Below are 243,793 nucleotides of genomic sequence, written 5' to 3'. Positions count from 1 at the left end.
TGATCTTGTGACTTCTCAGACTCCATTCACTGATTCATCTATTAAACAAAAGCACTGAGCATCCTTATATGCTGAGTTCCATGTTCAATGTTGGGGACACAAAAACTCTTAGGTTAAAAAGAATTCAAAGGCAAAGTTGTTGTTTCTATTTTGGAACTTGAAAAAAAAAAAAAGATGAGTAAACAGCTTAAATGAAAGAATAAGATGTAAAGCTCCAAAATGAGCCTTGCGTTCTGCAGTTGGCCAGAGCCGAGGGAAAGAAAACTCTGTTTTAGTCATAGAAAAACACTGGCAGTGAAAGCAGGAATGCATGACAGCTGCAGATGGCAGATGCAAGTAGTGAAGGTGGCTGGAGAGAGGGGAAGAGGTGGAAAGCAGTGGGATTAGATAGATATGGAGAGGAGCAGGGAGTTCCCAGGACTCCCTGGAAGTCAGACCTTGTCCTGCAGGCAGGATGATGCCTTAAGGTCTTGAAGAATTTTTGATCAAAGAAAATATGAGCAGCAGGGTTTGTTTTGTAAAATATAGTACTATTTTAGTTTACACATGTGGAATCCAAGGTTCATAACTATGGTAATTTGCTAATAGTAACATGTTTACTAAGCAGAATTGACATTCTAACCTAAGATTTAAGCGCTGGCAGTTTGAAAACTCAGGGCTTTCTTTGCTATGAGACAAAACCTTTACAAAATGCACAATAGCCCCCTGCTTTGAATATCCACAGGTGCCCACAGACGCCTCTGAAAACCATAACTATCAAAAAGAGAAACAAAATCCATGAGGAGAGTTTTTAAATGTCATTTAGTTTGGATGACACAAATGCAATTATTTAATTTTCCACCTTCATCCTGCTAATAAGTGCAGAGCCAGGAATCTCTCACTTTGGCCCATTTGAGCATCTGTGCCTACCAGATCTAGCCAGGGCCTGAGCTGGAAGTACCACAATACCACACCAAAGGTTGCGCATGAGCTACTGTCACCACCATTATAGCCAGGAGGAAATCTGTTCTCAGAGATTTTCCCACCCAGTTGAGCAAATTCAACTGTTTTAGGTCAAACTATAAAAAATACACGATCGTCCAAAACAGGAGAAGAGAATATGATCTCATTAAATATTGCCAGAATATTTCAAGTTTTGTTTTGTATGTTCCCATTAGTGATAAAAAGGGCAAAGACATCTTCACGAGGTGCGAGGGGGTTGCTGCTCATCACTGTTTCCCTGGACTTATCAAAAAGAAAATTACTCCCAAGTTCCTACTTCTCTCTAAAGTCTATTTAAATGTCAGTCTCATAGTGATCCACTCTGAAATGTCATCTGCCCTCTCTAAGTCAGCCAAGTATATAATTATATTAGTTTCTCCCTTACTGGACTCAGGTTTCCTACTTACAGCCTACCTATCTAAGAGAAAAAGACTGGGTGACCGGGGTCCCAGCGTTTTATTTCCTCTGGTTATGGAGATAAAACCAATATGTTCCCCCAAGTTTTCCAGCCTTCAGGATATCATTCTCTCTTTAATATCCAGTTCCTATCATTCAGTCCCTGGCACTGATTCATTGTTGGTAGTTCTATCCCAGGTAGCAATGAGTAGGAGTTCTACCAGGTAAATTCAACACTCATGGTCGTTACCCGTCTCTGGTCTAACTCTTCTTCCTTATTGGTCCACACTTGCCCTCTGCTCCACATTGCTTTGGCTCTCCCTTTTCTACCTCATTCCAAACACTCCTCCCTTTAGTCTGCCCAGAACAGCAAATGTCAGGCTGAAATTTTGGCAAAGATTTCTAAAGACTTAGGGATAGTATAAGAAAAACTGGGTATCCATGGATATTGTTCCAGAGTTCACTGGGCATAGTTCCATCTGCCAAGGGCTTCCTCCCGAACTTTTTTTCCTTTAGTCCCCTGCCAGTCGCCACACCGTCTGATATTTTATGCATGTATTTTTGGTGACGGTGGAGGGAATCTTATCTTTAACAGATGGCGATATGTTGGACCATCAGTCCCTCTACTTGGAATACAGGCCTCTATACATCCTTTGGATCAAATAAGGAAGCATATCTTGCTTCTCCTATTCTACTTTCTTCAGCCTGCTTTGAGGTCATCCTATAGTTGATCCCATTGAGATGTCACTTTGCTCCAGTGATGACAGTTGTTTATATAATTATTAAGTGCACATTTCTGTCTTGTTTTCTAGACCATCATTCCAGAGAACTTAAGCAAAACCAAAACACCTATCAGAATGAATATTTCCAAATACACCCAGAAATGAATATAGAAACACACCTACAGGAATCTTTCAATAACATCTTGTCCCTGAGGTATTACTTTGTTCACAATTTGTTTCTGGGAGTACGTCATTCTACATTCACATTCCTTGGGGTTTTACCTCTTCAGCCCATCTCTTAGCCTGATTCTTCAATCTATCGCTGGTGTTAATGGGGGTAGATTACATTCAATTGAAAGTCATACAATAATAAAATAATTATTTTGCACATAGCAATATTTAGTATGTTAGTCTGCCCAAGAATATTCCAATAATTATAATTTTCATACAAAGAATCTGCTTAATGATTAGTCACCCAGAAATAAGTCACCCAGAAACAGAAAATAATTCAACAAGTATCAGGACATTGTTAACCACTGGCACTGTAACAAGTAAGACACAAAGATGCATAAGGCCTCATCTCGGTTCAGTCTTCTTTTCTTCACTAGTGAGCAAGGTGGACATGGAGGTCATAAATACCAATAAAGATGAAAACGAAGCTCAGTGGAAACTCATAAGAAGAGAATATGAACATACTTAGGGAGTAAATAAGGCTTAACACTGGAGATGATATGTTGACTGGGTGTGAAAAATGAGTCAGATTTGGACAGGTAGAACTGAGAGACAAAGGTCAGAAGTAGAAGTGAGGTTGAGTGAGACATTTAACAAGTGAAGAAAACAAAGGAAGCAAACATTTCTTAATTTCCAAGGATCAGGATTTTGATACAGGGCAGCGATGGACATATCACCTTTCGATGGTTGCAAATTTGAAAGACATACTATCTCTTCTTCAAGCAAATATATATCAATTCTCAGGAAGCCCCTTTCCAGAAAGGGGAGAGCCAACTTCTATTATTGTCAAAAACACATCCTTTTTAAGCAGCAGGAGCCAGCATTTGAGACTGAGAAACAAATGGTGTGTTCAGTCCAAACAAATAATGTGTTCTGTGTCACAGTGCCTGGAATTGCTACTCTGAAACTAATGAGATATTTTACAAAACATGTGCCCACAATGTAATAAAAAAGCAGACCAACAGTTACCCCAGTGTTAGCTGAGCCTCTCCAGATTTGGCTAGAATGCTTGTCTGATGACCTCATTAGTTTTCTTAGGCGTGGGAAGTAGCACAGACAGATGTCCTGGGCCATGTGACTGGGCAAAGACGAATAGCCAGGATGCAGCTGTGTAGGCAGCTGTCGCAACTGATTAAAAAATAGATCTATCCATTCCCCTTGAAAAACTGGGATTATCACAATGTATATACCAGCCCAAATATGTCTCCAGTGTAATAATACAACTTAGTCCCTCCCTGGCACTGCAATATTTCAAACCAGGCTATATATATCAACTCAATTTTAGAGTCTTTAAGGGAGATAAGTGGAAATTTCCAGCTATTCAGATACGCAAATGTAGCATTATCCCCAATTAATTATTAAATCTCTAAACATTTTAGGATGTATGATCCACAGTTTCATAACTCCGATCGAGGAGATGGAGCCACAGAGATCAAGAAACAAATCGCTCATCCTAGGCCATGCATTCTGGATCATAGCTTCAAATTCTGGATATATTTATCTGTGACCCAACAATTCAACTCCTAAATATTAACTCGAAACAAACAACAAAAAAAGCAAAAGCCATGAACAAAACAGTTCAGTTACCTACGTATCAACAGAAGAATGGACGAACTGTTAGATATTCATGTACCAGAATTCTAGTCAGCAATGAAAATGAACAACTCACCGTTCACCAGCCTTCCAAGGAGATCACCGAAGTTGAGGTCTGAAAAGACACTTACCCCGTTACAGTTAGGTAGGTTCACATTGCCAGCCCTGGACCCATCCTTGCATCTGTTCATCACATTCCAGGTGGGAACTCAGACCTTTGCAACAATGACCATGAAAACTGTGCTCTGTGGGGGTCCTCTGAAAAAAACTGTTGTTGCTGTTTTTACTTTGGTAAATATAATCTTTTCCCATAATGTTTCTTAACCTGTAACAAGACAATTTTTAAAAATCATGTATCCAATAACTTATACTATTTTACTAATCTGAATAATTTGATTTAAAATTCTCTATGTATATTATTATCAATCATCTGAGAGCAATGACAATTTGGTTTGATTCATTCTTGAAACAAAACAAAACAAAAAACCAAACACATATAGTCTATATCTGAAATAATTTAATACAAAATAACAGAAATAAAAGAGAATAAAGATAAAACGAAAACATGTGGTTATGAAGCAGAGACATTTATACATGGCAATTTAAAAAAGTGAATCGACAAAGTAACTTGGCCTTGAAAATAATGTCAAAACTTTAATAACCAAATAAATATTTAAGTATAACGAGAAATAGAAAAAATACTTTAAATCAATAAACTGAGCAAACATAAAGAAATTTTAATATGAGTGTAAAAATCAGAGATAAGGAAGCTGGTCATACCATTTATTTTAAGTATTATGTAGTGGCAGTGGTAGAATAACCACTGTTTTAAACTGGAAAAATCTGGACGATCTTTATTTTTTTCTTTCTATCTATCTATCTATCTATCTATCTATCTATCTATCTATCATCTATCTATCTATTTATCTATCTATTAACTTATTTTTTATAGTGACAGTGGTTAATGAAATTCAGTAAGTTTCAGCTGTACATTTTAACAGTAAAGCATATATATATATATGTATATATATATGTATATATATGTGTATATATATATATATATATGTGTATATATATATATATTTACACAGCTACCTCCCCCTTCCCTCTGGACTGTCTTTAAAATATTGCTGCTAACTAGCTTGTGACTTTATCGAAGTTATTTCTCAAGGATACTGATCATATAATACCTGTGGTCCTTCCCTACTAAAAATTTCTATTTATTGATAAATATTCACAAGTTATTTTAGTTGAAACTTAAAGTATTTTATAAGTCCTATAGCTAAATTGACTATGATAATTCCTATGATTAAAAAAAATAACAATGCCTGATACTAATGTTGTCTTTAAAAATACCTTTTCAACTATGACCTTTTTCAACCCTGACCATAACCCTGTACAGTACAAAATATGATGGGGAATTTGCAGATAACATAACTAAAACTCAAAGTTGAGTGGTGATTTAGTAAAGGCTCCAGCAATATATTAACAGAGCATAAATAGTACTTAAGTCCTATTAACTAAAAACTAAGAATTTCAGTTCAGATTTTTTCCCAAAATGATGCTCATTTGAAGAGCAATTAATGGTGAGTGACACTCAGCTTGGTATTAGATGGTTCACTGGCTAAGAAGACATATAAATATGAAGTAAAAAAGAAGTCTGCATTTGAAGAGCTTCCAATTTTTGAGAGTCTTGGGAATAGGGGAGCAGTGATCAGCAGGAAATCACAGGGGTAGTGCGTGGAAGTATAGGTGTCCTAGACCGCTATACCATGTGTGGAGAAATAAAAATAGATCATGGGCTCTGGATGAGTACAAATGCACATGGGTACACTGTTTAAGAAATATTGAGCTGCAATGTACTGTGTTTCAAGTATGAATTTGGCTTGCAGTACAGTAAAAGAGAGATGACTTAGGGTGGCAATATCTGCACGTGTGGCCACAGTGAAAGGCTATTTGAATAGAAAACTTCACATGTTAAAATTATCCCAACTCCTTGATGCATAGACAAGGAAGATTTGTTGGCAGATTAGGAGCGAGATGCTAGGTGCTGAGGATGGCAGTGTGAAGTTGGTGGAGTCCATCTTGCCTACAAAAGAGGTAGCTCCTGACAACATATCAGGGACAAAACATGGGTCCTAGAATAAACCTACTCATGTGGTCTGAGTTCATGCTTTCAGAGTACTCCCAGTGACCTTCAAACGTATTTAGAAAAGGCATTTAGAAAAAGCAAAGAAACGGAATCTCCTCTAGAGCCTCCAGAGAGAGCACAGCTCTGCTGACATGTGATTTGAGCCCAGTGTACCTAATTTTGGCCTTCTGATCTCCAACGCTGTAATTTAATAAATGTGTGTTATTGTAAGGCACCGAGTTTATGGTAATTTGTTTCAACAACAATACAAAGTCAAAATGATTAGAAAAGCTGATGTGGTAGAGAGCTAAAAACTACAACTCACATCACAAAACTAAACAATAATGCTTTGGATAACTGACTCTCTGTGCGTCACCCACATCGCTTTCAATGTCTATTAGGCTCAGTGCATCTTTATTCATGTCAGTCACCTCATTTTCAATGGCCTTTCCATTCTGCATGTCTACATTCTATATGTATTTCAAGATTCACTACCTTGAGTCTCCTCCAATAAGAATACTGCAAGTCTTGGACCCTTCATCTTTGGGGGCAGGTGCTTTTGCTTTTGTTTTTTGTACCTCCCCTGCTTGGAATGTCTACTTCAGATTGCTGCATGGGGAGGGCGGTGGTTAATAAATATCTGTTGAGTCACTCAGTGATTGCTTAACTGTGATAAGCTATTGAAACAAACTAAGCATGACATGACTAAAATGAATAAACTATTCCTTTATTTGCAGTAAGGAATATGGCCTCTTTTAACCAGCTTAAAAGCAGACAAGATATAATTACTAGTACTAAGAAGGAAGGCAGGCATACAGACCCACACGGTCTCCAAATTCTAAGATGTGGAATCAGAACCTTCTGAGGAGTAGCACCCAATAGGTGATTTTGAAGAGATGTTGATTTAAAGACTAGGTGCCAGAATCAGAGTGAAACAGCGGTGACCACTGGTGTCAAAGAATCACTCAGTAATAGCTCTTCTAGCCGAATCAGTTACATTTGGAGAGTAAATTATGCGTGAACAGTAATCTAAATCAACACAAGCTTAGAAAAACAACACGAAGAATACAACAATCTGTTTAAAAGAGATCAATTCTCTTAGAATTAGGATAAAATATGATAAAAAATAACTTATACAGTAAGCAAAGCAAGTCACATTTCTGCTCAATTTTAATTTGTCATGACTATACGTCCACTGGCAGTAGACAAAAATCCAATCTTTAATTTGATTCCAAGCATATACTTTTCTATTTTTGTTCAGTTTAGTACTTTTGAACAAGCCCTACTTTGGTGAACTTTCTCAAACATGTAAATTACTTATAATTTTACACAATTATGCAAAACTGTAAGTAAAGAAACCCTTTCAATGTTTTTGTGAGATATTTAGCCTAAAAGGAAATTTGGCAGCCTTGATGATTTCAGAACTGTTCTCACTGAGGAATCTGTGAAATGTGAAGGTTCTATTTTGACTGAGGGAAATTTCTTTCAGAAAGGAATCCACAAATGGAGAGGTGAGAAAAAGACAATTAATAGTCAGGCATTTTAATGTACGGCATCCTTTTCCAGCAAGCATGACATATCTGCTTTAAAGACCTTCCTTACCTGCTGGATGTCAAACCAAGGCTGGAAAACAAAAAAAAGAAAACTCAAAACTTCATGAGATTTTTTGGCTAAATTTATCACTGACCTCCCCTTACATTCCTTGAATGCTGCTTTCTTTCTATTGACTTCTCATTTGTTTCTCTCTGACCTCCTACTGTGTCAGGTGCTTCGAGTTCTAGCTGATGGTCAACTCAAGCTCATGATCATGATCACTCCCCCTTTTCATTGTTTCTCCTCCTCTCCTTGTCATAACATGTATTTTCTCCCAGCTGTTATAATATCTCCTCTTGACAATTCATTTTAAATCTCTATCTTTGTAACATTTTTAATTTAAAGTCCATTTTACCTGATGCAATTTTAACTATTCCTGTTTTTTTTTTCTGCTTAGCATTTGCTTGAAATATATATTTTTCTATCCCTTCACTGTTAGTCTATGTAACTTAATGCTTAAGTGAGTCTCCTATAGGTAGCATATCATTAGGTCTTTTTTTTTTTTAATCTATTTAGTCATTCTATAATTTTGATTGGAGACTATAATCCATTTATATTTAAAATACTAATTGATAGGTAAAGACTTACTATTCCCATTTTGTTTATTGTTCTCTGGCTGTTTTGAGGACCCAATAGTTATTCTGAATGTATAAAGGCTAAGTCTCAAATTTCCAAGTAAAAATAGCTTGCCTTAAAGATGACTATTTTATTAGGAAATATAAGATGTCTTGTTTGAAATTTGAGCAATGATACATTGTACCTGGTGAGATCTATTTTCCCTTTCTCCACGGTAGTAAGTCTAGTGGAACGACTTATAGGGAAAATTCTAATTCAGTAGTATAGTGGAAAATATTCTCCATCTATATAAGTGTAACTTGACATTTAGCCATTACATGAATTCTCCCTCTGTGTGTAAGAGAACATATGTTGTGGTACCTATTTTATTCTTAATATTTTTCACAATCTAAGGAGAATGTTCACTAGAGGTTTCTTTGTTTTCTGAATATAAATGTTTTGTATAAAAAAGAGGTTAGGGTGAACTCTACTGGTGGTTAAATGTTGTAAAAGCAGTTAAAGTCCAGTGGCTTGAAAGAGGGGCTGACTAGTGAGAAGAGATATGCCAGTGGGAATTCGTTAGGGACTATGCTAAGAGACATGCTATGCAAAAAAAATGTTCTTCCACGTCACCCACCAACTGCTCGATAAAATGTGTGCATTTCACCAATGCTTCTGATGAAAGTCAATCCCGGCAGTGGAATGTGAAAAATTGCTGAGTCTATCAGATTGCTGGGTGCCACTGATTCCTGGGCAAGATACAGTTGATTAATACCGCAGTTAAAAAAAAAAATTATCTTGAGTATCTATAAATATCATGTTATATTTCTTTTATATCTAATTACACTTATGCCAGGGATGGAGATATATTAGACAATTTTAGAACGCTTATCAAAATAAATTAATCACATTATTTTAAAAGATTTTTAAACTATGAATATTTTGTTGAAATAAAAGGTTACAAAGTTCACCCTTATAAAAGGAGGAGCTGGGTGAGTATAAAAATAAGTGCATTATCGCTATACTGTCATAGTAGGAAAGGATCAGAGGGAAAAGAAAATTTTATCCTTAAAACCATGATGCTCTCATTTCTATTACAGAAATTGAAGAAATTTAGTCATGGAAGACACCCACTAAGAAGATCCTTGACCTAGACCTGATTTATCTTTTCTTCTAGTCCCTTCAGAAGCCATTTCTTCTAAATTCCTATGGTCAGTGACAGACTCTCTCTGAATTCCTAGCAAATGCTTTGCCTAACAGACTGTAAAATATTTCTTTTGGTTGACATAGTCTTTACCCACCTAAGAGCACAATTTTCCAATTACCTTTTCAGAAATGATGTGCAGCAATAATCCAACTAGAGGTGAAACCTTGGCTCTTTCACTGATGTAAAATTGATTGCTTCCTTTGTTCTCAGTGATATTTTTCTTTAAAAAAAAAAAAAAGCCAAATCAATTTAAGTGCTGAATTGACAGCCTAAAGACTAGAGTGTCAATGGACATTTATTTGCTAAAAGATAATATAAAGTAGATGCAAAGATAAGCAAACTTCCCTGTGATAGAAATGAAAATGACTGAAGCAGATTGGTAAACTATAGCTGGGTGTCCCTAATTCTCAATGCTGGGACAAATAACCTTGCTCAAAAAGGTATGATCCCTGAGTTTCAACTAAAGTACTTTCTCAAGGTGCAAGAGGTGATTTGTGAAAAGGAAATGGCATTGTTCTTTATGACTAAAAGGGATAGAGCTAAGACCAATGGGTAGAAGTCATGGGCAAGAGAACAAGTGAAGTAGTGGAGAGGAAGCTGGGTGGATCAGTCCTTCTCTGGCATTTCTTCTGGATCCTCCATGGTCTGGTGCTCAGAAGAGTTGAGTGGAGAGAACCGTCCAAGGGACATTGCGCTTTTACATGAATTAGGTCAAGAATGTGACAACACAGTGGTGTGAGGTGACCACAGAGCAAGGAGGATGATGAAAAAGTGAAACACCCTCCGTATTCCATCTCTAATTCCTTCTCCTCTCTTTGGTTCCACAGCATTAACTATCAGGGCTCATATCAAAGATAGAAAAAATTCCTCTCTTCCTCCTTTCCCCTCCCTCACTTTCTCTCACAAATATTACTTCTCATTAAGAATTATATATAGTGTTAAATAACGACATTACAAAGATAAGCAAAATTTCTTCCTGCTCTTGAAGAGCTCATAGTATATGTGGCATAAAGGTGCAAAAGAACAATTATAAAACAATTCAGTAACTACAATGTTAGTGATAACTGGGAATTACAGAAGGAATAAAGGTAACCCACGTTACTATGGAAGAAACTCAGGAAAGGGCCCCTGAAAGCCTTCGTAAGCCTTGAATCTTTTTTTTTTTTCTTGTTTATTATTTTTGTTGTAAATAAGTTGCAAGTTCGTGGAAATCAAATTCAAAAGGTACAAATGAGAAGAGAGTGAAGGTTAAGTCTCCTTCCTTCGACTTACAGCAACTCAATTTCATTCCCAGGACGTAACTGGATTTTTTTGCATGTCCTTCCAGACATACTCCATCATGCATTTAAAAGCAGATACCCTATTTTTCCTACTATGAGTGAAAGCATACTGGATAGCAGCACTAATAGAAATGTGATTTCTAGCCACATACCTAATTCTAAATTTCTAGAAGCTATAGTAAGAAGAGTAAAAGAAACCAGTGAAATTAATTTTAATGTTTCATTTAACACAGTATACTCAAAATAGAATCTCGAGGTGTAATAATTTTTTTAAATTATAATATTTTAAAATTTCTAATATTTTTAATTTTTTGTCCCAAGTCATCAAAACCTAGAGTGTATTTATACTTACAGTAAGTCTTAATTCAGACAATACATGTTCATCTGAAATACTTGCTTTATATTTAGATTTCAAAAAATTAAGTTTAAAAAGTTGCACATATGTAAATTACTTCAAACACATTTATTGTTTTCTAATAACTGAAATGAGTATCATAGTAAAATTTTAATTTTACTACAATTAAAAATTCATTTCTTCAGTCACACTACTACCCACATTCCAAGTGCTTAATAGCCATATTTGGCTAATAACTACCATGTTAAACAGTTCAGGTCTATATATCGTTCTATATCTTCTTTTTTCTTTTAATACTATATCTTGGCACTTTTTCTTGTATTAGAACATAGAATCATTTTTATAATGGCTACATAACATTCCTCTGTATGCGCTATAATGTATGCAAGTCATTCCTGCTGATGAATGTTTAGATTATTTTCCAATCCTTTGCTGAAATTATGCCATGCTACAGTGAATATCTTGTCATTTAATGCTTTTGAGTAAGTATATCTTTAAAATAAATTCTTAGAAGAGAAACTGCTAGGTCAAAGGACTTCTGAAATTTTTATTCTTGAAATACCCTCCTAAATTACCAAGTAATAAAATAACATAGATTGCCTGTTTACTTACAATCTTCTATACCTCATTATCAAACTTCTATACCTCATTATCAAACTTTTCACCTTTGCTATTCAGAAAAGTGAAAAAAAATGATGCCATGGTATACTTTTAAGTGCACTTCTCTTATTATGAGTGAAGCTGAATATTTTTTCCTAAGCTTATAAATTATTAACATTTCATTTTCTGGGAATTGTCTGTTCATTGCAATTGTCTACCATTCTTTTGAGTAACAGATTCACATAACTCTAAATATTTTAAACAATTAGCCACATGTATGTTACATGAGTTGCAAATACTTTGACATTTGTATCCTATTTGGTTTTCTGGAACATACGGAGTGTGTGTCCAGGAGTGTGTGTCCATGTGTGTTTCTGTATTGTGTGTGTTGCCATAAAGTCATTTTTCTTTTTAGGTAAACAGATCTGTCAAGATTATTTGTTGGTTTTGTTTCTTTATAGATTATTGATTTGGCATGATGATTTAAAAAAAGGCCTCTCCCACTCACAAGTACTATGAAACTTCTTCCTCTATTTTTACTTTTATTCCTTTCGTAATTTCATTATTTTGATAATTACATAGTTAATACACCAAAACTTGATTTTGGTATAAGATACAAGGAATCATTTTATTTTAATGGCAACTAGTTTCTCTCAGCACTATTTATTACATAAGCTATCTTTTTCCTATTGATTTCATTTGTAATCATCATTATACACTAAATTCCTGTAGGTCAGAATGTTTTTCAATGATATGTTGTATTCTTATATTTGGCATTAAGTTTTAAAGAATGAATATGCTCAATCAGGATGAGGGAGGTAAAGATGCTACAAAATAGCAGAGAAATAGCAAAAATAGAATAAGGGTTAAAAAAAAAACACAGCATACTATGATGAGTTCTATGTTACTAAAACAAAAGTTTGGAACAAGAATTAGAGAAAAATAAATCTATAGAGATAGGCTAGCAGTAGATTGTGGGTAGCATTACATGCTGCATTAAGTAAGCTATAGTTTGTTATTGAAGGGATCAATTGAATAATTTTCAGCAGGACAACATGATCTGCTTTAGAAAGATTGTTTTAGTGACAGAGTGGAATTGGATTTGAAAAACCAGTCTTACAGATAGGTAGCCAATTTGAGTGGCTGCCATAGCAGTCCAAGTGAGAGGTTGCAGACTGAATGATAAAATAGAAATGAGAAGAAAGGGTAGACTAGAGACATATTTGGGAAGAAAACTGGGTGATTTCATTGATAAAAAGGCAAATTAGTTAAAAATTAATGAGCTTATCTTGGACTTACTGCATTTGAGATCTGCTGAATGTACTATCATGTAATCAGATACATAAAACGGAAGCTTAAAGTTGAGTTCTGGAACAAGCCCGATCTCATCTGATCTTGGAAACTAACCAGGGTTGGGCCTGGTTAGTACTTGGATAGGAGACCATCTAGGAATATCAGGTGCTGTAAGTGTTAAAAAAAAAAAAAAGTTGAGCTCTGTAGTAGAGATATTGGTTGGGATTCAGCCTATGAATGTTAATTGTTACCATGAGGAGATGTGAGATCAACCATGGAGTGAGCATACACAGGAGAAGAGGAATGGGCTGAGGAAAGAACCCTACGAGGCACAACATGAAAGAGAAAAAAATATATCATAACTATACAACAGTGCTATGCAATAGGAGAAAGAAAAAAAAAATTGAAAAACTAGAAAGTGATGAGCGAAATCACTGTAGCAGAGAGGTCCAGTAAATACAAATCTCAATGCCTCCAGCATTTGGCAGTTAGTGTCTTTGATGAGAACTTCTTAGTGCATGTTTAAAGGTGGGATTACTAATGGAGTCCAGTCATGTGAGAACAGGAGACAAGAAATGAATATAATGGGTACAGAACATAATGGATATAGAGAATATATGAGGGTTGAGCAGGAAGTCAATATAAACAGAAAGACGAAGAAAAAAAGAGGAGCAATCACAGGACAAAAGGCACAGTTGGAAAGAATACCCTTGGGCAGGAGAAAGAGTCCCTCATTCTCTGAAACCAAAGAAGAATTGTACTTACGAACTTTAGGTGGATACCATGAAAGTAAGTATATATACCAGGCAGGAATTGTAGGAAGGTGACTCTTGGTGACAGCATTTTTAATGTAATAGAAGATAAGGCTCTCTGCTGACAGAAAAAGTACAGAAACTGAGTTTTTAAAAGGTCTAATGAAATTGAAAACATTTAAAAAACACTTCTGAGAAGAATGTTCAGAAAATGGAAAAACATGAATGAGGGATAATGAGAGTCTAGCTGATGCTTTAATATAAGGATGGTTCAATTGTTTTTAAAAAATTGAGAAACTAAGTACCTGGAGAATTTTAGATGTCAAGAGAGTAAAAATAACTCAAAACTCTTATGTTGCTTATGGTCAAGTGGAATGGATTTGCATGCACCCATGAAAAACTAATTTCCTCAGTGAGTGGTTTTGGCATTAAATGTAGAAGAAAAACTTGGAAAGTACTAGAAGTCTTCACTGGGTTGAGAAATCTGACCTCATCTGACCTTGGGCATTGCAATGTAGCTAACTTTTAATAGAAAAGCAAAAAAATATGGGGATAAAAGGAATATCAGAAGCAAAGCTGCAGAGGTTAAAATAGTCTATGTGTTAAGGCGAGGCAGTAGAAAAAGTGCTTATTTGGGAGCCGAGAATTAGGAGAGAAAGTTTAGGGAGAGAGTAGCAGACTTTGGGAAGGCTTATAGAAGACAGGTTTTGCATATGTATGAGTGTCCATAATGTCATGTATATTATATATAAAATATACATATATGTTATATACATACAATATTATACTTAAAATCACTGGGCCCTGAAAAAGATGCAATAGTCTCTGAGATTCACATCTTATATAACATGTAGCATGTTGACTTCCTCCAATTCTTAGTAAATGGGTAGAGTGGTCTACATGATAAATAAGAGAGTGGTAAACTAAGCTATATAGGAGAGAAAACCAGCTCCAGGGCACCTCATGCCATTTCTTTATTTTACTAAGGTAGCGCCTCACATTTCAACCACAGTTTTGGACACCAAGTTTTTCCAACTCTTCCTAAGAAACAGTTTCTTCGAATCAGCACTGACATTGAAATGAAAGCAGTTTACTGGATTACATGAGATTTGCACTTTGAACACATCATTAAGGTCTGCATTTTTGTCTCAGTGATGTTATGCGCATGGTGTCAGCACTTTGCTTTGCTTCTATCCCCTTAGGAACCCAGGGATAAACATAAAAACTGAAATTATCCCTGTCTCTGAAGGTGAGCGCTTCTTTTCAAGTCAGAGCTATTTGCCAGTCTGACTTCTTCAGCAGTCCTGCAAATAGGTTATATGTCTCAATGAGGATATGCGTTGAGCTTGTTCAGCAGATCCTCCTCATAAGGATGCTATTCCTAGTTCTCAAGTAATTTTTTAAAGCAATTTTACGAACCTCTCATGAGCTCTGTATTTGTCAAGGATGAATTTCTGTTGGAATAAGTAATCTGTTAGTGTCCTAATTTGGAGTCCCCAGATTAGGCACAGATTTAAAAATTAAAGTGTAAATATTTTATTTAGATGGTGAGGGAAATGCTTGTATGGTAGTAAGGAACTGAAACATGGCAGAGAAGGACAATAAAGGAAAGAAAAACAACAAAGGGTAAAATTTCAAGCCAATATCCACCATAGAAGACTGAAGATTAAGCCAATAAGGTAATTCTAAGAGTTAGTATAGCACATATCTCAGAATTATTCTACCCGAAGGGTGTAGCAGACCTGAGATTTCCCATGGGGGAAAAAAAAATGGTTCAAGTATAGAAACCCAGGTGCTGGCAGCTAGAAGTTGACTGGTATGTGCTGAGGAGATAAGGTTAGACGATATGTGTGGGAACTGATATATCTATCCTCCAAAGACAAAGCTTTTGTGAGATTATATGTGCTATAAACTATCAGAAAAAGAATTATCAGAAAAATTTTTCCAAGCCAAAACTTCCTAGAATCCAAACATGTTTAGTTGTGTTTTTGTTTTGTTTTGTTTTCAACATTCCTTCCCTTTTCATAGGCTGAGCATATTCAGTGGGTTTAAGTGCTAAACTGGTTTTAACAGCACAAAGAATCTCATGATACAAATTATATACTGTACTGTAGTCAGTAAAAATCTATTTAATCTTTCTAGAAAGAGAAATTTACTTCAACAACTTCATTATCATGGTGAAATTTTCCCTCTGTCTTTTTTTGTATAGCACCATTTATTAATACCTAGTATATAATCTGGTTGTCAGCATAGATACAAAAGAACCTGAAAACATAATTGCTGGCTGTGGGATTTCCACCAAAGAAGAAAAATCATGACAAGCACACACACAAAACACACAAAAGGTAAAACATAAATAGATGTAAACAAATCAATTAATCAGAATACGGTTGTTGAGTGCCTTCCTGCACTAAATCACATATTAAATGATGTGTGACTAAGCCAAAGACTATCATCCCCCAAATTTACAATACTTGGAGGAAATCATAACAGTGAAACAATAAGAGCTCTCTGTAAGAGAGCACATACTCAGTCATACATTGCGTAGCACAGTCGAGTGAATTTGAAAGAGGGAGCCATAAAATGGGCTATCCAGAAAATGTTTCATAGAAGAATAACAGGGAGAACATTCCAGATTAGCATCATCAAAAGAACAGAAGAACACATTGTAAAGGGGTAATTATGTAGATCTACCCTTTTTTTTTTCTTGAATTGACTTTTTTTGCCCTAAATTAATTGAGTCAATGTTCCTTTGGTGACAATGACATATATTCGGGCATCCGTTAAAATTCCTCATCATTATAAATAAAATGAAAAAAAATGGATTGATACAAACACCAAAAATGAAGCTCTCTGTCTAAAAGTAATAGTTGAACCTCAGAATGCATTTTGCAAACACAATACCAAATGTGTCTCCAGAGAACCAGATTAAATGGTTTCTCTCAATGGAAAACCAAAATTGTCTTTTGTTCTCATGACAAAAGAGCCAGTCATAAAAACAAACAAAAAACACACCTAAGAAAGTCTATGCTATAGGTCTGAATGTTTAGTGTATACTAACTCATAATTATTGGACACCTGTTATGAATGTGGCATTTTTGTAACATTCTCCTTGTCCAGAGAAGTAATCTAAGAGAGTAAAATGTGGAGAAACAGGCAAAAATAGAATCTAGCCAGTGACCAAATAAAATTCTTCAGCTATAGGAAAGCTACTGGAATTATTAATAAGGAGAAAGCTTAGGAACATTTAGAAATGCATTATTTATTAAGGAACTGTCAGTGGGACTCATAAAAGGCAGGCTGTGAGTGAAAAATACGTTTGTTTGGGTTGAGTATATTGCTGCAGACAGGCTGGAGATAAAGTGGAAACAGGGTGGGACATTAATCTGATACTCAGGATAGCATTTGTTATGGCAGAAACTATTGCAGTGATTTTAAGCAAATGAATCATGATATGTGGTGAAAGAGAGTAGGAGTAGTTAAGGAACAAAGGTTGTACACTGACCCAGCGGTGGAGTTGAATTTAGTCATCTCATCTTGGGCCCAGTTACAGGAGAGTCAGCACACTGAGGAGAGACTGCCTGCACTGCCTCTTGGGAAATGAGAAAATGAACAACAAACAACTAGATACATGAAAATTAAGGGGAAGAACACCTGACTGAGCAATTGAATGATGGGCACTTATTTGCTAACAAGGATTAGCAGCTACAACAGGGGATAGCCTTTCCCTACCCCACCATGACCAGACTGTGAACCCGCCTGGCCAGGACTCATGAGGACAGGGGGGATATATTATTTCCTGAGCTTATAAGTATTTCCTTATCCCACACATAAACAGAAGAATAAATTTAATGCCACATGGAATATGCAACAAGTTCAGACCTTAGAAAACAAACCGGGTTTGAACCTGAGTTCTGCTGCTTATTAGCGATATAACTTGGACTGGTGCTCTTGGCATCTCTGTGTGTAAAGGAACAGTAACACCAACTTCACACAGTGATATGAAGATTAAAAATTTAAAAGAGATAATGAACATTAAATATCTAACACAGTTGCTGGCACATAGCAGGGCCTTGGTAAGTATTAGCTGCTTTTGCCTTTCTGGGCCCAGTATAAAATGCATTCTTTAAACACAAGGAAAATAATCTGTATGACCCAAAATTTAATATGGATCTATTCACTTAAACTTGGAGTTATATTATTGATATATTCCAAATCTTCTTTATTCATCTATTTGGTTTAGCATAGGCTGAGAAAGGTAAGTTAACATCTCACATAATAATTTTGTGTTGATTTCTGAAAAGTTTGTTTCAAATATATCCCTGCATTTATATTTGGTACATGAGGTTCCTAGTTTTCATATCTTCACTGTGGATTCCATCTTTTATCCTTACAAAATAATCTTTTATCCATTTTACTTGAATATTTTTCATTTCATTTCTATTTGTAACTATGTCACTTTATTCTTAATATATTTATAAGCAGCACAAAGTTTTAAAAACAACTCCTGAGAGTCTCCATGTTTTGATCTGCTTAAATTAAGTGGTAATTGATATATCTATAAGTTTAATCATGTATTATAATCTTTATTTTTTAAAATATTAACTTTAAAATAGTTTTGCTCTTTGCTGAATTTTATTTTTTTACTATATAAATTATATTCACTTTCTTCTTCTCCAGGAATTTACAAGGTATAAAGTATATTTTAATTCTACTAAATTTTACCTCTAAGTTTTTCAAAATACTCTTATACTTGTTTTTTCTAATTAGTAACCTAAAAAGTACAGTGGTAACTTCAGACACCTTTGCTCACCCATTCAGAATATTGAGGGCTTTACTACCCCTCCTACTATTCTCTAGTCTTAGTTTTTCTAACTTTCAACTCTCTTGCATCTATTTATCTATACATGGTATTTTTAAACCCATGGATGTGATGGAGAAGAGACGTCCCTTCAACTTCAGACTCATCTATCCAGCTAGCTACTCCAAACTTCAAATCTATATCTTTTAAACATCTCAAACTTAATATGTATAAAATTCATCTTCTGAACTTTCCTAAAAATCAACTCCACCCAGAGTCTTCTCTATCTCAGTTGAGGGACATCCTGTCCTAGTTACTCATGCCAGAAACCTTGGAGTCAATCTCGACTCCTCACTCTTTTATTCCCCAAATCGTAATAGCTGTCCCTAAAATTTTCACTACTATCCCATCTCTTCTACCTCTAATTCTTTCTTCCAATCATCTTCACCTCTCACTCAGCTGGACTGTCACAATAGTCTCCTAAGTAATCTACCCCTTCCCTAGCTTGCCTCCTATAGCCCACTGTCTTTGTGGTAGCCCAAAGGAAACTGGTCATAAACTACCCCTTGTGACTTTTCCATAAATGCATTTTCCTCACCTGGATGCACAAGGTAATGGAGCCACTCTAGAAAAGAAGCTGTGTGCTATGACTTTCTTTGGAAGAATGTGGGCTAGGAGATTCTTCTCATCCCCTACATCACACTAAGAACAGAGCTAAAGATATCCTTCCATTTCATTAAGCCATGAGATTTAGGGGTAGAGGGTTGGTGCTGAAGAATAGCCTGAACTAATCCAGAATTTAGTACTCAAATTGAGGTGCTGCTGAAACAAAATCCTAAAACATATGCTATTTTCTTAGGAGTTAGGCACCAACTAGTGAAGAAAGAGATATAGTAGTCTGGCTTACTGAAGATTCTTATCATACAGTGACAAAATATTTGCTAAAACCACCACCTACTATAACTTAGAAGGCAGATCATGTGCTTACTGAGCTCAAAGGGAAAAGGGTGGAAAATGTAACATTTACTGCTACATGTTCACCAATCCCATTTGATCTTGCTGAATACATAAAAACATTGTATTTCCAAACTTCCCTTGAATTAAGACTACATAACTAAGTACTTGACAATGGAATGTAGGCAGAGGAGATGATTAACACATTCAGGCCTGGCCATAAACTAGCCTGCAAAATTTTCAATGTGTTCTTATACACCTACCCATGTAGTAGACAGCAGAAGGCTCTGAGATGATCACATATGAGAAAACTATGATATACATATTTTCTGAAACTTGTCTTACCTAATAATATTGTTTTTTATTCTTCTAATGAACAATTCTCAGTCCTCAATATTTTTGCTGAAAACTCTATGCTCATGTAAAATTTCATTTTCTCCTAACATTTGCTATCTCTAAGGAAAAAAGTTGATTCCAGCATAATGTTTGCTTAGTTGACATTAAATTTTATTTTCCTATTGATACTTGCATGAGATTTTTCTCATGCTCTTCATTAACTGTTGGTCTGTTTAAACTGTCTTCTTGGGATACACTGAATCTTTCAATCTAAACACCTATGCCCTTCCTCAACTTTGGGAATATTTGGCTTTATATCTTAGATTACTGCCTCCCTTCCAGTGCTTCCTGTTCCTTTTTTGAGAACAGCCATAAATCTGTTTGAATTAGTACCAGTTTTTAAATACCTTTTCTCTCACCATTTCATGTATGAGTTATATTATTTTACATTTAGGTGTGTCTCAATTTTACACCCTACCTTTCTGATTTAGCTTTCTGCAGTCTGAATTTCCACCATTGAAATCCAAATTATTACCCTTGCAGTTTTAAACAACGTAATCATTCCTTTTATTAGCTAGATGTATTTTCATATAAATTTGTACTAAAAGCTTTATATTTAATCTTCATGGTAAGTCTATGGCCATGCTACCCTGAACAAGCCTGATCCTGTCTGATCACAGAAGCTAAACAGGGTTGAGCCTAGTTAGTACTTAGATGGGAGACCACCTAAGAAGACCAGGTGCTGTAGGTATAAAAAAATTTAAAAAATAAGAGATTGTAAACTGACAAGGTCCTTGCAATCTGTGAGGTCAACCAATGGTTGCCTCGCCTAAAAAAAATAAAGAAGTAATCTTCATGGCAATCCCATGTAACAGTTATTATTCTTATACTCAGTTTATACATAAAGAAAACTATAGCTTAGGAAGGTTAAAAAAAATTCCCAAGAAAATATAACTAGTAAAATGTTAAGAAAATTTCTTTCTTGAAAGGCAGAAGAGTATAGAAAGAAATAGACTGTGAAGTCTGGTGAATCTATCCATACCTTGGTTCTTTTATTTAGTTTCTCTGTGCTTTGGTCTCTGAACATTGTTTTTCACATCTTTCTCTCTCTCCCTGAGCTGTGGTCATCGCATATATAAAATGAGAGTAATAATGGAGTTATAGAGAGAATTAAGCATAAAGTTTCTTAAACAATAAAAGTATTTTTTTAATGTTAATTCTCTTCCTCTAGTAGAAAAACAAAATGCCCTATTGACCCTCTTTTGCTCAATTAACTTGTGATATAAGAGTTTTGTAATCTCTCAATCTTATCTAAGAAGACAATATACATGAATACAGCTTTTGGTGTCCTGTTTTAATATCCAACTTTAAATTTTGGCATTTAAAAATGTTAAATTAATGGCTGATCAATTCCAAATAAATTACTGTCTTTAGAGGTGATGTTAATCAATAAAGGACATGATAAAAATGGTTTGAGAAAGGCTCATTTGACATTGAATAAGATGGGATAATAATAGCTTGGTATTTGTAATTTTTAGTTGCTTATCATATTATTACCACAGTGAACTTAATAGCTCTAATTAAGCCTTTGATGCTATAACTTCTACAAAGCTGATGATGGTAATCATGTTATTATGAAGATTATGTTAATAATAGGACTGGCTCTTTTAGAGATAAATGATTGATGATGATGATAATAAAAACAATAATAATTTAATTGTGTCCATATTCTCCATATATCAGCAGAGGAGGACAACATTAGACATGGACTGTGTGAGAAGACAGCCTAAGCACACTGGTTGTAGGAGGAGGCTTCAAAAATAAGAGAATCAGCTGGGAATGGAAGAAAGAAAAAAGGCATGTATGGAGAGGGGTCAAGGCAGGAAGATCCAGAGACAGTCACTTTTTAATGGTTAAGATTAAGGAATGGGTCCATATCAGGAATGTCATACTATGGTACCTTAGGAACATGCAGATAAATTTACTTAGACTCAAAGTATTTTCAGAATAGAATCAGAGTAGAACTGTGGGTGTATGCTTAAGACCAAGAAATAGGATTAAGAATACAAGCAAAGATTCTAAATAAAAAAGACAGAGTGAAATCAAAGAATTTGACTGATAGGTTAATGGACAGGAGAGAGAAAGAAGGGAGGGAACAAAGGAAGGAGAAATGACTTAAATTTAACAAGAAGACATTCGTTTGCATCAGTCTACAAAGCAATATTAAGTTTATTAATATTCTGTATTTGAGAAAGAATGAAATAAGTCTGAGATAAGTCTCCCATCAGCCATGGAATTCTCTCCTTGGCCTTGTCTTCACAATGTATTTATCAAAGAGTGACAGAAGACATTCTAATAGGTTTTAAGAATGCCAAGCTAACATGATAAATGTCAGTCTGGTTCTTGAGTACTTACTCTAGTTCTAACTTAAGATGTTCTATTTAGGAACTTAAAGTTTTTCAGATAAAGTGATTAAGAAGTTTACATGATTAATTAATTAACAGCTTAACAATTATACCTTTATTCTTCTCAGTGAGGAGGTATAATAAACATCGATACAAAGAAAAGTTTTGCTTTTCGAACATTAGATAAGAAAGAGACACATGAGGTTATTGCTTCTAATTCCATCATTTTAAAGCCAAAGAAACTCAAATCAATGTTATGTGACTTGCCAATAGTGGTAGCTTAAGCCAGTGGAAGAACTATGTGTAAAATGCCTGTCTCCGAACTCCTAGTCCCTTGTTCTTTCCCCACTAATAGTAACGTCCTAATGTTACACTGTATAATTTCCAAAACACATTTCACATGGTACCTCATGTAATTCTAAAAATATCCCTGAAAATTAGCTCATGAGAAAATTGGAACTTAAACTCAAAAATCTTGAATATATCCCAAGTCACTCGGCTCTTTGATTTTATTTTTAGTCCTTAATTATCACTGAATACTGAGACTCAGTATCTGTCTGCCCTCATGACATAGGAATCTTGATTTCTTCGATCCTCTGCTCTTACCTGCCAGTGTCTACACTTCTGTGTTTTATTAGTTGGCACCACTATACATCCAACTGCTCGGACCAATAATTGAAGTGTTGGTAAGCCCTCGCTTTTCCTTCTTGCAAATATCACAATCGTTCGGTACATTCTATTAACTACCCCAAATTCATATCCCAAATATGTCCACTTCTTTCTAAATCTACTACCGCCATATTGGTTCAAGCCATTATCGTCTCCTGGCTAGATTACCATTATAGTGTTCTGTCTGGTCTCACACTTCTGATATTACCCACCTATAATTCATTCTCCATGACATGGCAGATAAATATTTGTAAATGTAAATCATATTTTGGTAAATCTCTGCAAAAACTCTGGTGGATTTACACAACACTTATAAAACTTGCATAATGTGACATAATCCCTTTCTTGTTCTCCAAATTGATCTCACATGATTTCTTCATATATTACCCTCCAGTCACTGACCTTTTTCTGAACAAGTTCAACTCAGTCTCTCCTTGGATCCTTTCCCTGCTCGTAATACTCTTCTCCTACTCTCTGATGATCCAACCTAAAGTAGCCACCTAGTGACCATCTATTACAAAGATGAAAACAAAAACCAAATCCAGGAATACCAAGCAGGAAAACTTAGTCAAAAGACACTTTGAAGTTCAGTCAATCAAAAATTCTACTGAATGCTGCCCCTATCAAGACAATATGCTACACCTTGAATGTCCCAATCTGATATATACGACATGAGAGAATCCTGATTGAGAGATACTCAAAAACTATATACAAAGAATATTTTAAGAGCTATGACTACTAAATTTCAAGTAAGATGTAGGTACATGTGTAAAAGAAGATCTCAGCAAAGACATATATGTAGTCACTATGCTGACATCATGCCAACCTCCAAGCTAAACACTTTACACATATAATTCATTGAATCTGTACACCAGTCGTGTGGGCTAGGAAACATTACAGAGGAGGAAAATGAGATATAGGAGAGGTCAAATAACCTTCTCGATGTCACCCAGAAAATAAACAGGGGACCTTGGAAGCCTGACTTTCAAGTCCAAGCACTTCATTAGCCAGTACCCTATGCTGCCAAGACTGAAATCAATAAGACTCAAAGTAGACTTATTTTTAGGACACATCAGAGGAAATTGCAAAGAATGTGCTCATCCAAATGGTTAATCCACTGAATGATCAAGGCTGTAGGTACCTTTCTATCTCTCTGCTTTGCTGTCCACATTACAAGTTTTGTCCTAAAGCTGGCTGTATTTAAATTTGTAGGACAGCAGGGAATGGGGCCACAGGCTTTCCTCATTTATGCCTCATAAGAAAGAGAGACTGATTTCCATTTTCTTCTTTTTTTTTAATGGCCTTTAATTGAGATATAATTGACATAAAGCATTGTGTAATTTAAGATGTGCAACATGATTTGAGATATACATACATATATACATATATGTATATATAACACAAAATTATTACAATAATGTTAGTTAACACATCCATCACTTCGCATAGTTGCAACTTTGCGTGTGGTAAGATCTACTCTCTTAGTAACTTTCAAGTATATAACATGGTAGTGTTAAATATAGACATCATGATGTATATTACATTCTCTGAATTTATTCATCTTATAAGTGAAAATGTGTACCCTTTGACCAACATCTCCCCCTTTTCCCATCTACTGGCAACCACCATTCTACTGTTTATATGAGTTTTGCATTTTTTTTTTTAGATTGCATATATAACTGAGATTATACATACATTGTCTTTCTCTGTTTGACTTATTTCACTTCACAAAATGCTCTCCAGGTTTATTGATATTGTTGTAAATGTTAGAATTTTCTTCTTTTTTATGGCTAAATAATACTCCATTGTATATACATTCTACATTTTCTTTATCATTTCATCCATTAATGGGCAATTAGGTTGTTTTCACTTCTTGGCTTTTATAAATAATATTACAATGAACATGTGGGTGCAGAAATCACTTTGAGATAGTGATTTTATTTATTTTGTATATATGATCAGAAGAGGAATTCCTGGATCATACAGTAGCTCTATTTTTAATTTTTTGAGGACCCTTCATACTGTTTTCCATAGTGGTTGCACCAATTTACATTCTCACCCACAGTGAACTAGGACTCCGTTTTCTCCATATCCTTCCCATCATTTGTCTTTTTGATAACAGCCATTCTTACAGGTATGAGGTGATATTTCACTGTGATTTTCATTGTCATGTCCCTGATTATGAGTGATGTAGATCCTTTGCCCATTTTTTAATTGGCTTGTTATTTTTGTTATTGAGTTGTATAAGTTCCTTATATATTTTGGATATTAACCCCTTATCTGATATCTGGTTTGCAAATTTCCTCATCCATTCAGTTTTCATTCTGTTGATTGTTTCTTTTGCTGTGTAGAAGCTTTTTAATTTGATGTAGTCTCATTTATTTTTGCTTTTGCTGCGTGTGATTTTGGTGTCATCCAGAAAAATCATTGCCACAATCAATTTCAAGGAGCTTTCCCCCTATGTTTCCTTCCAGAAATTTTATGGTTTTCAGTCATATGTTTAAATCTTTAATTTATTACAAATTATTTTTTTGTGAATGGTATAAGATAGGGGTCCAGTTTCATTCTTTTGTGTGTGAATATCCAGTTTTCCCTGAATAATTTATTGAAAAGACTATCATTTCCCCATTGTGTATTCTTGGCTCTTTTGACAAATATTAGTTAACCATGTGTGCATGGGTTTATTTTTCAACTCTCTATTCTATTCCATTAGTACAGGTGTCTGTTTTTATGCCAGTACAATACTGTTTTAATTACTATAGTTTTGCAAAATAGTTTGAAATCAGGAACTATAATGCCTCCAGCTTTTGTCTTCTTTCTCGAGATTGCTTTGGCTATTCCAGATGTTTTGTGATTCCATTTTAGAATTTTTTTTTTCTGTTTTCTGTAAAAAAAAAAAAATGCCATTGGAATTTTGATAGGGATTTCATTGAATCTTTTGATAGGGATTTTGTGAATCTACAGATGGTTTGGGGTAAAATAAACACTTTAACAATATTAATTCTTCTCATCCACAATCATGGGATAGCTTTCCATTTATTTGTGTTGTCTCCTGTCATCGATGTCTTACAGTTTTCAGTGCACAGACATTTCACTTCTTTGGTTAAATTTATTTCTAAGTATTTTATTATTTTGATGCTTTTCTAAATAGGATTGTTTTCAGTTTCTTGAGAGAATTTAAGGACTGGCATTATCTCCTCTTTAAATGTTTGGTAGACGTCACATGTAACACCATCTTGTCCTGAGCTTTTTATTTTGGGAGTTTTAAATTATTGCTTCAATATCCTTAGTTGTTACTGGTTTATTTGTATTTTCTATTTCTTTATGATTCGGTCTCATTAGATTGCATGTTTATAGGAATTTATCTATTGCTTCTAGGTTATCCAATTTGTTGGCATATCATTGTTCATAGTAGCTTCTGTGCTCCTTTGTATTTCTGTGATGTCAGTTGTACTGCCTTCTCTTTCATTTATAATTTGATAATTTGTTTGAGTTATTTTTTCTCCCATTAGTCTAAAGGTTTGCCAATTTCATCTTTAAAAAAAATAACTCTTAGTTTCACTGATATATTTCCATTGTTTTTCCAGTATTTGATTTATATATTTCTCCTTTAAACTTTATTTCCTTCCTTCTCCTAACTTTGGGTTTAGTTTGTCCACTGATCTCCTTTTAAGACAGAAGTAAATTTTTCAAATCCCAGTGATAAGACTGTCATGGCTCCTAGACTATGGCCACTCTGAAAATATTTGCATATATTTGTTCTTGTGCCCATCTCCTAAACTGGAGGGAGAGAACAACTTAAAGGGAGAATTTACATTGCATACATAGAATATATGTGCCTACATATAAATATGTACAGTACACATTTAGGCTATGAGGTATAATAAATACCCATGGAAAGGAAATCTTGAGGCTGCTAATGTTGCCAATCCTTTCATGTCTAAATCTGTTGTCCTCACCTCTCACCCCCGAAATAAAGAAGTCATGATCCTTATTTTTGCGTGTATCATGCTTTTCTTTATAGTTTTATAATAAATTATTATAATCTAAAAAAAAACATTTAAATCTTAAATAATTAGAATCATAGTAGCTATATTCTTATGTGACTTGCTTTTCCTTTTACTTGACATTTATTAAAAATTGTAAAGTTTGTGACATTTATACATGTTAATGAATACGGCTGTACTTCATTCATTTTCACTATTGTATCATCCATTCTGTTATTATATCACTGTTTATCAATTTCATAATTTTTATTTGAGTTATTTTTAGTTTCTTGTTTACATAAAAAAATATTGCCAAACGTTCTTGTGTGTATCCTGGTGCTCATGTCTAAGATTTTTTCAGAGTATATATCTAAGGGTGGAACCGCTGACTGTGGGATTTAGATATCTTCAAATTTATCAAAAGTGACAAATTATCTTGAAGAGCGGTTGTACAAATTCACCCTTCTATCCCCCACAGGAAGTCAATTTCCTTCTTTCTTACATCCTTCCCAACTCTTGACATTGTCAGAATTTTGACTTTTGCCAAAACGATAAATGTAAAACAAAAGCTTTTATGGATTTAGTTTGAATTTTCCTGATAAATAGTGAGCTTGATAATCATTGCATATTTACTGGCCATTAATGTTTCTTTTTCTAGGAAATGTCTTTTTGCATTTTTGCTTCAATTTTTTAATTATTTACTTATCTGATTCATAGGATTTTTTTTACATATTCTAGATACAAATCTTTTGTTTATTTTATATACGGTATACACCTTTGTAAAATGTGTAGCTTGTATTTTCACTTTAAACTATGTATCCTGATAAACTGAAACGCTAAATTATAATTTAATTAAATTGATCAAAAGTTTCCTACATAGTTTATGTTTCGAAAAAATTTTTATCTTCTTCTAATGCAATAAATATCTTTTTCTAATAGTTCCAAAGTTTTGCATTTTACATTTAAATCTTCAGTCTACTTGTATTGGATTATTAGACACAGTGCAAATTATGTGCCGAAATTTATATTTTTCCTAATAGAAAACCAATTGCCTTAGCACCATTTATTAAACAGGCCATCATTTTCAATTGATTTATTGTCACTTCTGGCATATAGCAAGTTTCAGGATAAGCCAGAGTCTACTTCTGATTTCTGTTTTATGTTTGAGTTATTTGTCTATCCCTGGGTGAATTTTACCTCTCTTAATTATTATAACAGAACAGAGAGGCAGTAGTACAGCATCATGCTTAGAAGAGTGAACTCTGGAAGTTTGGTTCGATTTCTAGTTCACTTCTAACATTGTTAGTTGTGTGACCCAAAGCATGTTGCCTAATCTTGCTATTCTCTACTTGTAAAATGGAGACAATAGCTCTACTTATTCCAAAGGCTGGTTGTGAAAACTAAGTATATATGTGTGTGTATAGACTTACGTGCATATATATTTACATTTATAACAATATCTGCAATATCTGATGTATAATAATGCTTGCTATATTAACATTGCTTTAAAAATAATTTTCACTACATTTTTTTCGGACTCTCGAAAAAGTTGGGGGTAAGTAAAATCTGTAATTAGGCAAATAAAAACTACTTTCTTTTTGTCTTCTTCCCATTTTCAAAATGTAATTAATATCATTATCTCTTCAAGTCATACCTGCTGTCTTAAACCTGCTGTCATTTTTCCATGAGGAATTGGCCTTGACAAGTATTTTGGCCCCTTGCCCTGGCATGGTGCCAACCTTCTGCTTATTTCCTTGGACCTGCCTGTGATGTATTGTTTCTAGCCTGAGCATTGTTTAATGTTCACACACCAGATATTAATTGAGGTTTCAAGGAGCTTATTCCTCTAAGCCAACTTTGTGCCAATGCTGGGTCCAATCTGTCCAAGGTCCCATGGGAAACCACTCATCCAAATTTAAGGATGCATGGGTTCGGTCATCTGGCTGAAAACCAGAGGTCCCCCGTAGTCCACTTGGCCTTGAAGTCTTTGGCCTTGAAAATCCACATTTTAGTAGAATATCTGTTAATGGAGAGATTCAGGCATTTCTGAAAGCACTCCAAATGGCTGTTTTATCTGAGTAAAGAATAGGTACAGATATTCAAAAAAGTGACTATATTTCTCAGGTTACAATATGCAATATGTGCTCTGCCTCAGGCAGGGTAAAAAGTAAACATTTGTTGGACAAATGATAATAATAATAACAATAATAATAATACATTTTATCTTTGTAAATTCCCTTCTCTAAAGGTTTTTGTACATATTTAATATTGTAACCTTGGAATATAACACTCATCATTCACTCTTCAAATCAGCCTCATTTTTACCATTTGAAAACTGAAGGAATGACAAACATATGGATTTAATCAAAGTTAAACAACTCTATGTCTCATCTCATTTTTTTTTTTTCATTTAACAACTATTGAATGTTCATCTGTTGGGAACTACTAGCTACTAGAAATATATAGTTAAAACAAGGTTCTTGACCCCTTACTCCCTTGCCCACGCGTCTTCAACTTCACATTACAGAAAGTGAAATAAATTTTAAAATACATAATTATAAAACAAACAGACATCCAATCACAGAGATTTCTACAAAGCACTAGTAGGACCATATGCTAGAGATCTAAATTTTACTTTAAATGGCCAAAGTCTTAAAGATCAACAGACGTTTCCAAGACAAAAAATGAAGTAAGATCATTACAGAGAAAAGCATAAAAGAGTAAGGTGTTTTTTCTTCAAGAATGGAACACAGGATTCTATTGGAATTGAAAAATGAGGATGGATGCAGTGTTGATTCAAAGGGAGTGAAAAATAAGATTAGAAAAATAAACAGAGTAACTACTTCAAATACTACTAATGGTGGTTGTGAATATCATCTAAAATAAAACATGAAAATATATAGTAAATTTCATATTATGATGTAAATATTGGGCTTTGCATATTCTTATCATACACAGTGGATACTATATGTTCTCTTTCCAACATATGTTCTCTTTAATTGATTTAAAGATATTTCCTCCTCATTCCTAGTGACAGATCCAAAATGTGCATGTAACCTAATTCAGATTACTACTAAGAGGAGAAACATTTGTTGGAAAATAATCTTCCTAACTTATAAAACAAACCCTCATTTTTCTCTGGATGCCATCGCATGGGAATATGAAGAAATTATTTCATGTCTTCCATATAACCAAAGTATTATCACAATTAGTATAAATCTGTGAATTGCTAAGAAGCCCTCTTTTGCCTATACAAACAACTGGTCATTGCAGATATCACTCAATAAATCTATAGCTCAAGTAGCAAAGCAGGCATAGATTACTGAAATTTGAAAAAAAATGATGCCAGATTTGTCCTCACATATTCCCATTCATACCCAGATTTGTTTTAAAATACAAATATTCCAGAAAGGGTAACACATCAAGTTACTACAGTTGACGTTTTAATTAGTTAATAAAATTAAATTCTCCTGTTTTAGGAGTCAAGGACCTCACAAAAGTAAAAGTATTTTATGAGAGAGGAGGAGGAGTTTATGCATTATTTCAAGAGGAAAAAGAGCACTAAAGTATCAAGTCAATTCTACATAGCAGATAATCCCCAGGAGGGGTCAGTGTATTAGGTATGCAGGCCAGGTGACCTTCCACCATGGTTACATGTGGGGGTCAGGTAAATGGAAAATCGACCCCAGTGATGTTAGCCATAGCTCTCCTGTCCCGTGTGAAAATTAGCATGCTGGAATTCCAATAAAATAAAGATTCTCTAAGTTTATCTCACCTTAAAACACAATTCTCTAAGAGTTTATTGGCAAATAAAGCACCTTATTATCTATGGAGAAAGACAGACCATTAGATTCAAGCTAACTTTCAATGAGAAACTTTCGTACTTTGCTCTACACAACCAACTTCGACCAGGGAAAATGATGTGAAAATTATTTGGATTATCTACATATACATTTATGTAAAAGATATGATAAAAAGGGTTACATGATAGAAGGATAGAATTTTAAAAAATCATATCAGTAATTTATGTGATTAGCCTGAATTTACTGTTGTCTCTAAGATTCTGTGGTGATAAACTGAGATTGTTTAAGGCTTGAACCAATTTTAATGTAGCTTTCATACTAATATTTTAGAAAAGTAAAATTATCAAGGGCTTTGAATAGTGCAATGATGAAATCACAGCAATATTTTAGAAAATGGCAGCGATGTATAGCACAGATTGAGCCGGCAGACTGGTTTGGAAGCATAGTTGGAAAAGAGAAAATCAAAAACTCTTCTAAGGAAATGGCTAAGAAAACAGAATGGATTTTAAAATATAGTGTATAGACAAAGCTCAAGCAAAACAGAATTGGAAACAATCTATTGAATCAGGATTTTAAAATGCAGAAAATTGAGGTCCTTGTTATGTGTTATTTAGGCAATTGCATCAAATAAAGTTGCCATTAACTTAATTTCAGTATATTTACACTCAAATTAATGTTTGCATTATCTTGACTTAGGCATACTGTTGACTCATCATGGGTTGACTTGTAATGGAAAAAAATAATAATAACCTGAGATGATTTTTAAAAATGTTTCAACCCAGCTCTGCAATCAAATTGTGTGAGTTTGGGAATGTTTTAAAGTTTAGTTTATCTTAAAATTAAGGGAGAGTGGACTAACTTAATCTCTAACATCAATTTCCTCTACAAAATTATCTGTACAGACTGCCACATGAATGGCATGGTTATTTACATCACACAAAGAAACAATTTCTTCATATGTTCAGTATAAATAAGGCCTGAGCATTTCTTGTGGTATCCGCATACCAAAGTGATTTTTAAAAATATTAGTGATATTTTAGGACTATCTCGTGACTGCTCTCTGTCTGCATTAAAGAGTTCATCATTTTTCTTGTTCCTTGCACTGTACTCTTTCACTTCTAGTGATTCAGAAAGAGGGAACTGAGATTTCTGGACTTCTTACCAAAACCATTCCTAAAAGAACTGCTCAGTCTTTCCCTGAGACTGCTGGTTGAGGAGCAGGGCAGAGCAACTGTCAGATGAGAGGACTAGCCAATACTGCATGTGACTGGGATGTAGGTGAGGGACAATGGCACATTTATCTTCAGGGCTGTGAACATGTTGCCTCTCAACTCCCTGGAGATTTCTCCTGTCAAGGAAGTAGCATTTAACAATATCCACTGACTGCTCCTTAAGGCCTCAGCGGGCACCACACAAACCAAAGAGAAAGAGGGTACTCTCAGTTGTTTAATTATGTGACCTAGTTGTCCTCCATGCATACCAAATCCTGCAGATGAGACTAACTAGAAACCCTGATACACACTGGGATGCACAAAGTCTTCCTTCAGTCTTCGGCTAGTTCCAGAGAGGCTCATATTCTCAGCTCTCTTCTACCTTTAAGCAGCTCCTTCCAAGTCTGGTTCCTCTGTTCTTCATAGCACTAAGCCAGCTGTGTGAACCACTAACTCGGTTTTTGTTTTACATGCTTACACACACGTATACACACACTCAAAACCAAAAAACGAAATCAAAAGCACACTCAAAAAAATGTTCTTAATGAAAACATTTAAGAATGCAATGATTATTACTGAATAAATTGAGAAGTAAATACAAGGTAGGGGCCATTTACCATTGCAACTACATAATCACCTTAGGGGGTTCGTAATTGACTGTGTACTTCAGAGAGCACTCCTCTCCCCCAGATATGCTGGATCAGCTAATTGGGGGTGGGATAGGGAATGCGAATTTCAACAATCATATGGGACTGATGCAGGGAACCAGTAGACCACACAAGAGAAACTATTCCTTAGGGTCTCCCATTATTCCTCAGAAGCTCATCAGTGAATTTTACTGCAAGCTCCTTTAAGAGGAATTCCAGTCTTAGCTAGTGAGAATATAATTTTTTTTTCTCTTTTTTTCTCCTTTTTACTTAGTGGCAAAAATACATGTTTATAATTGAGGTCCTAAGTGACTGTATACAGTTAAACTACCTAGATAACACTACTGAATTTTTTAAAATAGATTCAGAAACTTAATTTTCAATCCTCTTTCAGAGGATTTTGTAGATATTGTGTTCATTCCTTCATGTTATCATGTTAATTTTCTGGTAATTCTGGAGTGTGTGAGTGTGTGAGTGTATGAGAGAGAAGGAGGGGTGGGGGTGGGGAGGACAGCCTCACTCCTTTGGAGCTCTGGAAGAGAGATAAATTATGAGCCACACGAATCCATTGATTACATGATTAGGTGGGGAAGGAGAGGACATCCTAATCGTAAAGTCTCCTTAGTCAAAGTTAAAGAGAAAAGTGAAAAAAATAGTTTTCAATACTTTAGATTGTGATACCTGAATCTCCAAGGAATTGTGGTATTTTTGTTACCTCTATCTCTTTTAATCAGAGACTAGTCTAACTTATGCTTGCCTTTTAACTTCAACAACTTTTTCAGAGTGTAATGACACTTAATCATTTTATTATGATGACAAAATATTATAAAAGTCTACTTAATGGCAGAACTTAAAAAGCAGACATTTTCTCATAGCTTTCATTCTTCCTGGTGTCCCTTTATGCAAATATAAACATAGACATATACTCACACACATATATTTTTAAATGTACATTAGATTATGCTCTGTATCTTTTATTGCAATTTACTTTTTTTTTTTCTTAAGTCTGTGTTCTCTTTTAAAGACAGAACACTAACCTATCTTATTCTTTCTAAGGGAGGCACTGGATTCTATGACAGTTTTACACAAGAATTTATTCAATCGATCCTCTATTGAATAAATGGAGCTCAACCATTAATTTAATTTTAATATAGCCTTGATTTTTTAAATAAAAATGGTTATACGTAATTTAAAAAAATTAAAACACATGAAGGAATAAAATTCAAAGTCTTCCTCCTACTCCATTCCATAAGCAACCATTATTAGTTATATGGAGATTTTGTTTTGTAATATGTTGTTTTCAAAGTTTCCTGGTGGTATCTATTAAATTTTTAAATAATTTTGGAAAATGTATCATGCTAACAATAATTTGTCCTCTAATTTTTCTTACAATATTATTAATTTGTTTGTTTGTTTATTTATTTATTTGTGTATGTGTGTGTGTGTGGTCAATGCTGTAACTTTACATGGAAAGCTAAACCCCTAGTCTTTGTTATTATCAATCTCAGAGTGTACTTAGGGGGTCCTCAAGTGTGAAAAATGGTAAGCACATAAATATCCATTTATCTACTCTTTTCTTGACTTTCTTGCTTTAAAAATTCTGTTTATATTTAATACATACAGTTTGTTTCCTAATTAAAATCATCTTCAATATTCTGAGAGTTGATTCGAAAATTTCCCACCCAATAAAAGTATTAACAATATTAGTATTATGAAAATTCTCTAAAGAAAAAAGTAGTGAAATGAAGTTCACAGAGAAGGAAATGCAATCTTGTGCCTAGATCCAGGTTGCTTGCGGAGAATTTTCAGGCATTCACTCATAGGTGTTTGGTTTGATTTCTTTGTTCAACTTTTTACTTTGACTGTTCCAACTCAGAGTTATTGTTGTAACAGAGTTATTGCTACTGCTGGTTTGCTAGCATAAAACCTATAGTAATATTTTCAAGTTGAGTATAATACAGACAGTTCAATATTTAATACTATGCATATTTGATAAATATGTCTGTTTGTTTTTTTTACTTTCACACTTGATTAGTGGTTATGCAATGCAAAGAGTAGTTTTGCAATGCATAGTGCTACAGGTAAACATTATTTGCCAACTCAGAATTTTGAAGAAATTTTTTCATCATCTTTAATGTTTAAGTGTATGAATCTTAGAAACAGATTGCATAGGATTAAGGACAAGCTCTGATTCTTATTTCCTTGGCCACTTTAGATAAGTTGCTTTGCCTTTCTGTATCTCACCTTCCTTATTTATAAAAGAAGGATACTAGGACTGTGGTGAGGATGAGTGAAGTATTTAGCTTATTGCCTACCACTTAGTAATATTCAGTAAAGATTGACTATTCTTGAAGGTTGCCAAAACTGCTAATGAGAAGTTGATGTCATTTGGATTTCATACCTTTTATATAATCTGTTTTTATATTTATTTTGTATCTATTTCTAGAAGTTTTCATGATTTCTTTTCTTTGGAGAAGTTAAAACTTTACAGAAAGTGTCTAGGTATGATCTTTATCCATTCTCCTTAGCTATAGACAGATCTTTGTTTAAATCTGTCTTTGCTTCAGGGAAATCTGATTTGTATTTCTTTATTTCCTTCACTATCTATTTCCTTTATTTCTGGAAATGATTTCAGAGAACTAGATCTGTCCTGAGTCTATTATGCATTTCTCTTCATGTTCTTAACTATTTCCTATCTCATTATAGTATTGCTATAAACACATATCCCTAATTTTTCTTCCCTATTGACAAACTGCCCATTCATTTTATATTTCAGTAGTAGTTAAATATATTTTGATTTTCAAAAAATTTTTCTTGTTGTCTAATTGTTGCTTTTTCCTAGCAGCCTATTATTTTTCTTGGATGCAATATCTTACTAAATCTCTTTAAGAATGCAAATTAAAATTTAATTCTCAATGTTCTCACCTTTCTCTGGGATTAGATGTTTTGTTGTTCATTCCTCTCAGTTCTTTATTTTTTCTCGTGTCCTTCTACTGTCTGCTGAACTTTGGATGTGTGTTTGTATGTGTAGATTTTTTTACATAATTTCAATCAGGTGAATGCATGCGTGCACGTGCATGCACACACACAGCTATGGACACACAGACACAAACACAAATACATATTTAGAATTTCAAATATGGCCTGAAAGACTATATTGTTAAATAGCAGGCACTGCACCTCTCCATCCCTAAGCCTTTTCCTATGTTTCATACTTGTAGTAATCACTTTCTACTCTTCCATTTCCTCTTGTATATAACTCAGTTTTTCTAAATCTTCTGCTATTTCTTTATGATCATTTACAGTTCTAAACATTTTTCTCCAGTGAAAGATGAAAATGTAGCACTCACATTATGATCCCAGTACACACTCGCCCCTCCTTATTCTTATATCACAATATTTGGTTAAATTTACACTATGATTTTATAGATGTGCTTCTACTTTGCATTTATACTGCTTGGGGTTTGCTGTTCTTCTTGAACCTGTAGGTTAACATTATTCTCACTGAAAGAATTGCTCTGTTATACTATTCTAAAAGAAAATAAAATCCTTTTGGCCTGAGTTAAGTAGTCAGGGTCTTTGGCTTTGTCTTCACTGCAATAACCATGTGAGAAATAAGCCTGCATGTCAGATTGGCCTGTCAAACCTGGAAAACTAAAAGAAAAGCAGATTTATATGAGTGAAAGTTTCAGAGTATTTCTTATCTTCCATTAACTTTATTTTTAAACATGCAAAACAACATTTAGGAAGTGCTAAATTTTCATTGCTTATCATACGACCCAGTAAAAATTCCATCAAATAATTTAAAACTAATCTTATTAAAATCAAGTTTATGTGTACTTTTGACTGGCTTCCCATTCTGTGCCTCTATAACACTATCTATCTTTAAATGTGATAAGAAAAGTATACAAACTTAGACTTCTGTTTGGTTAAATATGAATCCACAGAGAATGTAGTTAGTTTTCTCAAGCCCTAGAAAAAATTATTGACTCTTTTTAAAAAATTAATTAATTTTAAAATTAAAGTTGATATGTAATATTATATTAGTTTCCAATATACAATATAGTGCTTATATACCTGTTGAGTATTTCCACTAGATAACCATATGACAGCAGTATCATCTGTATTTATTACAATGAGGTTTTTGTGCATGGCACACTTAAAACTGAGAAAGGAAGGAGTAAGGTAAAAGTTCACACTTAACTTCCTTTTCACATGAAATCTTTAGGGTATTCAATTAAAATAAATAAATAAAAGCCTGTTGATATGTCAAAAGGCTCCAAAAATACTTATATACTAGAATTTTATGAACATGCTTTTATCCTGACTTCATAGGAGCCTTGCTCATAAATGAACAGTCCCTCTTCTTTCTCTGTATTTCTACACTCGACTCTCCCCTAGTTTTGGCTCTCTCCTAGTTTCTACCTTCCTCTCTCATCACAGTTACTCATTGTTTTCTTCCTATCTTAAAAATATATATATATTGGCATTTCTTAAAACTCGGTCCTAGCCAATTTCTGTTTTCACATTGTACTTCCTGAGCCATCTCACTTATGTCTACGATTTCAATTATCAAAATATGTCTACCACCTCCATTTACTATTTCAGCAAACATTCTAAATTATGAAATACGGCACTGAACATAACAAATATATCCTTTTAGAAATTTTTTTTTAAAAAAGAGCTTAACATTTAGGAGAGAGGGCAAATAATAAAACATAAACAAATAAGATATGATAAAATAAAAAAGGTAATGTCACTTACTCCAGGCTGGGCAACTGGGGAAGGACTCACAAGGATTGTGAAATTTTGCCTGAGACATGAGTGACAGTAAAGAGCTATCCAAGCAGAAGCACCTAGTGCAAAGGTCCCAAGAAAGAAGCAAACTTGGTGCATTTGAAGAACAGAGTTTAGAGAAAGCTAATTGTGGAGAGAAAAGATGGTAAAAGTGGTAGTTAATTTTGGGGATATGGCCTGGGACTTGGTTGGTCACTTGTGTTTTATAAGCTAAGGAGTTAGGACTTGATGCTCCCTTGTGACAGTGAGTCAAAGGAGTGTGTCGAGCAGGGTAATGAAATCTGATTTACACTAAAAAAAAACAAAAACAAAAACAAACCAAAACCTGGTTACTCTGTGGAAAATGAATGGATATGGGGTGAGCTATAAAGCAGGAAGAAATTTTAAGAGGACATCACAGTAGTCTGAGAGAAATCTTACAATCGTTAGAATAAATATAGAAGTAGGCAGATTTTACTTAGAGGTGGAATCAAAAGGACTTTATGATGAATTAAATGTTCAGTGTCAACTGTTATTAACCTGAGCAACTGGGTAAATGATGGTGCCATTTACTGAAAAGGAGAATGTTAGGAAAGTAGCTAGTTCCAGTGGGAGAGTCAATAACTGCTTTGAATATGTTAATTTTAAGATCCAGGTGGAGATGTTCAGTAAAACTGGATATATCAATCTGGATTTCGGGGAGAAAATCTGACCAAAAGTGTAAATATAAAAGCCATTGTCGGATACAAGGCACTTAATGGAATGACTTGAGATTACTTGGGGAGAGAGTTTTGATGGAGAAGAGAAATTGGCCCAACACTATTTTTGACATTTAAAGGCTAGGAAGAGGAGTAGATAGCAGCAAAAGAGACAAAGAAGAAATGACCAGTCATATAAGAAGATAACCAGAGATTGAAGTATCATGAGAGCCAAATAAGGTACTATTTCAAGAAACACAGAAAGATCTATTCTGTTTAAAGCTGCTGAGTGATCAAGTAAGACAGAGACAGTAAAGGGACTACTGGTTCTGGTTCTGATGTTGTTATCAGCCCAGACAGTCCCTCTGAGTTTCAGGTCTATAAAACCCACCTTCTATTTGACATATTCTGGATATTATATGGGCATACTGAATAAATCCTCTTTTTAGACTAAACCTGTTTTTCCAACTGGGTACCATTCTGATGAATAACACTATTCATTTAGTCACGCAAGTCAGAAATCCTGCTGTCATCTGTGACTTTCTTCTCTACAATCTCTTATCTCATTGTATCCAATTTTACTTACTAAATATTTCTGAGTTTGTTCTCCTAATTTTCACCACCCGTGTCAAAAACCAAGCTGCCAACAAATCTCTTATTTTCCTATTGGAAGAGTTACTTAACATTCAGTCTCTTTCCCCTCCATTTCAGCTTAAGTAATCTTCCCAAATCCTAAATTTGAATTCATCTCCCTTCAACATCCCCTTCCCATCTGCTTTAAAATACCTCGTGGATCTCTCTCTCTCTCTTTTATTTTATTTTATTTTTTTGCCCTTAGGATGAAAACTCTGTTCAGCGTAAATGAAGATTAACTATTGAAATGACTGGTTGAGAAACTAACTTGTGTTTTGTTCACTTTTGTAGTAGGAAGAGCCCCTATTTGTCCTTGTAGGTGGGTAAGGAATTTGACTCAAAAGAGATATATAGCTGATGATTTGTATGCCTTTTCAGATGTACTGTCAGTATTATTATGGAAAACAGGAGTAGAAGAAGCACCTTTATACTAGACGTTTTTAACATAAGAGGCAAGACTCTAAGGAAGAATAGAGATGGAGGGTGAGCAGAGGCCAGAGAAAGATAAAAGAAAGGGTTTGAGAGCCAGACGATTGAACATCTAATTCCTATCTTTACACCTGTTCCAGATTTGGCTTGAGAAGGAGAGAGAGTAGCATTACATATGCACTCAGGAGCAGAGGTCTGACCAAAGGACCCAAATGGTCATAAGCCTGAGAGGTATTGAATAGGACATTCTGCACCATGGTTCATGTAAGATCATGGCAAAGCCTATGCTTGAGACATTATCCGAAATCACTGTGTATCGTATGGGGAGACATCCCAGGAATACTTACGTACTTGCGTATGCTGGGGGAACCCCGAACATTCAGGAAGGCTCTCAAATACCACTTCCTTGATCTGAACAAGGGCTCCTCAAGCAGAAAACAAAGTGGAATGGACACACTTATTAAACTGAAATTCTTATCAAATTCTTTCAAGATCCCTGCCTACCTCCCCAGCTTCATCTTAATACCACTGGCTCTTCTGCTGACTTCTCACAAGCTACTCCAGTTTCTTTCAGTTCTTTAAACTTGTCATGTTATTTCCGATCTGGGGCCTTTAGTCATACTGTTCCCTCTGTGTAGAAAATTCTCCTTCTCCCAAGATGCCTTTTCACATTTGACTAATAAATACTTAAGTGTTTATTATGTGCCAGACTCTATACTCTGTGCTGAATATACTGTAGTGAATGGAGAGACTTGTTCCCTGTCCTCCTGGAGCCTACAATCGAGTGAGGGAGACAGACGGCAAGTGAGTAAGCAGGCAAAAGTATATTATTACAAATTATAAAAGTGTATTATTCTTAAATAAAACCACTGGAGTGATGAAAATGTTCTAGAGTTGACTGTAGTAATGGTTTTCTAACTCCACTGAATTGTCCACTTTGTGTGGGTGAATTATATAGTATGTAAATTATATCCCAATAAAGCTGTTATTAAATAATGAATAAAATCAGTGAGTGTGATGATAACTAGTAGTGGGAATGGAGAAGCCAATCTAATTCTAGGCTTTGACATGAGATATATTGGTTGAGGAGGAGGAAGACACCAGAAACACACGAGAGTGATGGGGCGAGGTGGGGGTGAGGAGACATGCAGAGGATCAAGTAAAGGACTGAGCATTCTAGAAAATAACATGCACATTGCCCTTGATATAAAAAAGAAATCACTGGGTTTGAGGAAATGAAAGAAAGCCAAAGTGACTGGGGGAATCAGAAAGCAAAAAGATCATTTTAGTCATGATGCTGAGGAGGGCAGAGGCTGATCCTATTCAACAGTATAAGGCATTGGGGGTTTTCTTCAATATGCAGTGAAGAGCCAGTGTTAGGACAATATTTACATTATAAAAAGTTAATTCTAGCAACTATAGAGAGTAGGTGTGAGTCAAACAAGAATGGAAGCAATAAACCAGCCAATAGATGAAAATGAGTTCACCCAGTGCTGGGAGATAATGCTCCACGAATCTGATGTTTTTCCACATATTCCAGGCAAAAGGCATTGACAATTTTGTTCAAGGATGTTAGCATAACAGATAGCACTGGAAGGTAGAGATAGTGCCTCCCTCCAGGTCAAAGGTAATATTTGTTTTCTGAGGAGAAAAATCAAGATAACGTGCTCCTTGGAGGACAAATTTTGGGCGACGTTGCTAGCAGCTCCTATAAAAGATTGGAAATTTCTTAAGCTCCGTGTTCCTCAGGTGTGACACAAACCCATATATGAACAGGATCCACCAGGACTCCCCTCCGTAACACACCCTAGGGGACTTGGGAACAAAGCAAACTGAAATAAACACAAAGTTTTACTGCCTATTGTTTAAATCCACTTGAGCTCTGCCTCCTTACAAACTCTATGTAAGTGTGGACAGCCAGCCTAGCAGCTACAGTATAACAGCTGCTTAGAAACTGCTTAGTTAAGGAATAGACGACAGCTAATGAAGTCAAGATGGGTGGGGGAAGGGTATCCCTGTATATAATACACACATACAAATTACCATAACCAGGAACAGGACAGGAGCTTATTACAGAAGGACACTATTATAATAGTGAGATTACCCTAGAACATATACTGTGGGGACAATGACATCTTTTTCAAAAACAAAAGGAAGCACACTAATCATCTAGTAGGAAAATCACTTAGTTGAGAGCCAGGATGACCTGGTCCAACTTCCAGGCTGTCACTAACTAGCTGTGGAACTTCAAATAATTCATTTTTCATCACCGAAACATACTTCCTTTGTGTAGAAAGTCCAGGGGTAGAGTGTTTCCTATTGTTACACTCCAGGATTTAGGATGTCTACAAACAACAATATCAAATACCTTAGCAGCATTCTTAAACGGCAATGTATTGTCTCATTTTTTTTATGTACCAAATCAGCCCAAAATTTAGAACAACTTATTTTGCCTGAATTTTTACAGTTCTGTAGTCCCGGACTGGGCTTGGCTGATCTTATCGGGGGCTCACTCATGAGTCTGCTGTCGTGAGTCTGCTGCTGGGTCAGCGCAGGGCCTACTGACTGCTGGGCAGGCATCTCTATTCCCCACCATATGGCCTGTCATCCTCCAGCACATTTTCATGGGCTCCTTCACTTGGTAGCAGGGTTCCAAAAGAAAGCAAGAGGAAAAACCCAATGGAAAGTGCTTGTCAAGTTTCTGTACTGTCACTACTGCTTCCATCCCACTGGCCAAAGCGATTCACATGGCCACGCCCCAAGTCAGTGTGGGAGGACATAGGGAAGCCTGAACAAATCGAAGCCATCATTGTACTCACTGCACAAGAAGAAGGGATACTAAAAATAAAAATTTGGGTAACTGTTTACTGGGTCATCCATAAAGCTATCATTGGATGTTTTCAGTGTTTTAGCTTCATAAATTTTATTGTTAATGAGTATGATTAATTAAATGTATTGCTAATATACATTAATCTCACACTTTTATTTGTAGATAAATTTGAAAGTACGAATTAACATTTTTTCCAAACTTTGTTCTTCATATTCAGTTGGGGAAATATAACTACTGTCATTATTTGCTCTTCAAGGATTTATTTCTGACAACCACTACTAGGTATTAATATAGGTATTAAAAATAGGTATCATTATGGAGGGCTATGTCATTACAAGGGTATTTTTTAATCCAAAACTGATAAGGAGAGCTAATCCAGTTTGCAAGTAACACCTTTAAGAGACAAAAGCTATAATCCTTTCCAGCAGCTTTCTGGCACTCCTGTTCAGGATTGTAATAACTGCTAGAGGAAAAAACAGACTCTTTCTGATTTTCACTCTTACCAAGAATCCTTCTAAGCCAGAATTTATTTTTTTAGTCTTTTTTTTCTATAACTCTTATTCATTTAACTATGTCGAGGCAAAATTCGCTTTTCCTGAATCTGAATACTGTGTTTCAGCAAATTCAGAAGACAGCTGCAAATGGACTGCAGAAAGCTTTGTACGCCTTTAAACTGGGAGCACAGACCGCCATGGCAGAGAGCTCCTTACCAGAGACTAGTCTACCAGGAAACCTACAAATTAGGAAATCTTTTAGAAAGACAGAAATAAGCAGAGCCTTTGTTCATGTCACTTTCTTGTCCCCAGATAAGATGAGATGATCTTCTCGTCTAATCGAAATGCTGTTAGGTAGATTAACTACTCTCACGGAAACCTAGGAGAGGGATTTGGCACATGGAGAGGCAGAACATGTGTGCCATCCAGGACCGCGACTATATAATTCCCAAATTAGGAGATGTCGCAAGAGAAAGTGGGAGGACTGCCCTTCACCTTGAGGACTGACCCACTTGGTGTCCTGATTTTCCCTGGAGTTCATTACTCTTCTCCCAGAAAGTAACAGGGCCTGACAGAGTGCTGCTGGTACTTGTTTACACAGCTAGAATGGGCTTTGTCCTGACCACAGGGATCCTTTCATCAGAATGAAACATAATTAGAGCTACTTATAAATATAAAATTCCTCTGTCTTAATGACCAACCTTGGCTTGTTCCTTAGATACATTATGAGGTATTGAAATTTCACTTGGTGATGTGGAAATAGAAATTGGTCCTAATCAATTTCTCATTCTGAAACGTAGTCATTTTCCTAACATCTTTTCTTTTACAGATAGGGAGCTTTCCTTTTAATATCATATATAATGCTAGGAATGAATGTCTATGAATGAACAGATTAAGAAAAAAAAACTAACAAGAATGCTAATAGAATGGAGCCACTGTGTTGCCACAGATTTGTATTTTATTGGGCAAGGTATCAATAAATTTAGTCCTTTCTTTGTTAGTTGGATGATATAAAAGGAGTAAAAAGAAAAGAAACACAGTATATAAAAACTTAATGAATGCAAAGACCTTCAAAGTGGTGCTGAGACTGAAAGCACAAAGATTATCCCGCTGATGGAATATTCAGGAGTAAAGCTATTAAGCTAGTAGAGCACAGAAAATTCTCTGGCCTGATGATTGGCTAGTACCTGCACAGCAATTCCTCATGTCCTGATCGATGCTGTTTTTGTTTAACACAGAATCATATTTTGTCTCTTTCATTCGCAGTCTAAGAAAGGGACCTCTGTTAATTCCTCATGATTCCCAGTATTCTGGAGAACTTTAGTATTCTACACTGTTTGGCTCTTTGCTTTTAACTTGGTTAAATAATCGTTTGTTACATGGACCTAACTTCTGACACAGTCAACACTGGAGTCCAAGAGCTTTTCCCAAAATTACATCAAAGTGTCGTTTTCCATTTTATCCCAATGTTTTTAAAGAAATATTTCTACTTTAAATTGACAATGTTAAAAATAACACACCTCAAGAGGGAAAAACAAGTAATTAAAATGCAGAGCATCCCTGCTTGAGTTTTTTCCCCGAGGGTTGGTAAGGATAGTCAGCAATCTGAATACAATCATTTCAAATATCTACTTCTGAAAAATGGCACACAAAAAACGCCCTCCCTCCATAAATTGACACCAATTATACCTAGGGAAAAAGAAAAAAGAAATGGCATTTCCCTGTATCTTTCGACATGCAGCCTCAGAATTACACACAGATGCACCTTACACCACACACACACACACACACACACACACACACACACACACACACACATAGTTCTAAATGAGAACTGTCTATAAGTGAAAGCAAACGGTGAGGTTTCTGGTGTCTAAAGTAGACATTAGAAAACATAACGTGGTCCCACTTGCAGAGGAGGTAAATTTTGAGAGGTTCACATTTTTAATATGTTCTTTTAAAACAAAAGTTAAAAGGAAACATCGTCCTCACTCTCCCTTTCCTTAGTCATAATAAATGGAAAGAAGAAAGGGGCTCCAATCTGTGAGGCAGATGGGATTTCACGCATCTTAGCTGTTCACATAAATGGAATTCCCAACAGCAGAAAACTGCCTTTCAGTGAGTTGGACTTCGCTGAGCCCCTCCCATCACCATGTGCCTTTGAGGCATACTACTCACACATGAGGGACGCAGAAATCATCCCCCTGAGAGAGTAGGGAAGGGAAACAGCTTCAGAAGTAGAAGTCTGGGGAACCATTACTGAGATACTGAAATCCCATCATTACATTATGGTCTCATTAGCCATGGACAAACCCCAGCAGCCCTGGCCTTTCAGACTGACTGAGCACTGAGATGTCTAAAACTTCCTCCTCATCTTATCTGAATCACTCAGACTGATGCTGAGAAGGGAGGATGTGAGTGCAGGACTGTCATTTATCCAGAGATTTTCAACTCAAGCGGAAAGTGATGCAAAGGGACTAATATCACAGGCATCCAATGTTTCTGAGTACAGTTTGGAGATCCAGTAAATGTCCTTCTGTAACTGACTACAGGATTTCTGGAAATACTTATAAGAAGTATGACAGCTTTTAATAAAGAAAAAAATTAAATTTTGAAAATAAAAACCTTGTTGCCAAGTCTAAAGACATGGTTTCTTCTCACAACTATCCCCTTAATTAGCTATGAGAAATTTATTTCCATTGCTCATTAGTAAAGTGGGGAAAATATATCTATATGTTAACAATATCAAGGAAGAATCCTCTGCACATGTAAGATAGGTCTATCTACTAAAGACAAGGTAGTGGTCTAAATATTACAAACAGTCAGAAGTGTAAAATCATATAGCAACCCCTCGGGTCAAAGAAAACAGATTAAGAATGGATTGGTAGAGGAGATAGCGGGAACACAGAATGAGAAATGATGAAACGAGGATAAAATCTTAACCTTCTAAATCTAGGAAAGATCTAAACAGGTCCTTAGACTTTTTTTTTTTTTTTTAGCCTAAAGTAACACATTTGTTATGAGTTGTCTAGCCTCAAAATTCATATGTTGAAGTCTTAACCCACAGTCTCTCAGGATGTGACTGTATTTGAAAATAGGGACCTATAAAGAGGTAATAAAGTTAAATTGAGGCTGTTAGGTGGGACCTACTATGACTGCAATCGTTATAAGAGGGGAGGATTAAGACATAGGCACACACAGAGGAAGGACCATGTGAAGACACAGGGGAACATGGCCATCTACTAGCAAAGTTGAGAGGATTACAAAGAAACCTACTCTGCTGACACCTTGATCTCATACTTCTAGCCTTCAGAACTCTGAAAAATAGATTTTTGTTGTTTAAGCCACCAGCTCTGGTATTTTGTACGGCAGCCCACCAAACTGATACAGGATTTGAAATAATTTCTATCCATTCATTTAACAAGCGTTTATTGAATATCAAGTATTGGGTTAATGTTAAGGGAAAGGGGGGAAAATAAGCAAAAATGAATCCAGTTTCTACCCTCATCCATCTTACAATCTAATGAAGGAGACAAACGTTATCAAATCACACACAGAAGTGTGAAATTGCGATTGTGGTGGTCTGGTGGATATGTCAGGGAGGTCATGGAAAACCTCAAGAGGAAGGAACACTTAGTCATAGATGAGAACCATGAGTTTGCCAGGCAGTGAGGGGACATTGATAAATTGGCTCCAGCTCTCCTCTACGGCCCCCATTCCAGTCTTTTCTCAGCAGTTCCCATAAAAATCTATTGCACAAATTTGAGTTCAGTTCTCTTCTGACTGTGTTTTCTTATCTTTTGGCAAGACTTCTAATTTTTTGTTGAAAACAAGACACAGTGTATTAGATAATAAAAACAGAGGCAAATGGGCCATTTTTATTGTTAGTCTATATGTGAAGTTGAGTACAAGTTGGGCTGTTTAATTTTTTATTGTTTTTTTGTCTGTTTGTTTTTTGGGGTTTTTTTTGTAGCCGTAGCAGAGGCTTCAAATTTTCTAGTGTCCTTGCTTATGTTTTCCCTGACTTGGGCTTCTGTAAGTACGCTTCCTCAGAATCAGTCTGTATCCTGTAGCCTTTTCAGTTCTAATCTACTTACATTCTATAGGAGCCTTGAAGTGATAGTAATGGTGGGAGTGGGCAAGGGAGAACATTCAGTAATCTTATGATTAAGTCTCAGTCTTTCAGTGGGCTGTGTCTACAGGCTGTAACCTTCATAAGACTTTCTCCAGTTGTATAGTTTTTGTTTCTTCACTTTGGTGAGACAGGAGACTAGAAGGGGCCACATTGCTGATGAAAGACATTCTCCAAACTGGCCCGAGGCTCAGGCGAAGTCTTTTCCCTTGGGAAGTAGGCCTTTGTTATGGAGAACGCTCTGGGTTTATTCCACAATGATTACTCACACCATCACTACTGTACCCCCACCCACCCAGAGCCACCAGGGGACCTCTCCTAGAGGTGAATAGATCTTAGCTGTGACTCAGATTCCCCTGTCTCTCCAGATTTTTGGGGTGTCACTTTACCCTGCGACCTCAAGTCTTTGATAGGCCCAAGAAAAGTTGTTCATTTTCAGATTGTTCAAACTTTTTCTCATTTTAAAAATGATAGCGATGAATTCCACACTTTTTACATGTTAAGGGTTGAAACCAGAAATATTGATTTCTTTATATGACAAATTTCCTGATTAAGGGAACTGTGCTTATTTTTATTTTGCTTTATATACTTCTTTTTTGAAGGAAACAATATTTAGATTTATATTCTGGTATGAGCTCTTTTTTATTGTCACAATCACTGATATATACCACTTCCAAGCTTGTCCTATAAAATTTATCAAATATGATATATAATGATAATAATAATAATAATAATAATAATAATAAATATATTCATGATCTAATTTGCTGTATGTGATTAGCTAGCATCTCCCAGAAAAACCTTGGGAATTAGATACAAGTTAGAAACATTTAATTTGGATGAAAGTTGACTGGGGAGAAGGAAAAAAAATGGCAAATGATACAAAGATCTGGAATAATGGACATTCCTAAGAACAGGCAGTGGATTGATGGAGAAAAAGAAACAAAAGAGCATCACATACAGCCTGTCTACTTCCAAAATATGATATGGTCCCTCTTTACTGGCTGACACTGAGGCTGTGTGTCAGAACATTCTACAAGAAGATAGTATTCCATGGACTGGCGGTTTTATTCATTTGTTCATAGTGTTGTCTAAGACAATTCTGGATAAAAATATTAATTCCTAGAATTTGAAATTTAAATTTTAAAAATGACTTGTGAATCCTTTCTTTCAAATCACTATGCTACTGAGTCTACCATCACATAGAGGCCACAGAGCCGCCTTACCTTTGTAAATGAATGTGCTTGAATCTAATAAGAGACTGGGAAGCAGTAGGCAGAGCAAGGTTCCTACTCTAGGTTTCAGGCGGTTTGGTTAGCGACCTCACATCCAGGCCAGGCCAGGCCTGCGTGAAATCATCTCTTCGCTAGTCCTTCCACATCTCCCTATATATTCAGTGCTACTTACCTACCTCCTCTGCTCCAGGTGATCTGGTTTTCCCACTAACCCATAAGCTAGCTAATTCCGTTTCCACTGAAGGCATTTATTTACACTGCTAACCTGACCCAGAGCCCATTCCTTCCTTCATCCAAATTACTGTATTGTGTATTATTTCCTCCAAGTTCTGCCACATGCATAAACTTTGCATGAGGATTGTCCCAACCTGTAAGAATAGCCAATGATTATTGGGCATATACTATCTGTAGAATATTACTTGATTTAATGGATTTAGTCATCACAGGAGCTCTAATAGTTGACATTATTATCTCTATTTGACGGATGGAGAAACTGAAGTAAAGAGAGGATAAGAGTGAGGCCACAGACCTACTAAGTGGTAGAACTGGATTTAAATCTGAACAGTCTACCTGATAATGGCTCTTATCATACTGATTTCTCATTTCATCCTTACTGTCATTACTGTATTTTAGAATTTCATTGGTTCTTGGTTTCATGTATGAACGTTTCACCTCACAGAGTATAGTTAGCAGCAAAATTGGGACCATGTTCATATTTTTCTGTATCTTGTACAGTATGTAACCTAGAACCAGATACACAGTAAGTTACTACATAAATATACTTTGATGAATTGTTCTTCACCTGGTTTATTGAACTAAACCATCCAGAGAAGTAATCAAAGGGAAAAAATAATGTAACAAATGTAAGTTTTAATATTATTATCTGTATGTACTTAAAATACTTTTTTAGCATATTTTATAGGCTGCAAAGCAACATGACTTAAAAAGCATGACCACCACAACAGTAACACTTCACATCATCCATAACCAGAGCCAAGAAAGAACATGTCTGGAATGTTAATTCCCCTCCCTCTTGACTCTGAAAGGGCCATGGCTCCAAGTCCCACTCTTGTTCTTCCCTTTATGTATGCCACATATGATCAAGTGGACTGCGTCACCCTTGGGCATTTTGCTTAGACATCAAACACCAGGTTCCTGGAGACATGGGACGGTACTCAGTTGTGAGTGACCATTTCTGCCTTGCCTGTGTGACTTCGAATCCCCAGTATTCCCACTTAAAAGTGGAGTTCATAAACTGTCCTACCTAACTGATAGGTCAGCAATGAGAAATTTGAATACATGTATAGTTAAATACATTAAAAATAGTTTAAAGCATTAACAATGCCAAGAAATAATTATATAAGTAGAAACATTTCTTTTAAGTGTGGAGCTCTGGCAAAGCACAGGGGTGCTTACTAGCTCAGTCTGTCCCCATGTCATGAAGTGGTCTCTGACAAGCGGGGTTCCATCTACAACCCTGGAGAACTTGTTACCTTCTAATCAAGGAGAGAGGACCTCATTTTGAGGTTTTCTTTTCTTCTTAGAGACTAAAATTGTGTCATATAAGTGGGGAGATTTTTTAAAAAATGAAGAAGCCCATGATATCAGCACATTCCAGTTCCCTAACAAAAGTCCTCTAATTCCCAAATCCCCAAATCATTATTTTGCATAATAAATGAAGTTAACAGAGTTTTAATTAAGTATGTAACTACTGACTTGGAAGATGCTGACTTCCACTGGATTCTAAATCATTAGCTAATAAAAGTTACCTAAATATACCTATATCTACTGTTTTCAGGAAAAGAAGGTAGTGTTAATGTTCCGATTTAGTAGAAAATGTCTCTTCTGATAAAACACTGATCTGACTCAGATCAAGAGATTCTTCATGAGCCCTTGTGCACAGTTAGTGAGATTATAAATTGACGCACCCACAATGGAAAATAGTATAGAGATTCCTCAAAAATCTAACAATAGAACTGCCATACAACCTACCAATTCCACTTCTGGGTTTTTTTCCAAAGAAAACAAAGATACTAATTGGAAAAGATATATGTATTCCTATGTTTAATGTAGCATTATTTACAATAACCAAGATAGGAAAGCTACCTATATGCTCATCAATAGATAAACGGATAAAAAAAATATGGTGTGTATGTGTACACACACACACACACACACACACAAACCATGGAATATTACTCATCAATAAAAAAAAAATGAAATCTTGCCATTTGCAACATAGATGAAGCTAGAAAATATTATGCTAAGTGAAACAGTTTAGACAGAGGAAAACAAAGATCATATGATTTCACATGTATGTAGAATCTAAAATAACAAATGAACAAACGAAATAAAAACAGACTCAAGAAACAGAGATTAAACTGATGGTTGCCAGAGGGGAAGGGAGTAGGAGAGGTGGGTGAAAAAAATGGGAGGGAATATGGTCAATAATATTGTGATAACTTTGCACCATGTGAGATAGTTACTAGACTTAGTGTGGTGACCACACTGTAAAGTATATAAATGTTGAATCACTATATTATACACCTGAAACTAATACAATACTTTATGCCAACTATAATTTTATAAATTTTAATTCTTAATGCTCTAGAAAGGGTAAGAGCTTCAAGATTAATTTTTATCCTCCTTCTGTATTTTCCAAATAGTATTGTTTGAGATGTAGCAACTGACGTGGTCATGAAAATAAAGCCTGGGTTTCATGCTGTAGGACAAAAAGAAATTGAATGCTCCAAAAGGCTTTAAAATTTCATCTTCTGTTTCATAATCGCTGGAAGCTGTCTTTGTATGTGAATTTCAAAGCCAATTGGACACTTATAAAGGTTATTCAAGCCAAGAAAATCAATATTGTGAGAAATAATAAAATCAGTCACCAGTGTTATGTGAAATTTTTGGAACCTGAATTATCTGAATAATTGCCTTGATTCTCCATTAGCAGATATCAGAGCTGTCTTAGACAAGTAAGATCGCAAAAGGGATGGAGGAGATTAAAAGAGAAGGAGATGTTGCCAGGAAATGAAAATGGACAAATTCAAGTGTTTTACTGTTATTTTTGCATACTGATAATTTAAAAAAAATGCACGATATGTTACAGTAGAACGCTCTCTACCAAGAACTGTCTTGTCCTCCTGACGGCTTCTTTTATCTGTAAGTATAGTGCATCATGATATGATTCCCTTGTGGCCAAAACACAGGCAATGGCTTACATGTGCCAGCTCCTGTAAAAAGCAAATCTTGGAAGCTAAGTTGTTCTACAAATGAAAAAGCCGTAATTTAAGAATTTGATTGAATAGTCATATATATCCTTCAGATGATTTTGTAAATCCTTATTTTCAGATGTATATGTTTTAGAATACTCAGCTTGAGTTTAAGGGCAATGGAAATTGGCTTGGGTGGGCAGTTAGAAGTGGTTCACCGCAGCCTTCCCATTAGTTTAGCAGCTGAGTTTCCTACCAAGGATATCAGATCTCTTTTCATTATACGTTAACAGTGTAAAAATTGCCACAGATATATTCTCTCCATACACCTCTTCCTCTTTCCCCTTTCCTGCCTTGCAACGGTACATCAGGTTTTGGTTTTAGGAGTGAAGCCACTGTCTTTCTGGAGTTCCTCACTCTCTCCATTTTCCTTGCCATGACGATAAAAGAGGTCCTCTTGCAGGCCACACAATCTCCAGGGCTGAGGATGCTGTAGCACCTATTCCCCTAGGGAGAGGTCAGAAAATCTTTCATAGGTTTGTCACTAACTTTTGCCATCTACAGTAGAAAAAGCAAATTCAACCCAATGTACTGCTCATAATAAATTCCAGTCATCTACCCAGTTGGAAAAGGAAAGTGTTATAGAATGTTCCTAAGTAACTATGGGACTTTCTCCTAGGACAAACATTAGTGACAAATTTTAGTGGGGAAACAATTAGAATATACTGACTGCAATAACTTTTGAAGGTTCTTTCATACTTTAAAGATACAGCATAAATACAAAGTACTCAAATCATATTCAATTTCCAAGAAAAGTATACAAATCATACCAACATAATTTTCAAAAAAGTGAACATGGTCATATATTTACAAGAACATTATCACACCTCTCCCCTCATGTCCCTTTCTGACCACTAGCTGCCTCCTACTCAGACTAAGGAAAACAACTACCTTAACTTCTAATCCTATAATTTTGCCCTTTTTTACTCAACTGCATGCCTATGAGGTTTTTCTAAACTGTTGCATGTATTCAGAGCTCATTCATTTTAGTTGCTGTATAGTATTCCACTGTGTGAAAATATGATGATGTATTTATACATTCTACATTTAGTGGTTTTTGGGTAGCTTAAATTCTGAGGTGATTATCAATAGTACTATTGTGAATAATTCTCTTACATGTCTTTTGGAGGATATAAGCATCCATTTCTTCTGGTTATACAGGTGGACTTGTTGGGGCATAGGGTATGCATATGTTCAGCTTTAGCAGATAATATAAAAGTGTTTTCCAAAGGAAAAACACTTTACATTCCTATCAGCAATGCATGACAGATCCAGTCCCTCCATATTCATGTCAGTGATCTGATATTGTTCTTTATTTAATTTTGCAATGTTGAATTTTAGTATATTGTATTATGGTTTTAATTTGTATTTCCCTATGATTAATTTTTGTATGTTTATTTACTATTTGGATAACCTCTTTTATTATGTGCCTGTTCAAGTTTTCTGTCCATTTCTACATTGAGCTTAAACTTTGTTTGAAATTCTTTATGTATTCTGGCTATGAACATATGCTTTGTGATGTTATTTCTCACTTCCTATTGGGTTGCCTTTTCAATCTTAATGATACCTATTAATTAGCAGGTTTTTAGAATTTCTATAATTAGTAGTTTTTATATTCTATTTAACAAATTTTGCTTATTATAAGGTCAAAATAGTTTTCCTATGTTTTTCTCTAAAAGCTTTATGTTTTACCTTTCATATTTAAATTTGCAATCTAATTAAAATTAGATTTAAGGATTGTTGTGATCTACTCTACTGGTTCTCATATTTTGACTATAGGGACATTATAAATATATTTTCATTTGTATTATACTAAAAATGAAATTTCCTTGAGTATTTTCCAGATTGAACTCCATGAACTCAATTTAACTCTATGATTAATTTTCTATAGCAAATGGTTTTGAATCTTTTAGTTTTAATTTTAATTTTTAAAAAGTCAGTTCAACTGTGATTAAATACCCCAAATTGATTAAATTTTACAATGATTATTTGAATCAATATTAAATATATAGTTTCCTATGTTGAGTTAATTTTGTATTTGTTCTTTTCACCTCACCTATTTTTTTGGTCAAATTTTCAAAGATCTAAGTTTTGGCAGAATATAAGATTTTTCTATCTTTTTTTGGTAAATGCATTTAAAGGTATATAGTCTTAATTATTGTCACATTAATACTATTTGTTTAGGAATGAATTAGACTAACGGTTTGTATTTGTTTATTTGTTAACATGAGAGTTTCCTTCAAAGAAAAACAGAGACAGAAAAAGATGAGATGGAACTGAAGAGTTAAAGACACAGTCTCACATACCCATGTTTGCAGACACATAATGCACGGAGGGACCAAAACTTTATTGAAATACAACAGAGTCAAAACATGGGGATAAATACCCTGCTTCACTCCTAGGACAATGAAATTCAGCCTTCTGTACATGTGTGCTTAAAAGAGATTCTAGCAGCTATATAACTCTACTAATGACACCTGACATGGTAGGCACACTTCTATTTGGGGGATTTAGTTCTTCAAGCCCACACTAAAATAACAGTATATAAGACATGTGAAGCCACTTAATGCAGTAAAATAGAGTTAATTCTGATATCTTCCAGATGTCTATTTTAGTGCCTGGATTTCTTTTTTTTCCCAGGGTGAGAGGAACAAAAAACAAAAAACATTCTCAATTGGATTGAAACTTGACTAGCAAAGTATAGAAAGATTCGCTAGTAAGTTAGTGGAATTCTTTGCAACAGCCTAAGTGAGAGATGACCATAGGTTTTTTGATCTAATTCTAATGGCTTCTAAATTCAAAGAAAATACTGGTAATTTCAAGGAAAACTGAGGGAGCCTAAAGAACTTGGTGAATAGGGAGTGGAGAGAGTGGGAGCAAAATTTGCCAAAAGCCAATTCAGTATTCTGTTTCTTAATTTCCTTCAAAATGAAATGGGTTCTTTCTCCAGTGCTCCATGACTACCTTCTTTTTTCTGGCTCCTTCCCCATGGCAGCCTACAGCACAGCAGACTCAATACCTAATGATATGTTAATTGGTTTGACAACTATTTCTCTTTTTTAATTCTACTAAATTTATTGGTTTGCCAAGTATATCATATATATCAATCATATCTCTAGATAGCATGCTCCTGAAGACAAATGGGATTCTGTAATAGTAATATAATAGAGTAGCTACATCTTTGAGTGGTTTTAGGAGACTTGGAAAAGTATTTTTTTTTTTTACCCCAAGTATACTCTCCCTTTTTATTTAAATGCCTGAGATTCCATTTCCATAAACCAAAGTTTTTAATTACACAGAATTATACCTTAAAATGGGAGTGACAAATGCACACTGAAATATAAATAAGTAATCATTTGAAAGTTTATTTGGACAGCAATCTGAATAGGGAAAATAGATAAGGGATCTTGAGGTAGGTTCTCTCCTAAAGAGAATCTGAGAAAAGGGTAGGATGCCTCATAGACTGACCTAAAGACACACAAAAAGGAGTTTGAATGAGACTCTCAGTGCTTAAGAGGAACTTTACTAAAGTAAGATTTTGCTAGGAAGCTGGTCCTGATGGTAGCAATTATACTCTACATTTTTATTTTGTACCTCCACAGTATCTCAGATTTTAATTTTTGACTAACGAAATGAACGTAGCTAAATTTGTCTTACATCATTGAAATAACAATAATTATACCATGTGAATTCATACTTAGACCAGTTATTGGTCAAATAACTTTCTGTCAGATAAAAAATATCTTCAAATTATAGGTGTTATACCTGAATTAATATGTTCTCATTGTACAATATGCCAAATTAAGTTTATTTAAAAGAAAGAGAATAATAGCATTCCCTTCCTAACAGACCAGGTAGATGCTGCTTCTAATTCCGAGTGTTGCCTCTGCTCCCAAATAATGAATATAAAAGGAAGTGGTTACACAGATTTATGATGTGATTTCATGGCATTATGGTGAATACTCATAACGATGGGACCTTGTAGAAAGTAATACCTGATATTTAACTCAAATACTGTGGACCCTATCCTCTGTGGCAAAACATATATTTTCCTATAGCTTAAGGCCATCTTAGAAGAATAGATACACATGGCATAAATGTAACATTTTGTGAGTGTATGTGGAGAATTTATCTTTTGCAGTCATTCTTGGCATCATTTTTCACAATTGAAAAGCTCTATCCTCATTATGCGATACCCTGTTTCTAGCTATAAAAATGAAAAATGTTGTTTTTTCTTCGGAAATGTTTGATTAAAAAGAAGATACAAACAACTTGCTGTCAAGTTTTGGCTTTCAGATACAAATTATGCATTTTACAACTTCACCCAAATAAATATTATTTTTCCCAAAAGGTCACTCTTCTAAAATACATAAACAAGAGTTATTAATACCATAAATTACTTAGTACTTTTTAAAAAGTAAAAGGAGAAAAAGCCTGTTAACATACCCAAATGGTCTTATTATTTCTGTTTTCTACCTCAAAGCTATTCACCATTGATTGTGGGGATAACACATACAATACATGTAAGATATATCTTCAATAGAACACTTTTTTCCTCAGGGTTTTCCTTTTTGCTCTTCTGTTTTATTGTTGTATAAATATATTCCAAGTAGCATCATTCTAATTGTCACTCCACTTGGAGTTGCTCACCACCCCCTTCCATATTCTTGAAAGATCTCTTACAAAGACTGTCAAGAAGTCTGTCAATATAATCTTAATACTTTCATGAAGAGGCACAAAGACAAACTGGTAGAGTTTAGAAAAGATCCACGCAGCAGATGTCTTTCGTTTGCACCACAAAGATTTAAAATCATAACTACGTGGTCAACATTTAAAATTGGCAGATTACATACACACATACAAAGACAAAAGACAGCTTTCTAAATCTTCTTGAATAACAGAACGCTCCCTCCATAATGGGCCCAAATTCTGGTATGTGCAATCGGTCTGGGTCTCACTCTGCTCTGACCTGCCTGATCCCTGGGGAGGTTTGAGCTCTCCATCCCAAGATGCAAAAGATCACTAGCCATATTGTTCATCTCACATAAGTGCCAGGTCTTGGAATGTTGGTAGAACCCACAGAAACAAATTTTATTCTGCAGTGAAGACTCAAGAAATCATACATAAATAGAAGAGATGTTAGAGGACATTTATCTTCTCCTTCATGAGAGCTCATGAGCCTGACCACCCTCCATCTCACCAATAAGTGATTACCCCAAGACCAAGACCAGGTTGGTAATTAGTAGTCCATTTATGATTCTGGTTTCTCAGCCAAGGGTCTTTCTTCAATACTTCTGTTAGCAAATAGTATTTTCCTCTTCACCTATTAAATGTTTTTTTGAAAACTGATCAATGGCTTGAAAGCCATTTTCCAAGTGCCATTTTATAATAGTCCCTTGCACCAACACCTAGCTGAAGAATAAACTTCATTTTCTTTCTAATGGGTACAATCTCCCAGGCTCTAGAACTGTCAGGAGGAAGGGCTAATATTGGAAAAGAGGTAGGGGTTGTTACAGGCTCTGAATGTGAAAGAGAGGCAGCCTCAGGGTGCTACAGGGAGAATGGAGCAAACCTGATTATCTGGTCACTTTTTCTCTGGCATCTACTCCTACACTTCATTTATCATTGACTGTAATTAATATATATATATATATGTATGTATGTATGTGTGTATATGAGTGTATATATATGTATATCCAGTTCTTATGTACTCATCTTAACAGGGAAATCAAGCGTGGAGTAGACTGTGTAAGCATATTTGAAAATATATGTGGTAGTGAGAAAGAAAAAAAAATACATGGAACATTGTAAATCTATTTAAAAACAAAATCTAAATGTCACACTATATATCATCTTGTAACGGAACTCCTGCTGTGTCCTTCACTGTCTTATTTCTACTTTGGCTCCATGCTAGCCAGCATCAGCCACGAAATAATATCTGTATATATTTATTTTACCAGCAGCACTGAACAAACAGTTCTGAAAATAATTTCCCAATTTGAATTTTAGGATACAAGAAGAGTGGGTCTTTGGCAAAACTGCAAATTAAGCAAGAAAGCACTGTTGACGATGACAATCTCTCAGGTCTCCCTCTCTCCCTCTCTCTCTCATTTCTGATGTGTCCCTTGGGCCGTCCTATGCTGGTCAGTGTCCACAAACCCTGCCCTTTCTGTTCATTTTAATACCTGCTTTTTGCAAAGCATGAGAAAGTCATTTATACCAAGGCATGGATATCTAAGTGCAGCTTTTACTGGATAATTTGTCCAAAAAAAATAGAAAAATTTCTGACTACTGAAATTGAAATATTAATTATCAAGTGACATGTATACAGAAATAAGGTTGGGCCAAGTCTGAGCATAGAGTGTCCCTTCCCTGGGAAAGTGCCTTACACAGTTTGGCCACTCATTCTTGGAAAAGACAGTATGTTTCAAGAAAAATGGAAAAAGGAGGGAGAGAGGATGGGAGCCATGACAACCACTCCAGAACCATCAAAAGTTCCATCATCAGCTCTATTATCTCTTAGGTGTGGTTACATAAAGGCGAGAACTGAATTGAAGTATAAATAGTAAAATTTGGAAGTTATCATATGATTGTCTCATTAAAATCTGAAAGTAGATGAGTGAGTGACCTATCCAAATGATACAAATGTATTACTTTCTCTGATTTTAAAAAGTGGCAGAATGAGTATGAGAGCCCATACTGCCTATTTCTTTTTACATAGTCTTTGTTTTTTTTAGCTCTAGCCATTGTCTGACAAGAGGCTGGGGTTTGGGGTTAGCAAAAGGAGAAACTTTCTGAGAAGGGAGAAAGTGAAAGCAGGCATCAATAATAGATAAATAAGATCTGCACAGGCCTGCCAATTGTAGTCCTAGACTTCTAATGAGACCCCATATAACAGACAAGCCTTTAAAAAGAGGCTCCTTGTTTTCACTGTGCCTCAAGACAGAAAACAGAGGTAAGAAGCTCATTGAATACTGTTTTCTTAGCTCCACACTCTCCATGGGACTATCATTTCCTCCCTCTAGCCTCTCAAATGTAACGTTGTTTGGGAGTTTGTGGGGGGAAGGCAGCTCATAGTCTTAATATCCTTTATTAAAAATCAAATAAAAACACAAATAAAGAGGCAGCCTTAGGAGCTTCCTTGTGGCAGGGGGCCCATCTCTCAGAAAAATGACGCTATTTGCTTTGTTTTGTCTCTTCCCCATTTAGAAGCTCCTTGGTATCACCTATAATCACACATACCATAAGAGTTATTCCTCTTTAATAAAAAGATCAGGGCCACTGGTGAGGGGAAAGGAGGAGAGAGAGAGGCTGTGTGTGTGTGTGCGTGTGTGTGTGTTATGTCTGATGAAAAGATAGAAAGAATATGATATTCTTAAACTTCATGTCACATATGGTGAAGTGGAATAAGCTAACCCATTAAAATTTTAATTCTGTGCTTGCAAAGATATTTCACTAAAAATGCTAGGTAAATACATGTCCATTTCTGGTGAACATTTTATAGACCGCAAAGAAGTTCCAAATAGCTTATATCAGGGGACAAAACTCCTCTCACTGATATCTAGTACCAGAGAACCTGGGGAGTTTACCAATGCTAAATAATGGTAATGTGGTAATTCAACATAAGTGATCTTTTTTCTTTCCAATGTCTCTTCTTCAGTTCCAGATTCATTATATTAAATAGGCTAATCTCTTTTATCCCTATGCCTGAGCCCTGTTTATTCATTTATTCATTCAATGCATATTTATGAACAGGGCCTGAGTATTCAACTGTGAAAAAAAAAATAGAAACAGATACTAACTTCGCAAAGTTTATATTTGAGTTGGAAGACAGGCAAAAACTAGGCCTAAGTGAGTATATATATGTTGCCATTGTTTACAAAAGGAAAAAAAATCAAGTATCATGAGACAAACAGGGACAGAGATAACTATTATTAATTGGAGGTGGGTGGAGTCAGACGAGTCCTCTCTGAAGGATGGGAAAGAGCCAGAGGGGAAAGTGTTCTGGAGAGACAGCATGTGTGTAAAGATCCTAAACTTAGCTTCTGTCCTGTCCTGGTATCTTACCACTGCAGCCTCCCGCCCCCGGCTGTGTTTTTGCTGGTCCCACTTGATGGTTGGAAAGGAAAAGGATTAACTCTATAAACCAGCGTTATGTATGGGGTTTGCTTCTTGCCTACAGAGTTCTCTGCTAGCCACTCTCTGTCTGCCTACATGCTGTGTCCCTGACTAGACTTTTTTGTAACAATTCTGCTCCAATTCTAAAATGTGGATTTTTTTCTGCACACCCCAAGCAATCCTCTGACACCAGATGAGTGTTCTATAATTCAACTCAATTGACACTTATCTGGAGATGGCATTATCTCCCATAGGTTAAGGGCTCAGTCCTACAAGACCACTCCTAACTACAGATGCCAATTGCAACTCCAGGTTATTACCTGTGATTCTGACCAACTGGCTATAAAATCAGTTTCCCAAGTCCCTGTCCCTTGGGTTTGATTAATTTGCTTGGATGGCTCACAGAACTCAGAGAAACATTTTATTTACTAGATTATGGGTTTAACATTAAATATATATATATATATATAACTCAGGTACAGACAGGTACAAGAGCTACATAGGGCAAATTATGTGCGAAGGGGCGTGGAGCTTCCATGCCCTCTCCAGGCAAGCCAATCTCTCTGAATCTCTATATATTCACCAGCCTGGAAGCTCTCCAAAGACTGTCCTTTTGGGGTTTTATGGAGGCTACAATTATGCATTGTTGATTAAGTCATTGGCCATTGGTGATTCATTTCAATCTCCAGCCTCTTTCCCCTCCCTAGAGGTCTGGAGTATGACTAAAAGTTTCAAGCCTCAAATTACATGGCTGGCTCCACTGGAAACCAGTCTCCATTCTTAGGTGCTTTCCAAAAGTCTCCTCATTAACATAATCCAAGACAATTTTATTGCTCTCATCACAGGAAATTATAAGGGTCTTTAAAGCTCTGTGCCAGGACAGGGACAAAGACCAAATATACATTTATTACCTATGTTTGGCTTGCCTCATTCTGTGAGTCCCATTTCATCCATACTCTTAGAATTACCATCATCTCTTGTTTATATCACTGGTTTGAGTCCCTTTCCCAATGTTGTACTTGTGAATTATACAAACTTCTCAGACCTAATGCAGGAAGCATTTCTTCTAATACTGACCATTGTCCTCTGACTTGCACTGTGACTCATGCTTGACCACCATACCTTGCTTTTTTCATACTCTTAAGAAAATCCATTGACTAGCCTAAACTCTTATCTTGACCAAGTCCTTCATGAATGACATTCTTGCCATCCGTATCTTCTCTTCACCAATTAAAGCTAGATAGAATCCAAGTATGTTCATTTGAGATAACAACTAACACCATTTCTTTAAATCAAGTCAAAGTCGCAGATAGGGTTTTTTGAACATGGGCTCTGGAGTCGGGGTATTGGCTTTGAATTCTGGCTAAGCTATGTACTGGCTGCATTACCTTCTGAAAAGTACAATGTTTTTCTGCCTTTTTTCAACTGCAAAAGGGGTCATAATATTTACCTCACAGGGTAGTTGGATCAAAAAAAGACATATAAAGAACTTAAAATAGTACTTGGCACACAGTAAATATTCCCTAAAATTGTTATCTAGAGATGCAAAGGGAAATAAATTGGTAATTGTTAATGAAATCCAGCATATACATTAGGAGGGTTGGCCCAAGAAAAATAGAAAATAAAACTATAAATACTAAAAATCTATCTATAAGAATAGAATGCATCCAGGTTAAGGCTAAACTATTAATTTTGTGCCATAATTTTTCTTAAATTTCTTCTTATCTAAAACAGGGATAATATCACTGTGGATGGCAGGCTGAACATGTAATAGGGCATCAGTTATCCTTGACTTCTGGAAAGGAAAAACTGTGGAAGTCCAACAAATTAAGTAGATTATTTTCCTCTTTGGGATCTACCTCTACCCTGTTTTACTTTCATTGTTAACTCAGAGTTTTGGACTTGATGATGACCCCGTATAAAGTTCTGTGATTATTTATTTCTAAACATTCAACAATGTCAAATCTCTGTGCTGATGGCACTGAATAATTCAAATGTGAAACAGTTGTTTCTTTAAAAGACCTCATTTATCCCTTAAAAATTCATGACACAGACACATAAGAATCTTAATAGCAGCATATGACAATAAAATACAACCCTATATGAATTTGTTACACGGACAACAAATGGATCATATCATGACATGGAAAGACTTCCTGTAGGACATGGAAATTAGATCGAGGCACCAAAGCCATCGGTTTAGGTTGTTTGTTTTCCCAAAAGCACAGAGCCAGTTTGAAATGCTGATTGCATAGGAACATGACTGCCAACTCCAGCCAGCTACAGATTCCTGTCATTAGTAATAAATGACCATGGCAGTCTTGGAAATGAATAGCTTCCAGAGTTAGAAGATGGCTCTATTCCAGACTATGTTTGTTTACGTGCCCTAATTAGAGCCCAGCTGCTGTAGGAGGACTGCTAGTCCCAGCTGGCCTTTAGGAAATGTGGCCTCTCATTAAAGAAACTGCCCTCAAGAAATTGGATTTATGTGAACTGAAAGAGATGGACCTTGCAAAGATGCATTGAAAATGCAGCAAAATCTTAAACTCCCCTCCCCCACAGGCTCAACCTGACATCCGAACCACGACAGCCTGAGTCACAGCAGAATTCATTCATTGAACAAATGAAGACCTGCACTGGGACAGCCACAGACTAAAAAAAAAAAAAAAAAAAAAAGTGCCTGACTCAATATACCCATCATGAACTTACATTCGGGTTGTAGACCCAAACCTCTCATTTCAAGGAGTTTCAATTCTAGGACCTTCGATTCAACAATAGAAAGAGTATGAGATCATGGGAGTAGGAGGAAATGGAAAGATGGTAAAAAGGGAAAGAGGGAGCCATAGCTGGGAAATGGCAGGAGGTCATCTGGGAAGTAAAATGAAACTTCGAAGTTGCATTTCTGCATCAGAGGGAGTGGTTTTGTCACGGAGAGTGTGGCGGGATACATTTATACTGTCAATGTTATTTTTATCCTACTTCCCCATATTAACTCTTCTTTACAACAGTTTCAGGTTCTGCCATCCCTTTACCTGTGGGTATGTGGAGTGAATTTGGAGTCCAGGGAATTTTTCAGAGGGTAGGAAACGGGATCAGTTCAGAAAATATTTTCTCCCAATGTTTTATTTCTCAGAAAACCCCACGCTCAGTGGGAAGATTATCCTAAGTGTCCTGGACAGAGGTCTTTTTAGAGGCCTGTTGGTCCTCAAAATTAGTGGCTCATGAATTCACTTCTTTGGCCCCAAGAGCCAGTTGATTTGATGATCACTAAAATTGGATTTGAGAAGAGATGGATGATTTCTGAGGAGAACTAAAGAAAAAGGAGCCCAAATGACTGACCGGTGAAGCACATTCCTGCTCCCTAATGCCTCTGGCACTGTCCTGCGGAAGAAGAAGGCACCCGGAAGCACCTGGTGCTTGGAGTAAAGCGAATCCTAGACATCGTCAAAAAGTGTCGAACCCATTTTCAAGGCACAGAAAGAGTGCTGGTTCAAGACTTTAGGGCCCACCGGAGCAGAGTCAATGGCCATCTCCACAATTACCAGAATGACAAAAAGGCTCGTGATGAGATGGGCCTCCCTGGAACATTGACTCTGCCTACAAACAGAACCTTGGCACAATCCTTGGCAAGTACATGGGGCACAAAGCTCAAATGACCTAATGTAAAATTTCCCGCTGAACTCAGTATGTCAGGTTTGGAAATTAAATTGATTAAACTGATTTGAGAAAATAAATAAAAGCTATGTTTCTTGCAAACTGAATGCATGAACTTGGAATTATATCCACTACTGACAGTGATGAAGAAACTGAGAGGAAAGGGATCCATTTCCTTTGAGTCAAGATCCAGATATTAAATGACATCCAAATGACATATTTTCCTGACAGCTGAAGCTACACATAAATTCGTCTCTCTAAAAAAGAAAATTAAATTCATTCCAACGAGTAGCTGTTTTCATTTAACAGCATCTCTCAGTCTTTAGAAATGAAGAAAATACATCACTTCATTGACAGTATTGTTGGCACCTTCTTGGTGATACTGGACTGGATGTTCCTGCCTCGTGGGCTTTATAATCACACAGACCCAGAAGCAAGCGGGCTCACATGGGCTTCACGGACTGCCTGACAACTTCCATAGTATCTCATGCACGTGATAGGATCAGACCCACTGTATTGGATTAAATTTAGCAGGTTCCAAGACAACCTTTAAAATTCCGTTTTTTTTTTTTTTTTTTTTTTCTGACTGTGTGACTTATTACGGTGCCCCAACAGTATAAGTGCATCAGTTGCATGCATGATCCAAAGGAGATAACATTGCAAATAAGAGTGCTGGGCTATCTGGCTTTATCACATTTAATGTGCCTTTGGAAGTTAAAAATAAGATTATCCTATAAACGCTTGGCAAGCCAAGGTTAATCCTCATCTTCCTGAGGAAACATAAAAGGACATTCTTAACACTCGATATTCGCTCATGGTTTTGTGTGTTACTATTTCAAAAGGTGAATTTGGTGCTTTAGTGGTGAAACTCACAACATCACTATTCTGGATGATGCTCCACTAACTGTAACAACAGGCATTTTTCTTCTATAAAATGTCTGCATTGGTCTTTTTTTATATATCATCCACTGAAGATTTTGAATAGTGCTGCCTCAGCTTTGAAGAACTAGAAATTTCAAACTATGGCTTATGGCAATAAATCTCAAACAAAGATAATATTAATGGTGTTGTAGGGTATGATGCCAGGCGGATATCTTTGTCTTGCACAATAGTAAGACAGCCTGTTCTGCTTCCCAAAAGCCTAAGTGTCTTTGTGATCCCATGTGAAGGAAAAATATGGGGCAGTCTATCTGAAAGACAAGGCTGATGCTAAATGAGGAACTTGTTTCTTATCTGTATGCTGCCCTGATCCTGATTATCATGTCAGAATCAGAGGACACTGGGGCTGAGGAGGACCTCTCAAATGATCTGAAGACCCAGTAGAAATTCAAAGTTAATTTATTAAATCATAAAATGTATTGGTCTAATTTTGATTAGATATTTCTGGTTCATCGATATAAAGACCTTGCATTTCTCAAGCTGGCATGAGTTAAAAAGATCTTGCTAATTTTAAACTAAACTTCCAGAAATATCGGATAAAATGATTTAATCTGTTGTCTATCAAAAAAAAAATAACGAGATCTTAATAGAATCTTTTAAAAGTAAACTCTCAAAATGCTGTTTTAAATGTACCCAGGATTTAATTTATAGATGTGATTGCATGACCACAGGGGACAGTTAATGCCTTTGAAAAAAGTGTTTATTATCATTCCCAAGAGGAGAGGGAACACCACACCATGCAGAGCAACCAGAAAGAAGCACCAGAGTTTGCCAGAAGACAGATGGAGTGAGGAAAAGGCATGGCTAAGAGCCATTACTACTATGGTGGTGGGAAATTGTTAGGTGGGAACATCTCCTATTGGGCAAGAAGAAAAAAAAAAAACAGATGTGAAGGTTTGTGGTAAGAGTTTTTTAAAATGATTTTTGTGCACCTATGAAAACACAGAGATGGTATAGATGTAAACAAGTCTGGTCATTAGTTTGGTCCAATCTTCCAAGATGCCAAATTATCCATTACAGAGTATCAAGAACAATTGTACGATGTAGATGAACATTAATCAACTTACATGTCTTTCCTAGGTATTTACCAATAGTCTTTCAACTATTTAAAATTATGTTTATAAAATATTCTTATCAACTTTCCTATAGATGCTTTGGAGAAACTTAGAAATTATCTTCAAATTCTTGTTTTTTTTCAACTGCAGTAACTAAATCACAGATACTTCATTTTTTTCATCTCAGATCCATAAGGAAATAATATTTTTCTCTCTTACATTAGTATTCTATTTCATCATTTTTCCTAATCTGGTTATTAATCGTCCTAGCATTTTGAATGACGTAACCTTATTTTAAAGCAGTAAATTATATATTTTGGTAGGAAGCAATTTACTTTTCAAAAATATTTCATTCCATACTAACTGCAAACTATTCAGCAACACTTAAAACACTGCTGTGTTACTGCTGGTAAGGTTGGGAATGAGCTCTGGTTAAATGTGAACTTAAACTGCTATTTGTTGGTACTTTGCATATCTAGTGTGTGTGTGTGTGTGTGAGAGAGAGAGTGTGTGTGTGTGTGCGCGCTTGCATGTGTGTGCACGCGTAAAGCATTCAATTAGTATTCTACGATAATCTGCTCAACACACAGAAACAGAACCTAAGCAGAGGGCTTGACATTCAGAATCAATATGGTGCTGAACATTTAAGTGTCACAGTAAATACCAATAGGCTCAAAGTCATTCAGTGCCAGGCAGAGTCTAACTGGCAATGCAACAAGAATGACCAATTTGTTTCCAAATTTCTCCCACCAAATCTTTCACCCTCACTCACATCCAGATGCTAAAATATCACCAGGACAACAAATACAGAGGCCCACATTGGCTCAATTCACTTGAACTCCCCAGGGGACAGTGAGTCACACCAAATCACGAAGGATTTAGAATCAAGCTGTTGGTCTATGGATCTGATATTCTTTGTCCAAATACACTGGCTTTTCCTCTTTAAATTTGTTTTATTTTGATGTGCTAAAAATAAGACTTTGAAAAAAAATGATGGTAAAATAATTGAACAAGAAGAAAACAAAACAAGTAGTTCCTAAACAAAATCCATAGTATGACCAAGTTAAATGCAATGTGAGCTATAACTTCTTCAGGCTGAGCAGACATTTCCAAAACAACCTTATAATTTAACCAGTCAGATACTCCACGTAATGAGAAAGGCAGTGTTCTGAAAAGAGCAGGGAACTAAAATATGAAGACATGAAGTCCTCTCACCCTCATTATTTTCTTGTTATCTTTAATATGTCTACTTACCTTCACTAAACCTCAGTTTCCTTCTTGCTCAAGAAGACATGGATATGCCTTGCCTACCTTGTAGTGATCAAATGAGATAATTAAAAAGTGCATGCAAATGTAACACATTAGTGTTATGTCTCTCTACAAGCTTTTTTTGTTTTAAAGTTTGGTTTTACACTATCTAAACACTTTTTTAAAAACAATACAGTTGAGTTTAGCCAAACAGCTGGTTGTCAATTGAAGAATAGCTACTTGTGTTGACCATGTAATATTTTAAGTAGATGATCGATAGAAATATTATTTTTAAATACTTCATTTAAGACCAGTCTTTCAGTAGTATTGGTAAACAGATAATCCCTTATATGCAGGTTTGAATTCTCAAAGGACTGCCTCAAAATTTAAGTACCAAAAAGAAGCATGTACATATCAACCAGGTGACAGACATGTCAGAAAAAGGTTTAGCAATCCCAGGAGATCTAGGCATCTGAATCCAAGCACTTTCCATCCCAGCCCCTGAATCAATAAAAGCTCCTTCAGTGGTGTTGGAGGGCTATGGAGGTGAGTAGCTAAGAAAATCATGAGTAGTATTCATTGATGCAAGTTTGTATCCACAAGTTGTAAATCCATGTGTAAAAATGAAAAATATAGAAATAGTCCCTTGTTAAAAACTATCTATGAAACAAAACTACTCATTGTAAAAAGTTCCCCAGGGCTTTCTCAATATGGTCCTCAGCCTGGTCCTATCTGCAATGGTACATTCTTTCTCACTATAGGTACTGGGTTAAATAGTGTCTACCCAAAATCACATCCAACCAGAGCCTGAGAAGTATGACCTTATTTGGACATAGGAGCCTTACAGATATAATAAGTTAAGATGAGGTCATACTGAATTAGGGTGGGTGGTCTTACAAGAAGAGGAATTTGGAAACAGAAACATGGGAAAGAAGGGCATGTGGAGACAGAAGTAGAGACTCGAGTTATTCATCTACAAGCCAAGTAATGCCACAGATTGCTAGCAAACACCAGAAGCTAGGAAGAGGAAAGAATTCTTTCCTAGACTCTTCAGAGCATGGCCTTGTCAACAACTTGATTTCAGACTTCTAGGCCTCCAGAGCTATATAAAAAATGTTTTTTCTGTTATTTCAAGCTACCAAGTTTGTGAAACTTTGTTATAACAGACCTGGGAAACGAATATACTAAGGGAATTAAGACCTGCTATTCTCTTTTAGAGCAAATGTCATTTAGATAACCAGGGAAATTGACTCAACAGATATCAATCTAGTATAAAATATGAGTGAGTGCCAAAAAAATTAGGAAAAGATAGAGAGATCAGTGGAAAAGGAAATTACAGAATTGAATACTTGATTAAAGCTAATTTCTTAGGGTTAATTATATAACAATCTAACTCCCTTTCCTGGGAAAGTCCTGAAGAAATGTCATTTAAACACTGACAATATTAATATTCTCTTCAGTGATTCTGCTCACTGTAGCAGTCAGCACTGCTAACCCTGCCCCATTTTCCCATCATCTTTGTCTTCCCTAACTTCCACACAGCAGGATCCTTCAGTTTTCCAGGAGCCCACCCTCAGGCCACAGCCCTATCTGACTAGTTGGAAGGCAGGGTTAGCTCAATTTTTTGCTGAAATTTATAAAGTAGAAGGGGTAAGAAGTCAAATGTCTAACAAGTCAGGCATTACAGTAATACATATATATATATATATACACACATATATATATGTATGTGTGTGTATATATATATATATATATATATATATATATATATAAAATCATTCATTTATTCATTCATCACTCATACATGTCCCGCCTATTTTTACTAAGCATTTAGATGCCTGGCATTACACCAAATTTTTGATATTCTAAGTTGGACAAGAGTAATGGTCCCTGCCCTCTTTTCCACTTAAATTCATATTTGCCTGATTCTGGGATTACACCTTGGTTTACCTGCTGAGTTCCTGTATTGCCTCTAAGCCTCAACTGACCAGGGCAAACACGTATCAGAATATTAAGCCCTCTACAACACCTTGACCAACCAAGCCCACTTATATTTGTCCAGTTCCCTAGACTGGACTTAAAACCTTATGATAACTGAGGATTCTTGGCTAGTATCTATCAGCTTTCTTTTCCTAGAGTTACATGCTCCTCCTAAATCATTCATTTAATCTGCCAAGCTGGCATTGAATATTTATTTATAAGTTACTGTGTGTCAGAAACCATTCTAAAGATATGGTGCTAAATATGATAGATACCATTTTTCCTGTCATGGAGCTTAGATTCTACATTAATAGACTGAGCAAAAGAAAATTTAAGAAAAGTACAAAAGAAAAATTCAAGTAGTATACGAATAAGTAAAACAACTACCAGGACTAAGACATTCTATTATAAAATCAAACGAATAAAACAAACCAAAAAAAAAAAAAAACCCCAAAAAACAAGAAAACAAAACAAGGAGATGAAAAGACACTAAAAGAGGAGGTTGGGGAATAGAGAAAGACCTTATTAAGGAGATGTCATTTAAATTGATATCAAAAGTAAGTAACCCTGCAATTATAGGTAGAAGCATACAAGGTGAGGCAAAAACAAAGATCCTGAGGAACTGCACTACATGTTGCATCTCAAAGACTGAAAGAAGACACATAGTTAGGGCATAGTTGATGAATGGAAAAAGTGACTACAGTAGCTTCCTATTACTGCTGTCATAAAGTACCACAGGCATTGTGGCCTAAAACAACATAAATTACATTTCTGGAGATCAAAAGTCTGAAATGGGTCTCACTAGGCTACAGTCAAGGTATCATTAGACCTGTTTTCCTTGTGGTAGTCTCTTGGGGAGAATTTATTCCTTGCTTTTTCCGGCATCTAAAGGCTGGCTACCTGTATTCCTTGGTCTGTGATCCCCTTTCAGCAATCATGTCATTCCAACCTCTGCTTTCATCATCACATCTCTGATTCTGACCTTCCTGCCTCTCTATTATAAGAACCTGTGTGATTATATTGAGCTTGCCCACATAATCCTAATTTCCCCATCTCAAGAGCCTTAACTTAATTACATCTGCAAAGATCTCTTTTCCATGTAAGGTAATATATTAACCTATTTTGGGGGATTAGGGCATAGGCATTTTGGGGGCATTAGTCTACCTCCCATAGTTACATAAATCAGTATTTGAGAGATGTGAGAATCCAGAGTATTCAGAGGATATAGTCCATGGTAAGTAATTTGGACATTTTTTAAATGAAAATAGAAAGCTATGGAACATTTTAAGAAAGAATTGTTTTCCAACTTACATTTTTAAAAAGATCATCTATACCACTATGTAGAAAAAAAGGATACAAGATGGGAGGAGGCTAATTAGAATCAGGGAGAAAAGATGCTATCCTTGTAAATTGGATAAGAGATGGTAGATGTCCACACTAACATGGTAGCAGCAGAGATGAGGAGCCAAAGGAAAATCTAATCATACCAACTGCACTAGATGGTAAGAATACGTGATGAGCGAAGGAAAGAGCAAGCATTAAGGCAATGGAAGTTAAAGCAAAAATAATTGAAGAGGACTATATTAAACTAAAAAGCGTATGCACAGCAAAAGAAACCATCAACCCAACAAAAAGGCAAGTAAGTGAATGGGAAAGGATATTAGCAAATAACGTTTCCAATAAGGGGTTAATATTCAAAATAAAAAAGAACTCACACAACTTGACAACAAAAACAAAAAATAACAATTCAATTAAAAAATGGGCAGGGGACCTGAATGGATACTTCTCCCAAGAAGACATAGAAATGGCCAACAGACATAAAAAGATGCTCAACTTCACTAGCTATTAGGGAACTACAAATCAAAACCACAATGAGATACCACCTCGTACCTATAAAAATGTCTATTATCCGCAAGACAAGTAAAGCAAGTGTTGGAGAGGTTGTGGGAGAAAACTTCATACACTGCTGGTAGAAATATAAATTAGTACAGGAACTACAGAAAACAGTAAAAAAGTTCCTCAAAAAATTAAGAATAGAGGTACCATATGACCTAGCAATCCCTCTTCTGGGTACCTCCCTGAAAATTTCAAAAACATTTATCTGCAAAAATATATGTAACCCTATGTTCATTGCAACATTATTCACAATGGCGAAGACATGGAAACAACCAAAGTGTACTTCAATAGATGACTTAATAAAGATATGGTACATGTATGCAATAGAATACTACTCAGCCATAAGAAGGGATGAAATACTGCCTTTTGCAACAACATGGATGGATCTCAAAAATATCATGCTAAGAGAAATAAGTCAGACAGAAAAAGCCAAGAACCATATGATTTAACTCATATGTGACATATAAAACCAAATGCAACAAACAAACAAGATAGACAAGCAAAAACTTGGAGGAACACGCAACAGCTTATTAGTTACCAGAGGGTAAGAGGGTTGGAGAGCAGGTAGAAAAGGGTAAATGGGGTCAAATATACAGTGATGGAAGGAGATTTGACTTTGGGTGGTGAACACACAATGTAATATACAGATGATGTATTATAGATCTGTTCACTTGGAACCTTATGTATTTTTATTAACCAATGTCACCCCAATAAATTTAATAAAACTTAAACAGAAGAATTAAGGATATTTCAGGTTTTCAGAAAATTATTTTATGATGGTGCTATTTACTGAGGTGAAAAAGACTAAGAGAGAAGTTAGGGAGGGATTTAGAATTCTATTTGGGTATGTTATATTTCAGTTGTCGATGAGAAAGCCTAGGAGAGATATCATATCATTAGCTTCATGTGTGATTTTGGAAGTCAGAATTGGAAATGGGCTGAAGAAATAAATCTAGAAGTCATCCAAATAAAGATAACTTTCTAACTAATTGTGATTCAGAGTGTCACCTAGAAAGAAAAGACAAGTGAGGAGGGAGAGAAGAGAGAGGGAAAACAAGAGAGGAGAGGGAGAGAGAAGGGGTGGGAGGAAAGAAGAGGGAAGGAGGAAGCCTTCTCGCCATATATGATTCCTTGAGCTCCTAGACACCAATTATTAGCCACTAACCTTTTCAGACTCCGATGTAATCTCTAGGGTTGGCCTCTTCTATGACTGATTCTTCCAGACCTTCCAAATTACATTCTCACCCTGTGGGGATATTAAACAAGGCATCTCTTACCCATTTAAACTCAAACTGTAGCTTTTATTTACGTGGTCTCTACAGTCACTGCCAATAATTCCTACTCTTTATTAAATGTGAACATTTTTATGTTACTCAGCTTGTGACTTCCAAATGAAGCTACCTCCCATCTAATGGTCACCGATTAAAATACTAATCCCTTTCTAGGAGAAAAACCTTAGGCTTCCAGATAGTCCTAGGATTACAAAACCTTTTAGAAAATGCAAAACTTACCAGCCATAGAAACCAATAAAGTCAGGAGAGAGTTTTGAGAAACTCAGTTTAATGGCCTTTATCTCACATGTGGGGAAACTGAGGCTTCGAAATATATTCAATGTTTTATAGACAGATGCTGAGTAAGAAGTAAAACTCAGGCAGCAAAAACATTCACATGACAAGGATGTTTTCTACTAAACCATTTCCAGAAAGACAGAAATAGCAATCTGATACCAACACGTTCTCATCTCCATACAGACCATGGTAAGAGAGGTTATGGAACCTCAGTGCTTTCTCTGTACTTTGTGAGATTAAAAAAGAAATCCTGGAGATGACTAAACTCTCAGATATCTCTTTATGTGAAGAAAGAAATCAAGGATAATTGCACTGCCCTGGCTAGAAGAAAAAGCCATGGACTGTCTCCCTCGTGTTATGCTAATGAACAATGTCCAGTCAGCAACTCGACTTACATAAATCCTTCTCTTCTAGAGAAGGGCGAAACTATGCCTCAATGCATATTTAGAAAATGGACCAGAAAGACACTAAATCAATTTCCATGACCAATTCAATCTCAGACCCTCTTTCTAGCAGCTCCCAATGATCATCAATTGCAAAGGTATTTTTTGGGCTATACTAAGAACTTAACTAAGACCAATAACTAATTTCATAAGTCACTAAACTGTTGACAAAGGATAATGACTTTCAGTCAATCTTAACCAGGGGACAGATTCAAACCAAAGACATAAAGATGAAAGTCCTCTACCCAGTTTCCATTATGCAGCTTTGAGGTAGTTAATTTATATTTAATGCAATTGTATATTTGAAAGCTGAAAAGATGCGAGTGGTAATTAATCTTCAAGGACGCATTTAGCTGTGACTTTTCCTGAAAGCTTTTCTCTCAGCCCACTTTGGAAAGTGGCATTCACACCTTTCTCCACATTAAATAGGTGTGACTGTATGTCCAGGGATTAGCCAAGCACAGTATGTTTTTGTAGAACTCACTGGAGCAGCAAAGTAAAATTCGATTCAAGTTGCAGGTATATGATAATATTAGATTTTTGGTGATTGATTTTTTTTTTTTTTTTTTTACTGTACTGAGAAAGGTTTCTGTGGTAGGTGACAGAGATTTTATTTTTTATATCATTCGGTAGTCTTCAAATCTTTTATTTCCAGCTTTCTCTAAGATCATAAATATATTATTATAAATACATTGAAACTTTTTGACAAGAGTAGTCTACTATCAACAGATTTTCTTTTTAACTACCTGTGAATAAACACGGATGTTCTTGGTAGAACATTGCATACATGTGTTGTCAAAGAGTGTGGAGCTCTTTTTTTTGCACAACACAGAGATGTTCACAGAATAGTTCTAGCTGGAGGAGAGGTCAGAATTCTCTCATTTTGCAAAAGAGAGAACTGGAGCCCAGAGTGCTCACATGACTTGTTTGTGCTCGTACAGCTTGGTCTCTAAACCAACTCCTCTGATTAGAGTCCACGGTATTTTTGACTTTACCGTATTTTCTTACCCACCTCACATCCCATTGAAATATGGCAGATGACAAATTAACAAATCATATAATATGAAAATACATAACTATAAAAGAGACAATTACTTTTTTCTCTCTGCATTTTCTGTTTGTAAAATAACTATTCATTGCTCCTGCCAAATGGAATGCTTTCTCCAAGGAGGCTGTTTGGTTATTGAGTACCAGCCAGGTGCTTAGATAGTACTTGGGGTAATTTGAGAGTGGCCCCAACATGAAGAAACAGGATTCCTGCCAGAAGAATTTTAGGATCAAATTGGGAATGATAATAATGTTGATAATAAAATCAGTACTGGGACAGGAATTTAAAGTTGGGAAGAGGAAGATAACTGTGTCACAGGATGTTTTCAGTAAGAACTAAGACTGAAAATTGTCTTTGCAACTAGGATTCAGATAGATGAAGAAAACTAAACATCAAAAACTAAAAAAGAAGAAAGAAGAAGAAAGAAGGAAGAAGGAAGAAGGAAGAAAGAAGAAGAAAGAAGGAAGAAGGAAGAAGGAAGAAGGAAGAAGGAAGAAGGAAAGAAGGAAGAAGAGAAGAAGAAGAAGAAAGACGAAGAAGCACTCCTCCTCTCCGCCGCCCCTCTCCTCTTCTCCCCCCTCTCGTCTCTTCTCTTCAAAGAAAGAAAGAAAGAGAAAAAGAAAGAAAAGAAAAGAAAAGAAAAGAAAAGGAAAGAATAAAAAGAAAAGGAATGAAGCCAGAATCTGCAGTTATAATGTGACAGTAGTCCAAACAATCTAGAGGCCTTTTGTGTTTTGAGAGGAAGCGTAGAAGACGTCCTAGCCCAGTGTCCTTGGTTCTAGCTACTTGTTCAGGACTACACTTTTCACTCAGATGCAACATTTGAAAGTTGTTTCGATACTATAATTTATATTTATCACTTTGCTTTTTGCTGCTTATTTTTCCTTTCAAGAAAAATTTCACTTTTCATACCTGAAATTTCAAATTGTATTTATTCATATGCTATAATATAGAAACTAGAGTGGGTGCTAGAATATAATGTTGAATAAGATGAATATGACCCTAGCTTTTTATAGTCTATAGGAAGGCAATTAATTGGAAACAACTGCAATGAAGTATGACAATATCTATATATGATAAAAACAGGACAGAATTAATATAGCAACACACGGTATGGGCATTTACCCAAGCTCAAGTATCCCAGAAAACCTTCCCAGAGGAAGGGAGAGTTGGTTTGATACCTACAAGATGGGTAGGAGGTAGCTAAAACAGAAGAGCTAACATGGAAAGTTGGGCAAAATGTTTCAGGCAGAGAGATCAGTATATACAATGGTCACACATGAGAAAGAACATAGGAACATCCAAGTACTAAGCAAATTATGGAAAGTTGGGTAATGGTTGACAGGTGAGGCTGGAGGGATATAGGTTGAAGGCAATCATGAGGCAACCTGAAAACAGAGATATGAAATTATATTTTCTCCTTGGATAAAAAATTAAGTTATTTTGAATAGATTTTTCAGGTCAGCTTTCTTGCTAGGCTTGTACCAACCATATTACTGGAACCCATAAAAAGATGGTATTTTCTTTTTCTTTTTTTAAAAAATTTTATCTATCTATCTATTTATCTATCATCATCATCATCATCATCTATTTTATGGCAACATTGGTTAATGAAATCCAGTAAGTTTCAGCTGTATATTTTAATAGTAAGGCATATATATGTTTACACTGTGTTTTAAATGGAGCAATGTTCTGTAGAGTTTTAAATATGAAAATAATGGGTCGGATCTTTATCTTACAGGTGATGAGGGAGATTAATTAAATATTTGTCAAAAGCAATGTGATATGAAAATGTGTTTTATGTAAATATTCTGTAGCAATGCTAAAAAAACACTAGAGAAAGCAGAGAAAGGTAGAAAAAATTACAAGGCAAATGCAATATCTATTAGATAAATAGCAATTGACACCATATAAATTAAGTACATTTTTGAGGCACTTGCCTCTTAACGATTCTTCTTTAATCTCATAGTCACCTATGAGATTCACCTATGAGATTCTTCTCAAATCTCAGTTATAGCTGGATGAAGAAATGTGGTACATATATACAATGGAATATTACTCAGCCATAAGATGAAATGTGACAACATGGATGGATCTTGAGATTATCATGTTAAGTGAAATAAGCTAGACAGAAAAAAGTTGAGAACTGCATGATTTCACTTATATGTGGGATATGAAACTGAAAGGAATAAATAAACAAGACAAACAAGCAGAGACTCATGAACACGAACAACAGTTTACTGACTAGAGAGAAGAGGGGAAAGGGGAGAGGTAGACAAGGGTAAAGGAGGTCGAACATATGGTGACAGAAGAAAATTGAACTTTGGGTGATGAACACAAAATGCAATATACATATGACATATTTCTGAATTGTACACTTGAAACCTATGTGATTTTATTAACCAATGTCATTCCAACAAATTTAACTTGAGAAAAAGAGATTCACCAGGGGCAGGAAGCTACAATGTAGGCCAAGCCTAGATGGAGGGAAGACTTGAGGGCGGAAATGCTCAGGCAATTGCAAGTCCTTGGGATTTTACTAGTCTTAAAAAGTATATGAGACATCCCATAGAATGTGGGGGTGAATTGGGCTGGTTGTTTTTCATCCTCATTGAGTATGGTGACCTCTCCTGATATTGAAATTATATTCTATTTTGTAGTGTCTGTTCCTAATTATGTTTTAGGCAAAAAGATGTATAAATTGTCACAGACGCTATTCTCTTATTTTTGTTTATATTTATTTAAATTCATCCATGATTGTTTAAAAATATGTCTGTGTTATTTGTTTAAAGAGTTCTTCTGGGTATTAATAACTCAACTATTCTCTCATTAATTTTTTTGTCTGCCCTTCTTTTCTCAACCATGTCTCTCACCTAAGATTTATGGCTTGCCAATGCTCTTTCCTGAAGTCCCAATTGAAGATAATAATATACAATCGACCACTTATTTGCAGACATCATTCTGCTCACTGGAATTGAGGTTTGCAAATGTTCCTTGTTTCTCATAAATTAACTGAAACAAAGTACTTTTTAAAGTTCTTTTATATTTTGAGAACTTCTTAGTTCATTCTGCATGTGCACGTTATAAAATGACCTAACTATTAGAGGCAGTGTTCCCAGGGCACAACATTGTTCCATCAAAACCGTGAGCCTAGGAAACCTTTTAAAGAAATAGATCACACCTTCCCTAAGAGAACTTGATGCTGGATTGGACATCATGTGGATCATAGAAACATAGGCCAACATAGCTGGAAGAAAACTGAAAGGTCACGTAATTCAATCTTTCAGATGAAGGAACTGAGTGGTTAAAATACTTGCCTAAAGCTACGTAGTTAAATAATGGAAAAGTCTAGATCAGAAACTAAGTCCTCTGATATACACCAAAGCAGACATGCAGAAATCAGTAGGGTCCCTGTAGTTCTTTTGGGGGGACTATTTCTCTTTTCCATAATCCCATGATAAAACAAGCATTTTGGAGGACATTTACTCAGTCAAATTTCAATAAAAAGATTTGGTACATTTTTTAAAAGTAGACAACAGAGTTTCAAAAATAGGAGTATTATTTGAATTTGTTTACAGCTTCCCATAATAATTACTTTAAAGGGAATAGCACCATTTGGAAAAATAAATTATTTTATATTCAATAAAAGGTAGTCACATAAACTTACAGCAAATAGCTCATAAGACAATGAGTACTCAAACCACATCCTTTAGATCATCTTTTTAAATGGGCCCAAGAGAAGTGAATGTCATTAGCATCTCAAGCAGCAACATGACATGCCACTGTTTCTAGAGATTTTATATCCATAAGATGTTAGCCTATAAGATGCCAATGTTAAATCAAATAACTATTAAGTCCCAAGCTAGAAGATCTTGTTCTACATACCAGTTTCTGATACAAAGCCCTACAATGAGAAGAATGTGATAATGGAAGATGCAAAGATATCATGAGACTGACCCTAATGTGCCCTTGCGAGCACACCAATAATGTATCCAGATTATTCCAAAGAAGAGAATAAATTCTAAAAACATTTTTTTTAAAAAGGAAGTTTGTCTGAATATACTATTTCTTTAAGACCAAGAGCTGAAAGATCCAACATTTCAGTCTTACTATATAATTTTATTTTTAACATTTACTATTTTTTTTCCTATCAGACCAGTTTCTCTATATCCTGTGTGAGCTTTACCTTGGTGCTTAGCTTAGTTAAGAACTGTCCTTGTTGCTTGCCTCAGACCTGGAACTCAGCTTTCTGGGCTGAGCCAGTCTGCAGTTTGCTATTAATGAGGAGTCTATTTTTCATGAACCAGGTACTTCTCTGCCCACTTTTGGCACTCGGCCACCATCTCCTCATGGACCTGCAAGAAAATGTGCTAATTCTACCTTCCCCTTCTCTCTTCTACTATGCTCACCCTGAGTCACACTCTCACAACTCATTCCTAAGTCCAGTCTTTCCAGCACGCCTCCCTACTTAGATATACATCCACACTTTAATGACTGCCATGAGAGGAAGTAGTTTGAAAAGGTGGGAAAAACGCAGAGCTCGGTGGAGAAAATCTGGTGTTTAGTTATGGTGCTAATACTAATGTGCCCTGTGACCTTAACCAAGTCATGTAAAAATCTCAAAACCTGCTTTCCAATTTATAAAATTGAGGTAATGACATTTTCTCTATATTACCACACAGAGTGGTTATAAGGCTCATGCGAGATGATACTATGAGACAATTCTGGAAAGAAAATGCAATTATTCATATTTGCAAAGTACATCATGTTTTGGTCAAAATGGATAACAATTACTAGGACTTTTCTTGGAGTCTTTAATCCCTAATCCTATGAGACGAAAGATAAAGTTTTAACATGATTTTAGATAAAATTATGTCTTCATTTAGTAAATTAATTGACACTAAAAAAGAGCTATGTTTCACTAAGGGTTTTGAAGGTTAAGGTCACTAGGAAACACAATAACAATAAAGTAAGAGGCAACACGGCATTAAACACTGCTTTTCCAGAAACAGGATATTTTATCTATCAAGAAAATATCCACTGTGTCAGTGTTGGGAGAGGAAGTCTTTTATACTGAATAAAAAATTATTTTTACAAGTTTAGGTTTGAAAGAGAGGTACCAAAAATAATCTTCTTATGACACTACAAAGATACCCATGAAGGGAACAAGAAAAGAAGAAAAAAAAAAAAAAAGGAAGGAAAAATAAAGAAAAAAGGAAAGAAGGAGGAAGGTAAGACAGAAGAAAGGGAGGGAGGGAACAAGGGAAAGTAGAAGAAGAAGGGAGAAAGAAGAAAGGGAGCGATGTAGTGAATGAGAGAAGCAGGGAAAGAAAGAAGCAATGCATTAATAAACTGAGTTGCTGGAGTCACTCAACTTTTCTGGACTAGATTTCTTTAACCGACAAATAATAAGTGCACTTGCGCTAGAGGACTGCTAAGATCTTTTGAAAATCTACAGGAAATTCTGCAACTGCAATTCTCTTTTTGAACTCCACAGGGCCATGAGCTACTTGCTTTGTGTAAGCAAAAACTAGAAAAGCACTATTACAAAGCATCGCTCTTTAATATATTTGTGACAAAGAGAAAAAGAAGGTTAAGGATACTTCTCCACACAATGTTATATATCGAAGAGTTTTTCACCTTATTAAAAATTATAAAGTCTTTCAGCACAGGGCTAATGTGTTGAATGCAGCACTTGAAGCTGAGTGTTAACCATTAAACTAAATGGAACACCATTTCATGCCTGACTTCCTTCAGTTATATGAAGATTGCGGTGGCATGTTAGAAAAGGTAGTGGAGAAGGAAGGAAATAAAGAATTTCTCTTTGTGATGGGTGACAGTCTTCTCTGATTTAAAAGTCTTTTTAAAAGAGCACCAATTTCCTACTCATGGGAGCAGAACACTTTTGCAGATGGCATTGCCTACTTGGATGATAGCACAATTGTTTGTCTTCTTCACAATAAAAAAGATAGGAATAAAATGAGCTGGTAACACAGAGCTTCACAGATAATAAACACAGTGATAACTCACTGGTCTTGGGAAGAGAGCAATTAAATGAACAATGCTTTATACTTCACAAAACTATACTGGCCCAAGGCAAAACTGAAAATCAGATTGGCCAAAAATTCCTTCTGTCACTCCAAAGCTTACCGTTTAACCTTTCCTTCCACATTTTTCCTTCTCTTTTACCACGTTCCATTTCTCTCCATTTCTTAGGATCCAGTGATATCTTACCCTGGTTTCTTCTATCTTGCAGCTCATAACTAATTCACATTGAAGCGTTAAGAACTTACTCTGTGGTCTCACCTGAAATTATTTGATTGTGAAATAGAATACTAGCAGGAGCAATGGTTAACCCAAATGTAGCATGACACAATAAAAGCACATAGAACTTAAATTCAGAATTCTGCCTTAGCTTATTTTTTTAAAAAGGCGAAGCAACCCTTGGTTAACTTTACAGATTGGAAGGACCTTGTCAGCTTACAATTCCTTATTTTTTTATATATTTTTATTTTTTATACCTACAGGATCTGGTTTTCCTGGGTGGTTTCCCATCCAAGTACTAATCAGGCTTGACTCTGCTTAACTTCTGAGATCAAATGGGATCGGGCTTGCTCAGGGTAGCTTGGCCATAGACTGCCTTAGCTTTGTGGACAAATTTCTGTTTGGCCTTGGGCAACATCACTCCCCTGAACCTTAGTTTTTCACATGAAAAATGACTGACCAACTGTTTATGAATTAAGAATCAATAATTAAGGTAGACTTTCAGGCCTTGATAGAAGAAAATATGAGAAGACTTGGAAAAACTCAAGCAAGTCTAATGAATAGAGACAGGTTCCCATATTTTCTTACAGAGAAGGCAGACTTGATTGGTAGCAAAGGTAAGTATCATAATTTACTTGCAAATGTAAGTTAATTACTTTTCTAATATCTACCTAAAGATGTTCCAGGACACAGCAACATGACTACCTGGTTGGTACAGGTTGGTACACAGGCCACCTTTATCTTCCTTAGGCAAGACAGTGTATCACTGCTGAAATTGGCAAAGTACCCATTGTCCTTTTGTTTAGTCCTGGCAGTGTTAGTAAATCACTGAGAGCATAACTCCTAACAAGCTTGCATGCACTTGACAAAGTAATGGAACAATATAGTGGGCCCACTGTTATAAATGAAAAAAAAAAATGATTAGTTGACTTTGCAAGTCTATTTAAATAAGGCCAATGTATTCTTTATCTCTTGAGAGAGGTTAATCTCAGGATAAAGGGCTAGCAACAGTGAGAGAGCATTCCCTGGTGGGACCTGAGAAGGCTGTGAGCTATAGACTAGCAATCATAGTAGCTAGAGTACAATATGAGAGGAGACAGTTTGTGAGAAAAGATGGAGATGGATTAGGGAAAATGGTGCATAATGGCATAGAAAAAGGCATTTTCCACTGCTAATGGGAATTTAATCACAGGGCTGTGGCTATGTTTGAGATCACAGAGGACATAGGAGATCTTTGTCTTTGAGACCTCTTAATAGTTGTTGACCCTATATAAACAGATCCAACTCTTAGTTGCCCATGAACATGGCTGATACTCTTGGCTATGTGGTATGTGCACTGTACAAAGGTATCTGGTCAAGGATGAGGTAGCTGGGGCTTGACATCCAGTTATTACTGCATTCACCTTCCTCCATCTTGGTAGAAGTTTGGATCTGCTCTGGAAAGGGAGGAGGTGTACCTTTCCCTAACTTCACAAAAATGCCATGGAAGTTAGCAAGGGCACTGCCCCCTCAGAATCATTTGGTAAGCTTTTATTCATTAGGTCAATTGGTTTACTCTGTACATATTTTAAACATACAAAGATCTATTAAGTTAAACTCTCCAGAGGTGTGGTCTATGTGTGTCTTAGTCAAAAAGCAATACCAATTATTCTGGTAGGCAGACAATTTTGTCAATGACTGATCTGCAGTGTCAACCAAGACCCCTTCAACACTGCTGTTTCCTTAAAACATACTTAAACAACCCCTCTCTATCCCCCTATCTCTACCTCCAACTATCTTCTACTACCGGGAGCCCAGGAACTCACTATCCGTCAAGAACAAAGCCACCAAAGACACTCAAGTAGGTTATTCTCCTAGAAAATATGCTCCTTAAGTGAGAGGACTAAAAGTATCAGGGTTGTTTTCCTCCTTGTTTCTCTTCTGCTTTCTCCCTCCTTTCTTTCAGAATGGTACAATAGGGTTAGACTTGCTTTCTCTTTGAGAGACACTTCTCCAATTAAGGGCTTAGTGAAGTCAGGGAAGAGCCATTGCAGCTGGGTGCTCAGGTCTGCTCTGCACGTGGGTTTAAAGGAAAGGAGTAGAGTTCCTGAGGTTTTAGTTCTTTAAATGGATCCTCAAGGCAGAAGGTCCAAAAGGAATTCAGAGTCTTGCTGGAAAAAAAAAAAAAAAGTGCTGAAGTGTGCATTGGGATGTAACAGTTTCTCCAAAAACCAAGAATTCCAACAGAAGACTATGGTGAACAGGTCTGACTGGCCCCACAGGATGAAAGTCTAATCATCTTGAGAATCCTTAATGTGTTTTTGTATCATACTCACTAGCACAACTCACCACACCAAAGGCTTCCAACTGACCAGAAGAGAGTCAAAGAAATCCTTGAAGAGCTAGTTGCTCTTCAGAATCTCCAGACACAAATGAACAAACTAATAAAACATACACATTTTTAATGTCAAATAACTCCATGTAGGATTTTCCATTGCTGTCTTCGGCCTCATCATGCCAACATAAATGATTTCCAAGCATCTCCTCTTAACTTTACCTCTCTCATGATTCCAGTCTCATATATCTGTTTTGAAGTCAGCATACTTAAAGTTTAATTTATTATTCCCACCCTCAAAATATGTCCAAGTTTGTTTTTTAGTTCTGAAATAATGTCTGTAGTTACTCTCTCAAAAACTCCTAGAGACTAATTTTGTGGCTTTTTCTCTTTTTCCTTTTCACATCTAATCAGAACTCAAGAGATGCCCTCCATCAGGGTACACCCTGAATCCATTCCTCTACTTCCATTATCATTACAAGTGCCTCGATCCAGTTCCTCATCCTCTCAAGCCCAGACTTTTACAAATGTTTTCCAATATATTTTCCTGCTTTTGGATTCTTCACAATCTAATCTATTTTATATACAATAAGTCATTAATATTCCTAGATCAGCCCTTTCTACTGTAAATATAAAAAAATTGGAAAATTTCAAGATCCTATATGAGGCAAATTCAACCACCTTCCCAAATTCACCTCACACAAAATTCGTTGCACTACTTCTAATTTTGCAAACACAAATCACATGCTACCATACTTTTTCTACTACCATATTCATTCTTTCACTGCTTTCATGATGCTGTACACCTGAAACTAATCTAATATTATATGTCAACTGTAATTGAAAAATATGTATATTAAAAAAAAATAACCAAAATGTTTTGAAGATACAGAACAAGGTTAGGAGACTCATCTATTAGACACTAAGACTTCTTATAAAGCTATAGTAAGTAAGGTAATATGAAATTGATGGATAGACAAGTAGATCAATGGAACAATATATAGAGTACATAAATAGATTAACATAAAATATGGACATTGATAAGCTATCTGAAAGAGGTTGCAATACAGATAAATGAAGAAAGGACAGTATAATAAACAGTGTTGAAACAACTGGTTATCCTTGTGGGATTAAAAAAAAACTTAGATCTTTATTTCCTATAATACATAAAATTCAGTTACAGGTTCTTTAAGATTTCCAGCTAAAATACAAAAATCCAAAAACTTCAGAAGAGAATGGCAGAGAATATCTTTGTAATCTTTGGGTAGAGAAAAGTTTACTACACAAGACACAAAATATACTAACCATAAGGCAAAGCTTGATTAATTCATCAATATCAAAGTTAAGACACCCTGTACTTCAAAAGATTCTACAAAGTGAAAAAAAAAAACCTGAGAGCACATGACTGACAAAGGATTTTATCTCTAACCTATAAAGACATCTTATGAGTCAATAAGAAGAAGGCAAACAAACTAATGGAAAAATAGGAACATAGTTATTAAAGAATTTACAAAGGAAGAAACTCAAATAAACATTAATACATGAAAAAATTATCAACTCATAATAATCAGAGAAATGCAAATTAAACCCTCAATGAGATACCATTAGATAATTATAAGGCTGTCAAAAATTACAAAGTCTGACAATGCAATGAGTATTAAGCCAGGATGGTCTAAGTTAAGCAGTATATTTTTTGTTAAATCCTATGGCTTCAAACAATAAAAGATTATTTCCCAATCACATGCTAAATCCAACACAAGAGGTTGACAGGGGATTCTGCACATGAAATTAATTTGGGGACAAGGGTAAAAGAAGTTTCACCATTTTCTGACACTGCCATCTGGACGTGCTGCTGCAGTCAAAGAACATGGAGAATTATTTAAAAGGTCTTCAAGACTTCCACCCAGAAATGAATGTTATTGCCCAAAGCAAGGGCAAACTAAGTCACATGCTGCTGGCTAACTTCAAAGAGGTGGAGAAGTATAATGAGCTTTGTTGTGCCTGAATGAAGAGAGAAACTGGAAATATTGATGGGCTCTAGTAATCTCTCTCATGAAATGATGGCTTATGTATGGATTGATGGGAACCGTCAGACACTCATTGCTGGAAGAGGTACAAATTGGTACAACCAATATTATGGAGTTTGGTGTTGCCTAGTAAAGCGGAACACGTCCACATCCTGCAATCCAGCAATCCTGCCTCTGGGTGCATATTATAGAACCATTATTGCACATGTGGACCAGGAGAAATTGCACATGGGTCTATGCTGGACTCTGCAGGATCACTGGTCACAACAGCAAAAATTTAGGAAACAACCAAAAATCTATCCATATTACAACAGATAATAAATTATGATGTATTGTTTATGCAAAGACATTCTATAAAGTAGTAAAACTGAATGGCCTAAGTCACTCAAATCAATGTGGAGGAATGAAATAATGTTGAGGAAAAAACAATACGTACAGCATGATTCCATTTATATTTGGCTCATGACAGGCAAAATTATATTATATATATACACACACACACACACACACACACACACACACACACATATATGTACATACATACACAGATGCATGCATATTTATATAATATCAGGAATATATATACGTCTGTATATTTACATCTTGAAATACATACATAATACTTAAATGCACATGTTTATATATTTATATATATTTAGGAACTCATTTGTAAATAAATTCATGGGTGGAAAAGCTGTCTAGAAGAACAAAGAATAATTATCACAAAGGTCAGGATCGCAGTTCCCTCTGGGGTAGAGGTAGGAAAATGCAATTAGGGATGTACATAGGAGGCTTCTTTGATACGGTCTGTGTTCTTTTTCTTATCAGGTGTTATTATAGAGATGCTTGATTTATCCTCAGTATTGTTTCTCTGTCCATCTGTATGTATGTAAGAAGAAAACAAGACATACATACATACATACATACATACATACGTACATACGTATGTATATACATACGCACACACACTTTTAAAATTGAGAGCACTATGTTCAAGCAAGTAAAGGCAGTAGGCAATAAATTATAAATAATACCAAGGAGAGTATAGTCAACTAATCCAAAAATGTCAGAGAAGGGTGAAATGACTATGGGCTGCAATGGTCAGGAATACATTAACGAAGGAGCCAGGACTTGATTTAGGCATTGGAGGAGGATAAAATTCTAGCAAGTGCTAAAGAAGCAGCAGCTTGCTAAATGGAAATGGCATAGGAAAGAAAAGGCTGAAAGATATTTTAGTAGATCATAAACAAGCAACAGAGGCTTGAGTAGTGGGTTTATGTAAGGTAGTGGCAATGTTTGTTTTCTTTCTATCTGGTCATTAATTTCAGTTCTCAGTAAGGTATTTTTGAGTGTAGCACAAAGTATGTGTATTCTTACTTCAACCTTAAACAAAAAATACAGAAGACAAAAAGTACAATTTTAAGTATCCCCTCCACCCTCACCCAATATGTAGGAAATAGCAAAGTAGAGTGGGAGAATTAGCAAGTGGGAAAAAAAGAGAATCTCTGTGTCTTCCTATAATCACATTGTAGAAATTATCCTCCAGACCAAGGTTACTTAAATCGTGGGTGGTGTAGACAGGTGTTGGCTGAGCTGTTTGCTACTGGTCTGACGATATGAGCTTAGAAGTTAAGAACAGCTATTTAGAAATTGTTATAGCAATTTGATAATCTTACATGTGTTGAATAAAATCATTAAAAAGTTGGGGTTTGTATTTATGTTAGTTTTTATTTAAATATATTTGACATATAACATTGCAAAAATTTAAAGTGTACATGTTAATTTGATGCATTTATATATGGTAATATGATTGCCACTGTAGAGCTAATTCGCACCTCTATCACGTTATATATGTTAGTTTTTTATTTATTTTATTTCTATAGGAATTTATTGCAATGGTCAGTGAAAGATAGGAAGCATTTTTTTTTTTTTTAAATGGGCTCCTCACCACACGGAATTTAAGAAATAGTAATATCTAGTTTATCTAGACATGAAGTCTACACTTAGAAATACTTGGAAATCTGAATTAGACCAAGAAAAAAATGAATCTAATTTTTTTGTAGTATTTCTGCTAGTACATATCACCTTTCAAAAAATGAATCATTCATATAATTTTGATATTGCCATTCCTCTGCTCTCAATTCTTGGGTTTTTCCTCATTCTATTCAAAAAAATTTCTTTCAGTATCTAATACACTTTCACACATCCTCTTCAATCCATGTCTTCCGCCACTATCCCATCTCAGAACGTCATTATCTCTAGCTCACCCTTCTCCAATAACCAGCAACATGAATTCCTGCCTACAGCTCCCTCTACTACACTTTATCCCACTTATAACTGTCAGATTTATTTTCCTGAAGACGAAATGTAATCCTAGCTCTGAAGCTCAAAACCCTTCAGGCTGCCTACTGAACAATTGCTATTGATGAAATATAAATTTCTCACACCAGGCATTCAACATTCTCCACACTATGACCACAACTGACCTTTCTAGTCTGACCTCCCACTGTTCCTCATCATGTAATTTATATGCTGTAAACAAACCGAATACTGTTCTCTAAACACAGCATAACCTGTGAAGCCTTTCCTACAGTCTTCGGTAAAACACACATCTCCCTCCTTTAACCCTCGTATTCTCCTTCTTTCCATCCATGACACTTTGCTTGATGGGTTACTTCTTACTTTACAATATGTTGTAGTTATTGGTCTCACAGCACACAAAAATATTAATACCCCAGGGAAGGTGTTAATAACCTTATAGTTCTTATGACGGGGGTTCCACAAATAGGAGTCTATATAATATGTAGGAAACTGAATTTTTCAGTGCATGGGAGACACACGTAAGCCTATTCTTGCTCATAACTAACTACCTTTTCACTGCTATTGACCATTGCCATATTTCCAAAATTTTCAGTCCTTCATATTGACTTAGACTTGTTTCTAATGTAATTGCTCATACGGTTCTTTCTGGTTATATTCTTTCGGGGTTCTCTGTTTATGCAAATCTCACCCTTCATGTTCCCTTTAAATCCCAACCCCTCTAGGTTTTGTATTTTGAGAGTAGGAAGTGATTTCTCCCTGTGCAATATTTTTGTTCTCTCCTTCACAATTCATCCCTATGGGATTGTAATGGAAAATTTATACCTTTAGACATCCTTAAGCCATTTCACCCACCTCCCAACCCCACTTCAGGCAAACACGAATCTGTTCTCTGTATCTATGGGCTCTTTTTTATTAGAATAATTTATTTCTGATTTGAAATTAATATTAAATCGATCTATGGTATTATATGCATCTTTTCATAGTCACTTGAGAGCAATATGTTCATCATTTATGATTGTTTTAAAGCTTGAGGTGTCTGTGCCTTGTCTGCCATGTAATCAATAAGACCAATGACATATGTTATAGTAACTAAGAGTATGCATTGTGCATCCATGTTGCTTGGGTTTATATCCCAATTCTGCTACTTATTTGTAGCATGGAAAAGTTTATCATCTAAGTGTCTCGGCTTTCTATTGCTATAAAATGGAAATATTAATTGTACCTAACGTACATAATGAGCCAAAATAAGGGAAACCTCTAGAACAGTGACTGACCCACAGCAAGTGCTCAGGAAATTCCACTTTCCATTATCATTCCTGGAGAATAAGGGTTTTATTGTTATTGGTTTCATTTTGTTCAGAGCACATGTTTACTCCACATATGAGATTTAGTACTCGTGGTATATATTTACTGGGTGAACAAGTTAAAGTTTTTATTCTGCTAGACATAGTTAAGCTTGTTACCCTCTTCAGCTCCCTAACCACTCTGATCATTTGAACAAAACTGGCTTTAACAAACAATAAAGGGCTTGAAAATTCCAACTTTTCCTAAATTCGATCTCCCCAGTAAGAAAAATACTGAGTATAATCCAGTAAACTTGAAGTTCTAGGGAGCTAGCATCATCCAGAGAAAAGCCCAGACTTTGAAATAACAAAGGCCTTACTTAGTTCACTATTCAGATCTCCCATTTGCCAAATGGCTGACTTTGAACCTCTACTAACTTTCCTGAGCTTATGTTTCCTACTCTTTAGAATCTGCATAATATCCACCTCTTAGGATCACTGTGTATATCATTTGAAATAAATATTTAAAGTGCCTGTCATATAGTTACATACCCAACAAAAGCAAGCTATTATTGTTTTTATTGAAGAGCATATATTTGTTACAGACATCAGAGACTTTTATGATAAAACAGCCTAGGATGCCTACCCCATGATCCTGCTCCACTAAAATTAGATTTAATTATTTAACTGTAATGCATTAGAAATATATTAGGTAATCTTAAAATCCTAATGAATATGTTTTAATAAATAAGATGTAATAACCTTTAATGAAGTTTAAATATATAAACTAATATCTTAATATGAACTCTATTTTCTCATAAAACAAAACTGGTACTTATGATAGCTATAAGAAAGCTCATATCTTGCTGTTTTTATGCTAATTCCTTTCCCTAGTCCTGTCCTCACCAATGCCAGCATTCACAACTAGACATATTTTTAAAGTCCAGAAAAAGCAATCATTTCTCCAAGTCCAAACCCACGTGGAACTGTATATGGAACAGTGGGGCTGTTATGCTTTGGCTGCAGTCTCAAAGCTAATAGGTGTTCAGTTACTGTTTAAATGCTTTCTCTGCCCTGGTATTTGTCCAAGTGGTGTCCACTGTGAAAGGCACCATCCTGCCACCATTCTTAGAACAAATTAAGGAGAGTTCTAAATATGCTTAAGAAACATATCTAACAAATATATAATTATTTTTATTGTCTAGGGATGCACTGTCCATTACGGTAGCCACTAGCTGCAGTTTCTATTCGGTGGCGATATGCTGGTAAATATTGTACAATCAGCTACCCCTCAAAAAAAAAATTACAACGGTTGATGATTTCTGTGGTATAAATATTCTCGTAGTGGCCCACTTTAATCTACCAAACAACCAGCTCATGAAATTCTAAAAATTTAAAAATTGGCTCTGGCAATCCAGTGTGAACTGTCTCCAGCATACCACTGAAGGAGCTAGTCCAAGTTGAGATTTGTTTTTTTAAGTGTGAAATATACACTGTATTTTTAAGACAGTTTTTTAAAAAGAATGTAAAATAGCTCAATATCTATATTGATTGCATTTGAAATAATATTTTAGGTACACTGACTTTAATAAAATGTTATTAAAATTAATTACAGTTGTCATTTACATTTGTAAAATGTGGCTACTAGAAAATGTAAAATTATATACGTGGCTCACATTTTATTCTGATGAACAGCACTGATTCAGACAAATATTTTTAAATGAATATATTTAATTTTAAATTATATTTTATAAATATATATTATTTGCTTAGTTACACTGACTGCCAAAAGCTGGTTAAATTGAATTTCCAGGATCCTTAATCTGATTAACTCAGACAACTCAGAAAATGATGGCCAGAGCAATATTGTGGTTCCATCTTACACTCCACTCCACCCCCAAAAATCTTTGAATATACTTATACATTTTTTAAAAACTGTCTTATTACTTCTCAGTTCCAGTTATTATTAAATAGTACTTGAAAGCACTTCATCTTCAACATATCTGGTAAGAATGGGGTCAGTGGAAAAATTTTAAATGTATAATGTGATCAAATCTTATAACCCTGTGCACACCTTTAAGAAATAATGGGTGAAGCAAATTGAAAACTGTAGCGCATGGGCTGAATTCATGGACATGTGAGTTTTATTGAGGCCTGTAATTTTCCACTGGTTCCACTGATGGCCTATGAATATACTACACGTGACTATGAAAAGCCTTCGACTGCACGTCAGTGAGCTGCTAGCTTGGCTTGAACGAATGATAATGCATACTCACAGGTGAGCTGCACCTTAATAAAGGAACGGAAGAAGGGCCAAGACACAAAAAGTAGCCTCAGTCTAAAAATTATAACTGGCAGATAACATATGAGCTTTGCCTGGTTACTATGCCCAGACTGTCGGCAAATACTCCTTGTACCCTCTACACACAAAAAGTAGGATCATTTCATTCATCAAAATTAATAGGCCTTTCATTCATCAAAATCAATAGGCCTTTCTTACCAGGAAATTTGTGGGATTTGATTACTCACTGTAAATTACTTTTTCATTATGCTAATGTGCATACAATTATTGCCATCCTTACAGAATGCCATGATATAAAGGTATAAATGGATAGAACTCCATACTGGGTATAAGACAATGGAAGATAGGATAGTGTCATGGAGTGGAGATAAGTACTCTGGATGGGACATCAGATGACATCTGTTCCAGTTTTGGTTCCTCTCTCTCTCTGTTTAACCCTGAGGACCCCATTTAATCATTAGACTTCAGTTTTTTACCTGAAAAATAGGGATAACAGATATCTTATGAGGTGATTGTGAGCTTGACTTAAGCAATTACATAAAAAGGGGTTTGAATGTAGAATATTTTACATAGTGTTACTATTAAATTGCTTTAGGGAGCAAGCTGGTGCCACCAAAGAACAGTCAAAGATAGTAACTTTCTGAGAAAAATCCATCTTTCAAGGTATGTTTAGATAAATAATCCACTGAGCAAGGCTGTCTAAAATTGAGAGTTCTCTGAAAAGTGTTAAGAAAGCTCTTTAAAAAGTCAGTTATTTCCCCTGGTCTTCAGAGTAGTTTACTTTGGTAAATGTTAATAAACACAGAAATCAAAGGACAATCCTAAGAAACAATTTAAACAATAACATATTAGTATAAATTAGCTGAGTTCCCTTGGTACTTTTGTTATGAAAATAAAAGACAAAATTAAGTATCATTCTGTGAAAGTTTAAGGAAGAAAGTAAGTCTTACCCACAGCTTATAATATTTTTGAACTTTACAGGGAGAGGAAAGGTGCAATAAAAAAAAAAAAAAAAAGTAGTAGCCAGAGCCATGAGTTCATATCAGGAAGTCAGGAAAAAAGTCAAGAAACATTCAGAAGTCAGACAGGGAATCTTTTGATTATTGATGTGGGAGTCTGAAATGTCAAATTAAGAAGCCTGGGTCAGTTGTTCAATGGGGAGATGCTGAGGTTCCTGAGTAGAGTCATCTTTTCAATCAATGAAAGAACATAACTGCTAGAACCAAATATGCTAGAGCTGGGTGAGCCCTTTACGAGAAAGCTGTTTCCTCATCTGTAAAATAGAAGCCTCATTATAAGGTGTGTAGACTTAAAAACAAAAATTTCCTTCCATGTATGTAGATGTTCAATAGCTAGTAACTTTTGTTTACATTTAAATAGGGTTACATTTTTAAAAGGCTAACATACTCTCCTTTATACTGCAAACCCAACCTTTAATTTTCCTCAAGAAGCTGACCCCGAGAGGCTCGCAGGCTGCACACAGACCAATGTGTAGCAAACGGTGGGAACTGAGCGGGCATCTCAACGTTCTGATTCTCCCTCCCTCCTGTCTGCTCTGGTGGACTTAGAATCACTGAGGAAGTTCAGCGAAGGCAGAAGAACTGTCTTGCAAATATGTTAAAAATCAGGCAAAAATGTTATGTTACCATTCTATTCCTAATGAACAGATACTAAAGTACAACCTTTATCTTTCAAAAGCAATTGCTCACAAGCTGTGGTGGGCTGTGTGGCTAAGCTATGCCACAGCAGTAGTTCAGATGTGTCTTAATGAGGGAATGGATTTGGGTGGTAGAAATGGGGCTGAAGAGGAGAAGGCAGATGCAAAGGACCCCAAAGTGGGAAAGAGTCCGACTGATCACAGGAATGGTATTTCAACAGGTTACCAGATGCTGAGGCTGGGGGGGGGGGGGTAGTATAAGGAAGTAGAGAAGCCATTTGGGGTTACTCCTGGGAGGCAGTAGTTTTTATAGAAAAGGACATTTCAAATAGCACCTTATTTTTCTTAGGTGTGCACCTCACAAGGCTTAGATCTGGTTTCCGTGAATGTTGTTAGGTGAGAAAACTTGTTTACACATTTATGTATTCACTGACTCAACAAAAATATGGTAAGTGTGTACTCTGCTCTGTGTCAGGTTCACATGAGGCATCCCCCAAACATGTAAGATGAGGTTGGCACCCTCTAGGCTGGGGATCTACCCCTTATTTTTTCTTATTTTAGAACCGACTCAAGCTTGTTCTTTCCATTCCTTACATGGGAGGCTGTCCAGCAACGTATTTCATCTATAAAACAGTAATTCTCTCTTTTAGGAACCTGTGGTTTTAAAAAATGTTAGAAGTCTTCAGATATTTGTAAAATAGAAGAGGTAGTTGCTAAGCATTTTTAAATGGTAACAATATCAGACAATGGGCTTAGAAAGAGATTCCTATTTGAAGATTGTACTTTACAGCTGTGTCACCTCTGGCCAGCTACCAGAACTTTCTGGGCTTATTAATGAACTACAAAATAAACCCTGCTTAACCTATATGACAAGTCCGCTATGAAGATGAAATTAGGTAACACATGCAAAAATGGTTGAAAAGTATAGTATGCTCTATAGAGACATATCTGTATGTGTTTTGCCTACACTGAAGTGTGAGAAAGATATAATTCTAACTACAGACAGAGTATTTACATAATTATTACCAGTCAGCCCAGGTGTTTCCAATAAGGGCACAAATGACTGCATTGCCCTGTGTGACCTGGATATTCTGAATTGTGTACACAAGTCAGTTGAAATCTGGTAGATCGGTAAAGGGAAGTTGCATGACCTGTTCTCAGAAACACACAATTATGCACCTTTACCAGCTTCCTGGGAACAAAAGCCTTCAACTGTATGTTAAGACCTTATTAGCTTGAGACACTTGTATAAGGCAAAGGTTTTTCTTCTCACTGGTAGAGGAACATCCACAGTGGTCTACCTGGGATGCTACATGTGGAGCAGTCAACAGGCGAGCATCTTCCCTTGGCTGCAAACTGTTCCTGCTTTTCTTGACTGTGCACTGACACTGCTGCTCTTGCTGTAACGTGGAGAAGGGAAGACGAATTCTAGAACATTTTAAATGGGGAAATCTTTATTGGTTCCCCGCCCTGGGAATTTCCTCAAGGGGCCTCCTAAGTCAGAAGAATATGAAAAGACAGCAGTGGCGAGCTAGGTAGCAGAGAGGGCAAAGCACAGGCTTTGGAGGTTGGCCGAACTGGTTAGAAACTTTTTCTGTGTTTTCAGTTGCTATTTTCCCTCTATCACTCTGAGTTGATTACTCCTGACATGTGAGTGAGCATGCTTTCTGCATGTCATCAGGCATGTGAACACATGTATATCCATACATTATAGGTAACAGTCACTTATGAACATAAGTTTTAACACACACACACACACACACACAAAGATGTGAGAAATGGAAGAAGGGAGGGAGGGGATATCATCTCCCTGAGGGAGAAATTTTGATTGTTTTGTTTAAAACTATAACCCCACCATTCATAAGAGTCTCTGACACATAGTAAGTGCTTATTTTAGTCATTGTTTACTGAAGTATTGTCGCATTTTTTAAAAATCAATGGTTTATAACAATAAGCATTTGTTTTTGGCTCATGGACCTTTATGCTTGCTTCACCTGGTTTCACTTGCTAAGTCCTGCCAGGCTTAGCTGGGTTCAGCTCCAAGCTGAGCACCAGATTCAAGTCTACTTCATGTCTTCTCCTTATGAAGCCCCGGACTGGACATCTAAGAAATAAACCCACTCTCTTGCTTCAAAATTAAAATAGGAGAACACAGAGAAAGGCTTTGGGGCTTACTGGAATAAAGACCTGGCGAGAAACAGAACTTGAATTTCCTGGGGCTACAGAGGAATGGCCATAGCAAGGGACCAGAGACAAGTCACTCTCCCTTTCTGGGTACTGAGAGAAGTGAGCTAAATCAGTAGTTTTCAAACTTTATTTGTACAGGCTCACTCAGAATCACAAAGTACACAAAAGATAAGAGTATTAGGGCTTTATCAGCACTGAGGGAGGCTTCCAGGAGCACAGTGAGAAAAACACTGCTCATAATGGTCTTCCGGCTGTCCAAAGCATGAACAGTGCTCTGAGGGAGAAGGAATCCATGAGCTTTACGCCCCAGGAGCGGAAGTCTGGATCACAGGAAGCAGTTTGCTGATGTGAGGCAACAGCCCCCTTATCAGAGTGAAGAGTAGGGCAGCAGTGAGACATAATCACACAGGTCACCACCCATTCTCCTGACCCAGGGGAGAAGCAGATGTGACAGGAACCACAGCCTCCTACTTGTGCGGACACAGATGGAAACACTAGAGATGAGCAGCAGGCTTCAGAGACAAGCAGCAATTCTCTGTGCTCCAGATCACATGAGTATACAGTGACAGTGTCTGGAAAACGGCACTGATATTTATGCTCTTCCTCATTTACCTTAAAAACAGTTCTGATAGGTTAATGTATATGGTGTGTGCACGTGCATGCACGCATTCCAGTGACATCCCTAAAGCAGCCCCATTACTGAGTGAAGGAAATAAGAGTCCTTTTAGCTCCTTAAGATATTAGAGGTTTACTCACCATTTCAATTTGTTTCTCCTCAAATATCTGCATTCAATTTCAGAATGAGGATGCTGTTTCAGTGACTGTCCAGCTGCTCAGATCTGGGTGAGAGTCAAGATGAATTCTAGAAATGTGTTCAATATTTCTTAATATTTGTTAATGAGTGGTTCCTTATTTATTGTAATTGTCTTTTTTTTAATATTAAAACTGCTGTACAGTGAAACAACTATAAAAATTATTGTCAGAGATCAGCAGTGCGGCACAGAGATATACAGGGAGAAGACCCGGATGACCCTGAGTGCTCTGCCCTGCTTTTATCATCTGTGAAAGCAGAGAGGAAGATTGGAGGACCTCTAAAACCCCTTCTAGCTTAAGTCAGGGTGACTGTATATTCACAAAATTCAAATTCAAATATTTAGTGCTTGATTACCACTGAAAGATGATGGAGGCTGAGAAAACTCATGACTCAGAATCAGAGGCCCCAAAATGACCAGTGTTTGATGAGAAGGCTGCTCTGTACTCCTGCATCTTTAAAAAAAAGATGGATTCTACCACAGCTCACTGCATGAGCGCCTGATCAGTCTCAGGGACCACCATACACGGTCCTAAACATCTTTTGACTTAAGGACCTCTTTTTAAAATTCATGAATGCTATGGGCTTCTCTATAGAAAAAATGCAACATGCGCCTAGGGTCACAAAATTGTGTATCTAGTTTCAGAGAGTTTGAGTTAAGCGCATCATGGAAGACTAAGAAGTGATTCTCCAGGGCAGGAGGCCAAGCAGCCTCAAAATAATAAGCTGACTTTGGGGGGATGTAGAAGGAAAATACTATGACTTCAATTAATAAAACGTATCTAAAAATTATAAAATTCAACTTTCAACAATATTTAGTAGGACCTGAAAATTACCTTATTTAATTTATAAATAATACATATACCGAGGGCCACACACTTAAAAAATATTTTATAATATATAGCACAATCTACAGTTTAAAGAACACTGGCCTAGTTTTCTTGTTCGCTATTCTCCTAGATAGGAAGAAGTGTGATTTGAGGGCTCTCTAATTTTATAACCTCGCTGCAACCCCGCCATGGGGGCTAAATTCCTCACCACCCATTTGTTTAGTTTTTATATACTGAAAGCATGCGTGTGTGTATATATGTACACACATACAAAAATAAATAAATCTTGGAGTTAACCCATTCAACTGTTAACAGCTATTAATACAAGATTATGAGTATGTGCATTGTTTCTCTAGCCAATAAGATTCTTGGAGCACTAAGCACATAAAAGTAATGTTTCATATGTATTATGAGAAGAAAAATAAAGCCAGGTGAATGTACAGAGTCACCAGGAGCTCCAACTTGGGTCTAGCCTATAGCAGGGACTTTTGTGTGCTACAAGATAGCAGATAAGCACAAAGTACTAGTGAGCACAGCAGAAAGGCCTTTGGCACTGGAGGAGGGGTCAACAAAACAGAATTTGGGAATCATTGCAAACATGCTTTCCCTGAGTTGTGGTTTTGCCAGTCTGGCCATATTACTGACAACCATCAGATGCTTTCACACCACTATTTTATAACTTAGATTCCTGATTAGATTCTTGTCACTGGTACCTAGTTAGCATAAATCAAGCATGCTGCTTATATCACACAAGGCACAGGACAACTTCCTACGACAAAGAATTGCCTAGCCCAAGATGTCATTAGCAGCAAGGCTGAGCAACCCTGTCTAAAAGGAACAAAGTAATGCCCTTAAGATTGGCCCACAGTAGGGGGCAACACTAGAAATGCATGTGTTCATTCAATGGCTTCTTGTTTGCTATTCTATCCCAGAAATCTCAATCCTATGAGCAGCCAGTGTGCCCCCAATGGAGTCTGAAATATCACTGATTCATCACCAACTATCCATCTCACAATAGGGAGGAAATTTAAGACCAGCTCTATCAAAGGAAACATAAATCTGCCCTTTCCATGAGCCTTAAAGAAACAGAATTTAATGATCTCAGCTGGGGCCTAATGAGCCAGTGTCCACATCAGAAAACTGCTCTGTGTTTGACGTATTTGACAGTATGTTAGGGGAAGATAGGGGGGAAATATTGGAAGACTAATTGAGCACTGCAGCTGAGCAATCCATGGAAGCGCTGTCCTCTAGCTAAAGGTTGTTATGCTTCGGTGGAGCCAGAGACAGACTCTGCCATGACAATGTCACTCTTTTACACGGGAAAAATATGACTTTAAACATAACAAAAGCTGGGAGTATGTGGGAGGCATGATTTTAGTTTCAGGAACTGCTGTCAAAAAGAACCACCCAGCTGTGGCTAACGGTTTGACTTCGATGTAAAGTGCACCAGATATTAAAGGGTTCCAGGTGCTTAATATTCTACTTTGGGTCTAGGCAAGTGGGGCTGAGGTATAAGGGGGCTACTATCTGAGAGTGGACTGGGCCAGTCCCACGAGACAAGGTCATTATGTGGCATTTCTGAAATGGTCAGGGGTCCCCAGCACAGGGACTGCGCCCCTGACATGGCTGCTCCAGGTGACAATAGAGAAAGACGTCAGGAGGATGTAAGGGAATGTCAGCAAAGAGGGTGGGATAAATGCGTTTCTGAAACAGACTCGGGCAATGCACCCCATCTCTGGGCTGCTGGGAAATGACTGAGGCCAGGACTGGTCAGAGTATGACAAGTATTTAGATGTGTTAAGTCAGACTTGGATGTGAAGATTAATCTGTCAGTTACTTGATATATGGTTAATTAATATCTCTCGGTCTCAGTTTTCGCTCTTGAAAAATGGCGATACTAACAGACCTCACTTTATGTGTAACTAAAAGCATGCATGTAAACTACTTATGAAGATTAGCTAAAAACCTATCTATAAATCTAGCACATTGTATACCATGTGCATAGATCACAAATATGAAATATTTGTGAACACATAATTGAAACTGAGATTATAGGAAGGTCTAGCAGTAGCTCAGGCAACAGACCAAGTATGTGAGGATAAGCCCTTCTGTCACCATAAGGGTCGCTATGGCACCTGGAAAACTTTATAAGTAAAATGACACTCCCAATTTAAAGCATTCAATGTCTTCATTAAAGCATGGGTATCTCCAAAGAAGTTGACCTATTCTACCTACTAAAACTTTATTGAAAGTTATTTTAATAAGTTAAAAAATTGTGAGTGGAAAAAGACTAAACTTGGAATGAGCAAATCTGGAATCTAGACTCTGAATCAACCTAGTGGTGCAACCTTAGCCAAAAACTTCACCTGAGTTGCCCCATCTTTATCTGTAGTTGAATACAGTTGTACTTGACTCCCAAGTCTTAAAGATATTATAAGAATTAGATGAGATAGTAGAGGCATAAACACACTAAAAATTTCAAAGTGCTACATAAACAAATGACAGTATTGCTACTACTACTATCTGACAAGTTACACACACACATATACATGCATGATACAGAGTGTGCATTAGTAATAAACTCATGTGTGATGTAAGCAAAGATAGAAAAAGACAAGTCATTGAATTGCCAACATGAGGGTTGAGAAGATGCGCAATATGAAATAGCATTATTTAGGAGCATAATCTAGACGTGGATGTCTTGAAAGAAAATGTGAAATGGTGGAGACTATAGATCTGGACTTTCCAGGTGCACATGTCGATACTGAAGGCAAAGGTTGACCCTGGGAAGTCACATCCCTTCCTCAGTAATCCCTCCCCATCCTGAAGTGGTGATCAAAAACCTGAGGAAGGAGCTCAAATGATCATTCTATATTTATTGGTTTGTTTAGTGTATCTCTCAATTATATCTTTTTAGCATCTGGAAAGTAGATTTGACAGACAGGTATCAAGTCAGACTAAAGAAAGGTTGAATTAGGAATGTTGTGGTCATCCAGGGTAGGGCAGGCTGGTAGCAGAGTAAGAAGGAGAAAGGGGACTTGAGTATAGAAATTTATCTGAAATTAGATCAGTGAAGAAGTATTGATGAGCGTGTGTGTGCCCTACAGCTAGTAAAAGCCCTGAATTGATTTAAGATTCGGTATGTCTTCTAACACAAGCTAGAGAAGGGCAGTGATCAGGAACCCTACTAATGTCTACTATTAAGACTCTACAGAAGTAGAGTCATCACTATGAGAAGGCTGTTCCCAGGAAACCTGGTGCTCAGGTCAAGAAATTCCATCCCTAGAAACCTAGACTTATGTGTAGGGACTTGGTCACAGGGGAAGGGGAAAAAAGACATAGTATTTGTTAAGTGCCCTTTTTGTGCCGTGTGTTGAACGCTGCTATGCCTTCATCACTTTCGAGTGTGATCAGATGCTTTCTATCACCCTCATTTTACAAATGAAATGTAGGCTCAAAGAGTCTCAAGAAACCCAGTCTAAAAATGGTAAAGACTATGTACCTCCTCATACCTTGCACTTAGTAAATGCTTAATTAATATTAACTCATTGTGGGAGCACTTAACTGATTTTTACCATACTGTCAAATATACACATGCCTATGTATGTTCTCATTTCCCCCCACAGCACTGTGAGTTCAGCACCTTCTCCTCATGTAGTTCAATCAGCATAATGAAGGACACATAATAGAAGTTTCATAAATGCAGAACTTCAAATGAAACCGAATTAAAAACTCGGACAAGCCTATTGTTAATATATGTATGTATGAGTTATTTTCTTCTGAAACTTCCCAAATATACAAGGCCAAGTCAATATCAAAAAAGAAAAATAAAAAATAGACATATATACACATTAGGTGGTTCTTCCTCTCATTTACGAAGAGGGTATTTTATTCTAATCTTCAAACAAAATGCTTCTCTAGCTATTCCCATCACCTCTCATATGACCTTTCCCATTCTATCTTTTTTTTTCATCTAAGGCTGGCTGACTCATTCTATATGGACAATTAAACCCATACAAACCTCCTCTTCAGGTTCATTTGGTAATCAGCTTCTGGTATTCTCTGCCCTCACCACCTCTCACCACATTGCCCTGAGTTCATTCACACTGTCCAAAAACGAGGAGAAACAGATAGCGGGTAGTGGAAAGATTTAGCTGCTGGCACTGCTCCTGAACTTAGAAGCAGACCATAGCACTGCCAACACAGATAGCATCCCAGTGTTTCCTTTCGTTAACTAGAGATGCAGGGACCTCTCACAGAAAGGAAAAAAAAGAAACACATATATTTGAAACAATCCTTACAGTCCTGAATTCGAAGAAACACAGTACTGCATGATTTTATTTTTCTCTCAGATTATTCTCTTTTACAGCTGATAACCATATTGCCATTTTGTCTTGTGCCATAATGTGTAGAATAAAAGGGAATGGTTGCTACGCAGGAGTCGTGGATCAGCATAGAAATCTCTGTGCAACTATTAAATGATGCCGTTAATCACATTAAATGGGAGAGAGTGGCATAGCTCATCACGGAAGACCAGGTTTTTCTTTCCATTTTTTAAATATATATGTGAATGTACTGCAATGTACAGTAATGCACATTCGCATTTCTGCATGCAACATATTTCACACCCATTTTAATGAACCCCACTGGGCATTCTTATCCTTTTGTTAAGCTAGTATTGAACGAGAATGAGGGCCTCCCTAAACATCATTTAAGAAATTGAGTGTCTACTGACGGCCAGCCCAAGTACAGATTCCTGCCCTTTGCATGTGCTTTTTCCTAAAACTCCATTTCACAGTTCCACCTGATTTTATGTATTTTTCATAGCTCTTTTCAGTCCTCTACTTCTTCTAGAAGCTCACCCTGGCTCTTTTAGTACACAATAAACAGTGTTTATTCCTTCTCATAGGTTTGTCTCTCCATCTTTCCTCCTCATACCACGCATCCTACTCAACTTACCTACAAATGAGCTCCTAAGACACAGGGACGAACATTTGTGTTTCTCTCCTCAGTGTTGAGTACAGTGCCTGACCAATAATGGGGGCTTCCCAAAACAAAGGAGAGAAATATATGTTTGTGTCTCTATATGAGTATGTGAACTCTGAGTAAGATAGGAAAATTATTCCAGCCAAGTTTAAGTTATTTAAGAGTCCAATATGGTGGGTATGTGTTTGGGGGGCAGGGGAGGAAGGGGCGGGGATCGGTGGTTTTAGGCAAATTTTCTATTGGGTTGTGAGGGGCTGAGAAGAATGAACATGGTTGCTAAAATAAAAAGTGGGGGCAGCCACAGAATCTTTTACTCCTCTTGTGAAGCAGTGCTGAAAGCAAGAGATTTGTGCTACAGACAGGAAACGCTTCGTGGGCTGGACCAAGAATAAAACCCCATGATCATCTGTCATGTGGTTTTTCATTGTAGTGAAATACAACCAGATCAGCAAGTTTTCACTCTAGGCTTAGGCTCTGAAACAAAGACAAAGCTTTGTTATATGGAACTTTTGTCAGAATGGCCTTTGCTTTCATGGAATTTTAAGAGAATAAGAGGGCATATTGTTCTCCCCTGCACAACACCTCCTAGAATTCTTGAAGGCAAATAAGGCACTGTATTCCATGTTCTTGTTCATCCACTGCATATTTGCTCACCCACTGTCACAACTGTACCCTATGAATGCAACGAGGGCTGTTTTATAAGCAAAAAAAAAAAAAAAAAAAAAGCTGTCTTGAGAAACAAGAAAAGGCTAGAGGCGCCTAACAGTGTGATTGCCTATGGCTCTGCCCTCCTTCCACTGCATATCCCTGGGTCTTATCTCAAATGTGAGATTACAAAAAAGGAAAAGAGTCAGACATTCAGGCAAAGGAGAAAGTCTAGTTACATAACTTTGAGTGTGGTATCCGTGCAGGAACGAAGGTTCATTAATCAGGTCTGGCATCCATGATGATGATAAGAGCAACAGAACAAGCTTCTTACTCAAAATGCCTTTCTAATCTGTTCAGTGGGAACTAATACCTACACTTCTTTTTAGAAGAAGAACAGAGTCTTTTCTTTCATAATAAATGAGGCTTTCATGGCAAATTAGTCCAGTGGGGTGGGGAGATCCATAAATTAAGGTTCATAATAAAATATGAGAACAGAATGGGGATAGGCATTCAAAAGAGTAGTCTTTGGGAGGAAGGAACTCTAATTCTATTTAAGGGAAAAAATAAAGATAGTAAAGATTGGGAATGATTTCCAGAGTTAGCAGGAAATGGAGAATTATTTCATCCCGGTTTTCTCAGACCTTAAGCAACTCTTCTCTAACAAAGGAAACGCCTGCTGAAACAGCATACAGCTACACATCCATCTCCTCTAAAATTGGCTGCTGCTACACAATGCTAAGTATTAGTCTAGGCATGTGTTCGCAACTCTTATTTTTCATACTGGAAGCAGATGGTGAATTTCTTTTTTATTACTCAAATGCTGTGGGCTGAATTTATTCTCCAAAAGGATATACTGAAGTTCTAACCCCAGGTGCCTGTGAACAGGACCTTTTTTGGAAATAGGATCTTTGCAGATATAATCAAGCTAAGGCCGTACTGAATTACAGTGGGTCCTAAAATGCAATGACCAGCATCCTTCTAAGGAGAGGGATATTTAGAGATATTGAGACATAGACGCAAAGGGAGGAAAGTCAGGAGAAAAAGAGGCAGAGATCAGAGTGATGCATCTACAAGCCAAGGAATGACAAGAATTGCTGAGAGCCATAAGAAGCAATGTGGTAGCGAAGAAGAATTCTTCCCTAGAGCTTTCAGATGGAACATAATCCTGCTGACACCTTGATTTGGACTTTCATTCTCCAGAACTGAGAGAGAATAAATTTCTTTTGTTCTAAGCCACTCATTTGTGGTAATCTGTAATGGCAGGTATAAAAAACCCATACCTCAAGTGTCATCCAATCTACCTAATGTGTTCACCTGTGTATTGGACCACAGGTCTCCATGGGTTTCACATTTCTGCATATCTTGTGAGCAGAGGCGCTGATAGCTTTTGATCCAGAGTATCTGTTCAAGGATACCTGAATAGCAAAACCTTTGGAAGATAGAGAATCTACCTCTGGGGTAGAAGCCAGACATGTTCACTGTCCAGAATGACAGAGTGTCTGTCTTCAAGGTCAAGGATGAAAAGGTTTACTTTCAGCCCCTTTCAAAATAATCGGCGTTTCCTAAGCACTAGGTCCCTTTCCTGTAATGCAGCCTACTGCATATGCAGAGACCACCTTGTCCTTGTTGCAGTGCCCTGTGCCAACTGGGGCTTGGAAAACCAGAACAAATGATGACACTCTGACAACTATTACTGCTGAGAGTAATAAACTGTCATTTATCTGACTCAGGAATCTTGTGCCTTCTGCCAGCATTCATGAAACTATAGCAGGCTAATTTGTTAGCTTGCAACCAGGGTAAAATCTGACCCTTCACAGTTTTTGAAACTGAGTGCCTTACCATCCAAGCACCTGACCATCTTTCTTCCTGTTTCCACTATCAAAATGATCACATGATCCCTCCTTGCCTGCTCCTGAGTGTGCCATATAGGCAGTGTAGGGTCACAACTTTACAGTTCGTGACCATTTTATACATAGTTGAGCAATTAAGACCATACACACAAATCAGACTCTAGACTTTGAGAGTCTGCCTAAAACGCAGAATCTCAGACACCATTTTGTAAGAATCAAAATCTACATTTTACCAAGGTCCCCAAGTGATCTACACGCATATGACAGTTTGAAAAATGCTAAATTAGATTACAATAAGATGAAGAATACCTGCACTATGGTAGCTCAGTGAGGGAGATCAGTGTCACCTGGGGTTGCCAGGAAAAGTCACGTAAACATCAGTCTTTTTAGACCCATATTTAAAGAGTAGAAACTGGGGGACAAGAGGAGAAGGAAGACACACTGAAAAGTAGAGATACATAAGTAAAGTCACAAAGGACTCTGTAACTCTCAAATTTAAAAGTAAGTGCTCTTAGTTGGATCAACCTAAACCAGAAATAAGCCAAACATTTCCAACTTCTCAAAGTTCCCCAGGGCCCTGGCAGCCTTGCTAGGAGGTGGAGAACCCAGACCTGGAGGGCTTCAGAAAACAAGAGGAGGTATTTAAGCTTCTGGAGTTCAGGGAAGCCCACCTCAGGTAGGGAAGAGGTTGTGGGGTTTTGACAAAAAAACATGGGTCAAGGCGAAGACCAGTGCTGACATGTTCTCTCCCTCTTTTAACTGATTCTCTATTTAACTTGTTTCATTTCTGCTAGTGGCCCAACAATGTTAAATTCTTCTCATAATTTAAATACAAATATTTTAAGAGTTAGGCCATTCTAACAGACTGATAAGGTCCCCCAAAGGTTTTAGGGAAAGAAGTAAGGCAAGGAACAGGAAAGCCAAATATAGACCAGCTGATAGCAACATGGAGGTGGGCATCGAAACCTCTTGGTGTTCCGGAACCTCCAGCCTCCCAGTGCAGCATCTCCATGCTGGAAAGCCTGAACCATGCTCCACCCCGGCCTACGTGCCCAGCCGTAGGAGTTGGGACCTGAGAGTACCACCAGGCCTGCAAGCTCTGCTGTAAAACACAGCATGAAGGCAGTGACCACTGGAGCAGCTAAAAAAGCTTAGAGGTTCTAGACATTTCAAGACAAATAGGAAGGTTTTCTTGTAAGAAAATTAAAATGCAAATTGCAATGTCTGCTTAATATCCTTTGGAGAATCCTAATGCTATAAATACACTATTTACTCCTAGACATGTGCATAGGTGTGTAATTGTGTTAATATGCAGGAGGGCAGCTCATCCTGCTTGTTAAATCTCCCCCTACATTTTACAGCTTTACAAATGTCAGGCTGTTAGGCCATAACTCTCCGGTGAGGACCTCATTACCTATAAAGCATTCATATCTGCCACATAAAAGATGCAGGTGAGACACAGATTTAGCAATTAACCCATACATCTTTATTCGTCTGACTGGTCTTGCCTTTTTTAAAAAAACAACAATTATATTTTCCCAGGAACTTTTTACAAAGTACCATTCTTTTTCTTGATGTTCAATTTGGGGAATGGAACTGTCAATTAAAAGATTTATTTCCTCTGGTAAGTGGTCTAGGTGGGGCTGCTTCTTAAAAATAATAATACAGGTAGACTCCTAAAATTCTGAAAATTCTGCAGAACTTCCAGAGGTAGGGAGTCTGTAAGTTCCTTGACTGGTCCAAGCAAAACTGTAAAAAATGGGGAGGCTCCTCCCTCTTGCGCTATACCCACTCCTGCCACAAGCATGCCACTTGGAGCTCCAAATAGGCTCACCTCTTAGGGAAATGTCCTTAGATCTGGGTCTTTCTTTACCTCTATACTCTTATCAGAACTTGCTATTACCCTGGTAATCAGAAACAAATGTACCCTCTGGGGTGACAAAGATCTCTCATTGATTAAATGCTATTCAGGCTCCCTTGAACTTTTTTCTAACTAGGCCTGAATTTTGGACTTCTGCATTCATCTATGCATGGTCCAAATTAACAAGAAGTATGCTAAGTCACTTCAACCAGAATCCCCCTGACACCAGTCATATCTGATCTGATTCTTCATCTTCCACCACCCCCAGGTAATGTTTGACCACTGTGGCCCACCTTCAGCAAGAATCCTGTGAGATCGGTGTAGCTGGAATTTTCCCTTAACCTAGATGTTTCCTCTTAGTCATTTGCAATACACTGACTACATCCTGCTCCTTGGCTATAAATTCCCACTTGCTGGATTCAGAGTTAACCTCCACCCCCACCCCGTCTTCCCTACTGAAGAATTCCATCCCAGAGATCCTTACACCTGCTGTAATACTCCCTTCACCCACACCCCCTTGAATAAAGTCTTCCTTACCATACTTCAATGTCATTGATTTTTTCTTTTTTCTTTAATGGGGTTAATTCATAATCACAACCTTTAGGATTGGAGAGAATAATACTGGTTCACAAACTGTGCCTGACACTCTACTGCCTATAAACGAGCGACTTTAATCATTATTATTACTCCAGAGAGTAGCAAATGTCTTCCTCATATTTCAAATGTAGGAACTGGAACTCAGAAAAGCTAAGCAACTAGCCCAAGGTTGCCCAGTACTATATTATATATCAGCGGTCCCCAACCTTTTTGGCACCAGAGGCTGGTGCTCCTGTAAGAATCTAATGCCTGATGATCTGAGGTGGATCTGAACAATGATGCTAGCACTGGGGAGTGGCTGCAAATACAGATAAAGGCTCGCTGGCTCTCCCACTGCCCACCGCCTGCTGTGCGGCCCGGTTTCTTAAAAGGCCACAGACTGTTAGGTTGAGGTCCTTGGCCCAGGGGTTGGGGACTCCTGTTCTAGAGGACCTTAAACATCAGGCTTATTCCACAATCCATTTCCACTCTTCTTTCAGAGAGGCTGTCTCTCTTTAGCTCATCGTGAATAAGAGCCTTGTGTATGGCAGCTAGTAACTATTTCATAATTACTTTCTCTTCAGGAGTAAGGCATTAACCTAAAAAATTAAAAGGAACTAATAACCCTTATAGGTAAAATAACTTTCTCACCATAAATAGGACTTGCTGCCACCCCATAATATATCCACAGAATAACAAAGTCCCATTTGCTTTCTGTGCTGGGGAGTTGGAGAAGGGATGCTGCTTTTCCAGTAAGTATAAACATGTAACTCTTGACTTGATTTACATTTCTAAGAGAAATCAGCTGAATACATTCTTCAGGCTGAGTATTCAGCCTGAATGTGAATAGGTTAATTCCCAAGAGGATACTTACAAGAATCTTACAAACAACCCCCAGGAAATTAGAATGTAAGTGCCATTTTTATGACAATTCTCGAGTTCCCACTGGGATAAAATCTATAATGTCTTACATCTATTAAGGCAATTTATTACCAGCTTGCCGTACGTATCCGGGTTCTTCAGATTTTTGAAGGACAACTTTCAGTCACTTTGCCAAAAATGTTTTATCTGAAGCAAAAACTGTCTTTTCTCTAAGGAGTGTGGTTAGTCAGGTAAGTCAATCATCTGAACTTGAACTGTACTGAAAATAACCCTGCTGAATTTCATAAGTTCTTTTAAAAAATTACTGAACATTTATTCTAAGCCAGGTACTAGACAAAGTGATCATGACAGCTGTTCCATATGCTAAGATGGAATAATAATAATGCCTTTGAATTAGTATAGCATGTTCAAAGCAGTATTAATAACAATAACCATTTATTGAGTCCTAAGCATTTTTTAAAAGGCTACTTCATTTAATTGTTACTTCATTTGATTATTTAGCGTCATTAGCTGAATCTTAAAATTGATGAGCTGGTGAGGTGGCCCATCAAAGGACAAATGTAGGTTTTGAGCCAAGTCATTCCCAAGTGCATGCTATTTAGCCATATACATCCCTCTCATTTGTGAGACTCTACTCCATTTGCTTCTCTGAACAAGCTAGTAAGAGCCATTTGAAAGCAAATTATTGTTCCTAAAAGATAGGTGAGCTGAGCAAAAAAAATAAGTGCCCTATCCCATGTAGCTGAGAGAAACTCACAGGGCTTCTGGCTCTAAGCCTGAATTTTCTTCTCTAGAACATGCCAGCAACCTGAAATGTGACTCAGATTAGGCTGAGCTCCTGTGTTTACTCTGCAACCTGCCTCCAGAAAAACTTGGGCCAGGAACATTATGAATACCACAGCTCAATGCATTGAACACTTCACCACTGAATCATGAGATATAAATAGGGGATCAAACAAGAATAGCTTTAATAACCCACCTAGCAGGACATCAGCAGCAGTAATGGTGTGCTGGTATACTAACTCTCTAGGAAAGATGACATGATGTGTAAGGTTAGCCAATTCCCATTGTCTAAATACACCCAACGTAGCCAACTTCAAGCTACCAACATCAGTGAGAAAGAGGTATGCACAATCAGCTTTGTAAGCCATGGAAGCCAGCTCCAGCACACCACTGTCAAGGTCGTCAGAAGTCTCAGCAATTCTGAATTCTTCCCTTGAAAAAATAAGTCATGTGTCAGCTCTAGCTATCATCTCTACAAATGCAAATGTCCTGGGAAGAACGCAGGAAAGAGAGGTACTGATTTTAAGAGTTTCTATAATATTAGACTTGAAGCTGGTGCTCTCCTTGGTGTTGGTTTCTGACGAATGGAGAAAGGGGAGCTAGAAAAGCAGCCTGAATAATGATGGCAGGAGACATAGAACAGGTATGTTTTGTTTGTCAGTAAATAAAAATCAGGCTAAAAAGGAGACCACAGGCATGGAGGCAAAGACAGACAGGCTTGAAAATAGAAGAGATTCATCAAGTAAAGAGAAAGCATAATCTCAAGCAACCAGGACAAGATCTCGGCTGAGATGCAGAATGAGGCTGAGAAGTGCAGGTTCACCTGAGTCACTTGTCAGGTTAGCAGGGTCTGCCAGGGAATAGAGTCATGAGTCCTGGGAATTTCAGTTATCTTGAAAATCAGCCATGCAGTAGGTCAGAATATATTTTCCAGGCTGTCCAGGACTCCTTAGTCATTAAAACATGTGACAGACGGCATATGAAAAGTTTATGATCCCAGAAAGTCCAAAAACATTCCCACAAAGCAGTTGCTAGTGGTATTCTTTGTCATCATGCAACTCCTTTCTCACATCCTTCCCCTTGTCTAGTCCCGTGCTCTTCCTCTCCCTTGGCTCTTCCATGCCATTCCCATGCCACAGTCAGCCCCTGGATGTGAAATGTGTGTGGAGACAGGCTCGTCCTCTGAATTCTGCCACACTCATTTGGGTACAAGGCCAAGGTCCAGGAGACCATACTGCCTCTTCAGCAGCCTCTTTGCTAGTTTGATGGGAACAGACTACAAAAAGGAAGCATGGCTTGAAGACAGAGGATGGAGAACAAAGAGAGGCAAGAATAGAGAATAAACAATTCAGTCTGTTTTCCCTGCATGCCTGAAAAATAGGCTCCCCCTCTCTCCAGAGACCCCAGGTCCTATTCATTTGTCAGCTCTTCCCTAAGAGCCTGGGCCTTAGACAACTCTTTCCTTCCAGAAGAAGGAGGGCCTAATACTATCACCCCCAGAGCAGATGGTCGCTAATTGTCACAAGTAAACAAACATAGGCTGCGACAGATACATCTTGTAGCTCTGAATATCATTAATTTTCAAGAACACCAGGGGCACCCATTCCCAATTAGTGGAGTGTGAGAGGCTGGGGGAAGAACTGAAGGAGCCACACCAGGCTGGCAATGCGGGGGGCCCGACACCAAACCTGCCAGCCCCGGACCCGATAGAAGGAATTCAGGAAGCCACTTAACCTTGTTGCCTTTGTTTTCTCATCTGTGAAACAGTGTATAATAAAATCCCTCTGCTTCCTCACGGGGTTTTATGTGAGTGAACTAATTAATGATTGTATAAAGCCTAATATAATGCAACATGTAATTGAAAAGTTTAATCATTGAGGTAATAGTCCAATAACAATAGATGGCAAAGTTGTGACAAATAGCACTTTTAAAATGCAGAGAGTACAATTTTGATACTGTCTCTCTGATCTGTACTTTCAAATTAGTAGCATGGATAATTTCAGTTTGATTCCCATTTTTATACTATTATTTAATTCTACAAAGCCTCTATTATTTTAACCGTCATATTCTAACTGAGCAGAGAATGCTATAGATTCCGGTAACAACTGGGCATTCTAATTAAAAGTTTTATGCCCACAAATCCTAACACCAAACTAGATGGTCAAGGATCTGCTCAACCATTGCAGAGCTATAGAATTCCCTACTTCCACTTCCATTTTCCAAATTAGATACAATTAGATAAAATTCTCAATCATAATTTCTTAGCTGTTTGACCTCCTTCTGTTCCACTAAGTTCATTTTTGGCTTTTCCCTACATTTAAGCCTGTGAACAAATTATTTTCTTCTCCTGGAATGACTTCTACATTCCTTTACAGTGATGTTTCTTTTTAGAATTTCTAATGGTTTTTTGTTTGTTTGTTTATTTAAGTAAATTAAGCCTTATTCTGTGACACTTTACCTGACACTTTCAGGAAAGCTGAAGATCCTCTTATCTTTTTTATTTCTCTTGCACTTACTGGGGCCTCCATTATTGAAATTATCACAATGTGTTTTTCTGGTTTGTTGACTATCGGTTCCCTCACTGGACACGAAGCGATTTAGGAACAGGAATTGTTTCTTATGTTCTGTTCATCTCTTCTTCCCAGGACAGTGAATGGCACAATGTAGGTGCTCAATAAATATTTCCATAGCGATTAATAAAGTACAAATTCCTATAAGTGCACTGTTGAATTATAGCTTTTGTCATGTATTTTCTTATTTAGTAACTAATTTTCATGTGTGAGTCTGCAAAAAATAATTTTAAGATGAGTTCTCACCCTTGGTACAGTTGAGAAATGCATCACGCTCAAATCCATACAAGTTACAAGAAAAGTCTTCCATGATTGGGTGCCTATCTACCTTTCTAAGCACAAAATGGATCACTGCTGTGAAAAAGGCACATACTGAAATCACACGGGAGTCCCTGCAGCTTTCTGAATCCTCCCTGCTGCATGGTGCTGCTGCCTGTGCACCTGTCATGTTCCGGAAGGGCCTCCCCGCCTTGCTTGACAAACTCCTACTCATCCCTCACTTCAGTTATCATCTCCTCTGTGCACTGCCCTTGACATTGTGTGTCCCACCTTCCAAATGGGTGTTTTTATTCTTTGTACTTCACCAGGACCTCTATAAACCACTCTCTCACTTATCTCACTACCTCAGGTACATATTTATCTACCTCTTCTCCTTCAAGATCGGGGCTCTGTGCAGATAAGGTTGATTCTGCCTTCATATAGCAGATATAATCCCAGGGTCAGATACATAGATAATGCTCAACTAATAGCTGTTAAATGAATAAATTGGTGATAGTTCTGCCTATGAGGCAAGCTGATTAGAAGGAGATGAAAATTACAGAGTCCTAATGTTCTACCCTTTGACTACAAGGCATGGAGTTTTCTGTTCATCCAATTTATTATCAGATATAATTAAATAAACATGGGACTCGTTCTTACTAAATTCACTTTATTTTCCTAGAATAAAATATGTCTGTGTACCATCTTCCCTTTTTTTCTACTATGCCCAGACACCCCAGTATGCAGCCTCATGTTCTTCTCTCTCTCTGCCCAAGTTTTAGAATAATTTCCCAGAATACTTTGAAAAGAGTTATTTCTAGCCTGCACAACTCCAGCCAGTAAAAGGAAATTTCTCAACCACGCTTGAAAATCATCTATCTCATTTGTGGCTTGGAGAGCTTGGAGGAGAATAACAGTGATCGTAAGCATTCAACAGTACACCCAGCAAATTCTGAAATTTAAGAATTCTAGAGATTGAGAAGAGATTTATGGCTTGCAGAAAACCTTAAAAATCTATGTTTCAATGTAGTACTCTAATCTGTGAAGTTTGAAAGAAAAGTATTTTTGCACCAAAACTGACAGACTAATACATTTTTCCATTTCTTTTACTGAAGCATTTTGCTGTTCAGCTCAGAAGTGGTTGTTAATTGAAGCTAAATGTAAGCATTACTGTCATAATCTTGTTCTAGAATTTTTACTTAGAAAATGGAAAACTGAAAGCATTCTTTTACAGAGTGAAGAAAAAAATATGACAACTTCATTGCCAAGGAAGACCCTTGCTCAAGACTGAATATAACTGAAATATATGTGTGTATGTGTGTGTGTGTGTGTGTATTTCTTTTTGAATCAAGTAAGCCCATCACCATCATTATTATCCATTATTATCATCAACTAGCATTTACAGGGCACCATTTATTAATAGTTCACTGAACTGGATAGCATACCCCTTGCAAGAGACTGATAGAACAGGATGAGAAGTCATGGCTTCTCTAGAGGAAGGGGCTGAGGGGCGCTCCTTGAATAAGTCTCTAAGATTTTATCAACATCATTTGGAGATTCCAAGCCAGACATTCTCAGGGAATAATAGAGTCAAGCTCATTTGATGTCATGCAAAATGCCATGTTCAATAGGTTGTGGAGCCTTCATTTTATAAAGAATACCAACTCCTCCCTGATAGTAATAATATCTATACTGAGTCAGTCCACTGAGGTGTATCTTGATGTGACCGTGATAGCTGGGCTGATTGTACTACTGGAAACGTTTTGGTGGCTGGTACTTTTACGAAAGAAAGTCCATAATCACATCACAATACCTGTACTCCATAGGATATTTAATCTAACTTGTCTCTAGAACAAGGGAATTTTCTCAAGCTGGACTGCAGGACTTTGTAGAGAAGAAAATCACTGCTGTAGTTATTTTCCTTGGTTTCCAGAGCTTCTTTTAAGAAGAAAGTGACTTTTGAACAAGGTTTAGGAGCAAAATTGTGAAGTTCAGTCGCAGCCCTTTCTGGAAGCCCTGGTTTGCTTTTCTCATATTATCTTCCTACTGATCTATTTCTTTCTTTCCTTCTTCCTCCCTCCTCTCACATATCCTTCAAGGATGTTCCCAGTGGAAACTCACACCACTCATCTACTGGCTATAGGTGGATTTAAGTGACAGTTACACTTTAACAGAACTGTTTAAGTCCTCTATGTAACATCCTCATGACATGCTTAGACTGCTACTAAAAGTAGTTTCAATAGCAGTGAACAAATAGTAATAAAATCTTTTCGGGACACAAACCATATCCTTTTGCAATCAAAATTAGGTTTCTGGCTCTTCCGCCTAAGCAAAAATGAGTACTGCTTAGACGAAGCAACAAATTTTATCACTCTAGTCACCTCGGGTCATTTACTCATGTTGTTCTTCCCATCCTACTCCCAAAAAAGGAATCCATCTGGCCTGTTGCAGAGACAGGATAGGCGTAAGTTATGCTGGGTAGGTATAGATGCCCTATAACTCTAATAATTCTCCCAAATAAGGGTCTTTTGAATGCTGTTCATCAGAATGAAATATGTTTGCTGAAATGCTTCAGACACCTTCTATTCAAGATATTATGTTTACCTTGCACAGAAATACGAATAAACCTCAGACTTTTATCTTGACTCAGTCGATTCTTAATCACAAATAAATAGCTTAATGTGAAGTTCAGTTTACACTTCTGACTTTTCACTTCACAAAATCAGATAACATAGAAATCTGATTCAACTTTAGCAAGCATCTCAATGCTCATTTTGAAAAATTAGTGGTTTCCATCGTAAAACTTTAAACAACAACTGAAGTGTATAAAGTTATGAGATATATTTAATTATGTGGTTCTTGAAATAGGCTATGAATATTGGCCCCTATAGTAACATTCATAAATGTTTTAGATATTGGAAGTTTCAGCAGAATAAAAAGAAAATTGATTTGGATTATGAATTCAGTAACTTAAAATCATAGAGTATTAGCATTGGAAGGAAGGGGACCTTGGAGATATTTCTGGTATATTAGAACCTATAGGAAACACTCTCAGTGGATTCGAAAGGATCCCTAATCAGTCCTACAGGCGCTCAGGATAAGGGAACAAAAATTCTCATATCTGTTCTTTGACACAACATTTAATTTCCTGGGGGTAACATTTTCTACTAGTCGTTGGCACCAACACTTCAATTTGCAATCCCATAAGCATAAACTCATTATCATGCCTTATACATAGTAATATTGGCAACAGACCAGAAATTATGCTTACACCATTGCATCATTTCTTTCATTGTCATTCGTTTATCAACAAGCATTTATTGAGCATCTACTATGTGTAGATGCAGATTATAGTCATGAACCACTGTAGCCAAGGTCTCTGCATGCAGAACTTACATTTTATTAGGTGAGTCAGATTATAAGCAAAGAAATGAGTGAATGAATAATGAATAAGATACATGGGGATAGTAAAAAGTTTTACAATGAGAATAAGGTAATGTAATGTGATAGAAAGTTCCTGGAGCATTTATAGAGAAAAAGCTTTCTGAGAACTTTGAAAAACAACAAAGAACCAACTTTGTCACTCTGGGAGAAGCACATGACAGGCAGAGGGATCAACTGGTGCAATGACCCTGAGAAAAATGTGCGAGGAGAACAGGAAGAGTCCGGGCACTTGTGGGTCAGTCAGTTCCCTTCTTCCTAGGGTTTGTCTCACCTATTCCTACTCTGCTCCATCTGCTCAGACCCACTCACATGGGCTTCGCTGCATTATCATTTTCCTGGTCTCTATCATTTTCCTGGTCTCTATGTTTTATGTTTTCCTCTTTCATTATTGCCACTCAAAATATCTCCATATACTGGAGTTCTAACTACGTCCCTCTGTCCTTAGCAAAAATTTTGCCCAGGGAGAAGTTTAAACTTGTCAAGCTTAGCGTCTATTACCTCTTTAATTTGGCTCTGACTGCTAAAGTTTCCATTCACTTGTCCATTACTACAGACATGCCATGCATTTCTCAAACATCATTTGTTCTGACCATTCTCAGTCACCTTACATGTTGCCTTTTTCATTTTGTCCATGTATTCAAATTCTACACACACTTTAAGACATATACTTAAGATGCTAAGATCTAAGATCAAACAAGCCTATTTCCTCATTCTCCCCTGTTTATTATAGCCTAAGATATCTCATTTTTCTTTCAGTCTACGACAATTTGTGCCTGTATAATTTATTTGTTCATTAATCAAGTTTCACTTTGTAACACCTTTTCTTTCATTATCAAGAAATAGTGTGTGTGTGTGTGTGTGTGTGTGTGTGTATAGCAAAAGAAACCATCAATAAAACATAAAGAAATTCTACTAAATGGAGAAGATATTCACTTATGATACATCTGATAAGGGGTTAATATCTAAAATATATAAAGAACACATACAACTGAACAACAACAACAACAAAAACCCAAATAATCCAATTAAAAACTGGGCAGAAGACCTGAATAGATATTTCTCCAAAGAGGAAATACAGATGGCCAACAGACATCCGAAAAAATGCTCAAGGTCACTAATCATCAGAGAAAAGCAAATTAAAACCACAATGAGATATGACCTCACACTTGTCAGAAGGGCTATCATCAATAAATCAAAGAACAAGTGTTTGCAAAGATGTGAAGAAAAGGGAACCCTCACACACTGTTGGTAGCATTGCAAATTGGCACAGCCGCTATGGAAAACAGTATGGAGGGTCTGCAAAAAATTAAAAATGGAACTACCTTTTGACCCAGCAATTGTGCTTCTGGGTACTGGTCCAAAGAAAACCAAAACAATAATTCATAAAGATCTATGTGCCCCTATGTTCATAGAAGCACTATTTGCAATAGCCAAGATATGTAAGCAACCTAAATGCCCCTCAACAGATGATTGAATAAAGAAGTTATGGTTCATATATAATGGAATATTACTCGGCCATAAAAAAAATGATATCCTACCATTCATGACGACGTGGATGGACTGGAGGTTATTATGCCGAGTGAAATAAGTCAGACAGAGAAAGATAAATACCATATGATTTCACTTATAATGTGGAAACTAAGGAACAAAAATAACAAACTAATCAAAAACAGACTCACTAATATAGAGGATGAGCTGGCGATGGCTGGAGGGGAGGAGAGTTGGGGTGCTGGGAGAAAGGGGTGAATGGTTAAAGAAGTACGTATTAGTATTTGATAGATGGTCACAGGGATGGGGAACACGGCATGGGGAATCCAGTCAGCAGTAATGTAATGGCTATATGTAGAACCAGAGGGAAAAAAGAGCAATAAGGGGGATTGTTTCATAAACTATAAAAATGTCTAAGAAATGTACTGTATACTTGAAATTAAAAATAAAATAATAATAAAGAAGAAATAGTATATATTTTTATCCTTGTTTTCCTGTCTACGTGCTCATTTTTGGTTTCCCCAAATAATTGCAAATACTTTGAGAGCAAAACCATGTTTTTTCTTCCTTTCTCCCAGACAGCCCAACAAGTCCCTGGCACACAGTAGGTGTTCAGTAACTCCTTTTGATTTGAACTGACCAGAACACAGTTCTGTCTGTCTTAATTAATATGCAAAGGTATGTTTTTACTGGTCTTATCTTTAATCAGGGCACATACTTCTTCAAGACTGACATAAAAGAAATTATGGTACATCCTTTAAGGAAAGGAAAATGTCCTTCCAACTCATTCCCCAACCCCCTTCCCAGCAATATTTGTGAAATGTACATTACCTAGCAGCTCCACTGACTCAGAAAAAGAAACCCTCAGGAGGAAACGCTGCACAGGCAAATTAATGATTTTGTGAGTGATGACGGAATGGCATAGAAAGAGATGAGTGACCCCAAGGAGCTCTGTCTAGCCAACATGGAATAGGAACAGCAAAAAACAAATCCATTTAAATAAATGTCACAAGTTATATAAAATCCTAAGAAATCCAGAACCACCAACACTGAGAACCACTTGCTGATGTCAGGCTTGCTAACAGCACGATCTTCCTAGAAGGAAAAGAAAATGGTACAAAATAGACGTATAATACTTGGAATCACAGATTCTGGCTTTGGAGAAACTGTAGTGTAATCATTTATAAAGATGAGAGAATTGAGCCTAGACAACAGGGATTACTAGCAGAGATGACCCTGTCATGTAGACAGTGGTCCGCACATCACCACCACCCACTGGAGAGAAGGGCTATTTCTAGTACATGGTGACAGTTCCAGGGACTGCTTTCCACTGTTAGCCTCTTTCTGTGACCAGAATTTTCTCAGGAGTTACCCCACTCTAGGTCATAAGTAACTCCTGAGAGCCTTGAATCCTCTTACTCTACCACCTCTTTGGGTCCTGAATGAACTAGTTATTGGAGAAACCAAGACGCCATCTAAACCTACTGTATCACATTCGTAGTATCTCCGCTCAAATCCTGCCTCTTTGCTCAACTCCACACTGCTTTGAGGCTTGCTCTTTCCAAGACACAAATTGCCAATGCTCCCCAACCAACCACAAGTATTTTCTCTGAGGTCCCTATGTCCTCTCCTTCTTTGCAAACCCCACCATCCTCAACTCCTTCATGAATCGCCCTGCTACTCCCAGACGTTGACAGAGACCTTGCAGAGCTTGGAGGACACTAATTGTAATAAATACATCTCAAACAAAATTTTTCTTTCTCCTCCACCATTCTTGGTTAAGATTAACTCTCTAGTACTTCTTCCAGAACATCTCTGCCGAGGCCTGGAAAAACAGAAAGAAAAAAAACAAACAAAATTTCTTGTGGTTCTTTCTACCTAATTTCTACCTCCTCATCACTGCTAACTATCATGCTGCTGATCATTCACTCTTATTCACTGAAGCCTTTAACTCAGAGCTCACCATCTCAAATCCTGCCTTGTCCTGAGTGTCCTCAGCACATACAGTTTTAAGCCATCTCACAACCAGTACTCCCCCCTCCATTTTCATCACCAAAGTCTCTCAACTTTATTTCTGCCATCTATTCCTGTGCCTTCACCCCAGACTTTGTCATCGTCCATTGCCATCCCATTTCTGAAACATTTGATTTAAAATTCAACCCTCAAGAAACTCAATTGCCCAATAATAGGAAAATGGTTAAATAAATTATTGTAATGGCATACTACAGAATATCATGCAATTATTGAAACAAATGAGGTAGCTATAAGTGTACTGATATAGAAGTTCGCTAAGATATATTTTTCATTGAACAAAGTCAATCGGGAAATTAGCATCCATTCTTGTAAAACAAATTATGTGCAGCTGTGTGTATATATTACATAGAAAACTTTCTAAAAGGATAAACATCAAATTGCTGAGAGTGGTTACTTTGGAAAAGGGATTGATGATGGGCAAGATGACGAGAGACTTCGGTATTTTATATCCCCTCTGTAGTTCTATATCCCTTGAATTACATTCAATCAGAATGTATTTATACATTATTTATATAATTTTATAAGGTGCAAATATGAAAAAAAAATTTCCATCCTGACCACAACTTTTACCCTCTATCACTCACACAGTTACTTCTCTTGACTCCATTTTGATTTCATTGAGAATTTAAGGTTGTTGACCCTTATTTTTTTGTTGATTTCTTCCTTTCTGTCTCTCTTTGATTCTCTATTCTACTCTCCATTTTCTGATCACTTCAACCATTTCACTGTAATTTTGTAATTTTTGCCCCATTTTCCTTTTATCACATCTACCCGGTATTATTCCAACTTGGGATGGATTCAACTATCCACTTTCTCTTAATCAATATCTAGGTGACTGCCACAAACTTCTAATTTTCTTCCTGTTTAGATGACTCCCCTACTTCTCCTACAGGTTATTGCCCTCTGCCTATACCTACAATATTGGGGTTTCTCAGAGATTTTCCTCAGGACCTCTTTCCTCACTTAACATGCCCTTCATGCAGATCTCACCTACTTTTCTGACTTAAAAAACATCTAAATTTTATTAATAATTCTCAAGTCTTTCCTTCACCCTATGCCTCTCTACTAAGTCCCAGACTTAGGTATCTAGTTGGTTCCATGTGAGTCTCATGGATACCTTAACCTCAGTGTGTTCAAAACCACATACTTCTTTCCTCTTCCCAAACTGCTCCTCTCCCAATATTTGCCATCACTATCTCACCTATGACCCCATCATCCTCCAGTTACCCAAGCCGCCAGATTCTCAGATTTGAATTATGCTTCTTCTTGGTTCTCCGCATTAATTCATTCACCCATTCTAATAATTGTATCCCCTAAGTAACTCTAAAATGTTTACTTCAAGTTATCGTCATCTCTTGCCTAGTTTATTACAACAGCCTCTTGTCTAGTCTCTCTCATTTCTACTTTTATCCCTCTAGTCACTTCCCTAATAAAAATCAATAAATCAATAATTGCCCTGAGCCACCCCCCCCCCCAAAAGCCCAAAGTCTTTTATAGGGCTAACAACACTCTTCATAATGAACTCCCTGGTTATTTCTTCAGTTCATGCCATTTTACTCACTTTTTATTAAATTTTTTTGGGTGATATTGGTTAATAAAATTATATAGGTTTCAAGTGTACAATTTAATAATACATCATCTGTATATTGCATTGTATGTTCACCACCCAAAGTCAAATCTCTTCTCTTCACCATATATTTGCCCCCCCTTTACCTTTACCTACCTCCCCACCCCACATGCTCCATCCGTAACTTCCCCAAAGTATTGCGCTTCCTTTCTTACCTCTGTCTTTACCAACACTGGACCTTTTGCCTGCATTGCTCTCCCATCACTCTGTAATGAGCATATTCCCATTCCCCTCTATAGTCTCAAATCAGAGGTCACTTCTTCCTCTGGATCCCAGAGGACCTTAACTATTCTTTCAGTGTTGTTCATGTCACTCTGTATTTTAACTGATGTTCTATTTGTTTGCTTCTTTACTGAACAATAAACTAGTTCCTTGAGAGCTACGACAAGGTAATTTATCCTAATGTACAGGCTCTGGGACATAGCAGGTATATGGTATCCTCCAACTGCCAATTACTCCTGAATGGAGCACTCTAATTGAAGTGTTTATCTTAATCTTTAGATCCATGACTTATACCATCTATTGAATTTCACTACCTCAGTATTCCATATGCTATGAGTGCAACATATCTAAAATCCATGCTTATCATGGCACAATTCCCCCCAGCAAAACCTTTGCTGATTCTTGGGCTCCCGTTCTTGGTCACCTACACCAGCATCCACCTAACATTAGCCTCTTCGTTGGTTCCTCCCCTAGCCCCCCGGCCCACTTTTGTCTTGTTCTCTTCCAACCCATTCTTCATTCAGTCAGTCACCTGAGTGAATTTCCTGAGGCTAAATAACATTATGCCTACCTAAAACTATGTACTCAATAAATATTTGTTGTATTAAAGAGTAAGTATTGAATGGGTAACTGATAAAGTGATAATGAATTCTGATAAAGTGAGAACTTTGGGTGTGAAATCAGGAGTACTCTTGTTGTTTGTAGTTATATAATACTTTTAGGTTGCCAGATGAAACACTGCATGGTACGCATTAATCTTTTCAAAATTTGTTGTTTATCTGCTATTCATATTTAATTGGGGCTCCTGTATTATATTTGCTAAATCTGGTAACCTTAGACTCTGAGTACAAAGTATAGGTGAGCCTCAGCTTTGCTATAAAATAGCAAATTATATCCATCTCATCTGGCTGTTGTAGGGATTAAATAAGATAATCTGTGGAATTCTTTATAAATAGTGAAGCACTAATTGCTATCATCCATTATCAAAAATTCCACTGGTACTGACAGAACTGAGACAAATCTTCAGGTCTCTTTATACTCAGTTCAGTGACCTTTCCAATTCATAGACAATCCATTCCTCTAACAGTAACCAACTTAACAAAATAAGATGTTTGAGGGAAACATTAAGAAATAAAAGCTTTTTGCCTTTTATTCAGATATTTACTTTTCAGTAAGAAAATGTGTATTGTATATGCATAAATCAATAAAAATACATAACATTTTGCTTGTCAAACTTTAAATAAAAAATCAGCATAGCTATCAGTCAATATTTTTAACTCAGTATTTTTTTATTTATATTATTTTACATCTGAATCTAACTCATTTTTTAATAATAGTGTAATTGTCAATCAAGAGGATGTCTTAATTTTAGTGATTGTATTTTTTCATGCCTAAGCTTTACAGTTAATTAATTTACACGTCTATATGTCTGAATATCCTTTTTTGTCAGTTGTTATATGTTTCTCCACTCTTCATAAAATTATTTCTTCACTTTTGTTATAATATATAATACTCAGAACAATTTCTACAACATGAAATTGACAACAATAACAATATATGAAAACATGCCTTAGAGAAATTAAGTAATTCGCACAAGTTTTCATCACCATCAAATGACATTGCTGAAATTCAAAAGAAGCTCAGCTCTGTTTATTATGCCTTACCAACTACATGTGAAAACAATTTATTCTGAGGGCCCTTGACCTGCTGAGTCAGTTGAATAATGGGTGATATTGAGAAATAATGGGGAACAAAAAGAAAATGGAGGAACATCACATCTGAGCATACAATAGGGGAAACGTCAAATCAAATTAAAACTAGGAAGCCTTTTGTGTTTCATCCTTCCTAAGAGTGTTTGTATTCCCTATAGTTTCCTCCACCCAGAGGTAATCAGAACTCTTCACAAATAATTGTGCTTCAATTGGATAATAAACCCAAGGGAATGTGTCTCTTAACTCCAAGATGAGAAAACTTTGTAAATGGTAGATAGTAAATATTTTTGGCTTTGCAGGCTATTTAGTTTCTGTCACAAGTATTCTACTCTGCTGTTGTAGCACAAGAATAGCTATAGACGGTAAGTTAATAATAGGTATGTCTGTGCCATTAAAACTATATGTGCAAAACAAGCATTGAGTCAAACAGTCCATTGGTCATGGTTTGGCAGCCTCTATTCTACAGAAAATTTTTAGATACTGGTGACAGGCAAGTGGTAAATAATGTTTTGAACAGAAAAACTTTCTTTATTACCTCACATAATTAACCACATACTCTTCCCCGCTAGATGGTCAGCTCCGCCTTTGGGTTGGCTAGTAAAGGAATTTGTGATATCTTCCTGCTATAAATTTCAAAGCAGCTCAACCCTCTGAAGGGAGTCATGAGTCCACATGTGTGCTACTACCTAGCACATGATGGGATCCTCATTCTAATTATCTCAGTGTCTTCTGGGAAAAAGATCAGCACAGACAGACATCAAGAATTACTGCCCCACAATACGATGTCAAGTTTCTGCAAAATACAAGATTTTCCAGAGTGAAATTAAGCAGGAAAATACTTCTGTAATACATTACATATCAACTTTAAGTACAGATATCTTGGCTTAAAGGTGCTTTTCAACTATTTGCTCACTTAAGTAGCTTGTATTTATACTGGCTATATGGAGAAAGGGAAATTTGGAGCAATCAATTAGGATCCCAAGCCTCCTTATTTCCCATACTTAGATTTCCAAAATTTATAACAAAAGAGGGTGGAAGAAAAAGAAGGAAAAGAAGGAGAGGGGGAAGGAAAAGGAAGGCAAGATTGAAAAAAAAAAAAAGAAGGAAGAGGAGGGAGGAGGAGAAAAGAAGAGTGAAAGAGGGGGAACAAGGTAAGAAGGAAAACAGGAAGGAAGAGAATCTGTAGCAAATACACAACCATTACTTTTTCCAAAAGAAACTTGAACCTCTGGATTGCAGTTATTTATTCACCCACTCGTCAAACATATAAGAAAAATACTTTCCTACACTAGATATTAGGCCCAGGTATCTCATATATACTTCTCAGGCACCTGACAATTTAAATAATTACTTGTGTGCTTCTCTATTTTTCTTATTATATTAATGTTTCCATGAAGATAGGTATTGCCTGCTAACCATCTTTGTATCTTCAGCCCATCTGTGGTAGGGGGCATCACATTATCGCCACCAACTCTTCCCCTCTGTCTTCCCAATTTAGTCATGTGACTTTGTAGTTCTTCCTATAAAGTTAAAGCTAAGCCTCTTGACTCTGGGATTAGTCAAAGTAATTGCTTGGCCAGTAAAATGAGATGAAGGTAACATGTATATGCTGCAAGCCTGGGCATTAAGAAGTCCTGTGTGTTTCTGCTTGTCCTTTGGGAATCTCACATCATGAGAAGAGTTTCAAGCAGTTGTTGTACCTTCAACTTGGGCCCAAGAATGAATATACATGGACGGGGCCTGAGCTAGGAGTTTCAAGTGGAAGTGAGCCCAGACAAGTCCATGGCTTGAAGAAGTTTGCTGCTCAGCTGAGCCCAAAGTCAATCAAATTCCTCCTGACATAAAGATACATGAGCTGTAATAAATAATTCTTATTTAAAACTAATCAGTTTTGGAATACCTTAGCAATGATAGCTAACTAATAATCCTTCCTAACCCTATGCCTAACAAAGTGTGCAGCATGTAAATGCTCCATGACAAATTAGTGGGAAACCTAAAAGACCATTCAGCTATATCCTTTAGGACTTGATCTCCTAAGCCCATTCTAAGCAGACAGATCTCCTTTTCATCTTGTCTGGGCTTAATATTGCAAATTACACAAACTTTAAACTTCAACAGGCCTCAGAGATCTTGCAATAATGTCAGATTTAAAACCACCCCTGAAGGTCTGTACCTGAAGAAAATGAAGAGCAGAGAAAACAAATGCCTGACAAGTTCCCAGGTCCAGATTGATATTTTTCCCCCTATTTTTCCTGTTGAGCGCCTCAGTAGGGGATCCTTTATCCTATTTCTCAGGTTTCACTTCAACTTTGCCATACCTATCACTGAGGAGATGTGGGACAATCTCTTTTACTAACTAAATTTGTAAAAAATATTCTTATGGCTGTTGGTAATAAATCCAAGCACAATATTCATCACAGAGTCGCTTTTTAAAATAATGATGGATATCATTCTGAACTGTGATCCTTTCTGTTCTCATTGGGAAAGAGCTCTTATCCTGATGTTCCTCAATAAGCCACTCCTTTTATTTCTCTGGATGTGCTTTAGATAAAGTTATCAATAGCAGGCAATTAATGTAACAAGGTCAAGAGATAAGAGCAGATATCCATCAAGCAATAGTGCCATCTACAGGAGGAGGTAGACAATTGACCAAGGGCATTGGCCCCCGAAAACGGATCAGCAGAGTCACCTTCCAATGTAATTAATTATTCAAGCTGGAATTTAAGAGCTTTCCCTCCTCTCTGCTAAGCAGTGTCCCTATATTTAATAGTTTTAAAATATAGGCATCTAATAAAATACCTTTTCTCTATAAAAATCAGCATGTCCTGAATACTGAGGAAAAAGAAAGATATTGTTTTCAAACCTATCCCTGAACCTTTTTCTTTAATAGGCAGTGTGGGGGAGAGTTTGACTAGGATATCAGTCTTTTCTTTATCAATTGTTGCTAATTTTATGTGTGATTTTGAGACCACTTCTGACACTTATTTTTGCATCTGTAAAATGGGAAATTTGTATGAACGTAAACATATTCTCAAATTTGTCTTTATATTTAGTATTTATATTTAGTAGCCCACGCTAATTCCCATTACTGGCTCTACATATATGCTAAGAGTTAATTTAGACTAATTTCAATTACGTCAGCCAAATGACTAATTGGTTAGGGCTGGCAGCTTGATATAGTTTACTATGATAAGAATAAATTTGTCAAAGTGCACAGGTATATAAATAATATTTTAAATGAACATGAAAAAATATTATCTTCATCAAAGGTCTATTTATACATCAAGCATATATATTTTCATTTATTCTGGGCACTGAGGTTATCAATCACTAGCCAAATTCTATTTGTTACTTAGCGCATTGGGCATTAATACTGTGGGAACAGAAACTTTGGTATGATTTGTTGTCTTCTGTTATACAAACATTTGCCACAGAAGTTGCAAACTCATGTGATTACAAAACCAATGTCAATCGCTCTGAGAATTGCAAGAGCAGGACTAGAAAAATAGATATGGCCAAATATAGTGTTATTTTTTACAAACTAGAGGGAGTCAACTAATATTTGTTGACTATCTATGATGGATCATATTCTTTACATATATTATCTCACCAAAATATTATAAGCTCCCGCAAAGGATGGTTTTACTAAGGAAATGGAAATTAAGGGGGCAAATGGGAAAGTAGAAGATGCAAAATTTAACACCAGGTCTTTCTTAATTGCAAAGTCATAATTCCTTTTAAAAGTCATCAAACTGATAGTAAAATGAAAAAGTGACGAATGAAAATGAAAGAGTAAATTCTATATTTTATTGAACAGTGAATTCAATATCAATTTCTGTCAACATTTCAAAAAATGTTATTTTATGACATTTTGTCATTTTTTGTGTGTGTCTATTAAAATGTTCAAATGAACATATTGGCCTATTCTATTTTGACCTCAGGAAAGCCACAAAAAGTGTCATGACATTTTTATGGACAAGATGAAAATATCTAGACTTGTTAGTGTGACCATGTGGAGAATATCTGGTTAAACATCTATACACTATAGTAGTTTGGAAGACCTAATTCAATAAGTACACACACATACAATGAGAGTGATTATCTTCTGGATGCTCATGCTGTAAGGTCACCAACTGCCAGTTTTCCTGGGACTAAAGAGGTTCCCAGGATGTGGTGTCTTCAGTTCTAAAACCAGAAAAATTCCAGACAAATTGCGACGTTTGTTACCCTATCGGAATGGCAGGCATACACACACACAACAAACACTCCCCTCTCCCCTCCCCCTCCCCTCCCCCTCCCCTCCCCTCCCCTCCCCTCCCCTCCCCTCCCCTCCCCTCCCCTCCCCTCCCCTCCCCTCCCCTCCCCTCCCCTCCCTCTCTCTCTCTCTCTCTCTCTCTCTCTCTCTCTCTCTCTCTCTCTCTCTCTGTTATACATGCCCTGGTATTTTGGCTCTGTTGCCAGGAAAATAACCCTGAATCCAAAGGTAAGGAAGGTACATCAGTTAACAATTGATGCAATTTTTGCCTTTACTATTATTATCTTTGGCTAACATATACAATCTTAACCCTCCAATTTCTCCCTAAATGTTTCTCTTTCTGCATATGGTACTGACCCTGACCAAGAAGCTACCATTCCCAAATGTATCAACTTCTCTAAGCTGCCTGAAGTTCCAGCCAGAAACAGACTTCATCGCTCCTTCTTCCCTGTCTAGTAATTAGAAGAACATCAATATCATTTGCCCCTGCTCACCACTGAATTGCTGGCCATTGAGAGGGGTCAGCCCCATTCCTAAACAAACCAGAAAGTAAAGACTGACTGAGGTATGGAAAGGTCAAAGCCAAAAATCTACATATTGTCTCACCAGGTGAGTATGAACCTTGTGTTCTTTTTTGGCTGCTGACCAGGAAGAAGTGGCATCAATGACAGATGGAAAGTATGACAGCATTTCAGGCCATGTGAGAAGATAGTTAGGAGCTGGAACTGTACAAATCTGGGCACATTCAATATTTCTGCCAAAATACATAGACATGTGGTTAAAAGTAATAAATCACTTTTGTTTAAAAAAAAAGTTGATTGGACATTCTTTTTCTTTTTTGACAGATCCATAAAAGGGAAGAGAATAAGTTGAATACTATTCCCAGGCATCCAAGAGTGAAAATTGGTTTATATTTTTAATATACTATCTTCTCTGTGGGACATAAATGGCAAACCTGAGGTATGGTCCCTAGTGCTGTATTGCAGGGCTTAATAATTAGTTTTGACTTCTTAATGTATTTTTGTGGTAGTGGTGATGGTGGCGGCTGTGGCTACTGATTAATATAATGATTATCCTAATTTTGATTGATAAATTTTTGAGAAAAAAGGAGAATTAAAAAGGTAAAGCCAGTGATGCATTAAAGCCAACACATACAGCTACCAATTGGTAAAATTCCAGAAATGTTTGAGCCAGTTATTAAAGCAGGAAGTGGTCGGTTGAAATCAATGTTGATGAGAGTATTTATACCGTGGAAATTGGCAAACACAGAAATCAGGATTTTATTTGTTTTTGTTTTTCCTAGAAAAATTAATTGTTAAACATTTATTAACACACACCTGGGCAAAATCCCCTCGAAAAGATACAATCCAGATCTATGTCAACTACGATTATAATCAGAGCGGCAGAGAAAAAACAACTCACCTATATCCATTATTTTTAGCCCTGGTTTAAGGAATAACCTGCATTACCCAGAACTCCAGATTACCTCCAGAAAAATAAAAGTTAACCTTCAAAAAGAACCTGGCCCATGTGAAGCTGAGGAACAACAACAACAAAAGAGTTAACATTAAGTGTGAAACAGCTATGTATACCAAGTGTCATTTATTTTAGCTGAAAACACATTATTTCTTAAGAATGAACAAAAAAGGAAAGTCATCACTTTTCCTCCAGTTAATAATGTCCTCCACTTCCCTTGTCTCCCAATTCTTTGTTTGGTGAAGTTCAGAAGATTAAAAAAAAAATCCTGATACAGCTTTTCCATCCAGAGGTCTTCTTAAAAGCTTATGAATCTTTTCTTAGATTAAACTTGACTTCAAAAGCGTCAGTGGTGGTCTGTTTGTCACTGTGAGAAGGAATTAAAACATTGCAGAGCTAAGATCCTAGAGTGACTCTTCTTCTTCCCAAACAGATTTTCTTTCATGCAACTCCATGGACAAGCAGTCCGTAAAGAAGCATTAAGAAGAATGGCTTTTGCGTCCCATACGTTAAGTTATTGTTCTCAGCATTCCAAGATGAATTCCACCGGTTTTTCTCTCATCGATCTCAGGGATCTGTTATAAAAATCCTCAAATATGGCTTATTTATTTCTCATTTTCTTTTGCTTTATTTATAGATCTGGGTGCCAGTTTTTTGCTATGGGGATTTTGCATTCTCTGGCATTAGTCAAGGTCAAAGTACAGAGCCTTTGTGTACATTCTAAGTCCTTTCAAATATGTGTTCACCGCCTGGTGTGATGCTATTACCTTGCTCAGAATCGACTCACATGCTCCTGTATTTCATTTTGTCTGCTATTAAAGACTAAGTAGGTACATTTTCATTTCAAATTTTACATAAATATTTTCACAATAGCTTAAATCTGGGGCTGTCCGAAGACAGAAATATTAGATCATCTCCCAGAATCCCTCTCTGTTTCTGTTTTTGGCATCCTAGGGACTTCCCTCTCCTCTGTGTACAACAGCACTGCTTGTGACCCAGTTGTGAAGGTCGCGGGCTCTCTACCATTGACTCTTTCTTTTTTTCTAACTTTTGCTCCCCATTCCTCAGGTACTGAATAATATACATAGTATGCATACATGAGCGTAATTAGAATATGTCCATTTTAACAATATCCAATTAAGGTGGCATAAAATATATTCAGTTAGGATAATGACCATTCAATAAGATGGACTGCAAAAACTGACAAACACAGTTAAATTCCTTACAAATTACATTCCTTAAAAATTCCTTATAGAAAGGTAATTTACTGAGCATCTTTAGATCTCTAGGCCTGCTGCCCTGTCTGCAAAATTGAGCCAAATCAGTTACTACTTCATAGGTTTGTTGTGAAAATTAGTTATAAAATGTATAGAAAGTACTTGCTCTGGCACATAGGAAATAGTAGGCACTCTCGAAATTAAATAATAGCTGTTGATCAATTACCTGTGCTTGGAAAGGTTCAGCTCATGTAAGGAAAGCGGGATCTTGAATTCAGACACAGCCTCCACTGACCTCCACCTCAAACACAAAGCAGCAGCCTGAGGCATGCAAGATGCTTTACTAGAAGGAAGCCCAGATGCTCGGAGCAAATAGTTATGAAAGAATTGGAGGTCAAAATGAAAACCCAGCCCCAGGCTCCCTGACTGACCCTTGATTTTCTTAGTCTCTGTTCATTTCAGCTTTCCCAGCTGCACAACATACTTTAATGTCCTTCAGGCTAGTGAATCAACCTAACCAAAATATTTGCAGACATAGCTTACTCCCCCATTCTCAGAATCTAGTACTAATTTCATTGAAAGTTTTTCAGGAAAAAAAAAAATACAGTTTATATATTAAATATAATTATTAATTACAGGATACAAAGATTTCAGAAATATAAAAATGTAGAACACGAGTATGCTTTTCAAAATTAAGGAAACACCTATAGTCAATTCAAAATCAGTTTTCATACTGTGAGATCCATCCTTCTCACCAATTCTCTCTCTCCTTTACTAGTTGTTATAAAACTTAGCTGGGTTTCTAAGAAAAAAAAAATCTGAATGTTGACAGGCTAATTGTGATTTCCACAAAAGGTGAGCTAAGGTGTGAATCGGAAGCTTTGTTAAGGAGGTGAGAGAAAACTCAGAACCAAATAAGATTTAGGCTCTCAAGATCTACACATGTGGACTGTCATGTGACTAAGTACAAAGAACAGGGCTTTAATGGCTACATTTGAGCCCAAAGGCACCTTTTTATATATCCATTCTAGAAGTTTATCAATGTATGAAGTACAGATAAGGGTTTCTAACTATCCAAGAAGGATGACGGGCATTGTGATGGATTAGCTAGTGAAATAGATGGGTTTGGAGTAAGATCAGAGGTCTAAGAGAAATTACTGACTCATTACTTTAGCATTGATATGTGGTCAGATCTAGGCCTTGGACTCTTAAGAATTTCAGAATCCCAATTTGGGAAGCTATTGGTACCCCAGACACAACATGGCCAAATTCATGGACCTATAGGACACAGATCTATCTGATTTAGGCAGAAGATGGCCATTAGAGTAGTTGGTTGTCACAGGTACAACTACCAAGGATGGGAGAATGGCTTCTTTAGAGGGAAAAACTTATACCCCTTCCTTCCTGAAATGACTCCTTGTCCTTGCTTGTTTAGTAGAATGTCTACCCCATCTATAGGCATCTCAATAGCTGCTTCTTCCTTGCACATATCACTAAAATGGTGATATTCTGAATATCTGTAATTTAAGTTTGCTCTTACAGGTACAGGTCATCTGGATGTCTGGATAAATCTTTAAAGGGAGCCAGGCAACCTCTGACCCATGAGAAAAAGGGAACTTTGTTTAGAAGGCCCTTCCATCCCATGGAGGAATCTTTATGAATTCCTTTCTTGTGAGACATTTTTCTTATGGGATGAAAATGTCCGAGTAGTATGATAGCGTTAAAGCTCATCCATACCCAGAACAATGTTATAAATCCCCATTAAAAAAAAAAGCAAGAATAAGAAAATTAAAATCAATTAATTAATATACAAATATGTTCTGTCCCTTTATCATTAACCTTAAAAATGTTATTCTCAGAACTAGGTTTCTGCATGTGTAACTTTAATAAATCAAATACAAATGTTCAAAACCTAAAAATAAAACGATGCTCTTCATAATGGTATGCCTGATAAGCATGCTTGAGAATAGTGTATGAAAATATATTGTAATACATGCCACAGTAAAAGCACATGTGGGGTATTCTAAGAGCCCACAGGATGAAGGTAAACCCAATCCAGGCAACAGGACAGAAAATCAGAGAAGGCTTCACAAGGTAGGTAAGCTTTAAGCTCAGTCTTGAGAAATGACTATAAATTAGTCATAAGACTCTGGGCAGAGGAAACAACAAAAGAAAAGTTAAGAGAATGTGTCGAAGTGTGTGCGTGTGTGTGCATGCACATGTGTGAGTGGGGGAAAGGTGAGTTTGTGTGCATGGGAATTCCAATTTCCAGCAAGAATTCCAATTTCTACCTTCCTTTTAAAGTGCAGTCAGACATGTAAATTGCCTGATACAAATGAGTAAAACTCAACATATCCTCTGATCAGGGGTCTTGCACTTTGAGCCTAACTTCCAGTTATGGAATCGAGTCTTTGCTCCCCACTAAAAGAATCCCAAGTATCCGAATCAGAGGGCTGTCATACATATTTAGTGAGAAGAGTTGTAACAGTCTTTACCTTCCTTATGTACAAGCAGGCCCTCCCCTTAGCTTTGGCAATAACACAGGCTCCCAAGATGGCACACAGCTGGGAGGCTGCCTCCTGCTGCAGTGAGAGCATCTCGTACTCACAGACCATGTGGCTTCTCTCCTGCTCTGGCCAGGATCCAGGCTATTTCCCTCTGTGAGACTTGCTGCTCATGACATAACTGGGCCATGCCACAACCACAATGTGATAATTCTGGGGACCAAGCCAATTTCCTTCCCTCTCTAGCCCATTCACTGCTCAATGGGTCAGTCAGTAGTATAATAAACGACAAGGAACACAGCCAAGCAACAACGGTGGTAAAGGACCCCGTGGTAAACCTGGATTTCAACCCCCTCCAGTTGTCCATGGCTTTCAGATCTGAAGGGTAATTCTCTTAGATCACTTTTTTTTTTTTTTAATGAAATAGCATCGCCTTCTAAATTGTGCAAGTTAGTAGGGGTGGACAATAGACATGGGAGATCTGAGTTCTAGCCCTGTGGGTGTGCTGATCAACTATATCACTTTGGAATAGCCAATAAGCTCTGTCCTTGTGCTACCTCATCAGGAAAATAAGGCTGTTTACTCATCCTAGGCTGCAGGGAGTACCCAGCTATCAGAGATATTAAAGCATTTCCGAAAACTTTAAAACACTAAATAATACTGAATTAAGCCAGGAAGTTGTTCATCCAGAACATTTGTTGAGATTACTGAGAGCAGGCAGGCCTATTTTCAAAGGCAAGTGGGTCAATTGCAATTGTTACACTGTTCCATCCATGCAAGATATGCTGCCTAATTTAGAACGAAGTCTGGGATCTGGGAAGTTGAGTTCACTCCACCGAATACTAAATACTCATTGAGAGCCTATCATACACAATGTGCTGTGCTATATGTTTTAATTTTAGTGATTTGTCCAAGGTCAGAGAGCTGGTTAGTGTAGGGCTAACCCAGCTGCCCTCACTCCCAGCTGTGTTATCCATCATTCCATTCCATCACATCTTCTGGAGCCAACTGTTTCCAACCGAGCAAATAAAATTTATCTGCTTTAGGTTCACAAGAGTTTCATCTGAAGCTCTACATAAAGCATAGAGGTTTTACCAGAAATATTTTCTGTTCTGGGAGATGCAAAATTCATTAGTGACACTAGAACTTTTCCAAAGAGAGGGAGAAGGAAAAGGGCGGGGAACAGTATCTCGGAAATACACCTGGATTACTAAGAAAAAGCAGCAGAAGCGAGGACAGCTCGCGTTGCCAACGCAATCAACACATAAATAATTCTACAATTATTGGCAGGCATGAATTCACTGGCTGTCATCCTAAATGAAAAGGAAGTGAGACCAGCGGTCCAGCAATATGATCCAAGTGATCTGCCACTTCAGTCTTAATCAATGCTGTCCATTGCTGCATGTTCTAAGGTGTACCCACCCAGCTGTGGCCCTAACCACATGGAAATAAAGAACAGAAAAGGAATTTGGCTCTTGTCACAGAGTATATCATGCTGATTTATCAACCTGAAATATGGTTTAATTTGCATAAAAATGGAGTCTTGCAAACTGATTGGGATTAATAGGTTCCAGCTCTAATTCCTTCTGGTGGTCTCATTTAAATAGGCCATTCATCACCACGACCTCATTTGATAATAGCTTCGCTGTAATATTTAATTTTACATCAGTTCTGTTGTAACTTAGTCAATGTTCATTTTCAGAATATCACTAAGGAATTAGCTCTGCCCCCACCCCTACCCTTACCAACATTTCATGAATGCCAAAACAACTAAAGATAGTCGATTCTCAAATTTGCTAAAATGTATTGTTCAAGAATCATGTCTTTTTGGATAGGACAGGGCATAGGAATAGGGGACATTAACACAGACTCTCTGCCTGGATTAGACATAAGACATTTATTTTGAGCCAATTAAGACGTAAAATGTGGCTCAATGGCAAAAACTCAAGTTAACAAGTCAAGTGGCACAAATTAGTAGATTTCTACATGTGTTGAGAGTTTGGAAAAGTCATCTATGTGACCACTGCTCCTTAACCAGAACATGTCTGGTCTGGGGAGATGTTATGGATTCTAATAATTTCGATCCAATTTACTACAATGTCATATGTTTATGGAGTACATATTATGTGTCCTCTGTGCATTTAAAGCTAACATGTGGCGACCCTCAGGAGGCTTGTTCATGCCACATTTAAGTCATGGCAAAACTAAAACCAACGTTTCTACCTACTTGGCCAGGAGTGAGATACAAGCCATTCTTGGCGCCTTCATTATTCTTTGGAGCGATCAGCAGTATAACTAGGAAACAGAGGCACACACACGAGAAACAGATGTGTGTGTCTGTGTGGGTTCACACAGAGAAATCAAGATTAAAACTGGCCTTCCAGGCAAGGACAACCTAGGGACAGATGAGATTTTTCTTTTCTTTTCCTACTAGATAGATCTCAGAGGGGACTGGCCATTGATACCTGAAGGGTACTTAAAAGCTCAGGCTCTGCTAAATGAGCTCATGTGTCAGAGGTGTTCTGGGCAGGCAGCAGCTGGTAAGATATCTCAGCATTTCTTTCAGATGCGAAGGACATTCACCATTGTTCTTCAGTGTGTTATCTTCCCTCTTCCTGTAGGTCATATGCACATGACTGATAATGGAATTACTTTCCTATTTTAGAATCTAGAGTTATATTAAAAATGATCTAATCTGACTCGAGATGAGACAGTACTGCCTATAAAAAACAAGTGAATTGCTCACAAGTTGTAGGTAGGAGAGATGGGCAGTGACAGGGTCCAGGCCAGAATCCACATCTGTTAATTCCTAGGTCCACTGTTTCTTCCACCTTCCACGCCCCCATATGCTACTTTAACCATCTCTCACTATGAATGGCCATTTGGGTCAGAACTCAGTTAAGGAGTGAACCAGCGAAGCAGCTGCTTGACAGCCAATTAATATGATATGTTAAAATAAGTTCCTCCTTACCTTCATTATTTAAATGATATCATTTTTAAAAGACACTAAATTACTACAATACCAAGGGTATTGACATCTCTCAATTTAGCTCTGATACAGACTGATGTACGAGAAAGTTATTTGGGGGAGGAGGGTAGATAAGGGTAAAGGGGTCAAATATAAGGCGACAGAAGGAAATTTGACTTTGGGTGGTGAACACACAATGCAATATACATATGATGTATTATAGAATTGTACACCTATAAAATTTTATTACCAATGTCACTGTAATACATTTAATTTTAAAAAAAGAAAGTTACCCCTTATAACACAGTAGCCAAAGACAAAAAGAGAAACCTTTCCCTGAACTGGAAAATTATTGCACACAGTTTGCTGAGATGCCTAAAAAATCAACAAAAAAGTCCACTGAAGTTGTAAATTGACTCCTTTTCCCAAATAATCATTTAACATATATATATTTATTCTCCTTTCTCTCCAACAGCTTTTTCACATCTCAGTCTCAGCTAATAACCTTACTTCACTGGCGGGGGATGAGGGTGGGGGAGGAACAAACTAAAGCAATCAGAAAAGAATTTCCACACAGGTTACTAAAAATCTACAGCCCTGCCTATATCTGTGCCTATATACTCTGCCTTAAAGAAACAATGAGCTGACAGTCCATGCTTCCTGTCTTAGGCCAACTCAGATGCTCAAGGATTCACCTCTTGAAACTGTACCTTCTCTCTACTCTATCAATGATATTTACCCCTCTACTGGATGATCCTCATCATTAATCCGACATATGACGACATTTTATAAGACCTTCTTTTGATCCTACATCTTTCTCCTATGCCTGAGTTCTATTCCCCTCAATAATGAAACTCCTTGAGAGTTGTCTATAATGTTTTAATTTCTTCTTTTCTCTTGAACGCTTCTTAGTCTGAATTTCATTCCTACCACTTCACAGAAATTAATCCTGTCAAGTTCACTAATGATTTTTATGTTGTATAATTTCATCTTCAGTTCTAATCTTACAAAACTTCTCTGTAACATCTGTCACAGTGCCTCATTCTTTCCTGAAACACTTTCTTCACTTGGTTTCTAAGTGATGGCTCTCTCTTAGTTTACCTCATACTGGTATCATACTGGCTCCTCCTTCTCAATTTCCTCTGTTGGTTTCTCCTAATTTTTCCAACCTATAAATGTGGGAGAATCTCATAGTTCAATCCTTGGATTTCCTCCTTCTGCATTTATACTAACTGACTAGGCAATCTCATTCAGCCAGGGGTTATAAAATAACACCTTGTATATTCTGAAAACTCTCCGGTTAATAATTTGTTATTAATTTATCTCTTTCTTCAAATCTCTTCTTAAATGTTACATTAACAGAGAGTTCCTCTCTGAACCTTCTATGTAAAATAGCATTCTGCCCATCATTGCCCATCCACCTTATTCTCCATACCTTCTGAATCCCATCTTATACTGAATAACATTACTAGGATATTTAACAGGCATTTCAAACTTAACATGTCTAAATCTAAACATTTGACATCCTCTTCCTAAGGCCTGCTCTTCATCAGTCTTAACCTGTCACTAAATTGCAATTCTATTCTTTTAGTTTTCTAAGTCCAAAAATTATTTTAAATGATCCTTAATCTTCAACATGTTCTCATACTCAATCTGTCAGTTAACCTTTTTATATTACTTCCAAAATATATCCAGAGTGTCGCCATTGTGTACCAACTCCAGGTACCATCATCTCTCAGCTAAGCTAATGCAATAGTTTCCCAATTAGTCCCTTTATTTCTGACCTTGTTCCTCCTCATCTGTTCTTTGTATTGTAGTCAGTTACCATTTTCAATCAAGATCATGTCATTCCTCTGCTCAAAGCCAACCAATGATTCCTCATGTTATTTGGGGAGAAAAAAGTCAGAGTTTTTACAAAGCCTTCTAGGACTCTACACAAAATTCCCCCACTACTTCTATGATTGCCTGAACATCTGCAGCAGTGCATCTGGGCTTAGTAGGTGGCATCAGTGGCAAGGAGAACACAGGTATATGGGAGGAACACTGTGTCAGTACTAGTCATTGAGATCCACATAAATCTTCCATTTTCCAAGCTGAAGCATTTAAATGCTGAAAATGACAACTAATTTTAAGAAATGCCGAAATGACGAATGAATGCTTTGTAGTAACTCATCCTAACACATTTATTCCTAAAAACAAGAACATAATTCAGAAAGGACCCAAATCTCCCCATACTTTTAGTCAATAATATTGTAAGGGAACTAAGAAATCACCAAGATGGATGCATGGCATGAAGAGTGATTGAAATGTAAGAAGAGGCATTTATGTTTGAACCGAATCTGTTAACTTACTAGGAAGGAAATTCCAAAGTGTTTTTGTTTAGTCTTGATTTCATGAGTTTCTTATAATGGTATTGTTTCTCTTCAACAAGAATCTTCTAATTTCTATGGAGGGCCTCAGATGCAAAGAAACTCAAGTTTCAAAGAAGGTACTATCTTAAAAAATCTATAACATCTAGGGAAGCAATAGGAAGCATAAATGATATTACTTCTGACCATTTTACCTACATGAAGTTATTTTACATAACAATAAACCAGTTCTAAGTATTCACTCTTACTCATTTCAAGTTCTTGTTGAAATGAAAAAAATGAATATTTATCACCTGTGATGATTATTTACCTGGTTATATTTACTACAAGTAAGCTACCCAAAGCATAGGATCATTACATACTAATTCAAAAAGTGCACTGGATTTTATCCTATTTTATAGATAAGGAATTGGGACTCAGAGTGTTGAAGTTTCACATCAAAAGTCTTATAGCAAGAGGTTTGCAGAGCAAGAATATATATATCGAACTTCAATCTTTGAATCAATTTAACCATGCATCTGTTAGAAAGATGACTTTTATCTATTCTCTAATCTATCATTCTAGTTTATACAACTTGTAATCATAGACCCATTCTAATGAAGGCAAACATTCAACTATATTTTCAAATAACTATGCATCAGGCAAATGACCATTTATTTTTAGTGAAAAAAAAAACTGAATATCTGCTGATAATTAGATACTTAGCAGCCATGAAAAAGTTAATTCTTGAGTATCCAATTACTTGACTTAATTCATTTTCTTTTGTCTTCACACCACTTTGGGGCCTTCTCATATCAGGAATTTCACTTAACATATCCTCAGGAGCCTGCTATCAATATGGAAAAGACCTAGAGTGCAGATTTTCTGGCCAATGCCTAGGAAGCCACCACATGTCAGAAGAGGAGAACCCCCACCAATGTGGCATAACCCCTTTTATTAAGACTCTATAAAAAATAATTAAATGACTATTATCCCATTATCACTTTTGAAAAATTTAGTAAGCTATCAATTCATTTTTTTTAATCATTTAAGCAGCTTAAAGCATTTAAGGAAATCTGATGTATTAAATTATGAAACATTTAAGTTCTCAGTGTTTGAATATTTGGGGAAATCTAATTTGTTACAATGATCAGTTTTCAGCTTATTTATTGTATAAGTGTAATGTAAATATTTTTCAAAATCATGAATTATCTAGAGATCTCAAAGACAATACATTCCTTTAACAGATTTGAACCACATCCACAGAAAGCACCGGGAAGTGTCTAAAACAAGTTCCCAATTCTTTCATTGGCCTTTACCAAGGAGTAAAAGAGAAAGAGATTCAGTTTAAAACAGTGGTGCCCAACCTTTTTGGCACCAGGGACCAGTACTCCTATGAGAATCTAATGCCTGATGATCTGAGCTGGAGCCGAGGTGATGATGCTAGCACTGGGGAGCGGATGCAAATGCAGATGAAACTCCACTCACGTGCCCACCATTCACCTCTCGCTGTGCATCTCAGTTCCCAATAGACCATAGACCAGTACTGGTCCATGGCCTGAGGGTGGGGACCCCTGCTTTAAAATACAGAAGAACCAGCTGGCTAGAGTTCTCATTCCATGGTATAAACATATGCTAACACAATAATGTGTAATAGAAAAATTTTTTTTAAAAAAATCTAAGCCAGCACATATCATTCATACATGACTTTTACACAGATGGCACACATATTTAATTATGCTTATGAGGCTAACTTGTTTAATTATTTATCTCTGCTGACCTTCTTACAAAAATGTGATACCCCCTCTTTTTATTTCTTATACGTCATATTTCAAATTTTAGTAGTCCTTTGAACGATATTATTTCTATTAGAGAATCCTCACCCTTCTCCCATCACTGGGGCTTTACATTCCAAAATCATCTTTAATTTCTCCTTTTCCTTTGACTGTCATGGTAGCTATCATATATGATCTCATACTTATTCTTTCTCACATTCGGTTCCATTCATAGGTCAGACCTCTATCATCCATGCTTCATTAGTTCACTAGTATATCATTTGGCTGCCCAATCTTTCACCTTCTCCTCCTCAAGTACTTCCTAAATGACATTACATGTGGATTGTCCTTTGAAACCATTTTATACTTATCATGCCACGTACAAAATCATGATTCCTCTTTTCTAGTTCATCTGACTACAACTGCTAGGTTTACCCACTCAGTCAACACAGAAACATTACCTTCTCCCCATCATCCTTTACTTCCATTGTTCATAGCTTCTCAGTTACCTTTATTCATGTCATGTAACAGCCTCCTTGGCCTTTGCCCCTTGAACATTGCAATCTCTGTGGCAGAAGCCATTCAGTCCCCACTCTGGGGCTAGACTGCTAGGTCCAGGCCATAAGACAACTGAAATATAGGACTTTTGGATAAGCACTTTCCAAATATATTTGGTTGCATTCTAATTCTGAGAGTTGTTAATGTATATATCACAGACACACAGACACACACATACACGCATGCATTGGAGTTAAAGATGAGTTTGAGAAATATTACATTAACCAAAGTTAAATAGTTATCTTTGTCTTTTCTGTGGGATTGAACATACCACTGTACAATGTATCCTCTAGGACTGTACCATGCCAGCATATGAAGTAGTACAGCACGTGTAAGAATTCCAAACTTAAATTCCTATCTTGATGACCTTCTTGTACTTCGATCCTAGCATCTCAAACACATGTACTTACCATAAGGCCCAAAATGTACCCTCACTTCTTCAGAACTGGCCTCAGCCTTAGTCCCATGCTTTAGTGCAAGAACATGAGTCCTGCTGGCAACACCAGTCATTCTGACCAAGTCCATGCTCCTCAAAGTCGCTGGTCCTCGCCATTCACGCACAGACACTTTCTCTGAATGGCTCCTCTTGGAACTCTGACCACATTTGATTCAGATTCATTACTACGGCCCTCTTAATTTTTGCCCCATTTTGGTAAGTCCTAACCATTTCATTTATAAATTTAAGGTACTGACTACAAAAAAGAATTAGATGAGAGACTGAGGCTTCCTTAGTAGACATCTAACCATCTCTATTATTAGAATATCAGCACCTCATTAATAAAGGGAAGATATTCTTTCATATATGAATGAGTTTGTTCATTAAATGCCCCAAACAGAAAGATAGTATCAGCTATCTCTTATAGCTCTGACAAGGAGATTCTGTGAATCACCAGTTCCCTGGGACAATTTCATACTATCAGCTATATTTGTAACTTGAGGACTTAATAGGTCCTAAGATATGAATATCATGAACTGGGTAGTCCTCTCTCTTCTAGGCCATCTGAGTCCATAAATATTCACTTTACAACATAAACAATAATATTAATAATAAAGGAAAGACCTATGGAAGGCAGAAGTTTAAAATCATAACAAATCAATCAATGGCTTTGGCTTTGAAAGCAAACACAAAACAACAAAAATCAAGGCGCAAATATCTATCGAGTCTTTAGCGAATGGATGGAAAGGATAGAGTGAAGGGGACTTTTAAAACAGGAATGAAATGTGTACAGACTCTCAGGGAAGACACTAGAGATTAGGATACGCTTTAGAAAAAATAGAGTTGAACAAGTAGGATGGGGTTGGATTATAGAGGCAGAAGGAACTTCAACTCTAATGTCCTTTCCTTTTTGTCCTTAAAATCTCCTTTTGCTCAGAAAATAAATTCTGTCATCACTGGCAGCATTTTCATCCTCAGTCTGAGCTCTTTTGCAAGCCCAATATGCTCGCTGTCATCCCTTCACATCTGTAACATTTAACTGTAATGCCTCTGCCCGAGGAGGGGCCGAACACATTTTGGCCTGAAGAACTAAGCTTCTTGGCAGCATATCAGCGGGTGACCTTTCCTATTGACACTGTCTGCAGGGCAGCTTGGCCACATGGAAAGGAATAAATTTCTTCCTGAGCCAAGCCTCAGATGGGGGATGGGAAATTGCACACCCATTAAGATTCACTAAGGTGATGGATGCTCTGTGGCAAGGGGAGCGAAAAGCATGAAAACAGACCCAGGAGGTGGGTCTGCCTCACTATGAAAGCAGCGAGGGCTGCCTTCGGTTGTGGCCCCTCCTGAGAGCAAGCCATTGGATTTGCACTGCGATTTCTCCCAAAATCAAAACTGGAGGCTGGGTAACTGAGCTTCCTTCCTCTCAGCTCTCCAGATACCTTTTTCAGAGCTCAAACTTATAGTGAAATTGGAATTGAGAAAACTTCTTCATTCCTCAACCCTTCGATTTTAGCCTCTCTGCTTTTCACAATCGTTTGGCATAACTTAAATATGAACTAAATTAAAAGTTGAACTATTGTAGTTTGGGGTGAAATGTTATTTGAGGAATATGATGAGGTATAAGCTCTAAAGATACTGTAGATCAGTGCATTTTAAACATTTGTTGTTGTTGTCATTTTGTTTTAAACAAAACCTCAAGGAACCGCAATCCAAAATACAAACCAAAGTATAAGTTCTCTAGTTAAAGGGGTTTAATGACAAAAGAGCTGTAATTTCTCTCCTCTAAAGCATCCTAGATGCAGATGTGAGCAATTCTGGACCTCAGAGGATGATAGTGAAAAATGCTGCCCTGTTCAGAAGAATTGCTCTCAGCAGAAGTTTTCATCATCAGGATAAGAGTCAATTCCTGATAGAGACACACAGGATGTGAACTACCCCAAAGCGATTTCTATACAGTTTTCCTAGCACCATTTATTGAAGAGATTATCATTTACACATTAAGTATTCTTGTTCTTGTCATATATTAGTTAACAAAAATATATGTAAGAGATTATTTTTGCACTCTCGATTGTGTTCCATTGATCTATGCATCTGTTTTTATGCCAATAACATACTATTTTAATTACTACAGCCATGAAATATAGTTTTAAATCATGAAGTGTGATGTTTCCAGCTTTGTTCTTCTTTCTCAGGATTGCTCTATCTGGGGCCTCTTTTTGGTTCCATATAATTTTAAAGATTTTTTTTATTTATATGAAAGATGCCATTGGAATTTTTATAGTTATTGTACTGAGTCTATAGATGTCATGCCAATTATATCTCAATAAAGTTGGTAAAAACAGAGAAAAAAAATAAAATTCTCGGTATTAAAAAAAGACATTTCTATTCGTCTGTTCAATACACTCAGTGATTTTGAAAAAAACAGTTACCTCCATAGTTGAAAATCAGCTTGCGGTTTTATACTTCATAATTGTGACAAGTAACTTTTCTTCTGAAGGTTACTTTGGGTTCATTAATCCTTATAGCCTCATTGTGAGGATAAATGGGACAGCATAAGAAAATATCTGGAACAAGTACTTAGCTCAGATCCACGCCCTCTCAACTCCCACCCACCTTCCGGCCAAGCCCATTGCTTTCAATGAACTTACAATCTTGTGGGAAGGGGATCTAAATCATTATAATGCATATAAACCATTAAGAACATTTCAGTGTGTTCAGTGCTAAAAGAGAAACATACATAAAATAGGTGGGAACACTAACAAGTAAATAACCATGTACACTTGGATCACAGAAGAGGCTTAAAATTGAAGAGGCCACCTAAATGGGTCTTGGAAGGATGAGCTCATATACACTAGACATAGAAAGAAGGCAAGTAGATGTTCTAAGCAGAAGGAAGACTGAGCAAAAGCAAAGAGACAAGAAATTATTTCAGAACTCAGTAATAGCACAGGGTGTGAGACCTTGAAAAATCATGGTCTTGCCTGTGCATGTGTCCTCCAAGTGCAAACCATCGTTGATGCAAAGTTACTAATACCTGGAGATAAGACTGAAACAACAGTTTTATTCAGTTTCCATTAATATGCACCTTTTGATAAAGAGTCTAGATTTTATTTTACACACAGGAGGTACCACCAAAGGCTTTTAAATCATAACGATATGATTACAACCCAATTTTGCAAAGATAATTCTGGATTCCTCAGGAATACCAGTTTTAGTACAAACACTGATGCCAAGGAAATGATTAAGGACAATATTTTAATAATCCAGTAAACAATGATAATATAATTGTAACTCACATTTATCTTAATATGCCATGGACATTTCTAAAGATATTATTACATTATCTCATCTAATCCTCACCATAATCCAATGGCAAAGACACTACAATCATACCCATTTTGGAGGTAAAGAAACCAAGGCAGTGATAATTTAAGTAATTCACCATAATCTGAAACTACTTAGCAGTAGAATGTACCTATGAATACACAGGAGATTAGACTGACTAAAGATCTAATCTTAAATCAATGGGGTTTGATGATATTGGACAAAAAAGTAAGTAGCCAAAGTAAAACAGAAGGTTTCTAGCTTGAAAGACTGGTAGATCATAATACTGTTGAGAGAAAAATTTAGAGGAATGAGTATTTGTGCTAAAGAAAAAAAAAAAAAAAAGGAGAAGATGATTAAGAAGACAGATGGCCAGTGAACTGTCAATGGGGAGCCATATGCTTAATAACAAATTGCTTCAGATTTTTTACAATGTTATTTTTCTTATGAGTCATAATATATTAAAATCATAATATATTAAAAACCATAATATATGCATAACTATGTTAGAGTCTATGTTATTCATTAAAAAATAATACAAAGTCTTTTCGAGTTTGAATTTGGTTTTAAGAGCTAGCATAATTTGAACTATGAATGGTTAGTTTACTACAATACTTGGTGTCTTCTGGATCATTCAGAATTTTATATCTGAACGATAGAGAAGGATGAGAATATATATAACCACAAAATACATCAATGAATAAAAAAAATGAAAAAAACATGAAGACATTTGGAGAATGTCCCAAATATGAGATTTTAAAGACATTTTGATCAGAAAGGAAATTTATATATGATCTAGGACAAATCCCTTTTTTTTTTTTTTTTTTTGAACAAGTAACATAAAGACAGGAAAGGTAATGTAACTAGGTCAAGTTTTAATTCACACCATATTTTGGGTTGCCATCAGGGTTAGATTTAGATATAGCAGGTAAAATCTTGGAGATAGGCTGAAAATATTTTCAGTTGATTTTTTTTAAGCAACTGAGGATGAAAAAAGTCTGCATTTTTTTAATCAGATGATTGCATGCATCTTTCATACCAATATATCTTAGGAAGGATGCTTTTAGATGCAAATGATTATTGAAAATAATTGTGTGATCCTTCCAGGAGTGCAAGTCCATAGCACAATCATACTGCACCACTCCTTGAAAGGAAATGGACAGCCAGATTTTTATGCACCCCACAGATAACATCTTTCCAACTTTGGTATTTCTCCTGGACCTAATGGCATTCACCTGCTTTTGAGACAAATATCACACTCAACAAATGTAAAATACTAGACCATTTGAAGTCCATTCTCAAAACTCTAGCATTAGGTGACACCCTGCCTTATTTTATAGCTTTACTTCCTCTCTCAGGCAGCAAATTCCTAGAAAGCAAAAATAACATTGCAATTCTTCTTTTATTTACTGCACAGTCAGTCTGAGAATAGGAAACATAGTAGGAGCTCAAAGTATTTAAAGATATGCCTTGCTTCAACATGATTTGGTCAACTATACAAAACAAATTGTGCAAAAGTATCTATAAATTTTAAAAAATATATATTATTTCCAACAGGTGCATGGTATTTTAATGTTTTTTTTTCTTAATTATATTGCTTTAAAAGGACATGCACAGTTAGTTAGAAAATGTTGAATTTATTAAGTAGTTTACTGTTGATGATTTCTAGTCTTATGATCACATTTCATTAAAAAATCCTCTCTTTTTGTATCAAAACATGGCACTTCTATTTTTCTCTTTTAAGCCAAGTTTTATACCCTGTGGTTCTTAGAGGTTAGCTCTGTGCTTAAATTTTCCCCCTCATTGTTTATTAAAATAAGCATCCATAAAATATTCTGTTGACACTCCAAGTTGGAGTTTCTGGCTAGAAGAGAAGCCACTTTTAAATGTGAATGACATTAAGGCTTAGAAAGAGATCTGGCAGAACAGCTGCATTGCTGAGTTTCCAAGAACTCTGGATTTCCACTGAGGAAGTATTTTTGGTGTTTGGGAAGTGGAAGCAGAGGACAAGTCTGTACATGATCTCAACTGGTGCCAAGAGCATGTTATTGGGGGGTATTTAGGCTAAAATAAAGGCATTTAATAAGGCCAGAAAACCAAAGTCTCAGCTTTCACAGGATTTATTTTCTGTAAAATTAACAAGAAGTTTTGTATTGTCCAGATAAAACACCACCACATGTTAACCTGAAAGTTTCATTATATTGCATTAGTTTTCCTTCTTGCCTTTTAGAGACATAAACAAAAACTCAGCTGCTTTCTTTATAGTCATTATTGAAGGTTTCATAGGGACAGAGTGAGAAGTAGTTGAGACAGGAAACCTGGGTCGAAGGACGACTTGCATAATTATTTTTGTCATTCTGGCTTGATCATTATCTCTATATGGCCTATGCTGAAATAAACAAACAAAAAAACTCCTCTTTATTCAATGTCACTTCTTTTTTAATACAAATTACAGTACTGACTAGCCTCCCACTGGCCCTCTGGACATATCTCAAATCAGCACCCGTGAATCCTGTTCTACCAAAGAAGAGTCTATCAGGCTTCCATGTAAAGTATTATTTTTTGGTAAAAAATAGATTTGTACATCAGTATTAAAATATATTTTGGAAAGCTATTAGGTATTTTAGGTAATAACATGATTTGATTTATATTTTTTAAGAGTCACTCTGGTTCCTCTGCGGAGAATGAATTCTAAGGGGAAATGAACGGACACAGGGAGATCTGACAAGAGACTATACAATAATCCTGGCGATAGAGAGCAGTGGCCTCACACAGAGTGGTGGTTGTGAAAATGGAGAAAAGCAGAGAGATTTCGAACATATTCTGTGAGTAGAATTAGATATGAGGAGCAAGGGCAAGAGAGGATGACACTTCAGAAGATGCAAGAGAGAATTTCTGCAGCCAATTCTCTTCTTGGGATTCTTGGTCGATCAATCATATTATATAGCTATTCTGAAGGATTAAGTCTTGCCTACTACTTCCTGTTCTTGGTATAGTTTTAAGTTTAATCATAACTTTGTGGTTTACTCATAATTTCTTTATTCAATCTTATCTACATGAAAAAAACTGCACATCTATACTTAATAGACATATATACTTAATAGGGGAAGCAGAACATCCATCTACCAGTACATTTGCCTGTCTGTCTCTATGAACATATCATATTTCAGGGACGTTGTATCTATAAACCAGGTCTGTCCCATAACAAATCTTTTGCTCTTTCCCCTACATTGTACTGTCTCCCTATAGGCATGATACCTTACTACAGAGTACAGAAAACATAAATATCTATGAGAAATTCATTTCTCTTAAATAACTTGCAATCTTGTGGGGTAGATTTTTTCCAACTTAACAATATAGATCAGTAAAGAGCAAATAAATGATCAGTCTTACAAGTACTAAAAAGATATAGAGACCTTTCTGGCCAGAGGAGACACAGCAAGTCTAACTTAAATTAGTCTTTGAAAGTTTAGTAGAAAATAAGTTATGGAGATGTGATATAAAGAATAGGGAATATAAATAATATTGTGATAGCATTCTACGATGTCAGATGGTTGGTTACTGGACTTATTGTGGTGATCGCTGCGGTTTTGTTTGTTTGTTTTTTAACAAAGTCTCCTCAATAAAATTAATGGCTGTTTTTTCAGCAGAAACCATGGAGGCCAGGAGGCAGTAGGACAACACATTCAAAGCGTTGAAAGACAAAAACTGCCAATCGATATCTCTGTATCTAGCAAAAATGTCCTTCATTAACGAAGGTGACATTAAGACATTTCTAGATAAACAAAACCTGTGAGACTCCATTGCTACCACCAACCCTACAAGAAATACTAAGTGGGGTCCTTCGGGCTGAATGAGAAAATAGCAGAGTAAATTGAATCTACATAAAGAAATAAAGTTACATAGGTAAATATAAATAAGTATATACACTGTATAAATTACAAATGTATAAACAATATATTTTTCTTTCTGATTTAAAAGAATACTACATGAAGTAAATATGATACATCTTTGTCAATGAGCACACAGTGTATGAAGATGTAATCTGTATGACAATAATGGCAAAAGGAGGGGACACAGAACAGATCTACATAGTAGTAAAGTCTCTGTATGCTATTAAAATTAACCTGGCATTAATCCAAATTAAAGTGTTATAAAATAAAATGTTAATTGTAATCTCCAGGGAAACTAATAAGTACATACTGCAGAATGTATAGAAAAAGAAACAACATAGGAATTAAGTTGATACACTACAACATAACGAAAAACAGTAATGGAAAAATATTAGAATAAAAATGTAAAACACACATACGAAATACATGACAAAATGACAGATTTCAATGCCACCTCATTAGTGATTAAATGTACATGGATTATACACACAAAAGAGGAAGATAATGGCAGAATGGATAAAAACTATGATCTGTATGCTATATCCAAGAGTCACAGTCCTAATTCAAAATATCAAGATGTCAAAAGTAAAAGAATGAGAAAATACTTGCCAAACAAATACTAACCAAGAGAACTAGACTGGCATTATCAACATAAGACAAATTTTATGACAGTTTCATTCTAGAGACATGTACGATCATTTTATAGCGGCAAAAGGATCCATCCTGCTAGGAGATAATTATAAACATTTTCCAATTAACAAGAGACCTCCAAAATAAAGGAAGCAAACTGAGAGAACTAAAAGAGAAAAAGACCCTTCAACAATAATTGGAGCTCCACTACTCAACTTTTAAGAGAGAATCTTCTATTTCTTGTGATGCTAATATCAGCCCTGTGGATGAGCAGAGTGGAGACTGTGACTCCTATTTTATGGTTCAAGATACTGAAACTCAGACTGACTGACTTATCCAGAGTTGTAACTGCAGAACCAATCTAAATTGGCCCTGTTCTGTTTCTAACGAAATCTTAAGTTGTTTTTCAGAGATAGTAGAGTAAGCCCTAAAATCACGCAGTCCGACAGTCAAACATGCACACAAGGAATTCACCCTAAATAACCTTTTCATGTCACCAGGTTAAAATTCACCTTGGACTACATACTAACCACCCCTCTTCCCCACTTCAAATATGTGATATATGAAAAGTTGTGATTCTCAAGCACCTGTGCACCAGGCTCTCAATACGTTGAAACAACATAACTGTAGAATATGCCCAACTTCCTCTGCTTCCTCCTTTTCTTCTCTCAATACTATAGCTGGTGCTATAGTATTGGTTTCTGTGTGTGTTGGCCACTAAGCCTTTATTCAGTTTTACAACACTGATGAGTAATGGATCTGAGGCAGGGGATACAGATGGTTCCCACAGGACAGAGGCCCCTAAACATCTGGACATGAGATGTCTTGGATGCCCAAACCAAGAGCTCTTCTCACTCCCTTTCCTATATCCTCCTGTTCTGAGGTTCCTCCAGAGGGAAAGTTGGTGCCTTAAGGAGGTACCTGGCCCAAGAGAATGGCTCAAATCTGACCCAAACCGTGGCTCTGTTTTTTTCTTTTCTCTTCTTTTTCTTTATTTTCTTATGACCATTTCGAATTTAATGAGTACACAGGTGATGTTAGTTCCTGGCTCTTAAGTTTCAAAACTTGACCCCAAAATGTAATGCTTTTCCTCTAAATGAAGACACCATGATGGAGGAACTAAACATGTGTCCATCTCCCTCTTACTTGCCCTCCAGCTGCCTTGCAGCGAGACTTCCTGGTGGTCAGATGACCATCCTGAATGACCAATCGTCTGCTTGACTCCCAACTGCCTCAGAACCCAGGACAGTTAAACCAACTGCCCACTTGACAGTTGCTCAGAGAATTCATCTTCAACATACCAAACTGGCATGAGCGACTAACATTAATTACCTGGGAAAGGGGTCTGCTGGTTTGCTTCTTTGGTGGCTTAATGCCTGAAGTCTACAGCCCCCAAGATCTCATTGACTATTGCTGAGTAGCCTGAACGCAGGCCTGGCTGCGAGTGGGCAGTGGATGCATTGGCTCTGAGCTGTATCCCTTCTCAGCCCAAGTCCTTCCTCACCACAACCCAGGATCTGCTGTACAAACTACAGTCTATAATGACCAGACTCTACCAACTGGTGCTATTTCAGCAGCACCTTCAAGTCAGTCAGTGGTGGGGGGAGGCATTTGTGTCTCTCTACCTGTCGTTTGGCCAGGTGACCATTTTCAGGCTGCTGAAGCACTGCTGGGGACACCAGAAGATTTTCTTGACCGTGGATAATTTTCATGTGAATTGTTTGAATCCTTCATGGTCTTTTCTTTTTGTGACCTGAAACACAATCCTGGAAATACACTTTGACCGGGTCATTTATTACAGGTGCTCTGTTGTTGGGCTACATGTGGATGTTCTGGCACATATCTTTGTGCTGCTTGTTGAGAGTCTTGTCCTCAGCCTAACTCTTCTTATGTTTTTGAGACAAAATCCTTTATTACTGTCACTTATAACATGCACCCTGTTGTGTGACCAGAAGATGACACTTTTGGACCACTTCTTGCTCTATCAGGCCCTTGGAGGGATATTTTTCATCTGCTCCTGCATCAACCGTGGGGATGGAAGGAACCTCATCTGCCTTCCCCCTGGGAAGGTCCTCCAGCACGATGTCAGGGGAAATTTTTTCATCTGTTCCTGCATTCACCTTGTGGATGGTTGGGATCTCCAAACCTATGCTGTCACTGGGAAGCTCCTCCACTGCAATGTCAGGAAGATCTTCTTTGGGTTACAATGAGGGATATACCCTGCAGTGGCCAAATGTGGACATTTCTGAACCACCTTTTCCTTTTCACAACCTTGCTGCAATATCCCGGAATCAGCTGGCACATCTCTGGGTTGATTTGTTGACTGGCTTCTCAGGCTTCTTAATTTCCTCCTGGGTAACACATGACTCCGCTGCAATCTTCCTCCTGTGGCCCGCCAAGAGGCTCACTCTGACCTCAGAAATCCTCAGCGAGCATGAGAATTAAGTCCAGAAAATCTTTGTATTTATATTGGTTACTCCCTTTTCATCCCAGGCAACAGAAGTTCAAAATTTTTCTATTCTTCGTTATTGAATTGCTTCTTCTCTTTCCTATAGAGATTTAGGTATAGTCTTCATCCTCGCTGCCAATGTCGGAAAAGCTCTCTGACAATCATCTTCATTGTCAACTGGGATCACCTTCCTAATGGATTGCACCTCATCTGCCTCTCACTGGGAGGCTCCTCTTGGAGGTCCTCAGGGGTATATTTTTCATCTTCTGCATCCATTCTGAATAGATGTGTCCTCCTCATCCACCCTGTCTCTAGGAAGCTCCTCTACCATGACGTCAGGGGAGATTTTTCATTTGCTTCTGCATCCGCCTTAGAAACAGGTGGGATCCCCTCATTGGGCCTCTCTCTAGGAAGCTTCTGCACTACGATGTCAGAGGACTCTTCATCTGTGCCACTTATACGATGCACTGTGTTTTGCAGCCAGAAGAGGACTCTCTTGGCCCAGTTCTCGCTTCCCCTCAGATGATGATGGTGATGATGATGATGCTGTTCTCTTCTACTAACATCCTCCTCGCAACAGAATTTTTCATCTGTTCCTGCATCCACCTTGGAAGTTGATGGGACCTCAATACTTACAATGTCACTGGGAAGGCTTTTCTCCACTGTGTCAGGGAGAACAGTTGATTCTCTGTATCTGTGAGTCTGTTTTCATATAGTTTGTTTCTTTTGTTCCTTAGATTATGCATATAAGTGAAATCACATGGAATTTATCTTTCTCTGACTTATTTTACTCAGCATAATAATACCCTCTAGGTCCATCCATGTCATTTCAAATGGTAAGATTTCATTTTTATGGCTAATATTCCATTGTATATATGTACCATTTCTTCTTTATCAAATTGTCTAGTGATGGCCACTTAGGTTGTTTCTATCTCATGGCTACTGGGAATACAGCTGTTATGAACATAGGGGTGCATAGATCTTTACAGACTAGTGTTTTGGTTTTCTTTAGATAAATACCCAGAAGTGCAACTGCTGGGTCAAAAGGCAGTTCTACTTTTACTTTTTGAGGAACCTCCAAACTGTTTTCCATAGTGGCTGTACCAATTTTACAATCCCACCGGCAGTATATGAGACTTCCCTTTTCTCTTCATTCTTGCCAACACTTGTGTTTTCATTTACTGACAGTAGTCAATATGACAGGAGTGAGGTGATAACTCATTTTGGTTTTAATTTGCATTTCTCTGATGATTAGTGACCTTGAGCTTTGTTCAAGCTATTGGCCATCTGTATTTCCTCTTTGGAGAAATACCGATTCAGGTCTTCTGCCCATTTTTTTAAATTGGATTGCTTGGGCTTTTGTTGTTGTTGTTGCTGTTGAATTCTTTATAAATTTTGGATATTAACCCCCTGTCAGATGTATCATAGGCAGGCTTTTCAGGAGCGCTTTTCTTTTTTTTCTTTTCTTTTTAGTTTTCCTTTGCTCTCCTTTCCATTTATTTATTTATTTATTTGGTTTTCCTTTGCTAAAACCTTTTAGTTAGATGTAGTCACATTTATTTTTTCTTTTGTTTCCCTTGTCCAAAGAGATATATAAGAAAAAAAAATTACTAATAGCAATATTGGAGAGTTTATTGCCCCTGTATTCTTCTAGAAGTTTTATAATTTGGGGTCTTACATTTAACTCTTCAATCCATTTTGAGTTTATTCTGGTATATAGTTTAAAAAGTTGGCCCAGTTTCATTTTTTTTGCATGTATCTGTTCAGTTGTCCCAGCACCATTTTGTTAGAGACTGTCTTTACCCTATTGTATAGTCTTCCCTCCTTTGTCATAGATTAAATAACCATATAGGCATGGATTTATTTCTGGACTCTCTATTCTGTTCCATTGATCTATGTGTCTGTTTTTATGCCAGTACCATGCTGTTTTGATTACTGTAGCCTTGTAGTATAGTTTGATATCAGGTAGTGTAATACCTCCAACATTGTTCTTCTTTCTCAAGATTGTCATGGCTATTCAGGATCTTACGGTTCCATACACATTTGAGAATTATTTGTTCTAGTTCCCCCCCCCCCCAAAAAAAAATGCCATTGGTATTTTGATAAGAGATTGCAATGAATCTATGCATTGCTTTGGGTAGTATGGCCATTTTAATGATGTTGATTCTACCCATGAGCATGGTATATGCTTCCATTAACTTGTATTTTTTTCAATTTCCTTTTTCAATGACATAATTTTCTGAAAACTGGTATTTTATCTTCTTGGTTAATTTGATTCCTAGATGTTTTGTTGTTTTTGATGCAATTGTAAATGAGATTATTTTCTTAATTTCTCTTTCTGAAAGTTCATCATTCGTGTATAAAAATGCAGCCACCTTCTGAATATTAATTTTGTATCCTTTACTGAATTCATTGATCAGTTCTAACAGTTTTTTGGTGGAATCTTTAGGGTTCTCTATATATAGTATCATGTCATCTGCAAATAATGATGATTTACTTCTTTCCAATTTGGACACTTTTTTTCTTTCTTGCCTGTTTGCTGTAGCTAAGACTTCCAACACTATATTGAATAAAATGGTGAATGTGGACATCCTTGTCTTGTTCTTAATAAAAATGCTTTTAAGCCTTTCCCCACTCAATATAATGTTAGCTATAGGTTTGCAATATATAGCCTTTATCATATTGAGGCGTGTTGCCTCTTCCCATTTTGTTGAGAGCTTTTATCATAAATGGATGCTGCATCTATTGATATAATCATGTGATTTTTATCTTTCATTTTGTTAACTGATTTGTAGACATTAAACCAACCTTGCATCCCAGGAATATATTCAACTTGATCATGGTGTATGATATTTTTAATGTATTGCTGAATTCATTTTGCTAATATTTTGTCAAGGATTTTTGTATCAACATTCAAGGATGTAGGATATAGGCCTATAGTTTTCTTTCTTGGTACCATCTTTTCTATTTTTGGAATCAGGGTAATGGTGGCACTGCACAAAAAAAAAAAAAATAGGGAGGCTTCCCTTCTCTTGAATTTTTTGAAACAGTTTAAGAAGAATAGGTGTTAATTCTTCTTTGAATGTTTGGTAAAATTTGCCTATGAAGCCATCTTGTCAAAAATTTTTGTTTTTTGGAAGTTTTTTGATTATTGATTTGATTTCATTGGTGATAATTGGTTGGTTCAAATTTTCTATTTCTTCTTGACTCAATCTTGGGATAGTGTATGTTTCTATTTTCTTATAATTCTTTGCATTTCTGTGTAGTCCATAGTTACTTGTCCTCTTTCATTTCTGATTTTAGTTATTTGGGTCCTCTCACTTTTTTTCTTGATGAGTCTGGTTAAAGGTCTATCAGTTTTGTTTATCCTTTCAAAGAAACAGGTCTTGGTTTTATTAATCTTTTGTACTGCTTTTCTAGACTATTTCATTTATTTCCTCCATGATCTTTATTATTTCCTCCTCCTCCTCACTTCGGCTTTTGTTTGCTTTTCTTTTTCTAGTCCTTTTAAGTGTAAAGTTAGATCGTTTGAGGCTTTTCTTGTTTCTTGAGGTAGGCCTGTATCTTGAGGTAGGCTTGTATTACTATAAATTTCTGTCTTAGGACTACTTTCACTGTGTCCCATTGAGCTGGAATCATTGTGCATGAATTTTCATTTGTCTCTAGTTATTTTATTATTTGCATTTATGGGCTCCTCCCACTTCTTCTTCTTTTCTTTCTTTTTTTTGTTTTTTACAGAAGTCCCCAAGAGATACTGCAGTCTGGGCCAGAACCAGAGGCCCACCACAAAAGTCTTCTGCATAGTGTGCTGGCCACACATCATGAGGACTGCTGCCTGCTCACGAATGCCTGCCCCAGAAAGGAGCAAGGTGGAGCTGGCTGCCTGGCAACAGGTCCACCATGGGCAATCTATGGGCTGGGTGGGGCAGGGTCTCAAGGAGACATGGGGGGGTCAGACCAATCTCACTAGGTCAATGCCACTTCAGAACTGGTCATGCAGGGGGAGGGGTTAACATAGGCAAGATGATGCCTATCTGCAAACTGCCCCAGAGGGAGGCCCAACAAAGGAGCAATGGCAGCTGCCCCTCCAGGCCTCACTCTGGACTCGGATAACTCAGTCCCTCCCCATATGTCTCTTGCACCTCCCGAGCTGCTGACACTCCGCCAGAGCCCAGGGCGAGTATCTGAGAATGAGTGAGCTTGTGTGCGGGCCCTTTAAGGGGGACATCTGGGTTTTCAGCTTCCTTCCATGTCACCCAGATGGCCAGAGTCCCCAATGATTTTTACAGTTAGATTTTTGTGGGAACCCCTTTTCCTGGAACTAGAACCCTGAGCTTGGGAGCCCCAGTGTGGAGCTAGGGCCCCTTGTTCTTTCAGGGGAACCTTTCCAGCTGTGCTCTCCCTCCCAGTGCTGAACTGCCATACATGGGTGTGAGAACAGCCCACTTTGTGTCTCCGCCCTTCCTACTGGTCTTGATGTGGCTCTTTCTTTATATCTTCCATGTGTTATGACCAGCTAGACTTCAGGTGGTTCTCCAAGTTGTTTGTTTTATAATTTGGTTGTAACTTTAATGAGGTCATGGGAGGAGGCTTTTATGTAGCCTACCATCTTAACTGGAACCCATTTTCACTTCTTTAGGTATATAAATGTTGAATAACTATGGTGTACACCTGAAACTAATATAATCTTGTATGTTAGCTAATTCTAATAAAAATCTTAAAAAAAAAAAAAAAGTCAAGTAGAATCTGGTAGGTAGAGAGAAAATGAGTAGATATTCCATTCGGCCAGTGAATATGGCAAATATAAGGAATTTGTATAAGGAATGTAAACAAAAGGTACCTAGTACTTGTTAGGAGATAACTGTGTTTTCCAGACTGTGTCACTCTACATATATCATACATATATCATATCTTATTTAATCCTTGTAATGCTGAAATGGGAAAATATCAATATCTCCTTTTCATAGATGTAAGAACAAAGGCTCAGAATACATGAGACCCTTTTCTCAAGGCCGCAGAAAAGTAAGAGGAAGAGCTAGGTTTTGCTCATACATTGTCCATAGTTACCTTTACCATGTTAAAACTGCTTAGTGAATAATGAGAGAGGAAAAGTAGGTTGGGTGAGATCCAACTTCTTGAGTAGAAACCTTGACTGGAAAATTTATGAATTTGATGATGGGCAGACACTGAAGACTTTAGAGGAGAGTGATGATTGAGAAAATTTTTTTTTTAATTAGGATTTGGATATACTGACCAATAGTTTCTAAAATAATCAAGCTGCCTTCTAGGTAAATATTTTGAAGCATTTAGATATGAAGAATTCTGGTAAATTTGTCTAGCTAGCCTCATTATTTCATAGTTTCCCTTTTTAGAGTTGATGTGGTAGGCATTAAGGAACTGTGATTCACATATTCAATAACATAAGGGCCTTAAAGTTATAACATTGTAAAATAAATCATTTACTCAGCTCCTTTTCTGGAAAGTGGGTGCCTACACGTCAACATTTTGGTAATTTTTCAAGGGAATAATGCCTCCTGTCTGACCTCCAATGAGTAATTCTTAATTTTCTACTATGTTCACAGCTTTCTGGTGTTGGGAAAGCAAAGAGATTCATAATGTTTATTCATTACTCTCAAACTTTATCTCAGCATGGGTAGAAAGATGTCCAGACTTTATAGAAATTAGATAACACCACAAAAATGATGAGTGACTTTTTAAAAATTCTTCACAGTTTATGACATAGTATCATGAATCATGAGTCATGATGAGACCCAACTTATACATGGGTGGGGAAATGTTGTCATTCCTCTTAGAGAGACTATAACACAAAGACTTAGGTAGGCTAATGGATGTGCCCAAAATGCACTTGAGGCAGCTCTAGGACTAGAAGCACATAAGAGCACAACACGCTGCTTCTTCCAAAACTGCTACAGACAATGCGTATGCTCTGGCCAGCTTAGAGGAATAGTGATTCTTGCTGGCTGAACTAATGGAAAACAAGTTTCAAAGAGGAAGTAGAATTTGAAATAGGCCTTGAAGAAAGGTAACATTTGGGGGTCTGATGAGGGGTACAACTTGTTCCCTTCTGTTAACTGGTTATGGGGCTCACCTTCCCAGGCCAAACATATTAGTGATACAGTCAAGTGTACACACTTTCTTAAATATATAAAAATATGTTTCTTATTTTACCCTTCTACAAGCATATAACTGGCAACTGATAGCAGTGTTTTAGGGAAGGGGAATGAAAGGTTTTATAGAGGGAAAATGTTGGCTTTCAAAACAAAACCACACAGCAGCTATCAACAACTCACTTTTTTTAATGTTAACAACTTGCACTCACCATGTTTGAGTTAGGTATTTTTTCTTGGGCTCCTCCCCTCAAGTAGAGCTAATGAATTGCATTGAAACTTATCTAACTTTCCTCAGCATGCTTCCAAGTATTTATAATACTCTCCAGCAAATGATTGCTGGACTTTTTCTCTGAATTATCTCGAGATCTCCATGACAGCCATGCTCTGCTAACCCTGCTGCCAGCCTGGAGTGGCCAGGGCACAGCCATGGGACTGGAAGGCAGCAGCTGGAGGAGCATTTGGGACCAGACTTCTCTGAGCTAATGTACCTCTAGCAGGGCTGAATGCATCTGACAACATCCCCATCGGGCCAGATTGTATTCACTTGCGTCACCCTGTCAGCCTACAGAATATCAAGGTCACCCATGTTCCAGCAAAAGGGGAAGCAGGTTATCTCTGGGCCAGATGAGGAAGGGGAAAATGAGACAGTTGTCAAAGTTAGTGAAAAATTAAGATCTGGACCATTGATTCAGGGGTTTCCAATGCTCTACAGAGTTCTACCTAAGTCAAAGGAGGAAATAAAAGAAACACACTACCAACATAATAGCTGACAAAATTGTCAAAATAACTCTCTGAAAGTCCTGGGGTGGAGAGGGCAGGGAATTCTCCTTGATAACATTCACATAGAACCAGGAGGAACTAAATGTCTTTTCAAGAAAACTAAAATAGGGTTATGTCAGTACCAATTTATAGGTGTAAAGCAAGATTGCAGATATTATGCATATAGAAGAGATGCAAAGCAGAAACACGTTGATGTTGGTAGTAGACTGGACCGCATTCGGCCTTGTAAGCCAGTGGTCCTGGAACCAGTTGAGAGGTCAGAGCAGGGAGACCTTACTGCTGGCATAATAAAGAATATGTCCCATAGGTTAAAGCTAAACTACGGATGGTAAAAATATTAGTCAGGCAGCAGGAATTTGAAGCAACTTAAGAACACTGAAGGAAGATATAAGGTAAGAAAGCATTAGAGGTTTCAGCTGAACAAAAAAGAGAGGTACTAAGTGTTACATTACTAGGGAAGAGTAGCATAAAGCTAAGACCCTTAATAGAAATATAGTGATTAGAAAAGGGAAAAGAATAATAGTTTTTTTTTTTTTCCAGGCTGATGGTTGTGTAGTTGGTAAACTTGTCCGCACCATATAAAAAATAGGTGCCCATGCATAAGAGGGATAATAGGTAATAAAAATAAAGTAAAACTTGGTCCTATAAGGATCCTTTAAAAGGACTGAGGCAGTTCAGTATGGGGAAAGAAGACTCAAAGACGAATATGAGAACCATCTTCAGACATTTGAAGGACTATTATCTCAGGATAAAAGTTATTTTCTATAGTCTTAGAGCCTTATCATTCAGGTTTTATCTGCTTAATTATTTAATTACACTTAAAATAATAATCCATTGTCATTACCCACAATCCTTCTGTCACTGCACAGACTTCATAGGAAAGTTAAGTAGAACAGAAATAATCTGTAAATCTTTCAAATTTACAAAGATGAACTAATCTCTGTAGTTATTCTAAAAATATAACATTTCTTTTAGTTCCAAGGGTTTCCACTTGGCTTTTAATAATTACCACTCTATAAGTCAGGAGGCTAACATGGGAATCTTACCTGTTACTGAGTATTTATCTTTTCCATTGATAAACCAGTGACTACATGTTGGCTTTATGAACCTACTGGATCAACTCGGACATAATGTCAAGTATGAATTCTCTTTACCACTTGATATTCATAAAATTTATATTTGACCTCTGGACCATGGTACTGTCTAAGTTAACAGAGAATAGTGTTTTCATAGAGAAAATTTCCAATCATTTCAAAGACTAGGTGTTTTCTAATCAATATATAACTAACCTTGAATTTGCCACAGGCCTTTTTGGGAAAGGCTAGGAGGAAGATACATAGTAAACACTTAAAAAATTACATATACAGGATCTTCCTTTAAGAATGCTCAACTTTCCCTTCACTCCAGTGGTCGTAGGTCAAGTTTATAAATTGGTTGAGGGGCTATAACTACCCATAGTATTGATTCAAGTCAGGCTCCTATTAATTAAGCCCTGAGTTACTTTTTTCAGGGGTACAAATCAGTAAGAATTTTAACAGATTGTCTATCCATTTCAGTTCAGGAAACTCATGATCGATTAGCGATCGCCAAAATTCTATGTAGACCAAATTATCCTGATTACCACATATGCCCCACTGCCTTCAAATGGTAACATGCTCATCTTGCTTCTGTGCATTACTAACCAATACTTTGCTTCTGATACTCTAAGCCCCTAAATTCTCATTAAAATCAGAAAGCCACATAAATGGCTGCATTTCCTAATTTTATCTCAGCCTAGAGGGGACAGCCATTGAAGTCTCTGGTGTTTCCCTCATCAATGTGTTTTGTAATGAGAGATAAAGTGAACTTCATCTAGGCTCTCTTGCAGGCCATGTTTTGGGAGAATGAGCCAGTCATACATGATAAATCCACTTCCAAATCCCATAATGGGCTTTGAATCCCTTGAATTATATTAAACGAAGGAATTTCTGGAGTCTTCACTTCTTTTGGCGTAAGTTACTACTGACTCCAGCTTTAGTCAATAAAAAAATTATTTACTAAATCCACTTCTAATTACTTGAGTTGTTTTGAGCTAGTACATTAAATCTAGAATCTCTTATACATTAGGTAGCCAGTCAAATATGAGCAATGGGAGACAAAGGAATAGGGGACCAGCCTAGAGACCATTGAAAGAAAACCCTATTGGTAGTTAGAGAATTCCTCCTGCATCCCCAGAGACAAAAGACAGGAGGGCCATAATCTATAGCTTGTTTAATCCACCACAGACATCTGAGCAGAAAGTACTACCCTAATCTGCCCACAATCTAATTGTTCATTATACTCTCATTATAATATTGTATTTATGCCTGGAAGCTCATGAATCTAATAACAGACTGAATTCTCAGTAAGCACATGCACAGTAGACAAAGTGTTATATAGTGGCCAGCTGTCAGTCAAGGTAACCTCACAGATGGATCACCTAAGACCTCCCACCATAGCCAAAATATAAATAGACCTTCCTATTTCTGCACTGTTACAGCTCTTTGCTGAAAACTCTCTCCTCTCTTGGGGCATACTGTCTTCTTTCTTCACCTCTCAAATTCCACAGAGCTGCAGCCTTCCTTGGCACGACCCATCTCCTTCTAAAATGTACTTTCAAAAAATCTTTTTCTAAATTTCGCCAACCTGTAATTCTTTGCTGCTCTGGGAGGGAAGAACCGAAGGACAACACACAACACCGTCATCCTCCCCAATGCCTCTAGGGCTATGCTGGATTTCACATCATCCCAGCAGTAACACATCTGCCTTTCAGGTTTCATCCAGGTGCATCTGTTTGGCCAATCTGAGCTCCAGGGATTCCAGCAAATGAAACATTTAGCTAAAGGAAACACCCACAAGAAGGTCGAGTGGTATTGACTGAACCTATCTCAAGAGCTGCCACAGTCCCATTTACCTATGTGCAGTGACTTTTGATTCACGATGGTTTTGAGACAAAACTAACTATTGGAACGTGGCATATTAGGTTTTCCATGGCTGCTATTTTTCTCTGAAGAGAGAAAAACATCTGCAGAGAAAAATTTCCATACACAAATAAGCATTGCTTTACTTGTTTATCTCCAATATCCAAGTTTAGATAAGCAAAAAATGTTAGTAAATGTCTTATTCAAGATCAGTACCTGCCTTTAGAGCTCTACATTCAAGTAGGGAGAAAGACACATAAGTAAATAATGCTAAAATATTACTGTAAGTGCAAAGGGTAAAATGTGTACAGGGAAATATTATAGATGTAACAAAAATAATGATGAAAGTTAAAATAGACTGAATGGTGTCTAGCAGTCTTCTAAGGTATTTTCATCTGTTTTATGTCATACCATCATCCCATGATTAAAACGCAATTGGACCATTGCAATCTTAACACGCTGTAACCAACAAATTCTCCTGATCTGGGAGGGGTATTGCCTTTACTCTCAAATCATACCACAAAAGAAGAGAGTGGTTTCCTCTATATCCTAAAAGTTCTATTCCTAAGTCCTGGTGTTCAACCTTTCAATACTATAATGATATCACTGCTTAGCTTTGTGCCAGTGGCCTCTTCCTGAAGTGGAAAATATACAATTCGAAAAATTTTCTCATAGTGTTCTCTGACTTCAGATAAGTGCATTTTCCAGCAAATAACTTTATTCTTAAAAGTTTGTACCTGATAAAGTGGATAAAAACATATTTTTTTGTTCCAAATCATTTCATTTTACCCTCCTAAATTTTGATTGATGAGCAAATAAAATAGGGTAATATTGCCACATACCTGGAATGCCATCTGTTGCAAAGAAAAACACTTTGCGGCAATTCCACGAAACTATCCAATGAGCAAAGTTAGAATTCCTTCTGCCAAAGTGATGAGTGGGAATGTCATCAATTCGAGGGTGTTGTGGGCAACATCTTTCGGTGACTATCATCAAGCAAGACACCTTTTTCTTTCACACACACTCACATTAGGGAAAGTTCACCAGGCTTCTACATTTATTACTGTCCTCATTCTGTCACTGATTTCCCAGGGACTGAAGAGGTGGACTTCAAGCTGCTGCATGAAATCATCCACCCTAACTTCCTCTGTGAACTACTGAGGAAATATTTCTAAGGTTACTTGGCTACTACGAGAAAGGGCCCAGGGCAGCCACCCTAGGATAACTTATTTAACACATATAATATTCTTGTATGCAGCTGGCACTCTTGATCTGCTATTGATGTTTTATTTTTTTTTTATCCCAGAGGAGAAAATGGGTCAGTTGGGCTGGACATGAGCTTGTCAACAATTTGATTTATGGGGCCTATGTTCTAGTTTTTGCCTAAACATTAACTAAATCGGCTTTCATTCAATCATTACAGTTTTATTCCTTTGAGATTTGGGACTTTTAATCCTCAAGACATTGATTAAACCTCCGTCAGTAATCACAAGTTGTGTTATTACCAGTATCCTTTGCAGCTATTTCTCAGATTGGGCCATCATTAGAGACTTGAAAGAGTAAGGAATTTGGGTGGAAAGACAGGCGAAATTTAGCTTTTGCTGACTTCCCAATTTTTCAAAGTGATGCCTATGGTGCCATGGCATATCAACACCCTTCTAGGATCCTTATGGTTCTAAGAATATTTATTTAGAGCAAACTGGCCTAGGTGAGAGGCACTCTAAACCTATAGAACAGAAATAGGAAATTCAATGTCTCCTACTTAAGAACGAATCCCGTGACCTTGGGTTAGGGCAGTTCTCTCCAAACGGACACCACATACCCTGACAGAGACAGCTGGAACCAATAGCATGTTTTTGGTATTGTTCACACTGTGAAAGGAAACGGCTCTCCATTTCATACCCAATTTCAAAGACTATCTTGTCAAAAGAATGCAAAATTTTTGGAATGCCTTACAGTGAAGTTTGCAAATCCCATGCATAAATTAGGAAATCTGTTTGATATATTTCATGTCACTGAATCTTTGCTGGCCATCTTGATGCTATGGAGACTGAGCAAGGCTGCTTCCTAGGCAGAAAGAATGGTAGCTCCTTGGACATGCTTGCCTATCTCCTCTGCTCGAGTAGACTCTGGGATTATTGAACCTGGATTGCCTCACTTCCTATTAGTCCCACATGACCTTGAAAGTACTATTTCTTCAGCAAGAGGGAGAATGATGGAAGACAGAAAAGGAAAAAAGGTGAAAAAATAAGCAGAAGCAAAAAAGTACATTTACCAACTCAGTGTAAGGAAGTAGAGAAAAAATGTTTTTTCTCTGAGAATTTTAATTTGTTAAACTATTTGCATAGCCATTACTCTTGCTACAGATAGTCTGATGACCCATGAACTGCCCTCTCAGACATTTTAGACTCCTGATTAGCTCAGATGCTGTGGTTTTATAACCTGAGTGAGACCTCACTTCTCTCCTTCAGAGTCCAGGGTCATCCTGAAACCTTTTCTTGCTGACCTGGAAGGGCACTGTTACAAGGTTGCTAATCCTTTGCCTCAGTCATAAATGACTCTGGAATTAGAGGGCAGTAGAAGCAGAGGAAACAAAGCAGGAGGAAACACTGAATGACTTTTGAAAAGTATTTGTCCCCTTGAGAACATCACCTAGCCCTGTATTTCTCTGACTTTAACACTCACACCGTTTTAAATGTCGCACTCATCAAATATTTGGTGTTAATGAAGTCGGGAAGATGAAATTATGAAACACAACAGAGCACAAGCTTTTGTGTCACTATTTGTGATGACCTGGCTGACATGAATGACCCTACACAACAGCTGCTGGCAAAAGATTACATCCTTTCTCCTGGTCTTTTGAAAGTTCAAAGTAGAGACATGATAACCTTTGTAAAGAAGTTATGTGCCTCTGCGTTTTAACATTCACTTCAAAAGAGCTTCCAAAATAAGGATTATAAAATAAGCAGTATTCCTCTAGTAACACAAAACACTCTGAAACAGCAAGCCATAAATTTAACTTCACTATCAACATAATAAATAAGGTAGAATATAGATGGAGCTATGAAGCTGCCATCTTTCCTACAGAGTGAATTATGTCTGAGTCCAAGAACAATACCAACTCTTCACAAGCAAAATGTGCTCAAATCACTTGCTATGCATGCATATTGAAACATCTTTTCCTAATTTACTCAAGCAATAAAAAAGTCTTTAGTAGGCATACACAAAAATATGGACTTCTTGGCAACAACCAAAAAGTAAAAGACACCCCAAAACATAGTAGCTTAAGCCAAATAGTACATTTCTCTCTTACACAGACATGTTTTAGTCCAAACCTGGCAGGATGACACAATAGAGTTGGAGACTCTGACTCCTTCTATCTTGTCCCTCTGCCCTTTATAAGATGCTGCTCTCATTCTCATGGTCCAAGAGAGCTCATCATCACATCTGCATTCCAGCTCACAGCAAAGGGAACTTATTATTAAAAGGTCGTGCCCACCACGTTTTAATAAACGACCTAGAAATTCAACACATAAATTTGCTCACATTCCATTGACCAAAACTTAGACAAATGGCTACACCTAAGTGGAAGAAAATCTTGAAACTTTTCTCTTTTAGGTGGGCAGCCATGTATCCAGCTAAAAACTAGTTTGAATTCTAAAAGAAAAAGAGAAGATAGAAATTGGGAGACAGCTCCCTCCACCATACAAATAAACAGCAGAGCCTGCTATAAGGTATCAAGGAATGTTGGTCTCCCATATCCTGAGTCCTCTTCTCTGCTCACATCCCTCCCCCTGTGACTTCACACTGTCTTCGAACTCTCTAGGCCCTCAGAATCATTCCTTAATTGGTTCAGAAACCCTGTGCTCCCAGGCCCTATTCTCTTGAATTTTCTTCTACATTGCTATACTGCGTCAGAAATGTATTAATAGGCACTACGCTATAATACTAACCTTGGAACTCTGTCAGAAAAAAGTAGCCTCTAGAGCAGTTATGCAGAGGGCATTGTCTTCTTTAATGCCCTGATTACCCCTGAAATATTTATTCCCTCTGTTCTTTCACAAGTAGTTTCTTTAGCTCATGATGCCTTCACGGGTCCTCTCAATCAATTTTTCCATTTATTTCAATTAATCAAACCCAGAGTAATGGCCTAGTTTTAATCCCACCTCCCTAAAATACTCCTTGACCACTTAGGTTACACTAACTGTATTTTCCTTTGAACTTCTATCAGCTCTTGCAGTAACTTTATTTGCACAATTTAATACTTACGTGCTCTATTACACAAGCTATTTACAACATGTCATGAGTATTAACATTGTCTTCTAAATATTACCAATTCCTTGAAGACATTGGCCATTTATTATGCTCAGTACCAGTTCGAAACTTCAAACCTAATGAATTGACTTTTTAAAAAAGTATTTATAAGGTATTTATAATTAAACTATCATTATATAATCAAAACTAAAATTCATAAAAAGTTAATAAAGAATTTATGGAGATAATAGATATTTTTATGGCATAGACTACAGTGATTTTGTGGATGTATACTATGTCCAAACTCATCAATACATACAGATTTTTGTATGTCAATTATACCTCAATAAAATGCTTTAAAAAATAATCAAGCTAAAAGGTGAGCAGGAAGAGGAGCATTGAGCAGAAACAGGAGGTGAGAAGGCTTCATGTAAGCACCGAGAAGTCAGACTCCCCTTTTAGCTTGGTTCTACAGATTAGAAACATTTTTGACAGTAAATGCTGCAGAATGATAAAAGGGAACAATTGGCAGGGGTGATATATGCCTATTCTTGCAGTCCTGAATCCACAGTTTCAACTTCAAATGTCATTTGGATCCAACTCTCTCAGAAATGCTTCACTTGGCAACACCTTTACAAAAATGAGAAAGGATTTAATTGAACACACTATGATATAAACAGGTTAATTCTTAAAGATACTTATATGCATATATGTTATATATGTGGGTAATACAAATTGTAATTTATGCACAACATTTGGTTATGACAATTATTAATTCTTCCTCAGAATGGACTGAGAAAAATCCTCATCCATCTTTCCAAATAGCATCTATTCCTCTATCTTCTTTTGTCATAAGATTTCATATCATCATGCCATGTGGTGATTCACAGCGCTGGCCATTTTCTTATATCGAATCTGATGTACTACCTTAGCACCTCAGTTCTTCCTCCTCCTCTTCTTCCTCTTGCTTCTCTTCCCTGCTCCCCTTTCATCTCCGCTTCCTTCTCCTGGCAATTGCTTCTTTTCTTTGCTGTAGCTTGTGGTATGAACGACATTAGAAATTCTCCCTTGTGTAGGAAGTAAGTCACTTTCAAGGAAAGTGACATACAATAAAATATTCATCATTCTTCAAAAATCCATCATTATTATTATTGTTGTTTATGCTCACTTACATGTGTGTGGGCATAGCTCTGTGCATTGCAAATGATGGTTGTCTTGACATATATCTATGAAGCTAAAATGATCCACATAATGCATACAAAACTTTGTTCCTTTTGCACATTTGAGACATAAAGACTTGGACATACAAGGAAGTCATTCTTTTACCCTTCTCTTTTTTGGTTCCACATTTTGCATTCTGGCCTACAGTGCAACAGCTCTAATCGCTCCAGCTTTGGAGTGATACAATGTATTAAAGTGGCTTTTATGATTGATTAAATGCTCCAGCTCTGCTACTACATTTAATCAATGGTAGCAATCCAACACGGCTTCATTGGCTATAAGACATTACAGATTAAGCTTCACATATTTTAGCTATTTCAGAACAAATAATTTTTGTAACTACAATATTTTTATGTTCGGAGAATGAAAATTATTTCTAGGAAAATAGCACGTTCCTTTTAATCATAATTAATTAGAATGGTCGACATTATTGCAAGGTACATTTCACAAATATTTTGACTTTACATTGGCTATAATAATGTTGAATCTACATTTTTTCACTATTTTGGGGATGACTGTCATAGTAAGTGGTCATTAAAGAAAATTTGACAGTTCAGCCACCAGACACCAAATTTTCAAGACTTGGAGAGTTAAATGGAGAAACATTCATCTGCTTAAATCTTCCATAATAGGCCAATCTTCCTTGATTCTGGTGACTCAAGAGATTCTTGCCTGCTTTTATGTATTTTTCTAGAAAGAAGTGAAAGGCACTCTTTCACTTCAGGATTCATATTTCTTCCCTAAGCTGCTGTCATAGATATACTCTGCACTTATTAAAATAATAGATTATAAACTTTGGGCCACAACTACTAAAAGACACCTAAAGACTACAACCTACTGTCTTCTGAAGATATAGCCCAGTGTTCTGTTTTTCTTAAGAGCAGGAACTATGCCATACCGCCTTAGTGTCCTTCATAAAAAGTTCAATTCCTCGCTCACAGTAAGTGTTTAATATATATTTGCTGAATGTAGATTTGTGGCCTAAAATCCAACAAAATCCTAAAAACCTTCAAAAATACTACTGGAAATAAGATTTTAAAAATCTCTTTTGTCTATAACACAAGAGGGCACACAAAGTGAACTTGTGTACTGTGTTGCTTGCCATCCCTTTTCTAAAGGAAAATGTCCCCAGGAGAGGCTACTACCACAGAAGCTAAGCAAAAACACTGTATAACTTATATTCATGAATACACCAAAAAACGGTAAGACCTACAGTTGATCATGAAAAGAATACTGATCAGTACTCTTCAAAAGTGTCAAGATATTGAAAGACAAATAACTAGGGAATTGTTGCAGATTGGATGAAAGAAGGAGAAATTATAACTAAATGCAATATGGGATCTTGGATAGGATCCTTGAGTAGCAAAACAAACATCAGCAGAAAAACTGATGGAATTTAGATAAGGTCTGTAGCTTGCTCATAGTAATGTACTAAAGTTGAAATCTTGGTTTTGATCATTGTTCTAACTCAAAGTAGTTTAAACAGGAACTTCATTGGCCTCTTGGAAGTTCAGAGTTAGGTGACCTTGCTTGGTCCAACTGGGACTTTAGCTCTGTCTCTGTTATTTCTCCCTCCTCTCACTATGGACTCTCTTCAGGCTGGATTTACTCATGACCTTATGATGGATGAATCAATGAGGTGTGGCTTCCTCACTCACTTTCTGGGAAAGAGGGAAGACACAAATCCTTTTTTCCTCCCTCCTAAGAGCAAGATCATCACAAAGGCCTTGAGCCATTTCCTCCTTGAGTCACAGTGTCACAATTGGCTCATAGGTGCCTCCCTAGACCAATGACTGGCAAGAGATCACCGTGATTCACGAAACTATTCAGAATCCATCTTTAAAACTGGGGATGGGCTTAGCTTTTCTTGAGTAACATAGCTGCATAAAGAAGTAGAAACCTGAGTAAAATTAGATCTTTGATTTTAGTTAGAAGAAAAATATTTTGAAAATTTAAAAAGATTACTATCAATTAAACAAAGTACTACGCTACAGAGCAGATAATACATATGTAGAAAATAACAGTTTGAACAAGGAATTGCTAAAGGTTCAAATGTGTTTTCAGCTCAGGAAAACGAGATAACTTCAGATTGGTCCACAAATTTCAGATCACCGCAGAATCATACATTTAAGGTTTCCTCATAGATGTATACACATCCAGTGCAAAGCTCCTCCACCACTAATAACCTGTCTTCTAAAATATCTCCCACATGCATAGGCTGGCTACAGTTCTACTTGTCAGGAAGGTATGTTTTATGTTGCTTTCACTCTGTCTTCTGGATTCTACTACCAAAGCATGGCAGGCTTTCTGATTCCAGAGGAAAACTTCTGCATTTCTCTTCTTTACACTGAGCAAAGTTGTTTTTAGGCAATTCGTATGGCTAGTCACCGTCTGGACCGCCACGTTCCCTCTCACACTGTGACATGCTTCCATGTCCTATCTCAGAAAAGAAGAACAACTGAACCACAATTTGCAGGAAATTAGAACACTATATTAATTAATGCAGCCTCACATTATGTGCTTAATGTATTAATATTATTTCATATTAAGTTCCTTGGTGGGCAAGTTCCCAGATAATAAACCGTCTAAATGTGCTGAATAACGGTAGAAATGTCACTTCCATTCTCCCTCCCATGAACTCCTGCTTAGGGGACTCCTGAGGGTAATAACAATAAAACAAAGTTAGGGAGAAAGTTGGGGGAGAACTTAGCAGATGTTTAGCCTATTTGAGCCAGGGGACATACTCTCCTACCAATGCCCCAAACAGCCTTCAAACTGCAATAAAATAAACCTTGTTATTGTAGCTGAAGGAATCAGCCTGAGTTATTGCCCTGCAGGCATCAGGAATTAGAATATGCATCAATCTATTCTGTGGCCTTGAGAGCAATTCTAACTCAATCTTCAAGAGCAGAGGTGAGAGGGACGGACTGGAAAATCGTTATAGCCAGCAAATCCCTGTCTCTCATTCCACACACTAAGGTGTCCTTCACATAAACATGGCTTCTGGACAGAACTGCTTAAAATGGAGAATAAAATTCTCAATCTCACAAAGCCAAGAAATCTGTCCCTATGTAGACAAAGAATCTGTCCTATTTTCGCGAAAGCAGAGTTCTAATGATTGTCTGATCTGTATGAGCTGGGGTGACCAGACAGCTTGATAGGCCAGAATGGTCCCAGTTGATACCAGCTGTTCCGATAGAAATATTAGCAAAAGCTTCTTTTATCCTCAAAGGTATCTGGATTTGAACAATAAATTCTATGGTCATTTGACAACAGCATACCACATTTAAACCAGGATGTTGGAAGTCCCATATGACGGTCATATCACCCAATGCACAGGGTGAACATAATAAAACCCCCGTTTGGCACATGAGAGAATAAGTGACACCCGATACCATACGACTTGGTCATAGCAGAACCAGCTGTAGAACTCAGGTCTCTTGAGCCTTATTTCAAATTTGTTGCTAGGGAATCTTGTTGGAGGCCATTTGTGCTTTTCGTCTCCCTTCCTGCAGCCAGACTAAAGGGGAGAGAAGGGCAGCTAATAAGACCTTGTTTTTTTTCCTCTGTGCATACTATATTGCTGAGGTCTTTCTTCTTTTGGATCAAAGAGACAGTATGATTTAAAAAAACATAAGCTAAGTTTTTTTTTTCCCCTCTGCTCCATAAGGTATCATTTTTTCTTTTTAAAATAACATAAAATTACTAAAGAATATTTGGAGGATACAGAAAACAGAAAATGTTTAGTCTTAGAACATGGCAGGTGGAGAGTAAATAAAGAAGTCAAAGTTTTATTTGTTTAGAATTATACCTTCACTCTATTTAGTCTTCCCAGAATGTCTTTTCTACTTTTTTCCATTAATATAGACTTTTACATATTCTCAAGGTCTCTCTTTTCCTAAGAGCCCTGGTCCACAATAATCCTTCTCACTCCAGTGGGTCTCAACTATTTATTTCACATATGGTATATACATCTTTGTGATTTTCTACTACTTATTTTATTGCAAAACTTTCTCTCTACAGCTAGACACACACCTTTCTATGGAATGGGATCCTAACTTATTCTTCTTCATATCTTTAGCACCCCCTCTACACACAACAAGAGTTTAAGAGCTATCTTTTTAACTTGTACTTTATTGATGATGATGACCATGATGGTGATGCTACTATCAACTGGGTTTCTAATTGATTGTTTAGTCTTTGCACATATGCTGCCTTCACTTTGTTCGATTATTAGCCTTGATCACATATCATAAAGAACTTTTAAATCCTGTAAATAATACCTGTGTCTCTTCATGGAAAATTACATTCAAGCCTAGAGCTTCTCAGATAAAGATGTTGACAAATTGCTGCAAATTCAGTGGAGAGTTGCTAGATTGATTAAGAGGATGTAGGGTTTGATTTATGAACAAACATTAAAAGAACTAAATATGTATAGCTGAGCTCCACAGCCATTCGGAGTGGGCCTGGGGGATCTGACAACTGTATAATTGTAGCCAGAGGATGAAAACAGCATTGTAAGAAGAGCCACTTAAATTAGGGATACTCGTCAGGGAATTTAATTACTGGGGAATAAGTCTCCTGTTAGATGAATTTAGTGCTTCTCAAACTTTCGTGTGCACACAAACCATGCAGGGATCTTGTTAAAATGCAGATTCTGATTTCAGTGGGTCTGAAGTGGGTCTGAAGAGGTTCTGCATTCCTGGCAAGTTCCCAGTTGGTCCAGAGCCTGGACATACTTAGTCAAGCTTCTTCTCTTTTATAATCATACAATTCTGTTCAATTACAGAGCAATAAGCTTCAAAAAAGATATATAGACTAAATAACATATCCTGGAACCCACAGAGAGGGAGATGAGGTACAAACCAGACAGATAGAGCCAGAGGATGAGCTCTTTTCTCCTAGTGTTCATCTGACTTTCTTGGCAGCTGCACAGGGCCTGCACTGGGGTTACCCAGCTCACTGCTTCTCCTAGATTGCCCTTTCCAATTGTGCTAGATGACAGCATAGAAGAAAGCAGAGCTACCTCCAAGTTATGACTGTAGGCTACTACGAAGTTCCCTTCGCTTCTAAAATAAAATGTCCACCTTCTAATGAATGCCTGAAATTCTCCAGCTGGTGCTTCATTCCTTTAGTTTTAAACTACCATCTCCTTTATAGTGAAAACCCCAACAGCTATTTGTACCTTAGCATGAATGGCTTTCAGTTCTAACCTGGGATATATTAATAGAGTGCAATAAGACATCAAAAGGGCATTAAGTAGCGAAGAAGTAAGACAAAGATGAGAAATGCAAGGACAACCCATCCATTTCACACATAAGAATGAGATCTAAAGAAGAGGGACCACTTTGCCAAGGTCATCTCTTCTTAAATTCAGATTTCCAGGCCAGCATTCTTTCCAGTTCACCAAATCTCCATCTCCCCTCTCCTAGAAGCCTACATAGCTCAGATTTATCTTTTCAGGCTATAAACATAACAACCCTTGAAACAAGTCACTGATGAACAGTTTTTCTCATCTGAATATGCCTAAATCAGATAACTTAAAGATAATGTTTCCCTTATCAGATATAACCTCTAAACAGGTGAGTTTCAATTTCTTTATTATAACAAAGCAATTAGGATGAAAATTGGGAGGTGAGCTCAGCTGCTTCTTATCAAACAAATAGCTCAAGGAGACTGAGTAAGTCACTAATTACTAAGACAGATATCGTCTCACTTCTGTACATATGATCAAATGAGCACATTAAGGACACTGCCCTTCAGCCCATCTCATCCCCCATCCCTCATGTATTTCGTGCTTCTAATCATTTGATAACCTGGATAATGGTATCTCCTGTTATCATAAGTTTTCATAGGTCACACAGCTCTTTTATGTATATTTGCTAAGTTGATTATCACCGTAATCTTTAAAAAATAGATTACTATTACCATTTCCTATTTTTAGGCTGAAGAAACTAGTTCACAAAAAAAAGCTAATGTCCTATCCAATATCACACTTAATCTAAAATTTGGACTCCAGCCTTTGGACTTCAGATTCAGGTTCTTTTCTCAACAATATACATAAATGGTCAATTTATTTAAGTCTCAGGATAGGACAAGTTCAGAACTTGTTGTTTTTACCTAATAAAGTGGATTTCAGAGAGGCATGCTAAAATATTGATTTTGTGTATTCTTGTATGATTTTTATGATTTTCATCTGTTTTTCTAGCTGGCCTCCTACTAAGAGAGTGCATTTATTAGCAAATGATGTTGAAGCCTCAATTAACTGGAACGGGAATACTGAGAGCTAACAGAATTCTCTTCAACAAATTGGGTTAAGAAAAAGAAGCAGAAGGCAAAAAAAAAAAAAAAAAACAAATAGAGTAATTTTACTTAAAAAAATTCTGTGTAAGTTCTTGCATCATTATAGATTTGGTATGAACTCCTCATTTTCCGTGTCCATATTTAGTACAGAACACTGAGAATTCATGGCCATTAAGATGTCACCAAGGCTCTTTTAAGATCCCTAGTCTGTGGAGACAAAATCGATCATGTTCAATAAGCTCTTCTTACTGAGACATAAAATAATTGTGGACACAAAGAAAAATGTCCAATGAGAAAGTCTGATGAAAATGTGTTAATCTGGTTTAGATTCTTGATTCCTCATGAGACATAACTGACAAAATGTTGCAATCCCTATATGTCCTGGTTAACTTAGTTTTTATTGTCATTTCCTTTTTTTCTTTTTTCCAACTTGACTACTAGAACTGAAAATACCAAGCATTTCCAAATCCTTTCATTGGTATGAGCCTTTGGAACAGTGACACAAAACTTAATAATTGTTTAAAGACCATCTCCTGTTGTACTTAGCTCTATTATAAATAATATCAGCCTAACTGTTTCCAGTGACATCAAACTAGCAATGTCAAGAACAGATGTACTGGCCAGGAGTGGCACATTTTTTTCTTCTATGTATTTTTCTATATACACTATAAGACCTTTTAATTTACAAAGTAACCAGTGATGATTTTTGTGGTTGTTACACATCTTAGTTGTTTTCCCTTATTTCTGAGATATATCCAAATAAATAAAAACTTTCAATGCCTACATAGAGAGTAATAAAAATTAAACCAGGTGGTGGGATAAGTAGAATAGAATTCCAAACATACATACACTATAGCACATTGAGAAAAGTAACATCAAAGATGACCAGGACCAAATATGAAGATAGTCAAACAAGGATGCTAAATTTGAGGATAAAAATGAGCCACAAACCATGTGAAATTCCAAAACCAAAAGTTGCAGAGAGAGAGAGAGAGAGAGAGAGAAATATTTGATACACACCAAAATGGCTAATATTAGAATATTATCGATACCAAATGTCAGCAAGGATTGAAGTTAACTAGAACTCTCACATATTGCCTATGATAAAATCAAATGGTATTACCAAGTTAGAAGACAGGCAGTATCCACATTAAACATTAACTTTCTCTTATACATAGACATCCTACTCTTAGATATGTGCCTAAGAAAAATGAATACATCTGGCTATCAAAAGATGTGTACAATAATGTTCATAATAGTTTTATTTAAAATAACTAAAACCAGGAAGTAAGCCAAATGTCAATCAATAAGAAAACAGACAAGTAAATGGCAGAATACCCATACGATAGATTATTATATAACAATCAAAAAACACTAACAGATACATTCAACAACATGGATGACTTTCACAGATAGGATATTGAATAGAAGAAGCTAGATGCAAAAGATACATAGTATATGATTCTATTTTATAAAAGAAGCCAGAGTAGTAGTTTGGGGCAGAGATGGCGGCCAGGAGGGGAGGTGAGGGGTGGGGAGGTGGGAGGTAGGGTGAGACGGCTACTAACTAAGGAACATGAAAGAGCATTTTGGGCACTAGAAATGTTCCATATCTTCTAGATAGTAGATACTTGAGTGTAGATATGTAAAAATTCATTATGATTCACTTATAATATTAGTGTACTTTATGTACTTTATGATGTACTCTGAGGCCCAGAGCAGGCCAAGATATCCCACAATGGTGTATTGATTATTTAGAATTAAAAACACTTGAGAAGCAGCAGACATTGGCTTGCCTCGTCTCTCTAAATGCAGGGAAAAAATCTCCATGTGATAGGTGCCCTCTCTGCACTTGAGGGCTGAGAGACAGCCTTATCACGAGAGTTAAAAATCCAGAGTCCAAAATGCCTATATAAACAAACCTTGCACATCTCTACTAATTTACTATCCACGCCCAAACCTTGCTTAGATTCCATTCTAATGAACACTTTCTTGTCGATGTCTCACAAATTTATTTTTGTCTAAGAAGTATAGAAAGGTGTCCTAGTTCGATCATGTCTTTAAGCCTTGTTTTATAATCTGAGCATTATATTATGATTCTCCTGTGCACATATATTAAACTGGGTTTTCTATGGTTAATCTAGTCTTGTGTCAATTTATTATTAGTCCAACCATAAGAACTAAAGAAGGGAAGAAGAAGGAAATTTTTCCCTTCCCAGGCAATACCATATACTGTTATGCCACAATTTTTTAAAAGTGGTTAAAGGTAAGAGTAATTCTAAACACAGGAACTGAGTAGAATCTACACTCATGTCTCATCTTTGCTTAGGATGCTTCTTTTGAAGGCCCACATTCCAATTTAGGAAGAATAATTTCAATTGTCTTAAAGACAAAGACCCTACTCACAATGCCTGGAAACAAATGCTTCAGCACACTCCTAATTCTTAAATTATCCTCATCAGATGGCATTTGGCTAATGAGCCAGACTTTTCACAGAACCTACGTGCAAATAAGACAAATGCCCACTGGCCAATAAGGAAGGCTGCAGTAATTGTCTTCCTATGGGTATTATGCATATGTATAACTTTAATCACCAATGTAAATTTTTCTTTCCTTACTTCATCTTCATTTTCCTGTTTTAAAACTATAAAATCTGGTAATTTGCCATGGGAATTCAGGATACTTGTAAAAATGAATAATGTTCCATTATACTGTAATCACTTCTTATGGGGGTTTTTATTTCTCATCTGTGGATTGCTAGTTTATTAAAAATTAGTCTAGAAGAAAATTAAAAATCTTTAGAAAGAGATAGTGCTGGAATAAGATGGTTTTTTTTTTAAGTCTTTTTAAATGTAGTACAAAACTACTACCCAACCTCTCAATAGTTTTAAGGTAAAATTGAACTGACCACAATTGTGATATAATGCTGAAAAAGGTAGGAGATTGAATAAACAAAGAAGTCTTAGTGCATGGACACAGCTGATAACTACCTCATGGGAAAAAAATAGTTAAATAGAGAGCTTGCTATGATTTTTAAACACTGATGTTGCTTAAAATACACTGTTAATTAAGGTGCCACTGATTAAACACAATACTAGGATCTTTCTAATGATAATTTTGAGTATCTAATATTAATGACAGCCAAAGTGGTATCTTCAGCTACATTAAAAAAGTTACCATTATAAACCTCATTCTAGAACTACTGTTTTGTAGAAAAACTCTCCCTTAAAATATCAATATCTCTTTCAATTCAATAGCCTAATTAAGCCAAATTCCTGTTGCTTTATTATTGAAAATACATAACATCAAATTTCTCTCTATTGACAAAAAATATTGCATTTTTATATATATTTCTGCAACTACTCATCATATCAAAGCATGGTTCTTTCAAGACACTTATTAAAAAATGACAAAAAGAAATTAAACATGGGTAATTCCAATATAGTATTTGAATCAACACATGCCTCTATGTGGTAGTAAATACTTCATTTCACTGAATTTATATGGAATTATTACTATGTGCAGACTCTATTCTGCCTTTTAGGCGTGCAGTAGTAAGAATGGAGCTTACAATAAAGAGTAACTAGGAAATCTAGGTGAAAGGTATATAAATTTTTTTCTTGTCACTTTTAAGTCTAAAATTAGGTAAAAATTAAAAGGTAACAGAAAAAATTTAATAAGAGACCAAAATTTAAGAAGAGACCAAAAAAAATGTATGGGTTTGAAACGTGTAAGTTTGGGTCTGAATTCTAGCTGTGTGATCTAGGCCAAGCTACTTAACCTGTCAAAGCTTCACTTTCATAAACTATAAAATGTGAATAAAATTTCCCTCCTAAGGTTTCTATGAGAATTAAATGTTATTCCATGTAAAATGTTCAATAAATTCATTATTAGAGTTAAGGCAATAGAATAGAGAGAAAAGTACATAGATTCAAAATCAAGGTGATACTGGATGACTCTCTATTGGATTAGGCACTCTTTCTTTTGCTCCAGGATCACCCAATTCTGTCACTAGAGCCTAAGTAATGCAACTCTGTTCCAGAGTCTCAAGTTTCAAACTAACGTCCTCACCCTTTCCCTAACTGGAAGATTTTCAAAACTCTTTTGAGTTCTGCTAATTGATGAAAGAGAAGCAACCTAACTAGTAAAAAACTAAAACAAGAACACCTTAACAAAGAGATAATACTGTAAATAGTACCAAATTTGTGCTTGGCTTTCTTAGTATATATAGATAATGAAAAGCCCAGAATTGGTCACAATACTTCAGATGTGTCCCTTGCCATCTCAGAGCACAGAACAGCTGTCACCTACCCAAATAGGAGTACTCTATTTCTATTTATGGGACTTAGGTTGCTGTGGGAAAAGTTTCAGTTAGGATGTTGCTGAATTTCCTCCCCTAGAATTGTTTATAATTTAAACTAGTTCTCCTCTTGTAGGAGAAAATGTTTTGTCTTTAGTTCAAGAAATGTTCAAGGCTACACATCCATCAGAACTGTAGGGAAGAAAATTTCCCTGAACTCCTAAAATCATACTATATGAAGGTCTCTATTTCTACTCACGCAAAAGATCAACCCTGCTAAATAATGTCCCATTATGCAGGACGGTCTCTTTCTATAGTTCTCTCCCTTGGCCATTGCAGTAAAGAGAGCAGTCTTATTCATCACGTCATGTTTCAAGGAAGAAATAAGAAATCTATCAGCTTTCAAGGCCTGAGTGATGGGGACAGAAACAACAACAACAAAATCCCTCAAATTGGGGCTGGATTGGAGCAAAGTTGACAACAACTCCTGAGAGGCCATTTGTTTTATTTATTTATCACCTGTCAGGGCAGGAAGGAAATGGGAACCAAATCAGAAAAAGGATTCAATAAAGCATCTACAACTTGCCCTTATTTAGAGAACATTTGTGAGGAATACAAAGAGAATATGACTAGGAACAAAGTCTGCTATCAGTTGGACGGCCATGTAAATTATTTAAACTGAGACCCTCTGGAGAATACAAGGGGTTCAATTAATAATTATTCCAGCAGAGCAGACATCAATCAGGACTGCCCCAGGCAATTCAAACTATGCATATGATCACTAGAGTGAAGATGTTGGGTAGAGATTTATTCTAACTTTGCCAGAGAACTGACAGATCCAGATTGGGTTCCAACCTCTTCATTTTTGAGTAGCCGAACAAGCAAAACAGATTTTCAGAGGTCAAATAACTAAATCTTCCCATTTTACAAATGAAGCTAAAAGAAGGAAAGAACCTTTATAAACAACCATAAAACTGTAAAATGGCAAATATCAATGTCTCTTTGGGTATTGATAGTTCAGCTAAGGGCCTGGGATCGACAATTACAAATCACTACATCTAATGAGAAAAGCCAGTCTTGCTCCTAGGAAGTTACGGCACTGTCTCCTTATTATGTTCATATGAAAAAATGGACTCAAATATTATATTCCAAGCTTACTACTCATCCTGTTTCTTCAGAGCATGATGCCTGAGTCTAAGTTTTACTTATCAAAAGGAAGACCCACAAATGAAGCCAATCTGCCATTACACCCATCAATACTCATGAAATAATGTCTAGTCTCTTTTCTCAAACTTAACATAGAACATACCTACCTGAGCCCATAATCTACATGTATTACCTAACAGTAGCCCTGCTTGTACCAGTCAGATATAAAAATCAAGACTCATATATGTCTAAATGCTTGCCCATGCATGAAGCAAGGCATATTGACTTCAACTCACAAGATGATTGCAGCAAGCATACCAGGACCTATAAAGAAACTATCAGCATATAGTGAAGAGCCCTCAGGGGACATGCATGTATCAAGGTCTGAGAAGAGCAGTGGAGAAGGGGATGAAGTAGAGGTTAATTATACTCCTCAAGAATACCAGACAGGATTCCAGAAAATCACGGCACTCAGCCTTCTGCCTTCTTGCCAGTATCCTTCTGTTTCTGTGGAAACTCAGGAACTTACTTCATCTGTGAGTATCTGTAATTTTCCTCAAACATGTAGTTGACAAATTCCACTGTGCTCGTACTTTCTCTGAACAGCTTCTGCTTTTGCCATGCAAGGTCTGCATCTCCATCCTACTGGAAGGGACCAGGGATTTAGCTCAAAAGATAGGAGGCTAAGAAACAGTCTGGGGCAAGGGTGATGTGATGCTCTTTCCAATTCTGTGTCCTAGGTTTACTTAATCTCCCGTCTTCTTCCCCTGGGCTGTGGGAAGAGGGAAGGAGTAAGAAAAAGGGAATGAGAGGCAAGGAGGTAAAAAGGTTAGATAGAAGCAAGAAAGAGACGATATCTCAGGGAGGTAGAGAGGCACATGTACTAATTTTCAAAAGGAAAAGTACAACAAATTATACATTCCTGAAGTAAACATTAACTTCTACTGAATTTCTAGAACTGATAATTACAGATGGCTTTGTGCACGCAATGAGAGGGAAACTCAGGGAATCATCTCAACTTTACCACAGATGCTACCAATATTTTCAATCTGCCATCTCAATCTGCAGCCCCATGAAGACTGTGAGGAAATGTGACATGGAGGAAATTGTGGTACAGCAGAGAACAAGCATCATTCTCTAATAGCTGCTTCATGATTCTAAGCCAGGCCACTCCATTTCAAGTAAGGCCAAAATACACTGTAACAGCCTCAGCACCACACGATAAGCAATGAGCTTCTGCAGCCAGCATTATTTATGCTATTTTATACAAGCCAGTGGCCCTTTTCGGAACTCTTTGGGCCACTTAGATTCCAAATTCTGATTTCTTAAAAATTTATAGAGACAACACCGTACATATACTATATGTTACGTAATATACGGGTTTAATTTGGGACAGTAACTCATAATCAAACATATTGTTTCTGTAGCAAAATATATACATGATCACGTTAAGTGGCATAAAAACTATAAATAGTCCCATTCAAGTTCAGATCAAGCTGTGGTTATCAAACCATTTTGTCACAAAGTATAAAAACATTTGTGTTGGCGTTTTTTGGATTTTATTATCATGAACAAGAGATTGAGGAGCTATATTTATTCTTAATACTCTTTAGAATGGGTAATGAACAAAGGGAAAACTCAATACTGTATCACAGCTTCTTTCAAGGGGAATTGTCCACTTTTAAGTGTTTCTTTATTCAATGATCCTATCTCTATTTTCTGTCAATTATAAAAATTGAAACTAAAACATTACGATACTACAATTTGTCCTGGTTTATCCTGAGACAGAGGACCAGACTATGAACAGCATACACTGGAGCTACTTGGGCAAAATCCTATTTCTGTCCCTTATTAGCTCCATTTCTTTAAGCAAGTTACTTAATCTATCCACTTTTTAGCTTCATCTACTGGAAAATGGGAATAAACATTGGCATCCATCTCATGGGAATGTCTGAGAATTAAATGAGACAACACATGATGTATGAGAACAAAGCCTAGCACAGAGTGAGCATTGCAAAAAATGTTCGGTACTGTCATTATTCAGCTCACAGTGGTCCTCGACCTGACACTGAAATAGTGGCCATTAAGATTCAGTCATACACGTGGTATTGACTCACCTGGCAAAATTCGGGGAAACCAAGAAGGGTCTGCTGCTCCCAAGAGCACCTTTCCCACTGGCTCTTAAAGGCTAAGGTCTTTCCTTATGATAATCTCTGTTCAGATGCATAACACTTGGAAACAGTCAAACGGTCAAACTCTGATGGGAATTAAAAAGCTAAAACTAAATTTGTGAGAGAAAAGAAGGACAAGAAAGAGGACATGGGGTCTTTAGGCCCTTAGGAGAACGTCACCATCAAAGACGGAGAATGAGAAAGTCAATATTCAGTTTTTCTCACCAGATTGTCCTGCTGAAGGCCAAGGGCTAAGAGTACAAACAACCCTGAACCTCAGTTTGCTCTAGATTAAACTGGCCTTGCTTTCCAGTTAATGGCACTGAAAGCAAAGATGTTAACTGACTTACCCAAGGCACCACAGCAACACATTTTAAATTACTGATCATCTTACATGTGCCCATCACTTTCAGATTTATCTTGTTTTATCTTATCCTGTATCACATGGTTAATAAGTGCCACGGATGGACTTCTGACCCAAGTCTTCTAATTCTAGGTCCTATTGGCTGGTCACAAAAACACAAGGCTGCCTGAGCATCAGGGAGGGGGTCCCTCTATATGAGACTATATGAAATATGTATGAGCATAGGAAATGGCAGAAAATAGTAGGTAAGTTAGGGGCTTTGCACTTAAAAAAAAGATCTGGCTGTCGTAGGGTTATGGACAAAGTACTTACCATGGTTTATTCACCCATAATATTGGGGAAAATAATAATGGGCTATTATGAAGACTAGATGAGTTAACATATGTAAAATGTTGGCAGAGTATGCAACACACAGGAGATCCCAAAAATATAGACTCCTCCCTCCATTTTATCCTGAAAAGAGTTCTATTTCTGCCCTATCTTACCTATGTTCCTTCCCAAGCACCATTCAGAGTCCAGAAAAGCCGAGGAATGATTGCTAAGAAGAAAGGATAAAAATATAAAAAGAGAGTGGGTATGATGGGGCATTTGAGAAAGGCTGGGAGCCTTCTGATATCCTGCACCACTAATGAGGACATCAGCTTTTCCGGGCTCTTTACTTGTAAAATGGCAATGACAAGATCTGCTCCCTCAATCCCCGTGGCCCTGACCTTGTCAGAAATTTCTGCCCCCTTGTAACACCCTCTATGTGCTCTAGAAAAACGCTGTGACACGGAAGGGTGGTTTGGAGCTCAGAGGACCCTCTGCTCATCACTGTTAACCCCTAGTCTGTCAAGGAGACTTTTCAGGCCCTGATCACACAGGTGAGAGGATGTCCTGTCTCCAGCAGAGTGGGAGCTACGGTTCAGTAATCTGAAGGCATAGCAGGAAAAAGATCAGGGGAGAGGCTGCCCAAACACTTGGCGGGTGTCAGTTTTCTTTATTTTAACTGGTGAGTGTGATTCAATCGAGTGCCGATGTGTCATTTATCAGTCTGTGCCATCTTCCCCTACCCCCTGCCAATAACACTTCCTCACCTTTACCCATGTAGCCTCTTTTTGAACTGTAAACAGAATGGCCTGGACAATAGAATGACACTGACCTATGTCTGACTCAACTTTCTCTATTAAATGTCCAAGTGATTTGTTGCAAATAAAATTTTAGGAAGAAAAGGGGAGGAAGTGTCAAATTATAACAAGGATTAATAATTATTTGAAAATATTGCTGACAAATTCTTATAAATGACTATTCACTGGTAAGTCAGAGACTCGGCAGACAGGGCCCTGCCTCTAAAGGCCAACGATTTATGAACACGAGCAGACTAATAATAAACATGTAATGAATAATTATCAAATGAAAATAGAATAGTGCAGAGAATTAAAAACATAAACTCCCTAAAGGGTCAGCTCTGGTTAATATGCTTTTGGGTATAACTCAACAGACAGAAAATGGTGAAAATCTTAATAGAATTAGTTCTTTCCTATGAATAAGTATTGTATAAAACAGGATTTTAACTCCTTAAATACCCACCCATCCAATTTCACTGGCAAAGTTTTAAAGGCATATGCATTCCCACCATGTTAAATAAAACCTATTAAACCTACCTTAGTCCTGCCTGACTTCTATTGAGTAATAATCAGGTAATCTCATGAGCTGGAGATGGGCAGGGCCCAACCTACTGTGGGAGTATATATCCTTTCCCTACCTCTATCATGGGTATCCTTCTCCCAGAAATGTTCTTCCTCTTCCACTTGTGTACTGTCTCATGGAATATAAGGCCAAACTAAAGATCACATAGATTACTCTTAAGTTATCTGAAACTAGTTAATTCTTATGGCCATGAGCAGGTTGTATAGGCTTTGGAGGAAGGAAGAGGACTTTAATGACAAAGATCTAAGAACTCCAAGGAGCACTGAGCCCCCCCTCGCCCGCCACACTGCAAAAATGTGGCCCTTGGAGAAGACCCAAATACAAACACAAGTTGTATCTGGGAAGATAAGGGCAGAGTACCTTACATCAGTGACTGAGACATGAACTAACAAAGCATGGCTCTGGAGACAAAAAGGATGGGTCTAGGGAAAGAAGACAGACCTAGATGATATGCAGGGCCAGTGGTCATCTGCTTCAATCACTGTTCAGAAGGACTGGTCACATTGTTCTCCTCAGACCCTGGTCTTCCCACCTTCCTAAATGTCTTCCTCTTCAGGGTGCCATACTGATTCAGACTCTTAGTTTGCTTCCAGGCCTGCTGTGATGACTGTCTGATCCTTCCATGCCTATAAATCCTGCCAGTGGCTGTGACAAGTTCTGACATTTGGCCATCTGTCAAAGTCAGGTTCTCACAGAAGTCAACCCAGAGCCAAGGGTTTAAGTGAAAGTGATTTATTATGTAAGCATCGCCAGGAGAAAGCAGTACAAGAATGGTTGAATCAGATTAGGAAGAGGGAGAAATCAAGTACATCTCAGCCTTCGCTTGACCCATGGACAGCTCTGGAATATAAATCACACCTAAGAATTTGTCCTGCTTTAAGATGAAGGAGCTGGGCTTCAGTATACCCCCAGCAGCTAGTCACCAGCTATAGCAGCCTAAGTTTCACGGTTGGGCTAGTGACATGAATTCCCAAGCACTTCCTGTTCTCCATAGAAGCAAAGTGTCTCTAGCACCCAAGGGTAATTCTCAAGGTTGCAGATGCCAGCTGTTAGCAGCAAACCTCACTGAAGCTGGGAGGTAGACTTACAGATCTGTTAAAAGCAATCTGACGTGATTTGGTAGGCAATAAAGAGTCCTCCACATCATTCAAAAGCATCATTCTACAAACATTTATTCACTAAAATCAATGAATTTTACATGCAAAATGGGCACATTTTATGACATATAAATTATACCTCAATAAGGGAGAAACAGAGAGACAGAGCAACAGAGCAGACACAGAATATGGGCTACCCTTTGGAGAATGTCACCATGAAAGGGAAAAGGGGACAAGAAATGAGCAGTATCTTAAAAGCAAAGTGGGGCTTAAGTAAGAGTCTTTTTTAGATGGAAGAAACGTAATTTAGTATGCTGGTTTAAATGATGCAAGAGAGGAGGAAAAAATTATGGTGAAAGAAGAGAATTGCTGAGTAACTTCTAAAATACTAACTATTCACTAAGTCGATACAATACGTCAGATGCTGGACTACATATTGCATATACTAGTTTATGCATTCCATAACTGGTCCTTCCCCAGGTAATAGACTATTTTACATCTCCAATTACTAAATGTGAAAAGTAAGATTCAGACTCAATACGTACATTATCCAAGGTCAGTGGGTACAAGAGCCAGACTTCAAACTTATCTTTGACTCCAAACGTATAACTTCCCTACCTAAACTCCAGCCCATCTATGTTACTGACTTGAATCTTTCACAGAATAGCCTTCTGTGCCACCTAATGCTGAAGACAATTCAACCTTATAAAATCAATAACTTTAATTTTCTTCAGGAAGCTGAGTGAACAAGTGATACCCAGACCTGACCCCAGTCCAGCAGTAAAGTGCATCTGATGTGAATATGAAATATTTAAGCTAAAAACTCTTGAAATAAAGCATTCGGGAAGGATATTGAATGCTGTTTTTCAGAAAGTATTATGGCAGCTTCTTCTCCACCCATAGAGAATATCTGTCCTAATGAACATGGTAATTTTTGCTCCAAAAGGGGTGAATTTTAAACAGTCCCACTGACACAGAATATAAAAGAACTAAATATCTACTACATCAGAGGACATGGTGCCCCAGCACAGAACTGGGCTGCAGGGTAGAGTCCTACATATAAATAAGAGCACTTTCTTCATAACCAGTAAGAGGCACTTTGCAGAGCATGTTGAAATAATCAAGAGATTGCTAAGAATATCATTGGAAATAACTGTCCATAGAATAAATTTTGGCAATTACAGATTCACAAATTATAGTCTTGAATTTATGACCAAAAATTAAAACTTCAGCATACATTGGTATGAGTAGTCACAATAATGACCCCCAAAGAGGTCCATATTCTGATTCCCAGAACCTCTGAATATATCACATTATATGACAAAAGAGACTTTGCAGAGGTGATTAAATTAAGGGTCTTGAGACAGAGAATTTATTCTGGATAATTTGGATGTGCTCCAGGTAATCATAAGGGTCTTTATAAGAAGGAGGCGAGAGGGTCACAGAGATTAGAAAATGCTATGCTCTTGGCTTTGAACATGAAGTTAGGGGCCATCGGCCAAAAAATGCTGGCGACGTTGAGAAGATGCAAAAGGTAGAATGGATTTCCTCTACAGTCTTCGGAAAGAATAGAGCTCTGCCAGCACTTGTATTTTAGCTCAGCAAGACCCATTTTGCATTTGACTTCCGAAATTATAAAATAATAAATTTGTATTGTTTTTAAACCACTATACCTGTGACAATTAGTTATGGCAACAAAAGGAAATATGTGTGTCATAGAACAAGAACACGTGCAGACCTAGAGAAAAACAGCAGTAGATGTGAAAAGCCAATTTAGATAAAAGACAATTCTCTTATCCCATGCTGGAGAGAAATTTAAAATTAACTATCTCTTCATGTAGGCTCTGGTATTCATGTCTTTATTTGAATTTCTCTAACAGACGCTCAGAAAAGGACTAGAGTGTGGCCATGACGCCAGAAAATAGGAATGGGGGATCAGAGAAGAGTGAAACAGGAGAGGAGGAGGAAACAAAAGAACAGTGTATTTTCAAGGTCACTGCTGAAGGCCATGGTGGCCACTGGGACCTCTGAGAAGCACATGACATGCTTCCAAGAATTGACCATCCAGTGTAGGGAAGCTGAAACATCGCTCTACTACCTCCCATCCCCAATTGGGTGAGATTAACTCCTTCCATTCGAGTAGGCTGCAGAGCTTTGCAGAATTAACTAAAACAGAAGGCAGACAGACATGATGAACATGTCAGACAATGTGATCTTGCACAGAACTGCTGTCCACAGCTGTGGTGAAAATCAGAGGTAGATCAGAATGTGTGACGCAAGGCCTCAAAAGAATTTGCTACAGTTAATGTGTTATAAATATACAGTGAATATAGGAAATTTTTAAAAAATATTATAAACCCACCGAAAGACAAAAGGGCAAAGATATAGACAGGCATTACACCAAAGAATTAATTCAAACTAAAAATAGGCACATGGAAACAATGGTAGAGCTTATAAGTAATGGGAAAAATATAAATGAAAACAATGAATAACCTCTTGCCTATCAAAATGATGCTTCTATACTTGTGAAGTGAGTAAATATTGTACCAATTTCTCTGGGAGTCATTTTTACCATATTTGTTAAAAGAATTAAAAACATGAATTTTCTTTAACTCCTCATACCCAGTTCTAATAATTTAATGAAAAGAAATAACATGTTAAATAATTTAAATGCTCTAAAATAGGGGATTGCTTAAATAAATCTCAGCATAAACATATATATTAGTCATTATAATGTAATAACTATTTTTGGAAATGAAAATGTATTCACGACATATTATTAAATGAAATAGCCAAGTAAGTAGGCACCCATGGAGTGATTCAGTTTTCTATAAAAATATTTTATATCTGAAATTATACATTTCAAATTTTTAGAAGTAATTATCTTTGGGATTTGTTTTATTTTTCAATATTTTCTACAAAGAGTGAGTATTTCTTTTGTAATATAATTGAAATTAAAATTTCTAAATAATAAACCCACATTATGATATTTATAGTCCGCTTTATGATTCTTAAGTTAATTGGTTAGTAAAACCTATAGAAAATAGACACTTGAAATTATCAAAGAATATATTCTGAGACACTAGAAAATTTACAAATTTATGGACAGCATTCTAGCTGTTTAATTTTCCTCTCATAATACAATAGAGTATTATACAAAAAAATTAAGTGGCTCTTCCAGATCCTTAATAATCCTACAAGGCTTTAAAATTAGTTTATGAAATTAGTAAAACACATTGTGAGCAAAACAAACCATTTCACACAGCTCTCTAGTGTTCAAAATAAATGTTTATCATCAAGAAACTCAAACGGTGACAACCTGGACTGTATAGTAGGATTAAATTAGATATCTGGAGTTTATCCAAGTTCTTTTAACTGTATGCAAAGAAAAGGAAAGAGCAGCCCAGTTGCACTGAAATGTGGATGATGGGTTGTTAGCTATGCTTTCTCACGTCCACACACAAGACAAACCATGAAAAAAGTCATGCTTTACACTGTGTTGTTCATAGGTTCAGTTACTCTAAAAAATTATCTTACTGTTGGCACTGAATCCTAAAATAAAGCACCCACCATAAATGTATTAATCCTGCATTTTTATTTTCTGATGTTTGAACATAAAAAGTCTTATAGATTCTGGAGACTACTCCTTCTAAGGCTAGCTAATTCCTAGAGACAGTATACCACTCACCGCAGAAGCACACCTTTCATATGCAAATGAACCAATTCAGAGCCCAACCCTACTCCCCCCCCCCACCTTTTTTACGGGGCTCTTACACTCTGGCCAATATTCTCCCTGCCCTAATCATCCTAGGTATCAGGCAAATAGGAACATCCCTAATGCCTCCTGAAAATATTCAATAAGCCAATCCTAAAGCATTTTACCTTGCCTTGCCCATTCCTTCCCTCAGAATTCACAATGAAGGCTCTTGACCACATTTTCCTCCTGCTCACTCTGCTTCCTGACTGACCTGGGTGCTTCCCTGTATGACCCAGCATGGTGTGGCATGCCGCCTTCTCTTAAAACTCCTAAGAAGCTATCTTTGGAATGGCTGTCATCTCCTAGTCTATCAGCTTCACCGTACTATAATAATAATAAAGCCTACATTTGAAAACAATTCGTGGCTATAGATAGTATGTGTTGATGGGTCCTAATTAGATAAGATCAACTTAGCAGCAATGCCAATTGCTACTTTAATTTCTGTTTGAAAATACTTCATATTTCATATGGACTTCGTAACAGTTTTTTCCCCCCTTTGGTGTTGAGAAAGGTTTATTTGAGAGGCCAACTGTAATATTCAAGAGGAAAGAAGAGTCCTTGCAAACCAATGAGTTAAAGGAGATTTCAATGTGCCTACGATATTGTTAAGGCTGATTAGTTCTGTGTCACTTTTGGTGTTTTTCTCTATACAGAAATTACTGGCATGGTCAGGGCTGCAGGCTGCTCTGCAGCACAGGAGGAAGGCAGTGCTGATCTAGCTGGCACAGTCTCAGCACCTCTTCCGCCACCAGCTGCTGCTCTGCCCCACTCTCCGCCTTGAAGACTGCTTCTGCCCTGCCTGTACGAGTCTCTCACTGTTTCCCAAAATAACTCCCGGATACCCACAAGAAAATCTGTTCAAGCAAAAGATTCCTCCAGAATACTGACTCTCTACCAGCTCAAGAAAACTTCACTTACTTTCCCTTAAGTTTATCTGATTCCAACCACAAGAGAGAAAAGAGTGGCTAAAATGTTCTTGTTTGTGCTTTACGCCTTGGTTCGCTCTTGATAATGCTGTTTCAAAGCTGGTCGTAGCAGTAGGAGTAGTCTCTCAATAACGTGTAGTCTCGTTAAATATTCCTTGGACTCAGATCCTTTGTGACAGATCTGCTAACTTCTACCTGCCTGGAAAGCCTCTACATCTACCACAGTGGATCAGGACCTTGAACTACGACCTCTCTATCATGTCTCAAATCTTCAGTGGTACCCCAGAGTCAGCTGAATTCTCTCCTGCTTTTAACAAAAACTTCAATAAAGGTACTTACTTTTCGGGTCATTTACGAATTCTGTTTACATGTAATTCATCCATCCACTCATATGACTCGGTGAGTTTGTAAGAATTAATGTGCTCTTCTTCCCTTCTGCTTAGAAAAAAAAAAACATGGTTTGGAGCACAGGGTCTGAAGCGAAGCTGCTTGTCTTCAGATCTTGACTCTGCCACTTACTAGCTCTGTGATCTTGAACAAGCTGTTTAGGTTCCCTGTACCTCAGTTATCTTATCTGCCAAATGGGGATAATAATAAAAATGCCTGACTGATAGGTTACTTGGGGGATTGGGGTGTTAAATGAGGTAATACACTTAAATCATTAGAAATAACATACAATATTCAGTAAATGCTAACTACTATTACTTTTACGTACCTCCCACCCATTTTATAGGGCCTAGCTCACATTGCATCTACTGCATCAACAGTACTCAAGCTTCGTATATATAATAAACACTTGAAGACTCTGTTTCAAAGGCAGATTCCCTTCTGCCTGGGCAGAGAGACTGCCTGAGTAGGCCTGGATATGTCCTAGCAGTCTGAATTCTTAACAAGCGTTCCAGGTGTTCTTATAAAGGTGTCCTACACTGTATAATTCAGCACTGTTCTATCAAAGCCACCTCTAATTACCACTTGTACACAGATCAGCCCTGATGTTCTGAATTCGTACAGCAGCTGGCACTTGGCATTTACTACATTGTGTTTCATGTTCAAGTTTTAACACCAAGTAAGATTATAAATTACTCGAAGGCAGGAATTTTATTTTTTTCTGCAATGTGGTATTCCCCATTGCACAAAAATAGTGCCTTTCTTACACCAATGCAGGATATAAACTACTTTTTTTGATAGATTGATCATTGAACCTCCCTGCCTCAAAAGTACAAACTCAAGTCTTCTAACTGAATTCAGTTTAAACAAGCAGCAGCATTGTCTTTAATATAGTCTCAGGACATTATTTGGGTTATTTTAAAACTAGTTATTTAATACACTACATTTATATTTTGATTTTTATGAGAAGGTCATGAGTTAAATCATGTATTCTATTAGGCTCCAAATATTTTTGCAGGCCAAATACTATTAAGGCCCAAGAAATTATTCAACATTCTCAAAATCATTTGGATAAGTTTGGATATATCCAGAAGTAACACTAACTTGAACATGACCTTAGATAACTACTGTTATCCCTAACCTAAATGCCATGTAGCATGTTAATACATAATTTGAAATTATGGATTCTTAGTTATGGAAAAAAAAATTTCTCGGCATTCAACCAAACCCATCTACAAACACTAGTCAGATGACTAACTTCAGTATAGCTCAGTGGTTGCATAGTAGAGTCATCTGGGAAAATTTAAAAACATACTGACGCCCAGACCATATCCCGAACCGATGAAATAAGAATCTCTAGAGGTGCAACTGAAGCATCAGCATCTATAAAGCTTCTCATGTGACAGCAGTGCACAGCAAGATTCAGGACGACTAGGACCAACCACTTCATGAGACTCTACCAAGCTTGGTAAAGACAGATTCCCAGATTCCAGTCCTACAGATATATAAACAGCGGGGATAATTTTTCAGAAACCCAAGGTGATTCTGATTTACAGAGATCCATAAAATCATTCATCTAATTAAGTCCTCTACTTTATAGAATGAGCATTAATGACAAAGAGAAATTGTTCCAAATCTCTTGTTAGTGGGAAAGTATGTCACAAGATACTACTGCTTGATGCTTATTGCCACCATGGCTGGTATAAAGCCTCTCCTCACAACAGCCAGGGTTTGGGAAAACATGAAGAAAATAAGTACAGTGGAGAACTGAAGCAGGGGAGAAAGAAGTTTGAAAGAATTAAAGAGAATAGATGATGAGTAAACCTGAAAACATTGGACAAACTCTAGTTTTACTGAAGTTTCACTGAATAAATATATTTAAAGCACTGAGAACTGTACCTGTCAGATAGAAAGATCTATTTAAGTATTTTTATCTATTATAAATATCAGAAAATGCACCTAACTGTAATGTGTACTCCTCTAGGAAAAATGTCAAACAAAGCTATCATTCTAAGTACTTTACCATAATCATGCCTTTAAATAATACATCTATATGGCTTCAAGTCCACATTTTGAGTGCTATATGGTACATTCAAAATATAGACAACTGGAACTGTAACCAAGAACTGGGGTCAAACTACTATCCAGGAACCAAACTCAGCCCAATGGCTATTTATGTAAATAAAGTTTTATTGGAATACAGCCATATCTATTCATTTACATATATTATTTATGGCCGCTTTTACTCAGATGGCATACGACTTGCAAACTAAAATGTTTGATATCTGGCCCTTTACAAAACTCATGGACCCCTGATATAATTTAAAAAGAGAAATTCAAGATAGCATAGATAAAAGTATTTCTATTGAGCCTCATTTTTCATACCCTTGCATAATTATTGACCTCAGCTGAGTTTTGTGCTTGCAAAGTCAGATATACTCTAAGAAAATATTAAAACACTCTAACATAAGAGCAAATTATAATGGTGGAAATAACAAACCCTTAAAAATTTTATGAGACTTATAAGTAGACTATGACATATGAAATTTTGTGAAGCTACTAAAAATGATCTTCTTTAAGGTTAAAATAACATGAGATTATCCTTATGCTACACTGTTAAATGAAAAAGTCAGAATTCAACATTATATAAAGTCAACTATATAAAACAAACTACGCATTTTCACGGAAATCTCTAAAGAAAAACACATCAGAATGTGTTTCCTCTGACTGACAGAAACATGACTTTTTGGGTTGATTTTTTTTTATGTAGTAAACGCTATAATAAACACTTTTATAATATAAATAAACTTAATGTTTCAAATATGGAATATGAGTTCTGTTTGTTTTTAAGTCTGAAATTGACAATTTCTAGCAGGTGTTAGATGTGGCACTTGATGTTTAAGTGTCTCACAAACGAAAATGATGCCGCCACTCACATGTTATATGTACACAACGCTTAATATTCAGAAAAGTTTTTTAAGTACATTATCTTACTCAATTCTTACCATTTCGAAAAACATTTACAGGACCGTAATTGACAAACCTAGGATACTAACAGAAACCCTGTGGCAAATGTAGATTGATCTTCAGAATTTGGCATATTTATCCTATTCATAATAACTTATTCCTCCCTCTGGATTCTATATAAAATCTAATGTTAGGTGGTCAAGATTTTTCTTATTTTTCCATGAAGTCCTGGGAATTCACAATAAGATGTAGAGGGCACTTGGAATCTCTCAAGTCTTACTCATAGTTCTATAATAATGCAAGCTTCATCAAAGCCCTAACATATTTGCAGAGTGGCTTTCCCAATAATGTATAACCCTTCAAAGGCACAGTATCAATAGATATCACAGTTAAGGCAAGCTGGGCATACAGAATTATCTCAATGCCCGAACATTTTGACTGGTTTCCTACTCTATAGTGGGGCTTAATGGGCCAATCATGTTTCAAAGGAGAGGACAAGGATCAGGACACTGGTGTACAGATTTCCTAAGCACTTGGTAGGCAATGTTGCATCATATGAACTAGAACCAGATCTTGAAAAAGTTTTTTTAACCCATATCCCATTTAGAAAAAAAATGTAGCTCGCTGCCAGTGCTAATTTTACATAAACACACTCCCTGAGGCTGAAGCAAATCTGACTGGTTTTCCATGTGAAAATAAAATATAAAAACTGTTCTTGGAGTTATTTCTAAACAGAACTTGTCTCTAATCCTAATGTAACAGAAATGTGTACATAAATCAGATTCATCAAATGAATCTTCGGCTAACAACTGTTGGAGAATGATGTTAACATCACGTATAGGAATGCTACATTTTCTAGGAGTCGATATTTTCAGTGATGAAGAATTACCATATTTTTTAAGTGAAAATACTACTAAAAACAGAATGCTATAAATAGAATGATGTCACTTGTTTCCAAAGACTATTAATATACTAGAGCGAAGCAAACATAATAAAAATGAGATATTTCAGGGCGAACTTTGGGGGTAAGGTTAGGTCTGTAATCCATGAGCCATCTCAGGGTAAACAATGCAGCTACAGAGACTGCGGGTAAGCATTCTCAGAGCAAACAGGATATGGATTAAGAGACAAATTTTATCCTTCAAGTCCTCCAAGGTTTCTTTCCAGGCCCCTCTCATCTCTGGCCCCAGTTCTCTATCACGCCTGCTGCTCAAGGCAGTTAGCTGTTCTGTCCACCATTTTTCAAGGGCCTTGCTCTCTTCTGCTACCAGGTGAATCCCTGCTAAAACATTAGTTGAAAGAGCTTCCTGTTATACCCAAAGAGGATTTGCCTTTTGATAGAGTGCTACTAAAGAGCATAAAAACACATTTCTAATAATCTCTTGTTATAATATAAAAACTCATATTTATCTCCATTCAGCTTTACCTCTTTGCTTCCTGACTTACCGTCTCCACTTTCATAACTAGAATTATATTACACCATCTCAGGTGTTTTGTTCCTCAATAACTCTACTCTGTGACTTCTTCATTTATTTCTAGAAGCATCTTTCTCCTCCAGCTAAAAAAGAAACTCAGGACTTCCACAAGCTGGACTCAGTCTGTTTAGTGACCTACTCTGCTCTCCATCCCTTTGATTTCCACCTCCACAAAGAGGCATTCGCCATTCATTGAATAGACCTGGTTCTGTGACACTGGTGTGCCTTTGCCTTGAGAATTTTCCCTTCTTGAATACCTAACCCTGCTCTGAGAAGTCTTACAATCTCTCCCAGATTGGAGTGAGCTGATTCTTCCTCTACACTACCATTATACTCCCACATATGTCTATTACATAGCTTACTGCATTCTATTATAATTGGAAATTTATGTTTCTATGGTTCCCACTTGATTTGAGCTACTCAGTGTCAAGGTCTATCTTATCCATGTTGTATGCCCATTCCCACCCTCATTACCACTAAGCTCCTAGTAAAGAGTTACCCACATGCAATAACGAAAATACTTATTGAATTCCTATGGAAAGAGTAAATGAATTCATGAATGATTAATGACTGTATTTCAGTTATCATAAGAGGCAAAGTAGGAGTTTCTAGTTAGGCTGCTGAACCTTGTAGGAAATTGCCTTGCTATGTAATCACAGTGGCTACAAGAGAAGTCAACTGCACAATATTCTCTCTCCTTTTTAAATTATAATGAAAACAGCTTGCACTTTGAATAACCAACTATAACATTTAAGTTAAGTGCTGTAATTAAACAAACTTTACAGAGAAGTTAATTTGAACTATGCAGAATATTTACTGGAATGTACTTAATCGGGCATTAATATTGCTTGTAGATCACATAGAGAAAAATAGGGCTCAGGAGTCGAAAAAATTACCATTTATCATGTTTCAGGTTTACCCTCACCCAATCTATGAGGGTAAGTTATAAATATAGGAAATTTAACATGAAATTTAACAAGGTTTTCCAAGTAAAAAAGCATTATATCATGGTTATGATTTGACCAAGCTAAAAAACTATGTGACCATTTCTAACATCTGTATCTCCAGAGAAAATGTAAATTTAATTAAATCCTGGTTATTTACCTATGCTCAAAAGTAAGGGACATAAATATTTTTATTATTATTCCTGGCCTTGTAAAATTCACCAAGTCCCTAAATATGGTGGAAAGGTAAGACGTGTTCTCTGACAATACCAGAAACTAATTAGTGATGAAAACAACTTCTCAGACTTAGGAGGTTAATAACCTTGTATGTTTTGAAATTTTAATATTCCTGTGTATTTCAATAGATTTTTTTTCTCAGTTCAATGTAAGCAGCAACAGAATCATGCATCATTAGACTGGACAAGAAGATGATAAACAACATTGTTATGGTTCTGTGCTTGCTGGATTGCTAAAGGCTTGAAAGTGGTAACTCTCTCATTATTTGACATAGACAAGTTGCTAAATGAGCGTGGAGGCAACTGTTGATGCCTGAAGTGGCTGAAGAAACCTACAGTATATCTGCCATCACAAGAACTCTATTTTTCTCCAAGAATACAGTCTATTTCACTGTGCTCGCTGCTTGCAGATTTTCCTTATTCAAGCACATCCAGATGTTTCCTTTCAGTCACATTTTCGCCATACAATTTCACTGTCCAAGCAAAGGCACAAAATGCTTCCCAACTATGTAAAAATAAAGTTCGAACTCCAAAATACGCCTTTCGAGTGATAATGCAACCTATTTGCAATCATCTTTCCTGTGTTATAGTTGCAACTCTCTCAAACATAATTCTGTAACCTGGACAAACTTATCTGTGATCAGAACATATGTATTCACACTTCTACCATCTGCCTCATAGTTCCCATTTCTCTTTATCTTACCATTCATTTTTTTTCCCCTCAAAGTCTTTCCAATGAATTATTTTTTAATTCGTCCTGCCTATTGTAATTATCCCATCCTGTTAACCGCATGCCATGTAGTCAGCAAAAAGCTTATAATATGGTAGATGGTCATGTTTTCATATTTCGATGCCTGAACTAGAGTATATAAGCATTTTAAGAGAAACACTGCTGTATACTTCTTTTGGAAAACCCACACAACCAGTGCATTTTACATAGTAGAATTTTGACAATTCTTTATTTTAGTATTTAAGTTGGGTCAAATGTAAAGAACATCTTTCCTTAAAAGACATCTTCTCTACTACTCTAGTCAACCCAGGCTACAAGAGAAGTACTTTATTTGAAGCACTAAAACACTACTGTTGACAGATTTACTTAAATAAGAAATTTTTCTTATTTATACCAAAATAAATTCTTCTTCCCAGCACTTTCTAACTGAGGGTCTTAGTTCAGTTCTTGGAAGTGAAAGAAACTAAGTTCAACTCAATTTAACTGAAAGAACTACATTTACATGAAGGCAGTTACCATGTCCCTCAAAAAATGTTTTTTCTCTTAGTCAAATATTTCTCATTCTATTATTCTTCATGTAACATGGTTTTCATTCAAATACCCTAGTTATTTCTTTTGGCCCTTTTTGGACTCAAAGCTATTTATAAAATTTTCTCTTTAATGTGCTCATCAGATCAAAGCATAATATTCTAAATATCAGCCCACTAATGCATATTTCAGTGGAAGAGGTGATCTGCTTTCTCTTGACACTGAATCACTAGTAAAAAAAAAAAAAGTCTAAGTTTGTTATTTATTTTAATATCACATCATAATATACATTCATATTAAAGAAATGCCTACAGATATTTTCCACACAAATTACTATTTACTCAGGTGTTTGTATCTTAAACTTGCATGAATATTTGTTGCTGATAATTTCCTAGTCTACTTCAAGTAAACTCGAAAGAGGAGAAGATTTTAGATTAGAATAATTTTTCCCTCTTAGAGAAAAATTGTTGAAAACTGTGGATATGAAAGTAAGGATTTTCTTCCAATGAATTGTAACTTCATATATTTAAGAGACTATCAGTTAGAAAGGAAACTAAATTTATTCTGTATATCTACAGATGACAAATAAGTGATGAGTAGGATTTAAATGACGAAGTTTTAAGGTAAAATGGCTTCTAACAGTTAAAACTGTTCAATAAAATGCATTGCCCTCAAAGAGACTATTTCATCACTGATTGTGTTCACAAAGAAGTAGGCGCCATCTCATTACTAAAATTCTCAAAATGGAGTAAAAAATTTGTCAGGTGGAGAGGGGCATCTACTGGACGTCCCATGTGCTGTTCCCATAGCTCAGAATCGTGAACTTCAAGAAGGCTGGAGGTTAACTTGGAAGGATGTTCTCTCTTCCACCAGACAGAAAGCTACTGTGTTAGCAGTGTTTGACAAGCATTACAACTCCCTTGATCTTACTAGACTTTGTTTTTCTTGGCGTCAAAAAAGAAAGACCTACCTTGATACTTACTATGCCCCCTTTTCAATAGAAGATTATACAGTCTTTCCTTTCTAAGTACATTTAAGCCATTTGTTAAAGAATTTATTCAGAATATTGATGGATATAGGAGTTAAATAAGTCTAAGATTTACAACAGCCATGTTTTCCTCCACTGGGAAACTGGAGCAGATTTTGTGTCCGTTTTTATTGTATCAGTGATTAAACAATTAAGTAATTTCATCATCAGCTTCTATGTCAAAGTAAAGTTGATTATTGAACAAATCAATGTCTGTTAAAACATAAACATCTGCCAGTGCTTCTTCCCTTAGCCATTCTAACATTATACTCCTGGATTCAATTGGCTCTAGTCGTGTGTGTGTGTGTGTGTGTGTGTGTGTGTGTGTGTGCGCGCGCGCGCATATGAGTGTGCGTGTACCTGTGCCCATGCCTGTGTCAAAAACATTTAGTCATCAGAAACCATGATCTCACATTCCCCTCCCCCGTCTCAGTTCAGATTCTGGATTTGTCAAGTGACTAAGTGTTAACAACTAGCAGATGGACTAGAAGGGCAGATGGGGCTTTCAAAAAAGCAGCAAAGTAGTGATTAAAATCACCAAGAATTGTACTCATCCCTCCTTTCAAAGAATGCTGTATTTTTCTTACTGTTAAATCAGATAAAAATACAAAGCAGACAATAGGAGTGAGGCAATCCCTGTTATTCTTTATTTTTTTAAAGATAAGGCAGTTGGAAAATATTAAAAATATAAAATATGTTTTAATATTGATATCATGGTCTTCCCTAAAATTTAGAGACACACATTAAGATATTTTTAATTTTTATAAAATTTTAGATCGGTCAACTCACTTTCCACATATATCTTGGGTTTCTACACTATTATCTTATCCATTCAATCATATGACATGTATGTATAGATCAGGTGCTGTGCTAGGTGCTGGTGTTACAGTGAATAGCAGTATGATTTCCTTAAACTCAAACTCAGGAACTCCCCTTGGAAGAGTAATGGACACATCCACATGACTACACCATTCCGGACATTCCCTTTAGGATACTGCACACAATTTCATAGCACTGTTGTTTCCTACATTTCTGGGTCGCTTCCTCATGAAATGCTTCCAGCACCAGATTATCAGCTCCAAAAGAAAATCTGTTTCATTATTTTATAGGTAACCCTAATATTTAATCCAAGATAATTTTGTTCCATTTGATTATCGGACATGATTATGAAAGTTATTTTATACTGGTTACAGAATATATTTCCATATTTAAAAGAATGTATGCTGAGAATTAAAGAAGAGGTGCTCTGGAAAAAACTTTTAAGCAATAATAGGAAGAATAATGCCCTCCCAAGGATGTCCATGTGCTAATCTTTAACACTCATGAATATGTTATCATATATGGAAAAGGGGACTTAGGTGCTGATAAGTGGGAGCAATGAGTATTATGATTGTGGGTCTAGGCCTGGCTTGTCCCAGGTCTGGCTGTGATCCAGGCTCACAGCTAGGATTAGCACCTCGGATTTAGAATGTTGTATTAGTGTAGTAGGGTGCCTGTGCATAAAAAATGTAAACATACATCAGCTTATTGTATCACACATGTGTGGCTGAAGGCCACTAATGTGCTCCGATATATGTGGAACTATGTGGTCCCTGGAGAGCAGAAAGGGAGCACAAGAAGGAGAACAGGAAAAGTGCGTGCAATACTGTGCTCCCCACAATAAAGTTGGTGCCTGCCATTTCGTCCTCATATCTGCCTCTTGTGCATTCTTCCAACTGGGCATCTCCCATCAAACCTTCCCTTTTCGATCAGCTTGGTGCTGACAATGATTAATATTAAAGCCATTCCCTTCCCTTACTTCTCCGTGACTGTGATAAGATACCTTCAAATTAAAACCTAGAAGAATATTAAAAGATCATATTATCAGTCTTGGTAAATATGGTGACTCCACTGTTGGTCACAATTCCCCTTACTTTCTTTCCTTGTTAGAAATGCCCAAATCCACTAAAACAGCAGAAGGTACTTTCCAAGCCTGGCAGCAGATAAAGGGCATGTAATTCAATAAAATCTAAGAGGAATTCTGTTGGAGAGTTCTTGGAAATACATTCCTGCCTGATAGAAAGTGAAACCTCTGACGCCCTTCCATATTACTGTGTGAGGAGGTGATACTTACATCAACTATCCCTCAGCAACGAACCATGAAGGAAAAGCCAAAAGAACTGCCAAGAAATGAAATAAGAGATCTGATGAGGCTGAGCTGCTAAATTAGCCTGTCAGAGAATCACCACTCTGGGACTTCATTTTTATGAGAGATCTTGTCAATTGAATTCTATTATTTAAGCCACTTTCAGTAGAATTTTTATTACCAGCAGCCAAATATATTCTAATCTAGTAAAAATCACCAGATCATCTCTGTTCCCTCTGCTAGGCTCCTGTTTTGGAGAAAAGAGTGGCTCAGCCACATCCTGTGGAAACACAACAGCTCTTCAAGCAGTCAGTGTAGACTTTACACTCCTCTATACTTCTTTTGCTGCTACCATTAAAAATTTTTACAAACTAGTTTTGGTAGCACAATTTGGTCAGTGGTGAGGTTTTACTTTAATGCCAACAATATCTCTCTAAGGATACAAATTGTATAGCCTCGGTTGTGGAGAAGGGGTAAGACTTTTAAATACCCCTTTTAAGGAATGGGAAGTATCCAAAGGACATGCACTGCACCAGGGTAAAGCAGAATCATACAGTGCAGACAAGAATATTTCAAATGGCGTAAACAACATGGTAATCCATGGCAACCAGGCAGGCAGTCTTACCAGATGTAATGGAAAAGACTATTCATGTTGACCAAGCTGCCATGAAGTTCCCAGCACTGGTAGTTCCTGCTTTAGCATATCTCACAGTTTCTGTTATAAACTGAATTTTATGTCCCTCCAAAATCCATATGTTGAAAACTTAATCTCCTCTGTGGTAAAGTTTGGGGGTGGAACCTTTGGGAAGTAATTAGTGTTAGGTGAGGTCAGGAAGGAGAGGCCCCCTGAGGAGAAGTGCCCTTATACAAAGAGGCACCAGAGAGCTAGCTCTCTCCACCACGTGAGGACACGGCAAGAAGACAGACATCTTTAAGCCAGGAAGAGAGCTCTCACCAAGAAATGAATTATCTGGCATCTCGATCTTGGACTTCTCGGCCTCCAGAACTGTGAGAAACACGTTTCTTGGTTAAGCCATCCAGCCTATGCAGCCACAGCAGATTAAGGCAGATTTCTCAGTCCCACAGCCTGCTATCCATGTAACCACACTCCTTTGTCCTCACATCAGTCTTGGTGTCTCTTTATCTAGCAGATACACATCTGAAGCTTTTCCTTTCACATTTAAGCCAGGAGTTTATCTAAAATACAAGTATTTGTAGCTCTTGTTTATAGTAGGTGACTCATGTCAACCAGGTTGATCTGCCATCTAAAAGAGAACTTCGAGAAACACCAAAAATATGCAAGGTGTGGAGAAAACATAGAAATATTATTCTACCCCACACTAACTATCTCTCATCACACTTAGTACTTACTTATTGATACATTTAGACATGCTCTTGAACACTAACGGCGAGAATACGAACAGATGCAAGCCAGTAACAGCAGTTCTTGCCTGACGGTTTGAGGCTCTCGTTCATGTGCTACCCCTACTCTACATTGCCACTAGTAGGTTTTGTTTTGTTCATTAATGTAGTTTTAATTGCAGAATTCAATTCTATTCAGTGACTGCAACAGTTTTCAGAATAAACATGTAAGATGACTCATTGTCTAAAAATGTCAAAAATATATAATTGGGGACGTCTCCTTTTGGTAATAGAGGATTAGATAACTTGTATCAATGCTCTCTCCAAGGACCATTGGAAAAGCTAAAAACTTTAAACATTTGAAAACATCCGTTGGAAGGTACTGAAGAGCTAACAAGAGAGTAAAGTACTCTCAGGCCAAAAGGCAGAACCTGATATTTGTGATCACTTCCCCCCGTCGAAAGTGGCTGAGGGTTAAGTAAAACAAAGTAAAGCCAAAGAAGGTAGAATCAAATAATGAACGTAACACAACTAATGAAATAGAAAATCAATACAAAAGTGACAGTTGACAATGCCAAAGTGGTTCTTTGAAAGGACAAATTTGATGACAGTGATGAAAAGAAAAATATAAAAGACACAAATAACTTGTGTTAGAAGTGTAGTAGCATTTGTTATTACAAGCATAATAGCTTTTATGAATTAATTGAAGGTGATAAATTTAAAGATTTTAATAAAATAAAAAATTGTTTTAAAGTACATTTAACAAAACTGATAAAGAAATAAAAGTATGACTATTCATATAACTATTAAAGAAATCAAACCTGTAATTTTTAATATTTTTATATAAAACAATTTGAGAAAACTCATAGGGTTAAATGTTCATTAGTATCACAGAAGTTCAAAGCAGACAGGTAGAGCTGGGGTTTAAGGAAGTGTATTCGCAAGATATGAGATTATCTAAGTCTTAGAGCATGAGTAGGTTAAAAACAGATGAAGGGCAGGAGATAAACAGTTCAAAACAAGATCATCGTCTTGACATGTATCTTATAAACAATGACCTTTTTATTCATAAATAGCTTATGTCCTTTGTTTACTGTAGATATGACTTCAGCTGTTTCATTACTAGAAGAAATAGGGTAAACTCGTGAATCGCAGTTTAGATCTTTTTATTCCAGAAAGATATCTTTATCAGTTAATTCTAGCAAACATTTAAGAAAAGCACCAATAATATACACATTCTTCAAGAGAACAGAAAATAAAAAAAGAATATTTCCCAATTGTTTAAGAAAGTCAGCATAACCTTCATAAGGAAATTTGATAAGTAAATCAAGATAAGAAAATGAATACCAGGCAATCTCATACATGAATATAAATGCAAAACTCCTAAATATTAGCAAAATAAATCTTATAATATGCAATAACCAACACAAACAAGGTGGGTTTATTCCAAGAGCGCAGGGTCAGTTAAGCACTTAAAAATAATCAATGTAATTCAATTAACAGAATGAGAAAAATCAGACCATCATCTCGTTAAATGCAGAAAATATTTATATAATTCAATATCCATTTGTGATTTTAAATAGCAAACAAATTATGGATAGAAGAGAACTTCCTCAATTTGATAAAGGATATTTATAATAAAATTATAGCCAATATCATAGTGAATAGTAAAATGGTGAAGTTTACCCCTTGAGATCAAGAAACATGTAAGGATGGCCACTATCACTTCTTCTAGTCAATATGGATGCTATGTTCTAGCCAGTACACTAAGGGAAGAAAAAGAAATTCTAGAAGAACTGGAAAGTGTAACAAATGCTATCGGTGCTCTGTCTATACCACCTCACATTTACCACTTCAGTGAACACCAGCCATACCAGCACCCCCCTTCTTTTACTGAGGACTCTCTTGCACTGTTAGCATCACTTCATCCATCCTCACGGAGGGCTAGAAATGATTTGCCCCTGGGAATTAACCCACCCCTGGAAGTATCCCTCAACCAAGGATACATAGGCCTTTTAAAAAATTAAAAAATAAAAAAGTGTGTTTATCCCTTCATGTGATAACTCTAATGCATGTTTTCTACATTGATTCATGAATTCCTCAGTGAGATTAAGCTTTCAAGGTAACTTGCTTTATAGGGAACTCTGTATTGGCTGTCTTTCACTTTTTTACTCTTGGTACCAGTGTTTCTTGGAATCAGCTTCCAAGTAAACCATTTTTACTTGAATCTTTGTCACAGGTACTCTTTATAGGAAGAGCTAAACTTCAATAAATAATGTGAAGAATGAGATGATAACACATACCTTTAAAAGAGTGAAAAGATATCTGTAAAGTGGGAGAATATATTTGTAACATGTGTGCCTGAAGAAAGGTTTATATCCAGAAAATCAAAAGTACTGCTACAAATCAATAAGAAAAATAGAAATCAATAGAAAAATAAGAAAGAGACTTGAATAGGCGAAGCCTCTACCCCAGTGAAAAGGAAATGAATTAAAGTATTCGACCTCCTCCATAATCAGAGAAATATCAGGCAACACCACAGTGAAATTCAACTACGTATTCACCAGACTGGGAAAATTTTTTAGATTAACTAATGTTAGCAAAGATTTGAAGAAAAGGAAATGTTATACTTCTGGTAGGAGAATAAACTGATATAACCATTTGATACACAATTTTAGTAACCACTAAAGCTAAACATGTAAATAACCTATGACCTCACAGTTCCACTTTCAGTATATATCCAAGAGAATTTTAAAAGAGGTACTTAAAAAGCCATCACAGTAATATTACTCATAAGTCAAAAACTGGAAACAAAGCAAATGTCCATCGACATTCAAATGGATAAATAGGGTACAGTTTCACAATGGAATCCTACTCTGCAATGAAAATGAGCAAACTACAACTACATCTTACAGTATGGATGAATCTCACAAATATAATTTTGAGAGAAAGAATCTGGATGTAAAATAACAGCCTTCATTATTCTACTAATATGAAATGTATTTTTTAAGCATACATTTGAAAATTATAAAGAAAGGCAGAAAAGTGATGATTATAAATTCAGAATAGTTGCTGGCCATGTTCCAGTTTTTGACCTGGGTGTTCCACACATCAGTGCCACTCCAGGTGTGGTCTGGAAAGCAGCATCGGTCCAAGAACTGTTATGAGTTATGCTGTAAAAGTTAATTCCAGCAGGCCTGGAATCGGCCTGAGCAATTTTGCTAAGATACCTGCAAGGCACTGACCACTGTCAGGACATGAAACATACTGATTAATAGTGGTGTTTTGTAAACATGTGTTTCAGGAGTTTAGAGGTGGTTTGTAATAGCTCTTCAGCACTGTTTATTGAGACTATGGATATTGATGATTTGTACCCGGTCTCAGTGTGGCATCTGAAGGGCTCTGCCATTGGGGATGGTTACATAGCAAGAATATGCCTATATGACTAGCAGGTATATGAACACCTGCTGAAACTCCATTTTGGGCTCCTGGATCCAAAATATTACATGCACACATTGATGGTCCAAAAGAGAAAGTGTATCAGATAACGCCCTACGTTGGCAAGACAACTGGAGCCTATGTCTGGCCTTTCTGGACACTATGCTGCGAGACAGCCTTTGGCAGTGATACACAGCCTTACAGGGGTGCTGCAGTGATACTGTATGCTTTTCGGTAACAAAGTGGGTATTTGTAAGCATTGACATTTTAGGTCTATGAATTTTTTTTAAGTAATTGAACTTTAAATGCCATCATTAGTACATGAGTCCACATGAGACAGAGAAATTGAGAGTAAACATTCAGAAACTTTATTTGACCAAGTATGCTTATGTCTTTCTAATCTAATAACTTAAAATTGAATATAGACTTTTTTGGTCTTTTTCTTTAATTTTCCTGGTAATAGATTTATACCGTTTTTCTAAAAGTATATATATTTCATAAAACCAAATCTTCTTAGTATTTCATTTTAATTGTATTTTTTAAACTGATAGATAAGGAACAAAATTGATTCTTTGTCAAAGATTGGGAAGCACTGTTTTACATGAATGTTCAATTTGTGATAAATCATTATGCAGTACGTCTTTCTTCTACACACTTTTTAAGTATGTTATATTACACAATAAAAAGGTTTATAATAAAAAGTAAATTCTACGAAACTGGTTTTGCCTTCCTTTTATGGATCTCTTTCCAAATTCCCACACTCTGCTTGCTCTCTCCTGTGTTTTCTGACATTCTCATGCAGCTTCCACCACTCTGGGCCACAATTGTTTGCTAATCTGGATGTTACTACAATAGACTCTGAGCCCCCAGTGCCAAGCCTGGATTTCAGTGTACGGCTTCGTGCCTGCCAAAAAGCATGTACTCAGTAAATATTTACTGAATAAACGACTGTTCTTTTGGCCAGAGTTTGTTATAAACACTCTAGCATCTACATGACAGTCCCTCAGTTTTCTTATTACACCTGTCTAAACCTGTCAGCAAATTTACTGAACATCTAGTTTATCTAGCATGTGCAAATACAATGCAATATCATGACAAGCATTTGGCTAGGCTTCAGAAAATATATTTATACACTGTTACAAATACATAATTTATTTCGCATCTCTCTTCAGCCAAAATAACCTCAACTAGAATTTGGACGTAACTTGGCTCTCCTACCAAAAATAAGAAACTAGATGGGAAAGTAGTTTGACAAATTTTAGGTATCACCAAAGTAAATCACAGGTTTAAAGTGATGATGTGGTGCAAGTTAGGAGTCTAGAGGTCACAAGCAACTACAATATGATCTGATTTTGAGTTAGACCCAATCTTTAGTAATCAGCACTTCTGATATGCAGGCCTGCGCCACATAATGAGAACGTGAAGACATGGAGGCTTATGGTCTGGTTGATTTAGGCTTCTGAGGAAACTTTCCTGTCTCTGAAACCTCTGGTAAAAAAATCTTTTGCTCGAACAATACCAAATCCATAAAGTTTTGCTGTAATCCTCTATTTATACATGAAATCTCTGGCTTTCTAATTCAGCAGCGTGTATTATGCCCCTTCCAAATATAAAAAAATCCTGTAAATTTGAAAAAATCTTTCCGTTTTGGCTGCTTAGATTTCCAGCTCACATCGTGAGCCCTCCGTCTCTGCCAGGGTCCTCCTTGTTATGCACACTGGGTACTAGGGCATTATCGACAGTGCTATATTGGTGTTAAATGTGATGCAGACCTGCTTCCTGATGGATTGAGGCCAAGAGAGAAAATACCAAAAGTCTGAAGCTCACCACATAAATCAGAAACTACTTCATGTTGTGACCATGACAAATAGATCAGAAAACATCTACCAGGAAAAGTTTAGAAGAGTCTTGGGGCACTGTGTTATACCGGAATTAAAAGGCAGCTTTGCTAAAAATGAACTTTTCTCTAGGCCAGTATGCTTGTTGTTTTATGTTTTAAAATGAAGTGTAGCAAAACCCCTATAACGCAATAAAACGATTGTATAGTTGCAACCCAGAATGCATTTTGCTAAGGGTGGCCTTCCTATCAGGCAGATAGGACAGGGGGGTTATTTTTAATAGAGCTTGCAGATGACATAAAGGACCTGGTGTTAGTCTCTTGCTTTCGTGGACTGTACCAATTTTCTTTATCTTCTCATTTTGATTGATATCCTTCCTCTGTTAGGTTCAGTAATAGCCCAATAAAGATTATTACTCAATATTGTTCAACATTCTGGGAAGTTAAATGTTTAATTCTTTGAGGTTATTATTTGGAAGTGCCATACAATATTCCTGGAATGGGTTCTGAAGACCTAAAGTTATGGTAGCAAATAGTTAACTAAAATATCAATATTTGAATTTTCTAAATGTCATAAAATCATAAGTCTGTTTTTTCATTGATATTATTTAAAATTAATTTCATATTTGGTCACAAATGGGTCCACTTATAGACAAGCTGAATCTATTTTGTTCCTCAAATTACTGACTTTGAATGCATGGATGAATCTGGTAAGTTAGAACGGTTCTGTGGGTGACAGCCTCTGAAAACTGAAAAGGCCCTTCCATTACAATGATCTAGAGAAAGAGTGTCTATTGTGTTAGAAAACCCACATCCTAGACTGGAAATGTTCCCTTACCAAACTTAAGGAGTACTTTTAACTTCCTTACTTAATAATAGCATAACAATAATAGAAACAACAGTCATTCAGACGGTGAGCAGTATTCACAGTTACCATGCAGTACTGATTCAGAGTCCTGGTTCATCAAAGAGGAACAATGCTATTTTGAATCCATTTAAAATGAAGTTAGTAACAAAGAAGAAACTCTATCCACTTTATAGCAGTATGGCAACAAGACTGAAAGGCCCAGTTGTCTTTGGTCCTCTTTTCTGGATAACAGAGATACAAATAGTACCTATGTCATGGGGTTTTAGAAGTAAAATAAAATAATGTGTATTAAATGCCCAACCAAATCTTTGTGTATTGAAAGAGCTCAGAGAGTGGCAAATTCCATTAACACTATTATTATTGCTATTATAAACTGGTAATTGATACAATATATAGAAAAAAGGTAAAAGCACTATATATATGTGTGTGTGTATATATATATATATACATATATATATCAAGGTGAATATTCAACAGAGGCATTATTGAAGACTATCACCCATTCCCTCCAGTGCTAGCTCCTGATACCAAAGACATTAAGAATGTGTCATTCTATGGCTGGGAAAACTGCACAGCAAGGCCCAGAAGAAGCCAAGTAGCCTGGAGGTGGGTGCCAAGAGGGAAAAAGCCTCCTGCCTACCAGCATTAATTGCACTGGCATTAATTGCACTGGAGCCAAAGGAGGCAATAAAAAGTCACAGTGAGAAACATTTAATAAAATGAAACTTACCCAAATGAAATAAATATTGCTTAAATAATTCAGAGTTTTTAAATGTCTAGCTATAAATTTATTGAGGGATAATTGAGCATCAAAGCAAGGAAATGCCCAAATTTGTAAGAAATGCCTTGAATTCAAGATGTACTATTACAGAGCGGAAGCTGTGTCTCGGCTGAGTGAATTATAAAGCACAGAAATCCTGTTTCAAAAGAGCCCCATGCATTCAGGTAATGTGAAACAATTATCTAAATGTATTTGAAAGAGCAGTAGAAAGTCAGGTTTAAAAAAAAAAAACATGAATACTTTATGTTACTTAATTTTATTATTTATTTGTACTTGGAAAAACTACCCTATACTCGCCAATTCCTCCATTCTCCCCACCTCACTACTGGATTTTAAATGCAAAGTCTCAAAAAGTTCTGTGCTGCTAATGGTTGAGAGTTCTGTTTTAATTTGTGAACTCTCTTTGAAAGATCATTTGAGAGCAATTGCGGAGAGAAGGGAATGTTCCAAGGAATGAAAGTATTTGGCCATGGGTGGAACAGGTAGCTAGTATTGGATGGAAAAGCCGAGTGTGGAAATCAGTTTAGGAGAGATTTTGTGGAATACAGTCTAGAATCTGGGAAGTGCCTGGACAAGTAAACTGAGTTGAGAGCATTTTTGAGGAGCATTTTTTAATGTCCAGGGAAGGGATCAACTAAGGAGAACTTGCTACGCAGGATAGCCATTTTCACCTAACTGGGAATTAGTGTTTCCACCCAGAAACTCTCCTGGTCAGTCAAGAGTGTCATTTTGGTCAGAGTAAGGACAGTGCCAGCTCTGACCTGAACTCTTTCTCACCAACTCCTTTTGATAACCTAATGAAGGTGTTTCCCCTTAAAGCCCAAAGTTACATGTTAAGTTGTTGAAAAAATATAATCAAAAACAAAATCTTCTCCCAGCTCAGACGGCCTCTCCAGAAAAGCTGGTAGAGGAAGAAAACAGTTTGATTATTGAATAAGCATTAAACCAGAATGTGATACACATCACAGGAAATTTGCTAAAAGACTGCAAAGAGAGAAAACTTACCCTATATAGACAGGCAGATACAACCCACTAAACACATATTCTCTAGATAAACAATAATTAGTCCTCAAGTAAGAGGACTCATTTATTATATAGAGTTTATCCTAAATTTACCTGGTAATTGGGGTGACTATCCATGTTAGTTAATTGGTTTTATACAAAAGAAAAAGAAATTTCTCACATCTTTCTGACAAGAGGTAGTTTTGCAACATGGAGCTAGGCATTCACTGAAGTTAGGCTCCTACTGAAGACAGGCTCCTACTCTCCCACATCAACTGGAAAATAGAGGTACTATCTCCCTTAATACATACATTTTGAGTATATGGCTCCCAGGTTCTTAAAAAAGACATTCCTGAATCACAAAGCTGACAAGGGACTAATTTAGTTTCTAAAAAGATTTATATACATTTCAAAGAGACTGAGAAAGAATTTAAGTTTTCTAATGTAATTACTCTAAAAAGGGGGCGGGGAGACACACTTTTCTTTTACTCAACAGAGAAAATTTAGCCCCTTATCTTTATTTATATGGCGACCCCTGGACCTGGATGCAATGGTGAAGAGGAGGTCCCATGCTGTACCTCCAGGTAGAATGTGTGAGCATGGCAGAGCTCTCCCACTTGAGACAGCAACACAGGAGGTGACCATTCCAGTATAGAAACAGTGCCTGTAATATTTATTAAAATGTTGGGAAAAAATAAGAAAAACCTAACATGCAACTTAAATAAAAATTAACATGTATAAGGATTATTAAATGTTCCATGTCGCTGTTTTTGGATTATTAAGAAAATGACAGTGATGTGATTATTTCTGTTGCTAGTCAAGGTGCCTTTTTATCATCTGGTAGATTCTGAAAAAGTCCTGGATTCAGAGACTTTTTTTATTTATTTATTTTACCAGTGCTTGGGAATTACAACTCTATCCCACAGCACCTCGAGTTAGTTATGAAAACTAAATTACAGCAAATGTGGGAGAGTGCTTCTAAAGTTAAAATGAAGTATCACTACTCCTAGAAATAAAATGCCTTGTGATAAATTCAAAGAATGGTTATTCCAAAAGACACATTAGGCTTTTGAGTACATTATACACACATATATTTAGGCTGAACATAGGAATAGGTGCTGTTTTCTCTAAGAAGGCTGATTAAATTGGCCTGTAAGAAGCAAGATGGGAGAAGGCTGAAGAAGCATTTCCTATTACAAATGCATCTCTCTTCCTCATGGATAATACATAAAACAGTACAACTGTTTACATCTTGGTATCTGTCCTTGGAAAACTTTGTGTTTATTCTTTTGTAAGTACTTGTGACCACCAAAGAAGACAGTCCCTCACATTTTGTTGTGGGGGTTCTGGGTATAGTCCAAGTCACCTACATCTTAAGATAAAGCTGAATTGTTCTCACATCATTCTCTCTGCTTAAACTTGAATGCAAGTGTCTGACTCTGTTCTTGCATAATAGCTTTTAAAATCAATCAAGTCACAAACCTGATCTGAAGAATTTATTGAGGGAAAAAAAGCAACTTCCAGGAAATGTTCTAGAATAACTAAATACAATCCAAATCCCATATCTTCCCTGTTTCTATCTAAGATTTTGGGCCATTAAATTTATGTTTAGAATGGTGATCCTTAAGCTTTGCAAGGTCTTCAGATTGTTAAGAATGTCGTCAATGATATTCAACAGAATTTTAGTTGACATTGATTTCATTTTGCCTCATTTCTGTGGAAACTGGTAATCTAAGCACAAAATAACTTCTGATTAAAGCAGAATATTCATTTGATCCAAATATTCTTTTTTTTCCCTAAACACATTCCTTGAAAAATAAGTTTACTATTCATAATGTGGGTTTTTTGTTGTTGTTGTTATTGTTATATCAATAAAATATACAGATGTTGTTAGCTAGGCTTTTCATCAAACTGATGTCGGGACATCATAGTACCAAAAGGTCCCTAGAATCTACACACTACATATAAATGTTGTAATTATATATAAGGATAGTCAATCAGTTTGACTATTGCTTACAAACTATAAAGATACTTGTACATCAACCACTAGGAAAAAATTAAATATTTTTCCTATTGATTCATTACACCAAATGTAGACCAAGCAGAAAACCATATTGTTACCCAATATGTTTTAATAAAAATAACCAAGAAAAGACATATCTACATTATTCCTAAAATATATGTCGGTGATTAATCTTGTATAAGGGATTTTGTAAATACACCAGCAGTAATGCAGTTTCTAACAGATGGTAAATACAAGACTGCACTTAGCTCAATTTTAATAATAAGCTCTTTATAACAGGAAGGCTGGACTTCATGAAAGAAAAGGATTAAGTATGTATTCAAGGTTAGTCTAAATGGGTCTTCTAGAATGTTTCTGCATGAATGGCTTTGTGGAGTCCCACTGGACCTTATGCCACAAACTGTAATGTTTCACATGGCTGATCACATTCCTAAAATGAATGTACAGATAATGCCTTGGGAATAAAAGCCCCCTAGTGACAACTGCCCATTCCAACTTGTGTTTCAAACAGGAAGGGAAAAAAAATTCAATGCATTCCACTGAATACTGCGTTCATTTCTATGTAAACATAAGTATGTTTGGAAGATAAAGGCATCCTCAATAGGAAGGGCTCTTTGGGAGAGGGAATGGAATTCAGGCTTATGATGTTTGTTTTTAAATAAATTAATCAATACCAGTTTTTGATTGTGCTACTTCCACATGTACTCTTGATGCTCAGTCTGAATATGAACTTGAGAAGATTTCTCAAGTAATTTTCAGTGGGAGGATTATGAAAAAAAAATCCCTGTAATGTTCATGGTGAACCCTGGGAACGCTACAGTCAAAGATGTCAGCAGCAACTCGAGATCTGATAATACGCATAGATGACAAAGAACAGGCAGAATTCAACCTATTTTGCATGTCTCTCTCTTTTTTTTTTTTTTTTCTAAAAACAACAGTGTCCTAAGAAGAATGTGCAGGATACTCACTGAAGAGTAAATGAAGCCCAGGACAGAAGACATAGAAAGAATATCCAGTTGTTTTTAGGGAGTTTACTATCTATTGCTGGCAAAATTCTAAAACTGGCAATTGAACATGTAAATTTTAAAGGTGATTATTGGAAGTAACCTAAATTAATTAAGAAAAATCAGGCGAACTTCATGATAGCAGAGATTAACACACTGTTAGAGAATGGCTGTGTGTTCTATGAACTAAGAGCCTTTTGTGTCTACGCGAACTGTGTTTGAATCCTAGCTCAGCCATATACTAGATGGCTGACCCTGCACAAGTTATTAGCAGCCCTGAGTCTCAATTTTTCATATATGAGATCACTATAGTAACTGTAACTGTATTCAGGATTAATATTTTAATGAGTTCATGACTGTAAAGATTATGACACTCCATATCCTCTTACTACACGGGGATAATTATTTTTAATATGCAAAACATTTTAAAAACATGAATTTAGATTTAGGTATAATTGCAAAGGAATTTAAGAAGAACTTGAACCGCTGGGGGTCTGATTAACATTTGTGCAGAGTCAGTGATAGTCACAGAAAGAAGAGGATGGTTACTCCTGTGGTTATTCCTACTTTACAGAAGAGCTATTTAGACACAAAATGTTCTCCTAGAACAGCTATCCCACAAGTTGGGGCTGATATTTGTCTTTGCCTGCTTCCAAATTACAACCATTATATAATATCTTGACCTATACTATGAACCCATTATTTAAAATGTCACTCAAATGTCATTACTAAATAATCTTTCTAGCTCTGACCTGTGAAATCTGGAAGAAAAGAGTAAAAGAATCAATCAGAAAAGACTGATACATTTTAAGCCAGTGGAGAGTCTAAGGTTGAGATATTTTTAGCGGTATTGTCCCCTGTAACAATTATCTCTTTTATTAGGATTGTTCTGTGAGATCTGCTTTCCAAAATAGTATTTTTTAAAAAATCTATAACCGTGGCTTGGCTGTATTTCTTTTGTTATCCTTAGAAAAATGCTCAGTACAGAAAGTCATGAGCTTGTAGTGGCTTGCTATGGTTAAACAAAATTCAACTGAGTAAGTTTTAAAGATCTAACTGGCTTTTTTCAATTATTCATGAATCAGGCAGCATCCCATGTAGCAGACAGAAAGGAGCTCCGAGGAGCTGTACAAAATAGAAGACTTTAACAGTCAGAATGTGGGGACATACAAGGAAAGAGCACAGAGTTTTAGGCAAAGTCATCTTCCTACGGGTGGATTACCTCACTGGAGCTAATTAGATAATTACAGATTGATTGGTCAAAGGTTACATTCCTAGGAGAGGCTGAAATTAGAATTAGGTTAATATTGTTGGTTTGCTGATGTGGGCTTAGCACAAGTGACTCCATTTTGGGTCTGCTGCCTCTCTTTTTTTTAAACACTATTATATCCAGTTTTATCCACTGGTGATGGTTTCTTGTGTTTTAAAATAGTATAAAGGGCTTTGGTGATTGTGGTTTCACTGAATAAAGATTGAAGCCACCTGCTGTCACTCAGTTCATTTGTTCACAGCTCACCTATTTGCAACATCTGATTGCCTCAATTATCAGCAAACTGTGATTCCCTGAACAGAAATGTTCTTCCATTAACTTCTGAAGGAAGTAGCTTGCTAAGATGCTCCGCCCTATCTATCAATCATAATGAGCCAGATCTCTTTTCAAAGGCATCCCTGCTGTGAGAATTCACTCTTGTCAAAGTATGCTTCTAATTGCAAGTTAATTTTTACCCTGATAAACTTGAAAGTCCAAAGATTAAATCTGATTCCTCAGATACTACTAAAATGTAAAAGTCTAGAATGTTTCATGACTTGTAGAGAAAGCCCTAGATAGAGAATAATCTCCAACACGTCAGAAAACCCTCAAAAAAAAAAAAATCTGAAAAAAAATCATTGAGACATGTGGAGATCAGAGTTCTGATTACAGGGAAAGTGGCTGATGACAGAAGTAGAACTAGCTCTGGCCCCCCAAAGACTGTGCATCTTCAGGGTAAAGGAACATAGGAAATATTCCCAGGAAATTTCCCAGGGTACAAGGCAAAGTGACACAAACTAGGGTATGGGTTATCCCTAGGGGTTTCCTATCTCAGTGAGGAGAGAAGGCAGAGTATGAAAAGGCTATATGTCTGCTGCCTTCCCTTAACTCTGCCCATTACCCAGGCCTGTCCATCATAACCTGGCTGTCACCTAGGCCCGCAGTCATAGCAAAGCATCAGTGCCCACAGTCAGCAACAAGACCCTCTGTACTGATGGGGTTCAAAACACACTACACCAAAATACGGCAGCTTGGCATAATGAAAGAATTTGAGAAATAATATGTGCAGAAAGGACTTTCAGGCCGTCCTCTTGAAGAGAAATTTTCACTCAAAAGGCTAATCTTATAATCAGCTCTTTGTTCTGCTTCTGTAGACATGCTTGCTGCATAGGCTGAAGGGCAGAATGATCTCGAGATCAGCTGAAGACTTACTCTCCCCTCTGATTGTTCTGCCTGGATAACAGATGTATTGCCTAAGTTCCTGTCTGAAAAATCTCATGCTCTGTAACTGCCTATAACCCATAGCAACTCCCATGGTCTATAACCACCTAAGGACAAATCAGCCAATCAGCCCATACCAACTGTAACAGCGTGGATAAGCCCTATAAAAGCAAAATTGCTGCTGAGCTCGGAGCCCAGATCTCCTGGGACCTCCAGCGTAATGAACCTGAGTTCTCCAACTCTCCACGTGGTACTGGTTCCTCATCAGTCTGCTTTTCTGCAACACCCTGAAGCAAGTTACAAGACTTAGGAAGGCCTTTCTGACCTCCTGAAGCAGGTCCTAAACCTTCACATGAGGGGTGCTCTCCCTCTACCTGGAGGAAAGAAACATCCTTAACTCCAAAGACAAAAGAACACAAGAATCTGAAAGAATAGGACTTACTAAGTTTCTTCCACTTTATTACATTTAGCTCATGCTCTTTGCCCTATTATAGCTTTCTACGACTTTTCACTCTCAATTAAACCTAACATAAAAACACTCTAGTTTAACCTTTTTTTTTTTTTTGGTGGGGAGGTGGGGTCTTCATTTTCTGATCAAGACTCTCAGGTCATGTAAAATCTATATTAAATAAGTTTGTACTTTTCTCCTCTGAATCTGTCTTTGTCAGTTTAATTTTCAGACCCAGTCAGAGACTCTCAGAGGGTCAGGGTGGAGGAAATCTTTTTCCTCCCCTACAGTATCTTATTCCCTATCAACTCTCTGGCCCATGTGACCACCCCACTTCCCTTCTGCTTTAACTCACACACTGCTTGTAGCTTCCTAGCAAGCCAGCTTGCTTCAAGACTTTATGAGTTACACTAGTCTCCCCAACTCCACCACCTTGGCATACTCCCCCTTCTTCACCTGGCAAACATCTGTTTATTAAGCTTCCCTTCAGACATTGCCCTCAGAAAACGCTTACTGGCATCTCCCCGACTCTGTGCACTGGGCCTGGACCTTTGTGCAGCCTCATCCCTGTTATATTAGTTTAGTTGTGTATCTCTCCTTTGAGACCATGAGTTCTTGAGGACAGGCCGGGGCTGTGCAGTACCATCTTGTACCTGTCTGGCATGTGAAAAGGTGTGAAAATTGAATGATCTGTTACCTCCACCACCTTAAGCGGAACCAGGCTGGTGGCCAGAAAAGCACTTGTCTCATACGCAACTAGGTTCTAGGCTCTTTTGATTATCACATTAGTCTTCGAAGGCACATTTCCTCTAGAACCCATTACTGAAGACTCAAATCACGGCATTCTCAAGAAAAACAAATAATATTCCCCAACAGAATTAAAGTCTGTACAGCTGAAACCAGGGAATAAAAAGTGTCCTGGCACTGGTGCTATAAAATATGTAAAAAACTTTAGTAAAATAGCAAATCTAAATTAGAATATGGGCACTAATCCTATAAGAAAAAACTTCAAAATCTTGAGAGCCAGGATGGGAAAGAAGAACAAAATCGAATTTATAGTAATTGAGAAAATAAAAACCTAAATTTTCAAGTTCACACAGACATTCAGTTTAAGTCAAGGCCCCTCAAAGGTCCTTTTGGGTAGAATCAAACAATAAAATCAGTCAATATCATATTGATATAAACTCAAATGGACACACACACACACTTACAAATACTTCTGCAGGGAATAAGGGGACTGAAAATTATAACTCAGTCCTGGCTTAAAAAGAGAATGTAGTAGGTTAACTGATATTTTGGCTAATAAGAAAATAAGAACCACTAGGAACCATAAATGAAACTAGCACTGGTATCAATTCTAGAACAGAAACTTGATTTTTATAATCACTGATGACTCACAAAGCCAGGCTCAGTAACCAACCTTGCCAGCCAGTAACAGAATCTGCCTATAACCTCCTTCCTCAGGATATTCCTTTCTAAATAAGTCTCAAGAATACATACAATTGATAGAGCGTATGCTTTTGGTTCCATGAAGTCTGAGATGTACTTTCCTACCTACTTCTGGGGGAGGAGGGACTAGCAAGGCTGCACATTCCCATGAACACAGGGAGGGTATTAAAAAAAAATCTGGGAAGCCAAAAAATAGAATAAACTTCTACTGTACAAACCTACTAACACATGTATTCTTCAAAGCCACCCAACAAGGAAGGTGTTATCTTCCAAAATTTCCAGATGAAAATGTAAGGCTTGGTGGACCAGTAATTTACCCAAGATTATAGAGCTGGTAAATGACAAGTGAAAGAATCTAAGTCTTTTCACTGCAGACTTCATAGCTCTTCATGTGATACATGCTATCTCCCAGGGGAGAAGCCCGGAGACTGTACTAAAAAGTGATCACAGAGAGGAGGCATCAAAGAGAATGTCAGAAAGATCACACTTTGTCTTCCCTAAACTCCCAGGAGAGCAAAGAAACCAAATTTCCACCCACCGTAAACAGAGTCATCACAGTATCACGTAACTTAACCTGTTACCCAGCAACTCTGTAGATCCCTAATCAGTAGGCATTCACATGAGTCCTCCTCACACTGCCATACATATCCCTACGCATTTTGCCTTACACATTTTAGGATAGATATTCAAAAGTGCAAAGGGATGAAATGTTATCTTTTTTTCTCTCTACAATGGGAGAAGGGTATGTGAATTAAAATCAGATGGAAAATTTTTTACAAAATACAGAGCTATCCTCACCTTCCTTGTCTAAGATTCTGAAAGCCCCTGTTATGGACTAACTGTCTGTGCTTCCCACCCTAGATTCAATGTTGAAACCCCACCCCCTAATGCGACCAGTATTAAGAGGTGCAGCATATGGGAGGTAGTCAGGGTTAGATGTGGTCACGAGGGTGGAAACCTCATGAATGAAATTAGTGTCCTTATAAGAGTCATGAGAGATCTTGCTTCCTGTCTGCCCTTCGACATATGAGGACACAACAAGACAGCCATCTTGTTTCCAAAGCAGGAAGTGGGCCCTTGCCAGACACCGGATCTGCCAATGCCTTGATCTTGGACTTCCCAGCCTCCAGAACTGTGAGAAATAAACATTTATTGTTTAAGCCGCTCAGTCTATGATACTTTTGTTATAGCATCTCGAACTGACTAAAACAGTCTCTCTCTTCCTGCACAATTAACCACTAATCAATATAATTTATTTACATATATATGTTATCAGTCTATTTTTCTGCTTTCCTCTCTCTCAGTTTTTTATGGTAATAGCCTGGGCTGAGATTTAGAAGATCAGATTTCAGTCCCATTTGTGTGACTTCAGGCAGGTTACTTTCCTTCTCTGTCTCAGGCTCCTTAATAATAAGAAAAAAAAGGTGGGGGAGAAAAGGGTGAAAAGGTATTACATGATACTGTGATAACAGCTTTTTCTTTGAATCAAGCTGGTTTTGCCTAAATAATGGCATTGTGACTCACTTGCTTTTTTTCCCACCCTATTTTTTCACCTTTATAGGTCTACTCTATCATTAAGCCTTAGGACATAAGGTTAATCAAGCCTCAGGTCTATAATCATGAGGACTAAGATAACATCTTGGCTTTGGATGTGTTTCATTCAGCCCCAGGCCCATCAAGGCAGAACAGCCTCACCTGCCACAGGACCAAATGGATTGCACCATGGCTGATTCCAGAATCAAAGGAACCTGGAGACCAATTATCCCAGCCCCAACCAATCGATAGCACCCATGACTCCAACTCCCTTAGTTTCCACAACTACTGATTTTTCTCTATATTATATGTACTCCTGAGACACCCAGGTAGCCAGGCCTAGAGCAATAGCTCACCCAGGTCTCTGGGACTTAGAGTTCTCTAATATAAATCTTTACTTTCTTTGCCGCAGAACCAGGACATGTGATTGACGTAAACGCACGCACAGGCAGAATGGCTCCTTTTGCTAGGGTAACAATAACTATGTTAGAGGTTGATGATGGGAAACAGTTGAGAGAGAGAAGAGAACATGGGGTGAAGCAGGGCAGGTCTGTTTTACAAAGACTTGTGATTTGAACCCCTCTGTTCCAGTTCTCTAGAGATAATACTTGGGCTTCTAGCTCCAGTGGGAGGAATCCCTACTCTTGTGAAGTTTGCAATGAAACTCAGAGGCTAGGAAAAAAATCACATTCATGTCTTTCTTTTCAAATGTCTTGTTCCAAGTCCATCCTAACCGCTAACATTTGTGGAGAATGACAGGCGCAGGCAGATACGTCATCTCACCAGTTACAAGGCAGGCTCTCATTTTAATTTAATTATTAGGTTTGAAAGAACTTTTTTCTGGTAACAAATCATGAGGCCCTTTTGCCTGTGCTGGTTTTACACTAGATGGAGCCTCATCCTTCACGCCGCATTACATCCACACCTTCACAGACAGAAAACCCAATTTGTTTTGGATCATTTGACCACCTTGCGTTGATAAGTAGCCAATTCTTTTCTGACGCGAACTCTCTGTAAATATTCAGGGAGTGATTCTGTCATCTGTCAATTATGGATTCCATTTGAACGAGGCTGACATTTCTAAAACTTGGAAACACTACTAACCTTTTCTAAGAAAACAAATTACTTTAAACAATAAATGTTCCTGTAATAAAGAGTTCACAACCCCCAAATGCACATAAGCTTTTTTTTTTTTTTTTTTGCTTGTTCACCATAATATAAGGGCATAAAGCAGGGTATGGGGCTCTCTAAACAATTCCTATATGTAGGAACAGTTTTGGACAAAACTGTGGAGTAAGAATACATAAACTATTTTAACCAGAGGTAACTTTCTTTTCCTTGCCTTTTGGATCATCATATTCCCATTCCCCACAGTACTCTGCAACCAATAAACTTCAAGTTATAGGCGGATCCATCCATATTGTGGATAGAGGAGCCTCTAACCCATGCGCCTATTTATCTTAAAAGAAGATCCTCAAAAAACATGCAAGTGTTTAGGTCAAAGGAATCAAGAATGCAGGGTCTATCCTCAAGAATCAACTAGAGAAATCTTGTTATGATGGGAGATTTTCTAAAGCCCTTCAGATTGCTCTTGTTCAGCAACTCCTTCTTCATTCTTATCCCCACAACATAATGGTAACTAAGAATTGGACAAAGTTCTTGGGGCTCATGCCCTTGGGGGACCTGGATCTAACTCAAGGTGCAGTTCGTAGCAAGGGTCTTTGAGCTACACCAAGATCAATCTCTTGAAATAAGTTACTTTCCCAAGGTTGTATAGCTAGCAAGTAGTAAAAAAAAAAAAAAAAAAAAAAAAAGTTTAAATCCAAATTCAGACACCAAATTTCATGTTTTTCTTACTATACTGCATGCTCTCACATGCATGACAGAGAAACATCTGTTCAATGCCACCCAATGTAACATTAATTGCTCTTTATCGATTACTGAATATTAGGCTTCCCTCAGAAGAAGCTTGTAAACTCTTGGAGAAAGGACACTGTCTTATCCTTCCCTTCTATCCTTTCTCACAATGAATGGTAGACACAGACAAGAAGGCAAAAGTACATTCACAAATGACCATGAAGAGAAATACAATACAAACTCAATAGCTATGTAATGCACAAGGAAGGGATGCAGGAACAAAGCTAAGGGATCATGAGTCAGTTTGCAGAAAATAATTATCGAATGTGAGTTTGAATAGGGCTGTAAAAACAAAAAGGACATGGATTGGTGAGAAAGGGAGGTGATTCCAGGCACAGAAATCGACCTGAGGACCACGAAGAGGAAGCAGGGACGGTATGTAGAGATTCGCATGGTCCCTACCTTCAGAGAGGCGTCACTGGGGTTGAGAAGACTGGGTTTAGTTTGACACCAGCCCCAAAGAAAATGACATGTGTTAAAAACACCATTTTGTAAAACATTTCTAACTTCTTGTGTTTGAGTGGTTCCCATCAAGTTGTTCAAAATAGGGTGTGTTTCTTGGTAAAATTTTCTATCAGGGATTCAGAGAGCATCTGCTAACTATGCACAATGTGTTGTTACACCACACAAAATGTTACCATCAAGAACAAATGGCATCAGTTGCCACTGTGCTGTGGCATTCCATTTTACAAAATAATATGTCGTTAAGCAGCGAGTGATATTGATTTCTCAGTATGTTTCCTGCTTGCTCAATTGCTTTGGTTACAACGACAACATCATATGTTAAATACACCGAGGAGATAAAAAAAAAAGTTTATCCCTGGGTCCTCGCTAGTGTGCAACTTGCTGTGTGCCCCAGCAAATCATCAAATCCCCTGACACCCACCTTGATTCTGTTCTCTCAAAAGGAAACTGGCTTTTTTTCTTTCCTATCGAAATGTTTAAATGTGAGAAAGCACCTCATATGAAGTTGCGATGGTCACATGGCACAGAGCGTGATCTGAAAGTCAGACCAGAAGGATTGGGTCCCAGTTTGACTACTGACCACCCAGTTGCCTTGGGTATTACACTACCCTGCTGGTCTTCAGTTTCTCCCTCTGCAAAGGATTGTACTAAATCATTCCTAAGATCTCCTTGAGCACTAAAAACATTATTCTCTACTGCTTTAAAGATTTTTTTTCATTTGATACATGTTTATTTAGCACCTAATATGTGCTACGTAGTGTTCTAAACCCTAGAAATACAACACACACACACACACACACACACACACACACACACACAATCACCAAAATAGCAATGAAAAACTTGCCCTTTGGGAGTATAACTTCTAATGAACAGAGACAGTAAAAAAAAAAAAAAGTAAATATATATTAAGTCAAATGGTGGAAAGAGCTGTGGAAAAAAAAAACTAAGTAAAGTAAACTGAATAGTATGAGAATTTGGAAGCAGGGTTGGGGTGGAAAGTTGGATGCTAATTTTGGGGAGAGGTAGTCAGGAAAACATTGGCTGATAAAGTCACATCAGAGCAGAGCAGAGAATTAAATGAGAAAGTAGACCACATCGGCATCTGGAGAAAATATTCTATATAGCAGGAACTGCACATGCAAAGGCCCTGAGGTAGAAGTGGGTTTGAGGTATACCAGGAATCTGTCTTCAAGTACTCTGGCTTTAAAGGACACCAGAAGCTCATCTGGATGTTACTGTGTTTCCTGACTTGCCTTCTGCCCCTGCTATTGGATCAACACAAACTTGAGCAACGTTCTGGGCAGCATTGGCAACATTCTGGAAAATGCCTACCCTTGGATATATGCAAAGCCTACAGTTGTCCCATCTGAAACCTCATACACTAGGAGAAATGTTTCGAGAGTACATATGAAGCTGTAATAGTCTCTCAATTAGTTCTCCTCTTTGCAAATAGTAAACATTATGAAAACTTTTTTTTTTCCCTGAAAAAGGCAAAGTTGAAATTGAAGTGGTTTTATTTGGAAGAAAAAGCTAAAAGGAAAATCTGCTCTGTGAAGACGGAAATAGTTCTCTGCCTAAATGCTTGCCTTAGAGAGACATTTGTAATTACAGCCACACAATCGCCTTGTATATACTTAATAGCTTAATAAGATTTTTAATGAGTCCCTTTGAAAATGAGAAACCCTACCGTATAAAATGGTAAAATGGACCCATAAAGTGTTATGCAGCTGTGCTGTGGCCTTAAACAAATTACAAACTGATCCCATCTAGTACCTTATAATATTAAATGCCAAGTTTAGGAGACTAAAGAATTTAGTCTAAAGGCAAGTCTAAAGACTTGTCTCCAAGCATGCTTAGGAAAGACTGCAAGTGGCTTCAGACACATTCCACACACAGGGAGACGGGATGGCCGCCCACCTGGGAATCCTGAAAAATACAATCCCATGTTTACATCCCTCCTAATTACCTCACCTTATACTGGGAGCCCTCTTCTGTGAATCTCAACATTTTTAAAATTATTAACTTAACATTTCTCTTTAGAATTTATCAGTCATTTCTGATACAAAGATGAAGAACATTTTATCTTTACCCTTTGGATATTTACCCTCTACCAGTGCCTGTACATAAGGCAACACGAGGTTAAGTGTCATCTGACTTGTGAACCAACTGCTGCAAGAATTTAGAAAGAGAGGGGAAAATTGTCTTTGCAATCAAGAAAGGCTTCATGGAGGTGGCGATATTTTTGATGAGCCTTGTTTGAGGATTCAAGAAAAATAAGCAGGAATGATTTGACAGAACAGTGGGTAATCTAACATGGACAAAACACTTCAAAAAGCAGTGAAAGGTAAAGGCTAGAAAATGAACAAGAATCACATAATGCAATCCCTTGAATTAAAAGGGTTAAGAATTTGGAATTTAAACCATGGGAAACTGGGTGGCTTTTGAAGGCTTTTGAACAGAGTTACATCAAGACTAATACTATGACAGTAGATCTTTTAGAGCAAAAGGAAACTGCAAACGGAGTCTGTGAACTTAAGAAAATCATCACTTAAACGGGAGTAGCAGCAACGAGAATGCCAGAGAGAGATTAAAAACAACTTTGACCAGTACCAGTCATTCTAGTAAAACAATGAAGTATTTACCAATTGTGTTGTGCAAAATAGTCTGCAGCAGAGATTGTTTTCCTAATTTTTCCTTTAACTCCCACATCTAGCACAGGACTAGTCACAAAACAAATGCTCCATAAATAACTATTGATTGGCTAACAGGAAAACTTCCTGTCTGCTCCTTAGCCTTTTCAATGCGCAATAATGCAAGGCATTCCCTGGGTTCACCACTCACAGAATGGGCTAGAGCCACAGCTTCATCTATCAAGGTCACAGCTAGAAAATTCCCTCCATGAAAACTCCAAAATACTGGCACGCATGGCCTAAAAATGGACTTTAGCCAGTATCCAGCCTCTTCATCCTTGTGGATGCAGAATGCCAGGACCTTTTGCAACACAGAAGGCTTCTAAATTAAATGTCAGAGCAAGTTATGGTATCCCACTCATGACCATGGTCACACTAAGCCAACAATTTCATAGAAGCAGCAGAAACATCCATCTAATACGAGCATTTCTAGCCTACTCTTGCATTTCTCACTCTCGGAGTGCCAGTGCTTTGTAAACTCTACATGGAAAATAAGGGTTCATCCATAAGACACCAAGCAACCTGAGGGAACTGAGATGAGTGTCGCTATCCCACTTCAGCAACTGTTCCATGACGCTGTCTCATTGACTGTGTGTGCGTGAGGTGAAGATGGGGACATGTGAAGTCTTCATGCTTCTCAAAGCTTTACAGTCTATATCCCATGAACAGCCTTGGATGAGGAAGAACCAAAACACTGGTTGGAAAGTGTCGTAGGCTCATTCGTGAATGTGATTTTAGTTTGGGTTTTCACGAAACTATACAACAATCACACTTCATGTTCTTTCGTTCTCTCTTTGAACTTCTCAACTATCCTGAGGTAGGATTTATAAATCCATGTATAGATTCTGCAGACAAGATAAAATATAAACATTGCTTACAATCTGAGAAAAAACTGCTGTGAAAGACTTGGCTACATTAACAAAAATTTTAAAGATTGACAAAATCCAATATTGCAGGAGTGGCAATGAGTGGTATTATAAATGGATGCAGTCTTTTAGGAAGCAATTTAATATTATTCATAAAAATTGCTTCTGAACTTATCATTTGATCCTGAAATTCTGCTTCTAAGAAAACTATCCTACCAAAATACTTGTACACGTACAGAAAGACATACGTGTGAAATGTCTATTACTACATTGTTTGTCACATAGGAAAAAAAGTGGCAAATTCAATGCTTATATCACATTTCATCCATGCTATAAAATACAAGCATTAAAAAACAGAGAGAAGACTTTAATTTTTTTTATTCTATATACCTGTCTGTAGCTTGACAATTTTTATAATGAGTATGTATGTATATGCTAACTGAATTTTTAAAGTCTTTTAATGTATAAAAGACACTGGGCTACAATCTAAAAATCTGAACTTGTCCAATGCTTCTTCCATGGTGGTATAATTGTACAGGATTTAAATTTTGTTCCAGCTTTACTGATATATAATTGACAAAGAATATTGTCTAAGTTTAAGGTGTACAATATGAGTTGATATATGTGTATTTGTGAAATAATTACATAAAGGTTAAAGGTTACATCCATCACTTCACATGCTGAGCATTTTTACTTTGTGGTAAAATATTTAAGATGTTTTCTTAGCAGATTTCAAGTACACAATACAGTATTATTAACTATAATCACTGTGCTATGCATTGGACCCCCAGAATTTACTCATAACAGAGTTTGTACCTTATGGCCAACATCTCCTACTCCTCTACACCCAGTCCCCTGGTAACCACCCATCTACTATTTCTCTCAGTCCAGCTTTTTAGGTTCCAAATATAAGGGAGATCATGAAATAGTTGTCTTTCTGACTATTTTATTTCACTAAGCATAATGTATACAGGGTTTTTTAGATCCACGTAACAATTCAGTTCTCCCAGGATCTGCAAGTCACATCAAGTTCAACTTAAAAGTTTTGTGTAGGCAGATGTATTAGAAACTCAAACACAGATGTGTGTGCCTAAGTTTTTCCCTTAGGTGGTCTGGCAATGCTGTACTGACCTTGCTGTTACCAGGACAAAACAAATCAGGTATCAAGAGATAACATATGGAGCCAACACTGATTCTTACTGGCCTAGAAGCTCTCTAGTCTCTCTACTCTTCTATCACTTCTTTGAAGTCCAATTTGTAACTCATATTCAGTTATTCACTCCATATTTGAAATACTTTAATGCCTACTCTGTGTCAAGCATGAGATGAATAAGATATTGTCCTTTATTGTTCTTCAGGGGAAACAGAAGAAGACACAGACATATGAGCAGCTGTTCAAATGAGGGTACTAGCAGGGCCCCCGTGGTTCTTTCCCTGGCCTTTCCGTTATGGCCCCCAAATAGAATCCAGTTATGTATTGACAGTGCATACCTGGTAGGAGGTAGACGAGACGTGACAGAATGAGAAGCTGGACTTCGGAATCAAAAGGTGGAAATGTTAGGCGATTTCTCATGAAGTGACCACAGAGTAGCTATTAATTTCTTTGAAATTCAATTTCCTTATTATTCATTATGAGTTAACACATCCTGCCTCCCACACTGATTTTTCAGGAAGAACAGTCGATATAATATACATGAAAGCACTGCATAAACTACAAAGTAAGTATACCAAAAAAAAAATTATTTTAAATAAATTTTCTTGCTGTGGTTTAGAAGGCTTTGTGGAAAAATCCTCAAGTCATGCAGGTTTCCACTTTTTCGACCATGACACATCATAAGGATGCCAACTCTGACTCAAGGGTACAGTAGAAATGTTTCTGAGTACAGAGTAATGTATGTAGAATTATTACCTGTAAAATTACTTGTGTTATTAGTCAGAACCTATGTATTAATAAGAAAGTATGTGTGTGCATCTCTGAAATAAAGGTCACCTCTATAAACTACCTAAACGATGACATAGGAAAATGTTAACCAAAATGTTAAACTGAGATCGGACCCCGAAATAAAATTTTCTGTGATATCGAATATGTCACCTGTCAAACCAAAGAACTCGAGTATTGAAAAGGATGATGAGGAGGCTGTAAAGGCAGATGTGAGAAGGAAAGCCCCCTGGTCGGGGTCTGACAGCTGGGAGTGGTCCTCCAAGCTCTGTGTATTGCTTTACACAGCAGTCAACATGCAGATGAGGGGATAAAGATTTCCAGAAAGCCTCTCACGTGAGACACTACAAGTGAGAATTTTTCTCCCTATGAACCACACAAAACCTGTTCAGATCTGCCTATGATGTCACCTGTAAAGGGAGATGGGGCAGGGCATACCTTGTCCTTCAACCTGATAATCAGACCTACAGGTGACCTGCCGCCACCTCCTCTAGATAAAAGGATCAGAAATAAACAGCCTTCTAAAGAAGTCTTCTTCTGCCTCTTGCTTCTGGAACCTAGGTACTAAGGGTGAGGGTTTACGGGAGGAGAATGTCCATATTAAGAAAACTGTAAATAAAATATATATGTGTGTATATATATTTACATACATATGTATACACATACATATATATACACATATATATACACACATATACATATACATATACATATACACATACATATATATACACATACATACATACATACATACATATATATACACACACACATACATATATCTATATATATACATTTTAATGCTTTGGAATTCAAAGCTCAAATATTTCCAAAACTGAGACATGACCTTTGTCCTGCCATGGCACAGGTGCCTCAGGGGTCATAGGAAATTCTAATGGTAAATGCCTGCGGCCCCATCAGCACTTAGAGGAGTCTCCTTACCCTATGGCTCCTGGAGTGGAAGACAAGATCCATTCCAGAGCACCATGTGCCCTCTCTTCAAAACTTGGAGTCAATCCTGATTATTCTTCAGTTTACCTCAAAAGCCCTGACACTTACACAAATTAAGCATAAATCCCCCAACCGCATGTATTTAATTCTATCCACGTTTTGTATCATTTTATTGTGCTTATGTCGTAGCTTTGTTTTTTTTTTTTTTTGTTTAAGCACAGGATTTCGGAAGAAGCAATAGTTTGACACAGTGTCCTGATAACAAAGAAATATACTACAACCCTGCTAATTTTCAAGTCAGGCTTAGTGAAGATCAGAAGCCACTACCTGGGGACTGTCTCTCTTCTCAGAAAAACAGATGATGAAAGCAGATTTCCATTTACCATGTAAACACCAGAGACTAGAGACAAGGTGCTGGGTTTGGCATGTGGGGGAAATGAGCAGGTGTGTGCTTCCGGCTGAGGCCTGCCACCCTCACTTTCTTTCTCAGTAGGAGGACTCCTTGCAGCCTGAGGCAACAGCTCAGTCTTGGAAGAAAAGGCATCACACTGGATTGATTGTAATCTCTCCAAAGAGTGAGGTTATTGAGTTTTGTGTGATTTTTAAGTCTAGGAGATACCACTGACCTAAGGCTGAAGTGTTCACATCAACAAGGGAGACTAAATGTTGCCTCCAAAGTACATGGGTCATGTCACCCTTCGGGAAGAATGGATTTTAAAGTGGGTGCAGGGGGAGTGAAGGAAGTATGAGGGCACTGAGGATCTGAATTGGTGAAGGAAAGAGTCTGGCACATCTGAAATAAATCCCACCTAATCAAACCATCAGACTCAATCACCTAAAATTTTGCTGAGGATCTTTGAGTCTAAGTTCATGAGAGATGTTGATCTCTTTTCATGAAGTTTTCTTTTCTGTGCTATAGCTTTGTCTGGTTTTGTTATCAGGGTAATAATGGCCTCATAAAATGAATGGAGTATTCCCTCTTCTATTTTCTGGAAAAGATTGTGTAAAATTCATGTTAATTCTTCATTGAATATCTAATAAAGTTCTCCACTTAAATGATATGGGCCTAGAGATTTATTCTGGGATAGCTGTTTAATTATGAATTCAATTTCCTTAATAGTTATAGGGCTATTCAATTTATACATTTCATATGAGGTAAGTCAAAATAGCGTGTTTTTTAAGAAACAGAGATTTTATCTAAATTTGTCAAATACATGTTTACAGAGATAGTTATAGCAATCTCTTATCATCCTTCTGATGTCTTCGTGGTTTGTCATTATGACTGTTTCATTCTTCATATTTGTAATCTATGTCTTGTCAGTCTTGCTACAGATCAATTTTACTGATCTTTTCAAAGAACCCGATCTTTGATTTATTGATTTTGTTTTTTTCTCTTTTCAATTTCACTGATTTTTGCTCTTATCCTTATTTTCTTCCTTCCTTCTTGTTTTGAATTTATTTTTCTCTATTCTAGGTTCTTGAAGTGAGCACTTAAATTGATGTGAGATTCTTCCCTCCTTTCTAATGAAAGCATTTAAGGCTAAAAATTTTCCTTTCAGCACTGCTTTAGCCATGTCCCACAGTTTCAATAAGCTGTATTTTCATTTTCATTCAGTTTAATATAATTTTTATTTGCCTTGACTTCTTATTTGACCTAAGGATTTAAGAATACATTGTTTAGTTCCCAAGTGTTTGAAGATTTTCCTGTTATCTTTGTTATTAATTTCTAGTTTTATTCCACTGTAGTTAACAAATACATTTTGTATAATTCTTTTAATTTTGTTGGGATTTGTTTTATGAGCCAGGATGTGATCTTCCTTGGTGTGTGTTCTGTGGGCATTTGGGCAGAGTGTTTTTCTGTTCTTGTTGGTAAAGTGTTCTAAAATGTTAATTAGATCTTATTGGTTGATGATGCTATTGAGTTCTTCCATATACTTGCTGATTTTCTACTTACTCAGTCTACCAATTCTTGATATAGTGCTGAAGTACAACTACTAAAATTATGGATTTGTCTATTTTTCTAGTTTTTGTTTTGCATATTTTGTAACACTGTTGTTCAGTATCTGCATGTTTAGAATCGATATGTCTTCTTAGTGGATCATCTTTAACAGATATTAATATAGCTATTACTATTTTATTTTGATTAATGTTTGCATAATGTATCTTTTTCTAGTCTTTTACTTTCAACTGGCCTCTACCCAAATTTTGAAGTGAGTTTCTTGTACACAGTACATAGTTGGGTGGTGTTTTCTTAATTTGCTCTGCCAGTGTCTGTCTTTTAAGGTACTTAATGTCAATTATATCCACTGTAATTATTAATATGTTAAGGTTATAGTCTTTGTTTTCTGTTTTATTTTTGTTCTCAAAAATTATTGAAATATACTTGACAGATAACACTGTGTAATTTGAAAGTGTACAAAGTGATGATTTGATACATACATATATTTGTGATGTGATTACCACACAAAAATTAGTTAACACATCCATCAGTTCACATCGTGACTTTATTTTAGTATGTGTGTACAGTATGAACATTTAAGATCTACTCTCTTGGGAAATTTCAAGTTAACAATATAGTATTGTTAACGACTGTCATTACACTGTACATTAGGTCCCTAGAACTTATTCCTTTTATAACAAAGTTTGTACTCTTTGATCAATATCTCCCCATTTCCTCTAGCTCTCTCCAGCCCCTGGCAACTACTGTTTACTGTTTCTATGCATTCAACTTTTTTAGATTTCACATATAAGTGAGATAGTGCACTATTTGTATTCCTCTGTCTAGCTTATTTGATTTAGCATAATGCTCTCAGGTTAATTTGTGTTATAACAAACATGGGTTTCTTTTTTATGACTAAATAACATCCCGTTTTATATGTATACCCACCTTTGTGGGCAAGAAACTGTGCTCTGTGGCTGCCTATCCTCTCTGGCCAGGCTTTCTTGGTCAGGTAGCCATAGAAGCTATGCTCAGCAGCTGGACAGGGATTCTGACTTGCTTCCTTACCTATGCTAGCTATAACATGTGCTCAGCATCTGGTCAGTCTCTGGCCAGACACCAAGAAGCTACTGAGCTGATGATTATGTTTATCTGTTGAGTGAGGCCACTGACTTGCTTCTCTGTTATGGCAGGGCCACAGAATGGGCTCCATGGCTGGGACAGCATGCTAGCTTAAGACCCATAATAGGCAGAACTGCCAGCTTAGTTCCTGGGCCAGCAAGGGCTACCAGCTCATCTCTGCTTGTTGGGATCTCCATTCAGGCACCAACGAGACTGTATTCTGCCCAGACCTGTGCACGTATGGCTGTGCGTGTATCCCCTTCTCCATCTCTGGCCAATTTCCCTAGTGAAATCTGTGAGGCAATATCTAAGTGGGCCTCCTAGGAAGCATCTTGAAAGCCTGGGGAAGCTGGATGTCCACTTTGGAATTTCCTATTAGCACTGAAGAAGCCATAGGCCCAGGGACACCCCACCCTTGGTATAGTGCTGCATCGACCTGGGGGAGGGGCAATACAATGAAAATAAAACTGTTCCTCTTACCCTTCCAACATGTTCTTCTCAGTTTTTGTGATCTAGGGGGGTGCGGGCTTCAGCCTCATCCCCAGTTTATGGGATCTGTAAAAAAGGTGTCCTCTCTATGAAAAGCTTCTAGTTTCTCTTTCTGTGAGAGGGACCAAGGTTGGGAACCCCCTGTTGTTTTCTTTCCCTACCTTCCTGTGGGCTTAGAGATTTAAACGTGTTTTAGAATTACATTCTGATTTACTTACAGAGTTTTGTGTATAGGTTTTTAGTGTTTGTTCTATGTATTACATTATATATACATAAGTTGTCACAGTCTACTGTGACATCATCTTACCTGTTTGAGCAAAAACCAGAAATCTTACTTCCCTTTACATCCCTCCCTTTATCCTCTCCTTTTGCAGTTATTTCACCTTTATACATTTAGAAACACAGAAAATGTTACTTTTTTTTTCTTTTAACCATCCAACGTAATATAGAAAACTCAAGGGAAAAAGGAAAATCTATTGCATTTACTCATACTTTTGCTTACTACTTTTTTTTTCGTCCTTCTTGATGTTCCAAGATTCTTCTATCATTTCTTTGTGTTTAAAAAAAAATTATTTTTGCTATTCCTTTAGGGTAGTCTGCTGGTAAGAAATCTCTTAGCTTTCTTTCATATAAGAATGTTCTGATTTCCTCTTTGTTTTTAAAGGAGAAATACATATATATACATACATCTGTTTTTCATTTAAATATATATATATTGCTGAGTATAGAATTCTGGATTGACAGTTCCTTTCTTTCAGCACTTGAAATATATTATATCTTTTCCTTTTAGCCTCCAGAGTTTCTGATGAGAAACCCAATGTAAACCCAATGTCATTCAAATTGTTTTTCTCCATAAATAAACCATTGCCTCTCCATCACTTTTTTCAAAGCCTTTTCTTTGTTTTAGTTTTCAGAAGTTTGACTTTAATGTTTCTTGGTTTGGATTTCTTTGAGTTTATAACCATAAGGTTTTTTATAACCATACATGTATTTTTTTTTCTCAAATTAGGAATGTTTTCAGTCATTATTTTTTAGGTGCTTTTTCAAATTTGCCCACTTTCTCCTCTTTCTGAGACTCTGACACAAATGTTATATCCTTTCACAATTTTTTAAACAATTAAGATTAATGGGTTTTAGCCAAATGAGACATTTTGATCTCAATAAAAAGGAAATAATAACAACAACAATAATAACAACAACAGCAGCAGCTAACCCTGAGTATTTTATATAGAGTACCAAATGTTTTACGTGCAGCCTCTCCCTTGGTTGCTATCACCACCCTATGAGGTGGAAATTATAGCATCTCTATCCTTGGAGAGGGAAGGACCGAAGCTTAGAGGAGCAACACAACTGGTATTGTAGTGAATTCAGTATTCCAACCCAGGTCTGTCTGGCCTTGGAGCTAGGATTGTTAACCACTGTACTTTACTTACGGCTTCTCAGACAGAGCTGAGCCATCAAACAGGCTGCATTCAGACTCTGTAAAAATTGTGTTACTGCAGAAATAAGTCTTTTTTTTTTTTTTTTTTTTTTTTTTTTTGGTAAGCTATGGCCTGACAGCTTATGGAGAAAAGATCTTTCATTACCTTGTTCATAAGAAAAGGCTTGACTAGATACATGCTTCTCTTCTTTACATCTCAGCCATTTAATCTTTTAAAATTAAGTGAGTCTGTGCACACATCTGAGATATGCTGGTCTTTCTTCCTGTGTGTCCCAGTTGGTTTATTTGAGAACTAATTTTCTCAAGCTGTGCGTGACAAGTATAGGGAAGCTCCTCACTACCAGGAAATTAGAGCAAATGGTTGCATTCTGTTTGCTATTTTCTCTTTTACATATTTCTTGCTCTAGTCTCTTTGAAGACTGTATTAATCTACATGCATTTTACACTGAATATTTCTCATCTCGTCCAGAAGGAAGGATTTTCTCAATGGAAAAAAGTTTTAATCATGGCAATTTTTGTTCAATTCCTGCTTTGATGTAAGTTCTTTTTAATCCAGTTCTTAGGTCCATACATGTCATGTAAAAGCAAATCTAATACTTTATGCTTACAGTCTGGCAAATACTAATGAGGGTAAAATTTATTCTAAAACACAATAACCCTGTGTGTATGTGCAATGATTAGAGGAACTAACTTTAGTGTCTAACAAAGTTGAATTTGAACTTCCACTTATTAGTTGTAGGACCCAGGTTTTCTCTCCATCTGTAAAAATGGAAATAATTGTAAAAACTCTCTCATAGGTCTGTTGTATCATAAATGGGGTGATTTGTGTGTGTGTGAGATGATTTTTAATATGCCTAGCACAATGTCTAACACACATAGGAGGCATTCCATTAATATCAACACCCCTTCTTTCCTACATCTATGAATTTGATAAGAAAACATTTCTTTATCATGCTCTACAATGACAAATACCTGAGCAGCAATTGCTTATTCTAAACCCAAGGGGAAAAAAAAAATGTTCCAGATAAAGCACTGAGTACTTATCTAAGGTGTACTTACCATCTGAGTGACAGCTCTGATTCTCAAATTCTCCGGAACAATGATATCCAATATAACTTTCTGTGCAATTCTGTAGCCCCTAAACACATGTCTACTGAGCACTTGAAATGTCACTAGTGCAAATGAGGAACTGACCTATTAAATTCTATTTAATTTTAATTAATTTAAAAAGCCACATGTAGTTAGTACCAATCCGATTGAGTAAAGCATAACTCTAGACACTGGTCCTACTGCAGAGTTGATTGATGCCTGAAGTTCCTAGAAGCATTAAAATGCTACTGAATTCAGTAGTACCTGGAGATGGAGGTTTTCTAGGAGTTTTAGAAGCTTCGGTAAACAGATGTTAAAAGATAGGACCTGCCTTTCTCTTGTTTTCTTTTACCTCTTCACTCCGAATACACACTTTTCATACCTTATTTCCACTCCCCCACAACATTAGATAAGTAGGTGAAATCAGGTTAAACTAAATATCAATGAAATTATTAAATTAGTCAAATAGCCTAAAGACTGTACATAAAAGCTTTCCTTTGGAACTCATGTTCCCTTTAATGAAGATATGCGAGGAGGAGAAAGGTGGCTTGGGGTTTCCAGCATCTATGAGTGCCTACTCCTCAAAAAGGCCACAGGACAACGGGGCACAGGAAGTCACTGCCCTGGCAGAAGAGCACTTGCTGAGGGCAAAGTGCCTGTGTAATCAAATAGGCTTTGGCAGCGGGCTATTAATAAGGCGAATGCAAACAATCATGTATTTTACAGGGTACTTTGAATCTTTTTAAAGCAGAGACCTGAAAAGTCCAACACCTTGTCCGACTCTTTGATTATCATATGTATCAGTCAGGTTACAAAAGTGAGGCACAAAGAAATTTATGACAGATTCAGCAAAGCCTAGACTTCTTGATTTCTAGGTTATTTTATTTTACCCTTGACTCACTAGGCTGACTCACCTTTGTCTGGGATAAGGCATTAACACTCCCTTCACTGATTCTTTTAATGGCCAATTCCATGGTTGCGTCCAGAAGTTTTACGGCTACAGAACAGAGATACTTGTAGTAAATAAAGCCAATAGATTGGTAAAGAGCTCTCAAAAGTAACCTTGGCTTCTGGAGAAATAAACTCATTCCCTGAGCCACAAGTCTTGGCCATAATGCTTTCTAAGAATAAGTCTAATGTTACAGATACAATGGTGAAAATTCACAGAGAGGGATGTAATATGAAAGACCATGAACTTGAGTCAGCACAGTCCTACTTATTAATGTAGATGGTATGTAATAAGAACCACCTGTCATGAGAGTTTCATAAAGTAATGGGAGAAAATTGGCTGTTTTGGGTTGTGCCTACTCTAGGTTTAGAATCAAATCATTCATAGTATAAATGCAAATGTTAAAACTTGGCAAAATGCCATATTGACATTCACTAAAGGAGGTAACACTAATTTATAGATTATGCCACTTCTCAAGGCCTAAGGGCTTTCAGAGGAGCTTTTCATCAGGGTTGACTCTAGGAGTTAGTACAGAGCAAGGTCACATCTACAAGAGTTAGAAAGACCAGAGGCACAGCAAACAACCTTATGTTACTGAAGTAAGAGAAAGCTCATACTACAGCCTATGATCTTGCTGAAGCAGATACACCTAGCGGTGCCACACAGAGAAGAATATGGTTTGGCTGACATCATCCAGTGAGACATCTGATTGATCATGACCTACCAAATTTAACAATCGGGAACACTAAACTGCAATGAATAGTTCAATGACATAGCCATTGACATTACTGAACACCAGCAGCTAAAGTAAGTCGAAGCTTGTTGCAAATTCTTTTTTTATACCCACCCTATTAAAATGAAGCTAATGCTTATATATGAAGAAGATGACCCTGGCTCACTACACACAGAGTAGGCCCTGTTATCCACAGGAAACACATGCCAAGACTCACAATAAACGCCTGAAACTGTGGGTAATCCTGAACTTTCACCATTTCACTTAAAGGAAGCCCTTTATGTCTTCTCTTTGGCATATCTGAATTGCTACATCACTACCCTTGTACATTGAGGACATAATTAAGCAAAATAAATGTTAACTGAAAACAAGCACTGTGATATCCGTATAGTCAATCTGATAACTAAGTCACCTAAGTGACTAATGAGTGGGTAGCACACACGACATGTGCACACTGGACAAAGGGCTGATTCACATCCAAAGCAGTAAGGAGAAGGATGATGTGAGATTCCACAAAGGTATTCAAAACAGCGTGCAATTTAATATTCATGAATTATTCATTTCTGGAATTTTCCCTTTAATATACCCAGATCACAGCTGACCGCACATAACTAAAAGTGCGGAAAGTGAAACCATGGGTAACGGGGACTGCTGTCCTGAAATGCTCATGGCATTCCAGAAGGGAGGGGCATCTGGTAGAACGTAGGGCTCTAGCCCCACTGTGTTAGTGTGTTCTTCAGCCAACAGTGCATGTTTATAGGTTAGTCAATCAGGGGTTGGAAATATTTTTTTCTCTGAGGAAAAAAAAAAAAAGACAATCAAATGCATTGGTCTAATTAGCCCCACTGAATTAGCCCTACTCACTGCATCCAAGTGAGTTAATGGGTGGGGGGTGGACAGTCATTAAGAAGGCTCCAGGGAGTGGCTGACTTCCTGAAATGTTTCCAGTGGGTGGGTCTGTAATCTGACAGGATCCCAGGCTGGGGCACAGCAACAATTTCTCCTAAGGACCATCATTAAACACTAAGGTCAAAACAGAAACTTTCTCCTTCCGTGAAATGTCACACTACATTTTACCATGGTCTAAGAGTGAAAGCTCTATGTTACATTGAGCGCTTAATTCACCCATCCTTAGGATTCGGATGTCTTCTGCGGCTACTTGATTAATATGCAAATGGGCAACTTTTTAGGCTGCCTTTAAAGAACTGCCAGGCTTAACTGCACAGGAAAGGAGGGAAAAAAAAATGATGAGGGAGACTAGAATGAAATGGGACATCCATCCTGTCAGAGAAAACAGACAATAGCGGCTAAGAATATTGATGGAAATATTGAAAATCAATTTTAAGTGTTTCCTACATGGAAAATCAAAAGTAGGACATTTCATACATCACTACTGGCCTGATTCTTTCATTCCTTGCCTGTCATTTTGACTTTGTGCTTTTTTCTCCTCTTTTGTCAGACTGTTTTCTTCTTGACTGAAGTGGAGAAAAAGAAGCTGACTTGCTGTGGTTTCAGCCTGAAATTTCTCTGTAGAAGGAATCTCTCAGGTTGTGGTTTATCGGATCTCCCAGGTTCTGTCCGACACATAATACATGTACATGAACCCTACATATTTATCTTTTAAATTTTGAAAATCCTGCTTCTTGCAAATAAAAGCCTTGATTTCCAGACTGCTGTTTCTGCTGAAGTCTCTACAAAGTCAAAGCTGACCAAGGAGTCCTTCTTTCCACCCTATCTGCCACTCCCTCGAGGATAGTGCCAGAAAGATGTCTCTGCTGCCCAAGAGATGGGAAAGAATTTTTTAAAGTGTAGGAATAGGAACCTCTGTTCATATCTGAAAGTATAATCCTGATATGTGATAAAATATGTCCTGGGCATTAAAACAACACAGGCTTATCAAACTACTTGCACACACATATCCTGATATTACCTGTTCACAACTGCTCCTCTATCTCCCATCATGGTCATATTGGCTCCATGATGGACATTTTCACTCTTAGGTGCCATCTGTACCTCATAAACACTACAGTTCCATGTTACATGTACTCAGGAAAATAACAATTCCATTAACAATTTTTTTTCCTATACTTCTAGCTTTTAAAAAAAAAAATAAATCAAATTTATTGGTGTCACAAATTATCTGATACAGAATAGACCTTTAGTTTTTGTTGAAGGTGTGTTTTAGCATAAGGGAAAGAGCAGCTTTAACAGAACATTTTTTCAAGAAGGGGTTAATCTGATGAATGGTTTTAGCTATCCCTATCTAAAATTACTGTCTTCCTATTATTTGGGGGAAGAACTGAAGGCCATGAAGGAATCTGAATACAGGTAATTCAAACTGGGCTGTCATGTTCTGTTTAGTAGGGTAATATAAAATGGGCATAATTTTTCAGAATTAGGCAAATCATAATATTTGATTATGTTCTCTCCCTAGATCAGGACTTAAACTCCCCTACACCAAAAGTAACTGTTCTCTCTTGAGAAGTATACATATGTGCTCTTGCTCAATATTTGCTAATAGAAACTTGGGAGAGACCATAATAAGCCAGAAGATACATTCGGTTCTCCTTTTTTCTTCCTTTCAGGCCAGAGGAAAGGTTTGAAAAGGGGCCGACAGCCTGGACTCAGGGTAACTTGGAATAGACCTCCTAGCATTCCATTTGTGGGGTGATCCAGAACTAATTGGTCCTGAATTAGGAAATTGTAGAAACTGAAAATGGTCTTATAGTTGGTGGAAAAAGGTCAATGAAGGAGGCAGACATGCCAGCTCTAGAAGGAAATTAAAAAACAAACAAACAAAAAAAAAAACTATCTTCCTTCTGGGCTTTAGCGAATTGGGTTCTATGCACAGAGAACACTGTTCAAAAGCTACCTATTAGATGCGGTTGGTTCCTACAAGAAGCCAGAGATAAGGAGAAGGCCCTCATTGGACATTCCACTGAGGAGGTCCACAGTCAGTGGACTTTGGAAAGAATCCTATCACCTTTCAGATTTTAGTTTCTCTATGTTTCCTTTAACTTTTTGCAAAGTCTTATAAGAAACAGAATCAGTCTTTAACAATCACTGTGTGGAATTATTAAAGTTTGGTCTACACCATAGATAAAAACATGTAGCTATCTAAGGAAAAGTGGTTTCCCATTAGCAGAATGACACAGCAGGCTGAAGCCAAATGCTGGCTGTGGTAGGCAACCACACCTGGAGGGATCTATGGAGCTAAAGCTGGACATGTCAGCCATCCTGGGCATGCCCAAAGACATTTAGAGAGAAGAACACAGTAAAAGTCTGAGCTTTTACAAGCAAATTGGGGGATTGTGCCAAAAGGAGACGTGACTTTAGTTGCGGGCTGTTAAAGGCTGAGAACTCTTGAGTTCTAGTTTTAATCCCAGATCTAGGATTAAAAGTCCACCAAAGATATTAAAATACTTTCATACCTACTGGGAAATAGTGACCGTCCTTGGCTATTCCAACCCCAACTGAATTACCTCCTGGATGTTTCCAAAATCTAGCAACTAAAGGGTCAACTCCTGACACAGCTGGGCGCCTCTAGAGCCTGTTCTGATGCCAAGTCAGGCTGATTATTACATTATTTGGCCCTTACCTTTCCCTAAATTTGCTGAGCCTGACTGTAAGAGATACAAGAAAATACTTTTAAATGGTATTTATTCATAAAGAGTTTATTTGGGGAAAAAAAAAAAAGACCAACATATATGGGTTAAATAAGGAATAACACAGTAAATGCCTAATTAATACAGAGCCAAGGGGAACTGTTAAATGTTGATTAGGGAGGCTGATGGAGGTCAGGTCAAGAGAAAGCACAAGTTTTCTTAAAGTAGTGTGGGCTTATCTTCTGTCTTCCATTGGGTTAATAGTTTTGCATCTACCCTCATTTCTAACAATACATATCCCTTTGCCACATAGTAAAATCCAATTGTCTCTGGACTATGCAATGCTACAATTCAACCTCCTCCTTTATTTGCCAACAACTCAATATCATGCTTATTTTTCTATGCAGTAGGAATTGGAAAAAATATGAAGCTGCACATAATATGAAAAGAAAGAAAATAGGCCATCTCTTGTCTTAAGTTATGAAGATGCCAAAATTATGAAGACTGACTCTTATTACTTTATTCTCAACGATTTTGGAATCAACTATATATAACGACCCAATTAATGCATTTAAATGAATTCACTAATTTAAAATGAATTATGATCAATTGTTAGGAGCAGCTTACATTATCCTGGCATCTTGGATATTAATTCCATACAAAGCTGACTGTATATTTAATTCAAAATGAAGGCAGTAAAAAGCAAAGCTGTGAAATACAGAATATATAAGAATAAAACTAGAGAAACATTTAAAAATCCAATTATGTACACTTCTTAAGAGTTAACAGTTTCTAAAATTCAGTCTTACCATCTCAATATCAAATATATATATAATTGGATTAACCGCTTGTCAAGAAACTGATGAAAATAAGTTATAAGAAAAAATATTTTTTTCTTCAGCTGACCAAAGCAAAAGATCTTCTTAATTGGGTGCCATAGTTGAAACTTTCACTGTTTTACTGCCCAGTAAATAAAAGCTGTTTTCAAAAGTCAGATAATTAGGTGTCAGAGCATGTGATTTCCAAGTAAATGAAGGAAAAACAATAAGAAATCAGCCCTTTAACCCTGCAAAAACAACACACATAATTTTCTTAAAGGTAAATGTCCTGTAGAAAGTTTTCTGAAGCATGCATGCCCTAGGAATTGGGGCACAGGTATGTTAGTAAAAATTTATGCATTCGTTATTATTTTTAAAAATTGAATTAAAAAATGAATTACAGAAAAGGTAACTCTTCAGTAACATGTAGCTCACAAGAAAGAGCTTAGCCATTTTCCACCAACCATTATATTCCTTACAACGTATGAAGTTCAACAGGGTGCCCATTACCCTACCACAAACTCATGGCCACAAATGATGCAGTGCGACATTAATCCAACCTTCTTTCTCTGATGGCATTAAGAAGAGGCTCACAACAAGAACCTCCCTCTTCTAGTGGTAAGTATGTTGTATGAAAACCTTCCCATCTGAATTTCTAATATTTCAAAATTGCAGCCTAATTTTCAGGCCATATCAGTATAGTGACACAACTACAACTTTTTCTTCCCCTTTTCTACCCTACCATGCCTCCAATGTCTGCAGTCACTTTTAAGCTTATTTCTAGCATCAAGCCATGCTATGACCTTCTGTTTCTTTTAAGAAAGTGTTGTTGATATGACTGATTAGTAGAGGCCCTGCCTTCCATCAAGGTCAGAGATCTTTACCAAAAGAGAACGTTGGCCCACGTCTTGGCTGAGACCTCATTGCCCCAGGAGTCTTTCTCTGGTCCCCACACTAGCTTAACCACCACCTGCCCACAACTGCAGGAACTCCTCCAAACCCCGAGCTTCCTTGTTTATCATGGCTGGTCAGTGCTGATGTCCCCCACTGTGCCATGAGAGAGATCCAGTGTCATGTCATTGCTGTAACCACTGTCTCAGTGATGCCTGGGTCACAGTGGGCAGTCTGTGTGTGTGTGCTGAATGTCAAATAAAGCCTATTATACATTATATATTTTACATGTTACATAAAAGTTACATATTATACTGCATCTGCTATATTTTATATGGTATAAAAATTACATAATATACTTTATATCTTAATTTTAGTTTTTATAGGAAATTTTTAATCGAATTTTGGTCTTGGAAATATTTTTCTATCTGGAAGATTTTTCTCAAGAAAATCTTAAAACAATACTTGTTTTCCAATAAAGATGTTTGTAAACCTAAGACTATACTTTTTTAAAAAAAAAAATTCATTTTCCTTCATTTCACCATGTACCAAGGATTAAAACCGTTTTAACAGCCTAAAGAAATGACTAGGTGGTAGAACTACAATGGGCTAATCGAAAGGTTCTCAGTGTGCAGCTAGGACCTGACCTATGAGGATGATATTCCTGAATAAAACTACGCCCTCCTACCCACACCACACTCATCCCACCAGGGTGAGTACTGGTCTCCAAGGCCAAGATGTTCTTTCATCTATCACCGGTTTAAAAGCTTTAGTGATCTGCCATATACATCTGCTGATATTTATCAGCTTCATTCTGGAAAGGTTTTTGAGAAAAGGGAGAATGAGAGGGCATCAAATATTTCGCATGGGGAAGAAAGGTTACCAGGTGAAGAGGACAAATTTCAATAACACAGCCCAAGTTGTATGAGCCTTCGTGAGGCCTAGAAGTGTTTCCATGGGGTAAATTTGGTCCAAGTTTGCAGTTGACACTGCCATCCTTAATTCTTTTCTTTGAACCAAATGAGAACTGATGGAAATTTTTCCAGCAGTTCGGAAGCTGTATTGTTCAAGAGTAAGCCCAAATGAATGCTCTCTAATGAGGAGAAGGCAGAACCTGTTTGTTCAGTTAACCAGAACCAGCATTTACTTAACTGAGCCTTAATAATGATTATGAAAACAAGACTTGCCTCAGCTCTCCTTCCTAATGGAAGGAACACCCGAAAAGCTAGCATTCACTGTTTGAGTTTCAAGGATGGTTCTTTTTTTTTTTCCTACTAAAAAGAAAAAATACAAAAATAATGGTTATAAACTGTTAATTGTAGCTTATAATAGTCATAATCCCAGAGAATCTGATCATTAACGTAGTTAATGACCAGCCTGTTAATGTGTTAACTGCTCTCTGCTCCATCCTGGAATACACAATTAGCAAGCCAGTCGTTAAATACTGGTAAAGGACTAATTATTCCTGATTAAAAGCTTACATACAAGTAAAAATGAAATTGAGACTCTTTAAATTAATGGGTTAATGCATCTTCCTTTTACCATGATTGTACTGTATATACATTCTTCCAAACAACGTTATTTCTACAGGGGATATGGGTGTTTCTGAGTATAATTCAATTTATGTCAGCAACAGATGTTTAATCTACCACACATTGGCTATTGTTTTATAAGTCCCTGTACTTCCCTTTAATGGAATCTCCTTAACTCACAGATTTCTTGGGACTCTGGGGCATTGTTTTGAAGTGTTCAGGTTTGTATTTTGTTTTTGTTTTTTTACTTGTTTTTTGTTCTTTTTTTTTAACTTTGCCCTCACATTGCAATTTTAAAGCTTTATTCCTTGCTTTGCTAGTCCCAGCATTGCACATACACAGACATTTTGCTGCATTATCAATATCATTATTGCCAACCAGTATCGATTCCACATAAGCTTGGTCCATGGCTATCTCCACAGAATAATATATTACCTTGGATAGAATTTTATTGCATCAAAGTGATTTTAGGCCCAGTCACATAATGTGAATTCATATGTCTCCTCTGATCCACAAAGTATATCTGAGATGGAAGGAGTAAGATTTATATCAGCTCCATTTTTTTAAACAAGAAAGCCAAGGCAAAGAGAGAGGTCACATGAATTGCCTGAGGCCACACAGCAGGTTTCTGTCAGAGCAAGAGTTGAAAATAAGTGGTTTAGTAGAAGGAGCCTTGGGCTAGGATCAAGGGACCTGATTCTTTTCCTAGTTCTGTCAAAGCTAGAAATATGTGTAAACTGAAGACTCCAGCTTTCTAGTTTGCAAGCTTCCCCATGAGTGAAATGAGGTTTAAATTTGATAACCTCCGAAGTTTCCTCCAGTTCTAATCTCTCACTTCACACACTGGTCTGGTATTACACCACAAGGCAGTTTAATTAGAAACCATGACACAACTCAGTTGTGTAGAAAAAATGCATTAGGGTGAACTGAATTAATTGGAGGCAAGTTTATGAGGAAAAAAAGATATAATCTATGTCCTAAACGATAGAGTATGGGAAATAGAGAATAATTCTTTGATAGAGGATGTTAACACATGGTTGTAGAAACAGGACTGATCGACATATAAAGCAAGACAACTTTATAAGATGATGACAAAAAACCAAAATCATGTTTTAGTAGAAAAAATTCTTAGGGCTTCAGAAAAAGGAGATGCCAATAACTGTTTTTTGTTTGTTTTGGTAGCCTGTAGCATTTCTTTCCTCCATCATGGTTTGTGTGAAAATGTTTTCAGACATCTTTCACCTTTCCTTCCTATTCTGTGTTAGAATCTCAGCGGGGCAACTCCAGCTTTGAAGCCATATGAGATCATTCAGATGAAGCCTACATGCTCCTCCAATATTCTCTTCCCAAATTCTTCCCAGAGACAAACACATGTAGAGAGAGAGAGAGAGAGAGAGAGAGAGAGAGAGAGAGACAGAGAGACAGAGAGACAGAGAGACAGACAGAGAGACACACACACACACTCTTTTTCCTTATTCTTTCAGGGAAATTCAGGATATAAGCCCAAAGGTAGAATAAAAGTTTGGTGAGATGACAACATCACCTAGGTAATACAGGTTGAGAAATTTACTGGCAAATGAGAGAAATCCAATCATTTTTAAGTTAGTCAATATTGACAAATTATTTCCTACATTTGAGCTCATCTTGGTCATAGTTTTAGTCCGTGATCCATTCCTAAAATGCTTTATGCTTTTCAATGCTTTTCTCATCTGGGTGTTATTAAATAACCACAAAGCCCTGTGAGTTTGGTAGATTTAGGATCATGATTCCCAGTATATACATCAACTTCTCAAAGAAGAGTTGGATGGTGTACCCAATTAGAGTCACACGAATGTATTCTCATCACCGATAGAAATGAAACTCGGCCCAAAGAGTTAGTTATTTACTAAACTTTCAATAAATATAAAAATATTCTTTAAGTTGTACCTTTAGCTGAACTAAAAAAAAAAAATTTTTAAAGAGTTTTCAATGAGGCAGTTCTAAGTAAACCTAACCAAATCTATGATTTAAAAAAATAAAATACTACAATATTGTTGAATGTGAACCTAAAGGGAACCAAGAATCTGTTTTGGTAATAATCCACTTTATTGTTGTGATTATTATGAGTTTAGCCCTGGTAACTAAAGGCAGTTCTGATCAGCCTTGCTAAGTGGGATAGTTTCGGAAAATCATGGGATAAAATGAGGGCAGTGAAAAGGCAAAAAAATAAATGACAAACTGGGAAAATGTAGTTGCAATTTATACAGTATAAAAATGATTAATGTCCCTGATGTGCTAATAGCTTCTACAGCCCAACAGCCCTATAGGAAAATGGGCTGGATAAATGATAAGACAGCTACAGAAATAGAAATTCAAATAGCTCTTAGCCATATAAAAAGATGCTCAACCGTGCACACAATAAAAAAAATGCAAATTTAAACCATGATGAGATATAATTTCTTATCTATTAGATTAGCAAAAATGCAAAGTTGACAGCATGCTCTATGGGTGAGGCTGTGGGGAAACAAGCACTCTTATACATCTTTAATGGGAATGAAAAATTGCAAAAACATGACAGAAGAGAATTTAGCAGAAGTTGCATTTACCTTTTGACTGGGCAATTCCAATTCCAGGACCCCATCCCAAAATTCAATGGTAAAAATACAAAAAGCCATATATGTATGATATTCATTTTCGAGCTGCTTATAATAGCAAAAAAACTAGACACGAGATACAAGGCTCATGTCTACCAGTAGGAGGTTGTTTGAATAAACTAGGAAACATCTAGCCATATAAGGGAGTACTACATAGTTGTGAAAAGGAATGTGAATGCTCTCTATGTGCTACTATGTAGTGATATCCAAGTAATATTGTTAAGAAAATAAGAAAATATATGCTGTATATAATGTTTACAATTTTAAAACCCCTAATATTAAAAATAAGTGGTTACCTATAAAAAGAGAATCAGGTGGAAAGAACGGAGAACTATGCCAAACTACTTTAAATACATTTTGCTATGTTGATTTGATTTTGCAACGATGTGTACATTCAATACATGAATAAAACAAATTTAAAATGTAACAAACTCTAAAAATTGAAAATATAAATAAATGAGCCAAAGTGTACATCCAGAGTATATCATAATGACACAGAAAGAAAATATTCCAAAAGATTTTAAGACAGTATTTTTATCATATGTCCCTATGGAGATGTAGCCTAAAGACTAATTGGGAAGATCACTTCACAAATTGTATAAATGCTTAACCACGATGTTGTACACCTGAAACTAATATAAAATACTGAATGTCAACTTTAATTGAAAAATAAAAATAAAAGAACCTACAAAATAAAAAACTTTCATCTATTTCAATAGTTATATTGTTATATTGAGACTGTTGTTGGTATAATGTGGAATAAAGCCAAGGATTCTTAACATGAAAAAAAAGAGATTACAGATGTAAAATGGAAAAAGTTCTATAAAATTCCAATAACCTTAAATTTTAAATCTGTATTTTATATTTGGTAAATATTCCTAGAAAAGGCCTAAAATTAAAATCTAGCCTTCTAGTAATGAGTGCCTTTAGTACCCAGGGTGGTCTCTAAATACTATTTCCCTCTAAAGGGACAAAGGATCCTAGGAAAGATGTTAAATTTAGGTCTGGAACAAAAGATGTGCCAGACAGGCCTAGAAAAAAATTACACACACACACACACACACACACACACACACACACACGTAAAACTGCAATAATGTTTCCAAAAACAAATAGAGACCTGCCAAAAGGTCACAGGAACTGGCTAAAGAATTTCTCACTGGGCACGAACAACAGTGTGATCTCTGATAAGGATAATAATTAGAATGGATCAAAACTATGTGTTTAAGTCAATGAGCTCATAATTATATATTTTTTATAAAGCTAATTGAAATCCATTAGATGATGATACTAGTTTGAATCATGATTTTGAAAACTGGTCAATAAAGAGAAAGATTTATGCATCTATGTTGACTTTTCCATACAAAAGGAACCACTGGGCTATCAAATAGTGTTTTAGAAAGTTCCCCTTTATATAAGTACCCTAGCTAATAAATGAAAAGGCAATATATAAAATGATCATTGTCAAACCCCTAGTGAATTACTGGATCAAGGCAATAAGCATCCATAGCTGCTGACAATATAAAGAGACAGCCAGTCCGTAATTGGCTCTTGATGGAAGAAAACATAACCATCTATGAGTTCATTTGACAAAAAAACAAATAGAACCTGAGTTTGATCAAGCCTCCTCCAAATCCATCTACCAATTTCAGGAAATAAAGCAGAAAAGGAAGGTGTTAAGTGACATCACACTGTTACAGTCAGCAAAAGCTTGACCGTGGAAAATTCTGCTGGACAAATGACCCAATTTCTCCTGCAAATAAAATGCAAGGAAAGGAAAAAGAGAGAAGAGAACTTATAAATTAAAAAGGCGCTCATCAGATACAGCTCTCAATAACAATGCACAGGCTTTATTTGGATACTAATTTGAAGAAACAAATTGGAGAAAAATTATGTATGAAACCATTAGAAATTTGAATACTGCCTATTAAGTAATATTAAGAAACTATTTTAAATTATTTCAATATGATAAAATATGGTTATGTTTTTTTAAAATATTCTATTTTAAAGATGCATAATGACATATTTACAGAAGAGATAAGACTTCTGAAAAAAGTTGGGATATAGATGAAACAAGATGGACCATGAGTTGATGTACTCTGAGCCAAGGTGATACATGCAGGAAGGTTCATTATTCTATTCTGTCTATTTTGGTATATGTTGTAAACTTCTATAATATAATATTTTTCCAAATGTGGGAGATGAAAATGTGGAGTGAGTAAATTTTTGTGGCAAATTGTCCACTTTTAATAACTTTTCCCATTTCACTAGTCAACAAATGACTTGTGGTCATAAAGACATCATCCTAGGTCCTTATAAAATAGAATCTTTATAAGACAGAAATATCTGAGCCTTGCATGTTTCTATATAAGTCACATAGCCTTCCATCAAAAAATTAGTGCAAATAAACCTCTATATAGTCACATAGTTCCCTAAGCCTCATACTTAAAACATTAAAAAGTGCAACTGCAATTGGAGGGTCTCAAGCAGTTCCTGTGACCTTTTGGCAGGTCTCTATTTGTTTTTGGAAACATTATTGCAGTTTTACGTGTGTGTGTGTGTTTGTGTGTGTGTGTGTGTGTGTTGTGTGTGTGTGTAGTTTTTTTCTAGGTGACCTTTGTTCAGAATTCCCAGTAAAGGTACTGCTAACAAGGGGGCCTCGGTAGAGTTGAACTTATAAGGGTACTTGAATTTTTCTTCCTTTAACAGTGGACCCACGCCTGGCATGAAATAAGTGCTTAATAAACATGTGTTGAATACTGAATAAATGAATGACAGATCATATGATACAGTGATTAGGAACATGAATTAAGACTGTATTTAGCAGACTGGGGTTTGATCATGAACAGCTATACTGGAAATAAATGAAGTGCATTCTTATAAAGAGGTTCTGTGGACAGTTTTACTTGATGACATATGTGCAAGAAGCAAGCACAATTTGGCATATAGTGAACATTCAATAAATGATAGTTTAAACTTCCATGAGAGATACATGTTTCAGAAAATTTCCAATGTAATATATATGTATATATATATACACACACACATATAAATATATATATGTATGCATGTGTATGTATGTGTGTGTGTATCTATATCTATATCTCTCTCTCTATATATATATACATATCTTGACATGCAGTTTGTATTGTACTGCATGGGTCCACTTATACAGAAAAACTTTTTCCAATTGAGCCACATAGTTCAGACCCATATTGTTTAAAGGTCAACTGGCAATTATGAATCTATGTTATGAGAAGGGCCAATTTAAGTTATGGGTGGATTTCTGACTGTGTGCGCTTTTGGCACTCCTAACTCTCGCATCGTTTGAGTGTCAACTCCGTGTGTATGTACACACACATATATAGGTATATGTGTATATCTAAATAGGTGGATGATGGATGGATGATGCAGACAGTATCATGAAGAAAAGCATAATAAGTCATAACTTGTGTACTGGGCAGAGAACTGGGTTAGAACTTGACTCTGCCATAAATTATAAGTTTGACATCTGGCAAAGCATTTAACCTCACTGTTTCTGACAGTTAAAAATACAATAACAGGGTTTATTTAAATGTCATGACTCGTTCAACAGTTCCATCTTTTGACATGAAATATTTAGCATAAAGCAGATGTAGATCACTAGAGCATAGAAAAGTAGCTGCTATTTTGTCTTTCCTAAGAAATAAAAGCAGTTAGTGACTGTTGAACCTGGCTCTCCTAACTCCAGTTCATACTCCAGTGTGAGATGTTTCTCTCTTGCAAATCACTTGGCTAACGCACATGTATCCCATGTGCGTTAGCTCTTATATTGCAATAAGCCTAAGAACTGCTAGTAATGGAAATTAATTAGCATCTGAAAGGCAGGGTGGGGTAAACAGAAATATTTACTATAGAAGTCTAGACTAATCCAAGACCTCCCCGCAACCCATAGGCTTAAATGCAACCTCTTCACCATCTTGTTTGTAAGTGGAATTGCTTTCAGTGTTCATATGCACATATACCTGTTCCTTTCATAGATGGCCATGTCCCCAAGGGCAAAGACCTCAAACCCACAGAATTCAGGGTTGGAAGGGATTTTAGAGATAGTCTAACAAAGCACAGAGATGAAGTGGCTTGCCTGAGGTTTCAGAGCAAGCTTCTGGTGGAGCTTTGATAGAACCAGGTCCCTTGACCACACCCTTCACAGTACACCGTTCTTCCCCCTAATTTTGCCCCAGAGTGTTGGTTTTGGCTATCTAAAATAATGACAATAACAACAACAACAACAACAAGGGTGCCCA

General features: G+C 36.9%; 1 long non-coding RNA gene and 1 pseudogene across 1 annotated transcript; one reads left to right on the top strand and one right to left on the bottom strand.

Moving 5' to 3' along the window:
* Window positions 1-218: 218 nt before the first annotated feature.
* Window positions 219-186,046, bottom strand: LOC107500147. The gene is made up of 4 exons (XR_001594460.2): window positions 185,144-186,046; window positions 71,059-71,139; window positions 9,528-9,629; window positions 219-4,248 (listed from the first exon to the last, which is right to left on the bottom strand). It is a non-coding gene; the product is annotated as an uncharacterized LOC107500147 (long non-coding RNA).
* On the top strand, window positions 20,413-20,531 carry LOC118610504 (annotated as a pseudogene).
* Window positions 186,047-243,793: the final 57,747 nt, after the last annotated feature.

Source organism: Rousettus aegyptiacus, unplaced genomic scaffold (assembly GCF_014176215.1).
Source record: "Rousettus aegyptiacus isolate mRouAeg1 unplaced genomic scaffold, mRouAeg1.p scaffold_m13_p_12, whole genome shotgun sequence".
Lineage (NCBI taxonomy): Eukaryota > Metazoa > Chordata > Mammalia > Chiroptera > Pteropodidae > Rousettus > Rousettus aegyptiacus.
The sequence above is the reverse complement of the archived record's forward strand: the minus strand, read 5'-3'. Positions and strand labels throughout refer to the sequence as shown.